Below are 288358 nucleotides of genomic sequence, written 5' to 3'. Positions count from 1 at the left end.
CAAATCAAAGCGACGTGGATTGCTGTCAGCAAGTGTCCTTTTGCAACATGACAATGCAAGGCCCCACACTGCCCGTACAACAGTTGCAACAATCACAGACCTGCATTTTGAGTGTCTTCTTCATTCACCATACTCACCAGACCTTGCACCAAGTGATTTCCATATGTTTGGACCACTCAAAGACGCAATGGGAGGAAAGAAGTTCCGTTCTGATAAAGAGGTACGCCACACGGTGCATGAGTGGTTGGTTGCGCGGACTACTAAAAGAATTTTTTTCGAAAGGAATTTATGCACTTTGTAAGCGCTGGAGGGCTTGCATTGAACGTGGGGGAGATTATGTTGAAAAGTGATACAGCTTTGTACCACTTCTGCACAATAAATAATATTTAAGGTTTTCATTTGACTCACTCTCGTATATGCCATAGTGAAAGGTTCATCACGAAGCATCAATAGAGATTTGTCACCTCCAGACAGAAAAAAAGTTATTCTCACAGTACAATATAAGTATATTAACCCTCTCCTCCCTCTCATAATAATAATAATAATTATAATAATAATAATTATTATTATAGTTGTTATTATTGTGTATATGTGTTTTTTTAATTTATTATTACTTCCACCCCCCCCCCCCCCTGCACAATGGCTCCCTGATGCATTCGAGCAGAAATGAGCAGATTACTTGATTTATCAGAGCAGGACACAAACTGTCCCCAGACACTAAGTATCCAAGAAGGCATCCAGCATCGACGTGTACAGAGCTCCAACACTAAAGTTAACATCTGTAGCCTTTATTTATATAATTAAAGTGTTGTGAATTTTTGTGCTCTGTACAGTGCAATGTGGGTTGTGACAGAAAGGCAATACTGAAATCTGCTACTGTTGCTCCCATATGCGTTAAACCCGAGATACCTAAGTCTATCCTGTCAGTCTGAATGCATTACAGGGTAAGTTTAAGGTATATAAAACAATTATCCACAAAATATCTCTGTGTGTAGTGACTATAAACAGATAATAATAATTGTATGATAAAATAACAATATTTCTTACAAACTTGTTTTATTTACCCTTCCATCCTAATATTCATATTCTTCTAATATCATTTAAAAAGTTTATAAAGTCATTGTAGATCAACCACTAACGTAATCATAGAGGTAGAGTAGTCCCTTTACTAACTGGCTAAGCTAAAGCAACTGTATATTTTTTGTAAGAATTTCAAGGAAGGAAAATACACATAATACAAAGAAAACCCAAAAATCACAGCACAGCTCAATAGGAGGAGATGCACCAATCTGACAGTCTCCATTCAAATCATAACGCTTATAACAATAATCATACTTACAAATAAGTGCATAATTCTGAAACACTTACGGTAACTTTTGAAAGCTATGTGAAATATTACATAAAAAGGGCATCAGTTATTTAGGAAGCAAGTAATAGTCAATTGCATTCAGATTACTACGCTCTTCTATAAGTTTTTTTATATAAATATAGAAAAAGCTGGGTACACACATTTGTAGACTCCAGCCACTCAAACAAGTAATAAAGATTAACATACACTCTCTCTCGTTGAATCTACAGTCTTCCACTTGCGGAAAAACTTGTTCCAGAGCATGTGGGGTGACTGGGCTTAGAAGTGTTCTTGAAAACACCAATGTCTTGCAGTCCATATTTCTCTTTTAGCAATTACTTAATGGATGAGCTCAAAGTACTGAAAGATGCTCCAGTGTTCAGAACCGGCAGTTAATGCTCATTGCTTAAATTAACAACTAATATTATCTTTCTGTGTTTATCAGATTTGGTGTCAAGTATCATAACTTTACTCATTTTCAACTGTATCTTTGAACTATGGGAACAGCATGAGAGATAGTAATGAGCTGGCTGTAGAGCCCAGTGTATACTTGTTTTATACCCTAAACAGAGATGGCATAGCTAGAGATTTGTTTGTATTTTAAAACTGCATGCTCTGCTGTGAATGGTTTTTATTAACAATAGGTGAAAAAGCATTCTCCTAGTTGCATAAGAATTCTCAAAGGGTGGATATGTCGAAATATGCAGCAGAAAATTAGCTCCCCTCCTCAATGCAGCCATAATGTAAGTATTTTGGTAATGATGACCACATCAGCAGAATGTACTAATATACAGGGTGGTCCATCTGAAGTTTCGGATGAGATTATCTCGAAAAACTATACCTCAGGTAAAAACAGTGGGTAAGACAAGTTCGTAAGATCGAAGGGGGACATCAAATGATAGTACACGTGACCTCCAGCCCCCGCCCCCTTGGGTGTGGCGGGGGGCAACTTTTAAATCTTAAATAGAAACGCCGGCCGGAGTGGCCGAGCGGTTCTAGGCTCTACAGTCTGGAACCGCGCGACCACTATGGTCGCAGATTCGAATCCTGCCTCGGGCATGGATGTGTGTGATGTCCTTAGGTTAGTTAGGTTCAAGTACGAGGTGCATTCAAGTTCTAAGGCCTCCGATTTTTTTTCTAATTAACTACTCACCCGAAATCGATGAAACTGACGTAATCGCCCTGCAGACGTACACATTTTTCACAACGCTGACGCCATGATTCCATGACAGCGGCGAAGGCTTCTTTAGGAGTCTGTTTTGACCACTGGAAAATCGCTGAGGCAATAGCAGCACGGCTGGTGAATGTGCGGCCACAGAGAGTGTCTTTCATTGTTGGAAAAAGCCAAAAGTCACTAGGAGCCAGGTCAGGTGAGTAGGGAGCATGAGGAATCACTTCAAAGTTGTTATCACAAAGAAACTGTTGCGTAACGTTAGCTCGATGTGCGGCTGCGTTGTCTTGGTGAAACAGCACACGCGCAGCCCTTCCCGGACGTTTTTGTTGCAGTGCAGGAAGGAATGTGTTCTTCAAAACATTTTCGTAGGATGCACCTGTTACCGTAGTGCCCTTTGAAACGCAATGGGTAAGGGTTACGCCCTCGCTGTCCCAGAACATGGACACCATCATTTTTTCAGCACTGGCGGTTACCCGAAATTTTTTCGTGGCGGTGAATCTGTGTGCTTCCATTGAGCTGACTGGCGCTTTGTTTCTGGATTGAAAAATGGCATCCACGTCTCATCCATTGTCACAACCGACGAAAAGAAAGTCGCATTCATGCTGTCGTTGCGCGTCAACATTGCTTGACAACATGCCACACGGGCAGCCATGTGGTCGTCCGTCAGCATTCGTGGCACCCACCTGGATGACACTTTTCGCATTTTCAGGTCGTCATGCAGGATTGTGTGCACAGAACCCACAGAAATGCCAACTCTGGAGGTGATCTGTTCAACAGTCATTCTCTCCACTTTCTCGATCATGTCGTCAGACCGGCTTGTGCGAGCCCGAGGTTGTTTCGGTTTGTTGTCACACAATGTTTTGCCTTCATTAAACTGTCGCACCCACGAACGCACTTTCGACACATCCATAACTCCATCACCACATGTCTCCTTCAACTGTCGATGAATTTCAATTGGTTTCACACCACGCAAATTCAGAAAACGAATGATTGTACGCTGTTCAAGTAAGGAAAACGTCGCCATTTTAAGTATTTAAAACAGTTCTCATTCTCGCAGCTGGCGGTAAAATTCCATCTGCCATATGGTGCTGCCATCTCTGGGACGTATTGACAATGAACGTGGCCTCATTTTAAAACAATGCGCATGTTTCTATCTCTTTCCAGTCCGGAGAAAAAAAATCGGAGGCCTTAGAACTTGAATGCACCTCGTAGTTCTAAGTTCTAGGGGGCTAATGACCTCAGAAGTTAAGTCCCATAGTGCTCAGAGACATTTGAACCATTTTTAAATAGAAACACCCGTTTTTTATTGCAGATTCGGATTCTCCATAAAAAAGTAATCAAGTTTCGTCCGAAACATTTTTAAACCATTGACAGATGGCGCTGAAATCGAGAAAAATTAAAATTGGGGAAGAAATCCGATTTATTTAGAATGATCCGAGAAGGACGCATCAGATCGATACAAAATGTGACAACTTTCGCAGACGATTGACTACGCATTGAAGCAAATGGGGATAATTTTGAACAATTTCTTCCTGGCTAATTTCATTAATTAAGCACCCCAAATTGTGAGAGGCAAGGGGACTCACACTAATGAAGCACCTCAACATCTGACAGACAAGGGGACTCACACTAATGAAGCACCCCAACATGTGAGAGGCAAAGGGTCTCACACTAATGAAGCACCCCAACATGTGAGAGGAAAGGGGATTCACACTAATGAAGCAACCCATGGGAACATCATTTTACTACGTCCATGTCGTTGATCCTTGGTAATGCTACAGGTAGGATACAGTGCATTTTGTACAAAAATAGCTTAATTTGGCGTAACGAAAGAATTAGTGCACATTTTTTATCGATTTCATGCATCTTTCTCGGATAATTCTAAATAAGAGTTCTTCCCAAATTTTACTTTTTTTTCTCGATTTCAGCGCCATCTGTCAATGGTTTAAAAAATGTTTCAGACTAAACTTGATTACTTTTTTATGGAGAATCCAAATCTACAATAAAAAATGGATGTTTCCATTTAAGATTTAAAAGTTCCCCCGACCCCATCCAAGGGGGCGGGGGCTGGAGATCACGTGTACTATCATTTGATGTCCCCCTTTGAGCTTACGAACTTGTCTTACCCACTATTTTTACCTGAGGTATAGTTTTCGAGATAATCTCATCCGAAACTTCAGATGGACCACCCTGTATGTATAGCTCGTTATTGGTATTTATTTTTAGTGCAGGTAAGGCAAACCGATCACAACCACTTGATATGAAAATAATGCTGTTAAACTCATTGGCTTATACAGCTGGCTCACAGCTGGCCACAGGTTTCAAGTCCATTATTACATGGGTGACTGTGAGACGGGCCAAACAGCTGTAGCTTCTTTTTCTCTCTTAGTGGATGGCATGACACGTTGTATGCCGTTGGAAATCTGAGCAAATTGATCTGTTCAATGGTGTAGAGCACATACGATTTCTTTCAATATTTTGCAAATTATAAGCAATCATTTTCAGGTTTTGTTAGGTTTATCTGCCCCCAGTTCCATCAAGAAAACACCCTCCAGAAAGTGTGTAGTGTGCAAAGCAAGGAAGATGAATAGTGATACATTTTAAGTGTGTGAGAAATGTCTAATGGCGTTGCACATGCCTCTATTTTTCTGGATATGCCACACCAACAAAAACTTCTAAAACAGTATTATCTTTATACCTCATCAGCTCAATATATGGTAAGGATAGATTTATAAAGAATGCATACCAAAAAGGTGTATAATTTTGAGAAAAGTGTGTAAGACAAAGTACGTTGATTTTAGTACATTTAAATAGTAAATATAGAATCGACAACAAGGAAAAATATTAGTAAGTCAATGGGTTATTTGAACAGCCATAACAATAAAGGTTTTAGTGTGTGACTTATGTCAGATCCTGAATTCTACCCAGTGGTGGCTTTCGAAAATCTTTGCTATAGTGGTACGAATTTCACATTATTCATGGCTGAGTGTGTTTGTCTACACGATACTTCAATACAAATCACTGCCATGTTCAGTGGAAGTCCTAAATCTCTTCAATGATATTAGGTGATCATATCATCTCTGCAGGGGGACTGCCCATGAACAGTTAAACTTTTTATCAAGAGAGGGTGCACTCATGTCCAGTACCAAAGGTTTCAAAAATTTAATATATGCCAGTTATGCGATTCAGCGCGGTCTAGACAAACGACAAAACTGGCAGCCATATGTGTACAGATTCTACCTGAAAATATGAACCAATATGATGGCGTTAGCGTGCAAAACTCTGAATCATTTGGATGAAAGCCACAGAACTACGTTCTTACACCACTGGCCATTAAAACTGCTACACCAAGAAGAAATGCAGATGATAAACGGGTATTCATTGGACAGATATATTATACTAGAACTGACATGTGATTACATTTTCACGCAATTTGGGTGCATAGATCCTGAGAAATCAATACCAAGAACAACCACCTCTGGCCGTAATAACAGCCTTGATACGCCTGGGCATTGAGTCAAACAGAGCTTGGATGGCGCGTACAGGTACAGCTGCCCATGCAGCTTCAACACGATACCACAGTTGATCAAGAGTAGTGACTGGCGTGTTGTGGCGTGCCAGTTGCTCGGCCACCATTGACCAGACGTTTTCAATTGGTGAGAGGTCTGGAGAATGTGCTGGCCAGAGCAGCAGTCGAGCATTTTCTGTATCCAGAAAGGCCCGTACAGGACCTGCAACATGCGGTCATGCATTATCCTGCTGAAATGTAGGGTTTCGCGGGGATCGAAATGGTTCAAATGGCTCTGAGCACTATGGGAGTTAACATCTATGGTCATCAGTCCCCTATAACTTAGAACTACTTAAACCTAACTAACCTAAGGACATCACACAACACCCAGTCATCGCGGGGATCGAATGAAGGGTAGAACCACGGGTCGTAACACATATGAAATGTAACGTCCACTGTTCAAAGTGCCGTCAATGCGAACAAGAGGTGACCGAGACGTGTAACCAGTGGCATCCCATACCATCACGCCGGGTGATACGCCAGTATGGCTGTGACGAATACACGCTTCCAATGTGCGTTCACCGCGATGTCGTCAAACACGGATGCGACCATCATGATGCTGTAAACAGAACCTGGATTCATCCGAAAAAATGACGTTTTGCCATTCGTGCACCCAGTTTCGTCGTTGAGTACACCGTCGCAGGCACTCCTGTCTGTGATGCAGCGTCAAGGGTAACCGCAGCCGTGGTCTCCGAGCTGTTAGTCCATGGTGCTGCAAACGTCGTCGAACTGTTCGTGCAGGTGGTTGTTGTCTTGCAAACGTCCCCATCTGTTGACTCAGGGATCGAGACGTGGCTGCACGATCCGTTACAGCCATGCGGGTAAGATGTCTGTCATCTCGACTGCTAGTGATACGAGGCCGTTGGGTCCTATTTTTGACTATCATGTGTTTCTTAAATCCTCTGTTGAGGTCGATTTTATTTTGGGAAGGATCTATCGGGATTTAAAATCATAATGAGTGTTACATAATCATCTTAAAAAGGCAAATGTAAATGGCGCCATACATCTGAGATTTTTAGGGTATTTCAGTTGTGGCATTTGCAGTTTCCTACTGTAAGAATTAAATCTGATGTATTTCTGTGTAAATAATTCTATTCTATATTTTCTTTTAATGGCCTTGTTTTGAGTTCACTATAAGCTGTGCAATGTATCGTAAGGTTAATTGGGAGGCGGCTCTTGAGTTTGATTTGTCAATTAATATTTTACGTGATTAATAAAAATGTTTGCTAAATGTTGTTGCACACCTCTCAACACAGCACCATCATTTTTACCACCATAGTCTCAGAATTTTCAGTTGGTACAACCTGTGTTGCAATGCTTAACGTTGAAACAGTTAATGATAGTTCAGCTGCCGATATTTTGCGATACTAATCTGAATGAACATCTTGTACTTCAACAGAACTGAAAACCCCCCTCCCCCAGAATAAAAAATTATCTACGCCCCTAGTTGTAATGGATCAGTTGGAATGCAACAATACCCAACATTCTCCGAGATGAAGGCAAGTGTAGTGGAAATTTGAACAGAATAATGAATACCCATACGTGGATGCATTTTAATCCTCATGGAACATACAAATGTATGGATATTATTTCACAAATAAATGGGACGTGTAAGCGAACTTTACATCAAATAATAAAAATGAAACTAATTGATGTTCATAATAACGAGCTACCAAATACAGTTTACAAAAAAAAAAGGTCTGAACAGGCCCTGAAGGCCTAATGGTACTAACTGACCGCCGTATCATCCTCAGCTCGTAATGGAGGGGCATGTGGTCAGCACATCGCTCTTCCAGCCGTAGTCAGTTTTCGTGACCGGAGCCGCTACTTTTCAGTCCAGTAGATCTTCAATTGGCATCACAATGGACGAGTGCACTCTGCGTGCCAACAGCGCTCGGCAGACCTGAATAGTCACCCATCCAAGTGCTAGACAAAACCGACAGCCCTTAAATTTGGTGATATGAAGGGGATGGCATTACCACTGTGGCAAGGTCGTATGCAGTAAGAAGAACAGGAGGGGTTTACGTACCTCTACCGTTATGCAACAGATTGGCTGAAGTTATCTCATTCCTAATTCCTGCAATGGTATGACTTTCAGCAATTGGACAGCGCTCAAGAACAGTTTGATAAGGCGATAAGATACGATAGGATAATGGTATCTGTCGTTACTGGGAAATGACAGAATTTAAATTCACTCTCAAAAGTGCTTGGACTGTTCATAAAACAGATCTCCTACCTGTAATACCTAATAGAATACTTATAGTAATATAGATCCTATTAAATTTGTAAAAAAATTTCGCATTCGAAGATTTCATGGAATGATTAAGCGCAATACAATGCCTAAGATAATATGGAAATCTAAAGAATGCCGGGTTGTAAATTTAGATGCAGCAGGACGTCCTGGAAGTTACTGGGTTGCATATGTTAGAAAAAAAAACAGGATAATGTCAACTACACTCATGCTCATAAATTAAGGATAATTGCAGAATGTGGTGCCACACAACGTTGCACTACACAAAACTGGCCCGAACAGCATAGGCACATAGGGAACACACACGACACAGATCTGTAAGTCCATGGTATTGGTGATAAGTTAAGAAAACCGTCCCAAAACACATGTTCTACAAAACCGCCACTGTTTCCTGCACATTTACCCTGACGTGAATGTGGGATATGATCACCAGGCACACGTACACAGGCCGCACAACGGGTTGCCATACTATGGATCAGGTGGTCGAGCAACTGCTTGGGTATAGCCTCCCATTCTTTCACCAGTGCCTGTCGGAGCTCCTGAAGTGTCCTAGGGGTTTGAAGACGTTCAGAAATACATCGACCGAGAGCATCCCAGACGTACTCGATGCGGTTTAGGTTTGGACAACAGGCAGGCCACTCCATTCGCCTGATATCTTCTGTTTCAAGGTACTCCTCCACGATGGCATGCGTTATCATCCGTCAGGAGGAAGGTGGAACCCACTGCATCACTGAAAGGGCAGACATACTGGTGCGAAATGACGTCCCGATACACCTGAACTGTTACAGTTCCTCTGTCAAAGACATGCACGGAAGTTCGTGCGCCAATCATGATCCCACCCCACACCGTCAAACCACGACCTCCACACAGGTCCCTTTCAAGGACATTAAGGGGTTGGTATGTGGTTCCTGGTTTACGCCACATGAAAAGCCGGCGAGAATCACTGTTCAGATCATACTTGGACTCGTCTGTGAACATAACCTGAGACCACTGATCCAGTGACCATGTACTGTGTTCTTGACACCAGGCTTTACGGGCTCTCCTGTTACCAGGGGTCAGTGGAAGACACCTTGCAGGTCTCCAGGCGAATAAAATGGCTCTGAGCACTATGCGACCTAAGGTCATCAGTCCCCTAGAACTTAGAACTACTTCAACGTAACTAACCTAAGGACATCACACACATCCATGCCCGAGGCAGGATTCGAACCTGCGACCGTAGCGGTCGCGCGGTTCCAGACTGAAGCGCCTAGAACCGCTCGGCCACTACGGCCGGCCTCCAGGCGAATAAGCCATGTCTATTCTGTCGTATGTAGACTGTGTGTCTGGAGACAACTGTTCCCGAGCAAGACTACCTGCAGTATTCCATGGCCGTCTGCGGGTACTGACGGTGAGATATCGGTCTTCTGGTGGTATTGTACACTGTGGACGTCCCGTACTGTAGCGTCTGGACACGTTTCCTGTCTGCTGGAATCGTTGCCATAATCGTGAGATCACACTTTGTGGCACACGGAGGGCCCGTGCTACGACCTGCTGTGTTTGACCAGCCTCCAGTCGCCCTAGTATTCTACCCCTCATAACGTCATCAATATATGTTCTTTGAGCCATTTTCAACACACAGTCACCATAAGCACGTCTGCACACTTACTCGCTGCACCGTACTCTGACATGCGCCAGCACACCTCTGCATATGTGGACTGCTGCCAGCGCCACCGTGCAACGACCGCAGGTCAAATGCACCGTATGGTCATACCCCGAGGTGATTTAATCCCGCAAACTGTCCACCAGAGCGTTGTTTCATCATTTATTAGCATTATCGTTATGAGCATGAGTGTAGTTTGATTCATTTGGAAACTTATGCCTGCTTGATGAACTGTGCTGTTTTCAACAACCATGTGTTCTACAATTTTTGATGCCACCAGAACTTCAATACACATCTGTGTGGACATCTACGCCCCATGTTTCTCCTTGTAACTGCATGGAAAGCAACGCACTGCACAGCACTGCATCAGTTGACGTTTTAGATGTGATTTCATACACTCTGACTTGAAAACAACGATCGTCAAAGCTATGAGCGAATGACTTTCCGTCAGTTTATTTAAGCAAAGTGGAATGGAGCATCGCTCTGATTAGGCTGGAAACACACAACAGCATTCCTAGTATCACTGAGGAAAACAATAAACTAGAGGTAGGTGCGTAAATAGGGAAGCATGTGGATAATGCGGAAACATCTAGTATCTGGCCTGTAGAGTGCAGCATTCTGGCAGAGTTGCAGGAAATTGTTGCAGAAATTCCCATTCGTCACGATTAGAGGCCTAACAGTCATTTAAGCCATAGAAACATTGACAACTATTCAATTTACATTTGCAACTTTTCTAAACCTTTTTAGGAGTAAGTTCTCGGTATTAAACTTGTCGACTTATCTTGCAGTTACCTTTTTCCAAGTCAGGTAGCTTATAAATGGAGGTACATAGAAGATTCTGACAGTCTTGAGTCAATCTTACGTGAACAGTTTCTTAAAGTCATCTACCGAAATGTAATATAGTTAGTGTGTGGTTAAAACGGAAGCATACATAAGTTCACATTTTGGAAACGTTTACACAATGCCTACATCGAGTAAATTACAGCAGAGTCCCGCTAATCCGAACCCCAGTAATCCGAACGTTCGGTTAATCCGTCATGAAAAATGTTAGTCTAAGTATGGAAAACTGTGCGGTAAACTGCTGTACATACACACTATTTTAATTTACACAGTACAGTAAACATGTATTAGAAAAAAACTGGCAAGAAAACGTTAGGTTTAAACAATGCACAACAATGGATAACATTGAAAGAAAAGCAGTCAAACTTACTAAAATACAGCGGACATTTTATCCCTACTTTTAAGACGACAAAAAAAACTCAGTCATTGTTTTTTGGCGTAGTGAAGACAATCTGTTATACGACACATAGTTGCGCCATCGTCTCATAAACATCAAATCAGCAGGTGTAGCTGTGAGCTGTTGCTCCAAATAACGTAACGCGAGGTCAAGGGCTTCTGCTGCGTCACTGTGTGGCTCTAGCTCTCCATTGTCACTAGCGTCACAGCAGTCCACTTCTTCCTGGTCTTGAACTAAATCAGCGTCAGTAAGGTTCTCCACACATGCCCCATCCGCTGCCATTCACTCATCTACGCCTCCTTCACTAGATTATTCACATCCAGGAATTGTCTGTATCATTTGTAGTAGATTTTCCCCTTGATTTTCAGCTAGGTTGTCCTGAAATTCAAGAGATGTACACAGTTTTCTCCACGATTTTCTCAGAGTATTTTCTGAAATATTCTGCCATGCCTCAGCGGCCCAATAAACAACGTCCTTCACATTGGTCTTTTTTATTTTGTCCACTAAAGGAATGCTATCATCTTGGATCAATATTCATAAAAATTGTTTTCTGTAAATCAGTTTCAATGTTTGCAGTACGCCCTCGTCCATCGGTTGTAGAAGTGGTGTAACATTCGGCGGCAAAAACTTCGCCACAATTTCTCCATCACATAATTCCTCAGTTTTGGGGTGAGTTGGCACGTTATCAATCAAAAGGATTGCACGGGGAGACAAATGATTTTCCTTAGAAAACCGTCGAACAGAGGGAACAAGCCATTCTTTGACAGCTTCCCATCCATCCATGCTTTTTTCTGGTTGCGATAATATACGGGCTTCATGTTGCAGTTTTTAAAAGCTGTGGGCCTAGCAGATTTGCCGATCAGCATTAAAGGCAGCTTGTGGTTACCAGCAGCGTTGCAGATTTTAAAACCAGGAGCATGGTCTTCTGCTTTTGATGTCAGGCTTTTTGTTGGCAATTCCCTAAAATTAAGGCCAGTCTCGTCAGCGTCATAAATTTGCCGGGGAGAATACTTTCCCTCTCATATCACATTTTCAAACTCACCCAAGTATTCCTTTGCTGCATCACGGTCAGATGAAAGCTTCTCTCCAGTAATTATTAGCTGACGGATTCCATGACGTTTTTTGAATCTGTCCAACCAACCCGTACTCACACTAAAAGACTCATCACCATTCATTAACTTGTTCAGGTAAACAGCCTTCTCCTGAACCAGTGCTCCACTTAAATGAGTTCCCCTTTCTCATTCCTGAATAAACCAAAGGAAAAGGCCTTCATCCACTTTATCGTACTGGGACTGTTTCAAAGTCTGACGAATTTCGAGTGTTTTTCCCGAATACGTTACACAGGACTGTTCAAGCTTCACTCGGTTCTTCTTCCAATCACAACATGGTTGCTTTACCAACACCCAGTTCCGTTGCCAGTTTAGATACATTTTCACCATTGTCTATCCGCTTCAAAACATTCCGTTTTTCTTTAACGTTGTGTTTCCGTTTACGCATGACGAAAATACGTACGCCACTACAGCTGAACGAGTACAACTGATTCGCGTGCCACCGATTGGTAACTAACATAACTAAGCGCTTTGGGAGCCAACTGGCAGTACACTGACCTAAGGCACCACAAAGGTCTCAACAATGCACAACAACATAGGCAGGGAGTGAGAGTGAGCCATTGTTCCCACACTTGTTCCCATTTGTTACCACGTGTGTACCTACTTATCTATCTGCTTCGTATACTTCATTCTAGAAACTCGTCAACGTAATCCCGGCTAATCCGAAAAAATCGGTAATCCGAACAAGGTCCGGTCCCAATTAATTCGGATTAACGGGACTCTACTGTACTTATAACTCGTTGTTCGTGTATTTTTAGATGACATGGACGCAAGCTGAGGCAAGGGCTATATTGAAGAAGTGGGATGCTAAAAACATGATTAAGGCTATAACAGCGTTAAGGGAATAGCAGATTAAGATGAGCAGTAATAGCGTTCATTGTACTTTAGACGACACTTCAAAGATTTGTGCATAGTGAAGTGTGACCTGAAGAAAGTGGTTGTTTAGAAGTTCGGCATACGCCTGCACTTCTTGACTCTATTGAGAAACAGCTGAGTACCTTGTTGTAATGGATAGTAGCTTCTGTGGCCTCGCCAGTTTAGTGGCCAAGAGACTGGCTCATCAACTAGCGGAAAGAAATAATATCCATCATCCTTTAACAAAATGCTGCAGGTAGAGTTTGATTTCACCTTTCTCTTAGCCGACCCAAAAACAAACCCACAGTCAACAAACTTATGGGGACCTCATTCTCGAGAGCAAACGTTTACAACATAGAAGCTACTGACAATTTTTTCCATGTTTTGGAAGTTGGACAGCACATGTGATTGGAATGAAAGATAAACGTCAAATAGGTACCATAACATCAGCACAGTGACGATCCCTGTTGGCTGCCATATGCTGTATGAGTGCTGGAGGTACTTTCATACCACCAATGATGATCTTTCTCAGGAAGAACATGACTGATACTCTACTGTAAGGAGCACTACCTGGAACAATCGGAAAATACTATCCTTCAGGCTGGATTCAAAAGGAGCTCTTCACTAAGTGGTTTGATAATTTCATTTCTAAGGCACATCCTTCATAATAGACTTCTGTGTTGCTAATTCTCGATGAGTACAACGGTCGCTCCGCAAATCTTGAAAATTACAGAACGCGCAATGGAGAACAGTGTTACAGTCGTGAACATCCTGACTCACACCTCTCATAAAACTTAACCTCTCGATAACAGTCAGATGGGCACTCTCAAAACCTATTATGCTGACTATGGCTCCCAGTGGTTGTGGCACAGTAACCAGCCGTTAGGTTCCAATGATACATCTCAGTTGTTTGGGAAAGCCTTCCTGCAGTGCAAGACTAGGTGTATTGCTGCGAAAATATTTTTGGAAATTGGAATTTTCCCGTGTGACAGGCATTCTTTTGCAGAAGTCGACTTTATCGCTGTCACACCGGCTTCAGCTATTCAGTCTCCATAAACACCACTGTCATTAGATGGAGCCGGAAATTTGAGGGGAAAATCCATAAAACTGATGGGAATCCAGCCTCTACAGTGTGGTGTTGACTGGGACCTAGGACAAGAAAATTACATTAACACATGGCACATTTATTAATACTGTCACAGCTTTTAACAAGTTTCCATCCCGTGCTCGGTACAAATTAATAAAGTTGAACCATGATGATTATTCAGTACAGGAATGCAGAAGTGAGCAAAATTTCAGTATTGTTTGATAATCAAACCTGACAATTACTTACTCTGGAACCTAACAGAGTTTTTTACTTAAATTATTTTAAGGGGCATAAGAATTATTCACTTTCCAAGGAAACCCAGACACGATAATTAGCACAAATTACTGAAGTAAAATAGTTTTTTGACAGCTTACTCTGCACAAATTCCTCCAAAACGTAGAAATTAAAAAATACAATATTAAAAGTTCACATCCATGTTTCAGACAATTATGGAAGACTGTACTTTCAGCGGAAACACTACAAGGACAACAGTAAGTTGTACAGAGCTCTAACTCACAGATAAACATTCGGAATGGCTTGATGTTGCATCGACTAGTGAACACAGAACAGAAGTAAGTTTTTTAATGGTCCCCTGCCTTTTTGCGTAGCCTCTTTAGGTTTGAGGCGCTGTGTCCTTACATGCAGTATTTATATCATCAACCTTCGATTTTTTTCACATGAAAATTGGGATTCAATATCTCATAGTGCATAGGCCAGTGTTAGAAACACACACTACAAAGTTTACTGATGCATCTGCCCTACAGAAGCTTATTATGAACTAAGAAATTAGCAAGCATAAACTACACACATTTAATGAAATATCTATAATAACACACAGAAGGCGGATACCATTGAACAGATTGAATCAGGCAAATTCCTCTGGAATAAGGTGTATACAAGAAGGTATTTAATCTCTAGAGCTCACGTAGCACATAAAATATATACGAACAGTTTTGTAAGCAAGTAGCAGTACACCAAAAGAGTGGAAAATAATGAAATGGTGACATGGCCATCAGTATACAGTACCTGATGGAAATAAATGTCTGTCACTGTCACGACATCCAATTTATATGCATCCGGCTTATTCACATTCCATAAGTGCACAGTTTTTTCCTGCCAAGAATAAACAATGCGACATACCACGATCCCTTTCGCACAGGCAGAGCGAATTAAATATACAGTCCATCCGTGTAGGGCGTTCCTTCACAGTCAGTGACAACTTCCTGCTTACTTGCAATGCTGACTCCAACCAGCTGTCGGTGTCACGTTTTTCCCGCAATGCACTCGCGCAGATAAACCCTTCTCTCTGTCAGGGAGACCACAAGCACCATCGATAAGCAGCGTGGTGAAGTTAGAATAACAGTTGCGGTGTTGCCAGCTTAGGGCAGAGTGCTGAACACGGCACATACTCTCCCCCGCTATACGGCAACCTGCCAAAGGCACTCCGGAATCAGCTCCGAGGACAGGGCTTCACACTGAGTTACATCCGCCTGGTTCTCCTTCCCTGTCAGGAGCTCCTTCAAACGGACGGTCACTGGTGTTAAAAAATATTAAATTACAATGAAATGAATACCTTTAGCTGCACACAGAAGTTTTATCGATGGGAATCTAAATGGTGCAATGTATGCTGATTTCCTACGTAATGTTCTACCAATGTTACTACAAGATGTTTCACTGCATGACAGAATGGCGATGTACTTCCAACATGATGGATGTCCGGCACATAGCTCGCGTGCGGTTGAAGCGGTATTGAATAGCATATTTGATGACAGATGGATTAGCCGTCGAAGCACCATACCATGGCCCGCACGTTCATCGGATCTGACGTCCCCGGATTTCTTTCTGTGGGGAATGTTGAAGGATATTTGCTGTCGTGATCCACCGACAACGCCTGACAACATGCGTCAGCGCATTGTCAATGCATGTGCGAACATTACGGAAGGCGAACTACTCGCTGTTGATAGGAATGTCGTTACACGTATTGCCAAATGTATTGAGGTTGACGGACATAATTTTGAGCATTTATTGCATTAATGTGGTATTTACAGGTAATCACGCTGTAACAGCATGCGTTCTCAGAAATGATAAGTTCACAAAGGTACATGTATCACACTGGAACAATCGAAATAAAATGTTCAAACGTACCTACGTTCTGTATTTTAATTTAAAAAACCTACCTGTTACCAACTGTTCGTCTAAAATTGTGAGCCATGTGTTGGTGAATATTACAGCGAAATCTATCACAAAGCGAATAAAGTGGCACAACTAAGACATTCATATTTCTCTACGTACTACACGAATATGTAATAAAAAATGGGGGTTCCTATTTAAAAAAAAAAAAAAACGCAGTTGATATCCGTTTGTCCTATGGCAGCGCCATCTAGCGGGCCAACCATAGCGCCATCTGGTTTCCCCCTTCAAGCTAGACAAGTTTCGTTTTTTGTAGTTTTTTTGTTTGACGCTTATTTCGTGAGATATTTGGCCCGGTCACGATCAATGGACCACCCTGTGTGAAGATGGTATCTGTTCTTTCGGACATGTCCGAAAGAACAGATATCATCTTCATATACATAAGCTGGAAATGTGGGTCTCACGGGAGGCTTGCCAGAGATAAGTGCCTGCAGACGCACTATACTCTGTCCTCGGTGGCTCAGATGGACGCCGGCACAGTAGCTCAGCGTGTACGGTCAGAGAGCTCGTTGGTCTCTGCAATAAAAAACTGAGAGGAAGGATAAACATACGAACTTGACCGGCTGTCATATGACTTCCGCAACGACCAAACACAACGATCTAAAACGAACAAAAATGCAAAAAAAAAAAAAGATGGATAGAGCGTCTGCCATGTAAGCAGGTGTTCCCGGGTTCGAGTCCCGGTCGGAGCACACATTTTCAGCTGTCCCCGTTGACTTACACTCCTGGAAATGGAAAAAAAGAACACATTGACACCGGTGTGTCAGACCCACCATACTTGCTCCGGGCACTGCGAGAGGGCTGTACAAGCAATGATCACACGCACGGCACAGCGGACACACCAGGAACCGCGGTGTTGGCCGTCGAATGGCGCTAGCTGCGCAGCATTTGTGCACCGCCGCCGTCAGTGTCAGCCAGTTTGCCGTGGCATACGGAGCTCCATCGCAGTCTTTAACACTGGTAGCATGCCGCGACAGCGTGGACGTGAACCGTATGTGCAGTTGACGGACTTTGAGCGAGGGCGTATAGTGGGCATGCGGGAGGCCGGGTGGACGTACCGCCGAATTGCTCAACACGTGGGGCGTGAGGTCTCCACAGTACATCGATGTTGTCGCCAGTGGTCGGCGGAAGGTGCACGTGCCCGTTGACCTGGGACCGGACCGCAGCGACGCACGGATGCACGCCAAGACCGTAGGATCCTACGCAGTGCCGTAGGGGACCGCACCGCCACTTCCCAGCAAATTAGGGACACTGTTGCTCCTGGGGTATCGGCGAGGACCATTCGCAACCGTCTCCATGAAGCTGGGCTACGGTCCCGCACACCGTTAGGCCGTCTTCCGCTCACGCCCCAACATCGTGCAGCCCGCCTCCAGTGGTGTCGCGACAGGCGTGAATGGAGGGAGGAATGGAGACGTGTCGTCTTCAGCGATGAGAGTCGCTTCTGCCTTGGTGCCAATGATGGTCGTATGCGTGTTTGGCGCCGTGCAGGTGAGCGCCACAATCAGGACTGCATACGACCGAGGCACACAGGGCCAACACCCGGCATCATGGTGTGGGGAGCGATCTCCTACACTGGCCGTACACCACTGGTGATCGTCGAGGGGACGCTGAATAGTGCACGGTAAATCCAAACCGTCATCGAACCCATCGTTCTACCATTCCTAGACCGGCAAGGGAACTTGCTGTTCCAACAGGACAATGCACGTCCGCGTGTATCCCGTGCCACCCAACGTGCTCTAGAAGGTGTAAGTCAACTACCCTGGCCAGCAAGATCTCCGGATCTGTCCCCCATTGAGCATGTTTGGGACTGGATGAAGCGTCGTCTCACGCGGTCTGCACGTCCAGCACGAACGCTGGTCCAACTGAGGCGCCAGGTGGAAATGGCATGGCAAGCCGTTCCACAGGACTACATCCAGCATCTCTACGATCGTCTCCATGGGAGAATAGCAGCCTGCATTGCTGCGAAAGGTGGATATACACTGTACTAGTGCCGACATTGTGCATGCTCTGTTGCCTGTGTCTATGTGCCTGTGGTTCTGTCAGTGTGATCATGTGATGTATCTGACCCCAGGAATGTGTCAATAAAGTTTCCCCTTCCTGGGACAATGAATTCACGGTGTTCTTATTTCAATTTCCAGGAGTGTATATCAACGTCTGTATCCAGCTAAGGGTATTCATTTCATTGTAATTTCATTCTAACGAGCTGCATGGCCACCGATGGTATCTGTTCTTTCGGACATGACCGAAAGAACAGATACCATCTTCATTTATATACAGGGTGATTCAAAAAGAATAACACAACTTTAGGAATTTAAAACTCTGCAACGACAAATGGCAGAGCTAAGCACTATTTGTCGGCGAATTAAGGGAGCTATAAAGTTTCATTTAGTTGTACATTTGTTCGCTTGAGGCGCTGTTGACTAGGCGTCAGCGTCAGTTGATGCTAAGATGGCGACCGCTCAACAGAAAGCTTTTTGTGTTATTGAGTACGGCAGAGGTGAATCGACGACAGTTGTTCAGCGTGCATTTCGAACGAAGTATGGTGTTAAACCTCCTGATAGGTGGTGTATTAAACGTTGGTATAAACAGTTTACAGAGAATGGGTGTTTGTGCAAAGGGAAAAGTTCTGGACGGCCGAGAACGAGTGATGAAAATGTAGCACGCATCCAGCAAGCATTTGTTCGCAGCCCAGGAAAATCGACTCGCAGAGCTAGCAGAGAGCTGCAAATTCCACAATCAACTGTATGGAGAGTCCTACGAAAAATGTTAGTTATGAAACCTGAACGTCAACTACCCGAGGCGATGGATCGGCCGCCAGGCAGCCCGTGACAGAGCACTTCATCACTGGCCTCCAAGAAGCCCTGATCTTACCCCCTGCGATTTTTTCTTATGGGGGTATGTTAAGGATATGGTGTTTCGGCCACCTCTCCCAGCCACCATTGATGATTTGAAACGAGAAATAACAGCAGCTATCCAAACTGTTACGCCTGATATGCTACAGAGAGTGTGGAACGAGTTGGAGTATCGGGTTGATATTGCTCGTGTGTCTGGAGGGGGCCATATTGAACATCTCTGAACTTGTTTTTGAGTGAAAAAAACCTTTTTAAATACTCTTTGTAATGATGTATAACAGAAGGTTATATTATGTTTCTTTCATTAAATACACATGTTTAAAGTTGTGGTATTCTTTTTGAATCACCCTGTATATTAAATTTTAATGGGTCCGTGGAATCTGGACAATTTTTTTTTTAGGTCTTTGACACCTTGCTCACTTCTTGGAAATTCTGACAAATAACGTGTCCCAAATTTGGAAGCTGTTGGCCGCCACCCTCATTGTACCTCGTGGCTTCCTATCTGTGAGCCATCTGGTTATTCCTCTTCGCTTTCCTCCACTGTGCAACCACCTGCTGACCTCTTTACCTTTCAGGCTCAAATGGCTCAAATGGCTCTGAGCACTATGGGACTCAACTTCTCAGGTCATTAGTCCCCTAGAACTTAGAACTAGTTAAACCGAACTAACCTAAGGACATCACACACATCCATGCCCGAGACAGGATTCGAACCTGCGACCGTAGCGGTCTCGCGGTTCCAGACTGCAGCGTCTAGAACCGCACGGCCACTTCGGCCGGCACCTTTCAGGCAATAGTTACTCAATGGACCATAATTTGCATAGCGGAGCTGCGATTTGGTAATCCAGCAGCGAGAGCATAGGTGTGGATTGGTGGCTCTTGTGCCAAACGGCTCCGAATGCCATGGTTAACTAAGAAAGTGAGCAAATACGTCCACTTTGGTATGGTTTAAGGGCAGATGGGAGACTTCTGTTAATAATTCCCACACATGAGGGATTCGCATGGCGTGGTGGCGATGTACCGTATTTCCACTCCAAGACATAACTGCTTGAATTGGTGTACCGTGAATACAGTCGCATTGTCGGGAAATATGGACTGTGAGGGGGAAGGAGTGCAATGGTGCCAGATATACCCTGCAATTTCTGAATGACGATTTGTGTCGTTGGCCCTCCTGTTGGTAACAACCAGCAAAACCTGATAAATGCATCAAGGCATTCACGCACACCAAAATTCACTTCTTGTCAATCTTATATGCATATAGAAGCCCAACAAAATCAGTGTAAATCTATTGGAAGGGCCTGTCCACTGTGTCGGAAGCTAAATAGCCAACTCTTGTATCCTGGCTGGGTTTGCTCATAACATACACCGCACAACTGCGTATTCCCGTTTGAATCTAATTATCCACCCACAGCCATTTGTCTGATTTCTTCCCTTGACTTTTACACCCACCGGTGGCTCACGAAAATGTCTGAACAGTAATGAAACAAGTTCCCTAGGCACAACTACCTTCAGATCAACCTTACTCTTCACCTTACAACAAACCACCTCTTATTTCATAGGGCTTAACATTCTCGCCTCCTAGGAGCCTTTCTTTAATTCTCTTAAGATGTTCAGCAGAGTCCTGAAATTCACTGTAAGTACAGAATCTTTGCGAGGACAGAGGCCACTATAGAATTCACACTATAATCCTTCTGTTGCCGTTCATCTCTTCTCCCTTTTCCTCTGCTCCAAACATTTACGCCAGACCATCAGAAATCATATTCTCAGAGCCTCGTCTATTATTCACTTCAAACTTGAATGTTAATATCCTGCTCACCCATCTGGCTATGCAGTCAGTCTTTTTGGGCCTCAACTACACCGAAATAAGTACATAGTTGTCCATTTCGAGGCTGAATTGCCTATGTAGCGCCTAAATTTATCCATACTGAACAATACAGCTGAAGCTTCTAACTCATAAATGTAATATCGTTTCTCTAAATGATTGAAATCTCTGGAACCTTAGGCAGTCGCCTTTTTGACGCCTTCCTGTTCTTGTAGCAGGAGTGTTCCCACTCCCATAGATGATGAATCTGTCTATAAGATAAATTTCTTATTGAACTCAGGCAAGGCTAGTACTGGCGTTGACTGCACAGCTTCCTTCAATGCTGCAAATGAATCTTTCTGGGTCGAACCCCCCACAAACAAGCATCCCTTCGTCTTGAGTCCGTTGAGGAGTGCTGCCTTCTCCGTGAATCCGCAAATAAATTTCCTGAAAAAGTTGGCCATCTCAACAAGTCTTGTCACTTCCTTCTCATTTCGTGACTGGTAATACTGTGTGATTGCGTCAGCTCTTTCCAGAGCGATGGAAATTCCTTCGCCGCAGACTATATGTCCTAAAAACTTTATGGTAGAACAAGCAAAAACCACCCTTTATAACGTAAGCCCTGCTCCTCAACTTACGAAAAACTTCTTTTTAGGTGTCGAACATGCTCATGAGCCGAGTTACTGTATGTACCAGATCATCAGGATAATGATAGAGAGAATGAAAATTGATATCAAAAAACACTACTCCATTAACTGCGGGAGAACGGCTGCGCCTGTAGCCAACCCAAATGGAACGTGGTTAAATTCAAATAGGTTTCAATTTGTCGTGTAGCTACATACTTCGATCCTTCATCTAACGTAATTTGATTGTATGCCTGATTAAGATCTAACGCGGTAAATATTTTGCTCCTTTTTCTTTTTTTTCTGAGTCATCAGTCTTCTGATTGGTTTGATGCGGCCCACAACAAATCCCTCTCCTGTGCCAAACTCTTCATCTCAGAGAAGCACTTGCGACCTGCGTCCTCAATTATTTGCTGGATGTTTTCCAATCTCTGCCTTCCTCTACAGTTTTTGCCCTCTACAGCTCCCTCTAGCACCATGGAGGTCTTTCCCTGATGTCTTAACAGATGTTCTATCATCCTGTACCTTTTTCTTTCTTGTTAGCGTTTTCCACATATTCCTTTCCCCCATATTCTGCGAAGAACCTCCTCATTTCTTATCTTATCAGTCCATCTAATTTTCAACAGTCGTCTGTAGTACCACATTCCAATTGCCTCTTATGTTCCGGTTTTCCCAGGGTCCATGTTTCACTACCATACAATGCTCTGCTCCAAACGTACATTCTGAGAAATTTCTTTCTCAAATTAAGGTCTATGTTTGATACTAGTAGACTTCTCTTGTCCAGGAATGCCCTTTTTGCCAGTGATAGCCTGCTTTTAATGCCCTCCTTGCTCCGTCCGTCATTGGTTATTTTGCTGCATAGGTAGTGGAATTCCTTAACTTCATCTACTTCGTGACCATAAATCCTGATGTTAAGTTTCTCTCTGTTCTCAATTCTGTTGCTTCTCATTACTTTCGTCTTTCTTCGATTTGCTCTCAATGTATACTCTGTACTCATCAGACTGTTCATTCCATTCAGGAGATCATGTAATTCCGAAGAGGAATTCTTTCACTCAGGATAGCAGTGTTATCAGTGAATCGTATCATTCCACCCCTGAATCTGTCTTTTACTTATATCATTGCTTCTTCAATGTACAGATTGAACAGTAAGGGCGAAACACTACGTCCCTGCCTTACACCCCTTTTAATCCGAGCACTTCGTTCTTGGTCGTCCATTCTTATTATTTCCTCTCGGCTCATGTAATATTGTACAGGGTGATTCAAAAAGAATAACACAACTTTAGGAATTTAAAACTCTGCAACGACAAAAGGCAGAGCTACGCACTATTTGTCGGCGAATTAAGGGAGCTATAAAGTTTCATTTAGTTGTACATTTGTTCGCTTGAGGCGCTGTTGACTAGGCGTCAGCGTCAGTTGATGCTAAGATGGCGACCGCTCAACAGAAAGCTTTTTGTGTTATTGAGTACGGCAGAGGTGAATCGACGACAGTTGTTCAGCGTGCATTTCGAACGAAGTATGGTGTTAAACCTCCTGATAGGTGGTGTATTAAACGTTGGTATAAACAGTTTACAGAGAATGGGTGTTTGTGCAAAGGGAAAAGTTCTGGACGGCCGAGAACGAGTGATGAAAATGTAGCACGCATCCAGCAAGCATTTGTTCGCAGCCCAGGAAAATCGACTCGCAGAGCTAGCAGAGAGCTGCAAATTCCACAATCAACTGTATGGAGAGTCCTACGAAAAATATTAGTTATGAAACCTGAACGTCAACTACCCGAGGCGATGGATCGGCCGCCAGGCAGCCCGTGACAGAGCACTTCATCACTGGCCTCCAAGAAGCCCTGATCTTACCCCCTGCGATTTTTTCTTATGGGGGTATGTTAAGGATATGGTGTTTCGGCCACCTCTCCCAGCCACCATTGATGATTTGAAACGAGAAATAACAGCAGCTATCCAAACTGTTACGCCTGATATGCTACAGAGAGTGTGGAACGAGTTGGAGTATCGGGTTGATATTGCTCGTGTGTCTGGAGGGGGCCATATTGAACATCTCTGAACTTGTTTTTGAGTGAAAAAAACCTTTTTAAATACTCTTTGTAATGATGTATAACAGAAGGTTATATTATGTTTCTTTCATTAAATACACATTTTTAAAGTTGTGGTATTCTTTTTGAATCACCCTGTATATTACCCGTCTTTCCCAATAGCTTACCCGTATTTTTCTCTGAATTTTGGACATCTTGCACCATTTTACATTGTCGAACGTTTTTTCCAGGTCCAAAAATCCTACGAACGTGTTTGTTAATCGCAATGCAGTCCTACCTCTCCGCTCGCCGCTGTGGCCGAGCGGTTCTAAGCGCTTAAGTCCGGAACCGCGCTGCTGCTACGGTCGCAGGTTCGAATCCTGCCTCGGGCATGGATGTGTGTGATGTCCTTAGGTTAGTTAGGTTTAAGCAGTTCTAAGTCTAGGGGACTGATGACCTCACATGTTAAGTCCCGTAGTGCTTAGAGCCATTTGAACCACCTCTGTGGTGTGATAATTCTCGCACGTTCAACTCTTGCAGTCTTCGGAGTTGTGTGGATGATATTTATACGAAAGGCAGATGGTATGTCGCCAGATTCATACATTCTACACATAAACGATAACAGTAGTTTTGTTGCCATTTCCTTCAATGACTTTAGAAATTCTGATGGAATGTTATCTATCTCTTCTGTCTGATTAAGTCCTCCAAAGTGCTCTGAAATTCTATATCTAATACTGTATCCCCTATCTCTTGTAAATCGACTCCTGTTTCTTCTTCTATCGCATCTGACAAATCTTTCCCCTCATAGAGGCATCCAGTCTACACTGTTACCACCTATCCGCTCTCTCCTCTGCATTTAACAGTGGTATTCCCGTTGCACTCTTAATGATACCACCCTTGCTTTTAATTTCACCGAATATTGTTTTGACTTACCTGTATGCTGAGTCATTCCTTTCGACGATCATTGCTTTTGCGATTTCTACACTTTTCATGCACCCATTTCGTCTTAGCTTCCCTGCAATTTCTATTTATTTCATTTCTCAGGGACTTCTATTTCTGTATTCCTGAATTTCCCTGAACATTTTTGTACTTTCATCTTTCATAGATCAACTGAAATATTTCTCCTCTTACACATGGTTTCTTCGCAGTTACTTTCTTTGTACATAAGTTTTTCTTTCCATATTCTGTGATTGCCCTTTTTAGAGATGTCCATTCCCCTTCAACTGCATTGTCTTCTGAACTACTCCTCATTGCTGCATCTATTGCAGAGAACTTCAAGCGTATGTCGTCATTCCTTAGTACCTCCGCATCCCACTTCTTTGCTCACTTAAACAATATAAAACATGAAGTCCAGCAGAGGTATATATCGTTATATCACCTTATTGAAGTCTCTATATTCCACAACTGTGCGTTATCCCCTGTGTGCCTTTAGCACCAAGAATATTGGTGCAGCTTATGGTGACTTGGATGATCGTACCACAATTTGTTGGAACATTTTCTCTGCGTGCTCCCTTAGTGCCTTCGTTCTAGGCAAGGTAACCTACATAGCCCATTTTTAATGACAATCTGAACCGTTAAATCTGTACGATATTCACTTAAATCCGTTGTCCCCAAATCTTTTGTTAACACATCTCGAAACTAGTTACATACAAGTTTAATCTTCTCCTTTAGGAAACCGTAGGTTACCTAACTGTTGAAAATCGATAGTGAGCCCCCCTGAATACGCATTTCAGTAGCCTGTTTATCATATGCCAAGTTGACCATCCGCTTCTGCCCATGCCGACAAAACTGAATATGAACTTGAGGCCTAAACTCGACCCGGCGGGGTCAGGGATTTTCTCTGCCTCGTGATGAGTGGGTGTTGTGTGCTGTCCTTAGGTTAGTTAGGTTTAAGTAGTTCTAAGTTCTATGGGACTGATGACCATAGATGTTATGTCCCATAGTGCTCAGAGCCATTTGAACCTAAACTCGAACTACAACTAGTTGCCTGCCTAATCCAGAATCAGTCATGTCTTACCAACAAAGTCCCATCACAAAATACATTCAGTAGTTAAATCTTCCACAAACCTCACGGCTATCTTCCAGAATTACTTGCCAATCGAAATCTTAACTTGTAAAATTCCTTTCACGATCATACTCAACCTATCTGCTGTGAGATATTCACCAGTAACAGACATCAATTTCCGCCAGCTACATACAGTCTTGTTGTTGATGTTGTGGTCTTCAGTCCAGAGACTGGTTTGATTAAGCTCTCCATGCTACTCTATCCTGTGCAAGCCTCTTCATCTCCCAATAACTACTGCAACCTACATCATTCTGAATCTGCTTAGTGTATTCGTCTCTTGGTCTCCCTCTATGATTTTTACCCTCCACGCTCCCCTCCAATACTAAATTAGTAATCCCTTGATGCCTCAGAACTTGTCCTACCAACTGATCCCTTCTTCTAGTCAAGTTGTGCCACAAATTTCTTTCCTCCCCAATTCTGTTTCGTATCTCATCATTAGTTACGTGATCTACCAATATAATCTTCAGCATTCTTCTGTAACACTGCATTTTGAAAGTTTCTATTCTCTTCTTGTCTAAACTGTTTATCGTCCATGTTTAACTTCCATACATGGCTATACTACATACAAATACTTTCATAGAGGACTTCCTGACACTTAAATCTATACTCGATGTTAACAAATTTTTCTTCTATATCCTCCCTTCTTCGACCATCATCAGTTATTTTGCTCACCAAATAGCAAAACTCATCTACTTTAATTGTCTCATTTCCTAATCAAATTCTCACAGCGTCACCTGGTTTAATTCTACTACAATCCATTATCCTCGTTTTGCTTTTGTTGACTTTGATCTTACATCCTCCTTTCAAGACACTGTCCATGCTCTTCCAGGTCGTTTGCTGTCTCTGACAGAATTACAATGTCATTGGCAAACCTCAAAGTTTTTACTTCTTCTCCATGGATTTTAATTCCTACTCCATATTTTTCTTTTGTTTCCTTTACTGGCCGAACGGTTCTAGGTGCTTCAGTTTAGAACTGCGTGACTGCTATGGTCGCAGGTTAGAATCCTGCCTCGGGCATGGATGTGTGTGATGTCCTCAGGTTAGTTAGTGCTTAGAGCTATTTGAACCATTCCCTCTCGTGGGCTCATGACCATATCAGTTGGACCCTAGATGAGTGGAAAACCTTGGCCTGCTCTGATGAGCCCCAATTTCATTTCGAAAGAGCTAATGGCAAGGATCGAATATGGTGCATACCCCATGAAGCGATGCAAGCAAGTCGTCAACAAGGCACTGTTGTAGCTGGTGGTAGCTTCATAATGGTTTGGGGTGTGTTTACATGGAATTGACTGGTTCTTCTGGTCCAACTGAAGCGGTTATTGACTGGAAATAATTATGTTCGGGTTATTGGAGACCATTTGCAGCCATTGATGGACTTCATGATCCCTAACAACGATGTCATGTCAAGGGGCGACAATTGTTCGCGACTGGTTTTAAGAGCATTCTGGATAATTCGAGTGAATGATTTGGCCATCCAGATTAACCAATATGAATTCTATGGAACATTTATAAGGCATAATCGAGAGGGCAGATCGTGCACAAAATCCTGCACTGCCTACACATTCGCAATTATGGATGGCTATAGATGCAGCATGGCTCGATATTTCTGCAGGGGACTCTGCACACCGTTAAGTGCAAAATTTTGTACATGGTGTTCTCAAACAGACAACCACTACGTGTTCCCATATTCACACAACGACTGAGTCAATTGCGATTGCAGTGGGGACTAGATCTTCAAGAGTTTCGTGCATGGACCAGCGGCAACGTTCTCCCGGTTGGACGAATCACATTCTTTCCAGTTGCACGAAACGTACAGAATGCCATAGACACAGGCTGGTGGGGGCAGTATTATGCTATGGGGAAAATTTCTCTGATCGAAGTATACCTTTATTCTTGATCTTGCCACAGAATACCTGTCCCCATCACGAGGCTATATTTGTGCTCCAATGGTTGAGAGATTGCAGGGCACTCTCACTTCTGATTTGGTGTAGGAAATACGATCTACAGCGATTTGACTTCATACATTGTGATGAGATGGTGGGCAGCAGTTTATGGTCTTGTTTGCGTGCTGTAGGGAAATAAATATGGTAAGCTTTACCTGCGTTCAAAGGAACAGGGTGCTGACTTAAACGACTGCAGCAAAAGCACGGCGTTCGTGGGGCGACAAAGGGCGTTTTTTCTGGAGAACGATGAAGAGCCATTTACAGACGGCCCCGTGCCACGGTCGTATTGTGCAAAACACATTAGCTTTGGTGCCAGACGTCCAGGTATATGGCCTAACGCCGAAAAGTCGCCGACAGCGCATTGTAGGCCTTGTTAGCGAGCAAGCGCCAAAAGAAATGTAAACGTTCTGCAAATGTCCATGGGATAGGAAAACTGGGACCCAGACGTGCAGACTCTGTTTCAAAACATCTTTTGTCAATGCGAGTTTATGGCCGTTCTTTGCAAACTTTGAAATGGACGTAACAGGGGAGATAATAAGCTGTTTATGGAGGGCTGTGCTTCCACCCTGTATTGTGTTAGCAAAAGACATGGCAAACGTGTGGGAAAGAGGCCGTGAAACTGAATTTTTTTCCATTTTCTGCCAATTAACTTTAAGTCTCTGATTGGTCAAATCGGTTTGCAGTGCAAAGACCATTCACTGAGCTTAGAATGCCGGGCTCCAGCTCGTGATTGGCTTGTGCGAAATTGGGGGAAGTCAAAAAAGAGAAATGTGCTTTTGGAACCGAGCTGAGGAGGCAACACAGAGAAAGGGAGATCTGGACTCTGTTACAAGTCTCTTGTACTGGTGCTTCGCTAGTGAAGAACTGCAGGTCTCTACCTAAACGGTGAGACTTGTGTCCTTTACTATGGCGCGACTTAGAGCCTGTGCCAGTCACCTTCTGAACCATCAGAGGTACTGCTTATATCATCACGGTCACAACGAGTGATGCGTGGGTGTACTTATTTGTCTTGAGTCGGCCATCTAAACATTTGACGTATTCCGACACGCACAGTCGTGGCACGGAATCAAATTGGTTTGGCAGACCAGCAAAAAGGGTCCACCTGCACACTGGAATCCGTCGGGATTTCAGAGGCTCTTAGGGAAGTACCTGCGTTCTGAACTAACCAAACGCGAGACCGCGTACTTGCATTTTTCGGGAACGCGCATTTAATAACAGATTGCCGCCGTCCATGACTTCAGTCGCCGAACGCATCGTAGTGTGGCACCTTGACCAGTAGGATGGTAAAGTATTCGCTGCTGCGAAGTAGGGCTATAATATCTATTTCTCAGCACCCTGTTCTTACGAACCATATTTTTCATTTTTTTTTTTTTTTTGTGAGGTAGAATATAGATGCTTGGTGGTGGCGTAGTTTGATGCCATAACCTGGATTCACGTGTATGAAGTGAGATAAAGCGAGTAGTGTTCTAGTTAGTGTAGTGTGTCGATCCCCAGCAGATCACTTTCGCCACCATAGGTCCCATTTTAGTAAGGCTTTTGTTAAATAAATAATTTTTGTATGATGTTTCTTTAATAATTTTGTTTTCTTGTCTTGTTTAAAATCAATAAATCGATTGTGAATTAGACTACAACTTCTCCCTGAGTTCTGATTAAGAGTTCCTTCGTATTTTTATGGCAGTCTAGATCAGAAACATAAGGAGTAGCTTTTTCATTTGGTGTCCACTGCGTGGATCTTTTACTTCATTAACAGTGTCCGTCTTTCTTGGTTTGAGGAGCATGTTAATGAACTCACACCGATGGCTTGGCCATCTAATTCATCTGATATGAACACGCTGGAACACATCCGGGACGCTATCGGGTGCCAGATCCGCTACCACAAACCACCGACATGTAACTTACAGAAATTAACTGTGACTTCAGCAAACATCTGCTGGCATGTACGTCTAGCAAATCATCATGGAACTATCTAACTCATGTCACTGCTGTATTGCGTACCAAAGGTGGATCAACACGATATTAAGTTTGTGGTCATAATTTTTTTGGCTCGTCAGTGAATTTTACACATCTCAAATGATGATTTTATTCTTTTTGCCGCGGGACCTATTTTCCTTAACAGAAGTGTTCGATGAACAGTTAGGCAAGGATATCCCTTGTCGATGATGCTGTTTGCAATAGCGCTCGAACCACTGATGCAGACTCTTAGACGGAATCTTACAGGCGCGGGACTCCGTGCGACTTCCTTCACGTGTCGTGCATATGCCGACGACTTGATGATACTCGTCCGGTCGCAGAATGAAGTTCGTTAGGTGGTTGCTCTTCTTACTACGTACGGGGTAGCGGCGGGTAGCAGGGTCAACATGAATAAAACCAAGATTATGTACATCGGACATGGGATGGACGCTCTGCACAGTCAATTTACGACGGTGGACATCTTGCGATGCTTAGGAGTATTATTCACCCGATCTCTATGACAATCAGCGGCGGCGAGCTACCGACTTCTGCTCCAGCACGTCCGACTGCCCATTTGCAACAATTCCCTACGAACCCACGACCTGCTCCAAAGGGTGGAATACACTAATGTTCATCTGGCCTCGCTACTGCCGCATCTGCCACAGGTACTGCCAATGTCACATGATATTACTGACAGGTTAATGGCGGCCTTAGGATACTATGTCAGCCAAGGGATGTTGTTTAAGGTGAAATACCAGACGTTAACTTTCCCACACTATTCTGGAGGACTTAATCTCACGAATGTGCGGAACAAGGCTCTGGCTCTAACCTGCGAGCAACGCTACGGACATGGGTCCAACGGCAACAAGCCGTCACGTTGGCGATCCTGAACGTGCTTCTTCCCCCGTCCTTTGAACCGCCGGTGGCGGTAGGCACATCACCTTCTTTTTCTCACGTTGCGCGATTCTTTGTTGATTTTAGTTATGCTCCGTTGCAAATACGTTCTACAAGAATCCCCACTACCTTTGAGATTTATTGATACTTGAGGCGGTATCATGGCATGAAACCGCGCGACCACTACGGTCGCAGGTTCGAATCCTGCCTCGGGCATGGATGTGTGTGATGTACTTAGGTTAGTTAGGTTTAAGTAGTTCTAAGTTCTAGGGGGCTGATGACCTCAGAAGTTAAGTCCCATAGTGCTCAGAGCCCTTTTAGCAACGCTCTCCTTCTTCCTTTTTTTTTCTTGAAAAAAAAAAAAAAGATCGATTGACGTGTTAGTACTTTAAAGCTATTAATGTGTGGAATAACAGCCCCCTTCGAGGGGACTTCGGTAAGCAAGCTGTAAATTATTATAGCAGGCCAAGCAACTTTTATGGAATGCTGCACTGCATATCAAACTGACACAGATACATGACGCTACTTTTCAACACAGTCTCTGTAAACAAAGAGCGGAACCTTCTACCAATCGTTGAAATCCTCGACGAATAAAATCCGCTCCTTGGTCATGGAGCCATTCGAGAACCGCTGTGTGAAAGAACTCATCGTTGGAATGTCTGCAATTAGTGCGTATCAGTTACTCTACTGACTGGGCATTGTCGTCTGTGATCGATGTCGGTAACTTTCATCTCGATCAGCATCACTCACGCCTGTGCAGCCTTGATCAAATTGTTGCCACCCTGCCGGCCGAAGTGGCCGTGCGGTTAAAGGCGCTGCAGTCTGGAACCGCAAGACCGCTACGGTCGCAGGTTCGAATCCTGCCTCGGGCATGGATGTTTGTGATGTCCGTAGGTTAGTTAGGTTTAACTAGTTCTAAGTTCTACTAATGACCTCAGAAGTTGAGTCCCATAGTGCTCAGAGCCATTTGAACCATTTTTTGTTGCCACCCTTTCACTACGGCTCGGCGCGACATTGCATTTGACCCATGTACCGCCAGAATTTCCCGATGAATCAATGTTCAGTTTAGAACTTTTGCCGTCAAGAATTGTACTGTCCCCCATGCTTCAACTTTCAAGTATATTCCCAGCTGCCGTGCCATTTCACTCGCAAGTTGCAATGTACCTGTTAACCGTACCGCAGCAGAACTGTCTCTGTAGGAAACCCAGAACATGTATTCTTTCATGAAAATGTACCACTATTGTTGTGCAGTGGTCTTAGCGTGGGACGACGAGATTGACTTACTTTTTGAAGTCCCCCCGTAATAACCTTAATTACGATATATATTAAAACTAAACTAAACCAAACTAAGCTTTGCCCGAACAGGCCTTGAAGGTCCAACGGCACCGACCTACAGCCCATAGGTACCACACAATGCGGATGTAGAAGAGCATGTGAGCAGCGCACTGCTCTCCTGGCAGCTGTCGGTTTTCTGGACTGGAGCCTCGACTACCCAATGAAGTAGCTCCTCAATTGGCCTCACAAGGGCTGAGTGCACCTCGCTTGCCAACAGCGTTCGGCAGACTGTATGGTCACCCATCCAATGCTAGCCCAGCCCGGCAGTGCTTAACTTCGGTGATCTGACGGGAACCGGTGTTACCACTGTGGCAAGGCCGTTGGCAATTACGTTGTGTACTCGTATTGATATAGGTGATGGGTGTCAACAAAAATTTTTTGTAGAAGATTTTATATGCATTTTTAAGTCAAAACTAGTTTTTAAAAGAAGTCTGTACCGAACTAGTCGAGGGAAATATTCACGATACACAAAGTCCTCCAATATCTTACATTCTAAGCGAAACATAGGGAATTGTTATATTGGGAGGCTTTCACATGGATGAATTACGGAGAACCAGCAAACCAAACGTATATGTTGTCTAACGACTCCTGAAACCTCGTGGTCGGAAGATGCAGGTTAAATTTTTAACCTTTGCTCCATCCTATGACGATTGGGAAATTATATAATGAGCTCAGATTTCCGCAAGCACTCAGCACCACAGCGGCATGTGAAATACTACACATGTTATCGCTGTCAAAGATTTCATTAATAAGACTGACAGTGGATACCCGCATCCTGGAGTATAATTATTGTAGGCCTTGAACTAAATTGGAAAAAAAACACTGACTAGCACGCGGCTCATTAAAAGAGTTTTGTAAGTAGTAAGACATCACGTACGTATCCAGCTGCATCACTGTTGACCGTCACGTTGCAAACCACATGTTGGCTGGTCAGGCGAATACCGTCCGTAAAATGAAATGCTCGGCATTAGGGCAATATATTACTGTCGAGGGGCATGAAAGAGAAGCAGTGGTTGGGAAGGGAGTGAGACAGGCTTATATTCTGTTCAAAAATGGCTCTGAGCACTATGGGACTTAACATCTGAGGTCATCAGTCCCCTCGAAGTTGGAACTACGTAAACCTAACTAACCTAAGGACATCACACACATCCATGCCCGAGGCAGGATTCGAACCTGCGACCGTAGCGGTCGAGTGGTTCCAGACTGAAATGCCTAGAACCGCTCGGTCACATCTGCCGGCGGTTGTATCCTGTCCCCGATGGTATTCAATCTGTATATTGAGCAAGCAGTAAAGGAAAGAAAAGAAAAATATGGAGTAGGAACTAAAATCCATGGAGAAGAAGTAAAAACTTTGAGGTTTGCCAATGACATTGTAATTCTGTCAGACAGCAAAGGACCTGGAATAACATGTACAGTGTCTTAAAAGGAGGATGCAAGATGAAAATAAACAGAAGCAAAACGAGGATAATGGAATGTAGCAGAATTAAAACAGGTGATGCTATGGGAATTAGATTAAGAAATGAGACACTTAAAGTAGTAAAGGAGTTTTTCTATTTGGAGAGCAAAATAACTGATGATGGTCGAAGTAGAGAGGATATAAAATGTAGACTGGCAATGGCAAGGAAAGCGTTTTTGTAGAAGAGAAATTTGTTAACATCGTGTGTAGATTTAAGTGTCAGGAAGTCTTTTCTGAAAGTATTTGTATGGAGTGTAACTCTGAATGGAAGTGAAACATAGACGATATATAGCTTAGACAAGAAGAGAATAGAAGCTTTCGACATGTGGTGCTACAGAAGAATGTCGAAGATTATATGGGTAGATCACGTAACTAATGAGGAGGTATTGAATAGAATTGGGGAGAAGAGGAGTTTGTGGCACAACTTGACTAGAAGAAGGGATCGGTTGATAGGACATTTTCTGAGGCGTCAAGGGTTCACCAATTTAGTATTGGAAAGCAGATTGGAGGGTAAAAATCGTAGAGGGAGAGCAAGAGATGAATACACTAAGCAGATTCAGAAGGATGTAGGTTGCTGTAGGTACTTGGAGATGAAGGAGCTTGCACAGGATAGAGTAGCATGAAGAGCTGCATCAAACCAGTCTCTGGACTGAAGACCACAACAACAGCAACAACAACAACAACAACAACAACAACAGCAACATTACTGTATTTATTTCTATAAGTCCAGGCGTGCAAAACTCTAAATAGTTGCAGGAACGCAACACCTACGGGCACTAATAAAGACAAGGAAGACGAAGAAGTAAAGTTGCAACTATGGAACACTATGAAACATATTGTTGCTACTTCACGTCCCTGACATATTTTTGGCGGAATGACAACAAAGGCGCATGCGTACTACATCTTATGGCGTATGAATATTTTAAATCATGTGGCTGAAGATGCTAATAATGCCAGATACTGGCTCAGCAAGACGGTAGATACACATTCTTATTAGACAGCCTCAGTCATATTATTATATTCAAAATGATCCAGTAAACAGAAGCTGCAGAGCACTAATGATTTTAAGTTCTAGAAAAGCATTCCTTATCCCGACCGTATCAGGACTGCGTGCTTCAGTGTCTCGTGTATTTGGAGCGACTGAATCCACGAGAGCAAATTTGGAAATTTGTGGTACGATTCTATGGGACCAAACTGCTGACGTCATCGGTACCTAAGCTTATACACTACTTAATCTAACTTAAACTGACTTACGCTAAAAACAAGACACACACCCATGCCTGAGGGAGGACTCGAACCTCCGACGGGGGGAGCCGCGCGAATCGTGACAAGCCGCCTAAGACCGCGCTCCACAATAAGAATCAAACTCACGAACCACAATGACAAACAAATCAGGAAACAGAAAAGGTCTAATCTCGGAGGGGAATCATCTTACGGTGTAAGTTTATATTTTTAGTCATTCTAATGTCGGTTGGCTTGAACTTTCAGACAAGTTTGGCTTGAATTCTCAAATAAGAAGAGAGAACTTAACAGAGTAATTTCACCTAACAGACTTATGACAAATATTTAGATGTAAAAGAGCTCGTTACTAACAGATTTCTCGGTAGTTAATGGACGGGTTGCTGCCGGCTATGGTGTGAAGGAAAGCATTGTAAATCCAGACTCATTTACAAGGGATGGAGGGCTTTGGATAGCATTCATCAATTATGGCGACATCGTATCCTGATTTCACACTTTCGACCATCTAAAACCTTCACGTTCCAAAATACTGACACGAATTATTTAGAGAAGCATGGAAAGACTAGTAGTAGCTGATCTCAGAGAAAGTCAGTTACGGCTCCAGAGAAATGGAAGAAGACTTATCTTAGAAGATAAACCGAAAAAGGACAAACCTACGCTTACAGCATTCGTAGATTTAGAGAACGCTTTGTACAGAGTGGATTGGAATACTCTCTTCAATATTCTGAAGGCAACAAGGATAAAATACTGGGAGCGAAAGATTGTCTACAACTTGTACAGAAACCAGATTGTTGTTATAAGAATCGAAGGACGTGAAAGGGATGCAGTAGTGGAAAAGGGAATGAGAAAGGGTTGTAGCCTGTCTCCGACATTAATCAATCTGTACACTGAGCAAGCAGTAAAGCAAACTAAGAAGAATTTTGGAAAGCGATTTAAAGTTCACGGGGAAGAAATAAAAAACATGCAGATCTGCCAGTGACACTGCAATTTTGTCATGGATGCCAAAGAACATCAGGTCAGTTGACTAGAATGAAAGGTGTCTTGAAAAGAGCTTTTAAGATAAATTTCAACTAAACAAAATCAAGAGTAATCGAATTTAGTCGAATTAAATCAGAGTACGGCGAAGAAATTGGATTAGTAACTGAGTGACTAAAAGTTGTAGCAGAGTTTTGTTATTTGGGCAGCAGAATAGGTGAGGAACGCCGAAGTGGAGACGATATACTCTGATCAGACAGAATATTGTGACGAATGACGTAATAGCCGGTATGTCCACCTTTAGAACGGATAACAGCTGTGACGCGTCGTGGCATGGAAGCAATGGGGCCTTGGCAAGTCGCTGGAGGGAGTTGGCACTACATCTGCACACACAAGTCACCTAATACGCGTAAATTCCGGGAAGGAGGGCAATGAGCTCTGGCGCCAAGTTCAATCACATCCCAGATGTGTTCGACTTGGTACAGATTTGGCGAGTTGGGGGGCCAGCACATCAACTGGAACTCGCTACTGTGTTCTTCGAACCACTCCAATACACTCCTGGCCTTGTGACATGCAGCAATATTTTGCTGAAAAATGCCACTGGCGTCGAGAAACATGATCGTCATGAAGGTGTGTGCGTGGTCTGCAAACAATGTAAGATATTCCTTGGCCGTCACGGTGCCTGGCACGAGCTCCACTGGAGCCATGGATGCCCGCGTAAATGCTGCCCAGAGCAAAATGGAGCCGCCGCCAGCTTTTCTCCGTCCAACACTACAGGTGTCAGAAGGCTGTTCCCCAGGAAGACGACGAATTCGCGCCCTCCCTTCCGCACGATGAAGAAGGTATCGGGATCCATCAGGTCAGGGAACGCTTTGCCACTGCGCCAACGTCCAGTGCCGATGGTCCCGTGCCCATGTAAGTCGTATTTGCCGATGTCGTGATGTTAACATTGGCAAATGAATGGGTTGTTGGCTGCGGAGGCCCATCGTTTGGAATGTTCGGTGCGCTCTGTGTTCAGACATACTTGCACTCTGCCCAGCAATAATGTCTGATGCTAATGCCGCCACAGTCCACTACTTGTGCTGTTTTACCAGACTGTACAGTCTACGACGTCAGACATCTGTAATAAGGTGTGGCCGCCCAACCCCCACAATGTCTGGACGTGGTTTCACCTTGGTTTCGCAACGTGTTGAAGACAGACACAGCAGCACTCCTCGAACATCCGACAACTTGTACAGTTTCCGATATGCTAGTTCCGAGCGTCCGGGCCATCACAATTTGCCCTCAGTAAAACTTAGATAGACTGCAAGTCGTGACCGAGCGGTTCTAGGTGCTTCAGACGGAACCGCGCTGCTGCTACGGTCGCAGGTTCGAATCCTGCCTCGGGCATGGATGTGTGTGCTGTCCTTAGGTTAGTTAGGTTTAAGTAGTTCTAAGTTCTAGGGGACTGATGACCTCAGAAGTTAAGTCCCATACTGCTCAGAACCATTTGAACCATTTTTTCAACATTAGACAAAGCTGAAGAGGCTTGCACATGACAGACTAGCATGGAGAGTAGTTTAAAACCCGATATCGGCCTGAAGACCGCTCCAACAACAACAATTATCTATCATGTAGATGAGGCTCTTTCATTCAAGGGAATGTGTTCTTGAGCAAAATCATTTCTGCGCGCGTGTCATTAACTGTAGATCAGAATTCCTGTTCGCTGGTGTTTCCTATTTCGCAATGCCGGTAGAGTGACGTAGCTCAGGGGTATGTAACCTTGTAGCGCAACGTGAAACACTGGGGCTGTCTCTGGAGTAAAGGGATTTAATTCCCATTCGATCCGTCCTGAGTCAACTTCCACATCTTACATGGCTTCGGAGAGACAGAGTTTCTTTTTTACCTCTAATAATATTTTCGAAGGAACCTTAACATACAATGCAAGACTATACACTAAACCCTAATCACCCTGCGGAAAGGTTCCTTATATGTTGAGGGCAACACAAGTCGAAAGCCAAGGGTTAAGGATCCTCTGAAGGTTCTCTGCCCCCAAACGACTGTCAGGCGACACAAAACCGTAAAAACACACACACACACACGTGTCAGATACACCTTTAAAAGCGTAAGGCGAAAAACAAGATTCAAAACACCCATCTTGTTTTCCATTCTTGTAAACAGTGACACAGTGAGATTTTACAAGTGCACATTTTCACAGTGAAGATGATGGGGAAACCTGAAAAAGTCACTGGAAACATACTGCATATATAGGCAAAACACTCACCTTGCCACCCATCAACTTGCACACACACACACACACACACACACACACACGCACACACACAAACCCTTGCACATACACTGACGCGCCAAAGAAACTGGTACAGGCATGCATTTTCAAATACAGAGATATGTAAACTGGATGAATACGGCGCTGCGGTCGGCAACGCTCGATAAGACTAGTGTCTGGCACAGTTGCTATCTCGGTTACTGCAGCCACAATGGTAGGTTATCAAGATTTAAGTGAGTTAGAATGCGGTGTTATAGTCTCCGCACGAGCGATGGGCCACAGCATCTCCGAGGAAGCGATGAAGTGGGGATTTTCCCGAACGACCATTTCACAAGTGTACCGTGAATATCAGGAATCCGGTAAAACATCAAATCTCCGACTTCGCTGTGGCCGGAAAAAGATCCTGCAAGAAAGCAACCAACGGCGACTGAAGAGAATCGTTCAACGCGACAGAAGTGCAACCCTTCCACAATTTTGGTGCTGGGCTATCAAAAAGTGTCAGCGTGCGAACCATTCAACAAAACATCATCGATATTGTCCTTCGGAGCCGAAGGCCCCCTCGTGTACCATTGATGACTGCACGATATAAGGCTTTACGCCTCGCCTGGCCCCGTCAACACCGGCGTTGGACTGTTGATGACTGGAAACATGTTGCCTGGTCGGCCAGGACGATTGATACACGGATCCAGTTATATGGCTCCTTCCGTGTGTAGCGATTTCACGACTATGACGAGTGGGGCCTGAAGATGGCATCAATGTAATGCCGTAACTGGTAGCACATAGAAGTTCATAAAATAAAATAAACTTCTACAAATCATACAGCTGTTGGTAAATTATTGCATCAAGGAGTGTTGTATTTCTTCACTCAAAGGTAGTTCCGTTTATTATAACAACAAATATATTTGCATTCCTTAGCATAACGATCTCTGTACAGTAATTTACGTCTTCTAAATTGCAACTGTACCCAATGACTGACGTGGATACTAACAAATTAGGCAGGCAGTGCTACATTTAATATACCAGGAGTCTGTCTTAAGAGTCATCACGCGCATTTTCTCCAATGTTTCGGCAAATATCTGCAATTTCCATTTTGCAATGTGTAGCTGCAGTCAGCCCAAACACATACTGCTCATCACGTCAATCCTGCAACACCCAACGTCGACAGGAAGCGTTGTTTTGTTTCCTGCTGCGAATAAAAACGATATTTAAAGCGGTCTTTTAAGAGCCAGTCACATACAGCAGTTCCAGATTAGTCTAGTGCGGTATTCTTTTTAAATATAGGTATTAACAGGGACAGAAAAACAGTATTCCAGCAGCGACTGAAGAGCGCTGTTGCGTGGCGGTAGCAATCACCGCAGGCCAGAGCCGCGCTGTCGCTGCTCGAGTCCTCATTATTCTTCGTGCTTTGCTGTCCACTTTAACAGATATCTATAAAATGAATGTCGCAGTAGACTAACTTGAGACCGCTCTTTCGAATGGGCTCGTAAAACTCGCTTTAAAAATAATTTTGTTTCTAAAGGGAAACAAACCGATGCTTTCCGTCGACACAGAGCGTCGCATGAAAAACGTGAAGAAGTTCGTAGTTCCTGGGGATGACTCCAGCTACACATTGCAAACAGGAAATTGCTAATATCTGCCGAAACACCAGATAGAATGCGCCCGATAACTCTTTGGAGGGACACCCGTATATGTTTTTGTTTTTTTGCCTTATATTTTTCAACGAAATGTTTCTTCCATGGATGGACAATTTTCGTTAGGCAACCTGCTACGCCCTGAAGACGGCAAAAGGAACCGTATTAGGTAGCTAATTCAGCACTGAAACGCCACTATAAGTAGAAATCCAAGTTCAAGCAAAGTGTTCACAGTTAATGAAAGTACAAAATAAAATGTTATTGTTGTGGTCTTCAGTCCAGAGAGTGGTTTGATGCAGCTCTCCATGCTACTCTATCCTGTGCAAGCTTCTTCATCTCCCAGTACCTGCTGCAACCTACATCCTTCTGAATTTGTTTAGTGTATTCATCCCTCTACGATTTTTACTCTCCACGCTTCCCTCCAGTACTAAATTGGTGATCCCTTGATGCCTCAGACCATGTACTATCAACCGATCCCTTCTTCTAGTAAAGTTGGGCCACAAATTTCTCTTCTCCCCAGTTCTGTTCAGTACATCCTCACTAGTTACGTGATCTACCAATCTAATCTTCAGCATTCTTCCGTAGCACCACATTTCGAAAGCTTCTATTCTCTTCTTGTCTAAACTATTTATCGTCCATGTTCCACTTCCATACAGGGCTACACTCCATACAAATACTTTCAGAAAAGACTTTCTGACACTTAAATCTGTACTCGATGTTAGCAAATTTCTCTTCTTCAGAAACGCTTTCCTTTCCATTGCCAATCTACATTTTATATCCTCTCTACATCGACCATCATCAGTTATTTTGCTCCCCAGATAGCAAAACTCATCTACTACTTTAAGCCTCTCATTTCCTAATTTAATACCCTCAGCATCACCCGGTTTAATTCGACTACATTCCATTATACTCGTTTTGCTTTTGTCGATGTTCATCTTATATCCTCCTTTCAAGACACTGTCCATTCCGTTCAGCTGCTCTTCCAAGTCCTTTGCTGTCTCTGACATAATTACGATGTCACCGGCCAACCTCAATGTTTTTATTTCTTCTCCATGGATTTTAATTCCTACTCCGAATTTTTCTTTTGTTTCCTTTACTGCTTGCACAATATACAGATTGAATAACATCGGGGAGAGGCTACAACCCTGTCTCACTCCTTTCCCAACCACTGCTTCCCTTTCATGTCCCTCGATCCTTATAACTGCCATCTGGTTTCTGTACAAATTGTAAATGGCCTTTCGCTCCCTGTATTTTACCCCTACCACCTTCAGGATTTGAAAGAGAGTATTCCAGTCAACATTGTCAAAAGGTTTCTCTAAGTTTACAAATGCTAGAAATGTAAATATGGAAATAAAATATTAAGGCAAATAAACTCCTGGTTAACTGTGATTCAGAGCAGGCAGATATGACAGACAACTCAAAATACAGGGTGATCAGAGACAGTCCGAAAAGCTTGTAAGGTTGTTGCAGGGTAGATTGTGCTGGGAAATAATTGCTAAGAAGAAATTTCATACTCTGCGCCGATTCCGAGTTAATTACCACTGAAGTTAGCAAATCGGGCCTTTGGGCCCGCAGAGACGTCGACGCCAAAAATGTGCTTCGTTTGGTTTCCTAGAACCGAACAAGAGACCGATAGAAAAATTGGACGTGGGGCAGTAGTAAGGACCGAATGCGAGCAGCCTCGTGCGCCATCACCGACGCTATGAGGACAATTGACGCAAATTTTATCTGGCGAACAGCTTGAATTTGTGCGCGCAGTGGCTCGAGTGGCTGACTTCAGTGCTAAGTAATTCGGTTACGGCACATAACCTATTCTAAACTCCTTACAAGCTTTTCAGACTGTACCTGACCACCATCCATAACGAGATCGAGTAAGTTATGCAGGTGCAGTTTTCGCTAAATTGTAGTCGACGGAGTAATGAATTATTTGAGGTACGCAACTTACTTGCAACGTTTGTAGCTGTCGAATTACGACAGCGAATTTTTAAATGTAGCTATACACTGACCAGCCAGAACACTATAACCACAGGCCTAATATCGACATAAACCCGTTCAGGCGATAGCAGCGTCACCTGTCAAGGGATGACTGCTAGTCAGACACACGCACGGTGCATTGCTATCCGTGTGTAGAATGTGGAAGGCGCGCGATGTATCTGAGTTTGATCGAGGGCAGATTGCAATGGTCCGGAGGCTTGCCACGAACCTTTCAGAAACTGCACGACTTGTCGGATGTTCGAGGAGTGCTGTGGTGAGCGTCTTCAACACGTGGCGAAACCAAGGTGACGTTGCAGGGTTGGTCAGCCACCCCACATTAAAGATGTCGAACTAGATTCTGAAGACTGGTAAAACAGGACAAGCGGCGAACTGGCGAACTGTGGCGGAACTAACATCAGACTCTAATGCTGGGCGGAGTAAAAGTGTGTCTGAACACAAAGTGGAACAAACACTCCTAACGATGGGCCTCCTTAGCAGATGACCCATTCATGTGCTAATGTTAACATCATGACATCGGCAACTACGACTGAAAAGGGCAAGTGACAATCGGCACTGGACATTGGTGCAGTGGCAGGGCGTTGCTTGGTCTGATGAAGCTCGATACCTTCTTCATCAAGGGGATGGGAGGGCGCGAATTCGTCGTCGTCCAGGGAAGCAGCTCCTTAACACCTTGGCGGCGCAACGGAGACAATCTTGAGGCGGCTCCATTATGCTCTGCGGAACGTTCACGTGGAGCTCGTGCAACGCACCATGACCGCCTCACCATTACACTGGTTGCTGACCACGTACACCCCTTCATGACGATCATGTTTTCCAACGGCAGTGGAATTTTTCAACAAAATAGTGCAGCGTGTCATAAGGCAAGGAGTTTTATGGAGTGGTTCGAGGAGGACTGTGGCAAGTTGTAGTCGATGTGTTTGGCCCCCAGCTCGCCTGATCTGAACCCAATCGAAAGCATGTGATTGAATGTGATGTCAGAGCTCATCGCTCCCTCTCCGGAATTTACGAGAAGCAGTTGATTTGTGTGTGCAGATGTGGATGTGGTGCCAACTCCCTCCAATGCCCTGCCAAGGCTTCATTGCTTCCACGCCACGATGCGTCGCCGCTGTTGCCAATGGTGGACATACTGGCTACTAGGTATGTGGTCATAATGTTCTGGCTGATTGTTGTTCTTGTTGTTGTCTTCAGGCCAAGGACTGGTTTGATGCAGATCTTCATGCTACTGTATCATGTGCAATCCTCTTCATCTCCGAGTAACTACTGCAACCTACATCCTCCTGTATCTGCTTACTGTATTCATGTCTTGGTCTCCCTCTACGATTTTTACCCTCCACGCTTACCTCCAATACTTAATTTGTGATCCCTTGATGCCTGAGAATGTATCCTACCAACCGCTCCCCTCTTCTCGTCAAATTGTGCCACAAATTCCTCTTCTCCCCAATTCTATTCAGTATATCCTCATTTGTTATATGATCTACCCATATAATCTTCAGCATTTTTGTGCAGCACCTCATTTCGAAAGCTTCTTTTCTCTTCATGTCTAAACTATTTATCGTCCATGTTTCACTTTCATACGTGGCTACACTCCATACAAGTACTTTCAGATTAGTGTATGCTTTTCCTGTGGTATTGTAAAGAACCTTCTAAGGGGAATTCATAGGCATAACATGTGTAAAACTTCATCGCGTAATAATTAGATAGCGGCGTTGTAAACCACTCTACGGCCACCAGGAGAAGAGGTCAAACAAACGTATGACTTTCAGTATCAAAAGTAATAAAAAACGTAATTGAGATATTAGTACATTTTCCTCTACATAAAATAATCAATTGTTTGAAGAGCTGTGTTAAAGATGGAATTATCAGGATAAAGAACGATGCGACATTATGCTTGTTTTCCTGATGTCATCGAAGATATGTTTTTAAAAAAATATAGCAACTGGTCCGTAATTGATGAATGAGACGTATAAAACTGTGTATCACTGTTTCTGTATCAGACAGATAGTAACCCGCACGTACTAATATTCTGTCCCTCGTGCTGCTTCTCTTTGCAATTGCATCATCGCCTAATTGATAGTTTAATTTAAAGAAAAAAAAAGAACAGTGGGAAGCTTTGGACCAGTGATAGCCAGTAAACGCAATTATATCTGAATGTATATTGCAAAAAGGTACAAAAATGTCATGTGGCCTGTCACAGTGTTTTACAGCATGTACCCACAATTCTGAGTGACTTGGTGAGATGCCATCTTGCTATACAACGATTGAAACTGAAAACACATTAAAACTCAATGAGAAATCTAAACGAGAATATATCCAGTCCCTAGAGAGTGGCGAATGTTTCACAGAAGTGAATCAACAAATTGAGTGTTACGAAACTAATTCGTATTTTTCGAATTCGGATTGACGTCAACTGTTTGTGACGGATGAACATTAGTGCCAAACCGGGACTCGAACCCGGATTTCCCGCTTATCCTGTGTGGCCGCCTTACCCACTTCGGCTACCTGAGCATGGCTCCAGGACCGACTCAAGCTTCCATATGTCACGGAATCCACAAACCGTACAATATCACATTTCGTGATTATCGCTCAGAGAGAGACAAATACGAGGGTATTCGGAAAATTGGTTTCGATCGGTCATGAAATGGAAACCGATGGAGCTTTGCACATGCATGTCGGGGCAGTGTCTCTAGTATGCCCGTCGATCGCGTCACGTCGCTCTTTTCAGTTCTGTGTGCACAATGATCATGTAAAGATGCCTTAGAAACAGCTTCTCCCGCCAAGTACGAGGGCCTGGTGAGAGATTTCGCCTGATGTCATGCAGCCCACATAACACAACTGTCATGCGGTTCCTCCTTCATGATAATTCCCAGCTGCACTCTAAACTGGCAATGAAGATGCTCCTGCATCGTTTTTGAAAGTAAGTGTCTGTTCAGCCACAACACAGCCCACAAATGGCTCCCACTGAATTTAATGTATGTTCACATGAACTGCTGACTATGAAGACAACGTTTTTGGCACAGACAAGGAGTTGTAAATCAGCGTAGAGAACTGGTAGAAAGCACAGGCGGCTACCTTCCGTGACGAAGGTATTTGAAAGTTGGTAAAACGTTACGACAAAAGACTAGGTCGGAGCGGTGAATATGTAGAGAAGTGGGTGGAAGGTATGTAGCTAACTGTTGCAGATAAAACATTTTTGATTCTCACAGTGGTTTGCATTTCGCCACCGATCGGAACTTACTTTTCCAATAGTATTCGTGTTTTAACATTGTAGCCGGTCGGGACGTGATCCATAAATGTGATTTTACAATATCTGAATCTTCACATTACAATATATGTATGTCTGAAGGAGATTATAATGTGAAGGTACCGACACTGTAGAAACACACACACAAACACACACAGTAACAATCAAATTGAGTGTTGCTAGCTATGAGTTCCGTATTATGTGCACAGAGGCAAGGGCTTATCACGTAGGGATCTATGGAGTTGCGATACCGGATTCTGCCGGTGCAAAACAGCGTGATTGCACGAAAACAACCAACATTTTTGCCACGCGCTTGCTATCACGAAAGATGCTGACCTAAACGGATAGGTCTTAGAAGAAGGTTGCTGCCAAGGTAATGGAATACAACGTTTGCATATCAAAATGGCTGTAACGTTCGTAGAACACTATGTGATCAAAAGTATCCGGACACCTCGCTGAGGCCCACCCATAGGCTTGATGACAGCTTCCACTCTCGCAGGCATACGTTCAGTCAGGTGCTGGAAGGTTTCTTGGGGAATGGCAGCCAATTCTTCACGGAGTACTGTACTGAAGAGAGGTATCGATGTCGGTCGGTGAGTTTTCTCACCTCCCGCCTAATTGTCATAGTACTTGCAGTGGATCCTGATGCAGTTTGGAATTCCTGTGTGATGTTCTGGATAGATGTCTGCCTATAACACATTACGACCCTCTTCAACAGTCGGCGATCTCTGTCGGTCAACAGACGAGGTCGGCCTGTACACTTTTGTGCTGTACGTGTCCCTTCACGTTTCCAATTCACTATCACATCGTAAAAAGTGGACCTAGGGATGTTTAGGAGTGTGGAAATCTCGCGTAGAGACGTATGACACAAGTGATACCCAAGTACCTGACCACGTTCGAGGTCCGTGAGTTCTGCGCCCCATTCTATTCTCTCACGATGTCTAATGACTACTGAGGTCGCTGATATGGAGTACCTTTCAGTAGCTGACAGCACAATGCACCCAATATGAAAAACGTATGTTTTTGGGGGTGTCCGAAATATTTTGACCACATAGTGTATCTGCGATGTGTACCTGCACAGTATCAGCAGCCGAATGTGGTTGAGAGTAGCTTTCCATGCTATTTATAAACTTGGACGCCGCAACATAGTGTACGTGTCCAGTTAACAAATAGTTCCCCACAGCCAACATGACAGGAGGTGGAAACGAACCGCTGGTGCAGCCTTGCTCTCGGCAGGTGGCACGGTCTCTTTGACTCAAACGTTGGGACACCTGTTTGGGTGCCAATTCCCCACCACGTACCTTCAACTTAAATTCAAATGTAATGGCCCGCAAGTTTAATTGGATTTCGCCATCTTCAACAAGTTTTTCATTAATGAAATGCTAACTGCCGAAATTAATTCAGTCTCTCCATTCATCAGTCTTTCATGCATACAGTCTATCGATGATATTCATTAGCAGAAAATTAATCTAATTACGTAAATTGGTCAATTAAGCCGGCCGGTGTGGCCGAGCGGTTCTATGCGCTTCAGTCTGGAACCGTGCGACCTACACGGTCGCAGGTTCGAATCCTGCCTCGGGCATTGATGTGTGTGATGTCCTTAGGTTAGTTAGGTTTAAGTAGTTCTAAGTTCTAGGGGACTGATGACCTCATATGTTAAGTCCCATATTTCTGAGAGCCATTTGAACCATTTTTTGGTCAATTAAGTTTCATAACTTCTTAATTAATGTTCCATGCGGAATGAGACTATTATCAATAATGTCGGAATATTGCAGGTAACCAGAAACTGTAATTGGTATTATCAATTTAATTTTATTCGGCCACTTTCATTGTAATAAAGACTGACCTGGATAGCTGTTGTGGCTGCACCATGCATGTAGTAGGCCTTCAAAAAGTTTCCGTGCTGTAACCGCTCCCTTCAAGGGTTCCAAGTTGGAGAACAGCTGTCCACGAAGAAAGCAGAATCCATCCCTATTCATCAGACACAAACACAGAAATCTGAACACATATATTGAAAAATTACAAAGGCAAGAAATACGTACACAATTAAAAAAAAAACGCTGTTTCCCTCAGGGGTACCTCTGCACATAAACACTTTACACATTCTTAACTTAATTATGAAACTGGCGCCACGTTCTATTGGCGGTTCTTGCAACGGACAAAAAAACTAATTTTTATAAGTGAGTTCTCTTTGAACCAATCCAAAAATTGTGTAAAGGTCCTTTTCTCGATTTAATATATATCTACATCTACATCTACATCTACATCTACATCTGAATCTACATGGTTACTCTGCAATTCACACTAACCATTTTCATACTTCTTCTCTACCATTCCACTCTCGAATGGCGCGTGGGAAAAAGGAACACCTAAATCTTTCCGTTCGAGCTCTGATTTCTCTTATTTTATTATGATGATCATTTCTCCATAGGTGGGTGGGTGTCAACAAAATATTTTCGCATTCGGAAGAGAAAGTTGGTGACTGAAATTTCGTAAATAGATCTCGCGGCAAAGAAAACAGCCTTTGTTTCAGTGACTGCCATCCCAACTCGCGTTATCATATCAGTGACACTCTCACCCCTACTGCGCGATAACACGAAACGAGCTGCCATTCTTTGGACTTTTTCGATGTCCTCCGTCAATCCTACCTGGTAAGGATCCCATACCGCGCAGCAATATTCCAGCAAAGGACGGACAAGTGTAACGTAGGCTATCTCTTTAGTGGGTTTGTCGCATCTTCCAACAAAGTGCGGTCTTTGTTTCGCCTTCCCCACTGTATTATCTATGTGGTCTTTCCAATTTAAGTTGCCCGTAATTGTAATTCCTAGGTATTTAGTCGAACTGACAGCCCTTAGATTTGTGCGATTTATCGTATACCCAAAATTTATCGGATTTCTTTTAGTACCCATGTGGATGACCTCGCACTTTTCTTTGTTTAGTGCCAATTGCCACTTTTCGCACTATACAGAAATTCTCTCTAGATCATTTTGTAATTGGGATTGATCGTCTGATGATTTTACTAGACGGTAAATTACAGCATCATCTGCAAACAATCTAAGGGGGATGCTCAGATTATCACCTAGATCATTTATGTAAATCAGGAACAGCAGAGGGCCTATGACACTAACTTGCGGAACGCCAGACATCACTTCTGTTCGACTCGATGATTTACCATCTATCACTGCGAACTGTGACCTCTCTGTCTTAACTTTTTAATCTGGTAAAAGCAGTCTGTCCTAAGAGGGAACCTTGAAAAAAAGTTTAACTTCATATATTCTACCGTATTTTTATAAGGCGCTGGATAGTGTCGGAAGTTCCATGCGGATTTTCGCGGATGCTGCTGTAGTATACAGAGAAGTTGCAGCATTAGAAAATTGCAGCGAAATGCAGCAAGATCTGCAGTGGATATGCACTTGGTGCAGGGAGTGGCAACTGACCCTCATCATAGACAAATGCAATGTATTTCGCATACATAGAAAGAAGGATCCCTTATTGTATGATTATACGATAGCGGAACAAACACTGGTAGCAGTTACTTCTGTAAAATATGTGGGAGTATGCGTGCGGAACGATTTGAAGTGGAATGATCATATAAAATTAATTGTTGGTAAGGCGGGTGCCAGGTTGAGATTCATTAGGAAAGTCCTTAGAAAATGTAGTCCATCAACAAAGGAGGTGGCTTACAAAACACTCGTTCGATCTATACTTGAGTATTGCTCATCAGTGTGGGATCCGTACCAGGTCGGGTTGACAGAGGAGGTGGAGAAGATCCAAAGAAGAGCGGCGCGTTTCGTCACAGGGTTATTTGGTAAGCGTGATAGTGTTACGGAGATGTTTAGCCAACTCAAGTGGCAGACTCTGCAAGAGAGGCGCTTTGCATCGCGGTGTAGCTTGCTGTCCAGGTTTCGAGAGGGTGCATTTCTGGATGAGGTATCGAATATATTGCTTCCCCCTACTTATACCTCCCGAGGAGATCACGAATATAAAATTAGAGAGGCTTTGCGGCAGTCGTTCTTCCCGCCAACAATACGCGACTGGAACAGGAAAGGGAGATAATGACAGTGGCACGTAAAGTGCTCTCCGCCACACACCGTTGCATGACTTGCGGAGTATAGATGTAGATATGTAGATGTAGAAAATGATTTTTTCCGGTAGTCTTTTCGTGCTCGAGAACCACCTGCTACGTCATGCCAGGCATGTTTGTGTAGTCATTGGGCAGGACTTTTAAGTTTCACACGGAGTGAGCTGGTGCAATGGTTCGCATACTGGTCTCGCATTCGGAAAGACGACGGTTCAAAACCGCGTCCGGTCATCCAGACTTAGATTATGCATGATTTCCCTTAATCGCTCCGTACAAATGCCGGGATGGTTCCTTTGAAAGGGCACGTCCAACATCCTTCCCCATCTTTGACACAATCCGAGTTTGTGCTGGCCGGCCGGAATGGCCGAGAGGTTCTAGGCGGCTTATCTGCCCTGGGCAGCAATTTCAGGGGAGGGGGAGGCAAATTCATATTCTTGAGGAAAAAACCTTGTTTCACAAAGCGCCAAGTATCCAGCGCACGTTGGTTTATCAATTATTCATATGATTTTGATATGCATCTCTGTTGGTTTTTGAACATTTTTGGACACATTCTAAGTTTATTTCTGAATGTACGTTGATTTTTGAATGTGTGTATAGCGTACGTCATGTCTCTGCCAGGGGTATCCCCGTAGCATCTAGAAATAAACTTTCTGCAGACAGAAGGGACAAGGCTACAAGACCTGATGGGAATAAAGCCGAACAGGTGAATGCCAATCACTGGTTGTTTATGTGATCGACTGGGTTTGCTAATGTTCACTGTTGTTATAATTACTAGCGAAATCCATAGATTCAGACTACCAGAGTGGAAATAAACGACCTACAGGTAAGAAAGATTACATATCATCTTCTTATGTCTCCAAGGAAATGAAATTTTGACAGAAAATTTTAGGCCCAACCGGTATACTAGTAAGGACCATTTGTACAGTCTCTGGTAGCAGCCGCCGCAGTTCTATTCTGAGAGACAATGATTTAAATTAGTCAGTCCTTGTCAGCTGCCTGAGTCACTGCAATTGACTTCCCTAGTCAGCTCTCTCTGAAGGAAGTGATGGCGATACAAACTACGGTGGATCAGCTGCAAGACAACATTACTCTGGCTCCAGAGTTTACATTTACATGTAGAATACAATTACAAAAATAAAACAAAACAATACGCATAATAAAGCGGTTTGAATTCACTTAAAACTAAACTACCTTGCGGTGCCTTTCGTCCCAGCACTCAAGCCGTTTCAACACGATTCACAGTTCCATTAATACTAAGAATGTCTCTCTCTCGATTGTTGATTGTTACTAATGTTCAAATAAATGATCAACATATTCCTTTCCTTTTTCCTTTTGCATTCACCTCCTCTGCCTTTTCCCATTCCCACTCACGTCTACCATGCCCCTCGCCCCCCCCCCCCCCCTTATGAGTCCTCTCCCTCCTTTGGTTCCCCCCTTTCGTTTTTCCTCTCCTCCCTCCTTGTCCCCCCCCCCCCCCCCCGCATCTGACCTTGACTATGGTGTGTTATCTTTGTGCAACATTTTAGTGCAGTGTTTACAATGAGTGTTCCGTGTTGTGTGTCTTGTCCGAAGTGTTGCGAACGGACATCATACTGTCGCTGGGTGTGATTTTTATATCTCTTGCGAACAGAAAGCAGACTGTCGCCATGTTTTTTTTTTTAATTGTCTGTCTACTATGTTACCTGTCTGCTTCCTGTGTATTTTACTAGCTTTGTCAACCCTTTGCTTTATGTTTTAACTTTCCCCAATTTTCCGCCGTTTTACAATTTACGTCACCGTTTTATCACCTGCTTTTATTGTTTCTTATCTACTTCTTACGTTTTAAAAAGTCTGTAGGCTGCAGAGCAGCGTAGTAAGCTGCTGCCAGCCCGCCCCCTTCGGGGGGATCGAAATTCAATAAAGAAAAAAAACTTCCCCTTTTCGTTTCCAATGAATCATTTAAATATCCTCTTAGTTTCTCCCTATTTGTTATGTTTTCCTTCATCTTGGGTTACTATCCTTGAATGCTGTTTCTTTGAGCTTGTAAGACGGTCGGTATAGAAACATCCGAAAACGTTAGGAATTTCGTAAAGTTGCGACTGTCTAGTGTCACATATCTAGCAACGGATACTGTTGAACTGTATCATACACAGGATATCTGCCACGCCACGTGGCCGCGCGGTTTGAGGGGCCATGTCACGGAATGCGCGGCCCCTCCCGCCGGAGGTTCGGGTCCTCCCTCGGGCATGGGTGTGCGTATTGTTCTTGACCGATGACCTCAGGAGGTTGGTCCCTTAGGAAGTCACACACACAAGGGATATCTGGGTTTCCTTTGCTCAGCGAAACATTCGCATTATGTTTCAATCGCTACATCATACACTCCTGGAAATTGAAATAAGAACACCGTGAATTCATTGTCCCAGGAAGGGGAAACTTTATTGACACATTCCTGGGGTCAGATACATCACATGATCACACTGACAGAACCACAGGCACATAGACACAGGCAACAGAGCATGCACAATGTCGCCACTAGTACAGTGTATATCCACCTTTCGCAGCAATGCAGGCTGCTATTCTCCCATGGAGACGATCGTAGAGATGCTGGATGTAGTCCCGTGGAACGGCTTGCCATGCCATTTCCACCTGGCGCCTCAGTTGGGCCAGCGTTCGTGCTGGACGTGCAGACCGCGTGAGACGACGCTTCATCCAGTCCCAAACATGCTCAATGGGGGACAGATCCGGAGATCTTGCTGGCCAGGGTAGTTGACTTACACCTTCTAGAGCACGTTGGGTGCCACGGGATACATGCGTACGTGCATTGTCCTGTTGGAACAGCAAGTTCCCTTGCCGGTCTAGGAATGGTAGAACGATGGGTTCGATGACGGTTTGGATGTACCGTGCACTATTCAGTGTCCCCTCGACGATCACCAGTGGTGTACGGCCAGTGTAGGAGATCGCTCCCCACACCATGATGCCGGGTGTTGGCCCTGTGTGCCTCGGTCGTATGCAGTCCTGATTGTGGCGCTCACCTGCACGGCGCCAAACACGCATACGACCATCATTGGCACCAAGGCAGAAGCGACTCTCATCGCTGAAGACGACACGTCTCCATTCGTCCCTCCATTCACGCCTGTCGCGACACCACTGGAGGCGGGCTGCACGATGTTGGGGCGTGAGCGGAAGACGGCCTAACGGTGTGCGGGACCGTAGCCCAGCTTCATGGAGACGGTTGCGAATGGTCCTCGCCGATACCCCAGGAGCAACAGTGTCCCTAATTTGCTGGGAAGTGGCGGTGCGGTCCCCTACGGCACTGCGTAGGATCCTACGGTCTTGGCGTGCATCCGTGCGTCGCTGCGGTCCGGTCCCAGGTCGACGGGCACGTGCACCTTCCGCCGACCACTGGCGACAACATCGATGTACTGTGGAGACCTCACGCCCCACGTGTTGAGCAATTCGGCGGTACGTCCACCCGGCCTCCCGCATGCCCACTATACGCCCTCGCTCCAAGTCCGTCAACTGCACATACGGTTCACGTCCACGCTGTCGCGGCATGCTACCAGTGTTATAGACTGCGATGGAGCTCCGTATGCCACGGCAAACTGGCTGACACTGACGGCGGCGGTGCACAAATGCTGCGCAGCTAGCGCCATTCGACGGCCAACACCGCGGTTCCTGGTGTGTCCGCTGTGCCGTGCGTGTGATCATTGCTTGTACAGCCCTCTCGCAGTGTCCGGAGCAAGTATGGTGGGTCTGACACACCGGTGTCAATGTGTTCTTTTTTCCATTTCCAGGAGTGTATACACCACTGGCCATTAAAACTGCTACACAATGAAGAAAAGCAGGTGATAAACGGGTACTCAATGGACAAATATATTATACTAGAACTGACATGTGATTACATTTTCACGCAATTTGGGTGCATAGATCCTGAGAAATCAGTACCCAGAACAACCACCTCCGGCCGTAATAACGGCCTTGATACGCCTGGGCATTGAGTCCAACAGATCTCGGATGGCGTGTACAGGTACAGCTGCCCATGCAGCTTCAACACGATACCACAGTTTATCGAGAGTAATGACTGGTGTATTGTGACGAGCCAGTTGCTCGGCCACCATTGTCCAGACGTTTTCAGTTGCTGAGAGATCTGGAGAATGTGCTGGCCAGGGCAGCAGTCGAACATTTTCTGTATCCAGAAAGGCACGTACAGGAAGGACCTGCAACATGCGCTCGTGCATTATCCTGCTGAAATGTAGGGTTTCGCAGGGATCGAATGAAGGGTAGAGACACGGGTCGTAACACATCTGAAATGTAACGTCCACTGTTCAAAGTGCCGTCAATGCGAACAAGTGGTGACCGAGACGTGTAACCAATGGCACTCCACACCATCACGCCGGGTGATACGCCACTATGGCGTGCGTTCACTGCGATGTCGCCATCACGGTTGCTACCATCATAATGCTGTAAACAGAACCTGGATTCATCCGAAAGAATGACGTTTTACCATTCGTGCACCCAGGTTCGTCGTTGAGTACACAATCGCAGGCTTCAAGGGTAACCGCAGCCATGGTCTCCGAGCTGATAGTCCATGCTGCTGCAAACGTTGTCGAACTGTTCGTGCAGATGGTTGTTGTCTTGCAAACGTTCCCATCTGTTGACTCATGGATCGAGACGTGGCTGCACGATCCGTTACAGCCATGCAGATAAGATGCCTGTCATCTCGACTGCTAGTGATACGAGGCCGTTGGGATCCAGCATGGCGTTCCGTATTACCCTTCTGAACCCACCGATTCCATATTCTGCTAACAGTCATTGGATCTCGACCAACGCGAGCAGCAATGTCGCTATACGATAAACCGCAGTCGCGATAGGCTACAATCCGACCTTTATCAAAGTCGGAAACGTGATAGTACGCATTTCTCCTCCTTACATGAGGCATCACAACAACGTTTCACCAGAACTGCTGTTTGTGTATGAGAAATCGGTTGGAAACTTTCCTCATGTCAGCACGTTGTAGGTGTCGCCACGGGCGCCAACCTTGTGTGAATGCTCTGAAAAGCTAATCATTTGCATATCACAGCATCTTCCTGTCGGTTAAATTTCGCGTCTGTAGCACGTCATCTTCGCGGTGTAGCAATTTTAATGGCCAGTAGTGTACCATAGTCTACGCTTAGCAGCCTACGGTAGTTTTACACCTCTAGTTACAAACGATCTTCGGAGTTACTTTTAGTGTACAGAGATTCCTATTGCTGCTTCAGTACTTTCTACCGGTTTACGAGTCCTGTCAGCTTGTAGAAAGATAGCGGTTGTAGGAGGAACGACTGGCTGCAGGGGCTGCCGGCCATGTGAAGTCTGACTGCTGCAGGGCGAGCGAAAAATTGGCAGAGGCGCTGGGGAAGCCTGTGAGGTGTGTGTGTGGCGCCGGGTCAGCCAAGGTGGGGGCCGACTACCCAGGGGTCCCGCACGAAACCGCGGCAGTAGGCACTGCGCAGCCACCGCCGCAACTCGCCATCCGAGAGCACCGCGCTGTCTCCACTCTACATCTGCTGTGTCTAACCTACGGTACGTATCACAGAAATTGCCTAGCTACTCAATAAACAACGTAACATTCCAGCTACCAATTTTGGAGTCACTACTCGAGCGGTTTTTGCAGTGTCGTATGGCGTTCGTGTGATACCTATTCCGGACTGACCGCCCCGCGAAAGTCAGTTGACCTATCGATTTATTGTTACGAAAGGACTTTGCTTGTGATAATCTGCAGTTGTGACCGCTACTTCCCAGAAAGTATCTCTTCACCAGCCCCACTTTTACATTTTTATTTATTCTACATTGTACTACTATTCTACAATAGCATGTATTTTCTCACTACAGATCTATTCCTACATTGAATCAGTTCACCGCAAAACTGGGCAACTTTGTGTCTTATACAGGGTGTCTCACAATTACAAACTTCTAGAGGTTGTAGAGTGGACTTAGCAGATCAAGTTTTGTGTAGGACTCCATGTCCGGAAACGTCATCCAACGCTACAGAGCGTCAAAGTTATAGGCACAAGCATCTGTAGATGTATGTATAGGGTGTCCGGAAATTTCCGTTACAAACTTGTATGACTTCTCAAGAGGAAGAAGTACTTAATATTTTGAATAGAGATCCATGTCCAGAAACGTACCGTTTCTGTTATAAGACGGTTTCAGTTGAGATGTTTAACTCATTCTTTCCTGCTCGAGGAACTAATGTAGACGTGTCGCAGTTCAGTTATTAACAATTCGAAAGGAAACATAATGAAACATTCATTTACCACCTAAGCACATTTGTTTGTAATAAAACTTAAACATTACGTGTTTAAATTATTCCAAAACGAAAGAGAACCCAGCATACAGCACGTGTAGAACATAATGTTCAAAACAGTTCGAAAAGAAACATAACGAAACAGCCATTTACCACTTAAGCACGTTTTTTTTGTATTGACACTTGAACATTACGTGTTTACAGTATTCCAAAACAAAGCAGAACTAAGCGTACTGCAAGTACAGAGCGTAACGTTCAAGTGTTAGTACAAACAAATCTGCTTAAGTGATAAATGGAGGTTTCGTTACGTTTCCTTTCGAACTGTTACCTAATACTTATACTGCATCACGCCTAATTCAATTCCTCCTGCAGATGTGGATGATTTAAACATCTGAACTGGAATCGTCGTAGCTGTACTCACTCCCCTCTACAAAGTCCTAGAAGTTTGTAACGGTAATTTCCAAACAACCTGTATGTACAGGATGAATCCGTAATGATGTTACAAAATTTCAAGGATGATGAAGAAGGATAAATATATCAGTGTTCGGGGATAGGGGTTCCATTCTGATTTGATGGCGTCTGATACCATGATGTGATTCATAGCAACACTGTTTATCAATCGCAGCATGTCCCTTCCCGTGTCCCAGATGATACGAAATTTGCGGCACGCAAAGCGATCTTTGATTGCGTTCTCTTCACCACACATATCACAGTCACTGGATCGGAGTAGGAGAATTGAGGAAAGTTTGGGTTTGTTGGAATAGTGCGATTGACGACCTTGTACCACGTTGCGCGCACACCCCCAGATAGAACCTTGGAGGCTAAGTTTTGCCACACAATGTTCCACTTGTGTTGTGGCAGTCGCAACTCCCATTTATACCGAATTGGAGATCCACGAAGTACGGTAGCGACGTCGCTGACTCTGTTGCCGCTCAGGTCACTATGTTGAAGGTAGCTGGTGTCAAGGTTTCAGTGCAGAGCGGATGCTTCTGATTTGGGTGGGGACATCCAGTGATTGTGGTTGGATATTACAGAATATTTTTCACACTGATTTGGTGCGTTTGATGAAAAGCGCCGCACATTCGGCTTGGAAGCCTATTAACTCCAGTCCGCCATCTTCAAGACTCAGTTGCAAGTTTGCATAGCGACCTTGAAAATGTGCCCCCTCCACAACATCCAGAACATTTTCACTCTGCAGCGGAGTGTGCGCTGATATGAAACTTCCTGGTTAAGCCATGTCTCCGCAATATCCTTTCTTCCAGGAGTGCTAGTTCTGCAAAGCATGCAGAAAGGCCTCTGTGAAATTTGGAATGTAGGAGACGAGGTCCTGGCAGAATTGAAGCTGTGAGGGCGGCTCCTGACTCGTGCTTGGGTAACTCAGATGGTAGAGCACTTTCCCGCGAAAGGCAAAGGTCCCGAGCTCGAGTCTCGGTCCGGCACATAGTTTTAATTTGCCAGGAAGATCCAATATATGGCCTGTTTAATCGCGCGTGCTATTTGTTTGGGCACTGGCAGAACTTGAGCCAGATACCAGGCCTTCGCTAGTATGTAAGTGTTAATGATCTCCAAGCTTTCGTGAAGATCCATGGCCCTGACCGAAGATTTATGGCTACCGCTCTGACTATATGCAGAGAGGCACGCCAGTTGAGCGCCTCCTTTGTCTGCAGGTAAAAAAAAAAAAAATGAAATGACGTATGGCATTCCAGGGAAGTTCGGCCGCTGAGTACAAGTCTTATTTCAGTCGACGCCACATTGGGCGACTTGATTGTCGGTGATGAGGATGAAATGATGATGAGGACAACACAACACCTAGTCCACGAGCGGAGAAAATCTCCAACCGGGCCGTAAATCGAACCCGGGCCCGCTTGCTTGGTAGGCAAACACGGTACCACTCAGCTAAGCAAGCGGACTGTCTGCAGGTTAAGAGACATGACGACTCCGAGGACTTCGTGCTGTCTCCGGAAAAAGAACCAGTTCCGCTGAATATTCCACCCAGGACGCGTGAAAGGGAGTAACACTGGCTTCTTGGGATTGACAATCACCCCTGTTGCCTTCTCGTACTGGCGAGCCTGTCCACATTTGCTCGCTGTTCCATGAAAACTCCGTGGTCATCAGCATAAGCCTTGCAAATCAGCTGGTCGTTGCCTATTGCGACTCCACGGCAATCGTTGGGCGTATGTCGGAGGAGTGGGTCTAACGCTATGGCCACAAAGCCATCGACACTGGGCATCCTTGCCGTACTGACGCGCTTGTAACTAAGCCACTGTGGCGGAGCGGCTCGCAGAACTGTGTCAAGGACACAGTGCTGGGCTAGCCGCTTTCGCATGCGGAGCTCGCCGCGCGTGGCTCGCGTCGTCGGCCATGTATCCCTGTAGCTTCTGAGTACGACATAGCCATCCAGCTATGGAAGCTCAGAGTAGGAAGTCTACGTTAAAGTTTTCGTTCCTGTTCGGATATGACAGGCCGAAAGTGTTTGAACTCGACGATTGGTTGTTCGAAAAGATAAGTTTACAAAATGATGACGTTCACGGTTTGGCTTTTGATTTCCTTGGTAATGCAGTGTATGTTAAAGTGCGAGACGTTGAAACATGTACCCGGATTATGGGAAAAACAGGCGGTTTTCAGATCTTTCTTCGTTACAGTGGTGAATCTAGTTCAACTGCGATAGTTATGCTGGTTTAGGGCTGCGATCTGTGCGCGTATTCAACCTCCTTTTGATCTGAAGTTCGATCTCATCGAACAAGCGTTGATGTCTTATGGCACGGTTTTGCAGATTACTCGTGAGAAATGGACGGGAACAAACATTACAAAGTTGACAATGGTGTGCGAAATGTTAGAAGTGATCTTCATAAGCATTCCCGTCGTATATTATGGTTCAAGGCTTCAAAGCCTTACTTGTTTCTGATGGCCAACAAAGGACCTGCGTAGTATTTGGATCCACGGATCATCTTAAGGCAACGAGCTCCCGTGTTAAATCTTTACGGAGGGGAAACCAGGCATTCGCCTGCACGGGCGATCTCCGACATCAACAAAAACCGACGAATGCGCAGACTTTGTCAGCCCCATTGCACGAAACCGGGCTTTGGCAGGGTCCTGACATATTGTGTCGAGGAGAAAATGAAAAGAATTAGGACTCAGCTGCACAGTGGGTGATGACGAATAGAGTCCAACGGTTACCTTGCCAAAATTTTCTAATCAGGTCTCTGCAGGAGAGACTAATCTCAAGACCTTAGACGAAACCTAGATATCTGGAAAGGAACCTACTGTGGTTGTTAAACATCCCGAGGCACCATTAGGCTGCAATACAGTGAGCGACGTGTTAGTTGACGAGGACACATACCAAAACAACCCAACATTCAACGACCGGTCCGATCATACAATATCGAGTAAGGACAATTCGAAAAAGTCGTGTAAACAAACGAAATGGCCTCCTAGAATACAAAGTCAGGAAGAGAAACAAGAATTAGAAAGGAAAAAGACACACACCAGAGAAATGCATAAGAAATCTCAACAGGAGAAACGTTAGTGGCTGATGCAACGAGGATAATGGCTCACATTCAGAATGGGGACGTTCATGTGAACTTAGACAGTCACATGAACACAATGGTGTTAGCAACTTCCCCGTCTCTTCGGGATCCGAGCATGATTTGTTCGGAAGATATTGAGCAACAGCAAACATTTATATGCAGACTTACAAGCTGGCTACAATCAATGTCTCCCGGATAAGTTCGGTGGTAAAGTTACTGTGTTTGAAGGATTATCTTTATGTCGCTGATACGTATGTTTCCATATTACAAGAGGTTGTAGCAACTGAAATAGCGGAAATAACAGGTTATGAAGCCATAGTAAACATCCGAAATGAAGGAGGAACAGCAATTTTTTTCAAAGAGTGTATCGGACGGCGAGCTCAAGATATTTTAGAGACGGATCGGGATATATGCACCAGCTGGGACTAACGAAAGACGGCATATAAGTAGCTTTTATCGGAACTGGATAGTTTGAAATGCTAACGAACGTTGAGGCCGCCACCATGCTTGCCGCAGATTTTAACTGTGTGTTGCGCTGTGAAGACAGACGCCTAATTTTAACTCGTGTCAAGAGCTACAAACATTGGTGAATGAATTAGAACCGCAAGACACCTGGACTTAGTTGAATCACCACCATACCGGCTATAGTTATGTCAGTAGCACATCAGCAAGCAAGTTAGACAGAATCTCTGTTGCCAAAGAATTCATGCGCAATATCGATGACAGAGATACGGCCTATCAGCTTCTCCGACCACTGTGCATACCATATATTTCATTCAGGTAATCCGACAAAATCTTTTCGTGGCCGTGCAGTACGGCAACTTAAGATCTCACTACTTCAGGAAGCTGAATATAAGCAATAGATCTTACCAACTTGGCAGAAATGCTTACGCTCCCAAACTAAGTATCGGGAGTGAATAATTTGGTGCACCGAACATGCAAAACCTTTAATTCGTAAATGCATTGTACAGTATGCAAAGATGCAAGCGTATTGGTATAAACAAACTTCTCCTGTTTGCAACACCTTCGTAAACAACCAGATGGCCTTTCGGCTCATATAATCAAGTTGAAACGCTTTTAAGTCGAATGTAATCGCCCTAGTCCAGCAGCGTCTGGACAGGGTGCGTAGCGAGCCTGAGGTAAGGACGATCTTACACCGAAACGTACGTATTTATACCAAGTAATAAGGGAGACAATCAGAGGGAAACAGAGAATAATAACCGCGCTGGCGGACAATGAAAGAGGAGAGCACACTATTCAGACCGCCATAAAACAATATATACGAAGTATTATAGGGATATCTGCGCTGGAACGCAAATAGATAGATTGGACCAACTTGGCAGAAATGCTTACGCTCCCAAACTAAGTATCGGGAATGAATAATTTGGTGGACCGACGGGAGTACGTGAGGAGGGCATTGCCAGTCTAATCGAACATATAACTCAGGACGAAATAAAAACCATAATTAACGACGCTACGAGGAACAAGTCAGCATGTCCCGATGGCCTTCAGGTCGATGAGTTATGAACCATCAAGGCGTTAAATCCTACATTTACGCCGGCCGTAGTGGCCGAGCGGTTCTAGGCGCTAGAGTCTAGAACCGCGCGACCGCTACGGTCGCAGGTTCAAATCCTGCCTCGGGCATGGATGTGTCTGATGTCCTTAGGTTAGTTATGTTTAAGTAGTTCTAAGTTCTAGGGGACTGATGACCTCAGCAGTTAAGTCCCATAGTGCTCAGAGCCATTTGAACCATTTGAACATACATTTACGGAGGGAATGATTGTACTCCCAGATAACCGAGAAGCAAAAGGATCCATGATTTAAGACCACTCACTTTACTCAACGCTGACTTTAAAATTCTCACTCGTATTCTGAATAGAAGGTTGAAGCCCCTCCTGAAAAATGTCATAAGTTCTTCCCAAACGAGTGCAGTAAAAGGAGTGCAGGGAAGTAATAAACCTCACTTGAGTAAATGACAGTAGTCTTTCCTTATTGTTTTTAGACATTGATGAAGCCTTTGATAGGATCAATCATGGCTTCTTACTCAGCACCACGCAGAAAATGGGTTTCCACGGTCACTTTATAACTGTCATACTTAAATGTATCGGTGGTGCTTTTGCAAGGGTTAAAATCAATAAACAACTGACTGAAGCATTTCCAATTCAACATCAATACGTCAAGGATGCCCCCTGTCTATGATGACATTATATTCGATCGCGGTGGAATCTTTGCTTTATACACTGCACCACAAATTGAGAGAACTACAAGTCTTCTATACTAAGACAGTTTGTCACGGTAATGCTTATGACATAATTTCGAATATGACTTCGATGAAGTGCGACGTGTGGTACACCAATACTCACGATCCTCTGGCACAAAACTGAATCTTCAAAAATCCAAAATAATGCATCTTGGTTCTCACAACAGTGCAATAGGTGCGCATTGGTTAGATGTAACTGAAGAGAGACGCCAACTCGGGTTGTGTTTAGGGATGAATCCCAAGCTCATGGCTATGAACAATTGGGAGCGGAAATTTAATATCATCAGAGCCCTGCTGAAGCAACATAACGCGCGATCCTTAGATCGCTAACAGAAAGCTCAGTTTATAAATATATATACTTAGCAAAATATATCACGCCGCAGCAGCGTTACCGATACCGCACCTCGTTGCACAGAAAATACTAGCAGTGCGTGTTAGAATGTGTGGAAACAAAATATCTTCAATGTATTCTTCCACACGACGACTTTGCAGCGGCACAAGGAGGGATTCGAATTAAAAACGTTACATCTAGATGTGACGCACTGTTTCTAACTCATGCTTTCACACTAACACATGCCACTAAGGCAGGCATTACGAAACTTCTATTCCTCTCGTTAGATCCTGGGAAGAGAAACGCTCCCGTTAATGCAGCACATATAGATGCCAGCCTAGGTTACGTCCGAAAGTACTATGTCTATTGGAGCTATCTAAGACTTCCTCCAGCACAATGCAATACCAGAATCGTCTGTGATTATATTACCAGAAATCATCTTCACAACCCAACTGAGGTAAAATATCCTACGAAAAACTGGATGAACATTTGGAAAAATATCGACAGTAAAACTCTACCAGCTAAAGTCAGTGCCGTATAGCATGACGTCGTATACGAAACCATGCCCACAGCGGAACGATTGTACAAAAACAAATTGAGACCGTCTCCACACTACGACAAATGTGAGCGTGTAGAAACTGTATCATGTGAAAATAAAATCGGAATTTGGAACTGGACTAGGAAGAAGTTAGCATTTATCAAAAGAACCACAGAAAGTCATATACCAATAGACTGAAGCTTTACAACCCGATTGGAAATGTTACCCGTCCGCAAAGAATAACAGTTATTCGTGGCTTCTGGGACAGTTTGTGTTTTACGTGTTAACAGACAAAACGTCGAACATAGAAGAGTGCACGTTTTATATTGCAGAAGAACATTTTGAAGTTGCAAAAGAATAATAAATATGATTTATTTCAAAACTTTTTATCTTTTGCTTTATGTGGGATACTATAAGGAGGACAGTTTTGCTGATTGGAAGCGGAATACTTATTCTTTCCTCTTCTATTATTAGTCTGGAAACCTTCTTATTTTGGTTCTAAACTGAAAACTGTCCTAATATGGTAGAACCCCTCCGGAGCCGAATTTTGTTTCATTTGTCGAAAGATATATAGCTTCTTAACAGGCATCACATTGAAGACAGTGCATAGTAACTCAAATTGTGAAAATGTTTCCGAATGGATATTTCTTACGAATTTTTCTATCACCATTTTGACTGTTATGCGTTATGTCCTAGAAAGAACTCTCGCCATTGGAAGTGGCAATCTGTTATTTATTTTACCTTAGGTTCCTGCTTCAGTTTTGTTTCACAGTTTAAGGCATACATGGAAACAAACATGTGACAGTGCTTCGCGTCGATAATTCAAGAATTATGACGTATGCGGCAGCGCCGACGAAGGCGAGATTTGGTGAGTGTAAGGCGGGGCTGTGAGGGGAGGATGGAGGCCCTCCTCCTCCCCACAAAAAAAGTGGCGTAATGGCTAGTGCACCTGCCTAGTAAGCAGGAGACCCAGGTTCGATTCCCGGACTTGGTACAAATTTCCGCTCGCCGCTTCAGTCCATATACATAAAATAATATCTGTTTGAGACCCGTAAAGTCTCTGACATTGTGTCATTTCATTTGTGTAGGTCTATAATTATTTTAAATTTTAAGAAAGTTGAAAAATTAATTTCACTAAATTGGCAAAGCATGTGAAAAATGTTTTTTCTATGTATTAGTGAAACAAAAGTCATAAAACTGAGGGAATTTGTAACACATAAATAATTGTGTGTCATAAACAGCCCATCCTTTTGATAGGTGAATTTAACTCTGCGTTCGCTGTCTTAGCCTCATGTCACGTTGTGGTTCTCAGAGAGGGGTATCTTTGTGACTATTAATATTCCATATTCCGAATACCTCAGTGCACATAAAAACTTTATTGTCCCCCAAAATTAGTGGATAAAGGTTATAAAATTCCACATACCTGGAAGCTAAATGTCGCATTATATAATTGCACAGGGTTATGTTCCAAAAAGTGCTAAAAGTGTCACAAAGTTGCCCAGTTGTATGGTACATAGAAACGATGCTACGGCCAGAAAGCAGCAAATAAAACTATTTTACCTATTGTTACTACTACCATCACCATCATTGTTGTTCCTATTATATCTAATACTTGTAAAACTGTTTACCTGCATCATTATTATTACTGCTAAAATGCATGATAATCATAGAACTGTCTGTCCCTGCTGCATTAAACTAATCAAGAGCGGTTTTTGCATCAGAAATATGCCTAAAAGTGACTTAATTAATTATGATTCGTAAGACGGGCAAATCACTGATATAACTTCACTCAGATTCTCCTAATGACCGATCAAATATCATCTATATAATTTCAGTTACATTCTACTATTGACCAATTAAAAAGTCATCTATATAACTTCAGTCACATTTTGCTAATGACGATTCAAAAATTATCTATATAATTGTTGTAACTTTCTGCTAATGACCAATCAAAAACCATCTATACAATAAAATGAAATTTAAAATTTGATCTTACCTTGCTATATATTTTAATATTTTTTATTTTATTTTGCTTACTACTTTATTTCTTACTTTTTTTAAACTCTCCTCAAATACACACATAAATATACAGTCATAGCACCTGAAATTATTATTCGGTTTATTCCATGTTTAACTTTACTCTTTGAATAATGTAATACTTTTGCAAATATCAAGCTGTCAAATCAACAAGACAGCATATGTGAACCAACACGAATAGATAACACAGATTTATAAACGATACCACTTCAATACTTACGGATAGTTTTCTGTTGCAGAATCATGAAATCATTTGATAATGGTCTAGAAGAGTGAATCTAGTTGTGAACTATTAAAATTATTACAGGGAAAGTGGAAAATGCCACCTTCTTTTAGTAAATTCATTGCTGTGGTACCCACTATGAAGAAAAGATGGTAGATTTGAGACTCGCCGTAGGCGTTGATATGGTTTTTACTGTTCATCATATACAGAGTGTTTCGGAATGACATTTTAAAAATTTGGGACAGGTTCCTTAGACCAAAACAAGAAAAAAAATGTCCAGTAAACATGAGCACCTGTTCCTAGTCGGTACTGCGAAACACATCCCTTCTACTGCAAGCTCTTTGCTTTCCATGTTCTGGGAGGAGGTAGTGTGGGAAAAAAAAGAAAGGATGCCCAGTTAATATCGGCTCTAAAGTGCATAGTTTAAGGCTACGAACATTTGTTTAAGATGTGTTTCAGAGTAGCCAAGAAGAAAAAGCCGTCATGGTGGTATGCACTTCAGAGCCCATGTATACTGCACTTATCCTTTCTTGTTTTGGTACGCACTGGCTCCTCCCAACACATGGAAAACAAAGAGCTTGCAGTAGAAGAGATGTGTCTTGCAGTTTTGTGCATGAACAAGTACACATAGCTTTTAAGATGTGCATTTTAGAGTCCATGTTTACTGGACACATTTTCTTGTTTTGGTGTAAGGAACATGTCTCCAAATTTTTAAACGACCTTCTGAAACACCCTGTATATGGTATCCTATATTGTTATTTTGCAACAGAATATGCGAAATATTGCCCGCTCTAAAGTTGTAATGTAGCGATGTTTGAGGGTCTATTGAGATTTATAATAGCATTGGAGAAAAGATGGATATCCCGCCACCGTAGTGTATGGTATCACGGTGGCGCTCGATCCTGCATTACTCGGTTTGAACCCTGATATTAGTAGAAAGTTTTACTGAAACTATTTCGTCATCAAGTGATAGTGTAAAGTTCTTGTTCACCAGACTGTGCGCCGATGTTCTCGGTTAAACCTTAAAAACTCTGCACGGTGCCTCATGGAATGAGGGCATGAAGCTCTCTCGATAGGAAAGTTCAACCGGGTGGTCCTCTTGACTGTTCGGGACAAGCAGGCTCCGAGTCGGCAGCGCGTTTCACCTGCTCCTTTCACTTTGCCGTCAACATTGCAAACACTACACAGCCACGCTCACGCACCATACTCCCCTACGGTAAGGAGTTTCACTTCGCACCGTGAAAAGAAGTAAAGCCAATAGGTACAAATACAGAATATTCCCCGGTTTAGGAGACTTAACCTCTTGCGGGGTCAGCCAACTCTGCTGTGCATCATGTATGTTATTTCTTCGAATGATCCTGCAGGTTGCTGATTCTAAAACCTTTTCACATTCTTCTCTCTCAATTGCACTTTCTATGTGATACCCGTATCGGAACAGAACCTTTGGCAAAAATATTATTCCTTTTGTATGTTACTCATTTTCAGTTATGCTGCTGCTGTATTAACGCATTATTGGACTTGAACTTAGGACCAGTCATCTTGATTTCAGTTTTTTATTATCTTTATGAGTATTTAAATCTGAGTTCAGGGATGTTTCCACCAGTAAGATCAGGATGGGTTTCCTCCGATGTCTTCGAGAAGAAGGAACGAGTAGTCCTTCACCTGTTACGTCAATGATGCGTACATGCGTTTGCAGGTAATTTGTACAGTATCACATCCATTAAACGTGTTAAATATTGCAAAAGGAAGGAAGGAAGATTAGGGTTTAATGTTCCGTCGACATCGAGGTCATCAGAGACAGAGCACAAGCTCTGATTTTTCAAGGTTGGGGAAGAAAATTGGCCTTGTCCTTTCAAAGGAACCATTCCGGTATTTCCCTGGAGTGATTTAGGGATATCATGGAAAACCTGAATCAAGAAGGCTGGAAGCGGATCTGAACCGGCGTGCTCCCGAAAGCGAGTCCAGCGTGTTAATCACTGCACCACCTCGCAAGGTGTAATTACTGCAGAATCAGTACTACGCCTCGAAGTCGTAGGTCATGAAGGCTTGTTTCAGCGTGCGAAGACTGATATCAGGATAATTAAATAGATTAAAGACCACAGGAACTTTTCTTGTGCTCCTCTTGAAGATTATGTAATTTCATCTTTGTTAAAAGAAGAAAGATAGGATGATGGCAACATAATAAGTGACCTTTGGATACCGTATTATTTACATGGTTGCAGATCCTCCGACCCATAAACCGCCGATAATTATATCCCGCAGCGTACGGAAACTGTTGAGTAGCTAATTACTTTATTGCTGTTTTTACACGTGTTGACTTAAGACTATTCCGGTAGAAGTTATTGTTTAAGTATGGGTAAATCGTCATACTGTTGTATTACATTAATACCGAGTCACATCAGTAGTTCACCAGAGATATTAGAGCAGAGAGATAGGAAAAAAGGAAGGAAGCATGGGGTCTTACGCCCCTTCAAAACAGAGCTCATCAGAAATGGAACAGCAACTCGGTTTGGACAAAAATACATGAAAGAATGAGACTTGGCTTTGTTAAACGAAACAAACGATACTCGCTTGAAATTATTCTGGGAAACTGCGGAAAATTACTTCAGGGCGGTTGAATGAGAGTGGGAAAAAGGAAAGAAAGGAGGAATAGGGTGTAAAGTATCGTCGATAACGAGATCGTTAGAGGCTGGTGAGAAGCTCGGATTAGACAAAAATGGGAAGGAAATCGGCCGTGCACCATCTGGGGGGAACATTCGAGGATTCACCTTAAAAAGTTTATTTCAACTACGGAAAACCGAAATTTGGACGACTGGATGAGGGTTTGTACCCCGTTCCTCCCGAACCGAATCTAGTGCATTAACAACTGCACCATCTCATCCGCTGATATACTTGAAATATGCTCCTCCAGAGCACGCTTCAGTCTCTTAAACACTGCGTCATACTGTTTAGCAAAACAGGTTGTTAATGTTACGCACTTTGAAACAAACACATCAGACACGGATTCCCATTGTTATACGAGGAGCCACCTCAAGGACGTCGTATAATAAAAAAAATCAAGAAATGTATGAGGGTATTAGATAAGAAGTTAAGTGTACTGAGTCAATGACAGTGGATTTTTAGTTGAAGCTTGTGGCATAATCGGACGATACATTTGTAAAATGAAACTTGTTAAATTTGTCTTCGCAGCAATAGCTTGAGAAGCGTTGTGCCTTCGAGTTAGCCACTAATGTGTATATTCGAGAGTTAAGGGATTGATATACAAATGGCTTTTTAGCAAGATTTGTGAAAGAGCACGAAACTTTCCGTTGAGTCCGCTCTTAGCATTGTAAGTGTCACCTGAACTGTGCCAGGGTTTGCCCACTATTTCTACTCGCGTATTTCAGTTTCTTTATTCGTCAATACTCTTCAACATGATAAATAATATTCTTGAATATGACGTAATCCACATCTTTTAGACCTAGAATGGTAATTTAGGAACTACATAGCACGCTAGGACCACATGTAATAGCATCTGTGGTTTCTCTTACTAAAACCAAACTTTTCTAATATCTTTTTGATTAATTCATCTTTAATACTATGAACGACACAATGTGATGAAATTACTATAATTTTCAAGTGTTGCTTGTCTAGTCTTCAGACACACTGAATCATTCAGTGGTCTAGGCCAGGCCCAAGTTCCGCCATTACGTTCGTTGCTCTCTGATTCCCACCTCACTACGACGCAAAGGAGCAGTTTACTGTCACAGAATTACTTAAGCGAATGACAAAATAGAGTATTATAGGATGAAGGGATAAGGGATACATTCCAACACTAAAATAAGATAAAGAATGATGAATAGAAATATATGTGGAAATAAGATAAAAAGTTAAGTGTATTGAGTCATTGATAATGGATAAGTTTATAAGGTTAGGACGGCTTAACTAGCAAACACTACTAGTAGAAGTTAGAAGTTAAGCATTTCAGATTACACTGATTGAAAACGATTTTATGAGTGAAACCAGTATAGAAATTTAATATTTCGAAGCAATATGATTGCTTCTGATATTCATTAGATGATTTTTCAAGAACAATCTGGATACGAAAATGATTTGTGTGAAAATAAATGGGGAATCTAACAAAGAACGCACTCAGTGGCGTTTTGCATATATAACTAAACGCCACACTGAAATGAGGAGCGATACTCGCAGTATATTTTCTACACAGTAGAATCAAACAAGTAAAAAAGGTCTCTGATTGCAGAAAATTACATTTTCAATTGAAGAAATCTAAGTACATTGCGAACTATCGAAACAACTGTTCACATAAAATATTTCCGGAAAGTTTTAAGATACCTCAGTTCTGTCTTCACCCAGATAAATCACTGAACGATGTGTAGTATCTTGCCGTAGTTTACATTTGTTACAGAAACGTCGGCATCAACTTTTTCCACACAAATTTCTTACTTGCAGCCAGTCATCGTTTAATTCGTCGCACAATATGTCGACTGGACACCTGCCGGTCATCTTCACTTGAGCCATCGAAGACTGACGAAGACTTCCTCCGTTCCGCTACGAGTATTCGGCGCATGCGTCAAAATTCAAGTTGACAGACTCCGTCGTCTTCGGTCAGAACAAATCGTGGAGGTGATGGCATTCCATGCACTGTTCAACTGGTAGCCGCTATCACGGTTCATCAGACTTCCAGACAGGCGTATTTCTACCGATTCTTTCATAATGGAGTCCCAAAAAGATGTTTCTGTGGTCAGAATCATAATTCTATCATACACCATTGAACGTCCAGTGTATATACAGTGTTCGGCAATAGCAGACTTGCTTGGTTGCAAAAGACGAGTGCAGCTTTGATGTTCAGTGCAACGTCCTTGTACTGTGCGTGTGGTCTATCCTATGTAAGACACATCACACTGACAAGGTATTTTGTACATTCCGGTATTCCGCAATGACAAGCCGTCTGTCACCGATCCCAAAAGGTCTGCAATTTTAGACGGTGGAGGGAAAATCACTTTCACCTGAAATTTGCCATTTTAAATGTAACGTTGTTCACAAACGGAAGAAATGCTAAAGCTTTTGACAGCGTGTTCTCCTCTCTACCCACTTCCTGATTGTTGGTTTTAACTCACAGTGCCCTGTTAATCTCCTGCATGGAATTTCCATTTTTTCTGAACACTGTCTTTAATTGGGCGAGCTCTTTAGGCAAACTGTCTAGATCTGACACAGTGGGGACTCTGTGCACGAGTGCACGAGTGTTTGCGATGGGTGGTGACAACTTGACGCTTGCAAATATAAGTGGGCTTACGACAAACTGAATGTCCTAGAGAGCCTCATTCTTTCGTCTAAGACATTCAAGAAAGGCAGACCACCATTTCTCTATTTCCATAGTGAACCGATTGTTGTTATGAATGGAGCTGAGGTGGTGAAAAAACTCCATCACTTTATCTTCTCCAGGAAGCCACACTATGAAAGTATCGTCCACATACTTCCAAAATACAGTTAGTTTAATGGTAGCTGGCTCAAGCGCTCTCTCTACGAGATCCTACATAAAAATGTTGGCCACCAACGGAGACAGAGAGCTGCCCGTGGCGACGCCGCCAGTCCGTTCAGAATATTCTTGGTTTAACATAAAACAGGTTGAGGATGGAGCACCCCGAAACGAATCAGTGATTTCCATCTGAAACTTTTTGCCAATTAGTACCAAGGAATCCGTGAGAAAAAAAAGTGGTACCACATAAAAGTTAACCAAATGATCAGAACTGCTTAGACGGAGAGCCCCAGTCTATTGATCAAGTCAGCAGAGTTACGGATGTGATGTCGGCATTTTCCCACCAACGGTCTCAGCAAAGAAGCGAGATTTTTGGCTAAATCATATGTAGGTGCTCGAATGTTGCTCGTTATTGGACGTAATGAAACTCCTTTCCTTATGAATTTTTGAAAGACGATAGAGTCTTGGTGGTACAGAATCATGTGGTCTTAAGCTCTCAAAAATGGTTGAAATGGCTCTGAGCACTATCGGACTTAACTTCTGAGGTCATCAGTCCCCTATAACTTTGAACTACTTAAACCTAACTAACCTAAGGACATCACACACATCCATGCCCGTGGCAGGATTCGAACCTGCGACCGCAGCGGAGGCGCGGTTCCAGACTGAACGTCTCGGCCACTCCGGTCGGCTCTTAAACTCTCGATGATCTCTTCAGGTAAGGCGGAGAAATTCAGTAGTGCAGAAGTTTTCCGTTGTACACGTCCTGTAGGGTCGTAATCAGTCCTCCTATAGGTTAAGTCACATAGCTGACCATACATCTTACCATCATACACACTACGAGGTAACAAAACGGTTGCATTACCTTTGTCGTCCTTCAGTACCACTACATCAGCGTCCTCTCGTAGATTTCATAGTGCAGCCCTTCCTGCAGAGGTTAAGTTAGTACGTTGAGGAGGAGCTTTCTAAAGATCATTAAAAGTTTCCCTTCTTATTTCTTCTGCAGCATCCAAAGGAAGGCGTTGTACGGCTTCTTCAACACCACACACAAAACTAATTAAAGGCGGAGTTCTAGGTGTAGGTATGAAATGGAGCCTCTTGCTTAATACAGACAGCGTCGCATCGGCCAATTTTTCTCCGTGAAATTGACAACGGAACATCGTGAAGTTACCTCTTGTGACGATGACCCTTGTGGCAACAGACGATCAAATTTTGATATCTGCCGTAAACTTGCATCCTTATGGATCCAACCGAACTTGACCAAAGTCAATCCATCAACCCAATTACATGACACAGAAGGGCGATGTGCTGCAGCCGTTAGATGTAATTGGTACAGTACTTCTGAAATGGCATCTAGTCTTCGTCTTGTCTAGCCAAAAGGAGGAGAACATGGCAACAAAATCTTTAGCTCTTCGTCCATTCGAGGGCAATATTTCGTTTAAAATAGCAAGAATCCTCTGTAAACTACAGGCGAAAGTGATTTTCCGTCCACCATCTAAGACTGCAGACATTTTAAGATCGGTGAAGCATAATTTGTTATTTAGGATGACCGGGATTTACAAAACACCTTGTAAGTGTGGTATGGCCTACGTAGGACAGACCACAGGCACCGTGAAAGAACGCTTCACTGAATATCAACGTTGCATTCGCCTTTTTGCAAACCAAGCAAATCCGCTATTGTCGAACACTGTGCTTCCACTAGACATTCAATGGAGTATGACAGAACTATGGTTGTGATCACAGCAACATTTTTTTGGGGTTCCATTATTAAAGTATTGGTGGAAATACGCCTGGCGGAAAATCTGATGAACCGTGATAGCGGTTACCAGTTGGACAGTGCGTGGAAACCCATCATCTCGACAGAGTGCGCCTTCGACCGCGGCGAGCTGTAATGCAGAGAATAGTTGAGTTCCGCGCTTCCACCAGCGAGGGTGCTACCGCCGGGAAATGTCGTCCGTCTGTAACCTCGAATTTTGACGCATGCCTGGAACACTCGCAGCTCGCTATAAATGGCGGCACGGAGGAAGTCTTCATCAGTCTTCGATGGCTCACCTGAAATTGACAGGCTGGTGTAGAGTAGAAACGTTATGCGTTAACTTAAACATTTAATTCGACGGGAAAATTTTAAAATTCACGTCGGTATCAACTTTGTTTTTTTGTCTAGTATTATGATCATTTGTGCTGCTAATATCATGCACGTCAACAAGGCAAAGCCAATCGCGTTAACACCCTTCGATGTCTGACAACTAGTCCCGGAGAAATTAAAATACACTGAAGAGCCAAAGATACTGGTTCAAGCACTCGTATTCAAATACAGAGATATGTAAACAGGCAGAATACGGCGCTGCGGTCGGCAACGCCTATACAGGGTGTTACAAAAAGGTACGGCCAAACTTTCAGGAAACATTCCTCACACACAAAGAAAGAAAATATGTTATGTGGACATGTGTCCAGAAACGCTTACTTTCCATCTTAGAGCTCATTTTATTACTTCTCTTCAAATCACATTAATCATGGAATGGAAACACACAGCAACAGAAAGTACCAGCGTGACTTCAAACACTTTGTTACAGGAAATGTTCAAAATGTCCTCCGTTAGCGAGGATACATGCATCCGCCCTCCGTCGCATGGAATCCCTGATGCGCTGATGCAGCCCTGGAGAATGGCGTATTGTATCACAGCCGTCCACAATACGAGCACGAAGAGTCTCTACATATAGTACCGGGGTTGCGTAGACAAGAGCTTTCAAATGCCCCCATAAATGAAAGTCAAGAGGGTTGAGGTCAGGAGAGCGCGGAGGCCATGGAATTGGTCTGCCTCTACCAATCCATCGGTCACCGAATCTGTTGTTGAGAAGCGTACGAACACTTCGACTGAAATGTGCAGGAGCTCCATCGTGCATGAACCACATGTTGTGTCGTACTTGTAAAGGCACATGTTCTAGCAGCACAGGTAGAGTATGCCGTATGAAATCATGATAACGTGCTCCATTGAGCGTAGGTGGAAGAACATGGGGCCCAATCAAGACATCACCAACAATGCCTGCCCAAATGTTCACAGAAAATCTGTGTTGATGACATGATTGCACAATTGCGTACGGATTCTCGTCAGCCCACACATGTTGATTGTGCCCTGAATCGCAACTGTGTTGCCTTTACAAGAGGATTTTACATGTGAAATATTACGATTAAGTATTCCATGATCGTTTTTGATACTCTTTATATTATTCGTGATAACTTTGCTTTGCTCTTGTCTTACATTACTAATGTCATTAATTGCCGTTTGTATTCCCACTTTGGTCCTGCCTGACGTAAAATATCAATTCCTCAATCAAGAAAATCATTTGAAAAGAGAACCTTTTGTCCTGGTGTCGCTTCAGAACCAGACGGCAAGTTTCCCTGTATCCTCTGAAGTCCCGCTGGTGATGTGACATATGATACTGATGGAAACTTTTGGCATGTAAAATTCGAGCAATTGCGGATTGAATTATTCCAGATGCGTTTCTCTGGACTGTATCTTGTGAATTATGAGCAACAAATGCCAGAAGATCTATTTAGTTCAGTTTAGTGCCCCTCCCAGTAACTGATTTTGGACATTCAGAGAGTTATTCTTGGTGGACATGGAATGAAGTCCCATGCTTCTTGACAGAGCGTAGGGGAACGATGCGGGAGACCCTCACCGCCGTACTAGGCAAGGTCCTAATAGAGGTAGTTTGCCGTTGCGTTCCTCCGACCGTAATGGGGATGAATGATGAAAATGAAGGCGACATAGCAACACCCAGTCATCTTGGGTCAGATGAAAATCCATGACGCCGCCGGGAACCGAACCCGGGACCCCGTGCTCTGGAAGTGAGAACGTTACCGCGAAACCACGAGCGCCACGCTTGGAGAACATAGTCTTTCCAAACACCTTTGTGCCTACAACTCAACTATTCTCTTCACGTTCACTTCTGCGCTTTCCATGAAGACGTAGAATACCATCTAATTTCTCTTGGTCTGTGAAAAACCTTTTTTAATTTAATTAATTAATTTATTTATTTTTAACGATCTCATTAGGGCCATAAGGCCCTCTCTTACATCGGACCAGTGTTTCAAACATATAGCATTTATTACGTCATACTTTCTGATACGTCGTGGTACGGGAAAGCTTAACCAAAACGTAAGGTAAGGAGAGCTCAAAGGCTGCAGGGAGTGAAAGCGTAGACCCAAATGAAGTTACAGTTTCAAACACAATTTAATTATATTAAACATTAAAAAACACTTGTTCACTGGTATATATATATATATATATATATATATATATATATATATATATATATATATATATATATATATATATATATACCTCAAGATTCACATAATGAGATAATCACGATTTGAAGGACCCAACACTTTTGATTAATTATTGACCAATACAATAAGTTACTGAAAGGAATGACTTTAATCATTCGGCCAGAAGGGCCAATCAAATATAACCACAAATGCTGTTTTGATAATGCTACAAGAATGCAAAACCAATAGTTAATTTACTTCGTCCAAAGGAGCAGTAAAGACCAAAAGACAAATTCATATACCAAAGGTTTTTTTTAATGAACAAGCTAACAGGATAAAATTAATAACAAAAAAGAGGTAGTGACGTCGCCACTCGGCCTGAAGGGCCTTGAAACGTCCCCTTAGAAAAATTATACAATGACTGTGCTTAAACTGACACACAATATTTTTAGCGCAACGCAATCTGACTTTCAATAATCCCTACAAACGAATGGCCCTGACTAACAATAACCTATACCTTTCATGAATCACTTACCTCACAAAAATCTTCATTACTCGAACTACTGCAATACAGCGAGCGCCAATACTGCCAGCTAAATAAAAGATTCTAACTACTGAAGGCACTAACTACTGATAGGCATAGTTAGCAAATGAAAGATTTTGATAGGGAACAAACAATGTATTTACCTTAATAGTGTTCAAAAGTCATAATATATATATCAGTTCATGACATCCAGTCTTACAAATTTACTGTCTCTGATGGACACACGTCCAGATCATCCACTCTCAAAACTCCGCCATCTCTATCCCCACATCCACAACTGCTGGCGGCTCACCTCCAACTGCGCAACGCTATGCGCTGTTCACAGCCAACTGCCCAACACTACAATAGCAAATTCCAACAATGCAAACCAGCCACAGACTGCACACAGCACAGTCAGTGATTTTCATACAGAGCGCTACGTGACGTTACCAACATGAAAACCTAAACAGCCTACTTACAGCCTGAATATCAGTAGTAATAAATATTTGAGAATGGTTGAAGTTAGTGAGTTAGCACTTAAAACCAGCCCATGCTCCTCACCACTAGGAAAAATTTACAGTCAGCTGTGCTAGGACTGCCTGCTTTAGCAATATGGCACAGACCAGCAGAACAACTAGAAACTTCACCAACGTGGCGAATCGTCCACATAGGGCATGACAGCAACTCTCTATAACACACAAAATAAAAATTACTAAACACTGAAACACATGGTTCAAAATATAACGCCTATCTAGACAGGAACTGTTAATGACGCCCACTGGCCTTCGTAAATCTTCGACTTAGTAAATGTGACGGCCAGTACTAAATAATAGCCGGCCAGTGTGGCCGAGAGGTACTAGGCGCTTCAGTCTGGAACCGCGCGACCGCTACGGTCGAAGGCTCGAATCCTGCCTCGGGCATGGATGTGTGTGATGCCCTTAGGTTAGTTAGGTTTAAGTAATTCTAAGTTCTAGGTGACTGATGACCTCAGATGTTACGTCCCATAGTGCTCAGAGCCATTTGAACCATTTTGAACTAAATAATAATACCACTCAACAAATTGTAAAATACAAGATTGTTATTGCACTTGGGTCAGAATAAAATTTCAACCACAGATAATATTTTAGGTTCAGTTATTAAGGCACAGAGAGTTAACACTCCTTTCTAGTGATAGTTACACTTGACAATATAACAGCAGATCATTGAATCGGGGTTTCGGGCACGCCTGAGCCTACTAAAAACTGCGAAACACGACCTTAGAACATAACACACCCGACGATACGGGCAGAAATTGAGTGAGACACAAGTCAAGAAATTCTCACCGTTGGTCCAGAAGGCAGACAAGCATTCGGCGACCGGTTGCAACCAGCACCAACTCGAGTTATGCCCATCGACCCACTTCCGCCATAGCAACGCGGACACGCCGCGTCAACAGTTGCCACGCCGAGCTTCCCTATCACACAGCCCGTCCAGAACGACTGCCGCCGTCCCGAGTACACACGCCCGTAGCAATCACGTGCGTTCGCAGGAAGTTATACCACCTTTCCCGTAACATTGCGCTGCCACACAACCGGCAGCTCACTCGATACTCTCGTCATCAGTAGGTCTCTCTCTAGAACGCAGCGCCCTTCGAAATTTAAAAGCGCGGCAGAGCAAAGCGAAGGCTCCGGAAGACGACACACCACACCTAGGCAAAGATGAAGATGATACGGCTCACTTTCCTAAGAAGTAACAATATTAATATACCAACTAGTATTAAAATAACTGTCTCAAAGTTGAAGTGGGAGTAAATTACGAGCATACTGACTATGAACTAACAAAGTTAATAACGGAATTACTTGTGCGACTGCAGCTGCAACCACAAATAGTGATAACAGTAATAATAATAATGGGAACAATTACGACATTAATAACAATAATGATATTGGTGGATGTAAGGAGAATTAATAGATCTACAAAACAGGTGTTTTCTGAAATAGCGAGTTCTGGGAAAAGGAAATTTAAGGAGACTACATCGGCTAAGAATACTAGGAAATGTGGGAGGTCAGTTTGGAAAGAGGGCACAAGGGTAACGAGTGTGTTCAGGGACAATGATAATCTTATTGTTGCTTTAGTGGATAAGCGACTGCCTGTCTTCTGAAGTTGAGAGTGTGTTTTAGCTGTCTAAAATAATACGGTAGGTTGCTTCAGAGTCGGGTGCCTGCTACTCAGAAGGATTCCGAGAAGGTAGCTGGACGATGGAGTGGGACAGAAAGGATTTTGCTCTGATGAGAATGGGGGTTTCTGCCGTGTTGTTCAGGCAAGAGCGTTAAGGTCAAAGAGGGATATGAGAACAGTGTTCATTGATAAGACAGTAGAGAGGACAGAGGGTATTGAAATCAATGCGCTTGTCTGCCTGCAGCCAGGATAGCTGTGCATATGATAGTGAAATGTGATTAAGGTATTCATAACCAGTTTCAGGTGCCGTGAGCTTTCCTGAGAAAAGCCATGCAGGCCAATTTAGATTTTCATCTATTGTTACTCCTAAACTCTACGAACTTGCAGCATGCCGCAGGTGAAAAATAGATCCGCAACTTGTCTTATAATTGAAATAAATTGCTGTAGCTGCGTCATAAGTTGCATTGAGAAGTATCTTATATCTTTATTTCTTGATGGAGATTAGTTTCGGACACCTCTGTCCATTTTCAAATTACCAGTATCGTGAGTGTGACAAATCCTCTGCTGCAATGATGATCAAAGCGACTTCCGACGCTAGCAGACGCAGCTATAGTCCCCCGTTTCTGCGCACGCTGAGTGTGCGACATACTCGGAAATTTAGACCTCCACACTCGGCACATTCTATTGATCACTGATGTCATAGACACGCTCGCCTTGTGGTTGTTTGCTGATTAACACGCAGGCATGAAAGGCGCACGCACTTCGAATAGTCGATTTTGACCAGAAAGTCCCTCGTGTAAATGGGGCTTACACCACCGATCGTCCGAAATGGCTCTGTGTAACGACGTGACGTTCTTTCGTCAAACACTTGTGATCGGCAAATTCCCCAATTGCACCGGTTATCATCCCACGCACAAAGTCGGCTGAATCGCAACGTGTTACCGTGTTTACTACACTGCTGCCTATGACAGACTTCTCAAACATCGTGTTTACGCTCTCGCCGCACGCTCCACCTAACCTAACATTCGGGTGACGTACAAGGCATAGCTCCAAATGAGACAACGTGTTACGTGACTTTTCACCGCTCAGTTAAAAAAAAAAAGATTTTGTATTTGCCGTTGGTTTCTTCTAGTTTGCGCAAAAATTCTCCCTACTTTGACGGTGCTTTGTCGCGCACGAAGATCATCGGTCCGCCTGAAGCTTACGTGAAATACTTCTGGTGTGAATGTCGTGTCGGAACGGCGAAACGGCCATGAACCAGGCCCTTCTTTTGACTTCTTCAACGGCTGTTTCTTTCTCAGAATGCCACGCAAGACCCCCTGTTTGGACCTCAACCTCACTGCTTGTTTAAAACTGGATTTTTTATGATGAAAGGCGCACTGTAACCAATTTTTTCAGATATGATTACCATGCTGTGTGACAAGATGACATCATGTGGTTAGAGGTACCGATGACAAATGGTTTGCTAGGTACGGTTAGCCCCTCCCCCCCCCCCCCTCCGCTTTGCGGTCTAACGCACGGCTTTCCGGGCGGGAAGACGTGCCAGTCCCCGGCACGAATCCGCCCGGATTAGTGTCGAGGTCCGGTGTGACAGCCAGTCTGTGATGGTTTTTGAGGCGGTTTTCCATCTGCCTCGGCGAACGCGGGCTGGTTCCCCTTATTCCGCCCCAGTTACCCTATGTTGGCGACTGCTGCGCAAACACTGTCTCCACGTACGCGTGCACCACAATTACTCTACCACCCAAACATTTGGGGTTACACACGCTTGGTGTGCGACGTTTCCGAGAAGGAGGACGGGGGGGGGGGGTGTCCACTGGGGGGCTGAACTGCCGAACTGCACAATAACCCTGGGTTCGATGTGGGGCGGCGGTGGGGTGAGTGGACTGCTTTAGCCTGTTGTGGGGTTGTGAACCACTGAGGGCTACGGCGGGAACGAAGCCTCTTCGTCTTTTCTAGGTCCCCAGTTCAAAACAATACAATACAATAGGTACGGGTATCGTGAGAAACACCGCCTAAATTGTGGTCCTTCTCCGAGATTGGCTGCTGCGTTCGAAAGTTGCACGCCGAAATGATACTCTTCTGTTATTAATATCAGACAAACTAAACAGCGTATTTACTTACATTTCAAATTAAAGCATCTCTCACTAGCGTGCTGTCCTTCCATTGTTTCACAAGTGTTAATAACCAGCGGAATAATAAACAACGCTAATTGAAAAGGCAGACGAAGCGCTCCGGTGGTCGGATCGCGCCTAACTTGGATGGCGCGCTAGTGGTTCGGCTCTAAGATCAGATTCAAATGGCTCTAAGCACTGTGGGACTTAATATCTGCGGTCATCAGTCCCCTAGACATAGAACTACTTAAACCTAACTAACCTAAGGACATCACACACACCCATGCCCTAGGCAGGATTCGAACCTGCGGCCATAGCAGCAGCGCGGTTCAAGACTAAAGGGCCTAGAACCGCTCGGCCACTGCGGCCGGCTATAAGATCAGAGCTGGTGCGGCAACCTCGGAGGACAGACATGGTGTCTGTCGCGGTTGGTGTCAGTTAAGTCTTTATTAGCAATTTCTGATTGTTTGTACTAGTAGTTGAGATCAGTGTGATAGTAATTACGGGAATACGCAGTTCATTATTTTGTTGAAGAATGGAAATTATATTTGACTCTAAAGCCGGCCGGAGTGGCCGTGCGGTTCTAGGCGCTACAGTCTGGAACCGCATGACCGCTACGGTCGCAGGTTCGAACCCTGCCTCGGACGTGGATGTGTGTAATGTCTTTAGGTTAGTTAGGTTTACGTAGTTCTAAGTTCTAGGTGACTGATGACCACAGCAGTTAAGTCCCATAGTGCTCAGAGCCATTTTTGAACCATTTTTTGAATCTAAAGCGGAATGCGTTTGTGCAGTTTCTCGTTTTCTGCTAATAAACAGCGAGTGTCATCCTGTATAGACAAACAAATGGAAAATTTAATTATTTGAAAAATATTTGTTCTTCGCTAAGAGTTTATTACAGCCTCAAAATAACGGATTCACGACCTACGAGCTGTTTTCTGCGCAGGGGACAACAACTATAGGAGACTGTAGGTTGGTGAACATTTATTAGAACTTAAGCATTCCACTCGGGGCGGTGGGAGCAAATAGGCAACTCGCGTGTACTGAAGTCTTAGTAGAAATGAGATCAGTGACACGTCGTCTGTAGTAACACAGAGGAGGTATGAAGGGGAGAAGTTCAAAATGGCTCTAAGCGCTATGGGACTTAACATCTGAGATCATCAGTCCCCTAGACGTAGAACTACTTAAACCTAACTAACCTAAAGACATCACACACATCCATGTCCGAGGCAGGATTCAAACCTGCGACCGTAGCAGCAGCGCGATTCCGGACTGAAGCGCCTAGAAACGCTCGGTCACAACGACCGGTAACGTGAGAAGTTTTCGAGCTAAGGGGCTTACCACATACACACGTTTATATCTCCCTCTCTCCCTCCCTGTATCTTTCAACTTGCCGTACATGGCATCCCTTTCGGGAATGATCTTTGAAATTGAAGTGCTTTGGAATTATGAGGCTTGATTTTATTAGCGAGAGCTGTGAATTGTAACCGACCAGCGAAATGTGTAAGGGCTGTGACATGTGTGAACTGTGAATGACCAGAGAACTGCATGGCAATTGTGATTAGTAGGCTTTGAACAGTGTTTGAAATTTTTTTGAACTTGAGTTGAACTTTAATATCTGATGGTGCAAAATCAAATTTATCGTTACAGTGAAAGTACTGAGATATAGGAAGTGCTGAAGTGCTATGAGAATAAAAGTTAACGTTGTGTGCGTGGCCCATGGGACTACGTTAAAATTCGTCACTTCAAATTCTTCATGCTACGAGTCAGCACAGTGTGCAGAGCAGAGTATAAAGCAGCCACAGACAACAGGTGCGGCGATAGCAAGCAGCGGCCGGCGCATTTAGCAACACAGGGAGCGATTGAAGTTCCAGCTTCAGCACACCACAACAGCGGAGTTGCAACCAGCGGTGCAGCCCACAGCTATGAGAATCAGCGGCAGTACGTAGTGGAATAAAAGTAGTGTAAGTGTTGCGCTTGCATATAGCATTTTAAAATTTGTAATTAGAATAGTAGTATTAGTAAAGTATCTGAGGAAGAGGAAGTAAGATACGCTCTCTGAAGTAGAGGAGTTTAATCTCACAGTGGTAGTGACGATCCGGTGGGTCGGATACAAATAAATGGTAGTGAAGACAGATATCGGTTTAATGATACGTCAAATTTAGTCACAAATAACACAAATGAAAATGTAAATTCATACTTTGGTGATGAATCCGAAATAGTAAATACAGTAAAACCAATAATCTCATTGAGAATTCTTAAGTAGCCATGAATGATTATACTGTGAATGTAGGGTTAACTAATAATGAAAACACTGAAAATGTAGATTTAGTGGTAAACAATGACAATGTATGTGGTACATAGTCAAAATGAAATGATGGATTTGAATGACGACGCCCGGAAAAGTGACTCTGACGTCGACATTACTAACGAGCCAACAGATGAGTTACGTACATTAAGTCATGGTACAGCATCACCTGACACTTTACCAATCAGGATATAAGGTCTATGCTAAAATTAATGTTGCTAGAACAAAGAGAGGCACGAAAAGAATATAAGGAGGAATTAAGAAAAGCACAAAAAGAATACAAGGATGAATTAAGAAAATTAAATTTGCGACAACAAAAGGAAAATAAGGAGAAATTAAGTAAAACTCACAATAAAATAGATAAAGGGTTTAAAGAAGTTAGTGTAGGAATGGTTCAAATTATCGCTAAGTTCGATGCTTTGGAACAAAATTTTACAGATATTGAAGCTAAAGCTGAGGGATGTTGCAAAATAGATAAGGCGTTTAATGAAGTTAAGGTAGGAATAGTTCAAATTATTGCTAAGTTCGATGCTTTGTAACAAAATTTTACAAATCTTTAAGCTAAAGCTGAGGGATGTTGCAAGGAGATAGATCATGAAACAAAAGAATGGCGTAAAAATTAGAAGTTTGTAAGACAGCAATGAATCAAAAGATCGACCACGAAATCAAAAAGTTAGATACGAATTTGCAGGACCAAAGTGGGATACAAACGGCAATTAATGACATTAGTAATGTAAGACAAGAGCAAGGCAAAGTTATCATGAATAATATAAAGAGTATCAAAAACGGTCATGGAATACTTAATCGTAATATTTCACATGTAAAATCCTCTTGTAAAGGCAACACAGTTGCGATTCAGGGCAAACTGAGAGAAATAGAGCAAAAAGTACTTCATGAGATGTAAGACAATATAGAAAATGAAGTTAAACAAAAAGTCGAAATTTGGTGTGTACAAGTAAGAAAGGTATTACTCATGTAAGTGACATAGCAAATTTCGCTAATGCATTTAAATTCTATCATTTCTCTAGTAAGGGGACAATACACCCAGTAGCCTTTATTAGACAGTTTGAGACCATCATTCCTAAAAACATGTTTTAACAACAAAAAATCGAATTCGTGGCCAGTAGGTCAAAAGGAAAAGCTAAATCATGGGGAACAGGGGTGACTAACACATGCAAAACGTATAAATAATTTGTTCAAGCATTCTTGAATCAAGACGCAAAACAGCGAAAGATGAAGTATTTGTAGACAGAAGGGTTGATAATGAAAATGTCATCAGAATGCAAATGGATAGGAGTAAGGTACTAGATGATCCTTACCGAAGTTCAATGGCGTCAAGATATCAATAAACATAGTCTTGACAGCCAGCTTCTCTCATAGGCCGCTAGCAAAAATTGGTCAAATGTATACTGTATTCGTCTATGGGAGACAAAGTTATCAGTTCACTAATCTGGTTGATTACGTCGTTGAATTTGAGAAATTTTTGAATGAAGGGCCTCATTCTGCCACGGAAATACTGCCACAACAATTATATATGAAATCTGAGTCAGTGACAGAAAAAATGTTATGAATACTAACCTCAGGGGGAATAACGTTCTTTGTATTGCTAGGTAATTGGCGATTACCAGGTGCTCGAGTTAACTGACAGCATACTTCATCTTCTTATCCTGCTATTAGTTCTTCCCCTTCTTTAATTCAGAACGAAATCTGTTTTCTTTAACACTCCTCACTGTCAAGGCTAAGATGAGGAAATTTTCTCACAGTGAATGTGATAACAAAGAAATAAGCTATGACACAAAGTAACCCAGCAGAATAAACAACTGCATAACATGGGTGAAAAACAGACCTTTACTGGAATTACGTGGACAGGCCTGAGTATACGCAGTATAGGATTACAGATACACCAGCAAGAGAAAACAGTATATACTTATAACAAGACACAAGGACCATATTAATGCACATAAAAATATATTATAAGGTATGTAGTGGGACAACTTTTAGATATTTACAACAACGATACATAAACCTTTTAAGATTAGGAAATCAAGAGATAACACAGATGAAATATTGCATAAAAATAAGTTGAAGACCGCAGAAGAAGAGGGTGATGCTAAACCAGGTAAGTGAATATGAATATATACCATAGCAGAAATTCTGGTGGAAAAAAAAGGAAATAATTAAATGTTCTCTTGAGATGACCTACGGATTGTGTCAACATCGACATATCGTCACTTTTTAGTATCACTTGAAACGGCGACGATTTTTCCACTGCAGTGATTTATGATACACTGATAGGCTAGGAATTGTCCTGCCAAAGACGTTATGGTTATCAGCCGACAGAAAATCCTGCCAATAATTTACAAAGACAGGAAAGAGGTAAACTGCGAGTTATAGAATAGGCGACAGAAAAGTGGGCCAATTGTGTACATAGAAAGGGAAAGCTAAAGTATTATTGCTGGGCGACAGGAAAGTCGGCCAGTCATTTATGAAGAGTGAGGGAGGAAACGCAAAAGGTCACATGTAAGTCTGCCATTAAGTAGTATTTATGGGCAAAGTGGTTTACACCAACTATTTTATTAAGTGCAAGGGAGTAGACACATGTCGACATAAGACCCAACATTGACGTGGAAATCTCATGAAACATAAACTTAGAAAATAAGGTTTAGACAGAAGGCCACGTAATATGAAGTATAGAGACTAATAACACACATTGGTTTTAAATATGGAAGGAATGTGGAATAAAGGTCTAGCTAAGAATAAGGGAATTGGCCCCTACATTATACAAACTCACATACCGTTCGTATCTGAAAGTCAGTAGAAAACACACAGTCATTACATAAATAGAGTTCCACTAGTACTTTTTGTAGCAACAGTGACACTCAAATGTAGAAGGAATGATGCCTCATAAAGCGGAATGAAGCAACGATTTGATAAATGAGTTTTTGTGCACTATGTACGAAACAAGATTCTAAAAGGTTCTGTCGATATGTCTGTGAATCGCAATTGTAAGCCTCCGTAGACAAGATTTAAAGAGCATAGCAGGTGGCGCCGGCTAGCGGCGTGAGTTATTAACGAAGCAGGTCATTAGTAACAGATGGTGCGAGCAACCACAGAGCTCTTCAAGAGTGCGAATCTGTATGTAGCTACAGCTGTGATCAAAACAAAATTTCTGATGAACTACTGTCGATGTAAACAGTGATATTGTCTGTAAACATCCAAAATTAAAACAATATATTATGTATCATGTATTTATATTGTAATAGTGTATGGAAACATCTTTACTTAAAATTTGTGTAAAATTATTAGGAAAGTAATTTAAGGCATTTTGTATTGTTTCATTGAATTGTACTGGAGCTGTATGCTGAGGCTGGAGATGGGAGAATGGACTGACAATTGTGGAACTCAACACCACTTTGGAAGTCGGCGGTTTCACAAAGCAAGATCACATCATGGACAATAAAATCTTGTGTTGTTTTATTTGTAACCATGTGAAGTGGACATCTTTACGATGCATTCAAATATAATTAATTGCAGGACGTTATGGTGAGGAAAAGTGTAAAGTTTAAAGAACGTTTCATCGAATTTAATGGACTGCAGTGCGCCAATAGTAGTTTAACATCATTATAAAATTTTGTGACTGAAATTTGGCTAGGAGATAGCGGACTGCTATAGAATATTCTAGCAGAAATGAAAGACTGTAACTAAAAAAAAGACTGTCAATAACATAAAGGTGCAGAATGATGCAACTTTGAAAATCGTCACTATTTAAACAATGATGTAATTAGTATAGAAAGTGTAACTAATGATTTATGATTTTGGGATATAAGGTGGTACACGAATTTATTGAGGGTAACAGTCAGTTTTTTTCTAATTACAAACTAATTAAGTCTATGATTACAAATGTTGATTAATAATCTGAGAATGAAAAAATATAAAGTATAATGTGTTTTTGAAAAACGCTAACAAAATACAAGTATCGTGGAATGATATGGCTCTTGAGAGATGATAACTAAAAATTTACAAAAATTGGAATAAAAATTTGTTTATTCCGAAATTGATTGTTGTCTGCGAGAACCTCCCAATTTTTCGATATCTCAGAAGGAGGGGGAGGTGTAATATTTCTGGCTTTGGAGCCGTCATATTTGGCTACTAGAAGCTCTTCTTACAGCAGTTGAGAAGGCAGCAGTGGCAAGATGACGTAATGTGGTGTAAGGTACCGATGACAGATGGTTTCTTAGGTATGGGTATCGTGACAAAGACCTCCTAAATTGTGCTCCTTCTCCGCAAATGGCTGCTGCGTTCGGAGGTTGGGCGCACAAATTGAAAATCTTCTGTTATTAATATTAGACAAACTAAACAGCGTATTAACTTGCATTTCAAATTAAAGCATCTCTCAATAGCGTGCCATCCTTCCATTATTTCACGAGTAGTAATAACCAGCAGAATAATACACAACTGCTAAACGAAAAGGTAGACGAAGCTCGTCGGTGATCCTAGGATCGCGCCTAACTTGGATGGAGGGCGAAGTGGTTCGGCTGTAAGATCAGAGCTGGTTCGGCAGTCTCGTAAGACAGACATGTTGTCTGCCTCGGTCGGTATCAGTTAAGGCTTTATTAGTAATTTCTGGTCATTTGGACATGTCGCTGAGAACAGTGTGATAGTAATTACGGAAATACTCAATTCATTATTTTGTTGAAGAATGGAAATTATTTGTGACTCTAAAGTGGAATGTAATTGTGCAGTTTCTCGTGTTTTGCTAATAAAAAGCGAGTGGCATCCCGTATAAACAAAGTAATGGGAAATTTAATTATTTGGAAAACATTTGTTCCTCGCTAACAGTTTATTACAGGCTCAAGATAACGGATTCACGACCTACGAGCTGCTTTTTGCGCAACTGTAGAAGACTGCAGGTTGGTGAATATTTATTAGAACTTATGCATTCCACTCAGGGCGGTGGCAGCAAATAGACACCTCGCGTGTACTGTAATCGTATTACCAATGAGATCAGTGACACCTCATATGTGATAACACAGCCTACATCGGTTAAGAATAGCCGGCCGCGGTGGCCGAGCAGTTGTAGGCTCTTCAGTCCGGAACCGCGTGACTGCTACGGTCGCAGGTTCGAATCCTGCCTCGGACATGGATGTGTGTGATGTCCTTAGGTTAGTTAGGTTTAAGTGGTTCTAAGTCTAGGGGACTGATGACCTCAGATGTTAAGTCCCATAGTGCTTAGAACCATGTTTTTGGGAATTTCCTTGAGGAAGAAATATTTGAAAAACCAAAGAAACTCTGAATACAGGTTGAGACCAAACAGAGAGCTATATCTGAAAACGGAGAAACTAACTGATGTAATGAGGAAGAGGAGACTACAGTTTTTTGGACATATATTCAGAATGGATAACAACAGACTAACCAAGCGGATATTCACATTACTCAATAGCTACAAATCCAAGCCAGCATTGTCCATAGAGACTGAAAAGGACATTGAAAATGCTGGAGTTACAATAGACACAATAGAAAACAGAACACATTTCAGAAAGGCAGTTCAAAAGGCAGAATTTCAGGAGAGAAAGAAAATAACTAGACGAAAGTGGACTCAAGAAGAAAGGGAACAACACTCTAAAAGGATGAAGGAAATTTGGAAACTGAAGAAATCTAATACAATGAAGAGTAGCCAAAGTTGATTCATCGTACCCTCCAAATGGGTTATTCGAAAGAAAAAAAAAAAAAAAAAAAAAAAAGAAACTCTTCTTGTGGAACAGAAATACCACGGGAAAATTACTTTCTTCGAAGTTAACGACAAATCATAGTGTAATCTACTATGGTCACGAAGTGAATGTAGATGTGAAATTGTTATGTATAATAGATTTTAACAGAACAACCGTTCAGATTCATACATCGCTAAATTAACAAATGAAAGAAATTAATTTCTTGCATGGCCTCGTTCATTTAGCAGCACGTTATTTAAATTAATTTTGAAACTGTCTTTTACGATGCCGTCAGCAAGCCACCGAGCCACAACAAAACTCTCGCGAATGGACCAAGTCTCCTAGCAAGTACTTCATCTATATGTATGTATACATTCAAGAAACTCTCTTATACCTTCGAAACGTCCCGGTGCTACAGAGTTATTATCTACACAAGAGGGGTGACCTAAGTGTAGGAGGGGATAGGAGGGAACTGCAGAAATGTATATCACTCGTTATCTTTCTCTCTGAACCTCACTCAGTCACCAGTTACTGTTGTGGGATTGCGTCATTTTACGTAACGGTCTCGGTCACGGCCACGAAGGTAATGAGGCATTCATGGAGTTACAGCTCCAATAATTATATTTCTTTATAGAAGATATTACTGCGCTAAGTATTCTATGCAAATATTCGTCTACCCATTCTTGGCATAGAGTGTTAGAGTGTGTCTTATAGTCAAAAGGCATGCATTTTCTTGATATAAGAGAGACAACGTAATTTGGAGCGGGAAATGGTCACCTTCCATCACTGTCTAGTCGTTGACGGATATTCTGAAATGCTGACTGGTGCCTGTGCACAAACTGTCTCATCAAAAGTATCCGGACATCTATTAGCGTACATTGGTATGAGGAGTGCCGACTCTTCGTATTTATGGCGGTTTGAATTCTGCTGGGAACACTTTAAATGACATGTCTGAACGTCTGTAGAGGAGTGGCACGTCATTCTTCCTCAAGAGCTGAAATCAGAGAAGGTCGGACGCTGGGGTCGGAGCGAAGTGGACGTTCTAACTTATCCTAAAGGTGCTCCAGGCCTGTTGATTTTAAGAATGTTAATTTCCACTATCTATTGCTTCAAAAATGTTATTTTATGAAAGGGTGCGATGTCACGCTGATGCAAAGAGTCACGGTCTCCGAGCTGTTTCCTTAATGTACGCAGTGCTCAACGCTGTGAAATGTGTTCATATCCATCTACATTTCGCATTTTCTTTAGGTAAGATACCTGTGAACACGTGGAAAAATACTAACAATTTTCATAAAATTTACGTGGCTCTAACTAAAACACGTGAACACTTTGTAGGATGAAAATGTAGGACAATAGCAATGCTTCTTACTGAACTGTTTGATACGCAATTGATCACCTTAGTTCACATATCGACTTTAGTACAATTTTTTGTGAATATAAGTAAATTTCTCGTTCTGTTTGCCGGTTAGTGCTTGGGATCTGTGCCATGACTAATTATCTTACATAGATACTTGAAAAATTATGTACAAGTTAACAACATGTCCATCTAAAAAGCAAACTACTATCATGTCATTTCTGTCACAGTTTTTTTATTTGAGAAATATTTACATCCAATAATCAGATAGGTTACTTATCTATAACTAATCAATAAGTATTTTTCTTTCTGTTGGTAGTACGTTAGCATCTGTAGTCTACTTTACTCCAAATAGTATCCTGAAAACTCCCAAAAACTTTCAAACCTCTTGCTCAAGTACATCTTTTGAGGACAAAATAAACATTTCAGGAAGTTTGACTCTCAGGAAATTCAATTCAAAGCTGTATTTGATCTATGGAACATCTCTGTTGTTTCTAATACATTTCTGCTGCATAATCTTCTTGGTTTACATGTTCTTCATCTTCTCACATCATTCCTTGGTTCAAATGGCTCTGAGCACTATGGGACTTAACATCTGTGGTCATCAGTCCCCTAGAACTTAGAACTACTTAAACCTAACCAACCTAAGGACATCACACACATCCATGCCCGAGGCAGGATTCGAACCTGCGACCGTAGCGGTCATGCGGTTCCAGACTGAAGCTCATAGAACCGCATGGCCACACCGGCCAGCCATCATTCCTTGTTTATCCTTGTTATTCTTGCCTCTTTAGTTCCCTCAAAGTCACACCTCTCAGCTTTGGCCACTCTCACGGAACCAACTGTCACCAATGATTGCCTCACACTGAACCTATAATATATTCCTAGCGACTCTAGAACTCCACACTAGTACTAAAACACATTTTTGAGGCATAATAACTTTCGAGAGTGACAAAACAGCAAAAACTCGAACTATAGAAATGTCAATAAGCAAAACAAGCGAAACAATGCTCGAAAATCGAAGATGTACAAGAGAAAACATAAGAAAGACTTGCACCAGGCGATCAGGTCTACCCGCTGGGAGGCCCTCGCCACACGACATTTCATTTCATTCGCAAAGCGTATCTTCTGACAGAGCTGCTAACGCGAGAAACAGTTGTATAGTATGTCTGTCCAGAATGGGAGTCTAATGACAACATTTGAAGTGTGAAAGCAACGGGAACATTGGTAGGCTGCACTCCGAGAAATCCTTAAATTGGTTTTAAAATAACTTCCTGGTGACCTACTCAACTCTTTTTAACTACCATTTTGTTCAAAAAACTCTAAGCATATAACCGATTTTTTGAAGCGGATTTACAAGCAAATGACCTTAAGCGTAATATGGAGATCACTACCTAACCACGAACAACACCCCAACCATACTTCACAGTTGTCGCTACACATGATGGGAGGTGGCGGTCTACAGGCATTGGCCAAACCCAAAACGTTCCATCGGATTGCCACAGAGTATAGAGTGATTCATCACTCCACATCACTCGTTTCCAGCCATCTTCAGTCCAGTGGCGCCGCTCTTTACAACATGTCAAGCTTCGCTTAGGATTGACAACCGAAATATGTGACCTACGGGGAGTTGGTCGACCCTTGTACCGTATTTTTTCTAGGTACCTACATACAATCATTGCCGCTGGACTGCCGCTAGCACTTTTAAACCCACGAGTGATTGCTTCCGCTAATTTCATGGGTCGGTCCATGTTCAGCAGTGCATGTCGTCTGCATTGACTTCATTTACCTTTTTTTTTCTTTATTGTGATTTCATTTCCCTACCCAACATGGGAAGGGGAGGGCCATCAGCGGCACAACCCACCGCTCTTCAGCCTGAGTGACATGACAGCTAATACAAGAAGAAAATGTTACATTCAAAGACGATAAAAAAGGAGGACATAAAACAGAGTAAGGGGAGGTAATGGAGGTAAAAATACACTCACATGGAGACATTCATGTGGAGACAATTAAAAAAGTCAATATAAAGTCAAAAAACACAGTTAGCGATTCGTAGAGCACAAAAAAGACACTGAAGTCACACACACAGGTTAAACTTTGGCCACAGTAATAAAAACACTCCAGAACTACACACTTTAAACACACTTGGAGCACACACGATGAAGAATAAAACTGCCAGGTGGGACCTGCCGAGGGAGAGGCCTGAGAGGATGGAAAAGGAGGGGAGAGCAAGGGGCAGCAGGGGAGGGGGCGGGATGAAAAGAGTAGAGGCATCAGGGTGTGCACCAAGCAAGAGATTAGTGGGGCAGGAGATGAAGAGGGAAGACAGGGTAGGAGGGAGTGCAGAGACACTGAAGGGGAGCACAGGAGAGGGAGGGGGCGTAGGAGTGGAAAGCCGCTCAGGAGAAGGGAGGGGGAGGAGAGGGAGCCCTGAGGAGGAGGCAGGAGCAAGATGGGGCTATATTTGGTAGGAAGGTTAGATGTCAGGGCGAATTGGTTCAACTTTAGTTGTTCCTTCGTTTTCCCCTTCACAATCACATCACCAACAGTCGACTTGAGCATCTTTAGAAGGGTTAAAATGTGGATATTGAATTTGTTACACAGGTGACGACCAATGACTAGTCTACATTCCAAGTCAATGAGCTCTCCTGATCGACCAATTCTGCTGTTACTGTTTCTCTACTCACAATATAATATTCCCCGCCTCCTTTTATACTCGCAGGTTCGCCTCTCACGGCATCTAGTAGTCAATCACATCACATGCGAGTGTGGTGTCTGTTCGGCTCAGTCTAAAAAATTAATTTAGTGTTTAGAGTAGAATAAATTGTATAATGGAAGTAACTGGCAATATGATTAACGTAACAAAGAGAATTACAGCCTATTATTTGTTAGGATGAACTTTGAAGTTCTGCAATAAGATTTGGGCGTGCAGCGATAGAGAGACTCAGGTGCGGTCCAACTGTAGGCGATGTCCCAGCTTTTAGATAGCGTGGGCTGATCCCTCTAAGACCACATGGCAATACGTCATGGAGCCATGCTGCGAGTTTCTGACGTCCACAAATCATTTCTGTATTGCCGCTAACCTCTGAGACTAAGCAAGTAATGTTTCTGGGAAAACTAAAACATACATATTAAATGCCATAATGGGTAATGTAGTCCTAAGAATAATATTGTAAGAGGCTGCACAGACAATGGCGCATATTTTTACATCGCATCATCGCTGAGCTTAGGTTCAGTTTTTCAGACCTTGCAAGAAGAAATGTCATTTGGATAAGCTGCCGTCGTGGGAGGGCTGGGGGGCTGATTTAGATATCAGGAGGCACCTTGGATCGAGTAATTCAGTACCAAACAACAAATTATTTGCATGATAGTACAATTCCTGAGTTCCAGAATGTGGATCTAAATGCAAAGTGTGTCTTTAAAATTTGATGAACGGTTCATTTTCTACATTCTGAAGTGTATTAAGAATGCATTCATGTGTAGGTGCACAAAAAAATACTGTAAAGTGTTGGGTATACTAAGCTGAGACAGATTTCTTTTCTGTGGCTAGTCGAATGTAGTGACTTCGAAGACTTCTGATATAACGATGTGGAGAATCTTAAATACATAAGATTTCCTTATGGACTGCGGAAACAGAAAATGTTACATCATGAACATCTTGACTGAAAGCTACCAGACTGTTACTCCAATATCTCCATGCTTCAACAAGCGATGTCGATTTCACTACAGAAAAAAGTCATTCCTACAATTGAAGATGAGGCATTACCAGACAACCTGCCCATGTAACATATAAATACCTGTCGAAATCTGAGAAAGGTCGAATTATTTGCAGTAGGGGAGCATTATACCGACAGTTCGCATAGACAGTTGGCAGTAGTGCAATGACTGCAAAAAGAGTGTCTGGTATCACGTAGGCCTATAAGTAATACCCTACGGTCGTCAAGGTTGGTAACGGAATTGCCAGTTTCCATCAGACGCTGACAGCGGTCGTACAGGATCCGGCAGACCCTGTGGAGCACGCCCACAGTGTCTTAGTACAACAAGCTCCGTCCGCCGCGACTTGGCAGAGCCTCTTCCCCATGACACCATCGTTTATGCTTAGTTCAGAAACCTTCCTGGTTGACATTGTGATAGCTGGACTCTGTTTCTTGCTGCGTTATTTGTAATTGGTCTGCATATGCTTGGAGAAATACTTACTTAAGTAAATCTTCTGTTTAATGTGTGACTTGTTCACTGATCATTTCTGCTCCTGTCCAGGTTTCCTATGACGACAATTGTCACACCACTCTGCAGCCCAGTTCTCCTTACTATTGTGTAGGAAGTTGTACACAACAGAGCGCTGACGAGACAGACTCAAAGTGTGCCAAGAAGAGTAGACATGGGCCCTTCGAGATGAACTGCACCAACAAAATGATCGTAGGATTGGTCGACTGGCTCTTACGAATAAACAGCTACAATCTGGGCAGACGATAAGGCAGTGTGTCGTCAGTGGCAAAGCATCCACTAAGGCTCTAAGGCTGAGCCTACCCAAAAAATTCCAAAATAATTCGTCCTAGCCGAATTTTATGCGATTTCATCACATACCCTCGTTTTTTTTTTCCATATGTGATATGGTGCAATACAGCATCACCAGTCTGTCACGGTCTAACATTGTTGGTGAGGCGTCTCTGCAATACACTTTGGAAGTGTGGCGGTGGGACTTAGAGTCCCATACCACCCTCCAACAGTGACGGTACTCATCAGTCAGGCATAAAACTTAGTCCGACATGGGCAGGGATGGTGTGAAAGTAATGGACGTAGAATGGGGTGCTTGTCCTGCCAAAGGATACATCCGTGGTGGGCGTACCAGGCCTATCGTTAGCCGTGGTCGGAATCCCATTCCTCTAGGATGGTTAGAGGAACCGGATGTCGATGCCAGCGGCGTGGAAATGTGGTCCCAACATGGCGTAGCTTATGGACAGTGTCCCGCAGGCACCCACTTTCTCATAGAGCCGCCGCGCACATACACTCGTAATTTTCTTCAAATATTTTACGTTTGGACTTCGTATATGCACCTGCCAGGACAATGCATCACTCCTCTATCTTTACAGTCAATAGCGACTCAGAAATTCGTGCTTGTTACGAGCATGTGCGGCAAGCCCGTTCTTTCACGCGGCAGACTGGGGTTTCTACAGCATGGATACAGTTTTTAAAAGCTGGCCTTTGATTTGTTTTTACTTCTCGCCAGTAGTGTGGCGTCCCCTTAGAAAAATTATGAATGACTGTGCTAGTAAACTTCTACGTTATTTGATACAAAGACTGCTGATTAAAACTGAACGTACTCCGACAGTTCTCTCTTTACTTATTCTGATCATCACTAAACTGACACACAATATTTTTTAGCGCAACGCAGTCTTACTTTCAAAAATCCCTACAAAAGAATGGCCCTGACTAACAATAACCTATACCTTTCATGAATCACTTACCTCACAAAAATCTTCGTTACTCGAACTACTGCAATACAGCGAGCGCCAATACGGCCAGCTAAATAAAAGATTCTAACTACTGAAGGCACTAACTACTGATAGGCATAGTTAGCAAATGAAAGATTTTGATAGAGAACAGACAATGTATTTACCTTAATAATGTTCAAAAGTCATCATATATATCAATTCATGACATCCATCTTTACAAATTTCCTTTTTCTGGCGGACACACGTCCAGATCGTCCGCTTATAGTAACCTTTCAAAACTCTGGCATCTCTCTCTCCACATCCACCACTGCTGGCGGCTCACCTCCAACTGCCTAACGCTACGCGCTGTTCACATCCAACTACCCAACACTACAATAGCTAATGTTCCAACAATGCCAACCAGCCGCAGACTGCACACAGCACAGTCAGTGATTTTCATACAGAGCACTACGTGGCGTTACCAACATCAAAACCTAAACAGCCTACTTACAGTAGGTAGATATATGCTTGAGTGGAATGACAAGTCATTCATCAGTTCGCTAATACATAGCGCTACTTCGCATCGTCTAGCACGATAGCACGAAGCCGGGCAGAATGGGAAACCATTAATTCTTAATTTAAGTGTTTATTTATAACACAAAGAACAAGAAGACATTCGTAATTCGTAGAAAATAAACGTGAATACATCATTGTATGATGTTGCAAGATGATAGGAAACAGCCTATGTATTTTCAATGTTACTCAGATTAAAATTTAGTAGCCTTACTTATTTCAAACGTTGGTGGTTCCATAGTTTGTCTGTAAATTATGGTATCAACGGTACTAGACGTACTTATGGTGAAACCTGGAACATGAATTTTGTAGTTGAAATGTAGTAAGTAGTGTCAGTGGTTAATTGATTAGCGAAGTTTATTTCGGTGTGCCTGTCACATGTGAGGTGCCATCGTCAATTTGTCTTATTGTGTTGTCGAAAGAAAAATTGTAAGTTGTCTAATATTCAAATCATTATCTTGTAACGCATGGTATTGCCAAGTACCTCAAACTGCCATGGATGTGTTTATTTCATCACAAGATCCACTGAATTTTTTAATTGAAACCTCTGCATTCTTCGTTCGCCTTTCTGTGAAAGGTAAACTATGGTGAAAGAACTAAAGCTAACGCCAAGTCTGTATATTAAAGAATCTTATGGAAAATTTATAAGACACTTCCAGACACAATGATAAGTTCAAAACCATAGTTAAGTGGCAGCATTGTAAGGAATAAACGTTTTTATTTTTACTGCGTACTGTTTGAAATGGGTAACGACAGTTTTGAAAGGAATACGTGGGGTATAGGCGAAGAGAGTCTTCAAATTTTGTTTTCGAAAGCTAAGAAGCGTGAATATTCCATTTCACATATCACAGCGGCTGTTAAATACAACCAGCTAGGTACGGCAAGAGTTGACCATGCTCTTTCAGAAGCAACACGATTGGGAGCTTTGAAACATAACGAGAACGTTGATCGAAACAGAAGTATACTGAAGAGACTTATTTCCACTATCTGCTTTTTTGCACAGCAAGAATTAGCTCTTATAGGTCGTGACGAATCTGAAGTGTCAGTAAAAAAAGCAAATTGTTTAGAGCTTTTGGACTTCTTGGCAGAAGAAGAACCTTACATGCAAGATCATTTAGCATGCAATGGAGTATTTAAAGGCACTTCCTCTGACACTCAGAACGAATTAATTTCTTGTATTACGGATGTTGTTGAACAAATTTCAAATTAAGTTAAAAGAAAAGTCCTTCTATATCAGTACAAGCCGACGAAACAACGGATGTCTCAACCAGAAGTCAAATGAGTGTAGTTTTTCGTTTTGTAAGTAACGAATCAGGAGAAATACAACAGAGATTCATAGGGCTTTATGAAGTATCCAAAGACCAGAGTGCATAAGGCGTAGCCACTGTTTTCTTCCAATAATAATAATAATAATAATAATAATAATAATAAGATGCAGAACTTATCTGACAAAAGAAATAATTATTTTTGTGGAATTTTGTTGTTTTGTACGTAACAAAACACAGACTAGGGCAGTAACGAAATAATGTGTAAGCTTTCAAAACTCTCTATTTTGTATTTTTGTGTAATAGGGAGTTTTCGTGGTTTTCCATTTTTCGGACAAATGTACAAGATCCAAAACAGATGTATTAGTTCACCAATTTGCTTCCTGACTGAAAATCAGGTATTCTTACTCTGCACCCGCACAGCAACTTGTGCTAACTGTGCACTTCATTGTTAAATTTTCGCTTCTAGTCATGCTTATTTGATTTCGTCACTCTCTCAATCAAAGTATCTGTTCTTGGAAGCCCTAGTTCCTTTGCGGCTAACTTTTCCTGGTAATTTACTTTTCTGTTCCCAGAATGAGATTTTCACTCTGCAGTGGAGAGTGGAGAGTGCGCTGATATGAAACTGCCTGTCAGATTAAAGCCGTCTGATGAACTGAGACTCGAACTGGGGACCATTGCCTTTCGGAGGCAAGTGTTCTACCGACTGAGCTGCCAAGTATGGCTCAAGACGTGTCCTCACAGCTATACTTTTCTGTTAGCATTAAAAATAGATTCATCATAGTTCATGTTTACACCGCACACGAAAGCTGAGTTCTATGTAGTAAACAACTTACTCCAAACACCAAAGTGCCATTTGTGGAAATGATTAAACTCAAGTAGTAATGTGTACCAACCTGGTCACTTGACTAGAATACAAATGAGACGGTGAGATCCATAAGGTTCTAAAGCATACCGCCATCGTCCAGGCTGTGGTAGCTGAGTCGTCACGGTCTTGGACTAAAATGTAGCAGATCTATGTTCGAATCTCTGTTGTGCCAATAATTTTTTTCCTTGTTAGCTGCATTCAGATTTGTGTCTGTGTAACGTCCGTTTTCAACAGTGAGGTGTAAGGAAGGGACCTATAATGTAAGTTGATTCTGCACACCTACTCTGTTAGCACCCGAAAGGAAGTCGCTTTCGAACGGGAACCGCAAACGTTTGGTGCCAAAACGGCAAGTCGACCGAATCCTCATCTGGTGTGTGATACACGGCAGTAGTGACACTATGTGTGTCATACCGACGCACCTAATTTGTACGCCTGGTGAATGAGTGAGTGAGATATGCCTCCTTGCCTGATATAGGTGTTCGTATGAATGTGAATATGACCACTCCCAAGGAAATAATGAAAACTTAATAGTTTATCACATAAGCTGCAACAAATGAATGCCACAGTTTCACAATCACACAGTTTCTCTGTGCCCTGTAAAAACATACGTTTTTAACGTTTTTGGAGTTGTGTTCCGTTTTGGGAGTTTTGACTCTTAAATTCCTTTGTCATAACATGGTTCACTCCCGTTTACTTGTTGTTTTCATTTCTGTGATACCTCTATGTGGTATCTCTCCTGCTCACACTATCCATCACATTTACTTGCGACGGTAAGGTATTCTTACCCCATGACTCATATTCTATAACCAATGTATGGTATGAGAACTGCCATGACTACAGAAAGAGAACAAACATTTCAGTGGCTGTACAAACAGTTCATAACATTGTGAAAAAAAGAAAATAAAAATAAATGGCACGAGGGAATTTAGAACCCAGGTAGTCCACTTTGCAGTCCGACACTTAACCATGACGTCATAGACACTCTTTTTCGCTCGATGTTAAACTTGGACAAAAAAAAATGGTTCAAATTGCTCTGAGCACTATGGGACTCAATTTCTAAGGTCATCAGTCCCCTAGACTTAGAACTACTTAAACCTAACTAATCTAAGGACAACACACACATCCATGCCCGAGGCAGGATTCGAACCTGCGACCGTAGCGGTCGCGCGGTTCCAGACTATAGCGCCTAGAACCGCTCGGCCATTCCGGCCGGCAAAACTTGGACCTCTTACTGTTTGTATTTTGCTTTTTTTCCAGAGTTCAGTACACCTTCTTCCCGTTTTCATGCTTGATCTGTGTTCAGTTTTTGATAGGCTATCTACTAGGCCATCTTGCCACTAAATCTGAGGGTGGTGTGATGGGGAGTTTCCCTTGCCAACGCCTCAAATGGAGTACTGTATAATAAAATTTATAACTTAGTATACGATAATTCATTCAGAACGTCACAAAATAGCTTTACCGTCAGTACAACTTTAACATATACTGACGTCTGATCTAATTTCACTACAGTGTGTAGTGAGTTAACATGTCTGAGGAGTGTAGTTGAGTGTTAAGGGCTAGCTGTGCACATCTGAACCGTGCACGTTGCTTATCAAATGCGTATGTATTTTGCCCGTAAGGCACTTAAGCCACGCGACTTGCGCATGTGCAGAAGCTCCTTAAAACGTGCACAACTGAAGGTGTGCTTGCGACCCTGTTGCCAAGTTTCACGCACTCTAGAGGAGCAGCAGCACCGTAGATTTAAGTTCCTTATTTTTCAGACTGCAGCATCTATGTTACGCTTAACAGCACACAAAGAAAAATAACTAATAAATCCGCAAGGTGTCGAAAGTTAGGGTGTTCATGTGTCCTTGTGCTCTTACATAGCAGCCACCACTGGATACACTGGGTAGCAGGATTACCCTGAAACTGCAACAGAAACGGCGATTTATTTCCATCTGAGTTGTCAAAATTTTTTAGTCAAAAATCGCCACTGATGACGCTTTTCGAAAATTGAGAGGGTAACTAGTCAGGCCAAAATAAATCGTTCCTTTTGTTGCAATTTCAGAGTAGCCTTGTAACCCAACATCTTTCTAATAAGGAACCATAGATACTGAAACTTAGCAAATAATTTTCTTTCTGCACCTTAAACCTCCTGAAACAGTGGTTTATCAAGTAAGGAACTGAGGAAAAACCAGGACAATTGCTTATCAAGACGTATGCCCTCGATGTAAAAGTAAACGTGCACTTACTTCACTTTCGTTGTTGTAAGAAGCGACAGCAAATCTCGATTCATCACCTATCGGTGGCCCATAAAATTTACCTTGTTTCATTACATTATGAACCGCTGGACACTGTTCATTAAAATTAAAGTAGATTATAAATATCTATACTTCTTTCTGCACCTTAAACCTCCTGAAACAGTGGTTTATCACGTAAGGAACTGAGGAAAAACCAGGACAATTGCTTATCAAGACGTATGCCCTCGATGTAAAAGTAAACGTGCACTTACTTCACTTTCGTTGTTGTAAGAAGCGACAGCAAATCTCGTTTCATCACCTATCGGTGGCCCATAAAATTTACCTTGTTTCATTACATTATGAACCGCTGGACACTGTTCATTAAAATTAAAATAGATTATAAATATATATACTCTGTCTTTGACGTATTAAAAGACAAATATGGTGGAGAAGTTCATCACTTCACTCTGAATGGGGATAGGAACAGAAATACGGTACACTATCTGCTGCGAATTATTTTCACATTCTTCACATGAAAAAGAGGAAGAAAATCATGTAGTAAGTTTCCGTTCCAGTCGTTCACTATTAAAAATACGATGCATTACAGCATTCAGCCAAAACTGCAAAAGAATTGATCATTTATTTTTGTCCAGATTGTTGATCATTTGTCATTTGCAGAAGCTTCATTAGTCATGAGTAATGGTACATTTAATTTTCCTTTTTTTTGGCAAAGCCCAGTATAAATTGCACAAACTCCCATGGAATAGCTATTGCGACAGAATCTTCAAACAAAGTGTCTTATTAAACAAGCAATATGGGGCCAGAGTGGTCAATGCCTTACGGAAAACGTCATTGTGTAGGTCTGCTGTAACAAAAGTTCAGAAATTTCACTTTTAATTTTTAAAAATTACAAAACTAGACTGAAAAAAACTGTAGCTTCGCCTATATTTACATAGCTTGGGAAGTTTCGTATGTTAACCATATGGCAAAAAATTCTCCTCGTTGTGTGCTATCACTTGCCAAAATCTCGATTCGATTTCTCGAACGGTTGAGGAGACATGAGGTATGTTACTAATATTTCATTTTCTCTCGGGTGCTGTCGGAAGTGAACCTGTTAAACAAATTCCAATTACTCGAGATTGGAGACAGATAGAGACCTCCTCCCAAGTCCACAGAAAAATTCCGTATATTAGCTAAATTTCATTCACAGCAACATATGAGCTGACATATAAACCTATACACAACGCGACAATCACATTTGTCTGATGAACAGTTTCTTTAAAATCGTGTGAGAAAGACTACGGAGCTAACTGACCCCGCATGACCTTCTACCCGTAATGATGCTGCTGCACCTTGACTAGGAGGCTACACCCGTAGAAACATACAGCTGCGCTGGACAGCGTGGGGTGTCGGTGCAACAACTACCGGCTCTCTTTCTGTTCTTACACTAAGATGTGAGGAAATTATTCTGAAATGCATAGAGCCTTATAAATTCAGCAGTAGCATCTGAAATTAATTTTAACAGAACAGAAGCAAGTATTCAGAAATTGTGAAGGCTAGCATTCGAAATAATTGACAAAATAGTAGTAAACATGGAAACATGATTCCACGTCTTTCATGAAACAGATTTTACAGCACTTGTAAAAGGGGAAAAGTTCTCAGCCTGAAAAGTTGTAGGACAAACAATTTCTCAATACGTGAAGTTGAAAACCTACTTAAAATATATGAAGGTGGTATCTGTTCTTTCGGACAAGAACACATACCATCTTCATATAGTTAAGGCTAACCGGCCATTAACCTTCTTCTTCTGTGCTGGATGCACACGCATTTCCGAATTATGGGACTCGGTAAGATTGTCTGCAGCGAGTAATGAGTGTAATGGCAGGGGCACTACGAATGTAGTGTGTGTACATTAAGTTGGGAATGTGGGTCTCACGGGGAGCGTGCAAGGGATAAATCCCTGCAGTCGCACTATCCTCTGTGCCCTCGGTAGCTCATATGAATGTCGGCACGGTAGCTCAGCGTGTTCGGTCAGAGGGCTGCTCGCCCTCTGTAATAAAAAACTGAGTAAAAGGAATCAACGATCAACTTGAACTGATGTCTTGTGACGTCCGCCCATACCAAGCGCAACGAACAGTACCGAACAAAATGAAAAAAATAAAAAAAGATGGATAGAGCGTCTGCCATGTAAGCAGGAGATCCCGGGTTCGAGTCTCGGTCGGGGCACTCATTTTCAACTGTCCCAGTTGATGTGTATCAACGCCTGTCGAAAGCTTAGGGTCTCGATTTAATTATCATTTCATACTTAAAATATTTCCTTTCTTTGACAGCGAAAAACTGAAAGGAGAACTTAGGATTATTTAGAGCAGTGAGAATAAAAGTCTACAGCCTAAGGACCTCCTTATAAAACATTATAAACAATCGATTTAAAAAAGTGTTATATGAATGTGTAAAATTACTGTCGTTGGTTCTTCCAATTCCAGCAACCACCACGACTTGCGAATGAAGCACAAGTGCGTTAAAACGCTTTAAAACCTACCTTCACAACACAATGACACACTGTGAAACTTAGCGTTTTAGGCTATAGAGAAGGGAACTATGAATTCTTAACGAAACGGCAGGAGTTCATATCTCATTTTATCGATGTTAACGCCCAGAAAAAGGACAGTAAGATAAAACTAATTTATAAAAAGATTTAACGGTGAGTTACTGTGTGCTATATTTTTATTGATGTGTAGTTGCTTAATATTTTTATCAATTTATTTATAACAGTTTCTGTAGTAGTTTTAATCTTAGTAGAAATATGTAACTAAGCTACTTTTGTAGTGTTCCTATTTTACAAGTTTTTGTTTTAAGATTTTTTTCTTTATTCGAGAGTCTTCCCATACGTCGGTCAGGGGCCTGAAGATGGCGTAGTAAAACGCAGTAAAACGCTGAAACTGGTAGCCAAATTAAACAAGTTTGGAAACCAGACGGCTGAAAGGTGTTTAATTTGATATCCACTGTCACAAAAGTTTACTAAATATTCTGACTGTCATTTTTCAAATGGTTCAAATGGCTCTGAGCACTTTGGGACTAAACATCGGAGGTCATCAGTCCCCTAGAACTTAGAACTACTTAAACCTAACTAACCTAAGGACATCACACACACACACGCCCGAGGCAGGAGTCGAACCTGGGACCGTAGCGGTCGCGCGGTTCCAGACTGAAGCGCCTAGAACCGCTCGGCCACAACGGCCAGCAGTGTCATTTTTTTCTTTTCTTCATTGCATTGTATTACAACAGCCTTAATTTGATAGCAAATTACTTGCTACAAATATGAACCGCATTTTAAAATGACCGTCTCAATAACGCACTTTCGGAATCCTTGTTAATTCCCTTTGATATTTATAACAAAGCATGTGATCGGTGCTAGTTGTCCACGCTCTTGAGTTGTCAGCATTGGAAGTCGAATTATAAAATATGCCCCCTCTCAAGTCTATCAATCCTACAGTGACAGCGCAAGCGACAAACTTTACTTAGCTCACTTACAAATTCACTGTGGTATCGATAGCTACGATGCCACAACGTAGGTGCGCTCTGCTAGGGTGGCACTACGACGCTGACACCGACGACAGTGCCCTCTAGCCGGCACTGTGCAGCACTACGAGCGTCTCTGCGGATTCAGCCCATTTCATTCCGAGTAGACGACCAAGCAGCATTGTTTATATTTCATAGTGGACGCGCCATTGCAGATTTTGCCTGTGTAACTTCTTGGAGCTTGAGACATTCGGCTTCGCACCTACGTGCTGCTCAGTGCAAAGTTATGTATTCATCTTCTTGCTAAAGTAAAGGTGATTTAAGTTCACACTGCAGTACCGAGATTTCTACCTCGCCTGCTCCTCCTAAATTCCTACATTCGGCCTACCCTTCAGTTTTCAGGAGCAGACCCAAGCGCCACCATCCAGGCGGGATACAGGATTCACCAACATCAGTTAAAATTAAGCACATCTTAAAATAACACTTTCTCTTTAAGTATTTTGTTCGTTACTATGCAAGAAAAATACACTCTTAAGACGCTCTTAACGTTAGTTTACGTTTTTGGATTCGGCTGTTCGTTGCTTCATGCATGTTATAAAATACAGCTGAGAACCGCGGGCCACACGAATTCTTGGCCTAAACACTTGTATTCAGAAAGATTTAAGTAAAAGGTGCCACTTAAATAGATTGATGACCAGCTAGATGGAAATTACTGCAGATTTCACTGACATATGGAACAGAGGTGAACGCATTATACACCGAAGAGCCAAAGAAACTGGTGCACCTGCCTAATATCGTTAGGGCCCTGCGAACACACGAAAGTGCTACAACACGACGTTGCATAGACTCGACTAATGTCTGAAGTAGTGCTGTACGGAATTGACACCATGAATCCTGCTGGGCTGTCCATAAACCCGTAAGAGTACGAGGGGGTGGAGATCTCTTCCGAACAGCGCGTTGCAACGCATCCCAGACACGCTCAATAATGTTCATGTCTGGGGAGTGTGGTCGCGAGCGGAAGTGTTTATACTAGGAAAAGTGTTGCTGGAGCCACTCTGTAGCAATTTTGGAAGTGTAGGGTGTCGCATTGTCCTGCTGGAAATGCCCAAGTCTCTCGGAATGCACAATGGGTGTGAATGGATGCAGGTCATCAGATACGATGCTTACGTTCGTGTCACATGTCAGAGTCGTACCTACACATATCAGGGTCCTATATCACTCCAACTGCACGCGTCCCACACCATTACAAAGCCTCCACCAGTTTGAACAGTCCCCTGCTAACATGCAGGGTCCATGGATTCATGAGGTTGACTCCATACCTATACACGTCCATCCGCTTGATACAATTTGAAGCTAGAATCGTCCGACCGAGCAATATGTTTCCAGTCATCAACAGCCCAATATCGGTGTTGATAAGCCCAAGCGAGGCGTTAAGCTTTGTGCTGTGCAGTCATCAAAGGTACACAAGTGGGTTTTCGGCTCTGAAAGCCCATATCGATGATATTTCGTTGAATGGTTCGCACTCTGACACTTGCTGATGGCCCATTCTAAAATCTGCAGCAATTTGCCGAAGAGTTGCACTTCTGTCATGTTGAAAAATTCTCTTCAGTCGTCGTTGGTCCCGTTCTTGCAGGATCTTTTTCCGGCAGCAGCGATGTCGGAGATTTGATGTTTTACTGGATACCTCATCTTGACGGTACACTCTTGAAATGGTCGTATGGGAAAATCCTTACTTCATCGCTACCTCGGATATGCTGTGTCTCATCGCTTGTGCGCCGACTATAAGACCACGTTCAAACTCACGTAAATCTTGATAACCTGCCATTGTAGCAGCATAACCAATCTAACATCTGTGCCAGACACTTGTTGTCTTATACTCCAGGTACTACATATCAGAGACCTCAGGAGTCATTAGACAAGCCGGCCGAAGTGGCCGTGCGGTTAAAGGCGCTGCAGTCTGGAACCGCAAGACCGCTACGGTCGCAGGTTCGAATCCTGTCTCGGGCATGGATGTTTGTGATGTCCTTAGGTTAATTAGGTTTAACTAGTTCTAAGTTCTAGGGGACTAATGACCTCAGCAGTTGAGTCCCATAGTGCTCAGAGCCATTTGAACCATTTTGAACCATTTGAGTCATTAGACATCGTGAGAAAGCCGAATGGGGCGCTCCGCGGAACTCACGGACTTCGAAAGTGGTCAGGTGATTGGGTGTCACTTGTGTCATAAGTCTGTATGCGAGGCTTCCACACACCTAAATATCCATAGGTCCACTGTTTCCGAAGTGATAGTGAAGTGGAAACGTGAAGGGACACGTACAGCACAAAAGCGTACAGGCCGACCTCGTCTGTTCACTGACAGAGGCCGCCGACGGTTGAAGAGAGTAGTAATATGTAATAGGCAGTCATCTATCCTGAGCATCACACAGGAATTCCAAACTGCATCAGGATCCATTGCAAGTACTATGACAGTTAGGCGGGAGGTGAGAAAACTTGGATTTCGTGGTCGAGCGTCGTCTCACAACCACACATCACACCGGTAAATGCCAGATGATGCCTCAGTTGATGTACGGAGAGTAAACATTGGACGACTGAACAGTGGAAAAATGTTGTGTGGAGTGATGAATCATGGTACACGATGTGGCGATCCGATAGCAGGGCGCGGGTATGGCGAATGCCCCGTGAACGTCATCTGCCAGCGTGTGTAGTGCAAACAGTAAAATTCAGAGGCGGTGGTGTTATGGTGCGGTCGTGATTTTCATGGAGGGGGCTTTCACCCCTTGTTCTTTTGTGTGGCACTATCACAGCACAGGCATACATTGATGTTTTAAGCACCTTCTTGCACACCACTGTTGAAGAGCAGTTTGGGGATGGTGATTGCATCTTTCAACATGATTGAGCACCTGTTCATAATGCACGATCTGTGGTGGAGTGGTTACACGAGAATAACACCCCTGTAATGGACTGACCTGCACTGAGTCCTGGCCTGAATCCTATAGAACATCTTTGGGATGTTTTGGAACGCCGACTTCGCGCCAGGCCTCACCCACCGACATCGACACCTGTCCTCAATGCAGCACTTTGTGAAGAATGGGCTGCTATTGCCCAAGAAACCTTCCAGCACCCGATTGAACGTATGCCTGCGAAAGTGAAAGCTGTCATCAAGGCTAACGGTGGGCCAACACCATAATGAATTTCAGCATTACCGATGGAGGGCGCCACGAACTTGTAAGTTATTTTCAGCCAGGTGTCCGGACACTTTTGATCACATAGTTTATGTCTGTTGTGTGTCGTTGCTTTCAACACTGGTCCGTGGAACATAGGAATGTTCTGTAGACCAGGTTCTGAACGTCCGCGTAGTACAGAGATACGTCAAGATCGACGCATTGTCCGAGAAGCTGTGCCCGACCGAGTATCATCCAGGGATGAAATCTGGGTACATGTCGCACATGCTGCGTCGTCAGGGACGAATAGAAACTCTCTGCTTCCAGCAGGATTAAGACCAGGTGCGCCTCTGGCCAGGCTACCACTGACTGATACCACGCCACCGCTAAGCGTGTCTACACTGATGTCGTTAAAGAGTTGACTGTAGAGTGGAATGGCGCTCTATTGTCTTCAGTGAGGACAGTAAGTTCTGTCTGTATGCGAGTAATGGACGTACATGTATATGGACCAGACCTCGAGAGCTGCCTATTCCAGAATGCTTACGCCCACGACACACACGTCCCAGCCCAGGCTTCATGGGATTTCTGCAGGGTAATGTAACCAGTGCATTCTACACGGCATAAGCTGTTATCCCAGTGCTACCACCATTTCTTCGACAGGAAGGTGACCTTCTCTGTCAGCAGAACACTGGACGTCCACATACGGCTGCTGCAACGCAACGTGGTCTTCGTGGTGTACAACAACTGTCCTGGCCACCAAGATCATCAGATCTGTCGCCAATTTAACGAGCATGAGACATGATTAACTTGGAACTTACTCGTTCTCCAGCGTCTGCAAGAACAATTGCCGAACTGCAACAAACGTCTCAAGGTGCTTGGGACAGTGTATTGGAGGATGCGGTTCGGCACTTTCGTGATGCGAAACTAACCGCCAGCATTCCCACGAGAGAGGAGGTACATTGTGTACTGCTGCAACTAGCTGGGCTCCCTTTACCGTGACGCGCGTTTCATTTAGTCTGAATTTGTTATCATATACTCCTACAATGATGAACTACCTGTCACCTAACTTCTCAATAAAATGACCTAGCCCCTGACCGTGGCGCACTTTTTTTCTGGTAGTTTATGGTTCAAATGGCTCTGAGCACTATGAGACCTAACATCTGAGGTCATCAGTCCCCTAGAACTTAGAACTACTCAAACGTAACTAACCAAAGGACATAACACACATCCATGCCTGAGGCAGGGTTCGAGCCTGTGACCGTAGCGGTCGCGCGGTTCCAGACTGAAGCGCCTAGAACCACTCGGCCACAGCGGCCGGCGGCAGTTTATGTTAAACATCCGTATTCTACCATAATATCTCTTTTACAACTGACCGTATTGTTTTAATTTTTTTATGAGAGCTGTCTATTCTCTTGTCGTAATACAACTTATTTCCACAGGATCATCCTCGCCGAAAATTACTTTCAATACCGAGTCCGAAATGCGTTACCAGACCACTTTGCTTATTTTGGACGGTATTCCTCGAGATGATCCACTTAATTGTTACTTCCTTTATAACAGAGAGATGCAGAAATTTATCCATAATTAGGATCCCTATGAGGAGTTTCTTGTTTATGGACGTTCCGTCTATTTTTCTCCTTCTTTTAGTCTTGCAACTGAATCCCGTTAATAGACTAAAAAAATGGGATTTAGGAACGGAGCGTGTTTGAGATAAATTGTTTTGAATAGTTCTCAAGTATTCAACCGGGGGACGTCGTCCATATGGTGTGGTATTTCGGAAAGCTGCCTTGTTGCCATCTCCAGGCGGTCCTGTTCACTTTTTTTCCACCGGCCGCCGTCTTCTACGTAGGGTCTTCAGAAAGTAAGTTAACACATGTCGTTCCGCGCTAAGGGCAGTCGTAACAAGCTGGCACACTGTCAGAAGAGTACATGTTTCAAGCGTCCGGCACACACCGTTCTGCTGCGGTACGGATAACAGGTACATCACAGTGTGGGAGTGAAATGTAGTGGCAAATGGAAACGTGCTCCAAAGTTGAAGTAAGCGAGACAGTACGATTCTTCTGGGTAAAACGTCAAATTTTTACACAGATTCACCGTGAAATTTTGGCGGCATATGTAACAAATACACTACTGGCCATTAAAATTGCTACACCACGAAGATGACGTGCTACAGACGCGAAATTTAACCGACAGCAACAAGATGCTGCGATATTTGCTTTTCAGAGCATTCACACAAGGTTGGCGCCGGTGGCGACACCTACAACGTGCTGACATGAGGAAAGTTTCCAACCGATTTCTCATACTCAAACAGCACTTGACCGGTGTTGCCTGGTGAAACGTTGTTGTTATGCCTCTTGTAAGGAGGAGAAATGCGTACCATCACGTTTCCGACTTTGATAAAGGTCGGATTGTAGCCTATCGCGATTGCGGTTTATCGTATCACGACATTGCTGCTCGCGTTGGTCGAGATCCAATGACTGTTGGCAGAATATGAAATCAGTGGCTTCAGGAGTGTAATACGGAACGCCGTGCTGGATCCCAACGGCCTCGTATCACTAGCAGTCGAGATGACAGGCATTTCATCCGCATGGCTGTAACGGATCGTGCAGTCATGTCTCGATCCCTGAGTCAACAGATGGGGACGTTTGCAAGACAACACCCACCTACACGAACAGTTCGACGACGTTTGCAGCAGCATGGAGTATCAGCTCGGAGACCATGGCTGCGGTTACCCTTGACGCAGTATCACAGACAGGAGCGTCTGCGATGGTGTACTCAACGACGAACCAGGGTGCACGAATGGCAAAACGTCATTTTTTCGGATGAATCCAGGTTCTGTTTACAGCATCACAATTGTCGCACCCGTGTTTGGCGATATCGCGGTGAACGCGTATTGGAAGCGTTTATTCATCATCGCCATACTGACGTATCACCCTGCGTGATAGTATGGGGTGTCATTGATTATACGTCTCGGTCACCTCTTGTTCGCATTGACGGCACTTTGAACAGTGGACGTTACATTTCAGATGTGTTACGACCCGTGGCTCTATCCTTCATTCGATCCCTGTGAAACCCTACATTTCAGCAGGATAATGCACGACCGCATGGTGCAGGTCCTTTACGGGCCAGCACATTCTCCAGATCTCGGAACAACTGAAAACGTCTGGTCAATGGTGGCCGAGCAACTGGCTCGTCACAATACGCCAGTCACTACTCTTGGTGAACTGTGGTATCGTGTTAAAGCTGCATGAGCAGCTGTGCGTGTACACGCCATCCAAGCTCTGTTTGACTCAATGCCCAGGCGTATCAGGGCCGTTATTACGGCCAGAGGTGGTTGTTCTGGGTACTGATTTCTCAGGATCTATGCACCCAAACTGCGCGAAAATGTAATCACATGTCAGTTCTAGTATAATATACACTCCTGGAAATTGAAATAAGAACACCGTGAATTCATTGTCCCAGGAAGGGGAAACTTTATTGACACATTCCTGGGGTCAGATACATCACATGATCACACTGACAGAACCACAGGCACATAGACACAGGCAACAGAGCATGCACAATGTCGCCACTAGTACAGTGTATATCCACCTTTCGCAGCAATGCAGGCTGCTATTCTCCCATGGAGACGATCGTAGAGATGCTGGAAGTAGTCCTGTGGAACGGCTTGCCATGCCATTTCCACCTGGCGCCTCAGTTGGACCAGCGTTCGTGCTGGACGTGCAGACCGCGTGAGACGACGCTTCATCCAGTCCCAAACATGCTCAATGGGGGACAGATCCGGAGATCTTGCTGGCCAGGGTAGCTGACTTACACCTTCTAGAGCACGTTGGGTGGCACGGGATACATGCGGACGTGCATTGTCCTGTTGGAACAGCACGTTCCCTTGCCGGTCTAGGAATGGTAGAACGATGGGTTCGATGACGGTTTGGATGTACCGTGCACTATTCAGTGTCCCCTCGACGATCACCAGTGGTGTACGGCCAGTGTAGGAGATCGCTCCCCACACCATGATGCCGGGTGTTGGCCCTGTGTGCCTCGGTCGTATGCAGTCCTGATTGTGGCGCTCACCTGCACGGCGCCAAACACGCATACGACCATCATTGGCACCAAGGCAGAAGCGACTCTCATCGCTGAAGACGACACGTCTCCATTCGTCCCTCCATTCACGCCTGTCGCGACACCACTGGAGGCGGGCTGCACGATGTTGGGGCGTGAGCGGAAGACGGCCTAACGGTGTGCGGGACCGTAGCCCAGCTTCATGGAGACGGTTGCGAATGGTCCTCGCCGATACCCCAGGAGCAACAGTGTCCCTAATTTGCTGGGAAGTGGCGGTGCGGTCCCCTACGGCACTGCGTAGGATCCTACGGTCTTGGCGTGCATCCGTGCGTCGCTGCGGTCCGGTCCCAGGTCGACGGGCACGTGCACCTTCCGCCGACCACTGGCGACAACATCGATGTACTGTGGAGACCTCACGCCCCACGTGTTGAGCAATTCGGCGGTACGTCCACCCGGCCTCCCGCATGCCCACTATACGCCCTCGCTCAAAGTCCGTCAACTGCACATACGGTTCACGTCCACGCTGTCGCGGCATGCTACCAGTGTTAAAGACTGCGATGGAGCTCCGTATGCCACGGCAAACTGGCTGACACTGACGGCGGCGGTGCACAAATGCTGCGCAGCTAGCGCCATTCGACGGCCAACACCGCGGTTCCTGGTGTGTCCGCTGTGCCGTGCGTGTGATCATTGCTTGTACAGCCCTCTCGCAGTGTCAGGAGCAAGTATGGTGGGTCTGACACACCGGTGTCAATGTGTTCTTTTTTCCATTTCCAGGAGTGTATTTGTCCAATTAATACCCGTTTATCATCTGCATTTCTTCTTGGTGTGGCAATTTTAATGGCCAGTAGTGTACAATGCGCGCACAGCCGCAGTGAAATGATGCCAACTACTTGGCCAATGCCGCACAGACGTAAGTGATGGTGATTGGCAATTCGAGATTTTACACAATGTAATATCCAACCTTTGGCAAGCCGAAAGGACACGTGGGGGAAAGATGAAAACGTTCACACAGCGGTTTTCGAGTAGCTCTGTGCCCAAGAAACAGATGTCTACTGCCGAGGAATTGAACGACTGGTAGAACGTTGTCTACAGAGACTTGATGACTATTTTCAAAAATGGTGTGATGTATGTGGGTCAGTTTGAAATGTGGTGCAGCACTCAATAAAGTTTACTTGGCCTGCTGTGATAATTTGCAGCTTACTTTTTGAAGCCCTCTCCCACACACGTCCATCCTGCTGTCGCCAGCTGGGCCAGGCTACTCCGCTGGCGAAGTGGCAGTGGAGGGTGGTGTGGTGGGTGTGGTGGGAGTTGGGAGAGTTGCGCAGTCGGGACCCGAGCCGCAGTCCTCAGTGTGTGTGCTGCCACCGCAGGTTTCGGGGCGCGTCTGCGTGGTGTCGTCTCTGCTCTTCAGTTGGCGTAGCGTGAGTGGATCTTTCCACCGACTGTCGTTGCTGTGTCCCAAGTCTTACTTAGACGAGAATATGGCAAGTGCCATTATACAATTTCCCAGAAACTTTGCTCAGAGGAAGAGGGGCCAAAATAACGGAACATGTCTCACGGCTTATCCATAGATACTCGACCGTTTCCAAGACAACGACGGTCGAAGTTTCCACCGCAGTTTATATGCCTTTTAGTACACAGTAGCTTCAGCAAAAGCGGTGGCACAGCGGATAGCGTCGTTACTAAACACTTTCGCGACCCGTGTTCGAAACCCAGTTATTGTTTTTCGTTTTTCTTTTGATTACCCATCCATGTCCTTGGAAGGCTACTGCAAGAATGCTTATCAAATTAAGGCGTACAAGGGCGTTATATTATAGTAAAATTACAACTGGGTTTCACAATGAAGTGTCGTACATAACGCAATATATGTGTGTATAGTAGTTTAAGAGGTTAGAATTTTTTTTAAATTCTCATATTCTTATAAAACTTCCTTGCAGATTAAAACTGTGTGCCGGACCGAGACTCGAACTCGGGACCTTTGCCTTTCGCGGGCGAGTGCTCTACCAGAGATACTGGCAGAAGTGAAGCTATGAGGACGGGGCGTGAGTCGTGCTTGGGTAGCTCAGTTGGTACAGCACTTGCCCGTGAAAACCAAAGGTCCCGAGTTCGAGTCTCGGCCTGGTACACAGTTTTAATCTGCCTGGAAGTTTCATATCAGCGCACACTCCGCTGCAGAGTGAAAATCTCATTCTAGAAACATCCCCCAGGCTGTGGCTAAGCCATGTGTCCGCAATATCCTTTCTTTCAGGAGTGCTAGTTCTGCAAAGTTCGCAGGAGAGCTTCTGTGAAGCTTGGAAGGTAGGAGACGAGGTACTGGCAGACGTGAAGCTGTGAGGAGGGGGAGTGAGTCGTGCTTGGGTAGCTCAGTTGGTAGAGCACTTGTTGCTCGTAAAAGGCAAAGGTCCCAGTTCGAGTCTCTGTCCGGCACTCAGTTTTAATCTGCCAGGAAGTTTCGTATCAGCGCACACTCTGTTGCAGAGTGAGAATTCACTCTGGTCTCATATTCTTATATTTCATTCTTATAGCAGTTCTTATATTAATTCTTACATTTCATTCTTTATCAGTTCTTATATTAGTTCTTACATTTTGTTCTTACGTTTATTCTGCAGGAAGATTTGGTACATTCCCATGGGTGATAACAATCGTAGAAACGGTGGAAACATACAAATTCCGAACACAGCGAGCATCGCGGGAAGGTAGGTTTACCACAGCGACATTTCTTCATATGAATCTCTCGCAGGAAAGGAAAGTCGCTAACACTGCTGAAGATTTCACGCGTTGGTAATAATTTCGCGGCAAACCACGCCTAACGGATCATTTTTCTGGAAACTGGCGCTCGTAGGTGATTATGAATCAAGATACACTACAGTAATTTCACCGAAAAATGTTCAAAACAATTATTATTTTATTTTTGTTTCTATTTTTTATTCACTTGACAAATTCCGTAGAAGATTACTACACGACCATTTCCCAATGTATGCTGAAACAACGTTGTCCTTGTGATTCTTGAGTTTCTCCCGGCGTATTTGATAATCAAAATATCCACGGGTGTACTGCCGGTCTACAGTGTCCAACGGGCACAATATTTCGGCGATCATACATGTCGCCATCATCAGCTGATGATGGCGACATGTATGATCGCCGAAATATTGTGCCCGTTGGACACTGTAGACCGGCAGTACATCCATGGATATTTTGATTAACGTTGTCCTTGTTCGTCTAGCAATTGACTGTCTGGTAAAAGAATTTAAAAAAATGAATTAGATAATCATTTGAAATTGTTTTCGGTGAACTACCAGTAGTGTATCATGATTCATATTCAACTGCAAGTGACAGTTTTCGGAAAAATTATCCATTATGCGTGGTATACCACGAAATTATTACCAACGCGTGAGATATTTAGCAATATTAACGACGTTGCTTTCTCAAGTGAGATTCATACGAAGAAATGTCGCTGTAATAAACTTGTCTTTGCTAGGTACTCGTGGTGTTTGGAATTTGCATGTTTCCAGTCTTTCTACAAAGGTATCATCCAAGGGAAAGCAACAAATTTTCCTGAAGAATAAACGTAGGAATAAAATGTAAGAACTAATATAAGAACTGATATAAGAATGAAATATAAGAATTTGAGAGTTTAAAAAGACTGTAACACCTGAAAATACCATACATACATATATTACGAAATATACGACATTTATTGTGAAACCCAACTGTAATTTTACAATTAATATAGCGCCCTTGTATCCCCTAATTTGATGAGAAGCATGATGGGTAGATAAATTAAAAATTAAAAAAAAATAAAATTACTATGAAATAAAATAGAAACAATAATCGGATTTCGAAAACGAGTCGCAAAAGTGTTAATCTGTGACGCTAACTACTGTGCCACCGCTTCAGTTGAATTTACTGCATGCTAAAAGGCATATAAATTACGGCGGAAACTTTGACCGTCCTTTTCTCAGAAACGATCGAGTATCTACGTACAACCCGCGACCCGTGTTCGCTTATTGAGAGTCCTCTTCCACTAACCAACGTTTCTTGGAAATCGGGTGCTGCCAGTTGTCGTGTCCTCCTCGTTAACAGGAATCCGCTGTCTTAATTCACCAGTTCATCACGTAGCCACAGCTCAGCAGATTTTTTTAAAACGCAATCCCAGTGTATGGTGGTCTGTTTTAAGAACCCGTTGCCGTCAGAATACACGCTATGTCCTTTAGAGATGCAGTTTGTTTTTTGACAGCTGACTGCTGGTTGTTCATTGTGTGTGACGTGCTCCACGCATTTTTCCTGTGCCATCCGGATGGTCTTACTTCTTCCCCTATTTACTTATCTCGACTACGACTGAGAGATATTTCTTTGAGTTTAAAACGGTTTCGTGGCAATAAAATATTATGCAGCACTCGAATTCCAAAAATTACTAAGAGGTTGTGAGAGGTGGATTGACATGAGGTTGGATGGGAGGGAGGTTGGGTAGATACATTCACTTTTAGCGGAACAATAAAGTTTATTTCAGTCAAATGATCGCACAAAATTCTGTAATACTTAAAGCGGTTTCGCCTAGTGATAGTAACAAGTCAGTCGAAACCGGTTTTGCCATTATTGAATTTACTAGAGAACTTGATTGAAATAAACTTTGTTGTTAAAAGTAATGTACTCGCTGGAGTTGTTTCACGATAACATGACAAATATGAACAAGATTACAATTAATCGTGTAACATTAAAGTTTCAAACAATTTGATGTACTACCAACATTCTGAAGTGCAGGTGGACATTTATGTTTTTCTTTTATTGTTTCGAAACATAATTCATTATTATTTCTTTGAGGAGGGGGGATAGTTAGCAACTAAATTTGCTCATCCATCCCACCAGCTGAGGGCTGGTAAAACTATTCAATACTTGTACATAGCAAATAAAACAATTTCTACCACATAGGAGTTCTACAAACTACTTAAAAGTCAGAACTACGAGGGGGCCCAATAAGAAAGTTTCCCTATTGTTATAAAAGAAAAAATATTAGACAGAATTTAGTATGTTGAAATAATTTTATTGACACTGTACAATGCATCTGTTACTTTTCTACATAGTCACCATGGTTTTCAAAGTACGTCTGGTAAGGTAACAAGTTTTACCAAACTAGGTTGGGGCCTCCGCTTATAACCATCTGTTCACTGTTGATGTGACTTCATCTTCTGTTTTAAGTTCTTGCCTCCTAGATGAGCTTTGAATTGAGGGAAAATGTGAAAATCTCTTCGGATAAAATCTGGTGAATATGGAGGATGGGGGAACACTTCCCAGTTGAATGTTCCGAGCTCTGCCTGAGTCACTGGACATGTATGAGTCCGAACATTGTCATGAAGAAAGAGAACTTTGCGAGACATAAGTCCAAGAAGTTTTATTTTGATGGAAGCTCGCAGATTCCACAAGACGAGCGCAGTACCCGACCTCATAAACATTAGCTTGAAAAAGCATGTGTCACTTTACCAAAAATACTTAGAAAAACGTGGCGACTACGTAGAAACGTAACAGAAGCATTGTACAATGTCAAAAAAAAATTTTCAAAATGATAAATTGTGTGTAATGTTCTTTATAAAATAGGGAAACTCGTAAATGGTGTCTCTACTGGGCAGCAGAGCAGATAGAAATCTACGGAAATTAAATTGTCACATAGTGTAAACGGTGAACCATATATCCCTCTGCTCCTCTGCTAACCATAATCTTGCTGTTGACGAAATCTATCACGCATGAGTGTGAATCCGAGTGGTGTCAGGAGCTACAAGATAAGAAGAAGTCCGTCTGACCCAGTTGCGAGCTCGGCGTTCTCCTCTAACACGTGACTTTCTCTTCCGGAGAAAGGATTCGTCGTTTTTCGCTACGTGTGGTTCCGCTTTCACTGCTGTACATTTTACTTGCTGCATTTCATTTACGAAGAACAAGGCAAGTCTAATTGTAGATGTATAATTGTATAGCGACATGCGACAAGACACTACTATGCCTTAGAAACAGACACAGTTGTACGAAGGAAACTGCTGACTGATCCATAGGTTCACAAGAAGTCTGTTTCGAGGTCATCGTAAATTAATCTATGATTACGTCATCCTCAGTATCTTTATTGATTAGTCCAGCCAACAGGATCACAGCTTGTCCCATTGTATTTTCGAACACACATAAAATAATTGAATAAAATTTTATGAAACTGCTGTTCTATTTTTTTGCACGTCCTATACATAGTACTGATGATGTCCACATTGTCACCTGACATTTCAATGAACTCAGTCAATTAAGAGGCAAGTGAAGTCACGAAACGGAAAGAAATTAACTGATTACTTGAAAGACACGACATTCACTGAGTATCACAAGCACCGAGGCGGCTTCTGGGAGTGGTATCGTAAGTACTCTGACGTCACAACTCGTGGAGACAGTAGATAGTGTACGATGTCTCGGTATATAACAGAACAGAACATACAGCTTCGTTTGTTGTTGCCAAGGACATCCAATCTCGCACAGTAACAGGCTGAGAAAAATGGTCAAAGTTCGATGTGAAAATTTTAGTTCTCGCAAACTAGCCGAGGTGAAAGTTTTGCGATATCATAGCAAAGTGAAAACCTAGCGAAACGACCAAATCGAAATATACCAACATTACTTTTTGGTCTTCAACGGCTAAATTTTCTATTTCGGCAGTGACAGAGTCGTCGTGAAAGCGAAATGTGGGACTGCTGTATATCAACACCAATTAGTAACAATGCGTTTTATAGGACGCCTTGCTAAACTTGTAATGTGTAGCGTACGTTCTTGTGCGGTGGTTCACTTAAAAATGCCTTATGTTGCAGCTCGAAGAGGATGGGCATTGTGTTTAGTGGACGATGCTACAGCAAGGCGCGTCTCGACAACAAGACGGCCATCATCACTGGCGCTAACACAGGCATTGGTAAAGAGACTGCGTTGGACCTGGCCCGCAGAGGTAAGCCATCTTGTTCATTTGCAACGTGCTTGTTAAAAGAACTCAAAATATAATCACTGCTCCTTCATTTACAAGTCTTTCGCATGAGTTACAGGTAGCTTTTATTCTTTGGTTTATATGAATAACGCAGACCAACACATGTAACTTCGTATTTAATACTGTTATATTTAGTGACACCATACTAAAAAAGAGTGAACGTGCGGACAGAATAATGAAACAATGCGAACAAAATACACTCTTAAGACAGAAAAAAAGACGCACTACGAAGGAATTGTCCGAATGGGACGGAAATCAGTAGATGTGATGTATATGTGCAGAAAAGTTGATCGTAGGTAAAGCAGGTTGTAGACTGAGATTCATTGGAAGAATCCTAAGGAAATGCAATCCGAAAACAAAGGAATTAGGTTACAGTACACTTGTTCGCCCACTGCTTGAATATTGTTCACCAGTGTGGCATCCGTACCAGACAGGGTTGATAGAAGAGATAGAGAAGATCCAACGGAGAGCAGCGCGCTTCGTTACAGAATCATTTGTTGTTGAGGTCTTCAGTCCTGAGACTGGTTTGATGCAGCTCTCCATGCTACTCTATCCTGTGCAAGCTTCTTCATATCCCAGTACCTACTGCAACCTACATCCTTCTGAAACAGAATCATTTAGTAATCGCGAAAGCGTTACAGAGATGATAGATAAGCTCCAGTGGAAGACTCTGCAAGAGAGACGCTCAGCAGCTCGGTACGGGCTTTTGTTGAAGTTTCGAGAACATACCTTCACCGAGGAGTCAAGCAGTATATTGCTCCCTCCTACGTAGATCTCGCGAAGAGACCATGAGGATAAAATCAGAGAGATTAGAGCCCACACAGAGGCATACCGACAATCTTTTCCACGAAGAATACGAGACTGGAATAGAAGGGAGAACCGATAGAGGTACTCAAAGTACCCTCCGCCACACACCGTCGGGTGGCTTGCGGAGTATGGATGTAGATGTAGCTGTAGAAAAACAAATGATTACAATTTCAGAAAAATTGGATGATTTATTCAAGAGGAAGAGCTTCACAAATTGAGCAAGTTAATAACACGTTGCCGATCCCTGTGGCCGAGCGGTTCTAGGCGCTTCAGTCCGGTACCGCGCGGCTGCTACAGTCGCAGGTTCGAATCCTGCCTCGGGCATGGCTGTGTGTGATGTCCTTAGGTTAGTTAGGTTTAAGTAGTTCTACGTCTAGGGGACTGATGACCTCAGATGTTAAGTCCCATAGTGCTTAGAGACATTGCAACCATTTGTTAATAACACGTTGTGCCACCTCTGGCCCTTATGCAGGCAGTTATTAAGCTCAGCATTGATTGACAGAGATGTTGGATGTCCTCCTGAGGGATATCGTACTAAATTCTGTCCAACTGACGCGTTAGATCGTCAAAATCCCGAGCTGGTTGGAGGGCCCTGCCCATAATGCTACAAATATTCTTAAATGGGGAAACATCCGGCGACCTTCGGGCCAAGGTCGGGTTAGACAAGAACGAAGTCAAGCAGCAGAAACTCAAGACGTGAGCGGCCGGGTATTATGTTGCTGAAATGTAAGCTCTCGATGGTATGCCATGAAGGGCAACAAAACGAACGTACGAGGATGAGTCAAATGAAAACCTTAAATTTGTAATAAGAAATCGAAATTTCGTGCCATTATTCTGTAAGTTGGTAAGCTACAAACAGCGTGCAGAATCGCCTGTAGATGGCAGCATAGTGCAGATGCACTCATACCGTCGCAGTATCAGTATAAAGATGGCCGCCCCACTTGCGACTTGCACCAGGGAAGAACAGCGTTGTGTTATTCGGTTTTTGCGTAGTGAAGGTGTGAAACCTATTGAAATTCATCGACGAATGAAGGTTCTGTACGGTGATGCATGTTTGTCATAGCAGCAAGTCTACGAATGGAGTAGGAAGTTCGTAAATGGTGTGACTTCAATGGAAGATGCTCCTCGTACAGGTCAGGCACAACGAGTTGTGACTCCACAGAACATTGCAGCAGTTGAAGCCATAGTGAAGGAAAACCGCCGAGTGACACTGAATGACATTGCAGCATGTTTACAGATTAGTCATGGGTCAGCACACCACATTGTGCATGATGTGCTCCAGTTTCACAAAGTGTCTGCAAGATGGGTGCCACGGCAGCTGACTCCTGAAACGAGAGAACGACGTGTTGATGCTTCTGAAGAACTTCTTCGGCGCTTTGAACGAGAGGGTGATGGCTTCCTTGCAAGAATCGTTACTGGGGACGAAACCAGGGTTCACTTCCACCAACAGGAAACGAAGGGATCGAGCAAGGAATGGCACCATTCCTCATCACCAAAACCAAAGAAGTTTCTAACAGAACCATCAGCAGGGAAGGTTAGGCTGACTCTCTTTTGGGACGAAAAAGGCGTCATTTTGGAGCATTACCTGCTTAGAGGGACTGATGAAGAGGTGCATGAGTGGTTGTGCGGACTACCAAAAGAATTTTTTTCTGAAGGAATTTATGCACTTTGCAAGCGCTGAAGGACCAGCATTGAGCGTGGAGGAGATAATGTTGAAAAGTGATACAGCTTTGTACCACTTCTGCACAATAAATGATATTTAAAAAAGTGTTTAAGGTTTCCATTTGACTCATCCTCGTACAATATCGTCATCGTACTGCTATGCTGTAAGGGTGCCGCAGATGACAGCAAGAGGGGTCCTGCTATGAAAAGAAATGACATCCCAGTCCATCACTCTTGAATGTCGGGCCTTATGGCTGGCGACAGTCACTATCCCACCACTGTCCGGGCCGTTGACCCATACGTCTTCACTGGTCATCGGGGCTCAGTTCGAAGCGGGACTCATCACTGAAGACAATTCTATTCCAGTCAATGAGATTTCAGGCCGAAGACGTGTCTGGAGACGCCCCAGACAGCGGTGGGATACCAACCAGACTGTCGCCCGACATACGGCCAACAACCGGGAGTGATGGTCTCGTATGCCTTTTCTTTTCATATCAGAACCCTTTTGGTTGTCATCCGCAGCATGCTTACAAGACAGCAATAGGTCAACTGTATTCTATGTCCCGTTTTGTTGCCCTTCGTGCCAAACCATGTTGGGCTTACATTTCAGCAAGATAATTCCTGCCCGCTCACGGCTTGCGTGCTTTCATACCTTGCCTTGGTCAGCAAGATCGCCGGATCTCTCCTCAATTGAGAACGTTTGGAGCATCTCGAGATGTTTACGATCTAACATGCCCTTGGACAGAACTCGACACGATACCTCGCAGGCGTACATCCAACAATTCAATCAATGCCAAGCCGAATAGTTGATTGCGTGGGGTCCAGAGGTACACCAACGCGCTACTGACTTGCTCAATTTGTGAGGCTCTTTTTCTCGAATAAGTCATCCAATTTTTCTGAAATTGTAATCATTTGTTTGTCTGTATATGTACATCACATCTACCGATTTCCATTCCTTTCGGATAATTGCTTCGTGGTGCACCTTTTTTTGTCCTAGAGTCTATAACGGAGAAACCTCGCTATTAGCGAAGATCGAACTGAAATATAAATTTCAAGAAAATAAAACCTGAACTTTCTAAAGTGTCGCTGTACTGTTATGACATCTAATACGCTTTAAATGTAAACTCATTCATGCAGTACGCTTTCTCTTGAAGTGAGATCGATGCCGTGCTCTAAACAAAAGGCAACTGAGCCACTGATTGCGACATGCGCAACACATATGAAGAACAAATTTACGAAGGTCGTCTCTCATTAAATGTAACTGAAAATGGCATGTATCGTTGTGCTAACAACATACTTATGAAGGCCAGATGTTGGACTCTCATTCGGAATGAGCAGGAGAAGCGACTCACTACTAAAATAACATCTAGTTCTTTGCAGGACGGGGTGGCCGAGCGGTTTTAGGCGTTTCAGTCTGGAACCACGCGACCGCTGCGGTCGCAGGTTCGAATCCTGCCTCGGGCATGGGTCTGTGTGATGTCCTTAGGTTAGTTAGGTTTAAGTAGTTCTAAATTCTAGGGGACTGATGACCTCGGAAGTTAAGTCCCATAGTGCTCAGAGCCATTTGAACCATTTTTTTTTCTAGTGCTTTCCCAAGACTTTTGTTCACTCGATGCATTTATTTTCTTACTACAGAATGCTCTGTTATCTAGATACTAAGACAAAAGGTGTATTTCATACACATTAAAATTACACCTACGCAAAAAAAGGAACAAGGCTATTCGCATCCGTCTTCGTTTGGAACTACAATGAGGTGACAAAAAATAGTGGTACAGGGATATGCACATATAATGATGACGGTAGTATCGCGTACGCAAGGTATAAAACGACAGTACATTGGAGGAGCTGTCATTTGCACACAGATGATTCACGTGAAAAGCTTTCCGGCGTGATTATGGTCGCACAGACTTTGAATGCTGAATGGTAGTTTGAGCAAGACGGATGGGGCATTCAATTTTGGAAATCGTTAGGGAATTTTCGAGACTCACAGTGTCAAGAGTGTGCCGAAAATACTTCACTTCAGGCACTACCTCTCACCACGAGCAACACATTGGCCGACGGCCTCTACTTAACGACCGAAAGAGTGGCGTTTGCGTAGAGTTGTCAGTGCTAGCAGGCAAGCAACACTGCTTGAAATAAACGCAGAAATCAATGTCAGGCGTACGACGAATGTATCCGTTAGGACAGTGTGGCGAATTTTGGCGTTAATGGACTATGGAGCAGACGAGCGACGAGTGGCTTTGCTAACAGCACGGCACCGCCTGCAGCGCCTCTCCTGGGCTCGTGACTATATCGGCGGGGCCCTAGATGACTGGAAAACCGTGGCCTGGTCAGAGGGGTACCGATTTCAGTTGGTAAGAGCTGCTGATAGGGTTCGAGTATGACACAGACCCCACCAAGCCATGGACACAAGTTGTCAACATGGCACTGTGCAAACTGATGGTAGCTCCATAATGGTGTGGGCTGTGTTTGCATGGAATGGACTCGGTCCTCTGGTTCATCTGGAGCGATTATTGGTTCAAATGGCTCTGAGCACTATGGGACTTAACATCTGTGGTCATCAGTCCCCTATAACTTAGAACTACTTAAACCTAACTAACCTAAGGACATCACACACATCCATGCCCGAGGCAGGATTCGAACCTGCGACCGTAGCGGTAACGCGGTTCCAGCTGAAGTGCCTAGAACCGCACGGCCACACCGGCCGGCGAGAGCGATTATTGCCGGAAACAATTTTTTTTTAATTTGTGGTAAAGTCTTATGGGGCCAAATTACTGAGGTCATCGGTCTCTAAGCTTAGCACTACTTAAACTAACTTACGCTAAGGACAACACACACACCCATGCCCGAGAGAGGATTCGAACCTCTGACGGGGGGAGCCGCGCGGAACGTGACAAAACGCCTTAGACCGCGCTGCTATGCCGCGGGAAACAATTATGTTCAGATACATAAAGACCATTTGTAGCCGTTCGTGGACCTCATGTTCCGAAACAATGATGTCATGTCACTGGGGCACACATACACACACACCAGTGAGCCTAAATTCTGGGGAGGTCAGAAAACATTTTGGAAAATCCCCTTTCCTTCCCTTTGGACGTACATACGAGTATATCTAGGGTTCCTAACGACCTCTACCACAACCACTACTAATAAGAAGACGACGACGACGACGACTATCACTACTTCTACTACTGCTGATAATAATAATAATAACAATAATAATAATAATAATGATACTTTTATTTACAAAAGAACTGACAGAGCGGGCGTTTCACTAAAAGTATTTAACTCGACAATATTCTTTCTTCCTGAATCTTTCATTGACATCGTCATACCATGTTCTCGACTTTCAAGTGTTTGCAGTATTAGTTTTTCAGTTGAGGTACAAGCAAGAGCTGATCAGCGATACTGGGCCATAATGACCCTTTGATACGTTTTTACGCGTTTTGGAGAAGAAAAACTCCTTGCGACTTAAGCACTTGATGTAGAAGTGGTAGAAATTAGACAAAATAGTTTGAAAACTTGTGGAACAATTTGGTCCGCTTCATTCTCAATAATTCTTTTGATAACCTCTCCAAAACTGATGGATTAAATGTTTCCTTATGCTGGGAAGAAAATACAGCCTTCAGTTCTACACGCAACTGCTAGCGACTGAAGGACGCACCGTACTTTTGTAATAATGAATCCGTACCGTCTACAGGGAAATGCTGACAATAATAAATGAGTAGTATCGCCTAATTTAAGAAAGAGCAGTTTATCACAATGTGAAAATCTTGTTTCCAGTTGTGTTACAATATTATCTAATAACTCGAAGTACAACTGTTTGTGTTATGACATCAGTGGATTGCCAATGTATTCATCCGTCATTTCAGCTCTATTCAATGAAGTCTCAGCCTGCGATTTAGACGAGAGTTTCGTCGAATTTAAGAAGTCTATCCCTTTATCTTCATTTATTATTGCATCGTGAGACGGCATTGTTGCAAAACTCTGAATTATTGGTTTTTTTCTGAAGAATGCCTTTAAAAATGTGGTATGAGAAGCAGAGAAAAGGAAAACAAAGTCAAAGTCCAGGAGTCTATTTTTGAAACCACAGGTTTCCCTTTTAGTCGTTGCAGTAGACTCTGGACAGTCAATCATTTCATTTAAAGCCTCATTTAGACCAGGGCGGTTTTCGTGAATGGCAGATATTGTTCTGGCGTTACAGTTCCCTCTCGTTTCACTGTTCGAAGGAATCTGTTTACCAACAATACTGTCGATAATTGCAGTGCGATTATAAATCCGCTGGAAGAAAGCAAGGATAACCTGAAGCGTGGAGAAAAAAATTCTTATTGGTTTTGTGCAAGAACAGCTCTACTGCAAAAGTATATCCAAGCAATTTCAAAAACAGTGAGTTAAAAGAACTTTGGGAAGGGGGGGGAGGGAGATAATTTCATGGACATTAGCTTGCGCTTCATTTAATTCTCTTTCCAGAACGGAGCCACCATCATAGGTTTGGACCACCGGTTTCTTCTTCGTATCATAATTAAAAAATACGACACTCAGTACAGTGAATAAAGCAGTAGCCGTTCTAGCTTCGCTAACATCATGAGAACCAAAAAAATGTTTTTAAATGTCGCCGTTGGAGTCCACTAGTCCCACAACAACGAAGCACTGTGACTTTTCTGAAACTTCCGTCGCTTCATACACAACACAGATATAAAACAAGGTTCTATCCAAATCTAAATGTATATATTCACACAAATCTCCTGATTTATACATTCAATCAGTTCGTTCTGTACGGTTTTTGAAAATTGCCAGAAACAGCCCATTTTTTTTCTAGTGTGCTTTCAGATCTTCGTTTCTCTTTAGCGCACGTTTAAAAATGGCTGTGAAATTTCCGGGATTTAGGGAATCTTCTGTTTGAAAGCAGCCTCATACTTACACAAGAGACTTCTGGCGTCAATTAGAATTTTCTTGGGGTCTCTGTTAGCTTTCACTTCATTATTGTGTCTGTCTTTCATCAGTTTTTAATTTTCATTAAGTAGCTCTTAAATACTAAACACTTGTTTGCATAGTTCTTTGTGTGAAATAAAGTTACTTGCATGATCTTTAGAAGAAACGTGCCGCACTAAACCTCTAGACAGATTCTTCAGATTGTCGAAACCTGAAGTGGACCATACAGCTTTTCTTGCGCTTAAAAGCAAACATGGGTAGCTGAATAATTTTCCCTTTGATTAAATGGTTCAAATGGCTCTGAGCACTATGGGACTTAACTTCTGAGGTCATCAGTCCCCTAGAACTTAGAACTACTGAAACCTAACTAACCTAAGGACATCACACACATCCATGCCCGAGGCAGGATTCGAACCTGCGACCGTAGCGGTCGCGCGGTTCCAGACTGTAGCGCCTAGCACCGCTCGGCCACCCCGGCCTGCTTTTCCCTTTGTTGGGCTAGCACATAACCACTTGTGCTGCTCATAGCATGAACTATGGAAGGCTCGTATTTTATAACTTATCTTTCTGAAGAAGGTGTAACGCCGATATTGGACGTCCTTTCTTCAAAATTTCACGTCGTTCAATTTCACACCTCCTTGAAAATGACAGCTCCTGCAACGTAGTAATTCTGTACTCACTCGAAAGAGTTACATCAGTACTTATGCGAGGTAGAGTTTATCCATATTCACTGCGTACGGAATAACTGCAGGACACGGGGCAACTAACGTAAGACAAACTTAGAGAGGCTGCACGGCAGCAACTGGTCTCCCGTCCTCGGAAGCACACAGCAACGACACCCTGTATCCCCTCTGTTCCTAGTAGTGACGTCATGGTTACCACGGCAACCGAACGTTTACAGACGATCTGACATACACTTGGCCTTCTCGCCAAATGCTTCGCTCCTTCGTGTGCCTTCGGTTACAGTAAGGCTTTCGCACTTTGACTTGCTCTTTAGTGCGGGCGGTTTAGAAGGAATCACGCCCGCTGACACAAGTGGATAAAGGTTTACTGTAAAAATAATTATTGCTGCTACTACTACCAATTCTACCACATAAATGTGAAGAGGCCCGACCTCCCTTATCTCCTCTGATCAACCGCCGCCACTGACACACACACACACATACACACACACACACACACATACACACACACCTCGTTTGGCTGAGCTCGACACTCGCTGCATTCAGTCCTGCACAACTTGCTCGCGTCACAACTTCCCTGGCGCAATGTGGAATTATCTTAAACGTTATACTAACTTCCATGTAGACAACTGATAGTTTTTGTTCACCTTTTCATTTATCATATCATTACCCTGTTTTTTCCTTAGATCTAAACACCAGATGCCTGATATACTAGATTTTTCTTTGTCTGATAGTCATTGTTATGCAAATATGTTGTCTTGTAGTGTAATAAAATGGAATAAGATAGTGACAAAGGCAGTTGAATGTAGTAGAAGTAAATCAAGAGATGCTGAGGGAATCAGATTAGTAAGTGAGACACTGGAAGTAGTAGATGATTTTTGTTATTTGTGGAGAAAAATAACTGATGATGGTTCACGTAGGGAAAAATAAGTACAGGCTAGGAATAGCAACAAAAATGCCTGAAAAAGAGGAATTTGTTAACGTCTAATATAAATTTAAGTGTCAGGTTGCCTTTTCTGAAGGTGTTTGTCAGAAGTGAGGCCTTGTATGGAAGTGAAACGTGGACGATAGGAAAATCAGACAGGAAGAATATAAAAGCTTTTGAAATATGGTGCTATAGAAGAATGCTGAAGATTAGATGGTTAGATCGACTAATATGCGAGGATAGTCTTCTTCTTAACTGTCACTATGGCCTGGGAGACCATTTGCGTTTTCTACATTCCTCCACCAGTCGTTTCTGTTCCTTGCTTCTCGTGGTCAATTCTCCTTTTCTCAGGTGAGTCGCCTCCGTATCCCTACTGATATCACCCTCCCATCTTATCCGTGGCCTTCCTCACCCCCTTCTGCCTTCCACGGATCCTGGAAATGATATCTGTGATAGTTTTTCCCGTTCCATCCTTATTAGGTCTCTAGCCCATAACAGATCTTCCTCTCTTTATCCTTCGGGCAATATCAGCTTGCGAGTATATATCAACCAGTTCCTGGTCGTTTAATATCCTCCATTCCTGTTACTGGGTGTCCCTCTCGGGGCCAAATATTTTCCTTTCTGTAGACAGTCCTCACCAATGTATTTTTTTGTGCGAGCGGAGATGTAACCCTCCACACAATCCCCAACCTGGTGCACCATCGGCATTATGTTTGGTTGCCCATCCTAGAGGCGTTTCCTTTTCCACAGCTTTTGACCCACTCCTGGCCGTAAGAAGATACTGAACAGAACTGGGGGAAAGTGAAGTGATACAACTTGACTAAAAGAAGGGATGGATTGATAGAATACATCCTGAGGCATCCAGGTATTGGCAATTTGGCAATAGAAATGTGAGGGGTAAAAATTGCACAGAATCGTAGAAGGAGACCAAAGCTCGAATATAGCAAAGCAGTTTCAAATGGAAGTAGGTTGAGGTAGTTATACAGAGATAAAGAGTCTTGCACAGGATGGACTAGCATGGAGAGCTGCATCAAATTAGTCTTCGGACTGAAGACCACAGCAAGAACAACACTGGTAAAAAGTTTCGGTGATGCTGAGCTACAATCATACAGCACATTTTGAAGCATTACACCGACATTTGATTGAATGTATCTCTATATTTCCAGTGCACAATCTAGATTTCGGCTTTCACGCCACTGTCGAGTACAATGATCTTAGAACATTAACGTATTTTGCTATGTACTGTGCAGGATGACGTATGTACAGATCAACACATTTACTTAACATGATATGAATGGTATAAAATTAACCTCTTGTAGGAACGTAGCACGCCGGCCAGTGTGCCCGAGCGGTTCTAGGCGCTTCAGTCTGGAACCGCGCGACCGCTACGGTCGCAGGTTCGAATCCTGCCTCGGGCATGGATGTGTGTGATGTCCTTAGGTTAGTTAGGTTTAAGTAGTTCTAAGTTCTAGGGGACTGATGACCTAAGATGTTAAGTCCCATAGTGCTCAGAGCCATTTGAACCATTTTTGAACGTAGCACATTACCGTACAAGCAAATTACATCAGGGAAAATCAACCCAAAGCAGGTGAACAGGTGTTTACCTGCCTTGAGCAGATTGTCCATGTATGATGTGCCTGTACGATAATGTGTAGCATTCCTTCAAGACATTAATTTTGTACCATTTATATAGCAGAATACATTAATGGCCATCGTACTCGATAAGGGCGTGAAAGCCTAAATCTATGATATTCCAGCCGGAACATAACGTCATTTTGACACAGTATTTCGGCTGCCCACCTGGCCGCCATCTTCAGCTGAGTAAACCGCCGCAATAACTCGCCAGAACGGAAATCAAACGTACCGCGGCGACTCCTTTATACACAATCTGCAAGGTCTCGCGCGTGCCCTATAACTGCCCTCTAGCGCAAGGCTAAACATGCCACCGGTGGTGAAAAGTAGCGGAAACTATAAATCGATATCGAACACTACTGACAGCTTTCTATGACCGAAACAAACATCGTTGTTTTTTAATGTCAAACAAAATAGGGCTCCAACTCTTACTTAAAGGATACGCCTTATCTCTGTTTATAATATTGTCAGATAGCCGGATTTTAATAGCTTCTTTCACTACACAGTCCCACTTGTGTTTCATTGTACACCATTTTATGTCCTTCAGTTAGAAAATGTTCCGCAACCGCAGATTTTTCTGGCTGAAGTAAACGCGTGTGGCGATGGTGCTCCACGCATCGATCCTGGACCTACGAATCGTTTGTCCAATATATGCTTTCCCGCAATGGCAGGGAATTTTGTCGACACCGGACTTCCTCAAAGCCAAATCATCCTTCACTGAGCCCAACAGAGCTCTAGACGTAGCTGGCGGACGGAATACGCTTTTAATATCAAAGCTCGTTAAAGTTCTTCCTATTTTTGAAAAGATCCTTCTACATCTACATACAGGGTGTTTCAAAAATGACCGGTATATTTGAAACGGCAATAAAAACTAAACGAGCAGCGATAGAAATACACCGTTTGTTGCAATATGCTTGGGACAACAGTACATTTTCAGGCGGACAAACTTTCGAAATTACAGTAGTTACAATTTTCAACAACAGATGGCGCTGCAAGTGATGTGAAAGATATAGAAGACAACGCAGTCTGTGGGTGCGCCATTCTGTACGTCGTCTTTCTGCTGTAAGCGTGTGCTGTTCACAACGTGCAAGTGTGCTGTGGACAACATGGTTTATTCCTTAGAACAGAGGATTTTTCTGGTGTTGGAATTCCACCGCCTAGAACACAGTGTTGTTGCAACAAGACGAAGTTTTCAACGGAGGTTTAATGTAACCAAAGGACCGAAAAGCGATACAATAAAGGATCTGTTTGAAAAATTTCAACGGACTGGGAACGTGACGGATGAACGTGCTGGAAAGGTAGGGCGACCACGTACGGCAACCACAGAGGGCAACGCGCAGCTAGTGCAGCGGGTGATCCAACAGCGGCCTCGGGTTTCCGTTCGCCGTGTTGCAGCTGCGGTCCAAATGACGCCAACGTCCACGTATCGTCTCATGCGCCAGAGTTTACACCTCTATCCATACAAAATTCAAATACGGCAACCCCTCAGCGCCGCTACCATTGCTGCACGAGACACATTCGCTAACGATATAGTGCACAGGATTGATGACGGCGATATGCATGTGGGCAGCATTTGGTTTACTGACGAAGCTTATTTTTACCTGGACGGCTTCGTCGATAAACAGAACTGGCGCATATGGGGAACCGAAAAGCCCCATGTTGCAGTCCCATCGTCCCTGCATCCTCAAAAAGTACTGGTCTGGGCCGCCATTTCTTCCAAAGGAATCATTGGCCCATTTTTCAGATCCGAAATGATTATTGCATCTCGCTATCTGGACATTCTTCGTGAATTTGTGGCGGTACAAACTGCCTTAGACGACACTGCGAACACCTCGTGGTTTATGCAAGATGGTGCCCGGCCACATCGCACGGCCGACGTCTTTATTTTCCTGAATGAATATTTCGATGATCGTGTGATTGCTTTGGGCTATCCGAAACATACAGGAGGCGGCGTGGATTGGCCTCCCTATTCGCGAGGCATGAACCCCTGTGACTTCTTTCTGTGGGGACACGTGAAAGACCAGGTGTACCGCCAGAATCCAGAAACAATTGAACAGCTGAAGCAGTACATCTCATCTGCATGTGAAGCCATTCCACCAGACACGTTGTCAAAGGTTTCGGGTAATTTCATTCAGAGACTACGCCATATTATTGCTACGCATGGTGGATATGTGGAAAATATCGTACTATAGAGTTTCCCAGACCGCAGCGCCATCTGTTGTTGAAAATTGTAACTACTGTAATTTCGAAAGTTTGTCTGCCTGAAAATGTACTGTTGTCCCAAGCATATTGCAACAAACGGTGTATTTCAATCGCTGCTCGTTTAGTTTGTATTGCCGTTTCAAATATACCGGTCATTTTTGAAACACCCTGTATCTACATATACAGATATACTCCGCTAGCCACCAAGCGGTGTGTGGCGGAGGTCACTATTCGCACCAAAGTCATATTCCCCCCCCCCCCCCCCACCCCTCTGTTCCACTCGCCGATCGCGCGAGGGAAAAACGACTGCCTGAACGCCTCATTACGAGCTCCAATTTCCCTTATCTTTGAATGGTGATCATTATGAAAGTTGGTGGTAATAATATATGCTCTACATCCTCGGCGAAGATCGGATTTTGGAATTTAGTGAGCAGCCTCTTCCGTTTAGAGCGTCGTCTATCTGCAAATGTGTCCCACGTCAAACTTTCTATGAGATTTGTAACGCTCTCGCGATGGCTAAATTTACCAGTCACGAATCTTGCCGCTCTTCTTTGGACCTTCTCAAGCTCTTGAATCAGACCCAAGTGGTAAGGGTCCCATACAGACGAACAATACTCTAAGACTGGACGAACTAAAGTATTGTAAGCAATTTCCTTTGATGAATGACTGGATAGCTTCAGGATTCTACCAATAAACCGTAATCTAGAGTTCGCTTTACCCGTTACTTGTGTAATCTGATCGTTCCATTTGAGATCATTTCGAATAGTCACACCCAGATACTTGACGGATGTTGCCGCTTCGCCGGCCGGGGTGGCCGAGCGGTTCGAGGCGCTACAGTCTGGAACCGCGCGACCGCTACGGTCGCAGGTTCGAATCCTGCCTCGGGCATGGTTGTGTGTGATGTCCTTAGGTTACTTAGGTTTAAGTAGTTCTAAGTTCTAGGGGACTGATGACCTCATAAATTAAGTCCCATAGTGCTCAGAGCCATTTGAACCGTTTTTGTTACCGCTTACAAAGACTGGACATTTATTTTGCACTCATGCATTAATGGGGATTTTCGCTTTGTTATACGCAGTAGGTTACACTTACTAATATTGAGAGATAACTGCCAGTCATGACACCACGTGAAAGTTAGGCATGCCACCGATTTGCTTGTATGTTCTGTTGGTTCCCGCGAAGATCCAGTCTGTAGAGCAAGACGGATCTGATTGTCGGTATAACCAGTCTGCTTGAACACAGCTTTTAAATGAAACAGATCTTGTGTCAAACTGTCTGAATCTGAGATGGCGTAAGCTCTTTTTACCAATTTAACGGGTGATCAAAAAGTCAGTATAAATTTGAAAACTTAATAAACCACGGAATAATGTAGATAGAGAGGTAAAAATTGACACACATGCTTGGAATGACATGGGGTTTTATTATAACAAAAAAAAGAGTTCACAAAATGTCCGACGGATTGCTCTGGTCAGCAAAACTGCTACCGTGACGGGTGAGAGGTACGCCGATATGTTACAGAATCGCATCATCCCCAGCCTGGCTGATAAACACCTTCTGGAACGTACGATGTTTATGCAGGATGGCGCTCCACCCCATATTGCTAGACGCGTGAAAGATCTCTTGCGCGCGTCGTTTGGTGATGATCGTGTGCTCAGCCGCCACTTTCGTCATGCTTGGCCTGCCAGGTCCCCAGACCTCAGTCCGTGCGATTATTGGCTTAGTGGTTACCTGAAGTCGCAAGTGTATCGTGATCGACCGACATCTCTAGGGATGCTGAAAGACAACATCCGACGCCAATGCCTCACCATAACTCCAGACATGCGTTACAGTGCTGTTCACAACGTTATTCCTCGACTACAGTTATTGTTGAGGAATGATGGTGGACATATTGAGCATTTCCTGTAAAGAACATCATCTTTGCTTTGTCTTACTTTGTTATGCTAATTATTGCTATTCTGATCAGATGAAGCGCCATCTGTCGGACATTTTTTGAACTTTTGTATTTTTTTGTTATAACAAAACCCCATGTGATTCCAAGCATGTGTGTCAATTTGTACCTCTCTATCGACATTATTCCGTGATTTATTCAGTTTCAAATTTACACTGACTTTTTGATCACCCGGTATGTAGGACCCCATTACGTTGATACGATGGATGACAACTTGATACATGAAGATATCAGTCCGCATGCGTGGGCTTACGACAAACATTGTGTCCTAATGTCCCAATATTCCTCCTGTAGACCAAGACATCCAAAAACGGAAGTTTTCCATGTTTTTCAACTTCCATTGTGAACTTAATATTGGGATCCTGACAGTTAAAATGATCTAGGAAACGATCCAGAGCCTCCCTCTCATGTGGCCATACCATAAACGCATCGTCGACGTATCTCCAAACGGAGCCACAGCCAAAATCTAGATTGTACACAGGAAATGTAGTGAAATGGCGGTTTAAAAACAGTGGTGTCCTGTGCATTCAGTGTCTTTCTATTGTCGGGAACACAGATACTTTTTTTCCCCGGTTACGGGTTCCCAAGCTGCATATGGTGGCCCACAAACATTGGATACACCTCGAGAGAAACAATGATGTGATTTGTGTTTCCAGGAGCGACCGTGGTGCTGGCGTGCCGAGACGAGCAGAAGGCGGAAACAGCGGCGGAGGACCTTCGGAAGCGGTTGCAGAGCTGTGAGGGGGCGGGACAGGTGCACGTCCAGAGGCTGGACCTCGCATCTCTCACTTCAGTTCGCGCCTGCGCACGACGGCTCCTGGAGCAGCACCCTAAAATACACCTGCTCATCAACAACGCCGGTAACAACAACGCACTCTTTGATGTATGCCGCAGTAAGCCTAGATGATATTACTATAGGTTGACTTCTGGAGGAGGCCGATGGATGACAACTTGATGCATGAAAATATCGGTCCGTATGCGTCGAATTACGATAAACACTGTGTCCTAATGTCCCATCATCCCTCCTGTAGACCAAGACATCTAAAAACGGAAGTTTTCCATCCTTTTCAACTTCCATAGTGAACTACAACACACGGAAAAGATTATTTCACTTTAGTAAAACTCTTTAAGAAAGAATAGTTAATTTACGTGCAGTCCGTGTCCAGATGAACGACAGTATATAGGGTGATTCTCACTAATGTTTAAAAAACCCGAAGCGACATACATGACGCACAGACAAGTAATTTATTAGCGGGTGACAATTATTGAATTATATGAAATAAAATCGTCATATCTTCTGAACTGTTTGCGTTATAGGACGTTCAAACTGCACGGTCGGCCGCGGTGCATGATGGGAGGTAGTATGCGCATGCGCGCGACTTGTTGTTGTCGTCCATTTGCACGTGAAAATGTCAGGAGGGTACAGCGTACCTGAGCGTATAGCGCTTGTGAAGGCCTACAATGCGACCAATAACAACCCATCTGCGGCTCAAAGGAAGTTTTCGACAGAGTTCAAGCTGAAGGCAACCGGTCCAAGTGTGCTAACAATCAAGAATTTGATTCGCAAGTTTGAGAGAACGGGTAGTGTTCGTGATGACAGTGTTGGCAACGTCGGTCCTCCAAAAAGGGTGAAAACGCCCAAAAACATCGAGAAGACACGCGCTGTGTTTCAAATCAGCCCCAGGAAACTGATCAGACGAGCTGGACAACAGGTAGGAATCAACCAAGAGAAACTGCGACGAATTGTCGTTGAAGATCTGCATCTCTTTCCGTACAAAATTCGAACCCATCAGCCATTAAGCCCCAGGGCCATGTAACAGCGGTTGTGTTTCGCCAACACTATTGTTCACAGAATTGACGAACAGGACTTTGAGGTGAACATGGTTTGGTTTAGCGACGAAGCCTACTTTCATTTGGATGGGTTCACCAATAAGCAAAATTGGCGCATTTGAGGGACTGAGAATTCATATTTCGCCATCAAGAAGTCTCTTCACCCTCAATGGGTGATGGTGTGGTGTGCAATGTCCAGTCACGGAATAATCGGTGCGTTATTCCTCGATGGCACGGTGACTCCCGAACAGTACGTGAGAAGGTTTTTGTAGATGATTTCATCCCGATTATCCAAAGTGACCCCGATTTCGACAAGATGTGCTTCATGCAAGACGGAGCTCGACCCCATCGAAGCAGCAGAGTGTTTGGTGTCCTGGAGGAGGGGACCGCATTCATGCTCTGAGATACCCAGAGGCCACTGGCATGGGCCTCGATTTACCTTCATATTCTTCAGATCTGAACACATTGACTCCTTCTTGTGGGGCTATATTAAAGACAAGGTGTACAGCAATAACTCCAAAACCAATGTTGAGCTGGAAACATCCATTCAGGAGATTATCGACAGTATCGATGTTCCGACACTTCACGGGTCATGCAGACTTTCGCTATAAGTCTGGCCACATCGTCGCCAAGGATGGCAGGTTTATCGAAGGTATCATAACCTAAATCCGAATACCTGTAGTGACGTTTACATGTTGAATAAAGTGTGTGCACATCGTAGTTTGTAACTAATTTACGTTTTTTTTTTCAATATAGCTCAATAATTGTCATCCTGTATAAGACACATGAGGCCGCAAATGTCGGGAAATACCCCAAAAGTGGATAACCAATGTTGAACATGTGGCGTCACCAGATTATATACCACGCCGCACGTGCAGTGTTTGAGCCTATGGGTCGGTCGCACCTGATCATCCCAAAACAAGTCGAGTATCCACGTCGGTCTGACTCTAGGTCTATGTGCGCGGCTTTAGCATGGGTTTCGAGTGTTGCGTGTGGCAGGTAATATTTTTTGCACTGTGTTAGACAATTATGTGTTTACATTTTGGTAAGATTTGACATTTTATTTACCGGTCTCGCATCTTCACTGGTTTACTGCAAAGTACAGTACAACAAAAACCTAGCGTATTGCGTCACAAGTAAATGAGTACAAGCTTCCAAATCGCGTGGCTGACATTAAATGACCTACGTTTTCTTTACTAAATAAAATCAGTTGACATAAAAAGAAGGGACAAAAGGAAAGAAACACAAAATTGTGGTGTCGCGTATCGATAACACCCTGCTGGCGTCAAAGTTGGCAACGGAATTGCGAGTTCACGACAGACACCGATAGCGTTCGCGCGGGATGTGGTGGACCCAGTGGAGGCAAGCCTCCAGCGGATCTGGACTACGAGCGTCCTATTCCGCCGCAATATAAGGTGACTGGAGGCAGCCACACACCACACTCGCACTTGGAACCTCTTCACTGCGTGACGCTACTCAGACGCTGCCTAGTCGCGGCTCCGACACAATCATTCCTGCTTTAGTTCCTTGTTGACATCGAGAGCTGCACTCTATTTCTTGCTGCATTATTGGCAATGAGTCTTTGGAGAAATAAAAGTTAAGTAAAACTTCGGTTTACTGTGTAAACTTGTTCGCTTATCATCTCTGCTCCTATCCAGCTGCCGGCCGCGGTGGCCGTGCGGTTCTAGGCGCAGCAGTCCGGAACCGCGGGACTGCTGCGGTCGCAGGTTCGAATCCTGCCTCGGGCATGGATGTGTGTGATGTCCTTAGGTTAGTTAGGTTTAAGTAGTTCTAAGTTCTAGGGGACTGATGATCTAAGATGTTGAGCCCCATAGTGCTCAGAGCCATTTGAACCATTTTGAACCTATCCAGCTTTCCTACGACGACAATTTCTGCACCACTCTGTAGCCCACCTCTCCCTACCATCATGTACGAAGTCGTACACAACATAAATAACAACAGCTTTCGGTTGGTTACCGCGAGGACAATAATATGTAACTGCTACGTTTACAACAAATCACATTTACAAAAGCTGTTCGAAACAAGAGTAGCCTAGACGAGCGATGTGCAGTAGCGACGGTAGCATCGACAAGCCCACTGCTCACGTGTGGCGAGGTACATGATCTGATGACGTCACATGTTCAACATTTGTCATCCACTTTCGGAATATTTCCCGACAATTACCACCCCATGTGTCTGACGTTAAATTACTTGTCTCAGCGTCATCTACGTCTGTTCGGGGTTTTTTAACCGCTGGTAAGAATCACCCTGTATATTTAGTACCGTCGCAAATGGTTCAGATGGCTCTAAGCACTATGGGACTTAATATCTGAGATCATCAGTTCCCTAGACCTAGAACTACTTAAACCTAACTAACCTAAGGACATCACACACATGCATGTCCGAGGCAGGATTCGAACCTGCGACTGGAACAGCAGCACGGTTCCGGACTGAAGCGCCTAGAACCGCTCGGCCACAGCGGCCGGCTAATACCGTCGTAGAATACAAAGATAACAGTTATTATTTTGAACAATACCGAATGAGATACTAATATCAATGTACACTTAACTATAAGTTTGGTATGCAGCTCTGAATTATAATACTAGCTGATTGCTGGATTGAGGAGTGGGGATGCTGCTATCATAGTCGGCTATCACAGAGTTGGGTGAGCGGCGCTGCTGTCTAAGTAGACTTGCAGCAGCAGCAGCAGCAGCAGCAGCAGCAGCGTACCGTACCCTCTTAGTGCGTGTCTCCACCTACGTCTCTCGTTCGTGGCAGCGTCTGGCAACGACTGTTTCTAGCTTGTGGCTCCGTCGTGAGGTACCAACTTTCTCCTGGAAACTCACTCTTCGGACGATCCTTCGTAGTCGTGTTTCTTATCTCTACTTGGTTAATCTCACTGCTATCTTTACGCTCTTTAGTACGCTCCTGGTCATCAAAACCGCAACACAATAAAACGGGATTCAACAAACGTCAAATTACCGTGAAATAAAAAAATGAAAAGGTCGTGTCGCATTGCTGGCCTCCCCAACCGGGGAAGTTCGACCGCCTGGTTGCAAGTCTTATTTCAGGTGACGCCACATGGGGCGACTTGCGCGTCGATGACGATGACATGATGATGAGGACAACACGGTACACAGTCCACGAGCGGAGAAAATCTTCAAGTCGGCCGGGAAGCGAACCCGAGTCCACTGCATGGTAGGCAAACACGTTACCACTCAGCTAAGCAGGTGCACGACCGCGACGTGTACTACATGCTTGGACATGCAGACGATTAGTATTTCAGCACAAATACCCCGATGTGCCAAAACGTTATGACCACCTGTTTAATAGCGTGTTGGTCCACTTTTCAAACACAGCACAACAGCGATTCTGCTTGGCATGGATTCTACAAGTCCTTGATTGGTTTCCAGAGGTATATGGCACCAGACGTCTACTAACAGGTCACTAAATTCCCGCAAATTACGGGACACTTGTTTGTGGGCACCAAATATGTGTTCCAGTGGGTACATGTCAGGGGCATTTGTTGGCTAAGACATCGATGTGAGTTCACCGTCATGCTCGTCAGACCACTGCAGCACTATTCTGGCCTTGTGTACTGGAGAGTTATCCTGCTGGAAGATGTTGTAGTCATCAGAGCAAACTTCAACCGTGAAGGGATGCAGGTTGCCCGAAATAATGTTCACACGAATCACTGCTGTCATGGTGCCTTCGAGTACTGCCATAGGTCCCATAGAAGTTCAACTCAATCTACCCCGTAAAATAATTCTGCTCTCTTCGGCCTTCATCCGTGGCGCGGTCCACGTTTCAAACAGCAATTCGTCTGGATGACGGTGTGCAAGGACCCAAACATCGACCTGGTGTAACAAGAAATGTGATTTATTCGACAGGCGACACGTTTCTATTGATCCATGGTGAAAACTCAGTGATGTTGTGCCCACTGCACTCGTAGCTGAAGATGTCGCTCGATCAACACAGGAACACGTAGGGATCGTGTAATGTAGAACTCAACGTCCAACAATGGCTTTGAACGGTGTGCTCAGAAACATTTCCGCCTGCACAAGCCTTGTACTCTGTTGGTAGATCTGCCACAGATCGCTGCCTATTCTGGATTACACAGTGGGCGATCCAGCGATCTCTACGTTTTTTGATTCTTCCGCTTACATTCTTTCATTATTGCGTCACGTACTCGTTACACAACCAGGAGGCAGTCAACTTCGCGGTGGACAACGTTTTTGCTCATCAGTGCTGGTATGAGCAACGCCATCTACACTCAGTATGGAAGAAAATATTATGCAGCGGGTTTCTCATTCAGAAATCGCATCTGAATGTTGGTTCTTTGTGAGAAAATTGGGTTATGCCTCGTGTAAGAAGGAGAAACTTCTACCAACACCAGTGTACGACACTGGTAGCATTGTGCGCTATGGAGACTGCGGTTTATCATTCATTTGCATCGACATACACTGATGAGCCGCCGGCCGCTGTGGCCAAGCGGATCTAAGCGCTTCAGTCTGGAACCGCGCGACCGCTACGGTCGCAGGTTCTAATCCTGCCTCGGGCATGGATATGTGTGATGTCCTTAGGTTAGTTAGGTTTAAGTAGTTCTAAGTTCTAGGCGACTGATGACCTCAGACGTTAAGTCACATAGTGCTCGGAGCCATTTTTTGAACTGATGAGCCAAAACACTATGACCACCTGTATAACAGCTTGTTTCTCCGTTTTTGCAACGAAATACATCACCGATTCTGCATATCAGAGATCAGACAGTTTGTTATAGGTTTGTGGAGGTATGAGGCATTAGATGTCTACGCACAGGTCATGCAATTCTCGTAAATAACGGCCGCTGATTTGCGTACGCGGTCATATCGCCCAACAGCGACCCAGGTGGATTGCATTGAATTTACATCAGGCGAATTTGGTCACCGTGACATCAACGTGAGCTTACTATAGTGCTGCTCAAACCACTGTAGCACGATTCTGGCTCCGAGACACGGACAGTTATACTGCTGACATCGCCGTCGGGGAAAACATCAAGCATGAAGGGACGCAGTTGGTTCACAGCTGTCAGCGTGTCTTCAATGCCTACCACAAGTCCCATGCAAGTGCAGGAAAATGTCTTCCACAGCATAATCCTGCTTCCACCATCCTGCGTCCGTGGCGCGCTGCACGTTTCGAGGCGCCGTTCCCCTCGATGACGGCGTTTATGGAGACGACCATCGACCTAGTGTAGCAAAAATGTGATTCACCCGAAGAGCCCACACGTTTTCGTCTGTAGACGTTTTAATCCCGTGGTCCGGTGCCCACTGCAGTCGTTAACTGACGATGTCGTTGGGTCAACGTGTGAGCACGTAGGAGTGGTCTGCTGCGGAGTTCCATGTTCAGCAACGTACGATGAACGATGTGCTCCGAAACACTTGTTCCCTCACCAGTATTGAACTCTTTCGGCAGAGATGCCACAGATCACCAACTACCCTACTTCATCTACATCTACAAGTATACTCTGCAATTCACATTTAGGTGCCTGCAGAGGGTTCATCGAACCACCTTCACAATTCTCTATTACTCCAGTCTCGTATAGCGCGCGGAAAGAACGAACACCTATATCTTTCGGCCGGCCGGAGTGGCCGAGCGGTTCTAGGCGCTACAATCTGGAACCGCGCGACCGCAACGGTCGCAGGTTCGAATCCTGCCTCGAGCATGGATGTGTGTGATGTCCTTAGGTTAGTTAGGTTTAAGTAGTTCTAAGTTCTAGGGGACTGATGACCTCAGCAGTTAAGTCCCATAGTGCTCAGAGCCATTTGAACCATTTTTTGCAAATCACACGTAAGTGCGTGGCAGAGGGTTCATCGAGCCACCCTCAAAATAATTTTTCCACTCCCGAACAGCGCGGGGATAAACGAACACCTGTATCTTCCCGTGCGAGCTCTGATTTCCCTTACTTTATTATGATGATCGTTTTTCCCTATGTAGGTCAGCGAGAACAGAATATTTTCGTATTCAGAGGAGAAAGTTGGTGATTGGAATTTCGTGAGAAGATCCCGCCGCTCGAGAAACGCCTTTGTTTTAATGATGTCCACCCCAAAGGCTGTATCATGTGCGTGGCACTCTTTCCCGTATTTCTCGATAATACAAAACGTGCTGCTCTTCTTTGAACTTTCTCGATGTACTCCGTTACTGCTAGCTGGTAAGGATCGCACGCCGCGCAGCAGTACTCCAAGAGAGGATGGACAAGTGTAGTGTAGGCTGTCGCTTTAGTAGCTCTGTTGCATCTTCTAAGTGTTTTGCCGATAAAATGCAGTCTTTTGTTCGCCTTCCCCAAGAGATTTTCTATTCCTAGGCATTGAGGTATCTTACCCAAATCGTTTCGCAATTTGTCAGAGCAAATACACCAAATAGATGCTTATAGTAGTAATCTTTATTTACGACAGGCTGTTGTCGCTTAATCGCCATTTTCAAGTACCTGCAATTATAATTCTGGGGAAAACAGGTATGGATAGCAATTGCAGGTACTTGAAAATGGCAATTAAGCCAAAACAGCCTGTCGTAAATAAAGATTACGTACTATAAGCAGCTATTTGGTGTATCTACTCTAACAATCACGTCGGTATCAGACATACATTAATATGCTGGCTCTAAAGAAGAAAAATTGTTTCGCAATTTGTTTCGAACTTCTGATAACTTTACTGGACAGTAAACGACAGCATCATCTGTAAAGAACGTAAGACGGCTGCTCAGATTGTCTCCTAAATCGTTTACATAGATATGGAACAGATCATTTATGTACATAGAAAATAACAGCGGTTCTATCACACTTCCCTGTGGCACTCCTGACGATACCCTTCTTTCTGCTGAAGACTCGCCGTCGAGGACAACATACTGGGTTCTGTTACTTGAGAACTCTTCGAGCCACTCAGATGACTGTTTGCAGCAGGATAAGTATCCACACGGACAGTGTGACAACGTGTGGAGTAACGAGGACTGCAGCAGGGCGACAACAGTTGCGGCGTCCCTTGACGTGGCATCAGAGACTCACTGAGCGACAGGGTTGCTTCCAGTGACAACACTGGAGACGGGAGTGCAGCACGTACTTTTTCATACGAGTCCAAGTTGAGCGTAAAGCATTACGGTGGATGTATCCATGTATGGTGGCGTTCGTCGTCATCCAGAATTCGAAACCAGAACAACTGTTAGCATGAGTGACGTAAAAGTAGATATCCTAGGTGTTGCGAAACAACTCAAATCACTTAAGAAAGGCAAGTCTGCCGGTCCAGATGGTATATCAATCAGGTTCCTTTCGGAGTATGCAGACACAATAGCGCCTTTGTTAGCAATCATATACAACCGCTCACTTAACGATAGGTCTGTTCCTAAAGACTGGAAAGTAGCACAGGTCACACTAATATTCAAGAAAGGAAATAGGAGTAACCCATTGAATTATAGACCCATATCACTGACCTCAATTTGCAGTAGGATTTTGGTGCATATACTGTATTCGAACATCATGAATCACCTTGAAGAAAATGACTTATTGATACATAACCAACACGGATTCAGAAAATGCCTCTCTTGTGCAACACAGCTCTTTATTCCCATGAAGTAACGAGTGCTGTCGACAAGGGATCTCAGATAGATTCCATATTCCAAGATTTCCAGAAGGCCTTTGATACCTTTCCTCACAAGCGACTATTAATCAAATTGCGTGCATGTGGAGTATCGTCTCAGTTGCATCACTGGATTCGTGTTTTCCTCTCAGAGAGGTCACAGTTCGTAGTGATATACGACAAATCATCGAGTAGAACAGCCGCGCGGGATTAGCCGAGCGGTCTGGGGCGCTGCAGTCATGGACTGTGCGGCTGGTCCCGGCGGAGGTTCGAGTCCTCCCTCGGACATGGGTGTGTGTGTGTTTGTCCTTAGGATAATTTCGGTTAAGTAGTGTGTAAGCTTAGGGACTGCTGACCTCCGCAGTTAAGTCCCATAAGATTTCACACACATTTGAACATTTTTTTTAGAACAGAAGTGATATCTGGCGTTCCGCAAGGTAGTGTCATAGGCCCTCTGCTGCTCCTGATTTATGTAAATAATCTAGGTGATAATCTGAGCAGCCCCCTTAGACTGTTTGCAGATGCCGCTGTAATTTAGCGTCTAGTAAAATTATCAGACGATCAATTCCAATTACAAAATGATCTAGAAAGAATTTCTGTATTGTGTGAAAAGTAGCAATTGGCACTAAACAAAGGAAAGTGCGAGGTCATCCACATCAGCACTAAAAGAAATCCGACAAATTTTGGGTATACGATAAATCACATAAATCTAAGGGCTGTCAATTCGACTAAATACCTAGGAACTACAATTACGAGATGTAGATGTCATGTGGGCCCAGGATCTAACGTTAAGCTATGGGGGTCATTACGTACGCAAGACGACTGACTACGTTTGTTCGCACAGCCGATACATGTAAGATTTATTAAGTCCGCGGCTGTGCCGTATCTTCGATTTTCTGTGACGTTACATTTCAACAAGATAAGGCAAGACCACGTGTTTCCTGTGCGGTCTTACGGGGACCTGCACGTCATGAGGGTCCAAAATATGGAAACTTTTATTTAATGAAATACTGCGATTCCTCCATATACTAAAAACATATACTATATGTTACTGATTACAGCACATTAATGTTCCACAATAATATTTATTAGTTCGTTATGATCCGTTTTCGGCTTCTTAGGCCATCTTCTGATACCTTGATGTTGAACAGATAGTCCACACAACTTCAGCGAGAATTCACAGCTGTACTAAGAATGCTGTACAAAGGTATGTGACATTTTATGAATAGATCGATACAAAAGACAAGCATGATGTACTGCCAAAAGAGACACTGAACAAATAAAGCTTACATTACAGTATATTCAACAGAAATGTTCTACTAGTGAATAATGGCACAGGCTACTATGTCATATGGACAAACTGGTGAATGTGATGAACAGACCGAATAAAGAGAGGTTATTAGCTAATGGTGAGAGAAATAATAACTGGCTGCTAGTTTAATAAGAGTGAGTAATGGAACTGTGTTTGGTCATTAAGGACGAGATTCTCTGATTGGTCTTTATTAATGGCCAGGATTTCAACTAATGTTAGTCTTGTCCCTTTAGTTCCTTTATGTACAACATCACATTTCACATCATATGAATGAACGTTTCCGATGGTGGCCTTGTAAAGTTGCTGGCTGGCCGGCGGCGGCTTGCTGTGAGGGCAGTGGCATCCAGGGAACGAACCCAGGCCCCGGTATATGGCTGCCTGCGCTTGCTGACAGTAGATGCCTAGCAGGTCAGTGAGTGGGACGGAGCTAGTTCGGCCCTTGGCCCTTCAGAGCTGATGCTGATCCATACAGCTGGTGGACGCATAGGTTGACGGACGATGGTGATTGCACCAGTGGACGGTGGTAGAGCGATAATGCTTCTCCAGGCCACGTGGCGGTATCCAACTCTACAGCTGTCACAGGTTCGATGCCTCCTGACGTTTGGGCAATCATCAATTTATACGTGCCAGAGCCAGGTGTGTTGACATGCAAATACCCAGGCGTCCAAGTAGCTCACCTGCTGCAACGCAGCAAGAGCATCCTGGATTGATAACACGGCCGATTGCTGACCGAGTTGTTGTACCAATGTACGGAGACGTGCCACGATGGTGAAATGATACACCAGATGGTCACTGCCATCAATGTGATTACTGCAGCTGTGGCTTGCGCCAGGCAGCGCCGCTACACTGCTATACTGTATACACACAATAAGAAAAAATTCGTTAATTGTTATCCCTCTTGATGTTTCAATGTTAATGGCTAGCAGTTTATTATGGTGATATGACACTGAGGTGTTGGATGTGATGGGATGCCTCCTAATATCGTGCCGGACCTTCTTTTGCCCGGAGTAACGCAGCAGTTCGAAACGGCATGGACTCAAAAAGTCTTTGGAAGTTCCCAACAGAAATAAAGAACCATGCTGCCTCTGTATCCGTCCATAAGAGCGAAAGTGTTGCCGATACAGGATTTGTGCACGAACTGACCTCTCGATTATGTCCCATAAATGTTCGCTGAGATTCATGACGGTCGACCTCGGTGGCCAAATCATTCACTATAATTGTCGAAAATGTTCTTCAAACCAGTCGCTAACAATTGTGGCTCAGTGACATGGCGCATTGTCATCCTAAAAATGAAGTCAATGAATGGTTGCAGATGGCCTCCACGTAGCTAAAATAACAGTTTCCAGTCAATGATAGCTTCAGTTGGAGCAGAGGACCCAGTCCATTCCATGTAAAAATAGCCCACACCATTATGGAGCCACCACCAGCTTGCACAGTGTCTTGTTGACAAACTGGGACCATGGCTTAGTGGGACCTGCGCCACATTCGAACTCTACCATCAGCTCTTACGAACTGTTTTCCAGTTGTCTAGGGTCCGACCGATATGGCCACGAGTCCAGGGTAGGGACTGCAGGCGATGTCATGCTGTTAGCAAAGGCATTCGCGTCGATCGTCTGCTGCCATAGTCCATTAACGCCGTATTTCGACACATTGTCCTAATGTATACAGTCGTAGTACGTCCCACATTGATTTCTGCGGTTTCTCGCGCAGTTTTGCAAGTCTCTTAGCACTGAAAACTCTATGGAAACGTCGCTGATCTCGGTCGTTAAGTGAAGGCCGTCGGCCGATGCGTTGTCCGCAGTGACAGGTTATGTCTGAAATTTGGTATTCTCGACACACTCTTGACACTGTGGACGTGGAAACAATGAATTTCCTAACGATTTCCGAAACAGAATTTCCCATGCGTCTAGCTCCAAATGCCATATCTCGTTCAAAGTCTGTTAACGCCCTTCGTGCGCTCATAATCACATTGGAAACCTTTTCATATGGATAATATGAGTACAAATGACAGCTCGCCAATACGCTGCCCTTTTATACCTTGTGTACGGGATACTATCACCATCTGTATAAATGCATACCGCTATCCCATGACTTTTGTCACCTCAGTGTTGTTGTTGTTGTGGTCTTCAGTCCAGAAACTGGTTTGATGCAGCTCTCCATGCTACTCTATCCTGTGCAAGCTTCTTCATCACCCAGTACCTACTGCAACCTACATCCTTCTGAATCTGTTTAGTGGATTCATCTCTTGGACTCCCTCTACGATTTTTACCCTCCACGCTGCCCTCCAATACTAAATTGGTGATCCCTTGATGCCTCAGAATATGTCCTACCAACCGATCCCTTCTTCTAGTCAAGTTGTGCCACAAATTTCTCTTCTCCCCAATTCTATTCAATACCTCCTCATTAGTTATGTGATCTACCCATCTAATCTTCAGCATTCTTCTGTAGCACCACATTTCGAAAGCTTCTATTCTCTTCTTGTCTAAACTATTTATCGTCCACGTTTCACTTCTATACATGGGTACACTCCATAAAAATACTTTCAGAAACGACTTCCTAACACTTAAATGTATACTTGATGTAACAAATTTCTCTTCTTCAGAAACGCTTTCCTTGCCATTGCCAGTCTACATTTTGAAGTGTTGGCAGAAGAGCCAACACCGTGTTGCTAGAGGAGGCCGAAATGCACGCGTTTAATTACACGCAGACTGGCGTGAGGTCTGGAACAGGACAATGACTTGAGAATTGCAAATAAAGTACGTAGATGATGTAATACTTAACTTTAATCCATAATTGGTGTACATCGCTCTTGACGGTGCAGGTTTTATAATAAGCTCAATATAACTGGTAATGGCGCCTTGCTAGGTCGTAGCAAATGACGTAGCTGAAGGCTATGCTAACTATCGTCTCGGCAAATGAGAGCGTGATTGTCAGTGAACCATTCCTATGAACGTCGGCTGTACAACTGGGGCGAGTGCTAGTAAGTCTCTCTAGACCTGCCGTGTGGCGGCGCTCGGTCTGCAATCACTGACAGTGGCGACACGCGGGTCCGACGTATACTACCGGACCGCGGCCGATTTAAAGGCTACCACCTAGCAAGTGTGGTGTCTGGCGATGACACCACACATTTTATATCCTCTCTACTTCGACCATTATCAGTTATTTTGCTCCCCAAATAGCAAAACTCATTTACTACTTTAAGCGTCTCATTTCCTAATCTAATACCCTCAGGATCACCCGATTTAATTCGACTACATTCCATTATCCTCGTTTTGCTTTTGTTGATGTTCATCCCTATATCCTCCTTTCAAGACACTGTCCATTCCGTTCTGCTGCTCTTCTACTTCCTTTGCTGTCTCTGACAGAATTACAATGTCATCGGCGTAACTCAAAGTTTTTATTTCTTCTCCATGGATTTTAATTCGTATTCCCAATTTTTCTTTTGTTTCTTTTACTGCTTGCTCAATATACGGATTGAAAGACATCCCTTCCCAACCACTGCTTCCCTTTCATACCCCTCGACTCTTATAACTGCCGTCTGGTTTCTGTAAAAATTGTATATAGCCTTTCGCTCGCTGTATTTTACCCCTGCCGTCTTCAGAATTTGAAAGAGAGTATTCCAGTCAGTGTAGCATATTTCACAATCCAAATAAAATTTATAACAGAAATCATCTCCTACACTCTTGCCCTCTTCCAGTCACGAACGGAGTATTCGAAAAAAAGTTGTGCGAATGTCTCCATATGCGACCTTATCTCGCTTTTCTTGCTGGTGTGGTGTTATCACGAGATGTGTGATGCAGGGAGAGGAATAGCTATATAGCTCAGAACGAGTGAAATGGCTCGACGGATTCTCCAGTGGGATGAGGAGAGTTAAAATACCTCGATCTACCATCCAGATTTAAATTTTCCTTAATCACTTAATGCAGATATCTATAAGATTCACTGAAAAACATATGTCCGATTTATATCTCTAATCACAGAATCTGTAACACTCTCGTCGTCTCTTTTCATTCCCCCAGAAGCAGGAAGGAAAAATCCATGTCCGACTCTACAGGTTTAGGAAGCCTTAGCTCGAATGAGGCTAATACCGGTACGGTTCCTTTGGAACAGATACCATCCACTTCCTTCTCCGTCCTAATCATATGCGAGCTTGTGCTGAGTCTCTAAAGAGCTCATTCTACAACAGGTTAAACCATAATTTTCGATAGTATATTAGTTCCTTAAACTAGCCAAATACAGTTTCGAAAAAAAAGACCTCCCCCGTAAAGCGCCGCGAGTATCCTCGTAAGACTCTCGTACAGACACACCTCCTTCAGCTGGACTGGATGATAATACAAATTGCGTATTCCTATTCGTGAACTGGCCACACAAGAGTCTTATTCTCGGTTTCCTTTGCACGACTTTCTCTCAGAATTCTCCCTTTAAATTAATTTCCTCTCCCTACATCTGATTTAATACACTGACAGAGAAAAAAATGGAACACTAAGAAGGACTTATGCGACATAAACGAAAGTTCGTAAGCGTGTTTGTACATCCGAAAGATGGCGTCTATTCGAATTTCGCGCCAGTCGCATAAGAGTGGTGCCAGTAGCGCCACTATGAGGCTACAAAATATGTTTGCTTTAAATACACGCTGTAACGGTGGTATCTTTAATTACCTTCGACATTGGACGTGGTAAGTTAAAGTTAGTGAAGAATGTTTTTAAGGTGACAAAGACGCCGTTATCAACACCTCACTGAGTTTGAACCAGGTCGTGTAATAGGGTTATGAGAAGCTGGATGTTCCTTCTGCGATACTGCAGAAACACTTGACAGGAATGTAGCATCAGTACATGGTTGCTGGCAGCGGTGGTTACGAGAATATTCGGTCGCAAGAATACGGGTCTCCGGATGACCACGTGGCACTCAAAAAATGGTTCAAATGGCTCTGAGCACAATGGGACTCAACTTCTGAGGTCATTAGTCCCCTAGAACTTAGAACTAGTTAAACCTAACTAACCTAAGGACATCACAAACATCCATGCCCCAGGCAGGATTCGAACCTGCGACCGTAGCGGTCTTGCGGTTCCAGACTGCAGCGCCTTTAACCGCACGGCCACTTCGGCCGGCCCACGTGGCACTACCGAGAGGGAAGACGTATGGCTCTGGCGCATCGTACTGCTTCTGCAGCAACAACTTGAGCAGCAGTTGGCACCACAGTGACACAACGAACTGTTACAAATCGGTTACTTCAAGGACAGCTCCTAGCCAGACGCCTTATAACGTGCGTTCTACTCACCCCAAACCACCGCCATTTGCGATTTCACTGGTGTCCAGCGAGAGCTTAGTGGAGGGCAGAGTGGAGGTCTCTTGTGTTTTCTGATCCTCAGGCCAGTGATGACTATGTGTTCGTTAGGAGAAGGCTAGCTGGGAACCTGCAACAGACCTGACTGCGTGCTAGACACACTGGACCGACGCCTGGAGTTATAGTCTGGGATGCGATTTCGTATGACAGCAGGAGCGCCCTCGTGGTTATCCCACGCACCCTGACTGCGGCCGCGTGGTTAGAGGCGCCATGTCACTGACTTCGCGGCCCCTTCCGCTGGAGGTTCGAGTCCTCCCTCGGGCATGGGCGTGTGTGTGTGTTGTTCTTAGCATAAGTTAGTTTAAGTAGTGTGTAATTCTAGGGACCGATTACCTCAGCAGTTTGGTCCCTTAGAAATTCACACACATTTGAACATTTGAACCCTGACTGCGAATTTGTATGTCATTCTGGTGACTCGATTAGTTGTGCTGCCATTCATAGACAGCATTCAAAAATGTTCAAATGTCTGTGAAATATTATGGAACTTAACTGCTAAGGTCATCAGTCCCTAAGCTTACACACTACTTAACCTAAATTATCCTAAGGACAAATACACACACCCATGCCCGAGGGAGGACTCGAACCTCCGCCGAAACAGCATTCCAAGGGGTGTTTTCCAACAGGACAAAGCTTGCACTCATAGCGCAGCTGTAACCCAATAGGTTCTACATAGTGTCGATATGTTGCCTTGGCCTGCTCGATCACCATATGTCTCCAATCGAGCGCATACGATACTTCATCAGACGACAACTGTTCAAAATGTGTGTGAAATCTTATGGGACTTAACTGCGAAGGTCATCAGTCCCTAAGCTTACACACTACTTAACCTAAATTATCCTAAGGACAAATACACACACCCGTGTCCGTGGGAGGACTCGAACCTCCGCCGAAACAGCATTCCAGGGGGTGTTTTCCAACAAGACAACGCTTGCCCTTATAGAGCAGCTGTAACCCAATAGGTTCTACAGAGTGTCGACATGTTGCCTTGGCATGCTCGATCACCATATGTCTCCAATCGAGCGTATACGATACTTCATCAGACGACAACTCCTGCGTCATTCACAACAGCATTTAATCGTCCCTGTATCAAAAATGGTTCAAATGGCTCTGAGCACTATGGGACTTAACATCTGTGGTCATCAGTCCCCTAGAACTTAGAACTACTTAAACCTAACTAACCTAAGGACATCACACACATCCATGCCCGAGGCAGGATTCGAACCTGCGACCGTAGCAGTCGCGCGGTTCCGGACTGCGCGCCTAGAACCGCTAGACCACCGCGGCCGGCCGTCCCTGTATCGACCGACAAAATGCAACAGGCGTGGAACTCATCCCACAAACTGTACAACACAATGCATGCATGTTTGCATGCTTGCATTCAACTTTCTGGCTGCTATACCGGTTACTAATGCACCAGCGTTTCACTGTTGCAATGACTTATGTGGCGCTTACTTTAACCTGTGATCTTTCAATGTTAATCACTTAAATAAGTTACCTAGAAAAATGACTTCTCAAATTTCATTAGTCTACATTAATTATTATTTGGTGCCGCGATTTTTTTCCTTCAGTGTATTTTAGAAACACGTTATTCTCTCGACACTGTTTTGCCTAACTCGATGTGACTTAGTACAGTGGAATCCCTATAACTCGCTGCTCAAAACCTATGCAAGACCCCCCACCCACGTCCCCCCCCCCACCCACGCACTATACATCATTTGTGAAAGTAGCTAAATATGTTGTAGGAAAGAGACTGAGATGTAAAGACGTCGAAATTTACGTGCCCTTTGCAGCTTCCATTGTGGTTTTGCTATGAAGAACTAGCTGGCTTTGTACAGTAGCTATATCTACACACAAATGTACACTCTACACAATTATTGTACAGTGGTGTTTCCTGGAAATAAAAATAGAAACCCCTGGAAGAACTATAGTTACGCACCTGGAAATTATAGCATCGCTTTTGTTGGAACTAAGGCGACCAGTTAAAACCTTATCTGCCTGTTTATCAGTCACACAGACCTGTTCTTGACAAGACTGTCAAGCATCTGAGCAGTATCAGGAATAAGTTCGAAGAGAGTGCTGCAGGTACTCAGTACGTTCCCTCCATTCTCCCACGATATCTAAATCTGCCATTTGCCTTCCCTGCTACTGATTTTGTGTGCTGTTCCATTTCATATCGCCTCCTGTAACTACCACCAGATATTCAAACGATGTGACAGCGTGCAAAAGTTTATGACTAATTGCGCAATCGAATACTGTTTCGTTATTGTTTCTGGTTGATGCATACTATATGGAATTTTTTTGTAGACGTTAGTAGCTACCTTTAAGGAGTAACCAGTTCCCTCTGAGCAGCCATAGCGTACGGATCTCCGTGCCGGCACGTTCACAGGAGCTCAGTCCGTCAGTTCACCTGATGATGGCGACATGTATGATCGCCGAAATATTGTGCCCGTTGGACACTATAGACCGGCAGCACACCCGTGGATATTTTGATTACTTAAATAAGTTGCCTAGAAAAATACCTTCTCGAAATTTCATTACTCTACATTAATTATTATTTTGTGACGCGACTTTTTTCCTTCAGTGTAGTTTCGAAACACGTTATTCGTTCGACACTCTTTTGCCAAGTTGATGTGACTTAGTACAGTGGCATCCCTATAACACGCTGCTCAAAACCTACGCCAGCCTCCCCCCCCCCCCTGCACTATACATTATTTGTGAAAGTAGCTAAATATGTTGTAGGAAAGTCACTTGTTTATTAACTCGGTGAAACGTACATAAACCAGAACCATTCAAACCCAATTTGCTGGAAGGGAAAAAGGGAAGGAGGCCTGTGGGCAAAGGGAGACGCCTTATTGTGCTCCACGATGGTTCTGCGGAGACAGACTTCGTACCAAAAAGTGAATTAAAAAAATTGTTCAAATGGCTCTAAGCACTATGGGACTTAACATCTGAGGTCATCAGTTCCCTACACTTAGACCTACTTAAAACGCAACTAACCTAAGGCCATCACACACATCCATGCCCGAGGCAGGATTCGAACTGCGACCGTAGCAGCAGCGCGGTTCCGGACTGAAGCGCCTAGAACCGCTCGTCCACAACGGCCGGCAGAATTCTGTTATTGTCGTGGAAAATGCAAGTGTGCACTCTGTGCAAGTGAATAAGGCTCCTACTTCAAATACCAGAAAGGATGAAATTATTTCATGGTTGTCACCTAATGGAATTCTTCACACGGAGCCACAAACCAGGGCAGAATTACTCGTGCTCGTAGATGCATACAAACCTAAATACCGCACTTACAAGGCAGCTGTACTTGTAAGACAGCATGGGCACCAAGCAATCAGGTTATCACTATATTTCCTGCCAGCACAATCCTACTGTACTGGTATGGGCACAAGTTAAAACGCCATATGCACTCGAAAAGCACTCCGTCTTCAGGCCACGAGTGGCCTATAGGGACCATCCGACCACCGTGTTATCCTCAGAGGTGGATGCTGATAGGAGGGGAATGGGGTCAGCACACCGCTCTCCCGGTCGTTATGATGGTATTCTCGACCGAAGCCGCTACTATTCGGTCGAGAAGCTCCTCAATTGGCATCACGAGGCTGAGTGCACGCCGAAAAATGGCAACAATGCATGGCAGCTGGATGATCACCCACCCAAGTGCCAGCCACACCCAACAGCGCTTAACTTCGATGATCTCACGGGAACCGGTGTATCCACTGTGGCAAGGCCGTTGCCTAAAAGGCCATATGGCCGAAAGAAATAGCACCTTCCGAACTGCTGACGTCGAAAGACTCACAAATGAAGCAGTGAACAATGTAACCATCCCTAGATGGGCTAACTGCGTCAGAAATTCGAAAACACTGCAGCAAGAAGATTTTAAAAAGGAAATCGACAGAGACAAGGTGATGGAGCCTTTCATAATTAATCGTCACGATTCTGATTCGTTTGCGTCAGACAGGGAGGCTGAAGTCTATGTTTTGGTCTAAATGTGCTTATTACATTTAAAAATATATCGTGCAGCTTTAGCCTATATTATGTAACTCTAGGCTAGATTTACTAGGCTGGTAATGGAATTATACAAAGATTTTACTTTCTTATGGAGTTTCGTTGTGACTTATTTTAGCCGGCTGCTGTGGCCGACCGGTTCTAGGCGCTTCAGTACGGAACCACGAGGCTGCTACGGTCGCAGGTTCGAATCCTGCCTCGGGCCTGGATGTGTGTGATGTCCTTAGGTTAGTGAGGTTTACGTAGTTCTAAGTCTAGGGGACTGATGACCTCAGATGTTAAGTCCCATAGTGCTCAAAGCCATTTGAACCATTTTTGAATTTTTTAAAGCTTGTCTTCGGTCTTCAACAGTTACACTCGTCGATTTTCTTGTGAACTCCATTTAAAGTTTGACTGCTATCCGTAAAAACATGTAAAATTTCTTTTGTATTTATGCTAGTCGGAATGCTGTCTTCACTTTTGAAAAATTAGTCATTCGTTCATTCCACATGAGACGTCAGTTATAGCAGTGATTAAATATTCTAATATCTTCTTAGAAAATTTTTGTTCGAAAGATTATCTTGCTTTCGCCCAGATTAGCCCGAACAAACAGCGAGTGGAAACTTGTTTTATGTTATGTATGGTAATAACTATGTACAATGGAAACATTATCGACGACAATTATATTTTATTTGTTGTAAGTGAGGTGTCTAGAAACAGAAAACGCAGTTTTTAATAATGATTTTTAGTGTATGACAGACTTTTTTTTACATTTTCTGAAGTAAGATTCTTTCAGTTGTAATCCGAAAAGATACTGTAGCCCTACATCTAGATCGCTCAGAAATTTGCATAAGTTATTTAAAAATGGCGTGTATAAATTTCATATGTTCCCCTGAAAAAATAAATAATTGAGACTATAGTTTTTAAGCCATCACAGGGGGAACGTAATCTTTGGGTTCGGAAGAGAGAGATAAATGCTAGTAAATGCATCGCAGTTTTTCCCAGTAATCACACGTATTGCAAAACATTTTTTGAGTATCATAAAAATTGCTTGAGGATGTCACTGCTGGTCCAGAACGTGTCAATAAATATACATTTTTCGCTACGTTTCTTTTCTTCTCTTTTTTAAATTTTATTTTGCAAGACATCACAAGATGTACGGATTTTCTTAGTGTTAACGGGAAAGATAAATACGCCGCGGTTTTCTCCAATTATTCATCACTGTATATTCTAGCACTGATCGCCGGAAACGACTAATAAAGCCGATCTGTCGGTAATATTGTCAATGCTCGTATTATTAGCATGCGTTGTTGTTTTTCTACGTTACACTTCTTATACAGCCCCATATTTTAAAGGCACACAGTATTATAACGTGACCTTCCTCACAAAAGGCGTAAATTATTGCTCTTGTCATTCTTCTTGTATGGGTACGTTAACTTCAATGGGCTGAGTGCAGTAGGCGAGTGCCAAACGGAAAGCAGCTCGCGTGGTCTGGCGACATTGCAACACGTGGGTCCCCCACCACTACCAACAGCTGGCTGTGCCGAAGTCTCTGGCCACCCGCCAAGTTACGTGGCGTGCAGACTAATCTTTTGAAAGACGCTTTTCTTTTGCCTTGGCAAGGGTTCCACGTTTGATTCCCGGTAGGAAACATAGTTTCAATCAGCCTGGAACTTTCATATCACTGCACACTCCATATCAGAGTGAAAAATTCTTCGGGGAACCTGCCCCAGGCTGTAGCTAAGCCATATCTCCGCAAATTACTTTCTTCCTAGTCCTGCAACTTTCGTAGGAGAACCTCTGTGGACTTTAGAAAGTAGTAGATGAGGTATCGACACAGGTAAAGCTGCGAGGACAGGTCCTGAGTCGTGCTTGGGTAGTTCAGCCGCAAAAATGTTCAAATGTGTGTGAAATCTAATGGGACTTAACTGATGTCATCAGTCCATAAGCTTACACACTACTTAACCTAAATTATCCTAAGGACAAACACACACACACACACCCCAATGCCGAGGGAGGACTCGAACTTCCGCCGGGACCAGCCGCACAGTCCATGACTGCAGCGCCTTAGACCGAGTTCAGCCGCCAGAGCATTTGCCACCGAAAGTGAAAAATATCAGGTTCGAGTCCTTTTCCAGCACTCAAGTTTTAACCACCCATGAATTTTCACATCGGTAAGTACTCCGATGTAGAGAGAAAAATTGTGATATTACTCTGTAACTTATGGGATTGATGGAAGAAAATCGTGACCTACAACAGCGTTTTTTGAATTACTTCGTATTACAGGTGCAGAGAAAGTGAAAGACAAGACGTTGGACACAGTAAGGTTAAAGACAAGGTGTATAATAGAATGCGATTTCTTGTGGTACATACCTAACATACTCATGTTCAGCAAAAATAGAACACCTTGAACGACTACAGATAGGACGTTCATATTCACAGCACATGTACATTACTATGTTCTGCAGAAATGAGTAGCATTTGGTCCATGTCGGCCTGCGGGTTCAAGGTCAACATCGATATCGCGGCGCAGTACCACCCAACGGTAAAATGTGCCTGCAGCTCTCGTTGTCGCTATGAACCGAAGGTAATGGATCAGTGCGACTTGAGCAGACGTGCAGGATGCCTCGCACACGTATACGCGTTCAGTAAGTTTGAAACGGGCCGCATTATTGGCATGAGAGAATGTGATGAATCCATCCGGAAAATTACTGCTCGTGTTTCGGAAGTGCAGAATGGTTCACAGAAGGCGGTAGAACATGACGAGATACGTCAGGTCGCGCCGCCCAGACCCCCCCCCCCCCCCCCCCTCCCCGAGAAGATCGACATCTCATCCTAATGGCATTGCAAGACAGATCTAAGTCCTCCTCGGTTCTGGCACAACAGTGGAACAGTGTAACACATCGTATACTATTAGGAGTGATAGTCCGACGCCGTTTATTACGGAACGGGTTTAGTGCGCGTCGTCCACTTCGCCACCTACCTTTGACGAATGTGCAAGAACGTGCTAGACGGCAGTGGTATGTGGAACGACGTCAGCGTGTGCAGGAGTGGCATCATATAGTGTTTCCAGACGAATCCAGGTTCTGTTTGTTTGAAAATGATCGCCACATTTTGGTTATCCGCAGACAGGGGAGCGTCATCACAGTATTCGCCCAAGACATACAGCGCCAACTCTGAAAAGGGATACTGACGTCCCACATGACGCTACTGCGGTCGTACCTGTCTGAACGAACCTTCCACGTGAGGGCTGACGACGGTACGTCCACAGACCGGCAGATACGTGCAGGCATGCCGCAGGGGTCGGTCCTCGGCTGTACTTCCTCTACACTGCCGACACCCCGAAAGTGGCAGGAGTCGAACTGACGCAGTACGCTGATGATACAGCCCTGTTCACTCGCAGCATGAACGCCCAAGTGCTGAGAAACCGCCTCCAACGCGGATGCGACGCCTTGGGCTCATGGGCAACAAAGTGGTGGCTGAAATTCAACGCCACGAAGAGCCAGGCAGTTGTCTTCACCCGAAGACTTCTGCCGCCAGGGCTTACGTCAGTCGAAAACCTGGGAGTACCTATCCCATGGAGTGGGACGGCGAAATACCTAGGGGTTACCCTAGACCGCAGGCTCACCTGGAAGCATCACATCCGTGATGTGAAAGGGAGAGCAATTGGACGCCTTCGCGCTCTGTATCCGCTGCTAAACCCGCAGTCGTCATTGCCAACGCAACACGGCGTCACGCTTTACCTAACATTGGTTCGCCCACTGTTACAGTATGCGGCCGTGGTCTGGGGGAAAGCCGCAGATGCTCACATTGTGACTCTGCAGCGGATACAGAACCGCGCCCTAAAGACTACTATGCATCTTCCGAGGCGATTCTCGACGCGCCAACTCCACGAGGACACCGGGATCCTGCCTCTCCGAGACAGGCTTCACGCCATCGCCAGGCGGGACGCTCCCGCAACCGGCTCATCCGTGGACTGGGCCAACAGCCTCATCACAGGCCAACCACGCGTTGGCCTGACCTGCTCAGGGATTAAGTTTTACTAATCCCCCACCAGAGTGTGTCTTTCTCTTTTTCAGGTTACACCAGCTAGAACCAATCAACAAGAGTGGTAATATATCTTTCTCTCTTTTACAGGAACCGCAGGAATGACAAATTTTGTGCAAACTGCACCACCTCGAGCCAAGGATAGGCTCGTCTTTTCAGTGTCAACAGTGCCAACTCGAGGCCTTATGGTATGGGGTGCTATTGGGTACATCCACAAATCACAATTGCTGCGTGTCCAGGGTACTGTGACAAGTGTGCCCTACGTGAATGTCATCCTGTAACACGTAGCCATTCCCTTTCTGCACAACACCCCAGAAGCCATTTTTCAGCAAGACAAAGCACGACCACATACTGCTGTACAAACTCGCCCCTTCTTGGTGTCACAGGACGTCATCCCGTTTTCCTGGCCCGTCCGATCATCAGACTTGTCGCCAATCGAAAATGTGTGGGGTATAGTGAAACGACGGGTGCAGCGCCATTATCCAATGCCGACCACCACAGATGAACTTTGGAATCAGGTGTATGCAGCGTGGATGGCTATACTACATTCACACCTGATACGCGTTGACGCCATCACCCAAGGAACACGTTATTAGGGCTCATGGCAGACCCTTTGCCTACGAGGCAACAGGACACATGCTGAACCGAGGTGACTGAAATGCTAATCATTTCTGCAGAACATACTAATGTACATCTCCTGTGAATACGAATATTCTATCTCTATTCGTTCAAGGTGTTATGTTTTTTTTCTGAACATAAGGGCATCTGTTACTAGCACGTGGAGTGGTAAAAAACAATACACATACTAGATCAGACTAACATTCACTACATTTCTTCCGTCGACCCCTTCAATTGTACGTTTGTATTGTTTCATTCTTTCTATACATGAAAGACGTCCGGCCTGTTTGCTATTCACCTAGAAACCATCGCTCTGTGAGCTACTTTCGACCAGTAAAAGTTAAGAGAAAGCTTAAATCCTTAGCGAACTCACTGTAGAAGCTAAAAAGTATTTCAATAGGGACTCTCGTCATATTTGATTCCTATATTTGCAACACTGTATGTGTTAATTTCACTGCCATTGACTGGTAAGTAAATATGATGATATAACGATGATAATGAACTGTAAGCTCTCGTCTTTCATTTTTATTTATTTCCGCATTAGAGTGATTAATGAGTTACTGAATGGAATCTATAGAAACGCTAAAAGATTTCACATGGGACTAGGAATTTTTAGAAAAATCTGAAACACATTTTGCTATGGAACGACTAAGACAATTGTAGGCCTTACGCAAGTTTTTTTTTTCTGTACTACTAATGTATTACTGTCAGTCTAACTACATTGAAAATATAATATCTTACAGTGCTCTGCACAGTAAGTTAGTAACTACTACGGCAGAAGGTTAGTAACTACTACGGCAGATATCCTACAATGCATTGGTAGTGAGATTCAGGGCACTGCACGAAATACGGCATTATGTAGCACTCCCTGCTGCAATGTACTATGAACATTTTTAATGGAGACGGTTGTAAAACCCTAATTGCAGTACGAATCACATTTGCTCTTATGTATAGAACAAAGATGGCATCTACGATCATTCGCGTTAACACGGCACGCGATTTACATGAAGGTCGACATAGTTCCACAGGAACAGCGACTAGTGAATTATGCAACTGGGCGCTGTTCATGTCTTAGAAACGGTGCTTTATTCAAACCAAGAACAAAGAGACGAACTGTTGATGTACGGTCGTGAAAGTGGCAATTACCGTGAAGTAGCACACCTGCAACGGGAATACATTCCGTACAGACAGCAACTGTGGTACAGGATATTTGGAGCACGGTGTCGCTAGGAGTATGTTACGACATACGGACAATAATCAAGGTACAAATACACGACAACTGGCCCTGAAATACGTGATAATTACGTGACTGTCTGGTGAATTTTACGTAACTATACGTTGTTGAGTAGACAAACGTAGGTACAAGTAAGGTAACTGCGAAAAACCCATGGGTAACACAAGAAATACTTCAGCTGATCGATGAAAGAAGCAAATACAAAAATGTTCAGGGAAATTTAGGAATACAGAAATATAGGTCACTTAGGAGTGGAATTAATAGAAAGTGCAGGGAAGCTATGGCGAAATGGCTGCAGGAAAAATGTGAAGAAATCGAAAAGAAATGATTGTAGGAAGGACTGACTCAGCATTTAGAAAAGTCAAAACAACCTTCTGTGAAATTAGAAACAAGGGAGGTAACGTTAAGAGTGTAATGGGAATTCCACTGCTGGAAATGCCGTGTCGCTAGGGCCTCCCGTCGGCTAGACCGTTCGCCTGATGCAAGACTTTCGTGTTGATGCCACTTCGGCGACTTGCGTGTCGATGGGGATGAAATGACGATGAGAAGGGCAACACAACACCCAGTCCCTGAGCGGAGAAAATCTCCGACCCAGCCGGGAATCGAACCCTTGCCGTTACGTATGACATTCCGTCACGCTGACCACTCAGCTACCAGGGGCGGACGTTCCACTGTTAAATGCAGGGGAGAGGGCGGCTAGGTGGAAAAATTACATTGAAGGCCTCTATGAGGGAGAGAACAAGTCTAATGACGTGCCACAAGTAGAAACAAGAGCCGACAGGAAAGAGGTAAGGGATCCAGTATTAGAATCGGAATTTAAAAGAGCTTTGGACGACTTAAGATCAAATATGACATAGCGGATAGGTAACATTATATCGGAATTTCTGAAATCATTGGGGGAAGTGGCAAAAAAACGACTACTCAAGTTAGTTCAAAATGGTTCAAATGGCTCTGAGCACTATGGGACTTAACTTCTGAGGTCATCAGTCCCCTAAAACTTAGAGCTACTTAAACCTAACTAACCTAAGGACATCACACACAACCATGCCCGAGGCAGGATTCGAACCTGCGACCGTAGTGGTCGCGCTGTTCCAGACTGTAGCGCCTAGAACCTCTCGGCCACCCGGGCGGCTACAAGTTAGTGTGCAGAATGTATGAGACCGGTGATATACCATCAGACTTTTGGAAAAACATCATCCACCCAATTCCGAAGACAGCAAGAGACGATAAGAGCGAGAATTATCGCACAATCAGCTTAACAGCTCATGTATCCAAGTTGCTGACAAGGATAATATACAGAAGAATGGAAAAGATACTTGAGGATCCATTACATGACGATTAGTTTGGCTTTAGGAAAGGTAAACGCATCAAACGATGCGATTTATAATGGAAGCAAGACTGAAGAAGAATCTAGACATGTCAATACGTTTTATCGACCTGGAAACAGAATCCGGCCATGTCAAATGGTGGAAGATGTTCGAAATTCTGAGAAAATAGGGGTCCGCTATAGGGAAAGACGGGTAATATACAATATGTATGAGAACCAAGAAGGAACAATAATGCTGGAAGACCAAGAACCAAGTGCTCGGATTAAAAAAAGTATAAGAGTATAAAAGAGTATAAGATTAAAAAGAGTATAAGACTGTTAAACTACACATCGAAGCAGCAGTGACGGAAATAAAAGAAAGGTTCAGGAGCGCGATTAAGATTCAAGGTAAAAGGGTATCAATGATAAGATTCGCTGATGACATTGCTATCATCAGTGAAAGTGAAGGAGAGTCACAGGATCTATTGAATGGAATGGACAGTCTAATGAGTACAGACTATGAACTGAGAGCAAATCGAAAAAAGACGGAAGTAATGAGAAGTGGCAGAAATGAGAACAGCCAGAAACTTAACGTCTGAATTGGGGATCACGGAGTAGATGAAGTTAAGGAATTCTGCTACGTAGGCAGCAAAATAACCCATGATGGACGGAGGAAGGACATAAAAGGCCGAGAGAAGTCTGATAGTATCAGACATAAGTCGTAAATTGAGGAATAAATTTCTGAGAATGTACGTCTGGCGTACAGCATTGTATGGTAGTGAAACGTGGACTGTGGGAAAACAGGCACAGAAGAAAAAATGGTTCAAATGGCTCTGAGCACTATGGGATTTAACATCTGAAGTCATCAGTCCCCCAGAACTTAGAACTACTTAAACCTAACTAACTTAAGGACATCACACACATCCATGCCCGAGGCAGTATTCGAAGCTGCGACCGTAGCGGTCGCGCGGTTCCAGACTGTAGCGCCTAGAACCGCTCGGCCACTCCGACCGGCGGAACAGAAGAGAATCGAAGCATTTAAGATGTGGTGCTACAGACGAATCTTGAAAAGAATGTGGACTGCTAAGGTAAGGAATGAGGAGGTTCCGCGCAGAATAAGAGAGGAAAGGAATATGTGGAAAACACTGATAAGGAGAAGGGACATCTGTTAAGACATCAGAGAATAACTTCCATGGTTCTAGAGGGAGCTGTAGAGGGTAAAAACTGTAGAGGAAGACAGAGATTCGAATACATCCAGCAAATAATTGAGAACGCAGGCTGGAAGTGCTACTCTGTGATGAAAAGGCAGGCACACGAGAGGAGTTCGTGGCAGGCCGTATCAAAACAGTTTGAAGAATGATGACTCAAAAAAAATTTCCAACAGCCTGCAATAGAACCAACAAAGAGCCCAGGGCAAAATTCTGCCGATAGTTTCTTTACGAGGCCAATATATTGACATTTGCGTCGTTCGTTTTGTTCACCACCGGGGCCACATTTCGACGAGGTAGCACCTTAAAATCCCGTAACACTCAAACTTGAGCAATGTATACAGGTTAAACAATCACTACGAAAACACAGAAAGTGCACGCACTCAGAAAAACCAATAGTTACCGAATATTACGAAGAGCTTAGGCAAGATACACTACTGGCCATTAAAATTGATACACCACGAAGATGACGTGCTACAGACGCGAAATTTAACCGACAGGAAGAAGATGCTCGGATATGCAAATGATTAGCTTTTCAGAGCATTCACACAAGGTTGGCGCTGGTGGCGACACCTGCAACGTGCTGACATGAGGAAAGTTTCCAACCGATTTCTCATACATAAACAGCAGTTGATCGGCGTTGCCCGGTGAAACGTTGTTGTGATGCCTCGTGTAAGGAGGAGAAATGCGTACCATCACGTTTCCGACTTTGATAAAGGTCCGATTGTAGCCTATCGCGATTTCAGCTTATTTTATCGCGACATTGCTGCTCGCGTTGGTCGAGATCCAATGACTGTTTGCAGAATATGGAATCGGTGGGTTCAGGAGGGTAATACGGAACGCCGTGCTTGATCCCAACGGCCTCGTATCACTAGCAGTCGGGATGACAGGCATCTTATCCGCATCGCTGTAACGGATCGTGCAGCCACGTATCGATCTCTGAGTCAACAGTTGGGGACGTTTGCAAGACAACAATCTGCACGAACAGTTCGACAACGTTTGCAGCAGCATGGACTATCAGCTCGGAGAGCGTGGCTGCGGTTACCCTTGACGCTGCATCACAGACAGGAGCGCCTGCGATGGTGTACTCAACGACGAACCTGGCTGCACGAATGGCGTAACGTCATTTTTTTGGATGAATCCAGGTTCTGTCTACAGCATCATGATGGTCGCATCCGTGTTTGGCGACATCGCGGTGAACGCATATTGGAAGCGTGTATTCGTCATCGCCATACTGGCGTATCAGCCGGCGTGATGGTATGGGTTGCCATTGGTTACACGTCTCGGTCACCTCTTGTTGGCATTGACGGCACTTTGAACAGTGGACGTTATATTTCAGATGCGTTACGACCCGTGGCTCTACCCGTCAATCGATCCCTGCGAAACCCTACATTTCAGCAGGATAATGCACGACCGCATGTTGCAGGTCCTGTACGGGCCTTTCTGGATACAGAAAACGTTCGACTGCTGCCCTGGCCAGCACATTCTCCAGATCTCTCACCAATTGAAAAAGTCTGGTCAATGGTGGCCGAGCAACTGGCTCGTCACAATACGCCAGTCACTACTCTTGATGAACTGTGGTATCGTGTTGAAGCTGCATGGGCAGCTGTACCTATACACGCGATCCAATCTCTCTTTGTCTCAATGCCCAGGCATATCAAGGCCGTTATTACGGCCAGAGGTGGCTGTTCTGGGTACTGATTTCTGAGGATCTATGCACCCAAATTGCGTGAAAATGTAATCACATGTCAGTTCTAGTATAATATATTTGTCCAATGAATACCCGTTTATCATCTGCATTTATTCTTGGTGTAGCAATTTTAATGGCCAGTAGTGTATGTACTCTCAGTTAATCTCACATTCTGCAGGAAAAATCCAGGAACGATACATGAATAATGGAACGATGTTTTAACATCAGTGTGTCCGCCAACTGCTTAGTTCTGGCCTAGTAGCTAATCATCGATTACGCAAGTCATTTAGGGACGTAGGCCTAAAAAACTGCCACGTCAGTTATGAATTTTCCGCCTCCGTAGCTGATTTGGCAGCGCGGCTGATTTGCCATGCGGATGACCCGGATACTGCCCTGTAACCGGTATTGCCAGAGATTTTGCTTGGTGCGAGGACTGGAACGAAGTCCATTCAGCCTCGTGATGGAAATTGAAAGCTACTTGAATGACACGTAGCGGCTCCAAGGTCTGCAAAGCCGACCATGGCCGGGACAGCTGCGTGCTTACGCAACGCCTCTCCATACCACATCCGAAGGACGCCATTGACTGAAGATCACGTGGTGCTCGGTCGGTTCCGACTGACCCGTCTGAGGCCAAAACGACGGAGCTTGAGTTATAAATTTCACCGTCTTAACAGCCCATTTGTCTATGAGACGAAAATCCCTCTTTATAGCATTCCGTACCTCAATTGGTAAAAACAGAACCCTCACCGAATGACTCTGTTTTCCGAGTTTCTATCTGTCTGTCTGTACGACTTAAAGGAACCGTTTTTCTCAGGAACTGGCATACGTTTCAAGTTGAACTTTACGCTACATACTAAGACCATCGGGCCCTTGCCAGTGAAAATATTCAAGCTTCCAAGTCAATGCAGTGAAATTATTTATGCCCCAGATTTTGATACTCACAAACACGCCCATCAAAACCTGTAGGATACTTCCCATTGACCTGAACCACGAAGCGTGGCAAGAAGCAAGGTTTAGCAGTACAACTAAAGGAAAAAACCCGAAAATTGTTAATTTGTAATTAAATCACACGAAAAAATATTTTTACCATTTTCATCCGTTTGTCCGTCTGGCAAGACCCTTTTTTTTTTTATCAGGAACGAATAGGCGTATCAATTTAAAATTTATGTCACATTCTGAAATATGCAGTCCCTTGGCGGAGTTAAATATTTAAACACCCAAGTCGATGTAACCAAAACATACGGCCATTCATGTCACATGCTGATACTCGCAAACTCACTCATTAAAACCTATAGATCCCGTTGGCCGGCAATCATGAAATTTCTCATTAAGCAAAGTTTCACAGTGCAAGTAAAGGAAAAAATTCGAAAATTGTCAATTTGTTATTATAACACACGAAAATGACACATTTTTGTGAATTGTTTTCCGACTATCCGCCCCTCTGTTAAAACCCCTTTTTCTCTAGAAGTATAACGTATCAGGTTGAAATTTGTCATTTGGCGGTGTAAAAAATATAAGATTCTAAGTCAACGAAATTAAAAGTTACGACCATTTATGACATATTTTAACCCTCGCAAACTCGCTCATCAAAACCCGTTGACCTACAATCATTAAATTTGGCAAGGAGCAAGGTTTCACAGTACAAGTAAAAAAATCCGAAAATTGTTAAATTGTAATTAAATGCCGTAAAAAAACCTTTTTACCGCTAGAACTTACATTGCATTCATCATCCTTCAGAACCATGACGGAAAACTCTTACTGCATGCAAACATAAAATGTAAGTTGTAGTCATGTTTTAGCAAGTAAATAAAAACATGTTATTAAATCTTCTCTCTGTACATATACAAGCTGAAGTCCCCAAGTCGCTTCTTTTTGTATGTCCGAGCTAGCCTCAGGAATTACTGCAAAGATTTTGATACTGTCTTGCTATTACCAGGACGATATCTTGCCATTGTTGATATCGATAATAGGCAGCAGAAATGGTCGTGATTCTCGATTCCCAGGATGGATGAACTGTGTATATACATAATTAAATTTGTACGGAGTCCTCAGTGCGTGAGTCCTACACGTACTTGTCCAATTTTTATTTTTTATTTGTGTAAATTGTAAAACATATCGAGAAAACAATAATTTAATCGTTTTGGTATTATGCACCTTACAGCCTAAGTACCGCGCGGAGTGGCCGAGCGGTTTGAGGCGCCATGTCACGTACTGCGCGGCCCCTCCCGCCGGAGGTTGAGTCCTCCCTCGGGCATGGGTGTGTGTGTTGTTCTTATTATAAGTTAGTTTAAGTAGTGGGTAAGATTAGGGACCCATGACCTCAGCAGTTTGGTCTCTTAGAAATTCACACGCATTGGAACATATTGAACAGCCAAAGTTACTGCGCATCGTACACCAATGTAGTAAAAAAAAAAGTCACGTTAATATCAATACTATCTCCGTGACAGACGGAGAACTTTACAGCTTGCTTTCGTACCCAGAAATGAGTATGTTACGTGTGCACTGGCTGCCAATATGTAGTGAGACAGCTCCAGCTGCCGGCCGAAATGGCCGATCGGTTCTAGGCGCTACAGTCTGGAGCTCCAGCTCAGAAGATGGTCATGCATAAGGAATCTCTCCTGTCGTTAGCATACAGAGGCTGGATGAAAATATGGAAACACCTCGAGAAAAGCACGCTTGAACATAAATGCAGATGCTAACCAAGCCTGCAGGTTGTGCTGTTGTTTTTGACAATGAACGACACCTATGCAATGCCCTCAATACGCTGCAAGTGTCATTCGTGTTCAGAACAGTTTTCTGTTTTTGTGAGTGCATTATGTCGGAACTAAGGGAATTCGAAACTAGGAATATTGTTGGAACTATAACGATGGATGCTTCCGTAAGCAAGGCACCGGAGGTGTTTGAGGTTCCAAGAGGCACCATGATGCAGATTTACACTGCAGCGGAGAAACGTCACCCAATGAGTCACAACGCGGACGAAAGTTCGTGCTGCGTGATCGTGACAGATGATCATTGAAGAGGATTGTGACGACAGACATAAGAGGAAGACAGCGGCAAATTTTTCTATCCTGCGTCGCGTAGGTAGTGTTGATCGTCACTTGCTCCAGTGACCACAGAGAAACGAACACGCGTTCCTATAGGTCCGCAATAGACAGAAATCACGAAGTGAAAGAAGCACTAGCAAGTCCGGGACGTAGCGAAGACAACGAGCCGGCCGGAGTGACCGAGTGGTTCTAGGCGCTTCAGTCTGGAACCGCGCGACCGCTACGGTCGCAGGTTCGAATCCTGCCTCGGGCATGGATGTGTGTGATGCCCTTAGGTTAGTTAGGTTTAAGTAGTTCTAAGTTCTAGGGGACTGATGACATTAGAAGTTAAGTCCCATAGTGCTCAGAGCCATTTGAACCATTTTGAAGACAACGACTAGTTCTTTTTTTTTTCCCTTTATTGAGATTCGATTCCCCGGACTGGCAGCAGCTTAGTACGCCGCTCTTCAGCCTACAGAATTGTTTTAATAAATGAAGATAATAAATAATAAAAGCGGGCGATAAAATCGGTGACTTAAATGCTAAAATAGCTGAAAATTGTGGAACTTAAAACATAAAACAAAGGGTTGATGATGCGCATAAAATACACAGGAAGCAGACAGGTAAAATAATAGACAGACGATTGAAAAACACGGCGACAGTCTGGTTTCTGTTCGCAAGAAAAAATGGTTCAAATGGCTCTGAGCACTATGGGACTTAACATCTGAGGTCATCAGGCCCCTAGAACTTAGAACTACTTAAACCTAACTAACCTAAGGACATCACACACATCCATGCCCGAGGCAGGATTCGAACCTGCGACCGTAGCGGTCACGCGGTTGTTCGCAAGAGATATAAAAATCACACCCACGACAGCATGATTTCTGTTCGCAACGCTTTGGAAAGACGCACAACACTGAAGACTCACTTGAACACTGCATTAAAAAGTTGGCACAAATATAGCACACCACAGCCGAGGGCAAATGGGGGGAACCTGGACAGATGATAGGAAAGAAAAGGGGGAAGGAGAGGAAAAACGAAGTTGGGGGGGGGGGGGGACGGGGGTGGACGACTAGAGACAGAACGTTCATATACAGGGTGTTACAAAAAGGTACGGCCAAACTTTCAGGAAACATTCCTCACAGACAAATAAAGAAAATATGTTATGTGGACATGTGTCCGGAAACGCTTACTTTCCATGTTAGAGCTCATTTTATTACTTCTCTCCAAATCACATTAATCATGGAATGGAAACACACAGCAACAGAACGTACCAGCGTGACTTCATACACTTTGTTACAGGAAATGTTCAAAATGTCCTCCGTTAGCGAGGATACATGCATCCACCCTTCGTCGCATGGAATCCCTGATGCGCTGATGCAGCCCTGGAGAATGGCGTATTGTATCTCAGCCGTCCACAATACGAGCACGAAGAGTCTCTACATTTGGTACAGGGGTTACGGAGACAAGAGCTTTCAAATGCCCCCATAAATGAAAGTCAAGATGGTTGAGGTCAGGAGAGCGTGGAGGCCATGGTATTGGTCCGCCTCTACCAACTCATCGGTCACCAAATCTGTTGTTGAGAAGCGTACGAACACTTGGACTGAAATGTGGAGGAGCTCCATCGTGCATGAACCACATGTTGTGTCGTACTTGTAAAGGCACATGTTCTAGCAGCACAGGTAGAGTATCCCGTATGAAATCATGATAACGTGCTCCATTGAGCGTAGGTGGAAGAACGAAACTAAAATGAGCTCTAACATGGAAATTAAGCGTTTCCGGACACATGTCCACATAACATCTTTTCTTTATTTGTGTGTGAGGAATGTTTCCTGAATGTTTGGCCGTACCTTTTTGTAACACCCTGTATACAGGACATGTACGTTAATTAGTGTGTTCTGCAGGAATGTTTAGCATTTCAGCCACCTCACTTCCTGTAACTTGTTCCATGCCTCACAACATCGACGCGTATAACGCACGAATGGCGTCCTGTGGTATAACCATCCATGCTGCATTCACCTCGTACGGTTCACGCATAGGTCTACGAGGTATCCTGCACGTCTGTTCGAGCACACTGATTACCTTCGGTGTGTAACGACAACGAGAGCTGCAGGCACATTTTACCGGCAGATGGTGATGCACTGTGATTAGATGTTGACCTTGAACCCACAGGCCCACATGGCTCAATTCTAATCATTTCTGCAGAAGATACTATGTACATGTCCTGTGAGTATGAACGTCCTATCTTTAGTCTTTGAAGGTGTTTTTTTTTTTTTTTTTAAACATGAGTGTACCACAGCCAGACCAGTAACCACTCGAGACTGGAAAAGAAACGCAGTCACATTGGCTGCGCAACGGCGCGATACTAACAACTACAAAGTACAGCAAGCTATGAGCTGCGCCGTGAGCCAGGGCCACAGGCTCAGTGGCAGACAGTCGCGCCACGTGATATGCATACCTCGGTGGTCGCTCCCTTATACGACGGCGGCCTGCAGTCGCCGCTCGCAGCCTTAGTGCCTCCGACATATGCACGTCCTTGCTAGGCAGGGTTCAAAAATGGCTCTGAGCACTATGGGACTTAACATCTATGGTCATCAGTCCCCTAGAACTTAGAACTACTTAAACCTAACTAACCTAAGGACATCACACAACACCCAGTCATCACGAGGCAGAGAAAATCCCTGACCCCGCCGGGAATCGAACCCGAGAACCCGGGCGTGGGAAGCGAGAACGCTACCGCACGACCACGAGCTGCGGACGCTAGGCAGGGAATCTGAATAACTGTCGCATACAAAACAAATGTCACTGCAGGACTGAATGGCGCACTAACGAACCCTCTCAGCACCAAAACACAAAGGGACCTCCAAAAGCTGGCAATTGCAGGGCGAGCTAGAATATCAAAACAACTCATCAGTGACGCAAATGCCCGTTGCAGGAAAGTGCGGTGCCGAAGCCTCACGACGTGGACCATGGAGCAACGGAAGAATGTCATTTCATCGGAGTCTATAGTCACACTGTTTCGAAATACTTCCGAGTTTTCAAATGGTTCAAATGGCTCTGAGTACTGTGGGACGTAGGCCCGCCCGCTTGGCCGTGCCGTCTAACGCACGGCTTTGCGGGTGGGAAGGATCGCCTGGTCCCCGGCACGAATCCACCCGGCGGATTTGTGTCGAGGTCCGGCGAACTGGCCAGTCTGTAAATGGTTTTTAAGCGGTTTTCCATCTGCCTCGGTGAATGCGGACTGGTTCCCCTTATTCCGCCTCACTTGCACTATGTCGGCGATTGCTGCGCAACAAGTTCTCCACGTACGAGTACATTACCATTACTCTACCACGCAAACATAGGGGTTACACTCGTCTCGTGTGAGGCGTTCCCTGGGGGGTCCACCGGGGACCGAACCGCATAATAACCCTGGGTTCGGTGTGGGGCGGCGGAGGGGTGAAGTGGACTGCGGTAGTTCAAATGGCTCTGAGCACTATGGGACTCAACTTCTGAGGTCATTAGTCCCCTAGAACTTAGAACTACTTAAACCTAACTAACCTAAGGACATCATACACATCCATGCCCGAGGCAGGATTCGAACCTGCGACCGTAGCGGTCGCGCGGTTCCAGACTGAAGCGCCTAGAACCGCTCGGCCACTGGGGCCGGCATTTCCGAGTTTACGCCCCAAGAGTGAAACATGGCGGTGTTCTATTAGGGCGATCGTGGTACTCCATGAGACCCATGGTTACCCAGCAAGGTCGTATTTTGGCTGGTCATGCCCATCCCTTGGTACAATTTTTGTTCTCCAGTGGTGGTGATGCTGTTAAGTCCAGCCTAGTCGTCAAATATGGGGTGTCTAGGAAACCTGCTTTCTCGGATCGCTAGACAACATTCAAACAAATCGTATAAACGAGTTTTTATACAAAATGAAAAAAAATGCAATACTTAACTTGGTGTTACACAGACGTGTCGCAAGCAAAGGGCGGCAGACAAAATAAGAAATCTCTTCCGTAGGCCTATAACAATTCCCAAATCCGTGTTACATAGACAGTTCAAGCTAGCGATTAGAGTTGACGCTTCTATAGCGTCTGTAGAACTGGGCCGCGACCAGTCGAGCGCGGCTCTTTTGTTCTCTTCACATAGGGGCAGCTGCTTTCGCGTTGTCGTCCTGGAGAGGAGTCGGTCAGCGTGCTATTGGCTGACTTCTTCTCACAGCCATCTCTTCTCTCTCGTTCCCGACTGGCGTGCTGGCGCTTAATTTGACGCCGGAACAGATGCTCCAAGACGACAGCACCCCTGTCCACACTGCTCACAACGTCTAGGACTGTTTTTGTGACACGAGAATGAATTGTCGCATCTTCCCTGGCCACCATAGTCACCAGATCTGAATTTTATTGAGTATTTGTGGTCTACTTGAGGGAGAAAGGATCGTGATCGCTATCCACCTCGATCATCGTTAAGCGAACTTGCCATTATTTTCCACGAAGAATGGTACAAGATTCCCTCGAAAACCACTCAGGACCTGTACTTATTTATTCCGAGAGGACAGGAAGACGTTCTTACAGCCAACGGTTTCCTTCATCGTACACTACTGGCCATTAAAATTGCTACACCAAGAATAAATGCAGATGATAAACGGGTATTCATTGGACAAATATATTATACTAGAACTTACATGTGATTACATTTTCACGCAATTTGGGTGCATAGATCCTCAGAAATCAGTACCCAGAACAACCACCTCTGGCCGTAATAACGGCCTTCATATGCCTGGGCATTGAGACAAAGAGAGATTGGATGGCGTGTACAGGTACAGCTGCCCATGCAGCTTCAACACGATACCACAGTTCATCAAGAGTAGTGACTGGCGTATTGTGACGAGCCAGTTGCTCGGCCACCATTGATCAGACTTTTTCAATTGGTGAGAGATCTGGAGAATGTGCTGGCCAGGGCAGCAGTCGAACATTTTCTGTATCCAGAAAGGCCCGTACAGGACCTGCAACATGCGGTCGTGCATTATCCTGCTGAAATGTAGGGTTTCGCAGGGATCGATTGACGGGTAGAGCCACGGGTCGTAACGCATCTGAAATATAACGTCCACTGTTCAAAGTGCCGTCAATGCCAACAAGAGGTGACCGAGACGTGTAACCAATGGCACCCATACCATCATGCCGGGCGATACGCCAGTATGGCGATGACGAATACACGCTTCCAATGTGCGTTCACCGCGATGTCGCCAAACACGGATGCGACCATCATGATGCTGAAACAGAACCTGTATTCATCAGAAAAATGACGTTTCGCCATTCGTGCGGCCAGGTTCGTCGTTGAGTACACCATCGCAGGCGTTCCTGTTTGCGATACAGCGTCAAGGGTAACCGCAGCCATGGTCTCCGAGCTGATAGTCCATGCTGCTGCAAACGTCGTCGAACTGTTCGTGCAGATGGTTGTTGTCTTGCAAACGTCCCCAACTGTTGACTCAGGGATCGAGACGTGGCTGCACGATCCGTTACAGCGATGCTGATTAGATGTCTGTCATCTCGACTGCTAGTGATACGAGGCCGTTGGGATCCAGCACGGCGTTCCGTATTACCCTCCTGAACCCACCGATTCCATATTCTGGTAACAGTCAATGGATCTCGACCAACGGGAGCAGTAATGTCGCGATACGATTAACCGCAATCGCGATAGGCTACACTCCGACCTTTATCAAAGTCGGAAACGTGATGGTACGCATTTCTCCTCCTTACACGAGGCATCACAACAAAGTTTCACCAGGCAACGCCTGTCAACTGCTGTTTGTGTATGAGAAATCAGTTGGAAACTTTCCTCATGTCAGCACGTTGTAGGTGTCGCCACCGGCGCCAACCTTGTGTGAATGCTCTGAAAAGCTAATCATTTGCATATCCGAGCATCTTCTTCCTGTCGGTTAAATTTTGCGTCTTTAGCACATCATCTTCGTGGTGTAGCAATTTTAATGGCCAGTAGTGTATTAGGCATATAAATGTGTTGTGTTTTTGATGCCTCCATATTTTTGTCCACCCCCTGTATTTTCCTTTAATCTTAATCGCCAATCCAGCTTACACTCGGTCTGTGTTGCAGGCATCATGGCGTGCCCGCATGCCGTGACGGAGGACGGCTTCGAGATGCAGCTGGGTGTCAACCATCTCGGCCACTTCCTCCTCACGTGCCTTTTGCTGCCCAGGCTGCGTGCGTCTGCTCCCGCCCGCATCGTCAACGTCTCCTCGCTGGCGCATTTAGGTTGGTGGCATTTTACCCTGCACAATGAAGTGTGTCTTTCTGTCTGTCACTGTCCCGCAGTGAGAGTGGTGGGGGACAGGGAAGTGGGACGGGAGAGAGTGAAAGTAGAGGGTATTGCACATGTTGTTGCCGTCGACTTCAGACCGAGGAATGATTACTTGAAGCTCTTCACGCTAATGACGTCCAAGTGTATGTAAATGTCAACCCAAGAAAATCACGTCTGCCACGGTATGCACAAATTGAGATCTCTGTGTTTTGCCGAAGTGGGTAGAAAATTTAGATCTCAAACTGAAACGTTACGAGTCTCCGATGATGCTCATATTGTATAGATCAGGGGTCCCCAACAAAATTTTCTTGAGGACCCCCTCATCGAGCATGATTGGTACCGTGTCATATCACAGTATCAAGTACCTAAAAAGCCAAATTAAGAGTCTTCTTATACGTTTTCTATGTTTGGTACTTAGAAAAACATTGACATATTCATTATGGATATAATATTGAGCTTAAAACTTTTTCAATTTAGCCATCATTGTTATTGTTAAATTTTTGATTATTGCTCAGAATCTTTGTCTTCAAATCAAACTCCTTAAAAAAGGGTATGAGCTGAAAATGACAGGAAAAAATTAAAACTGATTGTATTGGTCTTTCAAGTGTACTACACTTGAGATTGCATGGAGTAGACACGTGTGAAAAATAAGAAAACACTAATTTCATACAAGGTATTATTTATTTCAAAAAATACAGTTACAACAGAGTACTCCATCAGTATACAGTTAGTTTCAATTTTCAGTTCTTAATGAGATGAGTTCAATCTGACCTTTGAGTCCATTATTCCTGAAACATTAGGTTCCAAACTTGAAACTTTCACTCTGAAATCCGACCGCATGTCGAGCCGGTTCCTATATTTGTTTTTCATGAATGCTTTACAAACACTACTGTTTTAATGCAGAATATTGAATATGTAAACAACGCGGTCTGTGAAAGAACTGGCACTAAATTAACAATGGCCGATTGTCGTCTGAAATACGAGTTTCTGTGTAAAGTGACTGTCAGTTGTCAGCTGCAAAGAACCAGCGAGCGCTGTCTAATGACATACATCAGAGCTATCTTATTCTAGTTTTGCGCTAGAGTGTGGTAGTGTCAGTTGGCTCTAGGTAGACGCTAGACGCAGAAGTTAGCGTTCGCTAAAGCTATGCTCAGGCAGGAAGCGGCAAAAAAAAAAAAAAAAAAAAAAAAAAATCTGTTATCATACGAAATATATTGAATATATTTTTTATTCTAATTGCATCTTGCGGACCCCTCTGGCATGGCTCGCGGACCCCTAGGGGTCTGCGGACCACTGGTATAGATAGTTGATCAGTGAACATTTTCATAAAGCATTTGCATTTATATGCCTCTGACAGCACCTCGTTGAAAATGTAAACTGAGGCGAATAGACTAAGCCGGCCGCGGTGGTCTAGCGGTTCTAGGCGCTCAGTCAGGAGCCGCGCGACTGCTACGGTCGCAGGTTCGAATCCTGCCTCGGGCATGGCTGTGTCTGATGTCCTTAGGTTAGTTAGGTTTAAGTAGTTCTAAGTTCTACGGGACTTATGACCACAGATGTTGAGTCCCATAGTGCTCAGAGCCATTTGAACCATTTGAATAGACTAAGAGTGTTTCCAGAAAATTTCTCTTTCACTTATACGCATTACAAAAGTATCTAGCCTGGTGGCCTAGCAGGACAGCATGTACCTGGAAACCGAGAGGTCGAAGGGCCGAATCCCGACCAGAACACCGATTTTTCACGCTACGTTTTATTCAGCCTTCACCTTCCTATGATGTAAAGAGTTACTTCGAACGGCATGTGGTACGGATCCTATTTCCCCTTTACTTGGTTGGGTATCTGGGGTAAATTAGGGACACGCAAGTGGCCGAAGTGGCGTCCAATTGGAAGTATCGCATTTGGGCCACTGTGCCACAAATGGTTCAAATGGCTCTGAGCACTATGGGACTTAATATCTGAGGTCGTCAGTCCCCTAGAACTTAGAACTGCTTAAACCTAACCAACCAAAGGACATCACACACATCCATGCCCGAGGCAGGATTCGAACCTGCGACCGCAGCGGTCGCGGGATTCCAGACTGAAGCACCTAGAACAGCTCGGTTACTGCGGCCGGCACACTGAGCCACACAAAATTATTATTATCATTATTACACTAAAAAAGTGTCCGCCCCCGGTAGCTGAGTGGTCAGCGCAACGGACTGTCAATTCAAAGGGCCCGGGTTCGATTCCCGGCCGGGTCGGAGATTTTATCCGCTCAGGGACTGTGTGTTGTGTTGTCCTAATCATCATCATTTCATCCCCATCGACGCGCAAGTCGCCGAAGTGGCGTCACATCAAAAGACTTGCACCAGGCGAGCGGTCTACCCGACGGGAGGCCCTCGTCAAACGACATTTCATTTCATTACAAAAGTAAAACAATAATTAGTCTAGTCTCTAGTCATGTATTATTACTACTATTACAATGTAGTTCAATTCAGAACAAATACACATAAATACAATATTGCGGTGCCTGTGTTCGTAGAATGTACGACGCAATGTTCTTCCGGACATGCATGCATGTCCGAAGGAACAGGCACAGCAGCAACTACAGCTGTTATAAAATACAGGAAATGTGTTTGCAGTTGCTAATACATGCAACCTCCAATTGCAGAATGGAAGGACGACATTGAAAATTTGTGCCGGAGCGGAACTCGAACCCGTATTTGCCACTTGTCGTGAGCGGTTGCTTTCAAAATCAAATGGCTGTAACCACTATGGGACTTAACATCTGAGGTCATCAGTCCCCTAGACTTCCTTAAACCTAAATAACCTAAGGAGATCACACAAATCCATGCCCGAGGCAGGATTCGAACATGCGACCGCAGCAGCAGCGCGGTTCCGGACTGAAGCGCCTAGAACCCCTCGGCCACCACGGCTATTCGTGCACGCTTCAAAGCCAAAACCAGACTTCCATATGTCGTCATCCATGTGTCATTAGCCTGTGCTCGTACACTTACCGTAATTCTCGGCCAAGAGAGACAGTTAATCGAAAGTCTGTAGCCTGGTATCAACGGATAAGTTCGACATTGCAGTGCCTGTGTTTGTAAATACTACGATGAATTCACTTGCCGTAGAACAAGTGCAGAGGACATGTGTAGACCAACGACGGACTTGCTGCCAGATCAAGCTTGCAGGTCTAGAGAAAGATCATTTCACTTTTGCACTGAATGTAGAGGGCAGGCTAAACTCAGAATCTCGAGCCGCTATTGCGGCCACCTTCTGCATTCGCACTGCATGAGAGTGATAAGAATGGGCCGGCACTCCCATCACTGTTTCAGTAAGGAAGCGATGTCATTCATCGCCCTTCAGAAATCAACAGCAGTTTTAACGTCTTGCAACCAGCTAGTTGCGTTCATGATGCACTTCGGCGATCTTACTGGTGTTTGTACATACTTTTCCATATTCTTTCTTCAACCATTAACCACTCTTGCAGTCATTGGTCATATCCGCAATTTATTCTCATAATTACGCTTTACTCGTGCTCACCCATCTATGCCAAGATTTGATTTTACGACTATAAATCTTTGTCCGCTTATTAAATGATCATTCAGTTATATCAGTAGGTAACTGATATGTTGATGCTCTACGATGATAAATCTCATTACCATTTTGACCACCTACTTCTGTTACAGACAGATGAACTCCCCTCATTAATATCTCTATGTGCACGGTTTGGCAGCCACATTTTCATGCTTGATTCGGCCACTTCTATTAGAAAAATGATTCAAATGGCTCTGAGCACTATTGGACTTAACATCTGAGGTCACCAGTCCCCTAGAATTTAGAACTACTTAAACCTAACTAACCTAAGGACATCACACACATCCATGCCCAAGGCAGGATTCGAACCTGAGTAGCGGTCACGCGGTTCCAGACTGAAGCGCCTATAACCGCTCCGTCACACCAGCCGGCGCTTCTATTAGACTAATTATCATTTCAGTAACACGTTTCTGTTTGCGGTACACTATTACTTCCGTAAAATTAACATGGACGAAATTATGGGGTGATTCCCTTCTCTGTAGGTCACCGGAGATCAGACTGTAGAATCTTAGACGTATGTTGAACAGCAAAACTGACACCCCACAGCATGTGGAATGAAGTAATGTGTAGTCCGACTTTTCTTCTAACGTACGCTTCCGTAAATTCATTATTAATGGTTCAAGTGGTTCTGAGCACTATGGGACTTAACATCTGAGGTCATCAGTCCCCTAGAACTTAGAACTACTTAAACCTAACTAACCTAAGGTCATCACACACATCCATGCCCGAGGCAGGGTTCGAACCTGCGACCATAGCGGTCGCGCGGTTCCAGACTGAAGCGCCTAGAACAGCTCGGCCATACCGGCCGGCTCATTATTAATCCTCTGTCTGAAACTCAACACCTCTCTTGCAGCGATTATCACTGGAGTTTGTTAAGCATTTGCATAACGCCCTGTGTTGACTAAACAAACCCGTGACAAAACGTGCTGATCTTCGTAATATCTTATCCATCTCTTCTGTTAATCCTACACTGAAGCGCCGAAGAAACTTGTATAGGCACGCGTACTCAAACACAGAAATATGTAAACAGGCAGAATACGGCGCTGCGGTCGTCAACCCCTGTATAAGACAGCAAGTGTCTGGCGTAGTTGTTAGATCTGTTACTGCTGCTACAATGGCAGGTTATCAAAATTTATGTGAGTTTGAACGTGGTATTGTATTCAGCGCAAGAGCGATGGGACACAGGATCTCCGAGGTAGCTGTGAAGTGGGAATTTTCCCGTACGATCATTTCACGAGTGTACCGTGAATATCAGTCCGGTAAAACCTCAAATCTCCGACATCGCTGCGGCCAGAGAAAGATCCTGCCAGAACGGGACCAACGACGACTGAAGCGAATCGTTCAACGTGACAGAAGTACAACCCGTCCGCAGATTGCTGCAGATTTCATTGCTGGGCCATCAGCAGGAGTCAGCGTGCGAAACAGTTAACGAAACATCATCAATATGGGCCTTCGGAGCCAAAGGCCCACTCGTGTACTTTTGATGACTGCATGACAAAGCTTTACGCCTCGCCGGGGCCCGTCAACACTGACATTGGACTGTTGACGACTGGAAACATGTTGTGTGGTCGGACGAGTCTCGTTTCAAATTGTATCAAACGAATGGACTTGTACGGGTATGGAGACAACCTCATGAATCCACGGACCCTTCATGTCAACAGAGGACTGTTCAAGCTGGTGGAGACTGTAATGGTGTGGGGCGTCTGCAGTTGGGAGTGGTATGGGACCACTGATACGTCTATTTACGACTCTGACAGGTGACACGTACGTAAGCATCCTGCTGATCACCTGCATCCATTCATGTCCGTTGTGCATTCCAACGGACTTGGGCAATTCCAGCAGGACAATGCGACACATCACACGTCTAGAATCGCTAAAGAGTAACTCCAGGAACACTGTTCCGAGTTTAAACACTTCCGCTGGCCACCAAACTCTCCAGACATGAAGATTATTGAGCATATCTGGGATGCCTTGCAACGCGCTGTTCAGTAGAGATCTCCACCCCTCGTACTCTTCGAATTTATGGAAGCTCTGCACAATTCATGGTGTCAGGTCCCCTCAGCACTACTTCAGACATTAGTCAAGTCCACGCCACGTGCTCGCCGGGGCCCTACACGATATTAGGCAGGTGTACCAGTTTCTTTGGCTCTTCAGTATATTTAGTAAAGGTTCAAGACAGCTGAAAAATGCTCAAGAATCAGTAGCACAAATATTTTATAAGCAACTGCTTACGTGGATGAATTAAATTTTTCTTAAGTTATTCCAATGAGTCTCAGCGTGACATCTGCCTTTCCTGCTATCACTGTTACGTGGGCATTCAACTTTTGATAGTTCCATACTGGTTCTCCTAGGTATTTTACGGTAGTCACTACTTCCAGCGAGTTTTCATCAACAGCGTAATTGATCAGAAATGGAGCTCGTCACCTAGTTTGGGTTATATCAAACTCTTTCAAAGTGAGCCTTTCAGTTATACACGACATTTCCGTGATGATGATTCGAAATTTCATCGGTGACGGAGACAGTGAAATTTATCAGTGTGAAATAAGAAACCACGGTCCAGAAACATCTGATTTATTCTGTGAAGGTTCTGGCAGTGAATACGAGACACCATTAATCAAATTTATTTACCTGTGTAGTTGCAAATGCTGAAGGGTCGTCAAACCGTACCAAAATATGGAGGTACGTCGTGAAATGCATATACAGAAAACTGTAAATGCACTGCACATGTGATGCATGTACGTGGTTCCGACATGATAAGAGTCCCAGCTCGTTTTGTACATCTTGTTAGTAAACATCTGTGTCACACGTTCCCTGAAAAGTGGACTCGAAGAGGAGGTCCTGTATAGTGGACAGCTCATCCTCCCGATCTGACTCCACTTGGTTTCTTCTTGTGGAGTCATGTCTAACGTCTTGTGTTCGAGACGCCTGTCGAGACTGGGGAGGATCTCCTGGCAAGATGTCCTTAAGGCCATAGACCACATATAACGCAAGAAAACCAACCGATTCTGCTCCATTTGCCTAAGCTGAAGAAAGAGTGTAATAGTCAAACTTTGGTCCTGTGCTGTCGAATAGTTAGAGTAAAACGACTGTTCTGTTTTGTATACTAATGGTCACCTGCCCAACGACTATCCATAACACTTGACGCTACCTATCTATGACCAATAGAACCCGAGGTATGAAGCTCAGAAAAATCCCGTTTTTATGCGCGGCATTTTGCAACATACGCTGAGGTGACAAAAGGCGTAAGATACCTCCTATCATCATATCGGGCCTCCTTTTGCGCGGCGTAGTGTAGCAGCTCGAAGTGACATGGACTCAACAAGTCGTTGGAAGTCATCTGCAGAAATATTGAGCAAAACTGCCTCTATAGCAATAATTGCAAAGTGAAACTTCCTGGCAGATTAAAATCGTGTGGAGGACCAAGCCTCGAAGTTGGGACCTTTGCCTTTCTCGGGCAATTACTCTACCGGCTGAGCTTCATGAGTACGACTCACCACTCCTACTCGAAGCTTTACTTCCACAAAAGGTAAAGGTCCCGACTTCAAGTCTCGGACTGACACACAGTTTTAATCTCTCAGGAAGTTCAATATTAGCACATACTCGGTTGCAGAGTGAAAATTCATTTTTGAAACAACACCCCAGGCTGCGGCTAAACCATATCTCGGCAATATCCTTTCTTTCAGGAGTGTTACTCTTGCAGGGTTCGCAGGACAGCTTCTGTGAAGCTTTGGCGGTAGGAGATGAGGTACTGGCGGAAGTAAAGCTGTGAGGACGGGTCCTGAGTCGTACTTGGGTAGATCAGTCGGTAGAGCACTTGCCCGCGAAAGGCAAAGGTCCCGAATTCGAGTCTCGGTCCGGCACACAGTTTTAAGCTGCCAGGAAATTCCATGTTTGTTTGGGAACATGAAGTCCATGAATGGTTGCAAATGGTCTCCATGTGACCGAACATAATAATTTCCAATCAATGATCGGTGCAGCTGGACCAGGGGACCTAGCCCGTTCCATATAAACACAGGCCACATCATTCTGGGCCACCACCGGCTGGCACAGTGCCTTGTGGACAAATTTGGGTCCATGGCTTCGTGGGGTATGCGCCACACTCGAACCCTACCATTAGGTCCTATCAGCTGAAATCGGGACTCATCTGATAAGGCCACGGTTTTTCCAGTCGTCTAGGGTCCAATCGATACGGTCACTAGTCCAGGAGAGGTGTTTCAGGCGATGTCGTGCTGTTATCCGAGGCTCTCGCATCGGTCGTCTGCTGCCGTAGCTCATTAACGCCAAATTTCGCGGCGTTGTCCTAACAGATACGTTCCTCGTTCGTCCCACATTGATTTGCGCGGTTACTTCAGGCAGTGTTTCATGTCTGTTAGCACCGACAACTCTACGCAAACGCTACTGCTCTCGGTCATCAAGTGAAGGCTATCGACCACTGAGTTGTCCGTTGTGAGAGGTAATGCCTGAAATTCGGTATTCTCAGCACACCCTTGACATTGTGAACCTCGGCAGATTGAATTCCCTAACGATTTCCGAAACTGAATGTCCTATACATCTGGCTCCAACTACCATTCCGCGTTCAAACTCTGTTGATTCCCGTCGTGCGGCAATGACAAAGCAAATAGTCTATGTTAAATAGGTGAGAACGTTGTCCCAGCATCAAGTGACCTTCGCTAACCGATTCTGCCTCCGAAGCTTTTCTGTTGGGTGAGTGACATCAAAGAGTAGACCATTTGCTATGACATGCCTTACATGTTCCGCCCAGCGATAAACAGTGTGTGGACAAAAATACGGAGCACCGCAAGAAATGTTTGCTTGAATATAAATACGGATGCTAGCCAAGTCTACAGGTTGCGCTGTTGTATTTGATCATGAACGGCACCTGTGCAAAGATCTCAGTATGTTGCAAGAGTTTGTCGTCGTCAGAACCAATGGACCTGAAGTGTTTGGTGCTGCAAGAGGCACCGCATCGAAGATTTGTACCGCATACAGGGAAAGCGGAAAACATTATCCGCCAAGTCACAACGGAGACGGAAGTGTGTACTATGAGAGTGTGACGGATGGTTGTAAAAAAAAAAAAAAAATAAATAAAAAGTGTGTGAAATCTTATCGGACTTAACTGCTAAGGTCATCCGTCCCTAACTTACACACTACTTAACCTAAATTATCCTAAGGACAAACACACACACGCATGCTCGAGGGAGGACTCGAACCTCCGCTGGGACCAGCCGCACAGTCCATGACTGCAGCGCCTTTTAGACCGTTCGGCTAAATACGCGCGGCGTGACGGATGGTCATCGCAAAGGATTGTGACGAAGCATATGAGAACGACAGCTGCAAAAGTCACTGCAGTATTGAATGTCATACTTTCTAACCCTGTCAGCACGAAAGCAACACGAAAGGAGCTTCATAAGCAGGTATTTCAGGGCGTGCTGGAATTTCAAAACCACTCATCAGCGATGCAAATGCGCTTAACAGGGAAACATGGTGCCGAAGGCATAAATCCTAGACTATAGAGCAATGGAAGAATGTTATTTGGTCGGATGAGTCCCGTTTCACACTGTTTCCAACATCTGGACCCGTTTACGTGCCAAGAATGAAACCATGTTGCAGGTGATGATTCGGTGATGATTTGGGCAGTCACATCGTGGTATTCCATGGGCTCCATCGTTATGCATTACTGTCAAGGGTTATGACACCATTCTGGCTATTCATGTCCATCCCATGGTATAATGTTTGTTTCCCAACGGTGATACTGTGTTGCATGGCATCAGACCCCCGTTTACACGGATCATATAGACCACGACTGGTTTCGTGAACACGAGGATGAATTTCACATCTCCCTTGGCCACTACAGTATTATTGAACTTTTTGGTCTACTTTGGAGAGAAGTGTAAATGATGGCTACCCACCTTCCTCACTGTTACTTGAACTTGCCACCATTTTGCAGAAAGAATGCCCTTGGAAACTATACAGGACACTCATGCTGATAAATTAAGGATAAGGCTGATACATGGTGAAACAACACTCTGGTGGCCGGTTTGCGGGTTTAAATCACTTCGGGGTATGACCATGCGGTCATACGGTGGCGCTGGCAGCAGTCCACATACGCAGAGGTGTAGTGGTACGTGTCAGAGTACGGTGCAGCGAGTAAGTGTGCAGACGTTTTCAGACGTGCTAATGGTGGCTGTGTGTTGAAAATGGCTCAAAGAACACATATCGATGACGGTATGAGGGGTAGAATACCAGGGCGACTGGAGGCTGGTCAAACACAGCAGGTCGTAGCACGCGTCCTCCGTGTGCCACAAAATGTGATCTAAAGATTATAGCAACGATCCAGCAGGCAGGATACATGTCCAGGCGCCACAGTACGGACCGTCCACAGAGTACAACACCACAAGAAGACCGATAACTCACCATCAGTGCCCGCTGACGGCCACGGAGTACTGCAGGTAGCCTTGCTCGGGACCTTACTGCAGCCACTGGGACAGTTGTCTCCAGACACACAGTCTACAGATGACTGAACAGACATGGTTTATTCGTCCAGAGACTTGCAAGGTGCATTCCACTGACCCCTGGTCACAGGAGAGTCTGTAAAACCTGGTGTCAAGAACACAGTACATGGTCATTGGAACAGTGGTCCCAGGTTATGTTCACGGACGAGTCCAGGTATAATCTAAACAGTGATTCTCGCCGATTTTTCATCTGGCGTGAACCAGGAACCAGATACCAACCCCTTAATGTCTTTGAAAGGGACCTGTATGGAGGTCGTGGTTTGACGGTGTCGGGTGGGATCATGATTGGTGCACGAACATCCCTGCATGTCTTTGACAGAGGAACTGTAACAGTTCAGGTGTATCGGGACGTCATTTCGCACCAGTATGTCTGCCCTTTCAGTGATGCAGTAGGTTCCACCTTCCTCCTGACGGATGATAACGCATGCCATCGTGGAGGAGTACCTTGAAACAGAAGATATCAGGCGAATGGAGTGGCCTGCCTGTTGTCCAAACCTAAACCGCATCGAGTACGTCTGGGATGCTCTCGGTCGATGTATTTCTGCACGTCTTCAAACCCCTAGGACACTTCAGGAGCTCCGACAGGCACTGGTGAAAGAATGGGAGGCTATACCCAAGCAGCTGCTCGACCACCTGATCCATAGTATGGCAACCCGTTGTGCGGCCTGTGTACGTGTGCCTGGTGATCATATCCCATACTGATGTCGGGGTACATGCGCAGGAAAAAGTGGCGTTTTGTAGCAGATGTGTTTCGGGACGGATTTCTCAATTTATCACCAATACCGTGGACTTACAGATCTGTGTCGTATGTATTCCCTATGTGCTTATGCTATTCGCGCCAGTTTTGTGTAGTGCCACGTTGTGTGGCACCACATTCTTCAATTATCCTTAATTTATGATCGTGAGTGTATGTATTCGTCCGGATACGTCCGGAAGCTGTTTTGAATGCCAGTGGGTTTCCTAAACCGTATTGTACATCTACATGGCTACTCTGCAGTTCACACGTAAGTGCCTGGCAGAGGTTTCTTCGAACCACCTTCAAACTACTTCTCTACTGTTCCACTCTCTAACAGCCCGTGGAAAAAATTAATGCTTCAATCTTTCAGTACGAGCTCTGAGTCCTGTTATTTTGTTATGATGACACTTCTCCATACGCAGGTTGGTGACAGCAAAATACTTTCACATTCAGTGGAGATAGTTGGTGAATGAACTTTCGTGAAAAGGTCTTGCCGCAACGAAAAACGCCTATGTTTTAATGTTTATCATACCAAGTTGCTTATCATAACTGTAACACTCTCTCCCCTATTTTGTGATAATACAAGACGAGCTGCCTTTATTTGAACTTTTTCGATGTCCTCCGTCAATCCTGTCTGGTAAGGATCACGTGCAGCACAGCAGTACTCTAGAAGAGGACGAACAAGCATAGTGTAGGCAGTCTTTAGTAAACCGGTTTCATCGTCTAAGTATTCTGCCGTTAAAACTTAGTGTTTGGTGTGCCTTCTCAACAACAGTATCTAAGCGGCCGTTCCAAATGAATTTTTCGTAATTGTAATTCCAAGGTATTTAGTCGAATTGACAGCCTTTAAATTTTTATGATTTATTGTGTAATAAAAATGTAACTGAATTCTTTTTGTACACATGTGTCTGACCTCACACTGTTCCTTACTGAGAGAATTGCCACTATTCGCACCATTAATGTCTAAGTCATTTTGAAACTGGTTTAGATCTTCTGATGACTTTACTAGACGGTAAATGACAGCGTCATCTGCAAACAATCTAAGAGGGCTGCTTAGGTTATATCTTGAACCGTTTATGTTTATTAGGAACAGCAGAGGGACTATAACACTTCCTTGGGGAACGTCAGCCATCACATTTGTTTTACTCGATGATTTACTGTGTATTGTGACCTTTCTGAGAGGAAATCTCGGATCCAGTCGCACAACTGAAGCGATACTCCATAGGCATACAATTTGATTAGAAGTCTTTTGTGAGGAGCGGTATCAAAACACTTCTGAAAGTCTAGAAATAGAGAATCAATTCGAGATTCTCTGTTGATAGCACTCATTACTTCGTGAGAATAAAGCGATAGCTGAGTTTCACAAAAACAATATTTTCTAAATCTGTGCTGACTATGACAATAGACTGTTACCCTCGAGGTGATTCATAATGTACGAATACAGTATATGTTCTAAAATTCTATAACAAATCGACGTTAGTGATAGGGATCTATAATTCCGCGTATTATTCCTGTTCCCTTTCTTGAGTATTGGTGGAACCTGTGCAACTTTTCACTCTTTGGTACGAATCTTTGTTCAAGCGAGCGGACATATATGATTGCTGTGTATGGGGTTATTGTATAAACATGATTCAAACTTCTTCATGTTAGCAGTTGTTCTCGATCGAATTTTGGAATATTTACTTCGTCTCCTTTGGTGAAGGTATTTCGGAAAACTGTGTTTAATAACTCCGCTTTAGTGGCGCTGTCATTGGTTATATGGCCATTGGAATTGCGCAGTGAAGGTACTGACTGCGTCTTGTAGGTAGTGTACTTTACATACTACAAGAATGTCTTTGGAATTTCTGTCAGATTTAGAGACAGATTTCCGTTGTGGAAGTTATTGAAAGCATCTCTCACTGGGGTCCGTGCTAAGTTTCGAGCTTCAGTAAAACATCGTCAATATTGGAGACTGTGTTCCTTTACATTTGGCGTGCTTCTTTTGGTGCTTCTGCAATAGTGTTCCGACCTATTTTGTGTAACATGGGGTATCAGCACCATCTTTTATTACTCTGTTTGGTATAAATCTCTCAATTGCCTCAGATACTGTTTCTCTGAATTCGAGCCACAAAACGAATTTTACAAGAGTGTGGTCGAGAGTCCTTTTTACATTTACGTGTTATAATTTTGAGGTGCTGCAGGAAATCGAAGATGTACTTCCGTTTCTCAAACGACCAATGTAGAGGCAGGATAGCGCTCCGCCATGGGCCGTATGTGGGACGTGTTACGTAAGACCCGCGGGCAAACGAGATTATCTGGCTGCCCAGGTGACAGCACTGCAGCAAGAAATTACTTCCTTCTTGTCTTCCGGATTACTATCTGCCCTCTTAAGCCTTGCATCTGCATCATGAAAAAAAACTGGACGTTCACAAATCTAGATTCTTGCTCTTCTCTGTTTGTTGCTTCTCCATCAACCTGAGACAAGAAAGCATTGACCATGTTCTTCAAATGGAAGGCAAGTTATCCTGTTTTGTATGGCAGCCAATGGATTAAATTTAGATGAATATGTGTAAGCGAGTCAACACTCTCCAGGATAACTATCGTAAATGTCGAGATAGCTGTGCGACAGGATTCTAATCTTAGAAACCAACTGCGCTGTCAATTTCTCTCCGGGTTATTAGATATCTGAATCGTAGTTCAGATATGGGTTGCATTATCCTCCTTTGAAAAAAGAAGGAAATAATAGGTTAAACGTTCAGAACATAAATATTTGAACCTGAAACAGACGGGTAGATTCGAACTTGTAGGAAAAATTGTATTTAAAAAAAATATTTTTTGTAATACTAAGTACAGAGCGATTACTTTGAACGCAAAGGCTCTGCTCCATTTTTATCGGTTTTCGTCAGATGCGTTGAACACTGTGATAAAGTGTTAAAGTGTAGTGAGAAACACACACACACACAGATATATATATATATATATATATATATATATATATATATATATATATATATATAAGTATGAAACAAAGAAATGGAGATGACGAAATTCGGTTCTGGCACATAGCCCACCGCTCTACAATAGAACGAAGGGGCTAATCGGGCATAAGGTTACAATAAAGTCGTATGCCCTCACATCATAATACGTCAGGGATAGATTTGAAATTTAGCCCACGATATTGACACACAGTCTGGTAATCTGAAATTTTACACCATCTTTTCTCCTTCGAGTGACGAAAATGTCTCCAACCACCACAATTAGACGTTTAATTTTTAAAAAAAATAATACATCATCTTAAAATTTGATAACTGGTTTCTGTTTTTCATACAACCAACTTCAGTTCAGTCATGGTAAAGCACTATGTCAACACGTAGAATTCAGATGAACCGTGACATATGTATAACTTGCTATATGATCATACAAAACTTGCTATATGCTCATACAAGAGACAAATTTCATAAAATGCAGGCTATACAAATAAGATAAAAGGCTGATCGTAAACTACGCTTAATAAAATAGCAGTCAAGAATAAAATATTTAGACTTCATCGTTACAAAAGTCAACTTATGAAAACCGATCATATTACATGCAGGTATCCTATGCTGGTCAAACTTGACGGTTTAGGATCAGCCTTTTATCGTGTTTGTATAGCCAGCATTTTATCAAAGTTGCCTCTTGTATGAACTTGTACCAAGTTACACAAATGTTACGGTGCATCTTTATTCCATATGCTGACCCACTACTTTACCATGAATGATCTGAATGATCTTAAGATGGTTGTATAAAAACCTGAAACTATTAAATGTTAAGATAATATATTATCTGAGATCTAGACAATTATAAAAAAGATGTACAAGTCTTAAAGATATTTTTAAACCATCTACAAGATCGTTTTTGTCCACTCTTGACAACATCAGGTATTACTAATAACTCGAATTGGCCACCTCTGGGTCACGCATCACAGCTGTAGAGTGCATTAGTGAGCTGGGATGCGGGTATGGTATTACAGTGGTAAATAAGAGAAATATTCGAAGCCTGTTACTTGAATTCTGCAGAATCAGCGTAAAATTATTTCACGCTCCAAAATCCTCATAATGCCAAGCAGATAAAATTCTAACTGCCAGCTTCATTAAAGACGATCCTTAAGTAAATCGTCGTGGCATGGACTTAACAAGTCGTTGGAAGCCCGTTGGAGAAATACTGAGCCATGATGCCTCTATAGCCGTCCATAATTGCGCACGTGTTGCCGTTGCATGATTTTGCGCACGAACTGATCTCTCAGTTTTACCCCATAAATGTTCGATAGCACTCGTGTCGGGCGATCTAGGCGGCTAAACCATTCGCTGGAATTGTCTAGAATGTCATACAGACCAGTCGCAAACAAATGTGGCCCGGTGACATGACGATTGTCATCCATAAAATTCCATGAATGGCTGCATATTGTCTCCAAGCAACCGAACATAACCATTTCCAGTCAATTATCGGTTCAATTGGACCAGAGGATGCAGTCCGTTCCACGTAAACACAGCCAACACCATTATGCAGCCACCACCAGCTTGCACAGTCGACAACTTAGGTCCATACGATATTGCAGTGCTTGTTTTATTCTGATTACGATACAAAGTTCCCTTGGACATACACACATGTCCAGAGGAATAGGCACTGCGGCGACCGCTGCCGTTACAAAACACATCAAATGAAATCGCAATTACGAATAAGGACTACCATCAGCTGTAGAATGGAATGGCAATGAAAATTTGTGCCGGACCGGGACTCAAAGCCGTATTTCCCGCTTGTCATGATCGGTCACCTTACCATTTGGCTATCCATGCACGACTCACGACCAGACCCAAATTTCCATATGTCGTCAACCATGTGTCTACGATCTGAAGTCGTACATCCATTATGTACACTCCCGTGAAGGTCAGACGTTTTACTGGATAGCCGCTTGCCCGGTGTTGGCAGATAAATGAGATACTGCAGTTCCGTGTTCTTCTGATTACGATGCAAAGTTCCTTTGGACATGCATGCCCTTCGTGGGGTCTGTTCTAAACTCGAACCCTACCATCAGCTCTTACCAACTGAAATCAGGACTCATCTGATCAGACCACGGTTTTCCAGTTGTCTAGGGTACAACCTATATAGTCACGAGTCCAAGAGAGGTGCTGCAAGCGTTCTCGTGCTGTTAGCAAAGGCACTCGCGACGGTCGTCTGCTGCCATAGCCCATTAGCACCAAATTTCGCCACACTGTCCTAACGAATACGTTCGCCGTACGTCCCACATTTATTTCCGTGGTTTTTCGCGCAGTTTTGCAAGTCTGTTAGCACTGACAACGCAAACGCTACTGATATAGGTTGTTAAGTGAAGGCCCTCAGCCACTGCGTTGTCCGTGGTGAGAGGTAATACTTGAAATTGTGTATTCTCGGCACACTCTTAATACTGTGGACCTCGGAATACTGAATTCTCTAGCGATTTCCGAATTGTAGTGCCCTATGCGTCTAGCTCCAACTAACATTACGCGTTCTGAGTCGGTTAATTCACGTCGTGTGGTCATAATCACGTCGGAAACCTTTTCATATGAATCACCTGAGCACAGGTCCGCCCCTGGCAGCTGAGTGGTCAGCGCGACAGAATGTCATACCTAACGGCCCGGGTTCGATTCCCAGCTTGGTTCAAATGACTCTGTGCACTATGGGACTTAACATCTGAGATCATTAGTCCCCTAGAACGTAGAACTACTTAAACCTAACCAACCTAAGGATATCACACACATCCATGCCCGAGGCAGGATTCGAACCTGCGACCTTAGCAGTCGCGCGGTTGCGGACTGAAGCGCCTAGAACCGCTCGGCCACCGCGGCCGGCGATTCCCTGCTTGGTGGGAGATTTTATCCGCTCAGGGACTGGGTGCTGTGTTGTCCTTATCATCATCATTTCATCCACATCGACACGCAAGTCGCCGAAGTGGCGTCAACTCCAAAGACTTGCACCAAGCGAACGGACTACCCGACGGGAGGCCCTAGCCACACGGCATTTACATTTACCTGAGTACAAATCACAACTCCGCCAGTGCACTGCCCTTTTACACCTTGTATACGCGATACTACTGCCATATGTGTATGTGCGTATCTCTGTTCCATGACTTTTGTCACCCCAGTGTATTTCAAAACTCTCTTCAGATTCTGAGTGCAGTGGAAAGACACTGTGCCCACATTCGCGATGGCGGTAGTTCTGATCCCAGTCCAGCCATCCAGATTTAAATTTTCCGTATTTTGCCTACTTCACTTAAGGCAAATGCCGGGATGGTTGCTGTGAATTGGATACGGTCCCTTAATTCTCCGCCGGCCGGTGTGGCCGACCGGTTCTAGGCGCTACAGTCTGGAACCGCGCGACCGCTATGGTCGCAGGTTCGAATCCGGCCTCGGGCATGGATGTGTGTGATGTCCTTAGGTTAGTTAGGTTTAAGTAGTTCTAAGTTGTAGGAGACTGATGATCTGAGAAGTTAAGTCGCATAGTGCTCAGAGCCATTTGAACCTTAATTCTCCACTCTCTCCCCCCATCCCCAGAGTTTGAATCCGTCACTAATGACTTCGTCATTGACACAACTTTTAACTCTAAATCTGCCCCCTTGCCTTCCCTTCAGTTAAAATAACGTCTGTAACGCAACCCGTCTATAACTAAAGCCATCTCTTGTTACTACATTAGGACCAGAAAGAAAGGCTGTGAGCACTATGGGACTTAACATCTTAGGTCATCAGTCCCCTAGAACTTAGAACTAGTTAAACCTAACTAACCTAAGTACATCACACACATCCATGCCTGAGGCAGGATTCGAACCTGCGACCGTAGCAGTCGCGCGGTTCCGGACTGTGCGCCTAGAACCGCGAGACCACCGCGGCCGGCCCAGAAAGAAAGATTTTGGATTCTTCTTACCTTATAAATTCCACCGGTTGAAACTATGGACCCTCTGAATCCGGTTCAAACGAGATATTGGCAAGGGTCTATTTGGTAACATTTCAGAAGTAATTCCCACCCAACTTTGGTTGTACCAGATTGACATAATAAGCTCAAACAATGCACAGAGTGGTAGAATATACGCTTATAGACCTCAGACACCATCAAATTTAGTATCCATTTTGTAAATAAAAAAGCACCATATGAATGCCTAACGCCTACTCATTTCTGTACTAGGAATAATTATTTGATTAGAGGTGTAAGCAACTACATATATTTTACAGGTATATGTATTACATCTTTTCTCTGTTGGAACAAAATACTTTTTTTAGTTTTGCGGAGAAACCGAGATTATACTTCAATTCTTCATCTATTAATGCTTTTACCTTCCATTCGTGGATTTGTTCCTTAGTAAAATTGTTGCAACGAAAGTTTATTGTAAGTGTTTCAACATTTCTGTATTGCTTAAGAGATTTTCCCCATTATAATGTACAGAATCTTTGTTAAAGAAAGCATATTTCGCTAAAAAGTCAACCACGTCATAAAGTTTGTTCTGATTTACAGGTGGTTCTATCAACTTCGACGACCTGATGTGGGAGAAATCTTACAACGCGACTTTCGCTTACGCGAGAAGCAAGCTTGCCAATATCCTGTTCACCAAAGAGTTGGGTAAACGACTTGAAGGTTGGTAGTATCCTAAGAATGGCAGCTCAGCACACAAAACACACATTGCTCTGTAGGTTTAGCAAAGAACGTACCACAAACTTTTTTGTGTTTTACCTGTGCTCCGATCGTTATCGTAATGTATTGTTGTGCAGACGCAAGAAATATTTAGTTTTTAAATCCACCGTTTTCTATTCTCTCTCTTGATTCACTAACGCAATTTTAACTACTTTGTCGTCCTCCATTTCTATCATTTTTTGTATAATTCCGTCCATCTTCGAAATGCAGATCCCTTTGCTTGTTCACGGTACACTCCCTCTTTCGACTGATTTGCGTATATTCCCTATTTTATCGTAATTCCGTAAGTTCCTCGAAACGTGAGCTCCCATTGCTTTAAATGATATACAGCACCTTGCACTGCGGCACTCACATAATTTGCGCGTCATTAAGTTTCATTGGCAGTTTTTGCTGTCGATTAGATGTTGCTTTTGCGCAGTTGTGCCAGTTTCGTTTACTGTAATGACACAGAGTGTAGTATATTCCAGGCCATATAATTAACTTAGATAGTGATGTTTAATACTGAACGAGAAATCAAAAGCCCCAAGGTGCTTACATAGGAGCTAACTTTACCGCAGTCCCCCTACTTTGTTACGTGTTTTCTGACCCAGTGCTGCGGGCTGATTTCCCTTTTATGTTCGCGCTCGTTAACACGTTTTATTCACACACATCAGCAGACTCCTAAGGTTCAAGATCATACAGCGGAGAAACGTCGGTGCTGAAACTCCAGAGGCATGCAGTTTCTAGTTTAACTGCAGTATTTGCACACTTAAAACTACGCAGAAATCGATTTTCAACTGGGCAAAACTTCCTTAACCACAAAAGTGTACAATATCCTGCAAGTTTCACTTCCAATAAATTTCCAATACCAAAAAAATGTGAATGATGAACATCACACAGTGTGTCTGCAAAGATTCAACGAAAAAAAACGAAGGAAGATTAAGCTTTAACGCATCGTCAACAGAAGAAGCACAGTTTCAGATTTGGGAAAAATAGGACAGGAAATCAGCTGTGTTCTTTTTCAAAGTTATTTAGAGAAACTACCGACCATCTGTAATTGGATCGCTGAACAGTAATTTAAACCGCCCTTATTCTGAATGCGAGTTCATGTATTACCATTGTGCCATTTCGCTCAGTTTTTAATGCAATATTGTGGCTACTACCTATGAAAAAGGAGTGAACCTTTTCCGGGAGTAAAAACATTTCAGTTTCGGCAAAACGTAAATCTCTGTTTAAAGACGTAGGTTTTAACTCCACTGTTTCTGATCCAGGAATCCAATGAATTACAGTAAAACTTCGTTTATACTTTTTTCAACGGACTACAGAAAAAAAACGTTTAAGTGTGAAAAACGTAGATATGAAATATAGCACGATACTATCAAATTAATTAGTAAACATAAATGAAAAATCCAGTAAATAAAAAAATTACATTCTACAAAACGTTACATAGGCTTACTAGGTACCATACTTAACAAAGATATAACGAAAAATGTAAACCTCTACACAGAATAAAACGTCATTTTGTAAAAAAGTCCGTAATTTTTACTTGTTTTTTCCTTGACGCGGCAATAGCGTACACGGTACCCTCAAAACAGGATAACTCTGTCAGTATTTCGTCAGAAACATCGTGGCGCGTCACAAATTGTTTAATTATTTCTAACGCATTTACTGCATCGTTAAACGTCACGGAGGAATGCCGAGGCTCTTCTGTATCATCCTCATGGTCAGTTTCTTCCTCGTCCAGGTCCCGCAATGCACATTGAACTATCTCAGCGACAGTCATGGACTCTGTAGTGACGAGGTTTTCATCAACGTTCACGTAATCCTCAAATGATGACTGCTCTTCAAGTCGATCCATTCTTCATCATTAGGTGAAGTATTGTCAGTATGCTCATTACCGCCATGATCATGGATTTCATTTCCAAATCCGGATTTTCGGAAACAGTTCCGAATGGTATCGTCTGAAACTCTGTGCCATGAAGCTGCAATGTAGTGCATTGCCTATCAGGAGAAACAAATTCATTAATAATTTCTCGAAGTGTTCTTTGGCTCCGGTAGCATAACATGAAATAAATGGCAAGTAAAAATCTTACCTGTAAAATGTTTATTTTCATTTTACTTTTTTTCGATGTTTACATGATGGCATTCTGCAAGAGCACTTTGCGATAATGCAACTTGAAATTATGTATTACTCCAAGGTCAAGTGGCTGAAGTTCACTCGTGCAATTCACTGGAAAGAATTCCACGGCCACATTTCTCAAGTAGGAAGTGTAACAGGACGACCGGATCGGGTGACGTGGTCGGGGTTGTAGAGCGTGGCTGGGTAGAAGAAGGTGGCTGTTTTTAGCAATCTTCCTTTTTATTGTTGATTCTTCCAATACATTTTCCGGTAGCTCAGCCCCACCGCTCGTGTCGTGGTGGAGACGTGCTGATGAACGCAGTCCGGGGAACGCGACGCCGCGCTCGGTCAGTGGCTGCGCAGGCGGCAAGAGATAAGCAGCACGAGGCCCAGCCCAGCTCGCAGATGCAGCGGCTCGTGACGACGCCGGGAGTCGCCGGTGCAGCAGTGGGCAACGCCCTCCGCCGGCCAGTCCTCGGGGACAGCGTCACTGATGACGACGACGTAACAGCGACTGAACGCCCAATCGGTCGAACCGAATGCCGACGCCCACCTATGATGCCCTTAAATAGTGCAGGCCGCTGCTGAATCCGCCGGTTACGCGGCGGCGTGTTTGTTAGAAGGTTCTCGATGAGTTGGCTAATGCAACCGCGCCACACGCCGCCTGCGCCTGCGTAATTCTGCTAATGCTGCGTTCTGCCGGCCGCGGCGGTCTCGCGGTTCTAGGCGCTCAGTCCGGAACCGCGCGACTGCTACGGTCGCAGGTTCGAATCCTGCCTCGGGCATGGATGTGTGTGATGTCCTTAGGTTAGTTAGGTTTAAGTAGTTCTAAGTTCTAGGGGACTGATGACCACAGATGTTAAGTCTCATAGTGCTCAGAACCATTTGAACAATTTTTTTTTTTTTTTTTTTTTTTTTTGCTGCGTTCTGATGGCTGCCACGCACATACACACATACCGACGCTCGTTGCAAAACTGTGTCACCTGCATAACGCGCCGGCCAGCCTTCGTCCACCGTCTGCTGTGAGGCTGGCGCATCGCGCACTGAAACACACTAAATCACAATTTCGCACCATATTTTCTAAAAATAACCACTTGTCCTCTACAGAATAAGGGGAGGATGTGCTGCACACCTGTCTACGAGCAATAAAATCTTCCGGCCTGCAATACCCATTTTCGCATCGACACTTCGAAGCCAGCTTTCGAAAACGTTTGTCGTAATCCACGATTTCTTGTTACTTGTGTGTTTTGTGGGAAACGTGACAATGTTCTTAAAACAAAGGGGCTTGGCAAATTTCCCGATCGTAAGTGGGGGGAGTTTCTCACTCCCATCACTGTTAGCACATAACAGCGCTGTTACACATTGTTTACTTTGTTTTCCTCCGTGGCAGTTCTCGCCTTTGAATGCCATTGTGGGGTCAGGCATTACATTGCAAAACAAGCCCGTCTCATCCGCAGTGAAAATATTTTTAGGAACATATTGGGATGTCAGTTCTTTCAAACCGGTTTCCTTCCAATCTCACACTGTCTCAGGTTCCACACTTTTGCTTTCGCCTCATACATTCAGACAGCTGATGCCATGTCTTACCAAAAAATTTGTGCAGGCAACCTGATGAAGCACTGAAATTTTCCACACCTAGTCGAATTGCAAATTCATTTGCTTTTTCACAAAGCATTGGGCATATTTCCCGCCCGGAATGTATGTCCGCTTACTAGTATAAATTCCGAAAACACATGCACTATCTTCAATTTCCTTTGCCTATGCTACTGTTGTTGTTGTTGTGGTCTTCAGTCCAGAGGCTAGTTTGATGCAGCTTTCCATGCAACTCTATCCTGTGCAAGCCTCTTCAACTCGAAGTACCTACTCCAGCCTACATCCTTCTGAATCTGCTTAGTGTATTCATCTCTTGGTCTCCCTCTACGATTTTTACCCTCCACGTAGCCCTCCAATACTAAATTGGTGATCCGTCGATGTCTCAGAACACGTCCTACCAACCGATCCCTTCTTCTAGTCAAGTTGTGCCACAAGCTCCTCTTCTCCCCAATTCTATTCAATACCTCCTCATTAGTCATGTGATCTACCCATCAAATCTTCGGCATTCTTCTGTAGCACCACATTTCGAAAGCTTCTATTCTCTTCTTGTCTAAACTACACTCCGGGAAATGGAAAAAAGAACACATTGACACCGGTGTGTCAGACCCACCATACTTGCTCCGGACACTGCGAGAGGGCTGTACAAGCAATGATCACACGCACGGTACAGCGGACACACCAGGAACCGCGGTGTTGGCCGTCGAATGGCGCTAGCTGCGCAGCATTTGTGCACCGCCGCCGTCAGTGTCAGCCAGTTTGCCGTGGCATACGGAGCTCCATCGCAGTCTTTAACACTGGTAGCATGCCGCGACAGCGTGGACGTGAACCGTATGTGCAGTTGACGGACTTTGAGCGAGGGCGTATAGTGGGCATGCGGGAGGCCGGGTGGACGTACCGCCGAATTGCTCAACACGTGGGGCGTGAGGTCTCCACAGTACATCGATGTTGTCGCCAGTGGTCGGCGGAAGGTGCACGTGCCCGTCGACCTGGGACCGGACAGCAGCGACGCACGGATGCACGCCAAGACCGTAGGATCCTACGCAGTGCCGTAGGGGACCGCACCGCCACTTCCCAGCAAATTAGGGACACTGTTGCTCCTGGGGTATCGGCGAGGACCATTCGCAACCGTCTCCATGAAGCTGGGCTACGGTCCCGCACACCGTTAGGCCGTCTTCTGCTCACGCCCCAACATCGTGCAGCCCGCCTCCAGTGGTGTCGCGACAGGCGTGAATGGAGGGACGAATGGAGACGTGTCGTCTTCAGCGATGAGAGTCGCTTCTGCCTTGGTGCCAATGATGGTCGTATGCGTGTTTGGCGCCGTGCAGGTGAGCGCCACAATCAGGACTGCATACGACCGAGGCACACAGGGCCAACACCCGGCATCATGGTGTGGGGAGCGATCTCCTACACTGGCCGTACACCACTGGTGATCGTCGAGGGGACACTGAATAGTGCACGGTACATCCAAACCGTCATCGAACCCATCGTTCTACCATTCCTAGACCGGCAAGGGAACTTGCTGTTCCAACAGGACAATGCACGTCCGCATGTATCCCGTGCCACCCAACGTGCTCTAGAAGGTGTAAGTCAACTACCCTGGCCAGCAAGATCTCCGGATCTGTCCCCCATTGAGCATGTTTGGGACTGGATGAAGCGTCGTCTCACGCGGTCTGCACGTCCAGCACGAACGCTGGTCCAACTGAGGCGCCAGTTGGAAATGGCATGGCAAGCCGTTCCACAGGACTACATCCAGCATCTCTACGATCGTCTCCATGGGAGAATAGCAGCCTGCATTGCTGCGAAAGGTGGATATACACTGTACTAGTGCCGACATTGTGCATGCTCTGTTGCCTGTGTCTATGTTCCTGTGGTTCTGTCAGTGTGATCATGTGATGTATCTGACCCCAGGAATGTGTCAATAAAGTTTCCCCTTCCTGGGACAATGAATTCACGGTGTTCTTATTTCAATTTCCAGGAGTGTACTTTCAGAAACGACTTCCTGACATTTAAATCTATACTCGATGTTAACAAATTTCTCTTCTTCAGAAACGCTTTCCTTGCCATTGTCAGTCTACATTTTATATCCTCTCTACTTCGACCATCATCAGTTATTTTGCTCCCCAAATAGCAAAATTCCTTTCCTACTTTAAGTGTCTCATTTCCTAATCTAATTCCCTCAGCATCACCCGACTTAATTCGACTACATTCCATTATCCTCGTTTTGTTTCTGTTGATGTTCATCTTATGCCCTCCTTTCAAGACACTGTCCATTTCGTTCAACTGCTCTTCCAAGTCCTTTGCTGTCTCTGACAGAATCACAATGTCATCGGCGAACCTCAAAGTTTTATTTCTTCTCCATAGATTTTAATTCATTTTCCAAATTTTTCTTTTGTTTCCTTTACTGCTTGCTCAATATACAGATTGAATAACATCGGGGATAGGCTACAACCCTGTCTCACCCCCTTCCCAACCACTGCTTCCCTTTCATGCCCCTCGACTCTTATAACTGCCATCTGGTTTCTGTACAAATTGTAAATAGCCTTTCGCTCCCTGTATTTTACCCCTGCCACCTTCCGAATTTGAAAGAGAGTATTCCAGTCAACATTGTCAAAAGCTTTCTCTAAGTCTACAAATGCTAGAAACGTAGGTTTGCTTTTCCTTAATCTATTTTCTAAGATAAATCGTAGCGTCAGTATTGCTTCACGTGTTCCAACATTTCTACGGAATCCAAACTGATCTTCCCCGCGGTCGGCTTCTACCAGTTTTTCCATTCTTCTGTAAAGAATTCGTGTTAGTATTTTACAGCCGTGACTTATTAAACTGATAGTTCGGTAATTTTCACATCTGTCAACACCTGCTTTCTTTGGGATTGGAATTATTATATTCTTCCTGAAGCCTGAGGGTATTTCGCCTGTCTCATACATCTTGCTCACCAGATGATAGAGTTTTGTTATGGCTGGCTCTCCCAAGGCTATCAGTAGCTCTAATGGAATGTTGTCTACCCCTGCGGCCTTGTTTCGACTTAGCTTAGCTACTATAAAATTTAAATTAGACGCAGAAATTCCTATTTCCTTTGCAATATCCACTCGCTTTCGATTACTGTTTTCCTTCGCGACTCTCAAAATTCGTAGCTTTTTAGCGATAGTAATGCTTTTCGTTTGTCTTCCACTCATGTTACCAGCTGTCAAAATAATTAGAAATGCAGTTCAAAAATGGCTCTGAGCACTATGGGACTCAACTTCTGAGGTCATCAGTCCCCTAGAACTTAGAACTACCGCACTTAAACCTAAGAAACCTAATGACATCACACACATCCATGCCCGAAGACCGCTCGGCCACTCCGGCAGGCTAGAAATACAGTGATACGGTACTGTAGCCTACACAGTATGAGATGTGATGAGTTTCTGGATTCCCGAGTGACATGCAACAATTCTTGTCCAGTTGTGCCCTAGTTGGCAGAAGTCGTGTAATTTCGGGAAAACAAATGAGTGCTGCAGCTACTACCAACCTTCCCTATGGCTATCACCACTGCCGTAATAGTAAGCTTCATACATTATACTGTACTTTCCAATACTGTACAGTCTCTGTATAACATCTGGTTTTTGTGATGGCTTAATTATTGCAGTTTATACTGTTGTTGCGTATCTGTCAATCGATAAAACAATCTCAAGTGTGTCACATTAAAAATTGAGTGATAGTTGGATTCGGATGCTCGCAACAATGTGATTTTCTAGTTAGCAACCGTGGTGCCGTGTTAATAGATGGAGCTTAGGCCGGTATTACACTATCAAACTTTCTTTGACAATGATCTTTGACGTGGCACAAAACGGGGCATTACACTGTCATCAAACATGTCGTCAAAGTTCCTTCATAACGGCCGACGACAACTTAATATTGTTCTCTGCATTTCAGTTTTACTTACGGTATCGGCAGTGTAGTGTGCAGAAGTTGGCAACACCATCTTCATATAATGCAAATGTTTTGTTATGTAATGTTCAGTTTACGAGTGTAACTAATTTACTTAGCGGACAAGGGTACATACAAGAATCTGTCAACCATAGAGTAAGAACAGATTTAATTATTTACTTCTTGGTGAAATGAATTCCCAGCAATGAATGGTCGTTGCCAACATGAACACACTACGCCACCGATGCCGTAAGTAAAATTATACCTGGTCTGAAGTTGCGTGAACTGCAATTGCATTGTCATTGCTTTTGCAAGAGAAGCAGAAGAAAAGGAAACATACTTGGGTGAAGCCGTGAACTTCACGGCGAGATGCGAAATATATACAACAAAATTTGCTACGGGAGCTGCAGGTCGAGGACGTAAAGTCGCACAAAAATCCCTTTGGGAATGGATGAGAGTACATTTCAATACGTGCTGAAGAAAGTGGATGCTCATATTATGAAGCTGAACACTCTCCTCCGAAACACTACATCCGCAAAAGACAGACTTACCGTAATACGGCGATTTCTAGCAATTCTGCCGGCCGCTGTGGCCGAGCGGTTCTAGGCGCTTCAGTCCGAAACCACGCGGCTGCACCGAGCGAGGTGGCGCAGTGGTTAGCACACTGGACTCGCATTCGGGAGGACGACGGTTCAATCCCGTCTCCGGCCATCCTGATTTAGGTTTTCCGTGATTTCCTTAAATCGCTTCAGGCAAATGCCGGGATGGTTCCTTTGAAAGGGCACGGCCGATTTCCTTCCCCATCCTTCCCTCACCCGAGCTTGCGCTCCGTCTCTAATGACCTCGTTGTCGACGGGACGTTACACACTAATATCCTCCTCCTCCTCCACGCGGCTGCTACGGTCGCAGTTTCGAATCCTGCCTCGGGCGTGGATGTGTGTGATGTCTTTAGGTTAGTTAGTTTTACGTAGTTCTATGTCTATGGGATTGATCACCTCAGATGTTAAGTTCCATAGTGCTTAGAGCTATTTGAAGCATTTAGACTATCTAGCTACTCTAGTTTACAGTACCGGTATAGCGCTCTAACGCTGCAGTGCACATTGACGAAAATAATACCAGAAACGTTTGAAACTATTTATTACGCACTGAAGGAGGAATATGTGAAGGCAAATAAATTTAATACGTGCCGGCCGAAGTGGCCGTGCGGTTCTAGGCGCTGCAGTCTGGAACCGCGAGACCGCTACGGTCGCAGGTTCGAATCCTGCCTCGGGCGTGGATGTGTGTGATGTCCTTAGGTTAGTTAGGTTTAACTAGATCTAAGTTCTACGGGACTAATGACCTCAGAAGTTGAGTCCCATAGTGCTCAGAGCCATTTGAGCCAATTAATACGTATTGTAGTCATGAAAAATTTTTATTTCCACAGAAGTTGTAGATTTTCTCCTTTATATTCCCGGGGGTGTATCCTGGACGTACTTCAGGGCTAATAGCATCCGCATTTTTTTATAGCTCTCACTTTTTATTCTGTTTTTGTATTCGGGATGTCGTAAGCTACACAGTGCTTCATCTGCCCCGAATATTTCTATCAATTTCGTTATATATGCGACGCACCATGTAAATTTGGGAGTCATATTGATAAACATTATCTAAATCTAAGGCGAAGTGCTGGATCTGATCAAAGAAAATTTTACCACTGCCTAACTTTCACAAAGTTCCCTATTACACTTTCAAATTTCATTGTAGTCTAATATCGGCCGTACCAGTCCACTTCCCGGCAACCCACTCTGAAATACTGCATCATAACTTGTGCACACTGTGGATATTTCGCCGGGACACGAAAAAAAAGTATAAGTGAGAAAAACGTATATGTGGAAAACGTATAATTGACGTTTTACTGCAATCATTGCCCTATCTACACTGAGGTGACTAAAGTCATGGGACAGCGATATGCACACATACAGATGGTTGGTTGGTTGGTTGGTTGGTTTGGGGAAGGAGACCAGACAGCGAGGTCATCGGTCTCATCGGATTAGGGAAGGATGGGGAAGGAAGTCGGCCGTGCCCTTTGAAAGGAACCATCCCGGCATTTGCCTGGAGCGATGTAGGGAAATCACGGAAAACCTAAATCAGGATGGCCGGACGCGGGACATACAGATGGCGGTAGTATCGCGTACACAAGGTATAAAAGGGCAGTGCATTGGCGGAGCCGTCATTTGAACTCAGGTGATTCACAAGAAAAGATTTCTGACGTAATTACGACCACGCGACGGGAATTAACAGGCTGTGATCGCGGAATGGTTGTTGGAGCTAGACGCATGGGACATTCCATTACGGAAATCGTTAGGGAATTCAGTATTCCGAGATCCACAGTGTCAAGAGTGCGCCTAGAATACCCAGTTTCAGGCATTACCTCCCACCACGAACAGTGGCCGACGGCCTTCACTGAACGACCGAGAGCAGCGGCGTTTGCGTAGAGTTGTCAGTGCTAACAGACAAGCAACACTTCGTAAATAACCGCAGAAGTCAAAGTGGGACGTACGACGAACGTACAGGTTAGGACAGTGCGACGATTTCGGCATTAATGGGCTATGGCGGCAAAAACCTAACACTAGTGCCTTTGCTAACAGCACAACATAAAATGGTTCAAATGGCTCTGAACACTATGGGACTTAACTTCTGAGGTCATCAGTCCCCTAGAACTTAGAACTACTTAAACCTAACTAACCTAAGGACAACACACACATCCATGCGCGAGGCAGGATTCAAACTTGCGACCGCAGTGGTCGCGCCGTTACAGACTGTAGCGCCTAGAACCGCTCGGCCACCCCGGCCGGCAGCACGACGTCGCCTGCAGCCCCTCTCCTGGGCTCGTGCCCGTATGGGCTCTACCTTAGACAACTAGAAAACCGTGGTCTGGTCAGATGATCCCCGGTTTCAGTTGGTAAGACCTGACGGTAGGGTCCGAGTGTGGTGCAGACCCCACGAACCTACGGACGCAGGTCGTCAACAAGGTATGCGCAACTTCCTGGCAGATTAAAACTGTGTGCCGGATCGAGACTCGAACTCGGGACCTTTGCCTTCCGTGGGCAAGTGCTCTACCATCTGAGCTACCCAAGCACGACTCACGGCCCGTCCTCACAGCCTTACTTCTTCCAGTACTTCGTCTCCTACCTTCCAAACTTTACAGAAGCTCTCCTATAGGAGACGAGGTACTGGCAGAAGTAAGACTGTGAGGACGGGCCGTAATTCGAGCTTGGGTAGCTCTGATGGTAGAGTACTTGCCCACAAAAGGCAAAGGTCCCGAGTTCGAATCTCGGTCCGGCACACAGTTTTAATCTGACAGGAAGTTTCATATCAGCGCACACTCCGCTGCAGAGTGAATATCCCATTCTGGAAGGTATGTGCAATTTGGGAGTGGCTCCATAATAAGGTGGGCTGTGTTTACATGGGATGGACTGCGTCCTCTGGTTCAGATGAATCTATAATTGACTGGAGATGGTTACGTTCGGTTACTTGGAGACCCTTTGCAGCCATTAATGAGCTACATGGTTCTAAACAATGATGACTTGAGTCCATGGAACGTCGAGTTGCTGTCCTATACCAGGCAAAAGAAGGTCCGACACGATATTAGATGGTATACTAAAACTTTTGCCACCTCAGTGCACTTGCTAATATTATTTATTAAAAAAAAGGATTTTCAACTACTATATTGGAATGAAACTGTGTTAGTTATTTTTGTAATATAGAGGACAGTCCGTAGGCTACATGACAGAAACTGAAGTTGCTGTATTTGTCGTAAACGACAACATCAGTTTTCTTCTGCCTTTACACCAGTGAAGTTGTATGGTGGCATCTACTATTGCGAGTTTGTTTCCTTATTACTCACTCAAAATGTATGCTGAGTAGAATGGATCATTGATATTGGATAATGTAGTGTTTTTTCTTATTGTTTACGTTAATCAGTTTGATTCTGCAATTTCCAATATTTTAGCACTGAAGATAGCTATTTATAACCGATATCTGAATATACAAGAATACCAGGAAACCAATGAGGTAGCGACTGATAGCTGTGTTTCTATCCCACGGTCACTGTGCACAATGGCTCCTTATGAAGTCAAAGGCAGAGAAAAGAATTTTTCGTCAGTGATATACGGCTACAAGGAGTGGGTTATGAGAAAGGCTGTCCGTGGAAGAATTCATGCAATCGAACCAATCTGATGGAGAAGTGTGGTAACAGTAAGGATTTCAGTTTCAGTAGACCACCATCAACCATCTGACGATGCCGTTGGTGGAGTGGCTTGCGTGATTCAGCGCTACAATTAGCCGTACCGTGTGTGCAACCACAACGGAGGGGTATCTGTTGAGAGGCCAGACAAACGTGTGGTTCCTGCAGAGGGGCAGCAGCCTTTCCAGTAGCTGCAGGGGCAACAGTCTGGATGATTGACCGATCTGCCTTGTAACATCAACCAGAACGGCCTTGTTGTGCAGGTACTGTGAACGGCTGAAAGCAAGGGGAAACTGCAGCCGTAATTTTTTCCGAGGGCATAAAGCTCGGTTGTATGGTTAAATGATAGTGGCATATTTTTGGGTAAAATATTCCGGAGGTCAAATAGTCCTCCATTCGAATCTGCGGGCGGGGACTACTCAAAAGGATGTCATCATAAGAAACATAACTGGCGTCCTACATGTCGGAGCGTAGAATGTTAGATCCCTTAATCCGCCAGATAGGTTAGAAAATTTAAAAATGGAAATGGATAGGTTAAAGTTAGATATAGTGAGAAGTAGTGAAGTTTGATGGAAGAAGGAACAGGACTTCTGTTTAGGTGAATACTGGGTTATAAATACAAAATCAAATGGGGGTAATGCAGGAGTAAGTTTAATAATGAATAAGAAAACAGGAATGTGGGTAAGCTACTATCAACAGCACGGTGAACGCATTATCGTAGACAAGTAAACACTAACCCTACGCCCGTCACAGAGTTTGTACGCCAAAAAGCTCCGCAGATGATGTAGAGAATGAAGAAATATGTCATAAGATAGAAGAGATTATGTAGATATTTAAAGGAGACGAAAATTTAATTGGGTTAGGGGACTGATAGTAGGAAAAGGAAGAGAGTATGGACTGGAGGAAAGGAGTGAAAGAGCAAGCTGCCTCATAGAATTTTGTAAAAAGTATAATATAATAATTACTAACACTTGGTTAAAGAATCATGAAATAAGATTGTATACGTGGATGAGACCTAGAGACACTGTAAGGGTTCAGATTGATTATATACTCGTAAGACAAAGATTTCGGAACCAGCCTCTAAATTGTAAAACATTTCCAGGGCAGATGTGGACTCTGAATGTAATTTATTGGTTATGAACAGTAGATAAAAACTGAAGGAATATCAAAAAGGTAAGATATTAAATGGATGGTACCTATATAAATTGAAAGAACCAGAGGTTGTTAAGAGTTTCAGAGGGAGCATTAGCCAACGATTGACTAGAATAAGGGAAAGGAATTCGGCAGAAGACGAATGGTTAGCTTTGAGAGATGGAATAGTGAAGGCACTAGAGGATCAAACAGGTAAAAAGGCAAAGCCTAGAAGAAATCCTTGGATGTGACACGAGATATTGAGTTAAACTGATCAAAAGAGAAAGTATAACAATGCAGCCAATGAGGCATTCGAAAGGGAATACAAACTTCTAAAAAATGAGATTTACATGAAGTGCAAATGTAGGAATTTAGAAGTGTATTTCACTAGGGGAAAGGCAGATACCGCCTACAGGAAAATTAAAGCGGCCTTTGGAGAAAAGAAAAGCATCAGTAAAAATATCAAGTGCTGAGATAGAAAGACAGTACTGACAATATTATAGAAAGGAAAGAGGACGTAGATGAGATAGCGGATACGATACTGCGAGAGTTTGACAGAGCAGTGAAAGACCTAACTCTAAACAAGGCCCATGGAGTAGACGACATTCCGTCTGCACTACTGATACCTCTGTGAGAGCCAATCATGACAAAACTATTCAATCTGGTGTACATGATGTGTCACACAGACGAAATATTCTCAGACTTCAAGAAGAATGTAATACTTCCATTTCCAAAGAAAGTTTGTGTTGATGTGAATATTATAGAACTATCAGTTTAAACAGTCATGGTTGCAAAATACGAAGACACATTCGTTACAGAAGAATGCAAAAACTGGTAGCAACCGACCTCAGGAGAATTCAGTTTGGAATCCGGAGAAATATAGGAACATGTGAGGCAATATTGACTCGATAACTTCTCTTAGAACATAGGTTAAGGAAAGACAAAACTACATTTACAGTATTTGTAGACTTAAAGAAAGCTTTTGACAATGTTGACTGGAATACCCTCTTTGAAACTGTGAAGGTCGCAGGGGTAAAACAGAGTGAGCGAAAGGCTGTTAGCAATTCGTACAGGAACCAGACAACAGTTATAAGCGTCGAAGGGCATGGAAGCAGTGGTTGACAAGGGAGTGAGACGGGGTTGTAGTTTGTCCCCGATATTATTCAATCTGAACATTGAGCAAGCAGTACAGGAAACCAAAGAAAAATTTGCAGAAGGAATTAAAGTTCAGGGAGAAGAAATAAAAACTTTGAGATTTGTCGATGACATAATAATTCTATTCAAATGGCTCTGAGCACTATGGGACTTAACTTCCGAGGTCATCAGTCCCCTAGAACCTAGAACTACTTAAACCTAAGTAACCTAAGGACATAACACACATCCATGCCCGAGGCAGGATTCAAACCTGCGACTGTAGCGGTCGCGCGGTTCCAGATTGTAGCGTCTAGAACCGCTCGTCCACTCCGGCCGGCAATAATTCTGTCAGAGACAGCAAGGGACTTAGAAGAGCAGTTGAATGCAATGGATTGTCTTGAGAGGAGGATATAAGGTCAACATAAACAAAAGCAAAACAAGGATAATGGAATGTGGTCCAATTAAATTATGTGTGCTGATGGCATTAGATTAGGAAACGAGACACTAGAAGCAGTAAATGAATTCTCCTATTTGGGCAGCAAATTAACTGATAAAGGTCAAGTAGAGAGAATATAAAATTTTGACTGACAATGGCAAGAAAAGCCTTCTGAAGAACAGAAATCTGTTAACATCGAATATAGATTTAAGTGTCACGAAGTCTTTTCTGAAGATATTTGTGTGGAGTGTGGACATGTGTGGACGAGAAACGTGGGAGATAAACATTTTAGACAGGAATAAATGGTTCAAATGACTCTAAGCACTATGGGACTTAACATCTGAGGTCATCAGAGCCCTAAACTTAGAACTACTTAAACCTAACTAACCTAAGGACATCACACACATCCATGCCCGAGGCAGGATTCGAACCTGCGACCGTAGAGACAAGAAGAGAATAGATACTTTTGAAATGTGGTGCTACAGAAGCATGCTGAAGATTATATGGGTGGATCACGTAACTAATGAGGAGGTACTGAGCAGAGACAATAAATGTTCGGCAGAACTTGATTAAAAGGAAGATTCTGTTGACAGGACATATCCTCAGACAACAAGGAATTACCGGTGTAGTATTGAAGGGACGTGTGGGGGGTAAAAACCGTAGAGGTAGACGAAGAGACGAATACAGTAAGCAGATTCAGAAAGATGTGGGTTGTAGTAATTATTCGGAGATGAAGGGCCTTGCGCAGGATAGAATATCAGGGAGACCTGCAAGAAACGAGTCTTCGGACTAAAGACCACAATAACTAAGATACGAATCACGATAGCCTAATAGGAGGTTGAGTTTTGGGGCGTAAGTAAAAGTATTTTGACCAAATTACGCACAGAAAATGTCCCCTACAGGAGTGTCTTACTCTCGCAGCTGTTAATAGGGAAAGGAACAGAAAACGGCTGAGAAGAATACTGGTTGACCTAATTAAGGAAGCAACTAGCCTCCACGTGAATCCTCCACAAGAAGCAAAACTAAACCAAGAAAACTGTTACACACTCTTTCACTATGTTACGGAGAGCTTTAGGCAACTTAACAAGTGACAGAAAATGCTGTCATTGTTTTATGAAATTCATACTATGGTTTCGGTGAAGTCTCAAATCAGTTAGCGTTGCGTATTCCCTACCTATATGTTAGTGGCTTACAAGCTGCTTGAGAGTGCGCTATCGTAATTTTATATGGATTCAGTGGCCCTTAACGAGACCACAGGAAACGTTGAAATGTAGCTACAAAAATATACCATATAAGATAAAGAGCCCATGTCACAGCAACAAAAGTATACATTATATGATAAAGTGTCTAAGTCACATGTAAATTGGAACAAAAAGTCTCTATGTATCGACCGCCCATTGTTATGTTTATCACTAAAGTCTTGCAGTATTGGCTTGATAGTAGACTGATGATTACGCTATCTGTAGGACGTAGTACATAGTCGAAGAGTAAGAGTATTTGCAATTAGTTGCGCAGCGTTAGAATGTGTGTACGTTTCTCATCTTTGGTGTCTTTTTATTAGTCTGTTTCTTTAGTTAACATTCTTAAGACAGACTTCTTTTCTTTACAGTTGTCCGGAATCCTATAGGTGGGTAATATTTCAGTTATATTCGTTATTATAAACTCCAGTATTGTTCGGTAGCCGCTGCATGTGTTTGTGTATTTATTTATGCATACATTTTGAAAAAAAATGCCTGTTTGTAATTTTTAAAGTATTAAATGTCACTAATCCCTAAGTAATTTTCCGATATCGTTATACAGTGTGAGTCACTAACGATTGCCACCTAGGAGCTGAAAAGTTTGTGGGACAAATGTTGCATGGGACAACGGGAGCCATAATATGACGTTGGTCTTTTGTTGCTAGGTGGGGTCGCTTAAGAGATATGAAGATCAACTTTGTTTTTTTTTTTAAATAGGATGCTACAGTTTGGTACTTATTTTCTGATAGCTGCTCTCGAGATGAATCCAATGAAGTGTTACAGTAAGGTTTTTGAAGATCAACGAAGGTCAAAAAGGTGGCATGAACATCCATTTACAGAAGGTGTTCGAAGTGATGACCATTGGTATCAGTGCAGTGCTGCAATCTTCTTATCCTGGATTGAGTGGTATTCCTTATCACTTCGGCATTTATCGAAGCACATGGTCTGACAATTCTCTCTCGTATATCGTGAAAATGGTAAATATTCGTCGAATATGGCTTATCCATCTAACGTGCCACTGACTTGTAAACACCATTCGACGGGTTTCGCAATACAGCACTAACAGGAACGGTAAGACTAGTATCATAGACTCAAGCGAATGTGAATGATGAATTCCTTCGAAGAACAAGTCGATATGCTTCTCATTTACGGAGAATGCCAACGAAATTCAGTGAGAGCTAGAAACTTATATGCTGAAAGATGTTCTCAACGTGCTCCCCATGCACGTCGTACATTTAAATATGTGTGATAAACTGAGAACAACTGGATATTTAACGCATCGGAAACATATCTGGCAAAGGAAAGTTACTAACGAGGAAACGGAAATTGGTACTCTTGCCACTGTGCTTCGATATGTTTCTGTTAGTTCGCGTCAAATCGCAAGGCATGACCCGGAGTAGTGTTGTTCGTGTTCTGCATCGCCATAAATATCATCCTTACCATATCAGTCTCCACGAAGAATTAACTGGTACGGATTGTATGCGTCGCATTGAATGCTGTCGATGCAACTTCAGATGCAGAGGAATGACATATTTGTTAATTTGATTTTATTCACTGAGGAGACTGCATTCACGAACCATGGAAATGTTAATTTGCATAACATGCACTATCGGGCAACCGAAAATCCATGTTGGCTGCAGCAAGTTGCACACCAAAAACCGTGGTCGGTGAATGTATGGTGTGGGATTCTGGATGACAGAATTATAAGCCCCTATTTCACCGAAGGTAATCTTTATGGTAGGAAGTACACCACATTCCTGCAAGAAACATTAGGTCTGTTATTGGAAGAAATACCTTTAGGAACAAGGAACAGAATGTGGTATCAACACTATGGGTGTCCGGCACATTTTTCGCTGATGGCTAGAAATGAGTTGTAGAGACAATTCCCAAATCGGTGGATTGGACGCAGAGGAGATGTGTCGTGGCCGGCTCGTTCGCCGGACTTGACGCCTCTGGATATTTTCTTGTGGGGATTCGGTAAAAGACATTGTTTATAAAGACGTTCCAACTATACCTGAAGATATGCGAGAGAGACTTGTCAGAACATGTGCTTCGGTAAGTGCCGAAGTAATAAGGAATACCACTCAATCCATGATAAGAAAATTTCAGCACTTCATTGATACCAATGATCATCACCTCGAACACCTTCTGTAAATGGAAGTTCATGCCACCTTTGTGACCTTCGTTGACTTTCAAAGACATTACTGTTACACATCATTGGATTCGTCTCGATAGCCGCTATCAGAAAATAAGTACCAAACTATAGCATCCCATTAAAAAAAAAAAACAAAGTTGTCCTTTTAGCGACCCCACCTAGCAACAAAAACCACCGTCATATCAAGGCCCCCGTTGTCGCATGCAACATTTGTCCCTCAAACTTTTCAGCTCCTATCATACTTTCGGAGTTATCCTCGGTGGCAATAGTTAGTGACTCATTGGTATAGGATATCACCAGTGCTTGCATTTTAATTCCCTATTACAGGATTTTATTGTATGTGTTACAATTACTGGGCGCATATTTAGGTCGGAATAAATTGTGTTTTTTCCTTTGATCTTATGCTACTACATTTGCGACAGTCGGGTAGTAAATACTCGAGAAGATGATGAATTATAATAAACAGATATATCTGCGGTGTTATACGGCATCGTTTACCTAGCTAAAATGGTTGAAGATGAAGACTTAGAGCTTCGACATTGGACGCAAATAGACAGAATAATAAATACAGCTGTATGGAGAGAAAATGATTAGGGAATAAGTAGTCCTTATTCTCCATAAGATTATATTTAACAGCTAATGTCCTCAGTTCTTCCAACACTATGGAAGTGACGAGTCAGAGAAAATGTTTGAGAAATACATATTTTATCTGTCGACGGCTAAAAAGCTTTCGAGAGAGTAAAGTATAAGAAACTGGTGTATCATGGAGATGATCTGCTATAGGCCATTTGAATTTTGTTGTACGAAAATACACGCATAAAATTAAATATGGGAGAAAAATTCTCAGAAAAGCCACTGATTAATAGGGGAGTAAAATAAGGATGTTATGTTTCTCTATCTTTGCCTAAAAATTAAATGGTCGCCATTTTAAGAGAACACAAAAATAAATTTTAGACAGACGAATGCGAGGACAAGATCACCATCCTCGGCGTCCTTCTGTATGCACATGACGCAGTTTTATTCGCTGACATGGAAACAAGTCATCTGTGAGGTGTTCACACCCTATGTAAGGTATGCGAAGAATAGGACATGACATTTCCTCCAAATAAACGAATTTAAGGGTCTTTATTGGATATGAACCAAAGAGATCAAAGATTGTAGTTAACAACGAAATAATTTAAGAAATGGTTTAAAATTGATGTCACGCAAAATAACGTATGACTGCAACCAATATACTGAACAAAATAATCTTTAATAATTACCAAAAACTTAAAACGAAGGGACAGAGGGCTACATTAATAACATTCTATAAGAAGACAGCCGACCCCAAGCTCATACATAGCATCATATGTTGGGTCTTTAAATAGATATAAAAAGAAGAATGCAAGCACAATAAATTAGATTTCTTAAAAGAGTGAAAGGCTGTATGAGTGCAGACAGGGTTAGAAGTGTAACAATAACAGATGAAAAATTGCTGCCTGAATAAAAGAATATGTCACAATCAGTTAATCTGGAATGAGAATCTCTAGAAGTAATGGCCAGTCGCAGTTTACTCCTGGAACCTAAAAACTGTTGAATAATCAGGTAGAAAATGAGTGGGGTCACGACGCAACAACTGGGTAAAGATACGGGATTCTAATGTTTAAATTGAGGAGGAGGAAAAAAAGAAGTTTCTGCCCTAGTATGGCAGTAGTTTGGACTCAAAGCTTTTCTTCAACAATATCACAGATAAAGAACCAATGCCTTCCGTTTGCAGAAAATCTGGTGTATTGGTTGGACTGGCCTACTGAAGTCAGTCGAACATATCGGGGTGAAATCGGAGGAAGTGATCTGACAAGGGCTTACTACGCAAGAAAAAGCTCGGAGATAGATTAATTACAATAAATACTTTTTAAGCAAAAGCAAAGCCGCTTCTCATTAAACCACAAGGGCTGCAGTTGATTAAATCACAGGAACCCACTCGTTGGATCAATCGGGAAACCGTCATACCGTCTTATTAATATCTAAATCTACATGGATACTCTGCAAATCACATTTAAGTGCCTGGCAGAGGGTTCATCGAACCACCCTCACAATTTTCTATTATTCCAATCTCTTATTTTTCGCGGAAAGAATGAACACCTATATTTTTCCGTAAGAGCTCTGATTTCCCTTATTTTATCATGTTGATCGTTCCTCCTTACGTAGGTCGGTGTCAACAAAATATTTTCGCATTCGGAGGAGAAAGTTGGTGATTGGAATTTCGTGAGAAGGTTCCGTCGCAACGAAAAACGCCTTTCTTTTAATGATGTCCAGCCCAAATCCTGTATCATTTCAGTGACACTCTCTTCCGTATTTCGCAATAATACAAAACGTGCTGCCCTTCTTTGAACTTTTTCGATGTACTCCGTCAGTCCTATCTGGTAAGGATTCCACACCGCGCAGGAAGATTCTAAAAGAGGACAGAGAAGCGTGGTGTAGGCACTCTCCTTAGTAGGTCTGTTACATTTTCTAAGTGTCCTGCCAATAAAACGCGGTCTTTGGCTAGCCTTCCCCACAACATTTTCTATGTGTTCCTTCCAATTTAAGTTGTTCGTAATTGTAATACCTAGGTATTTAGTTGAATTTAGGGCTTTTAGATTAGACTGATTTATCGTGTAACCGAAGTTTAACGAGTTCCTTTTAGCACTCATGTGGATGACCTCACACTTTTCGTTATTTAGGCTCAACTACCACTTTTCGCACCATTCAGACATCTTTTCTAAATCGTTTTGCAATTTGTTTTGTTCTTATGATGACTTTATTAGTCGATAAACAACAGCGTCATCTGCAAACAACCTAAGGCGGCTGCTCAGATTGTCTCCCAAATCGTTTATATAGATAAGGAACAGCAAAGGGCCTATAACACTACCTTGGGGAACGCCAGAAATAACTTCTGTTTTACTCGATGACTTCCCGTCAATTAATACGAACTATGACCTCTCTGACAGGAAATCACAAATCCAGTCACATAACTGAGACGATATTCCATAAGCACGCATTTTCCCTACGAGCCACTTGTGTGGTACAGTGTCAAAAGCCTTCCGGAATTCCAGAAATACAGAATCGATCTGAAATCCCTTGTCAATAGCATTCAACACTTCATGTGAATAAAGAGCTATTTGTATTTCAAATGAACGATGTTTTCTAAACCCATGTTGACTGTGTGTCAATAGACAGTTTTCTTCGAGGTAATTCATAATGTTCGAACACAATATACACTCCTGGAAATTGAAATAAGAACACCGTGAATTCATTGTCCCAGGAAGGGGAAACTTTATTGACAGATTCCTGGGGTCAGATACATCACATGATCACACTGACAGAACCACAGGCACATAGACACAGGCAACAGAGCATGCACAATGTCGGCACTGGTACAGTGTATATCCACCTTTCGCAGCAATGCAGGCTGCTATTCTCCCATGGAGACGATCGTAGAGATGCTGGATGTAGTCCTGTGGAACGGCTTGCCATGCCATTTCCACCTGGCGCCTCAGTTGGACCAGCGTTCGTGCTGGACGTGCAGACCGCGTGAGACGACGCTTCATCCAGTCCCAAACATGCTCAATGGGGGACAGATCCGGAGATCTTGCTGGCCAGGTTAGTTGACTTACACCTTCTAGAGCACGTTGGGTGGCACGGGATACATGCGGACGTGCATTGTCCTGTTGGAACAGCAAGTTCCCTTGCCGGTCTAGGAATGGTAGAACGATGGGTTCGATGACGGTTTGGAAGTACCGTACACTATTCAGTGTCCCCTCGACGATCACCAGTGGTGTACGGCCAGTGTAGGAGATCGCTCCCCACACCATGATGCCGGGTGTTGGCCCTGTGTGCCTCAGTCGTATGCAGTCCTGATTGTGGCGCTCACCTGCACGGCGCCAAAAACGCATACGACCATCATTGGCACCAAGGCAGAAGCGACTCTCATCGCTGAAGACGACACGTCTCCATTCGTCCCTCCATTCACGCCTGTCGCGACACCACTGGAGGCGGGCTGCACGATGTCGGGGCGTGAGTGGAAGACGGCCTAACGGTGTGCGGGACCGTAGCCCAGCTTCATGGAGACGGTTGCGAATGGTCCTCGCCGATACCCCAGGAGCAACAGTGTCCCTAATTTGCTGGGAAGTGGCGGTGCGGTCCCCTACGGCACTGCGTAGGATCCTACGGTCTCGGCGTGCATCCGTGCGTCGCTGCGGTCCGGTCCCAGGTCGACGGGCACGTGCACCTTCCGCCGACCACTGGCGACAACATCGATGTACTGTGGAGACCTCACGCCCCACGTGTTGAGCAATTCGGCGGTACGTCCACCCAGCCTCCCGCAGGCCCACTATACGCCCTCGCTCAAAGTCCGTCAGCTGCACATACGGTTCACGTCCACGCTGTCGCGGCATGCTACCAGTGTTAAAGACTGCGATGGAGCTCCGTATGCCACGGCAAACTGGCTGACACTGACGGCGGCGGTGCACAAATGCTGCGCAGCTAGCGCCATTCGACGGCCAACACCGCGGTTCCTGGTGTGTCCGCTGTGCCGTGCGTGTGATCATTGCTTGTACAGCCCTCTCGTAGTGTCCGGAGCAAATATGGTGGGTCTGACACACCGGTGTCAATGTGTTCTTTTTTCCATTTCCAGGAGTGTATGTTCCAAAATCCTGCTGCATACCGACGTTAACGATTTGGGCCTGTAATTTAGTGGATTACTCCTACTACCTTTCTTCAATATTGGTGTGACCTGTGCATCTTTCCAGTCTTTGGGTACGGATCTTTCGTCGAGCGAACGGTTGTATATGATTATTAAGTATGGAGCTATTGCCTCAGCATACTCCGAAAGGAACCTAATTGGTATATAGTCTGGATCAGAATACTTGCTTTTAGTAAGTGATTTAAGTTGCTTCACTACTCCGAGGATATTTGCTTCTACGTTACACATGTTGGCAGCTGTTGTCGATTCGAATTCTGGAATACTTACTTCGTCTTCTTTTGTGAAGGCATTTCGGAAGGCTGTGTTTAGTAACTCTGCTTTGGCAGCACTGTCTTCGATGGTATCTCCATTGGTATCGTGCAGAGAAGGCATTGTTTGTTTCTTGCCGCTTACATACTTCACATACGACCAGAGTCTCTTTGGATTTTCTGCCAGGTTTCGAGACAAAGTTTCGTTGTGGAAACTGTTATAAGCATCTCGCATTGATGTGCATGTATGACTGATATGCATATAATCACTGACAAGTAAAAATTAGATGTTCGTAGTGAAACATTATCACGGTGAACTTAACAGTAAGTTCTGTTCGAGAAAGGTCACTGTTAGGACGGCTGTCCAGAATCCACAACCACAAAGAAAAAGTCATGGCTCTGGAGCCCGTTGACGTCAAGGCTACAGAGCGTTGCTCGTAGTGGACTACTGGCTGCCAGCAGTCAGCTCCAGACCCGATGATTCCGCAATCCTGCGTTGACTTCAATTGGCCCGACTGTGGCCGTGAGGCGTCCTAAATACAGTCGCAGTGGAAGGATACAACCAGGACTATTTTCGGCCACATGACTGAAGACGCGACAGCCGCGCCTCCTAGGCGATGGGGATGCCGCCTGTTGGTGAAGCGAGCGCATCAAATCGTAATGACGGCTGTCGGAGCTTCTCGGGCAACAAATTGTTCATGTTGACATTCTATGGAACTTTTTGTTTTGGCTTATGTTACGGTGGCGCATAGAGGGTAGTGTTTCAGCCATTAGTCTCACTGGCCTGTTATACTGATGGACTACACGTGCCGCCGGCCGGTGTGGCCGAGCGGTTCTAGGTGCTTCAGTCTGGAACCGCACGACCGCTACGGTCGCAGTTTCGAATCCTGCCTCGGGAATGGATGTTTGTGATGTCCTTAGGTTTAATTCTACGTTCTAGGGGACTGATGACCTCAGATATTAAGTCCGATAGTGGTCAGAGCCATTTGAACCATTTTTTTGAACTACACGTGCCAACACAGCATATACCGGGTGGTTACAATTAAAGTGCAACTGCTGACAGAGGTCCAGTGTGGGCTGTAATTATCGTATGGCAGTGAAACTTGATAGATATTTTAATGCGACAATCCAGAACAGATTGACAGTGGAAAAAAATTAGTTCCAATTTTGGCCACCAGGTGCAAATCTGGTGCTCTACACTGTTTGTATGACGGTATAACATCCGCGCTGTCATTTGATAAGCCAAACATGAATGAACAGTATGGCTATTGAGAAGAGAGATCGAGTGCTGTTAGTGAAACGTGTTTTATGTGAACGGTAGCAGTTGCAGTGTTGCATTGGGAGAGTACCACCGACTGAAAGGTATGAGGAGAGGCAACATGTCATTAAATGGTTTAAAGAAGATGATCATGAAACTCGGAAACATTGATGAGCTCGGTGTGGCCCTTGGAAGAGGAACGTGTCCTATCCCAGTGGAAAATATTGACAAGGTTGCTGTTGCTGTAAATGACTATGCTGCATGTGTCCCAGATAGCGCTTGTGCTCGTGCAGTGTCACGAAAGAGGTCCATCCCTTGGTCAACAGTACGGAAAGTTTTTCGGTCTATTTTACAGTGATACTCGTACAAGATCCTGATGGAACAGTAACTGAAACCTCATGATCTGCAGCAGCGTTCTCAATTTGTACTTCGGTTTCTGGCAGGGATCAACGTTGACAACATGTGGCCAGGCAATATTCGATGGAGTAATGAGACACATTTTACACTACAGGGTGCGGTGAATATCCAGAACTGCCGAATTTGGGGTACTGTTAAACCATGTGTCGTAAACCAACAGCCATTGCATTCGTCTCATGTGACTGTGTGGTGTGGAGTGGATTCACAAGCTCCTTTATTCTCGATTCGTTCTTCTTTGAAGAGAATGCACCCAGATGGCCTTTCAGGTGTACCGTTACGTCTGCACATTATCGAGACATCCTTGACCAGCAAGTGATTGCTGCTTTGGAAGAGCGCAACTGTGTGGAAACCACTGTTCTCATGCGAAATGGGATAACACCTCATGTTGGCTGCCCAGTGAAAGTTCTGCTTAATGCGACCTCCCATAAACATGATATCTCCAGAGGTTTTCCAGATGCACATCACCTTATCTGAATCCAGGTGACTTTTGGCTCTGGCGGTATCTAAAAGAACGCGTTCACCAGGGACAAATTAGGTCTCTGCCTCATCTGAGAGCAAGTATACAGGAGCACGTTGCTCAGATTGAACTGGAACTGCTGCAAGAAACAGTTGATAACGTCGTTTTACAAAAAATGGCTCTGAGCAATATGGGACTTAACATCTGAGGTCACCAGTCCCCTAGAACTTAGAACGACTTAAACCTAACTAACCTAAGGACATCACACACACCCATGCCCGAGGCAGGATTCGAACCTGCGACCGTAGCGGTCGCGCGGTTCCAGACTGAAGAGCCTAGAGCCGCTCGGCCACACCGGCCGGCGTCGTTTTACATATGGAACGTCTCATCGACGTCTCAGATGTTCATACTGAACAAATTGTGTAAGCGGTGGTTAAGAATAAAACCAACATTATGATTTTCTCACTTGTTTGATCTTTTCTCCCACGTCCCATTTTTAATCCATTGCATATGGAAACATTTCTATACAGCTGTCTTTTACTCACCGCTCAGATTTCCACCTGGTGGCCAAAACTGGAAAGAAATTTTTTCCGTGAATTTTATCTGTGGTGTCACCGCCAGACACCACACTTGCTAGGTGGTAGCCTTTAAATCGGCCGCGGTCCGTTAGTATACGTCGGACCCGCGTGTCGCCACTGTCAGTGATTGCAGACCGAGCGCCGCCACACGGCAGGTCTAGAGCGACTTACTAGCACTCGCCCAGTTGTACAGCCGACTTTGCTAGCGAAGCTACACTGACCAATGCGCTATCATTTGCAGAGACGATAGTTAGCTTAGCCTTCAGCTACGTCATTTGCTACGACCTAGCAAGGCGCCATTACCAGTTTATATTCAGTGTAATAATGTCTAAACAAGAGCGATGTTCTCCAATTGTGGATTAAAGTTAAGTATTCCAAGAACTACATTCTTTTCTTTATAGGATAATTACTTTACCTTGTTCCAGACCTCACGCCAATCTGCGTGAGCTTAACGCGTGCCTTTCGGCTACCTCCGAGTGGCTTGGCTGTCTTGCTACGCCACTACATTATCTGTAATGGATGCAGTTGAATTCCGCGACTGTTCCTTTATAGGGTACCGAATAGAACAATAACCGCTACCAGGCACAATAGAAAGTAATTTTATTTAATATACGATCAGTTTCGGGGTTATCCCCATCTTCAGGTGGTTTTACATTCAATTACATGCTTCAGTGCTCAGTGTTGGAGATCACTGTTCGAATAAAAAAAAAACAAATAATATGATTAAAACTAAATAGATTTAACTGAAACGACTGGAAGTCGGTAACCGACATGTGTTGTGAAGTATTATAGTACTTACGTGCAGCTGGAACATCTATGTCGTTTGCACATTACAAGCCGGCCGAAGTGGCCGTGCGGTTAAAGGCGCTGCAGTCTGGAACCGCAAGACCGCTACGGTCGCAGGTTCGAATCCTACCTCGGGCATTGATGTTTGTGATGTCCTTAGGTTAGTTAGGTTTAACTAGTTCTAAGTTCTAGGGGACTAATGACCTCAACAGTTGAGTCCCATAGTGCTCAGAGCCCTTTGAACCATTTTTTGCACATTACATTCATAACACTTTTACAAAGGCATAATATTAATAACATCTGCTGTGTCAAAGGCATAGCGTATCAGAGGCATAGCATGGTAGTACCAGTATTTACCATGATGTATAGTTACAGTTAATGCGTAAAAATCAAGATATTTTTGTAAAAATGTGAGGAATGTAGTGTGGAAACGACATGGATACTCCAGCTCTATGTAAATACTATAATACATCATAAAACATGTATTTACCAGTTTCCAATTGTTTCAGTTACATCTATTTAGTCATCATCACATTATTTGTTTTTTATTTAAACAGTGATTCCAACACTGAACACGACCAAACCTTAAATCAGTCGTGCATTAAATAAAATCACCTTCAATTGTGACTGGCAGCAGATATTATTCTACACCCTATAAATTTTTTCCGATGTAAATCGGTTCCGCATTAACGCATCGGAACGTCTACCGAGTTTCTCTGCCATACGATAATTACAGCCGACACTGGACCTCTTTGAGTAGCTGTACTTAAGTTACAATCACCCGACAACATGCGGAGGTTGCACAAAAATATGGAAACACCGCGAGAATGCATGCTTGAACAAAAATGCAGCTGCTAGTCAAGGCTGCAGGTTGCGCTGTTGTATTTGACCCTGCACGTCAGTTGTGCATTGTCTTCTGATCAGAATAGTGTTGTTGAGAGTGAGCTATGTCAAAGATAAATGAATTCAAACGTGGGCAAATTATTGGTATTCATATGGTGGGTGCTTTAGTAACCAAGGCAGTCGAAGTGTTTGGTGTTCGAAGAGGCAACGCATCGAAGATTTACATCGCATACAAAGAAAATGGAAAATATCATCCATTAAGTCACAACACGGACGAAAGTCTGTACTGGGTCATAGTGACAGACAGTCATTGAAGAAGACTGTGCCGAAAAATAAATGGATGATAGCTGCAGAAGTCACTGCAGAACTGAACATCGAACTCGCAAAACATGTCAACACCAAAACACCACAAGACACTTCCTCAAGCTGGAAGTGAACATGTGCCGAAGCCATAAAAAGTGGGCTATGCTGCAATGGGCCAACGGCCTTACCGGAGTGGAAACACCCGTTCCCGCAAATCGCCGAAGTTAAGCGCTTTCGGGCTGGACTAGCACTTTGATGGGTGACCATCCGGTCTACCGAGCGCTGTCGACAAGCGGGATGCACTCAGCCCTTGTGAGGCCAACTGAGGAGCTACGTGATTGATAATTAGCGGCTCCGGTCTCGTAAAGTGACATACGGTCGAGAGGGCGGTGTGCTGACCATATGCCCCTCCATATGCGCATCCAGTGGCGCCTTTGGGGCTAAGGATGACACGCAGTCGGGCCGTAGCATTGGGCCTTCATGGCTGTTTAGCCAACAGTCCTGTAGTCTCAGCAATACTCCATGTCTTCCAAGCCAAAATGTTAGCATCTGGAAATGCTTCAAGGCCACCATAATCTGCTTGATTGCCCCACACAACAGCAAGTGTCAACCAGGTACTACCTCCAAACACTGCTTGTACATCACAGGTAAAGTGCAGATGGAGTCCACGAAAAACATTTGGACCTTCAATCAATTGCCATAAAAAGAAGTTAAATGCTGATGAGTATATCTTTTTATGGGCGAAAGTCGGCAATGGCAATTTTAAAATAAAGATCAATGCTGATTGTATGATGGGCGAAAGTCGGCAATGGCAATTGTAAAATAAAGATCAACGGTGATTGTATGATTTATTATACACAATAAAGTGTGTTCTGTCCTTTCCTTATCTCTTTTCCTTATCTTCCTCCCTTTTTTTATTAAAAAATCTATTCACTTTTTGTTTTGGTGGCCGTGCCGCTCTTGGCTGCACGCTAGGCGGGTGACCTTGAACGGGACTTAGCCGTTGGACGAGGCTGCCGGGCAACACGGGCCCTAGTATTACTAGGCCCGTGTTGCAGAAAAATTGGTCTCCGGTCGGGCTGATAAGGCGCGCTGGCGCTGTGCGAGCGCGTGGCGACCGGAAGTTGTGGTTGCGATAACCGCTACTGGGGTCCAGCTGCGCCGCAGCACGGAGCGTCATTCGCTCTGCGAACGTCGAGGAGTGCGGACGCATAGCTGTGGGTGTCTCGCTGGGCGTTGGCTTGCTGCAATGGAAGAAAGTCATGTGGTCGGATTGGTCTTGATTCACACTGTTTCCAACTTCCAGCCAAGTTTACATCTGGCACACGCCGTCCCAAGACCACAACACACTCTGCTTGCTGCCAAGAGTGAAAAAATGGCGTGGGTTCGGTGCTGATTTGGGCAGCCATAACGGTGTATTCCATGAGCCACATCTTTACTTTGCATGGTCACATTACTGTCAAGGATCATGTGACCGTTTTGGCTGTTCAGATCCACGCTGTGGTACAATATTTGTTTTCCAATGGTGATGCTGTGTAACAAGACGACACGACATCTGTTCACACGGTTCGCATCGTCAAGGAGTGGTTCTGTGAATGCAAGGATTAATTGTCACATCTTCCCTGACTATCACAGTCACCAGATCTCATTGTTATTGAACCTTTGTGATCAACTTTAGAGAGAAGGGTGCATTATCGCTATCATCCTCCATCGTCGTTACCTGAATGTAACATTAATTTGCAGGAAGAATGGTTAAGATCCTATTGAAAACAAAGAAGGACCTAATTTATCCATTTAGAGATAACTGGAAGCTGTTCTGAATGCCAGCGGTTTTTCTCCAGCGTATTAGGCATGATACTGTGTAACGTCTATGGTGTTGCCGTATTTTTGTGCTCCCTCTGTATACAGGGTGAGTCACGAATGACGTAATACCCCTTTTACTTCGCAAACGGTTCCAGATATCGAACCGAATTTTCCGCAGATGACGATTTGCGGAGATGCATGTAATGTTTTGTACGGCTAACACTATGAACTCTAGTATCAACCGAGTTACTGAAACAATTATGATTTTTTGTTTGCGAGTGGAATCGTATACTTTTCGTATTTACATTCAGTAGCTCTTGAAGAGAAAATTAAATTGATGCAGCGCTTATTAATATCGATGTTTGAAGCTTTCGCAAAAGAATCCGAGAAATGCATTGAAATTGAAAAGCAATGCTGCCAGAGTTGGGTACTGCGGTGGAAACATCGCGAAGCAGATCTTTCATGCCAAGCTACGTCGTTATATATAGCAAGACAGACCCACGCTAAGTAGATAAAACTTCATTTCCTTCAAGACACAGATACAGGATCAGCTATGATTATCATGTATAGAACTACGGGATATGCTACTTCTAGCGCATCAGGAAAGCTATCTCAAATTCGAGGTTTTGCTTGGAAATGTCTGAATGTTTCTTGAAGTTAAAACACCCGCTGCTTGAAATTGTGGTTATATGGGATGCACTTCAAATGAACTAAACATTTTATTCAGAATGTCTGCCAACATGTCACCCGCAAAGTAAATTTTTTTTTTAGCTAAAGATAGTTTTATATTTAAGCATGTGCTCAAATTGTTTACCACCGAGTGCAAGACACATTTCAAAATGCCGTTCGAGAGATAAATGAAAAGTTGAAAGTACGTTGGATGGTATGTCGTTGCATTCTTTGACGGAGCATATCACCTGGCGTAGTTGGGGCTTCATCATAGACGGCATCTTTCTGTGCTCCCCATAGAAAGAAATCAAATCAGTGGCCATGGCCAGCCATTGTACTGCAGCATTCCCTTCTGTCCAACGCCCAGGAAACTTATCATTCAACATTTGCGTTGCAACCGCGAAGAGTGAGCTGGGCAGCCGCCGTGTTGGAATCACATACACTGCCCCACGTACACTGTTCTTCTAGAAGAACAGGTAGGATGTTGGTAAGAATGCGTTCTCATGTTTTTCCATTAAACACCACTGGAATGAAGTAAGGTCCCACAATGGAATTTCCTATGTTGCTGCACCATACATTTACGGTCACGGTGCAGTGGATTTTCCACTTCAAGTAGTGCATGTTATCTAAATTCACATAACCGTGGTTAGTAAGCGTTGCTTCGTTGGTAAATAGCACAGGTTTGAAAAATGTAGCACTGCAGAGTAAACCTATAAAATTCTACACGACGTTCGAAATCACGTCCTCCGAGTGCCTGATTTTGTAACAGATGACGAGGATGGAATTTATGTCGATACAAGATGGAAATGACACTCGTCCGGCTGATTCCACATAGGGGATGACAATTATTGAACTATATGAAAAAAAGTAAATTAGTTACAAACTACTGCCTGAACACACTTTATTCAACATGTAAACGTCACTACAGGTATCCGGATTTAGGTTATGACATGTTTGATGTGACTGCCATCATTGGTGATGAGTGGCGCAGAAAAAAGCGAAATTCCCCATGAGTCGTTAAAGTGTCGGAACATGGATGTTGTCGATGACTGGCTGTTTTCAGCTCAGCAATAGTTTAAGGTTATTACTGTACACCTTGTCTTTAATATAGCCCCATACAAAGGGGTTGCATGAGTTCAGATCCGGAGAATATGGCGGTCAATCGAAGTCCATGCCAGTGTCCTCTGGGTACCCCAGAGCTAGAATGAGGTCCCCAAAGCGTTCCTCCAAGACATCAAACACTCTCCTGCTTCGATGGGGTCGAGCTCCGTCTTGCACGAACCGAATCATGTCGAAATCAGGGTCATTTTGGATAATGGGCATGAAATCATCTCCCAAAACCTCCACGTACCTTTCGGTAGTCACCGTGCCATCAAGGAATATCGCACCGATTATTCCGTGACTGGACGTTGCACACCACACAGTCACCCGTTGAAGGGTGAAGAGATTTCCCGATCGCGACATGCGGATTCTCAGTCCCCCCAAATGCGCCAATTTTACTTATTGACGAACCCATCCAAATGAAAGTGGGCCGACAACAACAAATCGCGTGCGCATGCGCATACTAATCAACCGTCATGCCCCGCGGCCAACCGCGCAGTTTGAATGTCCTTTCGTAAACCGTTCAGATGTTATGACGATTTTATTTCATATAGTTCAATAATTGTCACCCTGTGCCTTGGCAGTATTTCTCGCGCCACCATTTTGTTTCCATCCTCGTCCTCTGACGTTGAAGCTGCTTGTTTACAATGGACGTAGGCAAGGTCGTAGCGGAGGTGGTTCGCCATTGCCTTACTCCGACCGTAATGGGGATGAATGATGATGATAAAGACAACACAAAAACACCCTGCCATCTCGAGGCAGGGAAAATCCCTGACCCCGCCGGGAATCGGACTCGGGACCCCGTGCGCAGGAAGCGAGAACGCTACCGCAAGACCACGAGCTGCGGACACTTCGTACCATGGTACGACCTAAACTAACGCATACACTGAATTGTCAAACCAAACTGTGGTATGACATTTCCAGTGCTGAGACGGCTGTATGGCAACGTTCCGAAAGCCAATTGAAAGTGTTGTCTGTTCGTAATAGTGATCTAAGAATTTGTTCAAGTGGCTGGTGCAACGGACAGTGGCGATCAGGACACACATCCCTATACCGCCGTACTATTTCGACATCATTTCTTTGACATTCGCCGTATGACGGTAGCACGTTTAACGTCTCCTCATTGGTGTGCATGTCTGCAGGCAGCGTTGAAGCAAAACAGACCTGCGGATAGCTCACACAATTCCTGCTAGTTCTGCAGTGCGCTCAAGAAACACTCTCGGATTCTTTTGTGAAGAGTCTGAACTCAAAAGTAACAAGAATTATATCAATGTATTCACTTTTTCAGGCGTTTTCGGAGGCCGGTTAAAAAAAATTGTCATTCTGTTTAAAAAGTCATAGTTGCTTCAATATCTCTTTCGATACAAGAGTTAAGAGTACAAAAGTGCGTGCCCTTTCAGCGTACTAACAACAGCGGAAAATCTCGTTTGGATATCTGGAACCGGTCACGAATAAAACGAGTGTTGCGTCTTACGTGACTCACCCTGTATATGCCATAAAATTCAACAACACCGATTCGCCATGGTTCAGAGATCGTGGGAATAAATTCTACCCTTAGTGTATCAGAACTGACAGGAATTCTCTCAACTTCAAACGCTGTAACAATAGCAAGAGATCCTAAATACATTAAACTCCATAAATGGCTTTGAAACTAACAGCAGTATGTTTCTGGAGACATTTAGCTGCATGGTGTATCTCTAGTTACGTTGTACCATACTCACGAAATGCTAATGTTGTATTCTGTCTCATTTTATTAACATTTACTTCTATGATACTTAAATCTTTACTATTTACGTTGCTTTTTTAAAGGAAATGAAAATAAAGTATACACCAACTATCTCTGTTTTTTCGCACTTTGTCTTTCAGAGCAACAGCAGTAGTATTAAAACATTTGTAGCACAAAATACACATCTAACAGCGAGAGGAAAACATGTTGAAAATAGAGAATGGCTGTCCATCATTCCCATCGAGTTTTATACAACCTACAGTTTACAAGTGTTCTTCAAACATTAGTTCCTTTCCAAAAAAAAAAAAATAGTGCAAAGAAATGAATAGGTTTACTCGCTAGATGAATGCAGAAATTGTTATCTGCACCATTATATTGAATATTGGAAATAGAAAGCAGTCATAGAACAATCGCCCGCATCTCGTGGTCGTGCGGTAGCGTTCTCGCTTCCCACGCCCGGGTTCCCGGGTTCGATTCCCGGCGGGGTCAGGGATTTTCTCTGCCTCGTGATGGCTGGGTGTTGTGTTCTGTCCTTAGGTTAGTTAGGTTTAAGTAGTTCTAAGTTCTAGGGGACTGATGACCATAGATGTTAAGTCCCATAGTGCTTTGAACCATTTGAACCATAGAACAATCTCAAATGCCAATAACAAATGAAATGGTGAAAAATGTTTTTGCACCATTTTCATGACTTCTGTAGTTTGTGTTTTTAATTTTTTTTTTAAATTATCAGAAACTTTTTCCTCAGTATAGTACTTCTTTACCTCAGAAAATTGGTACTTAAAGAAGCCTATGTAAAGGAGGGAAAAATAAACACTGCTGTTGTTGCATCTGACAGTAGGGATGTGGAATGGGAGAGCTGTCAAGGGGTTGTCTATCTGCAAGCACCTAGGACTCAGTCACGGTTTGTCTCCACACAGACACATTTTAAACTGCTCAACAAAGGCAGGAGGGTGGCACCGAGAATGTTGCCGAACTGGAGGGAGCTAGAGGGACCCCATGCCGTTTTATTCATGCATGTGTCAATGCCGCAACCCTCCGTGATCACGTCACGGGAGGCCGCGAAGCAGGAGGGCTGAAAAAGCGTAAGCACTCTTTGCTGCTTCGGATCGCTTTCAGACTTCGTCGAATGGTTTTGAATGGTTCCTAATGGTTCTACCCTGTACACTAGAGCAAAAACTGCGGTCGCACTGCACTCCAGAGGGCTGTGATCACTTTCAAATGTTGTCAACAGCGTCGTACTGTTGTTCATCGCATTGCGAACTATCGTTTTAGACAGCAAAATGTGTGAGAATCAACGCCCTAAAGAAAGAGGTGGTTCCATTGACGCCATTTATGTACCCCTTAGGGCCTTTTCGTGTTGATTCTGAACGGTGGTTGTCTGAAATCTTTTCCTCTGTCACCCATAAGAAAACTGCGTGATTTCAACGCTAGGCGTCGTTGTTCTGACCTCCATCGCAAAGGTGTCAAAAGAAAGGTTGAAATGGATGTAAGACGAGATGTGACGACCTTCCCATTGTGCGACGCCTCCATGGTGGCGCTGGAGAGAATTGTGATGAAATTCGGTGCCAAAGTGACAGCACTAATCCACCTTACACATCACATGAACTTCTGAGCTCTGGCCTTTTCTTCGCATGTGTAGACTCCATGGTTGAAACGGTGACGTCACAGGGCTCCATGCGTTTGCACCACTACAGAGGAGTCCGCTGCTCGTTGTCTTGCGGTCGCGTTCGCTCTTCCCGAGCACGGGGTCCCGGGTTCGATTCCCGGCGGCGTCAGGGCTTTTCACCTGCCTCGAGATGACTGGGTGTTTGTGTTGTCCTCATCATTTCATCATCAATCCTGAAAGTGGCGAGGCTGGACTGAGCAAAGGTTGGGAAATTATACGGGCGCTGATAACTGCGCAGTTGAGCGCCCCACAAACCAAACAGCATCATCATCATCATCATCACTACAGAGGAATGTTGCAGCCACCTTTCAACCAGGTTTCAAACTTCTACGTCGCAGTGGGAGACAATTACAGCGTTTCAAAATAGTGATAATTTAATTGTGTTGCACAGTGCAGGTAGAAGATCCTTAGTGTTGATACGATGTTTTAACATGGGCAGCTCGGTCTGTCTTTTCAACACTCCCGATCTGAAAGCATCCAAAAGCTGAAGCAGAATGGCTAACAATCGCCGACGTTGTTCCTCCGCCAGGACAGATTCTATTGGCAATTCAATAGTAGCTTCCTCCCTGCATTGTCTGTAGTGATTGCGGGGTACTAATCGGCCCTTACTGGATTGGTTCCGCTGTTCCTACGCACATGCCTTTAGGGATGAGTTGTGCCTGCTCATTACAATTCGATCATCGCCGGTTTTTCGATTTCCTATGTGATCCTGAGTACATTTTTTCAGCCGGAACAAGATCCACAAATTAACTGAGCATCTAGACTTACGACTGAGACTCGTCTCATTCAAGACAGTGGGATAATAACATCTTCAAGGGCAAACAACCGCCAAGAGCAGTCTTTGTTATGCGTGATTGTTGGAATAGCTTCGTCAGTCTGTAACTCCTACAGTCTATGACAGCTTGTGATGTCATTGTGAAATCCCATCCAAGACTAAGATCATGACTTCATTCTGTTAAAAGATTAAATTCGTTGGGCTGTGTTTTCTTACTGATAGTTACTCGTGAAGTACATGTTCCTGTGCGCTGGACGTATTTCCCATTTGCGACTTTCAGCGAAATCATTCGTATTATGGAACATAGTGTCCTCTAGGTGAAGGCGATAAGCATTCGACATTACGGAAAAATAAGCCCCTTGGTCGACAGGTGCACTGAAAACTGCACCCACTGAAATTTGCGCCCAGTGAAATTTGCGCCCAGAAAGGGCGTAGGAATGGTCCACTAGTCCCCTTACCCGGCCGGTAGAAGAGCTGAGGGACACTACCTGGAGGTTTTCGGGCTTGCGTTTTCAAGCCGTACTACATAGAACTCTGCGAATTGAGAAGGTCAATGTAAAGAGTGCACAAGAAATCAGTACACGTTGCAACACCATGGAACGTGTATCAGACGCTGTTTCAGATCCTAGTCATTTGATTAAAACTTCAAAAACGAAACTTCCCACTGTTATAAAAAATTCAGTTGACAATTATTATGAGTTTCCTTGCACAAATTTCGCGACTAGGAGGATTTTCTTTGGAACTGTTACCAAATTTATTTTGGCGCTAAGATTTTTCTTAACCTCGTGTGAATCGATGGTGTTACGTAAGAGAATTCTTTTTTTTTCAGAAGTTAAATTAATTAATTAATTACCTTGAGTCCCCTATGAATAAGGCAAAAGTGTCGAATTTAGCACTTAGTCAATAAAAAATGGGCTAGATAGAGGTATCAATATTGATGAGGCAATTTCAGAATTTGCTGTCTAAAAAGAATGAAGAAATTCTAAGTTACGTGATGGTCACCAGTCACTAAGGATATCTTTGGTTACTCGTTCTGCTTTCTTAATAATCAATTAACTGCGTTTGTTTTTAATGCGCTTTACTTATTCGTTTTCATGTATAAAAAACTGTTTGCGAAGTAATTAACATAATACTTTGGTTACATAATGATGCATATGAAAAAAATCCTACAAACGAAAGTTGCACTTTATGTTTCTGCGAGGTTGGCAATTTGGGGTGGTGGGGGGGGGGGGGGGATGAGGGGAGCTGGGTCTGACAAATTAAATCTGCACTGGGTACCAAAGTACCAAGCTACGCCTCTGCGTAAACGTCACTATGAACCAGAGTAATATATTGGATGTATTCATGAGTAAGTTCTAGATCTTTCACTTTCCTCCAGAGAGCCATTTTCATGTGGGAATAACATCCACGCACTTCGGCTGCCGGTAGTACAACTTCAATCGCAGAACTCACCGCTGATTCGAAATATTTTCCGCCAAATTTCGGAAAAGACGGATGTATGTCTCTCTTCTTTTATCGGGCAATTATGAAAAGACAACTGGATATATGTTCGCGACGTTATATGTACTCCCAAAGTCGGCGTAAATGATGTATACTTGCGAAAACTGTTTGCTACAGCACTTAAACATGACAAAATCATACCCTCGATATGCAGGCAACCCACCTACTGTGAATATATTTGAGAAATAGAAGTCTCTTCCTCTTGTGCCCTTGGTTCAAGTCTTCCTTACATTCAATCAAGCGTCGTCCGGAGCTCCAAACTGATGCTCGAGTGAAAAAGCACCGTCGAATCCTTAGTTTTAAGCACTCCTCGGCAAAGGTTTACTTTCTGTCTTGAACAGCGCCACGCCACAGTCGCATCTGTTTTCGTTCTCTTCCTATGTAAGAAAAACCTTCGTAGTGGCAACAGAGCTTACCGTGACTGGTCATTGAAATTCCATATCGGAACTATTGCGATAGAAATACACAAGTCGCACGATGTTAACTCTAGGACACCGAGAGCGATACGAAGGCTGGTTTCTTCAGACAATAGGCTACTGTGGTAGAGGAGGTCCATCACAGTTTGGCTGTGTCTAGGAAGCAGGTAGTTCAGAGCAATTACGACGGTCCAGACGCAAGGGTAAGCGGTGACACAAAGGGAGAAGGTATTTCACGTATTTCTGGTTGGGTGCAAATATCACTGGGCGCAGTTTTCATGGATGCGTTCGACTAGTGTCCGGACAGGCTGACGGTCGGTGGTGTCGTCAGCGAGAGTTCCTGACATTTTGGCGACTGTCTTCCATGGAGGATTTTGGTGACGTCGCCTCCATAGTTGGTCGCCTCACTTAGATTTCCTGAATTCGGCGGCCAGGCAAGCGGATGAAATCTCTTCACGGCGACGAGGAACGACTACGGCGCGTTGGGGAGCGACCTCGTTCAGGGAGCGGCTTCGTCACACAGGTCTACTATAATTGTCTGCAGCTGACTGGCGTGAAAAGGACTGGTGTGATGGTTGATGTCTTGGGCTGTGATAGTCGTCGAAGACTCGTCGTCTTTCTCTGTAGTAGCGTACAACGTGTCCAGGCGTCCACAGCGGAAACATACTGGCGTGTTGGCTTCCATCCCCTAAATACCTGTTCGTCTGTGAGGCGTTTTAAGTAGCGAAGAAGTTGGTTTTACCTGCTTTGGTCGGTGGCTAGGTTGTCGTTTGACGGCTGCGACCTATGTCCGAGTTAGCCGTGTCCATTCTTCATGCCGCGTTCGACTGTTGGCGGGGATTTGACATAAGAATTGACACATCTCTTCAGCATTATCTGTTACATTCTGACGTATGGGTTCGACATTTATGGCTGCTATCTTCTGTACTAGGTCTGAAATTTCTGGCTGCCACAGACTGCTGCACTTGTTGTCTTCAGTCCTGAGACTGGTTTGATGCAGCTCTCCATGCTACCCTATCCTGTGCAAGCTTCTTCATCTCCCAGTACCTACTGCAACCTACATCCTCCTGGATTTGCTTAGTGTATTCATCTCTTGGTCTCCCTCTACGATTTTTACCCTCCACGCTGCCCTCCAATGCTAAATTTGAGATCCCTTGATGCCTCAGAACATGTCCTACCAACCGGTCCCTTCTTCTTGTGAAGTTGTGCCACAAACTCCTCTTCTCCCCAATTCTATTCAATACCTCCTCATTAGTTATGTGATCTACCCATCTAATCTTCAGCGTTCTTCTGTAGCACCACATTTCGAAAGCTTCTATTCTCTTCTTGTCCAAATTATTTATCGTCCACGTTTCACTTCCATACATGGCTACACTCCATGCAAATACTTTCACAAACGACTTCCTGACACATAAATCTATACTCCATGTTAACAAATTTCTCTTCTTCAGAAACGCTTTCCTTGCCATTGCCAGTCTACATTTTATATCCTCTCTACTTCGACCATCATCAGTTATTTTGTTCCCCAAATAGCAAAACCTCTTTACTACATTTAGTGTCTCATTTCCTAATCTAATTCCCTCAGCATCACCCGACTTAATTCGACTACATTCCATTATCCTCGTTTTGTTTTTGTTGATGTTCATCTTACATCCTCCTTTCAAGAAACTGCCCATTCCGTTCAACTGCTCATCCAAGTCCTTTGCTGTCTCTGACAGAATTACAATGTCATCGGCGAACCTCAACGTTATTATTTCTTCTCCATGGACTTTAATACCTACTCCGAATTTTTCTTTTGTTTCCTTTACTGCTTGCTCAATATACAGATTGAATAACATCGGGGACAGGCTACAACCCTGTCTCACTCCCTTCCTAACCGCTGCTTCCCTTTCATGCCCCTCGACTCTTATAACTGCCGTCTGGCTTCTGTACAAATTGTAAATAGCCTTTCGCTCCCTGTATTTTACCCCTGCTACCTTCAGAATTTGAAAGAGAGTATTCCAGTCAACATTGTCAAAAGCTTTCTCTAAGTCCACAAATGCTAGAAATTTAGGTTTGCCTTTCCTTAATCTATTTTCTAAGATAAGTCGTAGGGTCAGTATTGCCTCAGGTGTTCCAACATTTCTGCGGAATCCAAACTGATCTTCGCCGACGTCGGCCTCTACCAGTTTTTCCATTCGTCTGTAAAGAATTCGCGTTAGTATTTTGCATCTGTGACTTATTAAACTGATAGTTCGGTAATTTTCACATCTGTCAACACCTGATTTCTTTGGGATTGGAATTATTATATTCTTCTTGAAGTCTGAGGGTATTCCGCCTGTCTCATACATCTTGCTCACCAGATGGTAGAGTTTTGTCAGGACTGGCTCTCCCAAGGCCGTCAGTAGTTCTAAGGAATGTTGTCTACTCCCGGGGCCTTGTTTCGACTCAGGTCTTTCAGTGCTCTGTCAAACTCTTCACGCAGTATCGTATCTCCCATTTCATCTTCATCTACATCCTCTTCCATTTCCATAATATTGTCCCCAAGTACATCGCCCTTGTATACACCCTCTACATACTCCTTCCACCTTTCTGCTTTCCACTCTTTGCTTAGAACTGGGTTTCCATCTGAGGTCTTGATATTCATACAAGTGGTTCTCTTTTCTCCAAAGGTCTGCAATTTCCTTATATTTTACCCATAGTGAGATAAGCCTCTACATCCTTACATTTGTCCTCTAGCCATCCGTGCTTAGCCATTTTGCAACTTCCTGTCGATCACATTTTTGAGACGTTTGTATTCCCTTTTGCCTGCTTCATTTACTGCGATTTTATATTTTCTCGTTTCATCAGTTAAATTCAATATTTCTTCTGTTACCCAAGGATTTCTACTAGCCCTCGTCTTTTTACCTACTTGATCCTCTGCTGCCTTCACTACTTCATCCCTCAGAGCTACCCATTCTTCTTCTACTGTATTTCTTTCCCCCATTCCTGTCAATTGATCCCTTATGATCTCCCTGAAACTCTGTACATCCTCTGGTTCTTTCAGTTTATCCAGGTCCCATCTCCTTAAATTCCCACCTTTTTGCAGTTTCTTCAGTTTTAATCTACAGTTCATAACCAATAGATTGTGGTCAGAGTCCACATCTGCCCCTGGAAATGTCTTACAATTTAAAACCTGGTTCCTAAATCTCTGTCTTACCATTATATAATCTATCTGATACCTTCTAGTATTTCCAGGATTCTTCCATGTATAAAACCTTCTTTTATGATTCTTGAACCAAGTGTTAGCTATGATTAAGTTATGCTCTGTGCAAAATTCTACCAGACGGCTTCCTCTTTCATTTCTCTCCCCCAATCCATATCCACCCACTATGTTTCCTTCTCTCCCTTTTCCTACTCTCGAATTGCAGTCACCCATGACTAATAAATTTTCGTCTCCCTTCACTACCCGAATAATTTCTTTTATCTCATCATACATTTCGTCAATTTCTTCATCATCTGCAGAGCTAGTTGGCATATAAACTTGTACTATTGTAGTAGACATGGGCTTCGTGTCTATCTTGGCCACAATAATGCGTTCACAATGCGGTTGGTGGTAGCTTACCCTCACTCCTATTTTTTTATTCATTATTAAACCTACTCCTGCATTACCCCTATTTGATTTTGTATTTATAACCCTGTATTCACCTGACCAAAAGTCTTGTTCCTCCTGCTACCGAGCTTCACTAATTCCCACTATATCTAACTTCAACCTATCCATTTCCCTTTTTAAATTTTCTAACCTACCTGCCCGATTAAGGGATCTGACATTCCACTCTCTGATCAGTAGAACGCTAGTTTTCTTTCTCCTGATAACGACGTCCTCTTGAGTAGTCCCCGCCCGGAGATCCGAATGGGGGACTATTTTACTTCCGGAATATTTTACCCGAGAGGACGCCATCATTATTTAACCGTACAGTAAAGCTGCATGCCCTCGGGAAAAATTACGGCTGTAGTTTCCCCTTGCTTTCATCCGTTCGCAGTACCACAACAGCAAGGCCGTTTTGGTTAGTGTTACAAGGCCAGATCAGTCAGTCATCCAGACTGTTGCCCCTGCAACTACTGAAAAGGCTGCTGCCCCTCTTCAGGAACCACACGTTTGTCTGGCCTCTCAACAGATACCCCTCCGTTGTGGTTGCACCTACGGTACGGCCATCTGTATCGCTGAGGCACGCAAGCCTCCCCACCAACGGCAACGTCCATGGTTCATGGGGGTAGGCAGAGTGCTGTGCTGTTTCTCTTACTGGCTTCGTATGAGAGAGGCAAGCTCATGGTGGTCTTCCAAATATGGGAGCCGATCACACCTCTTTCGTCCAGCTCTTTTTCTGTTGTATTACTTCGATTCGCTAGCACCGCTTACTGAATTCCTCAATTGTTGGGACATCCTTTGTCAGAAGAGCTTAGTAAATGGCTTCTGCGACTCCTTTCAGGAAGCGTGAGATTTTATACCTATTTCGTCCGGCCCTTTTTCTGATGTATTACCTCGAATCGCTGGCACCACTTACTGAAATCCTCGAACGTTGCGACATCCTTTGCCAGAAGAGCTTAGTAAATGACTTCTGCGACTCCTTTCAGGAAGAGTGGCATTTTCTTGGCTTGTGTCACATTCGGATTCACAGTGTTGCATACGTGAGACTATGTCGTTTCCCCACGACGTCTTTCGCTGTCCTTCAATTTTTCTTCCGCTAAGCGCGCTTGCTGCTGATTATCAACAGATGTTTTATTTAGTTCGGCCTGGACTTTGCCCCAGCTATCGGCCTTTTCTTCGTTATTCTCGAACCGCTGTTGGGCTGTGCCGTCCGAGTAAAAATACACATTTGCCAAACACATCGTGTCATCCTACGTGTTGTATTTGGCGACTCGGTCGAATCCTTCAGCTTTTTCGTCATCATTTTTCTTCACGTTTGCACATTTATTTCTCAGCATAGTTACCCTGTCGACGAACACATGTCTCCAAACGAGAGCCAGTTTGTTGATACCGTCACATTAGAATGTTTGACTTTGCTAACAGAGCCACAACCTCACCTCTGCTTGCAGCACTTCATTGCTGTCAAAGTGAGGTCCTCGAAGGTGTTCTTTAAAGTTTGGAAACAGGTGAAAGTTAGATAGAGCCAAACTGGTATTCTATGGAGGATGATCGATGACAGTTAACCTAATGCGTCGGATTGTTGCAGATGTCGGGGCGTCATGCTGAAGGATAGGGCTTTTCATGTGTGGACGATCTCTTAGAATTTGGAACCCGATTACAGCACGCAGTTTCTCACGTACCGGTATAGTTACGTACGTAACACACCGCCATGTTACACGCTTCGGAGCTATGTAGCGGCATGGGGCTCGAATATTTAGGCATGAAGATTAAAGATGTACAATGTTTAAAACGTTTGTTTTATTTAAAAGGCTATAGGAGTTTCCGCATAAAAAATTCGGTGGCATTACGTTTCAGCACGCCTTCGTAAAAATAAATATTTTAGAATATGTAAGCATTACAAACATAAGAAATTTCGAAAACTTTCCAGAAATGAGATCTTTAACAGAAGCTCGAAATTTAGTGCAGACTACAGTGCGAGATGCCTATGACAATTTCCACAACGAAACGTTGTCTCGAAACCTGGCAGAAAATCCAAAGAGATTCTGGTCGTATGTGAAGTTTGTCAGCGGCAAGAAACAATCAGTGCCTTCTCTGCGCGATAGCAATGGAGATACTATCGAAGACAGTGCTGCCAAAGCAGAGCTACTAAACACAGCCTTCCGAAATGTCCTCACAAAAGAAGACGAAGTAAATATTCCAGAATTCGAATCGACAACAGCTGCCAACATGAGTAACGTAGAAGTAAATACCCTCGGAGTAGTGAAGCAACTTAAATCACTTAATAAAAGCAAGTCTTCTGGTCCAGACTGTATACCAATTAGGTTCCTTTAGGGGTATACTGATGCATTAGCTCCATACCCGTTCGCTCGACGAAAGATCCGTACCCAAGGACTGGAAAGTTGCACAGGACACACCAATATTCAAGAAAGGTAGTATGAGTAATCCACTAAATTGCAGGTCCATATCGTTAACGTCGATATGTAGCAGGATTTTAGGACATATATTGTGTTCGAACATTATGAATTACTTCGAAGAAAACTGTCTATTGACACACAGTCAACATGGGTTTAGAAAACATCATTCCTGTGAAACAACTAGCTATTTATTCACATGAAGTGTTGAGTGCTATTGACAAAGGATTTCAGATCTATTCCGTATTTCTGGATTTCCGGAAGGCTTTTGACACTGTACCACACAAGCGGCTCGTAGGGAAATTGCGTGCTTGTGGAATATCGTCTCAGTTATGTGACTGGATTTGTGATTTCCTGTCAGAGAGATCACATTTCGTAGTAACTGACGGGAAGCCATCGAGTAAAACAGAAGTGATTTCTGGCGTTCCCCAAGGTAGTGTTATGGGCCCTTTGCTGTTCCTTATCTATATGAACGGTTTGGGAGACAGTCTGAGCAGTCTCTTCGGTTGTTTACGGATGACACTGTCATTTATCGACTGCTAAAGTAATCAGAAGATCAAACCAAACTGCAAAACGATTAAGAAAAAATATCTGAATGATGCGAAAAGTGGCAGTTGACCTGAGTAACGAATAGTGTGAGGTCATCCACATGAGTGCTAAAACCTACTCGTTAAACTTCGGTTACACGATAAATCAGTCTAATCTAAAAGCTGTAAATTCAACTAAATATGTAGGTATTACAATTACAAACAATTTAAATTGGAAGGAATATATAGAAAATGTTGTGGGGAAGGCTAACCAAAGACTGCGTTTTATTGGCAGGACACTTAGAAAATGTAACAGACCTACTTAGGAGACTGCCCACACTACGCTCCTCCGTCCTCTTTTAGAATACTGCTGCGCGGTGTCGGATCGTTACCAGATAGGACTGACGGAGTACATCGAAAAAGTTCAAAGAAAGGCAGCACGTTTTGTATTATCGCGAAATATGGGAGAGAGTGTTACAGAAATGATACAGGATTTGGGCTGGAAATCGTTAAAAGAAAGGCGTTTTTCGTTGCGACGGAATCTTCTCACGAAATTCCAATCACCAACTTTCTCCTCCGAATGCGAAAATATTTTGTTGACACCGACCTACATAGGGAGGAACGATCAACAAGATAAAATAAGGGAAATCAGAGCTAGTACGGAAAGATATAGGTGTTCATTCTTTCCGCGCGCTATACGAGATTGGAATAAAAGAGAATTGTGAAGGTGGTTCGATGAACCCTCTGCCAGGCACTTAAATGTGATTTACAGAGTATCCATGTAGATGTAGATATAGATGTAGATGATAAATACTACATTACAACTAACTGCTGGTGATCGGATTTGAATGGCGACTCGCAAAACGCCAGCCGGCGACGATAACTGCTGCGCCACAGTAGATGCAGCACAGCTCGCCGCAATATCGGGGCAGGATCTTACAGTTTGTTTTCCAGCCCTACAGTCAACAATTGGGGATTGGATGCTAATTAAAAGCTGATAATCTACGTGCGCTCCGCACCTCCCTTGAGATCACCTTCCTCCAGGACGCAGGAATCAACCGAATGGTCTGGACGTTATCTGCTGACATGAACGCGACTGAGCATGCTTTGAACCAGTTGAAACCTGCATTGTGTCTGTCGAGGAACCCTCCTCACACACTCGACGACCTCAGAGGAGTCACAACAGAAAAGTGGGACAGCCTTCAGCAGCAACGTCTGAACCAGCTTGTGGTGTGCAAGCCAAGGAAAATCTAAGTATGTTACAACGCACGGGGTGAAACAACATCATATTATCTGTTATCCAGCAACAGATTTCACAGACGTGCACCTTCGAACAGGCTACCTTTATTTTGTTTTTATTTCACAGTAAAATTATTATTATTATAATTATTATTACTCTTTGAGTCATGAAGTTTATTCTTTCATTTCTTCCCCCTTTGACTCGAAGCCCACACACGTTTGCTCATATGTAGATGGGGCAAAGATTTTCTTAAGCAATATATACTAAAACAGGAAAACTAGGTAAGGTACAGTATTACTGACATGTACCCGTTGAATTCCAGGCTTCGTAATAATACACTACTCAAAAGAATTAGAGGAGCATGTCTACCAACGTCCGGAATGTTAAAACTATTTTAATATAGGCTGGACCTGAGGACTTATAGCATACCTTGATATCTTGGCTTTCAATGTATGCAGCAACTAAAGTCATTTGCCATCTATTGGCTGTGTCATGCATTACAATATTAAATGACCCCGCAGAAGGGAGTGAGTACCGGTGTCCTAGTGTTCTCTAGCGATGTACACTGAGAATAATTATCATTTGTGGACGTTGTATTTCACGAAGCACATGCAATGCGACGTCTTAATGCAGTGCAAGTTGCAAGGACAGTCGTCCTTGATAGATGTCAACGCGCAGCGAGAAGACTCTACACTAAGTCCCGACTTTCACGGAACCCCCTCATTTGCCTACTTTGCAAGAGCAATGACAACAAATGCCGCTAGAAGCGGCCTATGGAGCTACTCCATCGGTAGGCAGTGGCTTCCGACGCTGAACTGAACTCAGATAAGACATGCACCCAAGACGACATCAAGCACACGAGAAGCCAAACCATGTGTCTCACGTCAAGCCCTAAGGTTAATACTAAGATAAGCTTTTTGTGGATTTACTTTCCCAATACGAAGAAGCATGCCTGCTTGCCTGCAAGGGCAGTCTTTTTGACCCAGGAAGGATGGACTTCCTGTCGTGTGGCTGCAGATGCCCATGGACACGCTACAGGAAGACAGGTCTGTTCATAAGGCGAGTTGAACAAGGTTGTCGATGCGTTAAAACCTCAAGTGACATCATCGTATGACTACCGTCTGAGAGCTGCCAGGCATCTCATAAGGACCAGTGGACCAGCTGTGTCCGATCAGACTGTAAGCAGCAGGTTATGAGAAAGGACCGTAATACTCAGACGTCCTGTTAGAGTACCCCAGTTGACACATCATCTCGCAGCACGCCTTGAGTTCTGCCGTCAACAGGCAACTTCATCACTGGCGGAACATGTTATTCACAGACGGTTCTAGATTTCCACTGACGCATATTGATGACCGTGTTCGGGTGTGGAGACAGCATGGTGAGTGGTAACTGGCAAATGTTGTCCATGAAATCGACGTAGTCGGCCAAGCTTCTGTGATGGTGTTAGGAGACTGAAGTGCTGACAGCCGTACCGATCATCTTGTTGTCCAGGAATTGCGGCGAAAAGATCCTGTTGAACCACGTGGAGGCTGCTGCGTACAGCGGTGGCACTGAATTTCTTCTAGTGCATGGTAATGCCAGGGCCTGTATGACGGGCGTCATCGGGGATGTCTTTGGAAGCCTGGATATTGAAGCGACTCTCGACCTAAACCACATCGAGCATGTATGTGGGACATACTTGACAGATGTATTCATGATCGTCTGTTCCACCACAGACCCTCCAAGAACTCTCAAGGGCTCTCATTCAATACTGACGGAGTATTAGGCGGTGGTAAACGCTAACAGAGGACATACACATTATTGAAGCTCTCAGAGCCCAGTGAAAAGCATCCAGGATGACGGGATGGCTTGTTGTTTTCCACACTTGTCGTTCATTTCAGTTCCTGTCATACACTAAAGCGCCAAAGAAACTGGTATAGCCATTCGTATTCAAATACAGAGGTATGCAAACAGGCAGAATATGGTGCTGCGGTCGGCAATCCCTATATAAGACAACAAGTGTCTGGCGCAGTTGCTGCTACAATGGCAGGTTATCAAGATTTAAGTGACTTTCAGCGTGGTGTTATAGTCGGCGCGCTAGCGATGGGGCACAACATCTCCGAGGTAGCGATGAATTGGGGATTTTCCCGTACGACACTTTCACGAGTGTACCGAAAATATCAGGAATCCGGTAAAACATCAAGTCTCCGACATCGCTGCGGCCGCGAAAGGTTCGTGCAAGAACGGGACCAACGACGACTGAAGAGAATCGTTCAACGTGACAGAAGTTCAACCCTTCCGCAAATTACCGCAGATTTCAACGCTGAGCCATCAACAAGTGTCAACGTGCGAATAGTTCAACGAAACGTCATCGATATGAGCTTTCGGAACGGAAGGCCCACGCGTGTACCCTTGATGACTGCATGACAGAAAGCTTTACGCCTCGCCTGGGCCCGTCATCACCGTTATTGGACAGTTGATGACTTGAAACATGTTGCCTGATCGGACGAGTCTCGTTTCAAATTGTATCGATCAGATGGACTTCAACGGGTATGGAGACCACCTCGTGAATCCATGACCCTGCATGTCAGCAGGGGACTGTTCAAGCTGGTGGCGACTCCGAAGTAGTGTGTAGCGTGTGCAGTTGGAGTTATATGGGACCCCTGATACGTCTAGATACGACTCTGACAGGCGACGACACGTACGTAAGCATCCTGTCTGATCACATGCATCCATTCTTGTCCATTGTGCATTCCGACGGCCTTGGGCAATTCCAGAAGGACAATGCGACACCCCATACGTCGTGAATTACTAGAGTGGCTCCAGGAACATTCTTCTGAGTTTAAACACTTCCACTGGCCACCCAACTCCCCAGACATGAACATTACTGGGCGTATCTGGATGCCTTTCAACGTGCTGTTCAGAAGATATCTGCAATCCCTCGTACTCTTACGGATTTATGGATAGGCCTGCAGGATTCATGGTGTCAATTCCCTGCAGCACTACTTCATCAGACGTTAGTCGAGTCCATGCCAAATCGTGGTGCAGCACTTCTGCGTGCTCGCGGGCGCCCTACACCGATATTAGGCAGGTGTACCAGTTTCTTCGGCCCTTCAGTGTATAAATGATCGAGGACTGAATGACGTTTTGATGTGTACATAATCTTTGAAGTATGAATGTGTAATGTGGTTAATTTCTGAACAGTGGACTATGGCAGACGCCCAAAGTCATGTTCTCCTAATTTTTTGATCAGTTTAGTTCATTTGTGTGTGTGGGAGGGGGGGGGGGGTGAAACGCTGTAGTATTCAGACGTGGATAATAGAAGGGCTTTCGAACCCTACTTAGACATTGCTCGTTAACATTGCTCGCCCTTTACGTTGTATGGGGCAATGTAGAATACCCGTTTGCAACACGTTTTTTTATTAGCTTATACATAGTCGTTAGTAACACGTAATGGGTTGTGGAACAGACGAAGTAGTACGAGAATTGTTATTAAATACGATACACGACGCAACTTTCGGTATGTTGTTAGCCTAGCGGGATTAGCCGAGCTGTCTGAGGCGCTGCAGTCATGGACTGTGCGGCTGGTCCCGGCGGAGGTTCGAGTCGTCCCTCGGGCATGGATGTGTGTGTTTGTCCTTAGGATAATTTAGGTTAAGTAGTGTGTAAGCTTAGTGACTGATGACCTTAGTAGTTAAGTCCCATAGATTTCACACTAATTTGAACATTTTTGAACATATGATCTCCATGGGCCATACTGAGCTGTGCACGACGTCATATGGGTAGCCTGCAAGGTTGAAGGGTCTCCCAAGTAATGGAGTGGCAGGTCTCAGTGATGAGCAGTCGAAGGTGATCAGGATTCGTCGACAGGAAAAAAAATATGTTGGCGTAAGACAATATGAGCTGGTGAGCCAGGGATAAGATCTTCTCATTAATTCATTTTGGACAAATTCTAAGTTGATTTCATGAACATGGCCATACGTCACGAGCCCTTTGTGCCTGAAATAGTGACTATCAATGTTCCAACTTTCTTGTGATGGCCACTAATTGCTCCATTATAGACGAAGGAGGAAATATTTTACATCGCAAAGTCACTGTCCGCGCTGTGGAAGGTCTATCTAAACAAAAATATTGCAGATTGCCTTGAAAGTCACCTGCTGTTAGACACCGTTCATGCCATGTATTCCTGTACACATCGATAAACAATTACCTGTCTCTAACTGTAAGGCACGTCTTAAGGAAGTTTAGTCTACTCATTTTGAGAAGCAAGGCGTGCAAGAGGCGCAAGCGGCAATCAGCTCGTCGAAATCCTCACGTTCTACTTCGCAATGTAACAGCGGGCGGTATGGTTGACGCTGATAGATATATTCTATTCACATAATACAGATGTCTCGCTGATGTTTATCTTCCGTTCTAACATGTTTGCTATGGCGAACAGCGGCCAAGAAACCTCTTGACCATGATCGTAAGTCATCGGCTGATCTCAGTCAGGCTGTGACCTCCCAGTCAATGGTTCAAATGACTCTGAGCACTATGCGACTTAACTTCTGAGGTCATCAGTCGCCTAGAACTTAGAACTAATTAAACCTAACTAACCTAAGGACATCACACACATCCATGCCCAAGGCAGGATTCGAACCTGCGACCGTAGCGGTCGCTCGGTTCCAGACTCCCAGTGAATCAAATTCAAGTACACGTCGTTTCACACTCATAACATACGGTTGTCGGTTGTAGTACCTCCGAATAGCTTCATGATACAGTCATTACGCTTCTGAAACCTTTTAGGTAATTTCCCCACGGTGTGCCTGCAGTTATGAGTTGCTATCTTTCCAACCCTGCTGTTGTAATAACAACAGGCGCAACTGGCGAGACCTGCACCTATTTAGTAATTGAAAGGTGTTGTGTACATAGTTCCGCGTAGTCAGCGCGTACACAAATTTCCCACTAGAGCGCGCCCCGGTAAGCACAACAGCGCAGGCGCAGTTGCAGCGCTCATCCATCTCCGCAGTACGAGATGGCGCTACCTTAGAGACGGACCAAATTCTGCTTCTGCCGATCCGCGTATTAATATGTAATGCAGTCAATGAGATTGCTGCTAACGTAGTACCTTTTCTCCTCGCGGATCACACTCGCGCATTGATACCTGAATGCACGAGGTATTATAACGAGTGTACAGACCTCCGATTAGTCAGTATGCATTTGTTTGCATTAGTCTGTACCAGTCTACGTTTGTCTGTACCAGTCTATAGTCAAGTTTCAGTCTGCGCCTAATAAGATTACCATTTTCCTGTACATAGCCATGAAGATAAATATAGAGACACTTTTGTCAAGTATCAGAGATATATGTGAGAATAAGATTAACATAACAATACCAAAGGAATTTTAGATTGTCAATTGTAAATAGCATCCAGAACCAAGTTAAGTAATTTTTATGCTTGTTATTATTTTAATAAATGTGTGTGAAAATTAATCAAGTTCTGTTTAAAGTTGGTCACCGTCAATCTGCTACTCTAAGCGTGCAAGTGGCATTTCTATCGTCTGACCTAACAGCAGAAGATAAACACGCCAGGATAAGACCACGAGACATATTGCTGACACTCGCCTACTTCGTTAGAGCAACAAGTCAAATAATCTGATGGTGTGTGTACTAAAGGTCTTACAGTATGCACACCACAAAAAGTATGAACTATATTTGGACAATGGAGATTATTGTACTAAAGAGAATGAGTATCAACGCCACACAACAATATATTAACTTCTTTGGGCATGAAGCTCGTTCATGGCAGCATTTCATCTTACATTCCGAAATACGTTCTTGGAGCTATGTGGGAGCGTTGGTGTTAGACAAACACGGTTTCAAATTGGTTCGGAAAGCAACAGTGTTTTCATACAGGAATGAGAACAGCTATGTAAGCCCAAAAACTTTGCAGTATAATGCTCCGAATTCTCACAAAGTGTTTTATGCTGTCAGCTTAGAAGCTCTCAAAGATGAATTGCAAGTAAGTTAAAGGTTGAAAGCCTGTCCCTACTTTATACCTTAGCCTGCGATTTCATGAGACCTTGACCCCGGTTGTAATGACCCTAAACATTCCCCTTTATATGAAATCTGACCCGTAAGTGAACAAACACGTTCTGAATAACGTTGTTTTAGTTTTAGTAGCAACAGGGAACTTTCTCACAGTGCAACGGAATAATTAAACTGAAACCATAATCCTTACAATAGATATCAAGCAGCTCTTCGCTGTTCCTATGAATTACGTAAGAGAGGCGTAATTAGTGCAGTGCAAACGTGTTTGCCCTCTATATTCCACAACACGTAATAAATTGAAAGGAGTTAAGCTAGAGTGAGACTAAAATGTATAAGTCTCTCCAGTGCAACCATGTGCCTTGTAGCTCCACTGTAACATGACCCTCTCCGACTGGCTGCAAATTTCATTTAAAATAAGAAGGGATTATCTCTTTTGTAGGCTGTTTATTCTTTCTCTTCTAGACATATAGTAAAAGCGAAATATATTTCGTTCGACAACGTAGTTACTTAGTGGATACATGAAGGATTTAAATAAAGACCAGAGGAGAAAAAAGTAAGTACATAAAATCCCAAATTTTATGAATAGTGAATCTATATTACTCAGGAAATGTATGCAAAATCTCATGTTTCACATAAAAGTGCCCTTCAGCGGACCATTTGCTCTTACGTGAACACAGACATATAAAAGACAAGGAAACACCCCATATTAGTATTAACAACCTTGATATTATCTAATGAGTGAAAAAGCTGTGAGAAAATAAACTTACAAACCCAGATGATTGAACAGAAATTCGATGTTGATTCCCACTTGTTATAACAAAACGGTGAACTCAAACAAAGAACTAATATTACCCAAGTCGAATACAACTGCTAAGCATCTTGTGTAAAAAAAAAAAACTGAGTCTCCACAAAGCAGAACTACGCATATGCAGGCCAAGCAAGCAACAATCATATGTATTACTTCTAAAGTCAACATCCCTTTTTCTCAACACATACTGATCGTACAGGTATCAACGAGGCATACCGATTTTGCACTGAAACTTACTATTTGTGGAAAATTTTAACATAAAGGAGACTTTTAACTATCACAGGAAAAAGGAAATCATGGATGTCCAGCTCCACACCTATATTTTACGAAGCTAACTTATTAAACACGAATCAGAGACTCCCTTTTCATATTATCTTATTACAAATACCATTTCATTTGTTTTAAAGTACTTATTAACTGGATAATTTGTATACAACATTGTCATAGATAATAAGCGTGACATTGCTATAGTCCGTTATCTCTTCCCGTTACACAAATATACAATTCTAAATGAAAGTACTTTCTGAAACAACAAACATATTTGTTGTTGTGGACTGGAATTGTGATTTACCTATTTATACTACGGCCTAATGACCTTACATGAACTACGAAGTGCAATTAAAGCCTCAAAATGTAGTTAGAGGTTATTGTGGTATTAGTGATAGCCAGTTATCGCATTTATTTACTTCTTTGTATTTCTCATTAAACTTCTCTTCAACAACGGGTAAACGTAAATATAACGCTCGAAAGTTAGAAATTATAAGCAGTACTGGTATGTCATTATTTAAAACTATAAAAGTGCGAAACCCTGAAGCTATTAGAAACGGGAGATAAAGCTGGATTTTGCTTGTCGGAGCTGGCAAGACTAGAGAGATGTGATCGGTTGCAGGTACTGGCGTGACAGCATACAGCTTGCACCCAGGAGTCGTTGCGACTGAGCTGAGCAGACATTTCGACTCGGCGTACTTCCCTGGGGTGACCTGGCTCTTCAACAACATGGCGCGCTTCGTCATCAAGTCTCCTGAGCAAGGGGCGCAGACCTCCATCTACTGCGCTGTCGAGGAGAGCCTCAGCAAAGAAACTGGACTCTACTACAGGTACACCCACTTAACATCGTCACATCACAACCACCGCCGCTACCACTACCACCCTACCACAACCACAACCATAATCACCACCACCACTATCATCATCACCACCACCACCATTATCATCATCGTGGACTCTTAAATGAAAGCTTATTCCAGACTTCTTAACATATTACAATTTTCCGGTTCACCCATCTGCTTTAGAGTTTCATAACGTTTCGTTATCCTCGCTCATTTACAGAGATGAGCCAAAACATTACGACCACCTGCTTAATAGCTTGTTTGTCCGTCTTTGGAACGAAGTACATCACTGATTCTGCGTATCAGGGAGCCCACAGTTTGTTGGTAGGTTTGTGGAGGTATGTGGCATTAGATGTCTACGCACAGGTCATGTAATTCGCACAAATAACGGGTCGTTGATTTGGTGGTGGTGGTTAGTGTTTAACGTCCCGTCGACGACGAGGTCATTAGAGACGGAGCGCAAGCTCGGGTTAGGGAAGGATTGGGAAGGAAATCGGCCGTGCCCTTTCAAAGGAACCATCCCGGCATTTGCCTGAAACGGTTTAGGGAAATCACGGAAAACCTAAATCAGGATGGCTGGAGACGGGATTGAACCGTCGTCCTCCCGAATGCGAGTCGTTGATTTGCACACGCGGTGTTGGCGCCCGGTAGCGACCCAGCTGAGTTCCGTATCATTTACTTCAGACGAATTAGGTAGCTGAGACATCAACATGAGTTCACTATAACGGCCCTCAAACCCCTGTAGCACGGTTATGGCTCCGAGACGCAGACAATTATACTGCTGAAAGACGACGTCGCCATCGGGGAAGCCATGAAGCATGAAGGGATGCAAGTGGTTCGCAGCTGTCAACGTGTCTTCGATTACTTCCACAGGTCTCACGTAAGCTCAGGAGGATATTTTCCATAGCATAATACTGCTCCCACCGACCTGCATCCGTGGCGCGCTGAACGTTTCGAGCCGCCGTTCACCTCGATGACAGAATTTGCGGAGACGACCATCGGCCTAGTGCAGCAAAACTGTGATTCACCTGAAGAGCCAACACATTCCCATTGAACGATGGTCGAATCCAAATGGTCACAGCGATTGTAAATGACGATGTCGTTGGGTCAACATCTGAACACGTAGGGGTGGTATGCTGCGGAGTTCCATGTTCAACAGTGTACGATGAACGGTGTGCTCCGAAACACATGTGCGTGCACCAGCTTGTGCTTTTTCGGGGGAGGTACCATCTACCCATCTGTTTACAGAGCCGATAAGCCTCCGAACGCCACGTTTTGTGAAGAGTTGTGGACGTCCAACCATTTAGCGCCCAGTGATAGCTTCACTGTTCTTCTGCTTCTTTCCATAAATGCTCACGGCAATAGCACATGAACATTCGACCAGCTTCGCCGTTTTCGAGATACTCGTTCATAGGCTCTGCATAATGATAGCCTACCCTTTGTAAATGTCTCTTGTCTTAATGGATTTCCCCATTTACAGCCCATATCTTTGCTAAGGTGCTCCCCCGACCGTGTTTGATCCGCTTTTATACTTCTGTTACCGCGTCACAGGCCTGCGACGCCACCAGGCTGGCATCCAGTGTCGCGGTGGGCAGTGGTCATAATGTTTTGGCTTATCAGTATAAGTTCCATGTGTCATTAACGTAGGTTAGAGCTGGCCAAACACATTGGTTAGATTCTTCGTTTGAGACACATGAAAAATTCGTTTTCTACAACGAGTAGCAAGGTATTTCATTCTCTTATTCATTTCTTTCGGTGTTCATCCACTCGTTGCTTTCTTTTGTTATAAGTACACACATTCATCAACTCGTTAACTAAGGTCATTCTTAACCTTCACAATCTTTCTTTCAGCATTATAAACTGCCTGGTAAAAAAGTGAAGCACTCATAAGGGGAGGAGGATATAAAATGAAACTTCATTTGTTGAGAAGGAATGTGACTTACTTCAGTAATTACAAAATCGAGTGAAATTTACAAAGAACATAGCAGTTTGAGCCCACTTATCAGTATGACGTTGCATCCCCGCTGACATCGATGCGTGCAGTTGGGAAGGGTATCAGAGAGCCATCGTATCCTTTCCTGAGGCCGACAGATTTATGTCCGTGCTCGTCTCACACATGTTCTGCCTGCCACAGATGTGGGGATCCTGTTGACAGCGAGAGTACCTCAACATCACGCAGACAGTTCGTAGACATATGTGCCATGTGTAGTCGAGCATTTTCCTGCAGAGAAATGGCACCACAATAAAGTCGCATGAGAACTAATACATGAAGACACAGGGTGTCCTGACGTAAGGTTGTGGCATCAGAGTCCGCCAGTCACTGCCAGCCATTACCTGACTTTATACCAGACGTCTCCCCACACCATGAAGCCAACAGCAACACCGCAGTGCCTCTCCAAAACAATGGTAGAATAGGACTTCTCCCCATGTTGATGCCATACTCTAGGGTAGTACAGAACTGCAGTACATCTCTGAACACAGTCGGACGCAATTCATCACCAGTCCGTGATTTCCGGTCGTGGTAAAACACCAAATGCAGCCGTTTTCGTTGTAGTGTTAACGACAGCCTGGACGTGGGAAAGTAACTTCCTAGTCTGGCAGTTATTGATCTCTGACCAGTGGTTCAGGATAACAAAGAATATTGTAGGGAGCCCATTACTTGTTCTCAGATGGCAGGAGATGGTGTGTACATGTTACAATGTGTCTGGTACATAATACGGTGATCCTCCCTCGTGGTGGTCAAGCTTGTTCGAACGGAACCTTGACGATGAGTGTGTCTATCTTCTCATTCCCACGCAGTCCAACAGTGTCCTCTTGTCACATACAAACGACTCACAAATCTGGCTATTGCACAATTCGACCAGCAGCCAAATGGAGATCCACAGCGAGTCCCCTTTCAGACTGTCAGATGCTGATAGAGCTGCCTCACACGATTACGCGGCATCCCCGTGTCCTTCACGGTGATCACTCAACGAAACTGGTTCAAATGGCTCTGAGCACTATGGGACTTAACTTCTGAGGTCATCAGCCGCCTAGAACGTAGAACTACTTAAACCTAACTAACCTAAGGACATAACACACATCCATGCCCGAGGCAGGATTCGAACCTGCGACCGTAGCGGTCGCTCGGTTCCATCACTCAACATCTTACGCTGTTCAGGCCCCTTATATTCCCCACCAGGAATCATGGTCTGCTAATGAATTGAGTCAGCAATTGTGTTCAACAGTGGATCACGGTTCTGCACTTCCACAAACAGCCCAATCGTCAGCGATGGCGCGACACGGCGAGAGGTAACTTCCCCAATGTTTAGGAGAGGCACAGTGGCGGTGTTCCTGGCTTCATGATTTAGGGAGCTGTAGAGTATAGCTTTCGGGCATAGCTGGTAGTGACTGAGGGAACCTTGATGGTACGCCGGCCGAAGTGGCCGTGCGGTTAAAGGCGCTGCAGTCTGGAACCGCAAGACCGCTACGGTCGCAGGTTCGAATCCTGCCTCGGGCATGGATGTTTGTGATGTCTTTAGGTTAGTTAGGTTTAACTAGTTCTAAGTTCTAGGGGACTAATGACCTCAGCAGTTGAGTCCCATAGTGCTCAGAGCCATTTGAGCCAACCTTGATGGTACAATCATACATCAGGACATCCTGTGTGGGACCGATGACCGTCGCAGTCTGGTCCCTTTCATCCCCCCAAACCAACCAACCAACATCCTGTGTCATCATGTGTGAGTTCTCATGTGACAGAATTGTGTTGCCATTTTTCAAGGGGACAGTGCTCGACCACACATGGCACTCAACTCTATTAACTGTCTGCGTGATGTAGAGGTATTCTCGTGGCCAGCAAGATGCCCAAACCTGTATCAGACAGAACATGTGTGAGACCAGTTTGGAAATCAACTCGGTCCCATTGCCAGTATCCAGGACATCAACGACCATTTACAACAGTTGTGGACCAGCTTGCCCCAGGAGAGGATACAACGGGTCTGTGACACACTTCCCAACCGCAAGCATATGTCCAGTTGAGACGGGCTGCAACGTCATACTGATAAGTTTGTTCGTACTGCTATGTTTTCTTTCTTTTTTTTTGTTTTTTGTAAATTTGACTCGATTTTGTAATCACTGAGATAACATGAAATACCCTCTCAACAACTGAAGTTTGATTTTACTTCCTCCTCTTCCTTTTTGCCATGCGGTGTATATTGTTATGGGAATGTAGGGTATCGTGACAAAATGCTTGAATTAAATTCTCTCCTTTTGCTTGCCTCATTAGATTTGAGTGTTGTCTCAAGCATTCGAGGAGTTCCCCAACTGACATCATCATGAGCTGGCTGTCGAAACTGATGCTGTGCTGGTATTATGTACATTGCTTTAATTGCAAAAGTTGACAACGACCATAGAGATAGAATTTCTGATTTGGAGACTAGAGACCTAAACTGAAAAGAAAAAAGTATTCTCGTGGTCCTTGTACTGACCTCTCGAGGATGTTGAATGTGATCTTTCAGCGTCTTGCAGAAGTACACATTAAGCGAGATATTAATAGAGCTCATCACAGAGTTTTGGAGTGGCAAAAGCTCGACATTTCTGTATGACAAATGTTCGACGTCCCTGAACACAATTTGCCTTATTGTAAAATTGTAGTTCATACAGGGTTTAGTACAACTAAAATAATGTATGTGCTGCAGTTGTAGAAAAGGAGGTATGCTTCCGATATGTATGATCATTGTACATGTCACAAGCCACAATTTAACACTGACTAGCAAAGTCATCTATATAACCTAATATGGACAGTGATACCAGGTGACGAATTTCTTCATTTTCCCCTTTGGGGTGTATGGGTTTGTCAGCATTACCCACTGACCCACACGTTACTCCAATAGCTTAGCATTTCGTTGCCTATGCCTTCCTGATATTCAGTCTCCTTGGTATTGTCTCTCTGTATTAGCTTCCATATCTTTCGCAGTGTCTTGGTAAAATTTCGCTCTGGCTCACCACTTTTCCCACCTTAGGTTTTTACTGTCTAAAAATGTGAACGGCATTTTGCGAATGTACGCTACTTCATAAGACGATAGGCCTGTACCTTCACGGATTATTGAATTGTAAGCCATGACAACATGTGGCAATAAAGAATCCCAGTCTTTGTGTGGCTGTTCACATAGTGGTTTAACATTTTTATTATCATTCGGTGTGCACACTCCGTTCTTCCATTCACCTGTGAGTGTAATGAGCTTGTCTTCAGCTTATGAACATCTAACAAGTGACACAACTGCTTCATCAGTGGTGACCAGATCAGTGATTAACATTTCTGGAACACTATATTTTAGTAACCAATTATTCACCACTGCTTGTGCTACCACGTCGGCTTGCTGATTTTGGGACACTGTTCATTCCTATATCACTCGAAAAATGATCCCTTATGGTCAGAACATAGTGGTTCTTGTTCATGTCTGTCTAAAAGGTCCAAAAAGGTGCATCACAATCAATTCAAAAGGTTTACTGGCTTCCAGTAACCTTTACAATGGATGCACTGATGACTGAACTCTGCATGCTCTGTGTGTGGACACAGTTTTTAACACACAGCTCCACATCTTGTCTAAGTGGACAACACTATTAATTCATTAACATCTCATGGTCGGCGTCCACAGTCATCTAGAATTTTTTGGAGGACGTTATATTCGCCATTGACTGCAGAAATTGTTTATTTATTTCACAATTGCAATTTCGGCCTTTGGACCATTTTCAAATGATACTGAAATAGATTTTGCTTCAGCACATGTCATATTTGAAAATCCTCCGATATGTATACATGTCATCTTCAAAAATTGGCGTTTTCACTGTGGAAATACAGTAACATCAGACAAGTGCGAAGCTCTGTACATTGTGAAATGATGTAAATTACGCCAAATGCTACCAATGTTAATATCATTCATGTAAATCGTTACAAATCAATTACCACTTGCAAATGGCCCAAAGGCCGAAACTACAGTTGTGCAATAAATAATTGGTTCAAAATGCTTCAAATGGCTCTAAGCGCTATGGGACTTATCATCTGAGGTCATCAGTCCCCTAGAGCTTAGAACTACTTAAACCTAACTAACCTAAGGACATCACACACATCCATGCCCGAGGCAGGATTCGAACCTGCGACCGTAGCGGTCGCGCGGTTCCAGACTGAAGCGCCCAGAACCGCTCGGCCACCAGCGGCCGGCTAATAAATAATTTCTACAGTCAATGGCGAATATGATGTCTTTCAAAAAATCCACTATCGACGGCAGATGAATCTGTACTCTGTAGTCCTATGCCCCCATGACTGGATAATACACGATTATGCGCCTGTTTTAAAAGTCCTTCTCACAGTGTGACTGACACCACAACTTGCGGTCCAAGCCTCGTTGTCTTACACAACACACCGCTGTGTACAAAAAACTGCGACTGTGTTGCGGACTGTTCAACTCCTCACCAGCAGCTTGTACAATCGGCCACTCCAAGATGGTACGACCTGCTGTCTGTAATATGCCAGTCTTCCTACTGACGTCATTTGCATTACAACTTAATGAAATACTACGAAATCAAACTCACTCACTTTTGGTTAGTTTTGCACACGGTGCAGCAGTTGTTACGATAACTTATTATTGGTTACTTACTACAACTGCGAGCAGTAACAATAATATGTGGTGTTAATTCCACTCATCTTATAGATCGTTTTCAGAGAGATAGATCTTTTTATTGTACTTTCACAATAGAGATATACCCTGGCGAAATTCGTCATAAATTACCCATCACTATTTGAAAAAATAGTAATGCCCATATCTAAAATGCTAGAAGAAAAAGTGACCTATATTGCCCATTATGAAAGCTGTCAATGCCTTCGAAAGGAGTCCAATATGCATCATCAAAATTTTTGGATTATTTGCCCATAAAATACACTGAGATGACAAAAGCCATGGGATACCTCCTAATATCATGTCAAACCTCCTTTTGCCCAGTGTAGTGCAGGATCTTGATGTGGCCCATACTGTCCCTATAGCCGTCCATAATTGCGCGAGTGTTGCCAGCACAGTGTTTTGTGCACAATCCGACCTGTAGATTGTGTCCCATAACTGTTCAGTGGGATTCATGTCGGGTGATCTGGGTGGCCAAATCATTCGTTCGAACTGTCCAGAATGTTCCTCAAACTGGTGACATGGCCCACTGTCAGCCAAAAAATTTCCATAGCTGTTTGGGAAAATGAAGTCCATGAATGGCTGCAAATGGTCTCCAAGTAGCCAAACGTAACCATTTCCAGTCAGTGATCGGTTCAGTTGGACAAGAGGACCCAGTCCATTCCTTTTAAACACAGTCTACGCCATTATAGAGCCACCACCAGCTTGCACAGTGCCATGTTGACAACTTGGGCCCATGACTTCTTAGGGTCTGTGCCGCACTCGAAAACTACCATCAGCTGTTACCAACTGAAATTGGGACTCATCTTACCAGGCCACGGTTTTCCAGTCATCTAGGGACCAGCCAGTATGGTCAGGAGCCCAGGTTAGGCGACGTCGTGCTGTTAGCAAAGGCTCTCGCATTGGTCATCACCTGGCATTAACGTCAAATTTCGCCGCGCTGTCCTAACGGATACGTTCGTCGTAAGTCCCACATTGATTTCTGCGGTTACTTCACACAGTGTTGATTGTCTGTTAGCACTGACAACTCAATGCAAACGCCGCTGCACTCGGTCGTTAAGGGCAGGCCGTTGGCCACGCGTTCTCTGTGATGAGAAGCAACGCCTGAAATTTTATGTTCTGGGCACACTCTTGGGACTGTGGATCTCAGAATATTGAATTCCCTAATGATTTACGAAATGTAATGTCCCACGCGTATAGCTCCAATCACTATACTGAAGCACCAAAGAAACTAGTATAGGTATGGGTATTCAAACGCAGATATATGTAAACAGACAGAATACGGCTCTGCGGTCAGCAACGCCTATATAAGACAACAATTGTCTGGCGCAGTTGTTAGGTCGGTTACTGGGTTACTGCTGGTCCAATGGCAGGTTATCAAGATTTAAGTGAGTTTGAACGTGGTGTTATAGTCGGCGCACTAGCGATGGAACAAAGAATCTTCGAGGTAGCGATGAAGTGGGGATTTTGCCGTACGATCATTTCACGAATGTACCGTGAATATCAGGATTCCGGTAAAACATCAAATCTCCGACATCACCGCAGTCGGAAAAAGATACTGCAAGAACGGGACCAACGACGACTGAAGATAATCGTTCAACGTGACAAAAGTGCAACCCTTATGCAAATTGACGCAGATTTCAATGCTGGGCCGTCAACGCGTGTCAGCGTGCGAACCATTCAACGAAACATCATCGATACAGGCTTTCGGAACCGAAGGCCGAGTCGTGTACCCTTGATGACTGCACGACACAAGGCTTTACGCCTCGTCTGGACCCGTCACTACCGACATTGGGCTGTTGATGACTGGAAACATGCTGCCTGGGCGGACGAGTCTCGTTTCAGATTGTATTGAGGAGATGGACTTGTACGGGTTTGGCGACAACCTCATGAATCCATGGAACCTCCAAGTCAGCGAGAAAGTGTTCAAGCTGGTGGACGTTCTGTAATGGTGTGGGATGTGTGCAGTTGGAGTGATATGGGACCCCTGATACTTCTAGATACGACTCAGGCAGGTGACGACACGTACGTAAGCGTCATGTCCGATCACCTGCATCCATTCATGTCCATTGTGCATTCCCACTGGCTTCGGCAATTCCAGCAGGACAATACGATACCCCACTCGTCCAGAATAGCTACAGAGTGGCTCCAGGAACACTCTTCTGTGTTTAAACGCTTTCGCAGGCCAGCAAACTCCGCATACATGAACATTATTGAGCATATCTGGGATGCCTTGCAACGTGCTGTACAGAAGAGATCTCCACCCCCTGGTACTCTTATGGATTTACGGACGATTGATGGTATTAGTTCCCTCCAGCACTACTTCAGACATTAGCCGAGTCCATGACACGTCGTGTTGCGGCACTTCTGCGTGCTCACGGGGACCCTACACGATATTAGGCAGGTGTAAGAGTTTCTTTGGTTCTTCATTGTATTTCGCGTTTATATTCTGTTAATTCCTGTCGTGCGGCTGTAATCACGGCGGAAACCAAACCGACAAACTCTGGGAGGTTGTAGGGGACATCAAAACAAATATTTTTCCCTAATGTCATTTTTTCCTATGAGGACTATTTAAGTCGGTGGAGGCTGTATTACGATCTTCAGTTGTTAGAGGGCTATTACGCCCTTCAGTTGTAAGCAATTGCTGTCCACCAGTGTAGTAGTGCATTGTCTCTGTTTACTAATGGAGCGATACACCTGGAGTGAGTACAGTGATATGGTTGGCGCGTACTACGTAACACACCACAACGGAGGAGCTGCACAGCGGGTTTATCTACAACAATACCCTAATCGCCGTATCCCGCATCATACGACCTTTGCTGCTGTGTACCAACGTCTGCGTGAGACCGGGTCATTTAGCAGATTATCTTGACAGGGACGCTGTCGCACGGTAAGAACGCTGCAATTTGAGGAAGCTGTCTTGCAGCATGTGGAGTGGGATCCTTCAATCAGCACCCGTGCAATTGCACGTAACATGGGGACGAATCAGACGAATGTAGGAACAGTCCTTCGAGAGCAATTGTTACGTCCATTTCACTTACAGCGTGTCCACAACCTGGAAGCAGTTGACTATCCACCCAGAGCACAGTTTTCGCAGTGGTACCTGGAAAAGTGTGAAATGCATCCTACATTTCCATCCTCTGTGTTGTTTACCGATGAAGCAACGTTCTGCGTGATGGACTCTTCAACATGCACAATTCGCATGTTTGGAGTGAGGATAACCCACATGCCACAGTTACTAGCGCTCATCAGGAGCGGTTCTTCGTTAATGTGTGGGTCGGTGTTGTTGGGGACTGGTTAACTGGGCCTATCTGCTACCTAGGCCATTAAATGGCAGGCACTATTACAATTTTATCGCCAGAACAATGCCAGAATTGCTGGAAGACGTCCCGCTCCCTGCAAGACAACGCATGTGGTTCCAACATGACGGGGCGCCGGAACATTTCAATCGTCGTGTGCGTCGATTCCTGGACCGACGGTTCCCAGAAATGTGGACTGGCAGAGGTAGTGTGGTGTGCGTACTTTAAGACCTTCAGTACACACACCATCAGATTATTTGACTCGTCGCTCTAACGAAGTAGGCGAGTGTCAGCAATATGTCTCGTGGTCTTATCCTGGCGTGTTTATCTTCTGCCGTTAGGTCAGACGATAGAAATGCCACTTGCATGCTTAGAGTAGCAGATTGACGGTGACCAACTTTAAACAGAACTTGATTAATTTTCACACACATTTATTAAAATAATAACAAGCATAAAATTACTTAACTTGGTTCTGGATGCTATTTACAATTGATAATCTGAAGTTCCTTTGGTCTTGGTACGTTATTCTCACATTTCTCTGACACTTGACAAAAGTGTCTATACATTTCTCTTCATGGCTATGTACAGGAATATGATAATCTTCTTAGGTTCAGACTGAAACTTGACTATAGACTGGTACAGACTATTGCAGACTGGTACAGAATGGTGCAGACAAATGCATACTGACTAATCGGAGGTCTGTACACTCGTTATAATACCTCGTGCATTCAGGTATCACTGCGCGAGTGTGATCCGCGAGGAGAAAAGGTACTACGTTAGCAGAAATCTCATTGACTGCATTACATATTAATACGCGGATCGGCAGAAGCAGAATTTGGTCCGTCTCTAAGGTAGCGCCATCTCGTAGTGCGGAGATGGATGAGCGCTGCAACTGCGCCTGCGCTGTTGTGCTTAGTGGGGCGCGCTCTAGTGGGAAAGTTGTGTACGTGCTGACTACGCGGAACTATGTACACAACAGGTAGTCCTGTGCCATGGCCTGCTCGATCCCCAGATATGTCCCCTCTGGACTTTATTGTGTGGGCAGAAATGCGCAACCTTGTTTACGCAACTCCTGTTGCATCAGAAGAGGATCTGGTTGCCTGGATAGTAGCAGCAGCAGGAACAATTCAGGATACTCCTGGGGGTTTTGCCCATGTTAGACAGAACATGGTCCAATGGTGTAACCTCTGTTTACATGTCAATGGAGGCATTTTTGAAAATCTACCGTAATTGAAACTGGGTTGTGTTAATGTGTTGTCTCTTGGTCATAAAAAATGGAAAAGTGTTTGTTGGTTTAATTAATTCGCCGCCAGAGAAATCTTCCTCAACCGGTTTAAATACTCCTCATAGGAAAAAACGACATTAGGGAAAAATATTTGTTTGTATGTCCCCTACAACCTCCCAGAGTTTGTCGGTTTAAATACTTTTCACCCTGTATGTGTACATCACTCCCTCATGACGTTTGTCACCTCAGTGTTAATTGAGGTATTGTGAGTATGTATGTGTCCAGCTGAGTGTTGACGAGATGAGTTTTTTACAGCGACTGCCAACGGACGATGCCGTCGAGGCGGGCTCGGGACGGGGAGACGGCGCGTCGCCTGTGGGAGGAAAGTGCGCGACTCGTCGGCCTCAAAGAGTGGGACCCGTGCACAGCGCCCGACGGCTCGCAGCCCTTCTGAACGCTTCTGCAACTGACTCTTACTCAGCTCAACACCGTCACACAGCTAGTGACGAAACGTCGGCAAACAAGCGGAAAACCGTCCTCCTTCTAGCTTTCGGGATGAAGGAACTTCCTCTGTCACGAGATAAAGAGCACACAATTTAGTAACCGAAATCGGAACTCATCCGTAAGCCGACGATAAACAGTATTGTACGGTAAATGATATACAGTCCAAAGGTTGTGCATATATGGTCGAGGATAAGTGTGTGTGTGTGTGTGTGTGTGTGTGTGTGTGTGTGTGTGTGTGTGTGTGTGTGTGGGTGGGTGTGGGTGTGTGTCAGGAACAGAAAGCCGACACTTCTCTGTACCTCCAGTATAAACTTGAAACGTCCCCTTAGAAAAATTTATGAATGACTGTGCTGATAAAACTCTTACGCTATTTAATTTTCAAACAGCTGAGCAAAACTGAAAGTACTGAGACATTTCGCTCTTTACCTATTCTGATCAACACTAAACTGACACACAATATTTTTAGCGCAACGCAATCTGACTTTCATTAATCCCTACAAAAGCATGGCCCTGACTAACATTAATCTATACCTTTCATGAATAACTTACCTCACAAAAATCTTCGTTACTCAGACTACTGCAATACAGCGAGCGCCAATACTGCCAGCTAAATAAAAGATTCTAACTACTGAAGGCACTAACTACTGATAGGCATAGTTAGCAAATGAAAGATTTTGATAAAGAACAAACAATGTATTCACCTTAATAGTGTTCAAAAGTCATTATATATATATATATATATAAGTTCATGACAACCAGTCTTACAAATTTACTGTCTCTGGTGGACACACGTCCAGATCATCCGCTCTAAAAACTACGCCATCTCTCTCCCCACATCCACCACTGCTGGCGGCTCACCTCCAACTGCGCAACGCTACACGCTGTTAACAGCCAACTGCCCAACACTACAATAGCGAATATTACAACAATGACAACCAGCCACAGACTGCACACAGCACATCCAGTGATTTTCATATAGAGCGCTACGTGGTGTTACCAACATAAAAACCGAAACAACTTACTTACATAGAGTGATTTTCATATAGAGCGCTACATGGCGTTACCAACATAAAAACTTAAACAGCCTACTTACAAACTATATACACTTTCATATGAAAAAAGCCTCTCTCTCTCTCTCTCTCTCTCTCTCTCTCTCTCTCTCTCTCTCTCAGTCACTCTCTCTCCCTCTCCCTCCCTCCCTCCCTCCCTCCCTCCCTCCCACTCTCTCCCTCCCATTCCTATTAGGATCAAAAATGGTTCAAATGGCTCTGAGCACTATGGGACTTAACTTCTAAGGTCATCAGTCCCTAGAACTCAGAACTACTCAAACCTAACTAACCTAAGGACATCACACACATCCATGCCCGAGGCAGGATTCGAACCTGCGACCGTAGCGGTCACGCGGTTCCAGACTGTAGCGCCTTGAACCGCACGGCCACCCCGGCCGGCTTTCCTATTAAGTAATAACGTATAGCGAGTCAATGAAGATATTAGTCGACCTGCATTTTTACATCAAATTAATCGTCACCTACTATTTGCGTATGCAACAGAGATCGAGCGATGTTGCTTAACTGTATCTACCTGTTTCTAATAAAAATGGAGTGTCTTATACTGTACACAGAGAATCTACTACTTACACGATAAGTTTCATATATGAACCCAACCATGACACACGTAAATAACAATCTTTCATACAGTCAGAATTGCTCTTGCGATTAACTTACCTCTAGAAGAGCACCTCTGCGCTGAAGAGACAAGACTCCTGGCGTTCAGATTGTGGATTTAATCATTAGACGAGCAAACGATGTCATCAATGTGCGAAATGAGCGAGAATGTTTATTAAACAAAACATTCACGTGACGCTGATAAATGACTATCCTACGTATACCAATTCGTCAAGCAGATGCAAGTGCCAAATACGAGGTCGGTTCAGAAATTGTTTGGGACATGAGTTTTCAGAAGACGCTACTACTCGTACAAGTAACGACTTTTACTGTTTGTTTTAACTCTACATTCTTAGAAATTTGCCAATAGCGGTCTTAACCATCACTTCATGAATTCATGAAGTTCCTCATCGCTCGTATTAACAGTAACATATGTCCTGCCTTATCTGTTTGCCCAGTAGGTACATTATTGTCGGCTATCGACATACATTTCATTTTCTGTCAGTTATTCCAAAGTTTCGCTTGCGATACCTGTACCATACAGAAAAGAATAAAAAATCGTATATATGTATGAAGCATGCGAAATGTTGGCAGAAGAGCCAACACCGTGTTGCTAGAGGAGGCCGAAATGCACGCGTTTAATTACACGCAGACTGGCGTGAGGTCTGGAACAGGACAATGTCTTGAGAATTGCAAATAAAGTACGTAGATGATGTAATACTTAACTTTAATCCATAATTGGAGTACATCGCTCTTGATGATACAAAAGTATAATAAGTTCAATATAACTGGTAATGGCGCCTTGCTAGGTCGTAGCAAATAACGTAGCTGAAGGCTATGCTAACTACCGTCTCGGCAAATGAGAGCGTGATTTGTCAGTGAACCACTGCTATGAACGTCGGCTGTACAACTGGGGCGAGTGCTAGTAAGTCTCTCTAGACCTGCCGTGTGGTGGCGCTCGGTCTGCAATCACTGACGGTGGCGACACGCGGGTTCGACGTATACTAATGGACCGCGGCCGATTTAAAGGCTACTACCTAGCAAGTGTGGTGTCTGGCGGTGACACCACAGCATGCATTTCCCAAATAGAGATAAAATTAATAATATCATGATGCTGTTGGGTTTGTTGGGCGCTCAACTGCGCGGCCGTCAGCGCCCGTGCAAAGTCCCAATCTTTACACAGTCCAAGCTAGCCACTTTCACGAATGATGATGATGACGACACAAGCAGAGACAATCCGCAACCCGGCTGGGATTCGAACCCGGCACCCCGTGATCCAGAAGCAGCAACGCTAGCCACTAGATCGTGAGTTGCAGACTAATAATAAAATTATGCTATATAAAATGTTACCTCTTATATCAACATTTTTAAAATCAGTCAGTTACAAGATTCGTAATTTTGCTTTACTAATTAAGATGGGTCCCCACAGTTAACACTTACTGTAAATATTATTGTTCTGTACATAAAACTGTTCTTAGCCACCTTTTTATAGTAACGGTTTTAACTACGAATCTGCGCTCTCCGTTTGTCTCTAGCTTCACCTCTCTCTCTCTCTCTCTCTCTCTCTCTCTCGCCCCCTGTGAATGTTTATGTGTATGTGTGTGTGTGTGTGTGTGTTATACTATACATTCCAGAATGCAAGACGGCCTTCATGCACATACATATAGTGAGCAAAAATGGTAATGGACCAAAGCAATTAATCATAAACTGCGCCCTTGCACAGTATAATCTCCTTTTCTGTGGTTATTTTATGTGCGATGTCATGAATGTCTTTTTATAAACACAGAAAAGCTGCTAGATTTAAGATAAGTTTCATATGAGGTATTAAACCTAAAACAAACACTCATGGTTGTTTCCACATTCAGAATAGTCCTTATCGTCTCTGTTACCTCTCCATTTAGAACCCTTTCTCGAAAGGACCTGATTCGTAGTGCTCCGACTCTGTAACAAAGCATTACACGAATCAATATGTGTGACAAGTGAGGATATGTAAACATATTGTTAAGCAATTTATATTTCCATCTTTCACTGACTTCTCGTTATTCTTTACCCGTCATAGTACGCGACACCGCAAGCTACTGGTCCGCACTAAATTTATTTCCTGCAGTGTTTTATAAGAATTACTTCATATTTGGTATAGTTTAAAAAGAACAGAAATTTAGACAAAAAGGAACTGATGAATCGTTAGAAGTTGAATAAACGCCAGTGTATTAAGTGATATAAGTTGGCAAAGACATTGTAGGTGCATTAAATGCATTTTTTCGCAACAGTTGCTGCACGATAGTTACCTGTGAGACAAATGGTTTGGTATTTGTTAACCTGCAGCATCAGCATTTCCTATAAGAGAAAGATACCAAGTTTCATTTCCGTTTGATGAACATACCCTTTTGTTTCGGAATTCAGTTACGGAAATTGAATTTTCATTTCGTTCATTTGTAAGCAGTTTTTACAGTATATCTTTCTAGCATATCAAACAATGTATATGAAGAACGATAATGTGCTATTTACCAGAGTCGGATTTTTGTGTACAGTCATACAAGAGCTGCACTCCTATTTAATAAAGTGTATAAATATGCATGATGTTGTGTTGCACATAGTGTAAATATCAAAATGACGTTTTATTTAGAGTTTTCTGTATCACTGGAAACAAAAAGTTATTTTTTGTTGTAATCATATCTGTTATTATGTCCACTGTCATTTTCCTTTCCTAGCACAAATAAAATCAAGAAGAAAACCAAATTTTCTTACTGGTCTGTTTATTATTCTTGTGGCACACGTAATGCATTGTAAGCAAATATTTAATTGTTGTAAGTAAAAGTACAGAATAATCACGTGACGAAATAAAAGACTATGTCAACGCATTCAGGACAGACGTGTGTAAAATAAAGAAAAAATACAGGTGGAGCAAAACGAACAGTCTGGTCATTACTAAGCACGTGCTTCATCTTTCTTCATGCTCATGTTATGTCTTCAGAATACCTTTAAATCATTAACCGCTCTTGGATTTCAGCAACCATTTTGTTGAATTTTTGAAGCAGTTCACTGGAATCAGGACAGCAAAGCTGCAAATAACTAACATAAAATGGCTAAAAAATAAGTTACGTAATAAATGCTATAAGGAAATGCACTTACCGGTACCTTACGGCGAATGTGTGTATGAAAAATCCATCTTCCTTTGATTACGAGCAGAAAACCTGTCACTGGCGGATTTTTTGAATTCTTTCCCGATGGAAATCACTTCTAGTGCGATTAGCCTGACTCACGGTGATTTGTTGAGAAGTTTTTTATTCTTTTCAGAGAGGAGGAAGATCGCTGCGCTTAAGACTTTGTCATCGGCATGTTATTGCTTTGCTAAAAGACTCCTGCAAACTACTTTAGAGCAGGAACCACAGAAGTGGAATAGCACCTGCGAGAGTTCTATAATCTTTATCCGTGTAGACTATCTGAATCTCCGTTCTCAGCTTACGGCATTCAAAGAAGGGACATACTGGATATACAAAAACTAAGTATATAACTTTGTAAAGTTATTAGAGGAATAAAAAGAAACACATCTATTATGTGACACAAATGTTACAGACGCACTGGGTTCCGTGGGTTCGTGAAAGGTCTGACATTGGACTTCCCTTAAGCCGACGTTCACAGTTGTTTTGATTTCTTAAAATGCAACACATTGACACTAGACTCGGATCAGCAACACAGTCACATCTTATTACTGTGAAGGATGAGTTTCAATTACTATCTAAATCTGGATGGCTGGACGCGGGTTTGAACCGCCGTTCTCCCGAATGCGTATCCAGAGTGCTAGCCAGATGAAGTAGCTTACAGGCATCTCATTTATGAGGAGACACGATGCAACAGACGAGCAGCATAGCGCCTATATGCAGAACTATTTCCATGGAGCCGGTTACCAAATCATGTAACTATTGAAAGATTTGATGATCATCTTCGTGAAACAGGGCGCCTTAGACAAGACTGACGGGAAGTTGGCAGACTTCGTAGTATGCGAACTGTTCAGTTTGAGAAAGTTGTACTACAGCGAAGTGAGGTCAGGTCCAACACAAGCACAGGTTCCAAAGCCAAGGAACTAAATACCTCCAACGCCAGTGAGTGCAACGTTCTGCACCGGACGGGTATGCATCCATTCAAGTATCAGAAGTTACGTGACCTATAAGCTGATGACTTTTCCCAGCGTGTAAATCCTGACAAAGGTATTATACCAAATTGTAAACTTCCTTGCGCCGGCCGCGGTGGCCGTGCGGTTCTACGCTCTTCCGTTCGGAACCGCGCGACCGCTACGGTCGCAGGTTCGAATCCTGCCTCGGACATGGATGTGTGTGATGTCCTTAGGTTAGTTAGGTTTAAGTAGTTCTAAGTTCTAGGGGACTGATGACCTCAGATGTTAAGTCCCATAGTGCTCAGAGCCAAACTTCCTTGCGTTCTCAACGCGTATTTTGCTTACTGACGATACTGCCTTCACAAGGGAAGAAATATTCACCATTTACAAAAGCCATATCTGTCTTCCAACAACAGAGAATTACCATGAATTTCCGGGCAAGTATTTTTCACAACGATCTGGTTGCGCGTACCTTCTGCTTAACACGCTCGGCGGAAGAAATTACCGTATAAATTTTCTTTAATTTACGCCTATGGTCACAAACTTTTTGTTCACAGATTACCGGTTTCGGTCTATAATGACCATCTTCAGATCGGTGTTTTTTAAAAACAGTGTCCTAATGTACTGCAGCCATAGTGGCATCGTCGAATGTTAAATGTAGTGCTACTGACAGCATGACTCGTGCATATGCTGTTATTACATATATTTGACGACGCTGGTGCTGATTTTGCATTTAACATTTGACGATGCCACTATGGCTGAAGTACATTAGGACACTGTTTTTATAAAACACAGATCTGAAGATGGTCATTATAGACCGAAACTGGTAATCTGTGAACAAAACGTTTGTGACCATAGACGTAAATTAAAGGAAATTTATTCTATATATGCCGGCCGCGGTGGTCTAGCGGTTCTGGCGCTGCAGTCCGGAACCGCGGGACTGCTACGGTCGCAGGTTCGAATCCTGCCTCGGGCATGGGTGTGTGTGATGTCCTTAGGTTAGTTAGGTTTAAGTAGTTCTAAGTTCTAGGGGACTTATGACCTAAGATGTTGAGTCCCATAGTGCTCAGAGCCATTTGAGCCATATTCTATATATGGGTCACTGTTTTATTCACGATAATGTCGCAGCTTGAGAAATTACTGTGTCTTTCTCCTTGAACTAGTGTCATAAATGTCGGAGAATGTCCCTCTGTGCTAACTGCCTGAACCAAATAAGTTGAATAATTTACACCGTCACTGTAGAAAAACTGGAACACCACATCATATCGTTCGGCACTGTATCCATTTCAGAGACGTAGATCAACAAGAAAGAGTTGAAATAGGGGATGAAACAATATACAGGATAGTCAGAAACAGCCTGAAAAGATTATAAGGGTGTTGCAGGGTAAGCTGGGCTGAGAAATAATTTAAAAAAAATACGGTACGTTGCGCCGTTCCAGAGTTAATTAGCTTTTAAGTTAGCCAATTAGGCCGTTGTACGGCCAAATTCGAGCGGCCCGCCAGATACAGTGTCACCAAACATGTGTACTTCGTTTGGCTTCCTAAAACTGAACGAGAGAGCGATATAAAAACTGGGGTCATATGGTAGTAAGGATCGAACCCAGGCCAAAAACTGAGCAATCACGTACGCTGTCATCTACGCTATGAGAACAACTGACACTAATTTATTGTATCTGGCGGGCCGTTTGAATTTGGGCTCGCAACCGTCTGATTGGCTAACTTCAGTGCTAATTAATTCTGACACGGCGCGACGTATCCTATTTTTAACATTTATTTCTGAGCATAACCTACCCTGCAACACCTTTACAAGCTATTAAGATTGTTTCTGACCACCCTGTATAACAATGTAAGTTAAAAAATATAAACGAGAAAGTCCGCAGGAGGGGAGCGGAAATTTAGTTCCAAGGAAGAAAGATGATAATGTCTGACTCACCACAAATGATTAATTTTACAAACAAATGTAATAAAAGATATTATTTCAGACATATGTTGACCTTCATGTGGTGCGGCGATAAGCGTTGAGGAGTGACAGGAGTTGTAGACTGAGGTAACAAGGTCTTGGGATACCTCCCAATATCGTGTCGGATCTCCATTTGCCCGGCGTAGTGCAGCAAGTCCATGTGGTATGGACTCAAGACGTCGTTGGAAGTCCCCTGCAAAAATACTGAGCCATGTTGCCTGTATAGCCGTCCATAACTGCGAAAGTGTTACCGGTGCAGGAGTTTGTGCGCGAACTGATCTCTCGATTCTTTTAGAGATGAGTCCCGATTTGGTTTGGGCAGTGATTCTTGACGGACTCGCATCTGGAAGGAACGTGGAACACTATTTCAGGACCCAAACATTGTGGAAAGAGTCTGATATCGAGAATGATAACTAATGGTGTGGGCAGGGATTATGTTGACCACTCGAACACCTTTTCATGAAACTGTACGGTTAAATCGGCAAGGTTTAACTGCTGTCAGGTATCGTGACGACATCTTTGGACCTCATGTGCGGTTTTTACGAGATGCTGCGGGCCCACACTTTGTATCGCTGAACGATAATGCTCGACCTTATAGAGCACGCGTGGTTGGTGTTTTCTTGGAAACGGAAGATATTGCGTGCATGCCGTGGCCTGCTCGCTCTCCCGATTTGAATCCCATACAGCAAGTCCGGGAAGCACTGCAGGCGGACAAGGGTTGCGTCACGTTAGCATCCACGAACCACCCTCCAAGACTTGCAAGGAGCTCTGCAGGAAGAATGGGCGTTATTGCCTCAGCATGAGATTGTTGGCATCATTTGCTGCATGTCCACCCCGATAGCTGAATGGAGCCGACACGGTAACTCGGGGTGTTCGGTCAGAGAGCAGGCTGGACTCTGTAATAAAAAAACTGAGTGAAGGGATCAACTACGAACTTCAACGGATGTCATGTGACGTCCGCTACGACCAAACACAAAGAACAATAAGGAACAAGCTGTAAAAAAAAGGGGGGTCAGCGTGACGGACTGCCGTTTCAGGGGCCCGGGTTCGATTCCTGGCTGGGTCGGGGATTTTAGCGCAGGTCGCCCAATGTGGCGTCGAATGTAATAAGACCTGCACCAAGGCGGCCGGACCTGCCCCGCAAGGGGCCTCCCGGCCAATGAAGCCAAACGCTCATTTCCATTTTTTTCATTTGCTGGATGCCCCAGCGTTGTCAGGCCCGTACTGATGCCAGAGGTGGGCACACCCTATACTGAGCACATTAACCAGTTGTCGGAATGTGTGTCTAAATCCGTAAAGTTTTAAAAAAAAAACGAAGAACAATTTTGTCTACCGTTATGCATATTGCTGTTGTGTACGTTCTGTATTCTTTTATTGTTTTATACTTTACTATCACCTGATTATACTGTTTTGTGTCACAATAAACGCAGCTTTGCAAAATTTCGGTTTGTTTCTCTAATTTTGGACACCTGTGTAGTAAATCTTACACGAAACGAAAGTTGAGATGAAAATAGTTATCTACGACGATCACAGCCAGAAAAACAACTCACGCATTTTTCCTGCGGTGAAAATCGCAAACGGATTTTCAAACTGCTTTGCACGTTTCACCACGGTGTTATACGCAAAGCTGTTCACGAATAACACATTCTTTTATCCATCCCTTTTGTCGTAGTTTCACTGAATGAAGACATTAATGAACATTAAGATGTTACACTTCGGGCAACATTATTCTGATATTTCTGACACACTAGAATGGAAAAGGTGCCTACATAACACGGAATTCTGTGAATTAGATGACGGAAAAGAATTATGGATCACTTAAAGTAGCCTTGATTACACCAGATAGAGTCGACAGACGTTTAATGGGAGCTACACGGGCACACATGCTGGAGCCACGCTAACGACACTTATTCGTTGGTAGGACAGACAAAATGTATTATGTTCTACACTCTTTGTTACGAGTCGTTAGGGACCACACCGCACCACGATGTTCGGACAGGCCTTGCGACGATTTCTGCCTACCAGCTTTGTCAGTCGATAGAATGGCGACAATGGTTTGGCGTGACGTATCGCTGGTGGTTTTCTCGAGAGTGAAGAACTCATTCTAATGGTTTCCTCCACTGGTTTCAACATATTCTACTGATATTGCAACTAAAATATTTGTATAAATCTAACAAATGTAAACAAGCTGTGTTAGCACAAGAAACAGTTCACTCTATAGATAAGTAATTATGTCATGGACCGATTTCTAAGCAAGTGTTCTAACGGTACCCAAAGAAAAATAAATCATCGACTTTGAGGGTAGAGAGGTTGTTAATTTTATTAATAGTGTGTCTTAAGTGCACATATCATAGAGCATTACTCGAAATACAGTGTCCAAAGTAAGACCACATCTTGCTTATAATACCCATATAAAACTACTAATGTCTACAATCGATTGTGAATCTTTACAGCTAATTTATCCAAATTTCGTGTCTTATAAAAATAATCAACGATCATCTATTGGAGCTTAATGCTAGCACACACGATTATTTCAAACGAAAACGCTGAGCATCAAGTTTTGCTAAAAGATAAGATTATTTATTAATGGTTGAAATGGCTCTGAGCACTATGGGACTTAACATCTGAGGTCATCAGTCCCCTAGAACTTAGAACCACTTAAACCTAACTAACCTAAGGATATCACACACAGCCATGCCCGAGGCAGGATTCGAACCTGCGACCGTAGCGGTCGCGCGGTTCCAGACTGAAGCGCCTAGAACCGCTCGGCCACACCGGCGAGCTAGAATAAGGAGAAAAATGAAAAAAAATATATTAGAGGGTTAAATCATTCGTATACTGATCTCGTGGATTTAGAAACTGACTCTTATTCTGCTACGAACGTTGATGCAGGACAGCATTATACTGTGAAGGGTCTCAGGACGTAGAACTCAAAACCACGGTTTCTCGTCAGTAGTCAAAGAGTGCATGGTTTTCGGATGGCATCAGTCACTTCTGCATAAATAGTGTGTTCCTGCAGAAGTTCGGAAATCGGTAATGCTAAGGTATATAGTGCTTCTCTTGCAGGACAGGGGACAGACTTTTCTCGCCCATTCGATCCATTTTAGACATAACTCAAGTTCACGCAATTTTGGACCAATCTCGAGGAAATCGGATTCAGAAATTGTCGATGCTGTCCGGAATACATAATACGTTCAGACTTTATTTGGGGATTTGTAGCGCACTGATGCGTAAAATGAAGTCCTAGGATAAAGCCCATGTCCAAGAAGGTTTATTTTTTAATGTGCACCGAATTGTGCGAATAAAAAATTTGCGCCCAGGATATTAGATGTTCAGAAATACAGAAGTTATGTGCCAAATAACCACTTTTTAATGGAAATTAGCATCTAAAAATCTGAACTGTCCGTTCAACCTGTTCATATCAGTTTGGAATATTATAAACAAAATGTAGAACCGTCTACTCAACGTGCTCATACGATCTTCGTGTGAATACTGTGAGAATTGTTGGACGACTAATCAAAATTTATTTTCCAGTCGCTGGATGAAGTTGTGTCCTTAGTTCACTCCCCGCTATAAATGGAAAATCTGAAACTTCCTGGCAGATTAAAACTGTGTGCCCGACCGAGACTCGAACTCGGGACCTTTGCCTTTCGCGGGCAAGCGCTCTAAGGCAAAGGTCCCGAGTTCGAGTCTCGGTCGGGCACACAGTTTTAATCTGCCAGGAAGTTTCATATCAGCGCACACTCCGCTGCAGAGTGAAAATCTCATTCTGAATGGAAAATCTGTTTGCGTGCAGATGTTCTGAGTAGATCATCACTGCCACCGAGAGAATGGAACAGAGATGCTATGAATCGCAGTATGTTCCAAGAACAGATCCTTAAACAGAGGTTTCAGGACACATAACGTGTCGTATGTATTTATAAATGTCAGATACAACAGTAAAGGTAATATATTAGCTCAGATGAGAACAAACTGAAAAAATTAGCATGTTTGTGAACTCATAACTTCGATTCCGCTTGCACGAGCAGAGCGCTTACAGCTGAGCCTCTACTGGCCCAGCCGCCGGAGTGGCCGAGTGGTTCTAGGCGCTTCAGTCTGGAACCGCGCGACCGTTACGGTCGCAGGTTGGAATCCTGCCTCGGGCATGGATGTCTTTAGGTTGATTGGGTTTAAGTAGTTCTAAGTTCTAGGGGACTGATGACCTCAGATGTTAAGTTCCATAGTGCTCAGAGCCATTTGAACCATTTTTTTTTCTACTGGCCCCGAGTGACAAGTACATACCAAGTGATAGGTGCTGAGAACTGCAGCCTATGCTTTTGTGTATTGGAATTCTGCATATGCTGAATGAACGTCGATTCTATGAGAGAAAATTCGCATCCCTCCTTATTAGTGAAAATCCAATGAGTGAGGATGTCCTCGGTGCAGGATACGCTGACTGCGACGTGTCTGGATGGCGAAATACAGGCTCACCTTACATTCCTAGCTTCAACCAAATACCTGTGGGAACAAAGACATCTGGCTCTTTAAATTCGTAAAGATGGAATTATTCCGCTGTATCTACGAGTGCCGAATCTATAAAACAGCTATGAACCTAAATTTTTAATATTGGCACGTTTTAAACGCACTCTGTCTCGTGATTGAAAATTTATCTATAGCCGAAAGGCACGTGCATTAACGGGAGAGTAATTTTGTGAAGTGCGTAAGAGAAGAAGTTCTACGTCCTATAGACCAGTCAGGTTTCAAAACACCAACAAGTTAGATCTTGGTAGGCCGAGATGTTCATTTTACTGTCACCAGTTTTTGTATTTCCTCCGACTGCAATGACAGTATGTGTCAAGTTATCACAGAAATACAGGCGCTCTGAGCTATCATTTAACATTTCTATATTACTGGTACACTTAAGGTAAGAAGCATTTCTGAAACGTCTGAGAGAAACTGAAGTTTATTCCATGACTTTTAGCTGCAGTAGGCTGCAGTGTAAGAAGCAAAATTTTTTTTATCGCCGCTCACCGTCTTGTCTAATGCCGCAGTTTACTCTGATGCAGAGCTCTCGCTGGCCTTAAGAACGGACTCGCCGACGTGACATGCGTTGTGGTTGAGTAGTAGAGAATGCATTGGCTTTTCTCGATTTTTCACTGACATATTTGGGATTTTCTTTTCTTTTATAAAAAGTTACCTTTATTGGGCCTGGTTTCCATGATAACAATTTACTAATGGTCTCAGCTCCTACATTATATAATTATGTTATGAACATACTGCAACGAACGAGATTGTATGTTTGGATATTTTCGGATAGCCTGCTTATTATTTGCCATATTTCGCTACAATTATTTCGCTGCTAAACGACACGTTTTGAATAACCTCTTTAACTTGGTAACATAAGTAACAATTCGTTACGCTTTAAAACCGTTGTGCGTGGTGTACCAAGATTCTATTTTGATGAATGTGGAATATATTAAACCCGAAAGCTGCGGCCAGTAGCAGCTTTTAAAAAGGAAACTGGCGTTATTATTTATTAATTCATTATTTTTATTGGTAGAAAAGACATCTAAGTGCCTGAAATTAATATTGAAAGAAAGTGTGACGTATAAACACAGAAAACAATAAAATCGGAACTATTTGTTATGGTGTCGCTGTATCTGCTAGCGTCTTCAGATGTCGATACTGCATACGATTTTTTTAGTGAGAGCCAGAGGACTTCGAACAGAAGAGGAATGTAATCTCGTAACAGTTCTGTGATCTAAATATTAGAGTTGTTGGCGATTACAGTTTACCATCATAGACAAGAAATATTATCCTGATATGTGAGGTGCAAAAAATTTCGCTGTCAGATTCGGGAAAATGTACCTCGAATAAGTCATAATTTTCTGACTAAATGATACACGCTATTTAAGTTCTCTTACCGATAAGCACAAGGACAATCTATAGATCCTGGAATAAGAAGATATTGCGCGTATTTTTAAAATAGCTTTTCACTCAAATTACTACATTACCAAATACTGAAAATATATTTAATAAAAGTAATCGTCATAAATGTAGTTATCTGTTTCATGACTTTCACGAGACAAGAAAATAATTTGTTTTGGTAATAGTATAATTTGGTTTTATTGGTGTAAACGCCCAGTCTCTTCATTTTAGCGTTGCAACAGAGATATGGTAATCGTTTTTGCCACCATTCGATTAGATGAGTGTAGAAAACCATCTCTAAATCATACACAGACTTGTTCGCCGAACCGTCTCGGAATGGCATGGGATCGAAACCAATCAACTCTTTCCTCCCCAAATTAGCAGCACAGAGAGGAGATGTGAGATCCGCTGCCACACCATTAGCTGTTGATTATCGTGAACGTAAGTGGAAAGGGATATTAAGGTAACTGGTGACAAATTCTATTGTAGATATTTAAAAAATACGAAGAATCTTTAGTTTCCAGAATCGATGATAGACCTAGTTCGTTCGGTCCAATGTTTTTGTAAGGTGCATCACATGCTCCTCGAACAATGGACATTCTACAAAACATTGTAGATGAAGTTTCAATATTTTTCTATAAACGTTTTCGTACGATAATGTTTCACAGAGAGCACATCGTAATCCGAGCTTACCTAAGTCCTGCCATATCCTAACCGCCCAGTGAAAATTGTTTTCATTGTCTGTTGACTTTTGTAGCCTGTATTTGTCAGTGAAAACTAGTTTGTTGCAATTAAAGCTAAACTAACTGGGGAATGATAAGCGGTTAATCGTGTCGTGTCGAAACCTGTTCTGATTTTTCTGTTACTGTTAAAGTCAGAACAAATCTAAATGCCATATTTCAGGTGCCAGCACGAACCGGAAACTTCCAATACTGAATCACGACAACTGTGGGTTTTATGTTTCGCATATGTGCTCTCTTTACAGTCGAAGTGGCAAATGTGCGGTAGTGCCAAGTGCAGTACCGCTTCCCACATCACAAGATTCCAGATTATGATAAAGGATAGTTTCAAGTAAGGAAATCGTTCAAAACGTTATTAATTTCCATTCATATAACGTGTAGTCTGTGTCCGGAGCTAATTTTTGGCATCGGGGTTTTATGTGAAGCTAACTACCAGAAAACTGAAAGTAAAATGGAAACAGATTAAGACATGACAGCAAGGACCATTCGCTTGTAAGCAATATTACAGATTAGACACTGAAGCGCCAAAGAAAGTGGTATAGACATGCGTATTCAAATACAGAGATACCTAAACTGGCAGAATACGGCACTGCTGTTGGCAACTCCTGGATAAGACAACAAGTGTCTGGCGCAGTTTTTAGATCGGTACTGCTGCTACAATGGTAGGTTATCAAGATTTAAGTGAGTTTGAACATGGTGTTATAGTCGGCGCACGAGCGATGGAACAAAGCATCTCCGAGGTAGCGATGAAGTGGGGATTTTGCCGTACGACCATTTCACGAGTATACCGTGAATATCAGGAATCCGGTAAAACATCAAATCTCAGATATCGCTGCGGCCGGAAAAAGATCCTGCAAGAGCGGGACCAACGACGACTGAAGAGAGTCGTTCCACGTGACAGAATTGCAACCCTTCCGCAAATTGCTGCAGATTTCAATGTTGAGCCATCAACAGGTATCAGCATTCGAACCATTCAACGAAACATCATCGATATGGGCTTTCGGAGCCGAAGGCCCACTCAGGTACCCTTGATGACAGCACGGCACAAAGCTATAAGCTTCGCCTGGGCCCGTCAATGGACTGTTGGCTCCTGGAAATATGTTGCCTCGTTGGAAGAGTCTCGCTTCAAATTGTATCGAGTGGATAGACGTGTACGGATATGGAGACAACCTCATGAATCCATGGACCCTGCATGTCAGTAGGGGTTGTTCAAGCTGGTGGACGCACTGTAATGGTGTGGGCGTGTACGGTTGGAGTGATATGGGACCCCTGATACGTCTAGATACGATCCTGACAGGTGACACGTACGTAAGCATCCTATCTGATCTGCATCCACTCAAGTCCATTGTACATTCCGACAGACTTGGGCAATTCCAACAGGAAAATGAGACACCGCCGGCCGGTGTGGCCGTGCGGTTCTAGGTGCTACAGTCTGGAACCGAGCGACCGCTATGGTTGCAGGTTCGAATCCTGCCTCGGGCATAGATGTGTGTGATGTCCTTAGGTTAGTTAGGTTTAATTAGTTCTGTTCTAGGCGACTGATGACCTCAGAAGTTAAGTAGCATAGTGCTCAGAGCCATTTGAGCCAATGAGACACCCCACAGGTCCAGAATTGCTACAGAGTGGCTCCAGGAACACTTTCTGAGTACCCCCTCATACTCTTACGGATTTATGGACAGCCCTACAGGATTCATGGTGTCAGTTCCCTCCAGCACTACTTCAGACATTAGTTGAGTCCATGCCAAGTCGTCTTGCTGAACTTCTACGTGTTCGCGGGGGTCCAACACGATATTAAGCTGCTGTAACAGTTCCTTTGGCTCTTCGGTGTAAATTGCTCCTCTGTGTAACTACACCGGTATAGGTTTGAGATTCCTCGTTGCTGTCATCCACTTCTGTTCTTTGCTATCACCGATTTCCATGTTACGTGCTTCACCAATCAATGTTGTCTGCAGTCGCGGAGTTGGGCAAATTAACTGAGCGCTGCACAGAGTGTTTCCTGGTTGCAGTGTTTTCGCAGCATATCTTATACGCAACGGAGGAGTCAATTAACGCTAAATGTCTCTTTTGGCTGAAGCAGAAAATGGTGCTATAACAGCACTACGTGAACAAGGATTTTCAGATCGCTATATAGTAAGGAGAACGGGTCTTCACAGCCTGCCCAGCCAGCCGTGCGGTGTAACGCACTGAGGGCCGCACAATAATCCTGGGTTCGGTGTGGGGCGGCGGTGGGGTCAGTGAACTCCTGTAGCCTGTTGTGGGGTTGTGTACGACTGTGGGCTACGGCAAGGACGAAGACTCCCCGACGTTTCTAGGTCCCCAGTTCCATACAATACATGGTAACCTGAACGAACGGCCTCATAATGGTGCTCGCCGCCAAATAGCAGCAGCTCAGGATCGGCAGATATGCCGTTTCAGTGAAAACCATCTTTCGCCAACGCACTAAATTCAGCAAGCATTGAGCCTGCCTAGTAGCACCACAACCGTAATTCGTCTAAGCGGAGGTGGACTGCGAGCAAGAAACGCTGCTCAGAAAGGGACATTATCTATTTCCCCACAGAGAAGCCCACCTTGCTTTTGCTGCTACAAATGTCGGTAGAACTGTCCAGCTTTGGAGGGGGGTGGTTTTTACAGACGAAGAAGTTTTCTGTACGGTCTCGACAGGAAGAGTACTGGTTCAAAAATGGTTCAAATGGCTCTGAGCACTATGGGACTCAACTGCTGTGGTCATCAGTCCCCTAGAACTTAGAACTACTTAAACCTAACTAACCTAAGGACATCACACACATCCATGCCCGAGGCAGGATTCGAACCTGCGACCGTAGCAGTCGCACGGGGAAGAGTACTGGTTTACCAGCCAAAAGGTGCTACGTATGATCCAAGACATATTTACATTTGCCGAAGAAGTGGTAGAAAATCAGTAACGGTATGGACACGGATATCAGTAGAAGGATGTGGGTTCCTGTGGGAACTAGAAGGAAAACTGGATGCGCGCAACTATATTTCCATTCTGAAGAATGTTATGTTCCCTTCTGTGACTGACAGATTTCGCAATGATTAGATCATGTTCCAGCATGATCAATCGACCGTTCATATGTTACGTATGGTTAAAAGGTGGTTCGACGACAAAAAAATATTACTGTTTTGGAATGTCCACCTAAAGGATCTGACTTGAATCCAGTTGAGAATATTAGGGCAGAAGTGGTTACAATCATAAAGGAAAAAGGACATTCACTGTCCACTCGCCACCAGCTTTCTGATGCTATTCATGACACTTTTATGTACATCCAGTCCCTAAAAATACATAGGTAGGCTAAAAGAGCAAAAAAAATTAAGTAATAATTAACAAAATAGCAGAGAAGCTCGCCGATGAAGGTCTAATTGGGGAGCGAAGGTCGGGCTAATGGAAGGTAAGGAGGCCCGGAACAAAAGAAAGAAAAATACCCAATAGACTTCCAGTCACTGTGAAATCAGAAGGCGGCTATACGCGATTCTTAGCAATATTAGCAGAAGAGTTTATTTATTTATTTATGAGGCTTCAGTTTGTGACAGCTAAACATTACTACTTCATAAAACCCAGCTTTGTTTTCCATAGGCAACACAGCAACTGTGTCAAACATTTTTAGAGGTACCGAGGTCCTCTGGAAGTGTAACAAGTTTTCCAAAAGAAAATGACATGATTTATTAGTTTATTTCGTTTAAAGCGTTTGCAGTGTGCTTTGACAGTCTAATCTAAAATTTTATTGTAACGTGTCATTTCAATGAAAGAGGACAGTATTAAGTTTCATGATATAAGAATTAACTGGAAGTTCTTAATTTAGGGAATATGCTATATATTTATATGTTGAAAAAATCTGTAGTTATAATACAGGTGAAGAAGAAAGCACGAAAACACTTTGTGAAAATAGCACGCTGGTCTGTAAACGGTGATTAAGGTCAAATAAAAAATGAAAAACACAGTTGGTAAGAACTATTGTTGATGGTAAGAAGCCATAGTAGATATGCCACTTTTTCCCATTCTGAGTTTTTTTGAGTTTCTTTGTCATCCCTGGGACTGAAATTGATACCCCATTGTATATGAAGAATATAATAACCAATGACGTTTACATAGCAGCACATAATTTTAATGCACGATGTGCAGATCAGAAACCTATTAATAGTTTCTTTATTTTTATTGGCGCTGATGACATTGAGAGGACTAACATAACTGTCAGAATCTAAATATTGAATACAGGCTCCCAGTGGACCCAAAAGTTTCATGTAGTACCGACTAATTGCTTTCAGTTGGGCCTTCATGCCTGGGTTTTCTGCGTCAGACAATGTTAGAAACTAGGACTAGTCAGGTTCAGCATTTTCTGCAAATGGTAAGAATTAGAAGCCGAATATTATGTTACAGAAACTGCGCAAATGCCAACCGTTGCTTTAACAGATCTGCGAGAAAGAAAGCAGAGCCGTAAGTTTTCACAGCAACAAATCTCGAAAAGTTCTTGACCAATTGATTTGAAATTTTGACACCATGTTGCACTGGAACAATTCTGAGGTTTTAGGTACTTTTTTAATATGTTTTCAAAAAGTGTTCGCGAGTAGAAGTAATAAAACAGAACGTCATGCCTGACGCAGCATTTTGTTACGCATCTCAATGTTTATGACGTCATATCTCCAGAATCTATACTTCGTTCATCTCAATATCAAACCAAACGGGCAAAATTACGCAAGCTTTATTCGGTTGTAAGTCGGTCTGCCTTCATTAACAATGAAAATAACGTTTTACCTTGGATCATAAAAAGACAGAAAATGGACACTCGTCTGTGCCGTGCCGACTTCCTTTGAATGTGTGATAACAAAAAGACTTGCCTTTTTATAAGTATCTCTTCTGCTGTTTATCGAAATAGTGAAGCAAGCTGATATGCCCTTTTGTTACCTGAAAATATGTCTTTATTACACACCACGTAATTTTTATGTAATTTACGTAATTATAAAATACGTTATAATTACCGGTCGTGGACGCTTAATAGAATGCGAAAAGAACCAGAAGTCCAGAGTTCAAAAAAGGTTTGAAACAGATCTAGAATGGGCGTGCGCAGGGAACGAAACGAACAACAACTCTATACTGAACTAACTAGGAGCAGTCGGCAGTGGAACTGCGACGAGGGCCACGCGAAGAAGGACGTGTCCGGCCGAGGGAGACCGAGACCGAGACCGAGACAGAGGTGGGATCGGGACCGAGCCTGGAACGAGACGGCCGATGTGTCCCTGCGATAACGAGACCGACCGTTTCCCGTTCCCGGGGACTATAAGTAGAAAGCCGCAACCGAAGTGAACTGTGAAAGACCGTTCCTTAAAAGGGAACCTCTCCATCGCACCCCCCTCAGATTTAGTTATAAGTTGGCACAGGGATAGGCCTTGAAAAACTGAACACAGAGCAATCGAGAAAACAGGAAGAAGTTGTGTGGAACTATGAAAAAATAAGCAAAATTTAAAAACTGAGTAGTCCATGCGCAACACAGGGAACATCATGGCCGCTTTGAACACAGGAGTGCCGTGGTCCCGTGGTTAGCGCGAGCAGCTGCGGAGTGAGAGGTGCTTGGTTCAAGCCTTCCCTCGAGTGAAAAGTTTACTTTTCTTTTTAAGTTATGATCTGTCCGTTCGTTCATTGACGTCTCTGTTCACTGTAATAAGTTTAGCGTCTGCGTTTTGCCACCGCACCGCAAAACCGTGCGATTAGTAGACGAAAGGACGTGCCTCTCCAATGGGAACCGGAAACATTTGATCGCAAGGTCATAGGTCAACCGATTCCTCGACAGGAAAACACGTCTGATATATTCTATACGACAATGGTGACGGCATGTGCGTCACATGACAGCAATATGTTGTCGACCCACCTAAGTTGTACACTTGGCGAATGAGTAAAAAGTTTCTTTTTCCTTGCCCGATTTAGGTTTTCTTGTGGATGTGATAATCACTCCCAAAAAAGTGATGAAAACATAAGAGTTTGTCACATAAACTGCAACAAATGAATGCAACAGTTTCACAGTCGCACAGTTTTCCCTGTGCTCTGTCACAACACATGTTTTTAACGTTTTCAAATTTTTCTGTGTGTACACCATCAAATCCTGTATATGTCCAAGGAAATCTGAACATGTCCTGGAATATTGGAGAACGAATTTGATTATGTGTGAGTGCCTGAACTTTGATAATTGTCTGAAAATAAAAAATTAAACTTTTCACTCGAGGGAAGACTTCAACCAAGGACCTCTCGTTCCGCAGTGGCTCACGCTAACCACAAGACCACCGCGCTCCTGTCTTCGCACTAGCCATGATGTTGTCTATCTTACTCATGGACTACTCAGTTTGTATATTTTGCTTATTTTTTCATAGTTCCACATAACTTCTTCCTGTTTTCTCGATTGATCTGTGTTCAGTTTTTCAAGGCCTATCCACTGTGTCAACTTATAAATAAATCTGAGGGGGGTGCGATGGGGAGGTTCCCTTGTTAGAATTCGTTCCTCGGTCCATCCGTTCATCTTGATGAACCGTTCCTTTGGACCCGTTCGTTCGCGAACGACCCACTCTATCTTCAATATCCACCTCTGAACCAGCTGGCAGGTGCAGCGACACTGTGACAAGTAGTTCGAAGCATATTGAAATTTGTAGCCATACAATGCCACACTTTGTTTCAGTACCAGCTTCCACGAAATAAAAAAAACAATAAATGCACCAAAAACCGTCATGCTCAAGTCCAAATGTAACCGACACGTCACAATTGAGATACGATTTCGGAACGATTAACAATTAAGATATCACTCTAACCGGACGCAACTTTCGAGTTTATTGAGTTACACATTCAACAGCATTCAACTCTAGTGCACAAATCACCTTCCTTAAAGCATCAAAATTCGTTACCAAGTTGTACAAACAATTCTAAACTTGTCGTTTAGCAACGAAAAGAAGCATTATTGCGAAACGTGATAAATAGTTAGTAGACTATCCGATAACAATACAATATAAATTAACGGTTTGTCTCCTAGCAGTAGGTCCATTGCACAATAATACACTACTGGCCATTAAAATTGCTACACAAAGAAGAAATGGAGATGATATACGGGTATTCATTCGACAAATATATTATACTAGTACTGACATGTGATTACATTTTCACGCAATTTGGGTGCACAGATCCTGAGAAATCAGTACCCAGAACAACCACCTCTGGTCGTAATAGCGGCGTTGATACGCATGGGCATTGAGTCAAACAGAGCTTGGATGGCGTGTACAGGTACAGCTGCACATGCAGCTTCAACATGATACCACAGTTCATCAGGAGCAGTGACTGGCGTATTGTGACGAGCCAGTTGCTTGGCCACCATTGACTTGACGTTTTAATTGGTGAGAGGTCTGGAGAATATGCTTGCCACGGCAGCAGTCGAACATTTTCTGTAGCCAGAAAGGCCCGTATAGTACCTGCAACATGCGGTCGTGCATTATGCTGCTGAAATGTAGGGTTTCGTAGGGATCGAATGAAGGGTAGAGCCACGGGTCGTAACACATCTGAAATGTAACGTCCACTGTTCAAAGTGCCGTCAATACGAACAAGAGGTGACCGAGACGTGTAACCAATTCCACCCCATATCATCATGCCGGGTGGTACGCCAGTATGGCGATGACGAATACACGCTTCCAGTGTGCGTTCACCGCGATGTCGCCAAATACGGATGCAACCATTATGATGCTGTAAACAGAACGTGGATTCATCCGACAAAATGACGTTTTGCCATTAGTGCACCCAGGTTCGTCGTTGAGTACACCATAGCAGGCACTCCTGTCTGTGATGCAGCGTCAAGGGTAACCGCAGCCATGGTCTCCGAGCTGATAATCCATGCTGCTGCAAACGTCGTCGAACTGTTTGTGCGGATGGTTGTTGTCTTGCAAACGTCCCCATCTGTTGACTCAGGGATCGAGACGTGGCTGCACTATCCGTTACAGCCATGCGGATAAGATGCCTGTCATCTCGACTGCTAGTGATACGAGGCCGTTGAGATCCAGCACGGTGTTCCGTATTACCCTCCTGAACCCACCGATTCCATATTCTGCTAACAGTAATTGGATCTCGACCAACGCGCGATACGATAAACCGCAATCGCGATATGCTACAATCCGACCTTTGTCAAAGTCGGAAACGTGATGGTACGCATTTCTCCCCCTTACACGAGGCATCACAACAACGTTCCACCAGGCAACGCCGGTCAACTGCTGTTTGTGTATCAGAAATCGGTTGCAAACTTACCTCATGTCAGCACGTTGTAGGTGTCGCCACCGGCGCCAACCTTGTGTGAATGCTCTGAAAAGCTAATCGTTTGCATATCACAGCATCTTCTTCCTGTCGGTTAAATTTCGCTCCTGTAGCACGTCATCTTCGTGGTGTAGCAATTTTAATGGCCAGTAGTGTATAATCTAGGAGTCCTAGTTTTCGCATTAGTAGACCTTTATCAGGACAACGAGCCCTCATAAAGCAAACTGTCATAATAAGAAGCGCAGTATCCACAGACGTCTGTGAGCAGTCGAGCAAAGGCGGTGCTTTCCTCTACTTAATCGCAGCGCATGTCACGCCGTCGAGTCGGCGCTTCGTGCCAACGAAATCTGTGCGTAATGCCGCGTCCTACGTAAGCGTCAAAAGCCACCAACAGTGTGAGATGTTTGGGTTCGGTACAAGCCGCAGCATAGGCTGATATGCTCGGGTGTCCTGCGTGCGAGCTACGATCTCCCGCTACAAGATGGCTACTAGAGCCGACCAGCTGTTTCTATAAAACGGCGCCCATAAATTGCGAAATGATTTGCCTAAAAGTAAGAAATAAAACAGATTGGAGAAACATTTGATGCACCTAATTTGCTGTACATGAGTTTCAGCATCACTCAAAGGCGAGCCGAAATCCTTTCATGCGCATCAAGGATCACGTGGTCGTAAAATTCTTCATATTTTATTAACAGTTCAAGATTCCGAAACATGTAATTTTTTTTTTCAACCGACAGCACTCAAAGAGGAGTTTAACACTTGAAACGTTTTGGTCAAATGTTTGAGCGGAGCCAAGACAAGGAGTCGCTATAAATTACAAAACGAATTTTTGTCCGAATTTACATAACCAAGCAAAGAGTAAGAAATGGGCAAATGGAGTATCAAACTGACCGACGTGACGTCTAGTTTTGCAATGAAATTTCTAAGTGCTTGAAAGTAATTAGGGTGATTAAGGAAAACTTAATAAGTGATTTAAGGAAAAATTAAAATATTTCACGAACATCTGCTGCTAGCTTTGTAAATTAAGTGTCAAAAAGTCCATCTCTTCAAACCCTATCTTTTCTGCACATAAAAAGATACATCGACGTGATAGTTAACTGTCAGAATGCTTCCTTGGAATCAAGTCCTGAATTTAGGATTTTCGAGACCAGAAGAGGCTAGGAAGGTTAATGAGGTGTCTCTGTGAAAAACCCGAAAATAAAAAAGATGAAAGAAATCGCTCAAAAATGAAATGATTTGTCTAAAAGAAATATAACAGACCCGAGAAACATTTGACATGTCTTTGAATGTTGCTCAAAATCATGTCCGGCACATGAGGTGCATCAAATATTTGTCTAATCTGTTTTATCTCTTACTTGTAGGCAAATCATTTCACAAATTAGTCATTTTGGGAAGCTTGGTATCCGTTTAACAGTTGTCAATACCTTCTCCATAGAAGCAGAAACATCATCATATGTCCACAAAAGCAGATACTGTATGTGATTATTATAAACGCCAATTGACAATTTACAGTAACTAAGTGACATTTATGCATGTGTCAAACTGTTATGTTTTATTAGGAATTTGATGGGTGTTATATATTGGGACTGGTAGTACTTTGGCCAGATCTTAAAAATATAGTTTGAGATGCAGCGTAAAGAGTATAGATAAAACACAGTAAACAGAACAGGTGATAGGATTGTTTTTCAGTCAGTTAAAATATCAAAAGCAGCTGGGATCGACCACAGGGCCCTCGAAGAACAATCTTACGCCACAGACGCCTCCCGCAAAGTACCTCTAATTGTTTGTCATTAGACAGTCATTCTTCCTCACTTATCAGCTATTGACAGTCCTTGGTCACATAAGAAACAATCGAGTTTAATTTAATGATGAGATAGTCGATTGTATCTCTGTATATTCGAACAAATTGTCTGGTGACCTTCGTTTTACCTCAACAAATTCATAAAATTTCGCGCAGCCATGTACTCAATTTCGTGCAGCACATTACGTATGACAAATAACGAAAATAAATTCAGACCTTCGCATGTTGGACACCCGAGTGTATCGTCTGATGCGGCTCGTCTCACACCCAAACACTGCACGCTCTTGGTCGCTTTTTACAATCACGTAGGCCACGACCTTCTCGTGACCTACGTGAGCGACAGAAGCGAGCGACAGTGCACAACTTCTGGATACGCGACACTCCAGCGACAAGCAGCAACAATGCGTGTCCTGCGTGCGAGCGACCATGTCGCGCTACAAGATGGCTGCTTAGAGCCAACCAGCTGTTTCTACAAAACGGCGTCCTTAACCTGTAGAATAGTGTAGCTGTAGAGAAAGGCTACATAATTAGGTTTACTTAAGAAAATAAAGCGAAAAGGAATTCTGTGCATGAAATTTACAAAGGGAGGAATCTCAATGGAGAATTTCATAAACATCGGCAACTACGAATATCACCAGACTAATTCTTTGAATACACGTGAGTTAGCAGAGAAGCATTCGACTATCTCATCAATAAATAAAATACGAATGTTTTTTACATGACCAAGAACTTTTAACACCCAACATATGTCGAAGAATGACTGACTACATGACGAACTACCCTATTGGTTCTGCTTACATTTTACCTGATTCAGTTACAATTCTGTATGCTAGGTTTTATGTATACTGTTTTTCACTGCATCGCTAAGTATATTTTTAAGGTCTTGCCAAAGAACTCGATATTTGAGTGTATACACACCTATCCAAGTATAGCATACACATTGAATTCCTAATAAATTACAATGAACCATGAAATTTTACAGACATTTGAAGCTGCGAACGTAATTCATCAGCAGTCAATGTTAAGATCAAGCGTTTCAATTGATCTAAATTGACTGTAAAAGTAAATCATACAAAATTTTTGAAAAAATAGTCAAATGTCTTATGTAATGATTTGTCTAAAAGTATGAAATAAAAAAAAATATTAGGGGAACGTTTGGTGCATCTCATTTTCTGTTCATGATTTTGAGCATTATTCAAAGGCACCTAGAACGTTTCTCTGATCTACTTATTTCTTTTACACAAACCGTTTCATAAAATATTTGACTGATTTCATTCATTTTTTATTTTCAAGTTTTATTCAGAAAGTAGGATCTTACTGACTCCTTGTTTGCCTTCCTAAAGTATTTGATTCAAAGGAAGCCTTTTTGACATTTAAATACTGCACAAATGTATCTTTTTATGTGCAAAATAGCTAGGCATTGAACAGAAGAAATTTTTGACACTTCATTTACGTAGTTTGGCAGCATCTTTTCGTGAAGTATTTCAATTTTTCCTCGACTCATTAATTAAGTTTTCGTTAATTACCCTGATTACTTTCAAGCAGTTAACCATTTTCAAGCAAAACTCGACCTCACGCTGGACACTTTGATACCGCGCTTACCTGTTTCTCTCCCTTTGTTTGGCTCTGAAAATTCGCAGAAAACCTCATGGTGTAATTTATAGGGAGTCTTGCTTTCGCTCACGCGTTTACAAAAACGTATCGAGTGTTAATAGTACGATAAAACAGTCCTTTCCGCATGCTGTCATTTCCAAAAATAGTCGTTTCGATATCTAGAACCGTTTATGAGATACGATGATTTTTACCGTTTGATTTCCGAAGCGCAGGAAAGGTTCGGACGCGCCGGAGCGACCCGTCCGCTAATATAACAACCAATATCTCAAGAATGAAAAGAGACATCATTCCGGTCTCGACTTAACACATAATTTCGATATACTGATTACATTTCATACACAATAATATATGGCCTTACATGATCTATACGGAAAGTCTACACAATGTGATTTTACCTCTGCAAATTCTTAAGAATTTCGTGCAGCCATGTACTCAATTTTGTGCAGCACAGTAAGTAAGACAAATAACGAAAATAAATTCAGACCTTTATCTTTTAAAAATGTCAAGCTATAAGACACGGAAGAATCAGTTTTTTTCACCGAATAGTTTTCTTAAAATCGGATGATTTCATAGCTGCCATCGCGTCCGCTCCGCTGCATTGTCGAGAAGGTATGTGGCTGTCGCTCTCTGTCATGCATGCTGCAGTGACAAGATTCAAACGTGTTTGAATTCGAACGTCGCCAGTTGGAGCGGGAAACAGCCAGTGACACAGACGTCGCTCACGTAGGACACTTCCATAACTATCCCTATGGTTGTGTTTTGTCGCCTGAAGTTGCTGCGTGCTGTCGGTCGCTTCTGTCACTTAGGCCATGTCCTACGTGAGCGACAGGAGCGAGCGACAGTGCGCGACAGCTTCAGGCGACCAAACACAACCGCTGGCATAGTTATGGAAGTGTCCTACGTGAGCCACATCTGCGTCGCTGCCTGTTTCCCGCTGCAACTGGCGACGTTTGAAATCAAACCTATTTGAATCTTGTCACTGCAGCACGCGCGACACAGAGCGACAGCCACGTGTCTTCTCGGCGAAGCAGTGGAGCCGACACGACAGCAGCTATGATTTACTTAACATCCGATTCTAAGGAAACTGTTTGGTGAAAAAATTTGATTCTTCCGCAACCTATAGCTTGATATCCTTACATGATCAAGGCCAGAATTTATTTTCGTTATCCGTCATAGTTACTGTGCTGCACGAAATTGAGTACATGGCTGCACGAAATTTTTATGAATTTGCAGAGGTAAAATCACATTGTGTAAACTTTCCGTATAGTTCATTTAAGGCCATACATTATTGCATATGAAATGTAATCAATATATCTAAATTGTATTTAAAGTTGAGGCCGAAAAGATATCTCTTTTCATTCTTGAGATATTTGTTGTTATATCTGCAGACAGGTCACTCGCAGCGTCTCCGAACCTTTCCTGCACTTCGGGAATCAAGTGCTCGTAAAAATCGTCGTAGCTCATAAAGTGTTCAAGATATCGAAAAGACGAATTATGGAAATAACAGCATGCGGAAAGGACTATTTTATCATATGATTAACACTCGATACGTTTTCGTAAACTAGTGAGCACAGCGACAACAAGACTCCCTATAGCTTAGACCATAGGTTTTGTCCAAATTTTCATAGCTAAACAAAGGGAAAGAAACAGGAAAACGGGGTATCAAAGTGACCAGCATGAGTTCTAGTTTGGCATGAAAATATTTAGCTGGTTGAAAGTAATCAGGGTAATGAACAAAAATTTAATTAATAAGCTAAGGAAAAATTGAAATACTTCACGAAAAGCTGCTGTAAATGAAGTGTCAAAAAGTCATCTGTTCAAGACCTAGCTATTTTGCACATAAAAAGATACATTGGTGCAGTATTTAAATGTCAAAAAGGCTTCCTTTGAATCAAGTGCTTTAGGAAGGTAAACGAGGAGTCAGTAAGATCATGCTTTCTGAATAAAACTTGAAATTCAAAAATGGAAGAAATCAGTCAAATATTTTATGAAATCATTTGTGTAAAAGAAATAAGTAGATCAGAGAAACATTCTATGTGGCTTTGAATGATGCTCAAAATCATGAACAGAAAAAGAGGTGCTCCAAACGTTTCCCTAATATGTTTTTTTTCATACTTTTACACAAATCAATATTCAAAACTTTTGCCTTTCTTTTCAAAACTTTTATAAGCTTTACTTTTACAGACTATTTAAAGTAATTGAAACGCTTGGCCTTAACACTGACTGCTGATGAGTTACGTTTGCAACTTCAAATATCTGTAAAATTTAATGATTCATTGTAATTTATTATGAATTAAATGTGTGTGATACACTGGGATAGGCGTGAAGATAAAGTTCTTTGCAAGACCTTAAAAACACATAAAACGTAGTATACAGAATCGTAACTGAGTCAGTAAAAATATATGAACGACCAGGAATCGAACCCAGCACGTTTTCCTCACACCTAAGTATGAACTATGTATGCTACCCGTACACCACAGCTAGCTGTTCTTCACTGGGGTCAATCCGTGTGCATATCTTTGTTTTTAGCGTAGTTAATCATGTAATAGTCATTCCTCCACATTTATTGGCTGTTAAAAGTTCTTGACCAAGTAAAAAAGGCCTGAGGACGTGCCCTACGTGAGCAACAGAGGTGAGCGACACTCCAAGCGACAAGCAGCGACACCAGGTGCAAACCCTGGGTGTCCTGCGTGCGAGCGGTGCGTGCGACCATGTCGTGCTACAAGATGGCTGCTTAGAGCCAACCAGCAGTTTCTACAAAACGGCATCCTTAACCTGTAGAATAGTGTAGCTGGAGAGAAAGGCTACAGAATTAGGTTTACTTAAGAAAATGAAGAGAAAAGGAATTGTGTTCATGAAATTTACAAAGGGAGAATTTCATAAGTATCGTTAACCACTAAGATCACCAGACAAGTTCTTCGAATACACATGATTGAGCATACGAGCATTCCACTATCTCATCAACAAATTAACTACAAATGTTTTTTACATGATCAAGAACTTTTAACAGCCAATAAATGTGGAGGAATGACTATTACATGACTAACTACGCTAAAAATAAAGATATGCACACGGATTGACCCCAGTGAACAACAGCTAGCTGTGGTGTAGGGGTAGCATACACACTTCATACTTATGTGTGAGGAAAACGTACTGGGTTCGATTCCCAGTCGTTCTTATATGTTTACTGACTCAGTTACGATTCTGTCTACTAAGTTTAAGTGTTAATCTTATGATAAAATAGTCCTTTCTGGGTGCTGCTATTTCCAGAATTCGTCTTTTCGATATCTTGAACCTTTTATAAGCTACAACAATGTTTGCGACCACTTGATTCCCTAAGTGCAGGAAAGGTTCGGACGCGCACCGACCACCCCGTCCGCATATATAACAACCAATACCTCATGAATGAAAAGAGATATCATTCTGGTCTCAACTTTAAATACAGTTTAGATATATTGGTTACATTTCATACGCAATAATGTATGGTCTTAAATGAACTATACGGAAAGTCTACACAATGTGATTTTACCTCTTAAAATTCTTAAAAATTTCGTGCAGCTATGACGAATAACGAAAATAAATTCTGACCTTTATCATTTAAGGATATCAAGCTATATGTTGCGGAAGAATCAAATTTTTTCACCGAATATTCTTAAAATCGGATGTTAAGTAAATCATAGCTGCCGTCGTGTCCGCTCCACTACTTTGCCAAGAAGACACGTGGCTGTCGCTCTGCGTCGCGCATGCTGCAGCGACACGATTCAAACACGTCTGAATTCAAACATCGCCAGTTGCAGTGGGAGAGAGGCAGCGACACAGATGTCGCTCACGTAGGACACTTCCGTAACTACACCAGCGGTTGTGTTGGGTCGCCTGAAGCTGCCAGGCGCTGTCAGTCGCTTCTGTCACTTAGGCCGTGTCCTACGTAAGCGACAGAAGCGATCGACAGTTAGCAACAGCCGGATTCGCGACATTCCTGCTACAACTCGCTTCTTCGCGCGACATGCGACGGTATCCTGCATGCGAGCGACAAACTACCGCAAGCTCCAATCAGCTATTTCCGAATCAGGGCGCCAACAAATCGTACAATTACGTTGTTGCTCGAAAGTACAGCAACAAAAGTAATTTTAATTAGGAAATTAAGACGTAAAAAGGAGCGCTGTACATGAAATCTATAAAACGAGGAGTTTTCATGGCGAATTCCATCAATTATATCGTGAGTTACGACGATCACCAAACAAATTATTTGAACATACGAGAATGAACGTACATACCTTCCATTATCTCGTCAGTGGTTTAAAAATGTGTATTTCACATGCAACCACCAACTTTCAGCGGCCAATAAGCATGGAAGAAAGGCTGATAATTGCACTAATGTAAGTACTACCACATACTAGTATGTACTTTCAAAATGTAACATAAACTATGTAGCATTGGATTTTTTTTACGTTTTTTTACTAATTTACTTATTTCAAATCAATGCTAGCGGATATTATGTTGCGTAAATTAGGTCGACAATAAAGAATGTTCTACGAATTGATGGCAAAACGGTTACATATTTGATAAACACATACTGCAAAGTGCCAAAATATTCTTTGGTAGTGTGACTATCATAAAAGTTTATTTATTCTTTGCCTGTGGACGCTAGCATAAAATTTTCAGTTGAGAGTATAGGATGTGTTATACAAGTTTATAGGCCCACAGATTAAGACAGATGAACATCTCTGTTCTGACTGCATTTACCATATTACTTTACAATTTATATATACTGAAGAAAAGAGATTTATTTTTTACACGCACATATGAGGTTACTACACATTTTCTATCACACTTAAAATTTAAATCACTTAAAAAATTCAATCTTTTTCTTCTTTGATTGATTTGATAGCTTAATAAAAAAATCTTTTGCCTGCTTAATCTGGAAAAGTCGCTGTCAGTTTGAAATTTTGCTGTCATATGTAATCATTTTCCTTTCCTCTTATGAAGTGTATGTAGTCATGAGCCTACATTTTTATGTAGGAGTAGTTTATCATTTCTCTCTTTGCACAAATATTCTGATTTTTATGTACATACATCCCACTGCTCTTTTCTGAGTTTTAACTATTTGTAAGCATGTATCTTGTACACTTCATCATATGTGAACTGACTAGGACAGATGTAGGAATACAGGTCCATAGTACATTGTCCTGAGAACTTTATCATCCACAATGTATACTGTTTTGTACATGAAACTCTGCCTCTTTGCCTTACATGAAATAAAGAAAGGCAACCATTCACCTACAGATGACTGAGGTGTGGGGCATAGACTGTTATCCCTTGTATGTGTCTATACTCCATCCATCAGCCATCTATAGATAAGTGGTTCCCTTTTATTATTTTATGTATTATTTCATCCAGGAATTTCCATCGTGTGTTTATCTTTTTACATAGTACATATGTCCTCCCCCAAGTCAAATGCTTGTCTGTAACAGTTGATAAAAAATTTATACTTTTTATTTCTTTAATTGTGTCCATTGAATTTAATATATTCATTCCACTTTTTCAGTTTTGCGCACTACATACATACATTGATTTATAAAATGATAGTTTTGTACTAGATACTAGTTTACAGATTCAATCGTAAGTAGTGCTTCCACTTACTTTGCTTTATCAAATTATCTGCTGCAGTTACAAAATATCTGTCAAAGGTGCTTGCTATGTCTAAAAGATCTACATCACTTTTGCTATCCTTCAGTGAGCAGATGTCCTGTGCCCTTTTTATTATTTTCTCACTTTTCATTTGTAAAGGAATGTAAGTCTTTTTGAGTAATTATCTCCTTTGTCTACTGCCATATTAATTAATAATGTTTTTGTTCCTCTGCTGAAGCTGCAGTCATCTGTCTTTTATTTTGTACAAAGAATAATATGCGTCAGTGTTTCTTCGCTTAGAGAGGTCTTCATACATTTTCAATTTATTTGTTGTATGATATACCTCACCAGTCACCCATCTTTTTCTCTTCATGATACTAGTTATTACCCTTCTGCTGACAGGAAATAAGTGTCTGTAGAGAAAGCTATTATTATAGAATACCTGTTCCAATTTAAGACATACTACTTTTACACAACAAAAACTGTATACAAACAAAGATTTATTCTTCCTTCAGGTATTACGCAACGGGAGTGTCATTTCACCAGCTCTCCTATTCCTTCAGGGTTGGAAAAACAACAGTGGCAAATATTGTGAAGGAAGTGTAGAGGACGAGGGGTTATTTTTAGGAAATATGGTGCGAGATTGTGATTTAGTGTGTTTCAGTGCGCGATGCGCCAGCCTTACGGTAGACGGCGGACGAAGGCTGGCCGGTGCATTATGCAGGTGACACAGTTTTGCAACAAGCGTCGGTATGTGTGTACGTGCATGGCAGCCATCAACAGCCGGAACGCAGCATTAGCAGAATTACGCAGGCACGGGCCACATGTGCCGCGGTTGCATTAGCCAACTCATCGAGAACGTCCTAATAAACACGGCGCCACGTAACCGGCGGATTCAGCAGCAGTCTGCACTATTTAAGGGCATCAGAGATGGGTGTCAGTATCGGTTCGACCGATTGGGCGTTCGGTAGCTGTTACGTCGTCGTCATCAGTGACGCTGTCCCCGTGGACCGGCCGGCGGAGGACGTTGCCCGCTGCTGCACCGGTGACTCCCGGCGTCATCATGAGCCGCAGCGTCTGCAGGAGGCGAGCTAGGCCAGGCCTCATGCTGTTAACCTCCTACCTCCTGCGCAGCCGCTGACCGAGCGCGGCGTCGCGTTCCCCGGGCTGCGCGCATCAGCATGTCTCCACCACGACACGAGTGTTGGGGCTGAGCTACCGGAAAATGTATTGGAAGAACCAACAATAAAGAGGAAGATTGCTAAAAACAGCCACCTTCCTCTACCCAGCCACACCCTACAACCCCGACCACGTCACCTGCTGCGGTCATCCTATTACAGAAGTCTCAAGAGCTCTGTGGTTATATTTATAACCATTACATATGCCACAACCAATACAAGAGTATTTTGCCAATACTGCAAAGGACTTTCTGGGAAAATGGCATTTTCCACATTGCATTGGCAGTATAGATGGCAAACACATCAGAATTCGCAGCCCCTCTAATTCAGGAAGTCAATATTTCAATTATAAAAATTACTTTTCAATAGTTCTGCTGTCAGTAATGGATGCCAAATATAGATTTGCTGTAATTGATGTTGGTGCATATGGAAGAGACAGTGATGCTGCAGTATTCAATAATTCAGTATTCTGTAGGAAAATTGAATCAAATGTAATAATTTTGCCTGGGGAATCATTCCTGCCAAATTGGAACATGAAAATGCCACATGTGTTTGTCGGAGATGAAGTGTTCCCACTGAGGTCATACTTAATGAGACCATACCCAGGAAGAAATGGAGAATCTTGTTGAAACCAATAGAAACGGATGTGGACAATGCAGTAGCCATTGTGAAAGCAACAACTGTTCTGCATAATATTATTATTGACAAAGAAGGTGTTGACTCCACATTTAACACAGTCACTGAGTCAAGAGTGGGAACAAATATTCGTAGCTCAGTGAGGTTAAATTCTTCACGTCGAGAGGCAACAAAAATCAGAAATGCATTTCGTAATTGTTTTAATAGTGTACAAAATGGAAATTTGGAATAAACTTCATTTAAAAACATACTAGAATGTTTTCATTACTAACTAGTGCATAAATATATATCTTCACAAACATATTTACCAATGAAGAAAACTGTTAGCACTTTTAATTCATGAGAATGTTCATGTTCATCTTTGTATTATTTCCCACAGTGTCATTCTGTATGACAATTGAATGAGACTGTGAAAGAGCTACTGACGATTTGGTTCCAAATCCAACAACATTCAGTTATTTAGCTGTAAAACCTACAGTCAGTCATTTATCTGACCATGATATTCAAATGTTATCAATAAAATTTACTGGCCGGTTAGGCACTGATCATACCAAAACTGTTATATCACAGTACCACTAACAATGACTATCATCATAGAGAGAAGTTATGGAAAGAATGTGGGGAAGAAATTTATAAAGAATGTTAATGGGAACTTTAACTCTTTCTTAAATATATTCCAGGAACAACTCCAATCTCGTTTTTTTAACAATAAAATAAGGGCAAAACTGAACAAAAAGATAAACACTGGATAACTCCTGGCACTTAAGTATCTTGTAGGGAGAGGAAAGTTCTGTGTAATCCAGTGGCTATAAACACAGAAACCAGAAATAAGAAATGGAATAAAGATCCTTGCACAGACAGTGTATGCACCAACAACAGTGTATACCTTGATTTACTCCACGTTCCTGAAGGTTCTCCTCCCTGATGTAATCTATGGAACATGATGGATGACAGAAAACCACCATCTGTTTGTCTCACTGCAGACCAACAAACCTACTACATTTCAAACAATATCCAAAACGTGTCATATTCCCTACTCCTGTTACATAAAACTGCCATCTTATAGTAGAAATATCTGGCCTCAGTACAAAAAAATCACTGTTCTTGAAATGTACAAACAGGTATCCCAATATACCCATGTACAAAGTCCCACAACCTTTTTGCCACACCCCTACTTGGTCTACCTGCAGATCAACTTACGATATTTCAGACATGTGGCATTTTCCCCACATTTATTGCTGAAAACTGCAGTCTACATGTTTAATATCTTGCCTCAGTCCAACACATTCTCCAGTCTCGAAATATACACACACTTATCCCAATATACTCACGTACAAATTCCCACAGCCTTTTTGCCACATCACTACTTGGTCTTCCTGCAGATCACTTTACTTAACAGATTTAATCTATTAACAGTGTATTGTACTACTTGAACCTAAGTTATATAAATCGTGACCTGTGTCTCGTTGTTTCAACAGCACATGACAT

General features: G+C 43.6%; 1 protein-coding gene and 1 pseudogene across 3 annotated transcripts; one reads left to right on the top strand and one right to left on the bottom strand.

Moving 5' to 3' along the window:
• Nucleotides 1-32143: 32143 nt before the first annotated feature.
• On the bottom strand, nucleotides 32144-32260 carry LOC126250323 (5S ribosomal RNA; annotated as a pseudogene).
• A 22029-nt stretch (nucleotides 32261-54289) lies between these two features.
• On the top strand, nucleotides 54290-253531 carry LOC126248201 (retinol dehydrogenase 13-like). Of its 3 annotated transcripts, none has more exons than XM_049948999.1 (8): nucleotides 54290-54363; nucleotides 115827-115957; nucleotides 131438-131641; nucleotides 170067-170225; nucleotides 188593-188712; nucleotides 204899-204916; nucleotides 241441-241648; nucleotides 253153-253531. In XM_049948999.1, the coding sequence occupies exons 2-8, from the start codon at nucleotides 115837-115839 to the stop codon at nucleotides 253289-253291; spliced, it is 969 nt and encodes a 322-aa protein (XP_049804956.1). In that variant the 5' UTR covers nucleotides 54290-54363; nucleotides 115827-115836; the 3' UTR covers nucleotides 253292-253531. The 3 variants fall into 3 exon arrangements, with proteins under 3 accessions (XP_049804956.1, XP_049804958.1, XP_049804957.1); XM_049949000.1 differs by lacking the exon at nucleotides 54290-54363 and adding an exon at nucleotides 110395-110423; XM_049949001.1 differs by lacking the exon at nucleotides 204899-204916.
• Nucleotides 253532-288358: the final 34827 nt, after the last annotated feature.

The sequence above is a fragment of the Schistocerca nitens genome, chromosome 3, assembly GCF_023898315.1.
Source record: "Schistocerca nitens isolate TAMUIC-IGC-003100 chromosome 3, iqSchNite1.1, whole genome shotgun sequence".
Classification (NCBI taxonomy): Eukaryota; Metazoa; Arthropoda; class Insecta; order Orthoptera; family Acrididae; genus Schistocerca; species Schistocerca nitens.
The sequence above is the reverse complement of the archived record's forward strand: the minus strand, read 5'-3'. Positions and strand labels throughout refer to the sequence as shown.

Bases quoted from the DNA above. Each gene is read 5' to 3' on its own strand.
- LOC126248201 (XM_049948999.1), top strand. From the start codon at position 115,837: ATGGGCATTGTGTTTAGTGGACGATGCTACAGCAAGGCGCGTCTCGAC. The intron at 131,642-170,066 runs GTAACAACAACG...TCTGTGTTGCAG, and splicing joins CCTGCTCATCAACAACGCCG to GCATCATGGCGTGCCCGCAT. The intron at 170,226-188,592 runs GTTGGTGGCATT...TCTGATTTACAG, and splicing joins CTCCTCGCTGGCGCATTTAG to GTGGTTCTATCAACTTCGAC.